Source organism: Pseudophryne corroboree, chromosome 4 (genome assembly GCF_028390025.1).
Source record: "Pseudophryne corroboree isolate aPseCor3 chromosome 4, aPseCor3.hap2, whole genome shotgun sequence".
NCBI classification, from domain to species: Eukaryota; Metazoa; Chordata; class Amphibia; order Anura; family Myobatrachidae; genus Pseudophryne; species Pseudophryne corroboree.
In genome coordinates, this window is record NC_086447.1 from 333,092,160 (window position 1) to 333,380,517 (window position 288,358).

The following is a 288,358-nucleotide window of genomic DNA, read 5'->3' on the forward strand; positions in this document are numbered from 1 at the left end:
CCTGTAGTCGTTCAGGTTCGTGATAGAGAGTTTCTTGGGGACCGGGACGATAGTAGACCTTTTGAGGCAGGAAAGGACTTTCTGTAGTTCCAGCAATTTGTTGAAGATCTTGGTGAATATGGGGGCGAGCTGACCCACACATGTTCTCAGGGCAGATGGTAACACTCCGTCAGGACCCGGAACTTTCCTGGGTTTGGTGCTTTTGAACAATGCCTCCACCTCTTCTTGGGTGACTTGCAGTGCCTGGGAGTTGTCTGTCGGTGTTCGGGGCATCGTAGAGGTGATTGTTTGGGTCACAGGGGACTTCTTTTGCAAACTTGCAATAAAAGTGGTTCAGCTCGTCTGCTAGGTCTTGGTGCATGGTGGTGGATGTCAATGTTTTCTTGTAGTTGGTTATGGATTGCATTCCTTTCCATACAGATATGGGGTCATTGGTTGAGAGATCGTTTATCAGTTTGTCCGAGAACCGCTTTTTGCTAGCCTGCTTTCTTTAGTCACAGAGTTCCTAGTTCGGTTGTACAGTGCTCTGTCACCGCTGCTCTAGGCCTCCTCTTTGGCCCGACAAAGTTGCCTGAGCTGGGCATTGAACCAGGGCTTGTTGTTGTAAATGCAGTAAGTCTTGGTAGGTACACACATGTCCTCACAGTAGCTGATGTAGGATGTGACAGTGTCTGTCAGGTCCTTCAGATCGGTTGCCGAGGCTTTGCAGACCCCCCATTCAGTGCAGTAGAAGCAGGCCTGGAGCTTCATCTTAGCCTCATTGGTCCATTTCTTAACAGTCTTGACGACAGGCTTTACCGCTCTCAGCTTCTGTGTATAGGTAGGGAGTAGGGAGAATACTGGACTATAAGCAGTAAATAACTATATTGACTATAACTACAGTGAACATCTTAGAGAAAACATGATCATAAAACTGTGATCATGTGATATCCCCTCCTCCCTGAAGAACCCATCTGATTGAGTATGTAGAGGCCTCCAACCTCCTCCTATTTTTGTTACGGGGCCTGTCCTCAATACATATAAAGGTAACAAGGCACCAACAGAAACAACTACGGTGTGATACACAAATTAAGTAGGATAAAGCTGTTAATAATATCACAGCATCCCAGTGGGTGCATAAGACACAGTATTACCATTGACTATATTATTGGTCATATACCATTGGTCTCTTCACTCTGAGATCCAGTTCTTGGTATATCTATGAATGGGATAGGAGAACTTGGCTCAGATGTTCTACCATAAGAGAAAAATACATGTAGACCACTGTAGACCCAAGTGCTCCAAATGTCAGTTTTCTTTGCCTTCAGGGGCCATTTTGGCATTTTCTGGGTCTTCAAAATATGTGGTATCCAGGAGAATGTGTTGCATTTCTAACAATCTGAGAACCCCCAAATGCAAATTCTCAGGCCCAATGTCATCTACAAAATAACTGTGTGCACCCACCCTTCCTTCTCGGGCAGCTTTTTCTGGAAGCTCTTTCTTTTGAAGTCCTTTTGCAGAGTGGTAATAGCTGTGCACAGCAAGGACTGTTTATGAAAATATGCAGTGTCCTTCACTTACCTTATTGAAATAATCTCATGTCTACAAATGGAATCCCATTTCTACCATGTTTTCCAAACAAATCTCAGTGCAGTACATACTACTTGCTACTCTGTACTAAGCCCAACTTCCGCCCTCCCCACCAGCCTCTGCAGACTTCTGCTCGTCTACAAATACTGTATAGCCATCTTAAGCCTCTGCACCCCATCAATAATCTAGATATACTTGCGTAAATTAAGGTTTAAGGCAGATGCAAAGCAGCATCTGTGTTTCAGAACAGCTCTTCTGTGTTTAGTAATTACTTCCACCCCTTCACCTTCAGCTGAATGGAGTACTGTATAGTGGATAGCTGCAAGGAATGGGTTCTTTGTACAGTATATCTTAATTAAAAAAAAACATAGAATTTGACGGCAGATAAGAACCACGCGGCCTATCCAGTCTGCCCTTTAGGGTTAGGGTATTAGGGTTAGTTTAGGGGTTAGGCTATTAGGGTTGGTTTAGTGGTTTAGGTTAGGTTATTAGGGTTAGGAGTTATGATTAGAGTGAAGTTTGCCCCTATAAAGGGGCAAAGGGGATATAAAATGTTTTGCCCCTTTGTATATAAAATGTATTCATTTTGTTAGGGGTGCCACCAGGATGGTACTAGGTGGCACTGTGCTCTTGCCTAGCAGTCCTTTAGCCCCCTGCAGCCAAAGACTTTGCCTATAGCAGCCGCCTTTCCCGGAAGGATTAGGTCCGCCCAGTACTCAGATGCCCCCAGGTTTTTATGATAGACAAGGCTGCTGTGGGAGGCTGGGCAAGGCAAGTATGGAACTGGAGTCAGACTGGGACACAAAAGGAACTACCAGACACACAGGACAAACAATAACTTCAGCACACTACTGTGTGCGACTGGCACGGGATCAATGCGGCAGATGGTACTCACTAGCGCCACAGTACTGGAGATGGGAAACCAAGCACTGGGTACTTAACCGTAATGGCTGAGGTGATAGCAGTGAAGTCCCTGGTAGCGTATAAATATAATACAGGCAGACAGAAATACAGGACCACATAGCATGCAATACAGGAACTCACAAATGGACTTGCAGGACCAGACAGCGGAGCAGCGCCGGCACAGGCAGACAGGGAGCCGTCTACAGACGTACAAACAGGCAGGGCTGAAATACTGAAGTGACCGCTAATAGCGACACCAATGGTACATGTATAACATGGTGGAATAGATGCTATGAGTGACACAGAAAGACATATTGCGGTTCCAGACTGACAAGACATGGGTAATAATACAGGGTACAAACTAAAGCTCTAGATGAGCAAATACAGACTGGAGTACACCGGATTGTGCACAGAATCAGGTACATAAACAGACGCTCTTAACAGAGACAGTATAGACTGGAACACCCAGGATCAGGCACTTGCAGGGAAACAGCAGGCTCAGAGCATGACAGGATTACACGAACTGTTCAGGGTTCATCAGGGTTTGAGAGGATAGACTGAGTAGATCAGGTTTGTACAGAATCAGGATAAGGACTGAGTATAACCAGCAGCTAGGTCTTAGGCAGGCTGGGTTATAAAAGACACAATGTCCAATCAGGACAGCCAAAAAGGACAAGCCCCATTAATGAGGAGAGTCACTGAAGGTGAGCAGCCTGACACAGAAGGTCTAGTAATAATGGCCTAATTATGTAGCAGCTGGACTGCACACAGAAGATATAGGAGTCAGGCCGCAATTACACAGACCCACCAGAGGTGGCTTGTAACACATTTATATTTTGTGAGAGGTCAGGGCTGTAGCCAATTGTATGGTGTGTTCTTGCTGTATATAGGGCTGATTTGGTTTTGAGTAGAGATGAGCAGGTTCGGTTCTTTGAGAACCGAACCCCCCCCGAACTTCACGTCCCGAGCCCGGGTCTGGACTTTCCGCCAGACTCGGAAACCAGAACGAGGCAAAACGTCATCATCCTGCTGTCGGATTCTCGCGGGTTTTGGATTCCATATAAGGAGCTGCGCGTCGCCGCCATTTTCACTCCAGTCCTGTCTCTCTCCCCAGAGTCTGTCTGTATGCGGAAAGTGGTGTAGTGACCTGCTCTGTCTTATATGTCATTCCAGTGCTGTCTTGTGCTGCATCAGTCCAGTGGTGGTGTCTTGTGCTGCATCAGTCCAGTCACAGTGGTGGTGTCCTCTGGTGCCATATGTCCAGTACTGCTGTATAAGTCTAGTCCAGTGGTGCTGTGTTGTGCTGCATCAGTCCAGTGGTTGTGTCTTGTGCTGCCGTATAAGTCCAGTGGTACTGCCTTATAAATCCAGTGGTACTGCCGTATAAGTCCAGTGGTATTACTGCCGTATAAGTCCAGTGGTATTACTGCCGTATATGTCCAGTGGTATTACTGCCGTATAAGTCCAGTGGTACTGCCGTATAAGTCTGGTGATACTGCCATATAAGTCCGGTGATACTGCCTTATAAGTCTAGTGGTACTGCCGTATAAGTCCACTGATACTGCCATATATGTCCAGTGGTACTGCCGTATAAATCCAGTGGTACTGCCGTATAAGTCCAGTGGTACTGCCTTATAAATCCAGTGGTACTGCCGTATAAGTCCAGTGGTATTACTGCCGTATAAGTCCAGTGGTACTGCCGTATAAGTCTGGTGATACTGCCATATAAGTCCGGTGATACTGCCTTATAAGTCTAGTGGTACTGCCGTATAAGTCCACTGATACTGCCATATATGTCCAGTGGTACTGCCGTATAAATCCAGTGGTACTGCCGTATAAGTCCAGTGATACTGCCTTATAAGTCCAGTGGTAGTGCCGTTATAAGTCCAGTCCAGTAGTACTGCCGTATAAGTCCAGCGATACTGTCGTATATGTCCAATGGTACTGCCGTATAAGTCCAGTGTTACTGCCGTATAACTCCAGTCCAGTGGTACTGCCGTATAAGTCCAGGGGTACTACCGTATAAGTTCAGTGGTGCTGTCCTGTGCTGTATATTATGTACTCCAAATAAAGGGGTTATTAATATTTAATCCAAATAATTTTTACAGGGTTTGCCCTGTGTGGTTTAGGGGTACGCTCTTCTGTGCCGCATATTGTTATATAACTCCGTCCAAATAAAAGGGTTATTATTATCCAAATTATTTTTACAGGCTTTGCCGTGTGTGTGTGTGGTTTAGGGGTACACTCTCCTGTGCCACCAATATTATGTGTGTATTACATCTGGGCAAATTCCAGCACGTCCCATGGTTTGCACGTACAATTCATTTGGTGGTGCAGAATTTTTTGATAAATGACAGGGGCGTGCAGGAGATGCTGACGGTGGTCCAAAAAATTGCAGGCCACTTTCAACATTCAGCCACTGTGTGCCAATCCTAGATGGGCCAGGTGTTTGTGCCGCACACTTGTGTCGCTTAGCTTAGCCATCCAGCGACCTTGGCGCACCTCTTTTTTCTTTGTATGATGTGCTGTTTTGGGGCCTAGTTTTTTTTAAGTGCCATCCTGTCTGCCACTGCAGTGCCACTCCTAGATTGGCCAGGGGTTTGTGCTGCACACTTGTGTCGCTTAGCTTAGTCACACAGCTACCTCATTGCACCTCTTTTACTTCTTTGCATGATGTGCTGTTTGGGGCCTAGTTTTTGAAAAGTGCCATCCTGTCTGACACTGCAGTGTCACTCCTAGATGGGCCAGGTGTTTGTGCCGCACACTTGTGTCGCTTAGCTTAGCCATCCAGCGACCCTGGCGCACCTCTTTTTTCTTTGCATGATGTGCTGTTTGGGGCCTAGTTTTTTTTTTTAAGTGCCATCCTGTCTGCCACTGCAGTGCCACTCCTATATTGGCCAGGGGTTTGTGCCGCACACTTGTGTCGCTTAGCTTAGCTATCGAGCTACCTAATTGCACCTCTTTTTCTTCTTTGCATCATGTGCTGTTTGAGGCCTATTTTTTAAAACTGCCATCCTTTCTGCCACTGCAGTGCCACTCCTAGATGGGCCAGGTGTTTGTGCCGCCCACTTGTGTCACTTAGCAAAGTCATCCAGCAACCTCGGTGCAACCTTTTGGCCTTAAAACAATATTGTGAGGTGTTCAAAATAGACTGGAAATAAGTGGAAATTAATGTTATTGAGGTTAATCATATCGTAGGATCAAAATTACCGCCAAATTCTGTGATTTTAGCTGTTTTTGTGTTTTTTTCAAAAATCATCCAGATCCTAAACCAAAACCAGAAAGGGTGGTTTTGGCAAAACCAATCCAGATCCAAAACACGAGCGGGGATCCAGATCCAAAACCAAAATACGGAAAGTGCCCGCCGCACATCTCTAGTTTTGAGTGTAGATATTTTACTCCAATCTCTTTCAATTTTAGTGCCATATTATGCATCAAATGTATACTGGATTATCATTAGTTATTAGAATCCCTACTAAATATTTATTGAATGCAAATAAATCTTTTAAGTAATGATAAATTAAAACAAAATTCAGGAAGATCGGTTGTGTCTAGTGTGGGAATGCTTTTCACTGTGCTCTTTTTCTTTACTCTAGAATTCCCTCTATTGTCATTTTTACAAATGGTCATTGACTTTGAACCGCTGATAGGGGTCTACTTAAGCACATTAGTCAGAGCAGACATTCTAATTGTGGTGTAGTACTGTGTGAAAATAAATGAAATCCCTTCACTATCTTATCTTAATGGGAAAAGGCAATACAGCCAAAGCATTTCCTTCCATTGTGTACTCTAATCTGTCCATTGTCTCCTTTTCCAGATTTCAAGTTAAAGTAGGCAATTCATCTTACGTTTGTGGAGAATCATTGGAATTCAGTCTAGTCTTAACTCTAAACATGTAATATAACTACTTGGGGAACATTTCAGTAATTTTATATTAAGTATATTGTTTGCATTTTTTTGATTAAGGAACAGAATCAAATAAAATACTTACAGTAGCATTATACCCATAAATAAAGGATGAATATAGCTCCACGTTTTGTAGAAATAAACATTATCAATTAACACAATTTCTTGAAAAATTATTGCAACTGTGTAAGCACTATGTAAACATTAGCTGCATAAACCATGTAAAGTACTGCAGAGCTTCTGGTGTGTAAATATGTATTAGAGAATTTCTACAGTACTAAATAAAATAAGATTTTACTCACCGGTAAATCTATTTCTCGTAGTCCGTAGTGGATGCTGGGAACTCCGAAAGGACCATGGGGAATAGCGGGCTCCGAAGGAGGCTGGGCACTCTAGAAAGATTTATGACTACCTGGTGTGCACTGGCTCCTCCCACTATGACCCTCCTCCAAGCCTCAGTTAGGGCACTGTGCCCGGACGAGCTGACATAATAAGGAAGGATTTTGAATCCCGGGTAAGACTCATACCAGCCACACCAATCACACCGTACAACTCGTGATACTATATCCAGTTTGACAGTATGAAAACAACTGAGCCTCTCAACAGATGGCTCAACAATAACCCTTTAGTTAGCAATAACTATTTACAAGTATTGCAGACAATCCGCACTTGGGATGGGCGCCCAGCATCCACTACGGACTACGAGAAATAGATTTACCGGTGAGTAAAATCTTATTTTCTCTAACGTCCTAGTGGATGCTGGGAACTCCGAAAGGACCATGGGGATTATACCAAAGCTCCCAAACGGGCGGGAGAGTGCGGATGACTCTGCAGCACCGAATGAGAGAACTCAAGGTCCTCCTCAGCCAGGGTATCAAATTTGTAGAGTTTTGCAAACGTGTTTGCCCCTGACCAAGTAACAGCTCGGCAAAGTTGTAAAGCCGAGACCTCTCGGGCAGCCGCCCAAGATGAGCCCACCTTCCCTGTGGAATGGGCTTTCACTGATTTAGGATGCGGCAGTCCAGCCGCAGAATGCGCCTGCTGAATCGTGTCACAGATCCAGCGAGCGATAGTCTGCTTAGAAGCAGGAGCACCCAGCCTGTTGGGTGCATACAGGATAAATAGCGAGTCAATTTTCTTGACTCTAGCCGTCCTGGAAACATAATTTTTCAAGGCCCTGACTACGTCCAGTAACTTGGAATCCTCCAAGTCCCTAGTAGCCGCAGGCACCACAATAGGTTGGTTCAAGTGAAAAACTGATACCACCTTAGGAAGAAACTGGGGACGAGTCCTCAATTCTGCCCTCTCCATATGGAAAATCAGATAAGGACTTTTATATAACAAAGCCGCCAATTCTGATACACGCCTGGCCGAAGCCAAGGTCAATAACATGACCACTTTCCGCGTGAGATATTTTAGATCCACGGTTTTTAGTGGTTCAAACCAATGTGATTTTAAGAAACTCAACACCACGTTGAGATCCCAAGGTGCCACTGGAGGCACAACCGGGGGCTGAATATGCAGCACTCCTTTTACAATGTCTAAACTTCAGGTACTGAAGTTAATTCTTTCTGGAAGAAAATCGACAGAGCCGAGATCTGTATCTTAATGGAGCCTAATTTTAGGCCCATAGACACTCCTGCTTGTAGGAAATGCAGAAATCGACCTAGTTGAAATTCCTCTGTTGGGGCCTTTTGTGGCCTCACACCAAGCAACATATTTCCGCCATATGCGGTGATAATGTTTTGCAGTTACATCTTTCCTGGCTTGAATCAGCGTAGGAATGACTTCCTCCGGAATGCCCTTTTCCTTTAGGATCCGGCGTTCAACCGCCATGCCATCAAAACGTAGCCGCGGTAAGTCTTGGAACAGACAGGGCCCCTGCTGCAGCAGGTCCTGTCTGAGCGGCAGAGGCCATGGGTCCTCTGATATAATTTCTTGAAGTTCTGGGTACCAGGCTCTTCTTGGCCAATCCGGAACCACGAGTATCGTTCTTACTCCTCGCCTTCTTATTATTCTCAGTACCTTTGGTATGAGAGGCAGAGGGGGGAACACATAAACAGACTGGTACACCCACGGTGTTACCAGAGCGTCCACAGCTATCGCCTGAAGGTCCCTTGACCTGGCGCAATATCTTTTATAGCTTTTTGTTGATGCGGGACGCCTTCATGTCCACCTGTGGCCTTTCCCAATGGTGTACAATCCTTTGGAAGACTTCTGGATGAAGTCCCCACTCTCTCGGGTGGAAGTCATGTCTGCTGAGAAGATCTGCTTCCCAGTTGTCCACTCCGGGAATGAACACTGCTGACAGTGCTAACACATGATTTTCCGCCCATCGGAGAATCCTTGTGGCTTCTGCCATCGCCATCCTGCTTCTTGTGCCGCCCTGTTGGTTTACATGGGCGACTGCCGTGATGTTGTCTGATTGGATCAGGACCGGCCTTTTGAAGCAGAGGCCTTGCCTGACTCAGGGTATTGTAAATGGCCCTCAGTTCCAGAATATTTATGTAGGGAAGTCACCTGACTTGACCAAAGTCCCTGGAAGCTTCTTCCCTGTGTGACTGCCCCCCAGCCTCAAAGGCTGGCATCCATGGTCACTAGGACCTAGTCCTGTATGTCGAACCTGCGGCCCTCTTGAAGATGGGCACTCTGCAGCCACTACAGTAGAGATACCCTGGTCCTTGGAGACAGGGTTATCAGCCGAAGATGTGATCTGAAGATGTGATCCGGACCACTTGTCTAACAGGTCCCCCTGAAAAGTTCTTGCATGGAACCTGCCGAATGGGATTGCTTCGTAGGAAGCTATCATTTTCCCCAGGACTCGCGTGCAATGATGCACCGATAACTGTTTTGGCTTCAGGAGGTCTCTGACTAGAGATGACAGCTCCTTGGCTTTCTCCCCTGGGAGAAACACTTATTTCTGGTCTGTGTCCAGAACCATCCCCAGGAACAGTAGACGTGTCGTAGGAAACAGCTGTGTCTTTGGACTGTTTAGAATCCAACCGTGCTGTTGTAGCACTTTCCAAAATAGTGCTACCCCGACTAGCAACTGCTCCTTGGACCTCGCCCTTATAAGGAGATTGTCCAAGTACGGGATCATTAAAAACTCCCCTTTTTCAAAGGAGTATCATCATTCCGGCCATTACCTTGGTAACACCCTCGGTGCCATGTACAGTCCAAACGGCAGAGTCTGGACTTGGTAATGGTAATCCTGTACCACAAATCTGAGGTACTCCTGGCGAGGATAGTAAATGGGGACATGCAGGTAAGCATCCTTGGTGTCCCGGGATACCATGTAATCCCCCTCGTCCAGGCTTGCAATAACCGCCCTGAGCGATTCCATCTTGAACTTGAATTTTTTTATGTATGTGTTCAAGGATTTTAAATATAAAAAAGGGTCACACCGAACCATGCGGTTTCGGTACCCCAAACCGTGTGGAATAGCAACCCCGTCCTTGTTGAAGTAGGGGCACCTTAAGTATTACCTGATGGGAATACAGCTTATTAATTGCCTCTAGCACAGCCTCCCTGCCTGAGGGAGTTGTCGGCAAGGCATATTTGAGGAAACGGCGGGGGGAAGACATCTCGAATTCCAGCTTGTACCCTTGAAATACTACTTGAATGAAACAGGGATCCACCTGTGAGCGAGCCCACTGATCGCTGAAATTTTTGAGACGGCCCCCCACCGTACCTGGCTACACCTGTGGAGCCCCCGCGTCATGCTGTGGACTCAGAGGAAGCGAGAGAAGAATTATGATTCTGGGAACAGGCTGACTGGTGCAGCTTTTTCCCTTTTCCCTTGTCTCTGTACAGAAAGGAAGCGCCTTTGACCCGCTTGCTTTTCTGAAGCCGAAAGGACTGTACCTGATAATACAGTGCTTTCTTAGTCTGTGAGGAAAACTGGGGTAAAAATATTTCTTCCCAGCTGTTGCTGCGGATACGAGGTCCCAGAGACCATCCCCAAATAATTCCTCACCCTTATAAGGCAGAATCTCTATGCGCCTTTTAAAGTCAGCATCACCTGTCCAGTGACAGGTCTCTAATACCCTCCTGACAGAATGGACATTACATTCATTTTGGATGCCAGCCGGCAAAATATCCCTCTGTGCATCCCTCATATATAAGACGACGTCTTTAATATGTTCTCATGTTAGCAAACTAGTATGTTTGACAGGGTCACCGACCACGCTGCAGCAGCACGCTCTGCAGGTTTCAGTCTAGTACCTGAGTGTGTAAAAACAGACTTCAGGATAGCCTCCTGCTTTTTATCAACAGGTACCTTCAAAGTGGCCGTTCCTAAAACGGCAGTGCCACCTATTTTGACAACCGTGTGAGCGCCTTATCCACCCTAGGGGATATCTCCCAGCGTAACTTATCCTCTGGCGGGAAAAGGTACGCCATCAGTAACTTTTTTGAAATTACCAGTTTCTTATCAGGGGGAACCCACGCATCTCACACACTTCATTCATTCATCTGATGGGGGAACAAAACACTGCCTGCTTTTTCTCCCCAAACATAAAAACCCATTTTTAGAGGTTAATGTCAGAAATGTGTAACACATTTTTTATTGCCGGGATCAAGTCACGGATGTTCCTAGTGGATTGTGTATATGTCTCAACCTTGTCGACCCTGGAGTCAGACTCCGTGTCGACATCTGTGTCTGCCATCTGAATGAGCGAGCGTTTTTGAGCCCCTGATGGCCTTTGAGACGCCTGGGCAGGCGCGGGCTGAGAAGCCGGCTGTCCCACAGCTGTTACGTCATCCACCCTTTTATGTAAGGAGTTGACACTGTCGGTTAATACCTTTCACCTAACCATCCACTCTGGTGTCGGCCCCACAGGGGGCGACATCACATTTATCGGCATCTGCTCCGTCACTATATAAGCCTCCTCCTCAAACATGTCGACACAGCTGTACCGACACACCGCACACACACAGGGAATGCTCTGACTGAGGACAGGACCCCACAAAGCCCTTTGGGGAGACAGAGAGAGAGAGTATGCCAGCACACACCAGAGCGCTATATAATGTGGGGATTAACACTATAACTGAGTGAATTTTCCCCAATAGCTGCTTGTATATACAATATTGCGCCTAAATTTAGTGCCCCCCCTCTCTTTTTAACCCTTTGAGCCTGAAAACTACAGGGGAGAGCCTGGGGAGCTTTCTTCCAGCTGCACTGTGAAGAGAAAATGGCGCCAGTGTGTCTGAGGGAGATAGCTCCGCCCCTTTTCCGCGGCCTATTCTCCCGCTTTTCTCTGGATTCTGGCAGGGGTATTTACCACATATATAGCCTCTGGGGCTATATATTGTGGTATTTTTGCCAGCCAAGGTGTTTTTATTGCTGCTCAGGGCGCCCCCCCCAAGCGCCCTGCACCCTCAGTGACCGGAGTGTGAAGTGTGCATGAGGAGCAATGGCGCACAGCTGCAGTGCTGTGCGCTACCTTGGTGAAGACTGATGTCTTCTGCCGCCGATTTTCCGGACCTCTTCTTGCTTCTGGCTCTGTAAGGGGGACGGCGGCGCGGCTCCGGGACCGAACACCAAGGACTGGGCCTGCGGTCGATCCCTCTGGAGCTAATGGTGTCCAGTAGCCTAAGAAGCCCAATCCGGCTGCAAGCAGGCGAGTTCGCTTCTTCTCCCCTTAGTCCCTCGCTGCAGTGAGCCTGTTGCCAGCAGGTCTCACTGAAAATAAAAAACCTAATTCTATACTTTCTTTCTAGAGGCTCAGGAGAGCCCCTAGTGTGCATCCAACCTCGGCCGGGCACAAGATCTAACTGAGGCTTGGAGGAGGGTCATAGTGGGAGGAGCCAGTGCACACCAGGTAGTCATAAATCTTTCTAGAGTGCCCAGCCTCCTTCGGAGCCCGCTATTCCCCATGGTCCTTTCAGAGTTCCCAGCATCCACTAGGACGTTAGAGAAATAGTTATTCGAAATAGGTTTGGTAGCCACTGAGTTTGTTCTATTCACTTGCTTATTTGTTATAAATGATCTAATAGAAAATAATTCGGACGAATTGTCCTTTCGGCTTAGATTAAGTGTCTGTCTGGGGACATGGGGCTAGATTTACAAAGCAGTGGGTTTGACCTTGGAATTTAAAAGGACACTAATATTACTGTAACAAACACAGGATTTGCAACGGGAGTTGCTATTGGTCAATCCATCTATCTATAGATGCAAATGCCCTCACTCACTCACTGACTGACTCATCACTAATTCTCTTACATCCCGATACGTTAGGAAGATGAAATTTAACATAGGTATTCTCTAAGTGGGAAATAGGAAAACTACATAATTAGAATTTGAATACACATTCCCTAAGGGGATTCAAAGGGAGTTGACATAATGACATCATTACCGATGTGTGGCTTGCGTTGCGTGAACGATAATGCCCAAATGGACAATCAGATCAAAATTTGGATTGCAACTCCAGTATGTAGAATTTCATAAACTGCAAAAATGGTCCTGTTACTTTTTACCATATCTGCTATGAGTGCTCCTCGGGTAACGCCAAGAACCATGGATTAATATTTACTAGAGATGAACGGGTTCAGTTCCCTGAGAAACAAACCCCCACGAACTTCACTACCCAAGCCCAGATCCGAATCAGGCTCGGGTTTTCCTGCCTGACTTGGAAATCAGAACGAGGCAAAACGTCACCATCCCGCTGTCAGATTCTCGCAGGGTTTGGATTCCATATAAGGAGCCGCGCGTCCCCGCCATTTTCACTCCGGCATTGGAGAGTGTAGAGAGAGGATGTGTCTCCGTCCCCAGTGTCCTGCATCAGTTCAGTGGTAGTGTCTTGTGCTGCATCAGTCCAGTCACAGTGGTGGTGTCCCCTGCTGCCATATGTCCAGTGCTGCTGTTTAAATCCAGTCGTGCGGTGTTGTGCTGCATCAGTCCAGTGGTGGTGTCTTGTGCTGCATTAGTCCAGTCACAGTGGTGGTGCTGCTGCCATATGTCCAGTGCTGCTGTATAAGTCCAGTCCATTGCAGTGGTGCTGTGTTATCCTGCATCAGTCCAGTGGTGGTGTCCCTGTGATGCTGTATATGTCCAGTGGTACTGCCGTATAAATCCAGTGATACTGCCGTATAAATCTAGTGGTACTGCCATAAAATTCCAGTGGTACTGGTGTATAAATCCAGTCCGGTGATACTGCCGTATATGTCCAGTGGTACTGCCGTATAATTCCAGTGTTACTGCCATATAATTCAAGTGGTACTGGCGTATAATTCCAGCGGCACTGGCGTATAAATCCAGTCCAGTGATACTGCCGTATATGTCCACTGGTACTGCCATATAATTCCAGTGGTACTGGCGTATAAATCCAGTTCAGTGATACTGCCGTATAATTCCAGTGGTACTGGCGTATAAATCCAGTCCAGTGATACTGACGTATATGTCCAGTGGTACTGCAATATAATTCCAGTGGTACTGCCGTATAATACCAGTGATACTGCCGTATATGTCCAGTGGTACTGCCGTATATGTCCAGTGGTACTGCCGTATATGTCCAGTGATACTGCCGTATATGTCCTGTCCAGCGATACTGCCGTATATGTCCAGCGGTACTGCAGTATAAATTCATTGGTACTGGCGTATAAATCCAGTCCAGTGATACTGCCGTATATGTCCAGTGGTACTGCCGTATAAATCCAGTGGTACTGGCGTATAAATCCAGTCTAATGAAACTGCCGTATATGTCCAGTAGTACTGCCGTATAAATCCGGTGATACTGCCATATATGTCCAGTGGTACTGCCGCATAAATTCAGTCCAGTGATACTGCCATATATGTCCAGTGGTACTGCCGTATAATTCCAGTGATATTGCCATATAATTCCAGTGGTACTGCCATATAATTCCAGTGGTACTGCCGTATAAATCCAGTGGTACTGTCGTATAAATCCAGTCCAGTGGTACTGCTGTATAATTCCAGTGATACTGCCGTATAATTCCAGTGATACTACCATATAATTCCAGTGGTACTGGCGTATACGTCCAGTGATACTGACGTATAAATCCAGTCCAGTGGTACTGCCGTATAAGTCTAGTGGTACTGCCGTACATTTCCAGTGGTACTGGCGTATAAATCCAGTGATACTGCCGTATAAATCCAGTACAGTGGTACTGCCGTATAATTCCAGTGATACTGCCGTATAATTCCAGTGGTACTGCCGTATAAGTCTAGTCCAGTGGTGCTGCCATATAAGTTCAGTGGCGCTGTCCTGTGCTGTATATTATTTACTCTAAATAAAGGGATTATTAATATTTAATCCAAATAATTTTCACAGGGTTTGCCCTGTGTGGTGTAGCGGTATGCTCTCCTGTACCGCATATTGTTATATAACTCCAGAAAAATAATGGAGAACAAAGATTTGGAGGATAAAATAGGGAAAGATCAAAAACCACTTCCTCCTAGTGCTGAAGCTGCTGCCACTAGTCAGGAAATAGATGATGAAATGCCATCAACGTAGTCTGCCAAGGCCGATGCCCAATGTGATAGTAGAGGGCATGTAAAATCCAAAAAGCCAAAGTTCAGTAAAAAGACCCCCAAAAATAAATTTAAATGGTCTGAGGAGAAACGTAAACTTGCCAATATGTCATTTATGACACGGAGTGGCAAGGAACGGCTAAGGCCCTGGCCTATGTTCATGACTAGTGGTTCAGATCCACATGACGATGGAAGCCCTCATCCTCCCGCTAGAAAGATGATATGAGTTAAGCTGGCAAAAGCAGAGCAAAGAACTGTGCGTTCTAATATGGTATCAGAAATCCCCAAGGAGAGTCCAAGTGTGTCGGCTATTGATTTATGGAATCATATTTATGAATATTAATATTTAATATATCATATATGGTATTTAATATATGGATATATTTTAATTAATATGCGTTTATCATATATATCTGCAAATATATTATGTCAGGCCTACAAACTAATTGGCTGATACATATATGCAGTCCTTATACATATGACTTATGAAATTATGAATTTAAGATTCCTTAAAGAGAGTTCAAGCTTGAATATTACCGCTCTTTTTATATGATTATTTATTTACAGGCAGATCAAATCGTACAGAATAAGATATACACAGTAGTGATATATATACTAATTATTATATTAAGCTATGCTATGCTTCCTTCGTTATATAACATAAAACAACATGACATAAGTTTCACAAACAGTTCAATTACTAACATAAAATGTATACTTGCAAGTTACAAATCCTTTCCTTCTGCATCTCTCCTTCCCCTCTTCATGACTTCTTCTCTTCCTGACCGACCTTCCTTCTCCTCCTTCTCCTCCTTCCTTCTCCTAACTCCTAACTAAAAAGCCTGCTCCTTTTATCCCATATTTTACCAATTCAAACTATCATATTCTCATAGTTTCCAATGGAATAGGTAATTATAGGTTTGTCAGATTCCAAGGTGTAATAAAACAAACATTGAACTGGGCTGTCGTGTCCTGTTCACGGAGGCATGGTGTCATAAAAGTGTGGTGTCCACACTGCCTTAAGCAAGTATAGTATTGTAAAATCTGGAATGTCTTTTCATCCAAAGTTCTGTTGTATTGACAAGTTTTCCTGGGGTGGGTTACACCATGTTTTACCAATGGATGTGATCTCTTTTCATAGTAGTTAATTTATGGTCCCTAGCTTTAACCTCTACTGGACAATAGACAAACCAGTTTTATAATTGCTAAAGGTATTGCGAATCTTGATTCTGATCTACTGTAAGCACACCTGTGAGTTCCAATGACCAACAGAGCTCTGTCACATACCTATTATCATTTATGGCCTAATACCTTTTCTCTACAATGACTCTTGATCTTACTGTGACCTCTCTAGCCTTATTTATGGCTAGAGCAGAATAAACCTGTTCTCTACACTGTTTTACCATCTTGCAGTAAAACACAAATATACAGTATATCTATATAAACACATAGACAAACCTAATCTCTTAAATCAGCTAAACATTACCTCATACATTCAAACTTATTTCATATCTATTCCTTACTATATATATCCACTATACACTATGGTTACATCACTTATTTATAATGAATTATTTTAATTCAGACAACATCTATTGCCCTAATATTATACTAAGTGCAGACAATTACCTATAAGGCAACAGTCGCCCCCTTGTGGCCATGAGAAATTATTTTGATTGGCCACACATTAAACTAGCGTAATTGCTTCCAAATACATTTCAAAATATTCCTTCAAACATAACTTTCGTTGTAACCATAATATATACCATAAGTGTAATAATAATAACCATTATGATTTTAAAAATCTCTAAAAATTCTTAGCTTACCTAACCTTATTCTACTTTTACTTTTAACTAAAGCAGACCAAGACTGAGGTTTTATTCAGTATTCATGAGGAAAACTAATTTCTACAGACATTTGGAATACCATAGCCCAATTGTAGACCTTTTTTTCTGTATCTGGATCAGTACGTTTGGACATTTTTGCTGTTCTTGTCTGTAGCAATTTACTGGGATAAGACTGTCATCTGCGTGGTTTGCTTGCAATTGGAGACGCCTTGCGTTTGCATTATGGAGGCAGTTGAAGTAGAATTCTTCATAGCAGCTGCTCCTTTGCTTGCCATTTCGCTGTTTGAGGCAGAGGGCTTTGTACGTCGAGTGCTGTATATTTTGCGTACTGTAATCTTGAGTTTGCAACTCAGTACTTGTGACAACCCTCAGTAATGGTCTTTATACAGTCCTTAGCAGTTCTGTTTCCTTTGCGTTTATCCAATACCGCAGTTGTGACCAGTGTCCATATTGCTTTGCACAAAACAGGTTGTGATTTTGAATAGAACAGGCATATACAGTATGAACCAGTCTTTTTTTTCTTTCCTTTCTTTTCTTTTTTCTTTCTTTCTTTCTCTTTCTTTCTTTCTTTCTTTCTTTCCTTGTTAATAGTAGGTCTTAATTGTCTTCGGGCAATAGTACCACAAATGGCTGCGAGTAGTACCCCTACTCTGTTTACTGTATTTCCTCACTGAATAAATTACCATGCAGTCTTAAGTCTCCTTATTCTACCTTGTACTTATTTATACATCTCAATCTTAAATAAACTTATACCAGTTTAACCCATATAAAGGCGTTTTCTATCCTACCTATATTTTGACTAATAATTATTTAAAATGCTTTTGATGTGTATATAGTAACATCCTATCAATACAATAAATGAATATAATTTTGCTTCAAACAGATATTAAATATCATTTAGGAATGGCTTTAAATATATCTAATTCCATCCAGTATCATTTTATATGCAGCCATGTGCATATACAGTGACCCTGTTATGCTACAAATAATTCTCTTTGGCCTGTTACAGTCTTTATTAAGAGAATTATTCATCCCACTTAATAATCTCGGCCCAATTTGTTAAAACGCGGGATACCATCCTGTATTAGATATTTAATTACTTTTGAAGCTTTTACGAAGGAAGCATAGGTAGTATCTACTGTGTAATATAAAAAAAAACCATAAAATATTTACAAGGTATATAATACAATGATATAAAATAAATATATATATATATATATATATATATATATATCAGACAAATGTTTACATATATTTGATTAAGGTATATGAAGGGATGAGACAGTTCTGTATAATCACAGTGATGAGATGTGCTGTACACTGTTGTGGGGGTGTACATGTTGTTTGAAAGACAAGTAATGATTACTTGTGATGAAAGGGTTAATGAAAACCTTCCCCTTTCTTGTGAAACTGGAAAACTCCTTGAGGATTTGTCCATATATCAGTCTTTAGGGATGCTATGTAGATTTTGCTGGATAGCAGCGATGAAAGGGTTAATGAAGACCTTTTCCCTTGTAAATTAGAGTCTTTTTGGAGTCTTGCACCATTCTGTATACAGGTTGCCAGGATTACTATGAATCAAACAAAAAGACATACAATGAATATCACAGATATTTATACAGTGATTTAACATAGCTTGCTATGCATTCTGTCCTATCTGCTGCATGTTATCAGGTACAGAATTTACAAATGTGTCTTTAAAGATTGAATATCAAACAAACAATTGTTTCTGGCCTGTGCCAATCTTTCCTGTCACATTGTGTGTCAATGACAGCACAATTGTCACTGCAGATATGATGCAGGTTTAATTTGGAAACTGTGGCTGTTTGAACATCAAAGCAAACAATGGTTACATTGGATCTAACAAGTAAAGAAATGATACTACCGTATTCACTTGTGACCATACTCCCTTGTGACGCAGCCTGGGCCCAGACTGTCTTCAACCATAGCGTTTGCTGCTTGGCATGGCTCCTTAGTCTGGAAGAATCTTGGAGCTTCTGAAAAATATTCTTGTGGGGAGAGAAACTTGTTAGACTTTGCCAAATATGTATTTTAGGTCGCAGGGCTTTCTGTTTGTCCACACCTTTAATAAAATGGTTATGGCACCAGTGCACAAAAACATTCTCATCCTGGTGATACTTTTTGTCATTGTTAGTTGGTGTGTGGTGTGCAGAATGACACTCTGCATGTGGTCTCTCTGAGAGCATGCAAACATTTGCACCATCACTAGATGTCTCTGAGTGTTGTGTGGGGGTTACAAAAGTTTGGGAACTTTGTTTGTAAACATGCATTCCTGAATTAATTTCATGGATTTTCCCTTTAAACATGTTTCCAGGTGAATACATTTCAAGGTTTGCAACTCTGGTTGCCATGGGAGTTTTCACCATGGGGAACTTCTCCACCCCTGTGTGCACTGTACTGCTGCTATCAGTGTTTAAATCTGCTGACAATTCACCTTTGCCTAAGGGCATAACAAATTCTTCATTTACATTGGGAACTCTGAGAGTGTATTCAGCAGAATACTCATAATCTGAGTTACAATAATCTTCCCCTTTAGTAGAAACAGTATAGGGGACATCTCCTATTGCTGCTACCTCCTTTACATTAATGTGCTGTCTGATGATAGACACATCCGGCACATTGCTACTTTCTTCATTTACCACAGAGGCTGTTCTGCTTGTGGTCTGTGTGACCATAACAGACTCCATGCGCTGCACATTGATGCAGTCCTGCAACATGTAACTTTTATTCATTTTAGGATCTTGACTGATTAAGTCATTTCTGAATCCTGTAGACAGTGTCTCACATACTACACTATTTCTGTTAGGTGTTTCCATAACCTCAGCTTGCTTGCTGGATGTTATCTCTTCATGAGAGATCTTGACAATTTGATTACAAACTGCCAGACTTTTTTCTTTTGACTTAATCTTTTTCTGTTTATTTTCCTGTTTAAGGGACTTAAATAATGAATGCATTTTTGCATTAATGGTCAGGCACGCCTTACGAAGACGTGAACCTGATTCTTCTTTACATTTCTGTTTGGCTTTTAAAGCCGCAGTTCTGCGCATTTTTCCTAATGCTGCTGCAACTTTTTGCATATTTAACATTACAATGCTAAATTTATAGATTCTTTGTTTTTAGTACTGAAGGTATCCTCTCCTTAAGATTGACCGGTGTCTTAAGGTTAAACTCTAATACCTGGTACATTTATACATTTATTTGGAAATACTAATTTCCACTGTGCACATTTTCTATTCTAGGCCTTTAAATTCTTTATTCTCATTTGTAACCTATTCCACTGTGATCTTGTACTTTGCCAGCAGGCTTACAGCCATTGGTGCTGTTTCCTAATAGATATTATGTTAGTTAAAATAACGTATATTGCACTAACACATTTATCCTAGGTTATACAGAATACAAAATTGACATTACACAATGGTAATACATTTTCATAGATACATCCCCACCGTGATTCTGCAGATTTGGTAGCCAGCTTATAGCATTTGCTACTCCTCATAAATATTATAAATCAGATAATCAGATTCAGTAATAACAAGTCCAATTCGTGGTCGCCAATATTGATTTATGGAATCATATTTATGAATATTAATATTTAATATATCATATATGGTATTTAATATATGGATATATTTTAATTAATATGCGTTTATCATATATATCTGCAAATATATTATGTCAGGCCTACAAACTAATTGGCTGATACATATATGCAGTCCTTATACATATGACTTATGAAATTATGAATTTAAGATTCCTTAAAGAGAGTTCAAGCTTGAATATTACCGCTCTTTTTATATGATTATTTATTTACAGGCAGATCAAATCGTACAGAATAAGATATACACAGTAGTGATATATATACTAATTATTATATTAAGCTATGCTATGCTTCCTTCGTTATATAACATAAAACAACATGACATAAGTTTCACAAACAGTTCAATTACTAACATAAAATGTATACTTGCAAGTTACAAATCCTTTCCTTCTGCATCTGTCCTTCCCCTCTTCATGACTTCTTCTCTTCCTGACCGACCATTTACTTCTCCTCCTTCTCCTCCTTCCTTCTCCTAACTCCTAACTAAAAAGCCTGCTCCTTTTATCCCATATTTTACCAATTCAAACTATCATATTCTCATAGTTTCCAATGGAATAGGTAATTATAGGTTTGTCAGATTCCAAGGTGTAATAAAACAAACATTGAACTGGGCTGTCGTGTCCTGTTCACGGAGGCATGGTGTCATAAAAGTGTGGTGTCCACACTGCCTTAAGCAAGTATAGTATTGTAAAATCTGGAATGTCTTTTCATCCAAAGTTCTGTTGTATTGACAAGTTTTCCTGGGGTGGGTTACACCATGTTTTATCAATGGATGTGATCTCTTTTCATAGTAGTTAATTTATGGTCCCTAGCTTTAACCTCTACTGGACAATAGACAAACCAGTTTTATAATTGCTAAAGGTATTGCGAATCTTGATTCTGATCTACTGTAAGCACACCTGTGAATTCCAATGACCAACAGAGCTCTGTCACATACCTATTATCATTTATGGCCTAATACCTTTTCTCTACAATGACTCTTGATCTTACTGTGACCTCTCTGGCCTTATTTATGGCTAGAGCAGAATAAACCTGTTCCCTACACTGTTTTACCATCTTGCAGTAAAACACAAATATACAGTATATCTATATAAACACATACACAAACCTAATCTCTTAAATCAGCTAAACATTACCTCATACATTCAAACTTATTTCATATCTATTCCTTACTATATATATCCACTATACACTATGGTTACATCACTTATTTATAATGAATTATTTTAATTCAGACAACATCTATTGCCCTAATATTATACTAAGTGCAGACAATTACCTATAAGGCAACACGGCGGTTGCGATGCCTGACCTTCCCAACACTGGACGGGAAGAGGTGGCTCCTTCCACAATTTGCATGCCCTCTGCAAGTGCTGGAAGTAGCACCCACAGTCCAGTTTCTGATGTCACTGTTGAAGTACACCAGGATGAAGATATGGGTGTTGCTGGCGCTGATGAGGAAGTTGACGATAAGGATTCTGATGGTGATGTGTTTTGTTTAAATCAGGCAACCTGGGAACACACACCTGTTGTCCGTGGGATTAATAAACCCATTGTGATGCCTGGGCAAAATACCAAAAAAGCCACCTCTTTGGTGTGGAATTATTTCTCCACAAATCCGGACAACAGGTGGCAAGCAGTGTGTTGCCTCTGTCAATCTGTAATAAGTAGGGGTAAGGACGTTAACCACCTAGGAACATCCTCACTTATACGTCACCTGCTGCGCATTCATCAGAAGTCAGTGTCAAGTTTGAAACTTTGGGTAAGAGCATAAGCAGTCCACTGACACCTAAATCCCTTCTTTCTCTTGTACCCAAGCTCCTGCAAGCCACACCACCAACTCCCTTAACGTCAACTTCCTCTTCAGTCAGGAACGTCAGTAGTCCTGGAGGCCATGTCAATGGCAAGACTGAGGAATCCTCTCCTAACCGGGTATCCTCCGGAGGATCCTTGAGTGGTATGCTTACTGATGCTGTTGCTGCTGGGAGTCGATCATCATCCCAGATGAGAAGTCGGAAGACCACTTGTACTACTTCCAGTGAGCAATTGACTGTCCAACAGTCCTTTGTGAGAAAGAAGAAATATGACAGCAGTCATCCTATTGCAAAGCGGATAACTGAGGCCTTGGCAGCTATGTTGGTGTTAGACGTGCATCCGGTATCCGCCCTTAGCTCATTGGGACTTAGAGAATTAATGGAGTTAGTGTCTCCCCGATACGAAATCCGATCTAGGTTCCACTTCACTAGGCAGGCGATACCGATAATGTGCAGAGACGTCAGAAAAAGTGTCCTCAGTGTCCAAAAAAAATGCAGTTGTACCCACTGTCCACTTAACCACAGACATGTAGACAAGTGGAACAGGGCAGACTAAGGACTATATGACTGTGACAGCTCACTGGGTAGATGTATTGCCTCCCGCAGCAACAACAGCAGCGACAGCAGTAGCAGCATCTCGCAAACACCAACTCGTTCCTAGGCAGGCTACGTTATGTATCACCACTTTCCGTAAGAGGCACACCGCTGACAACCTCTTACGGAAACTGAGGGACATCATCGCACAATGGATTACCCCAATTAGATTCTCCTGGGGATTTGTGATATCGGACAATGTCACCAATATTGTGCGTGCATTACATCTGGGCAAATTCCAGCACGTCCCATGTTTTGCACATACAATTCATTTGGTGGCGCAGATTTTTTTGAAAAATGACAGGGGCGTGCAGGAGATGCTGTCGGTAGCCCTAAAAATTGCAGGCCACTTTCGTCATTCAGCCACCACGTGCCAAAGACTGGAGCCAGCAAACATTCCTGAACCTGCCCTGCCATCACCAGAAGCAAGAGGTGGTAACGAGGTGGAATTCAACACTCTATATGCTTCAGAGGATGGAGGAGCAGCAAAAGGCCATTCAAGCCTATACATCCTCCTATGATATAGGCAAAGGAGGGGGAATGCACCTGACTCAAGCGCAGTGGAGAATGATTTCCGTCTTGTGCAAGGTTCTCCAACCCTTCGAACTTGCCACACGTGAAGTCAGTTCAGATGCTGCCAGCTTGAGTAAGGTCATTCCCCTCATCCTGCTTTTGTAGATGCAGCTGGAGAAATTAAAGGAGGAGCTAAGACAGAGCGATTCCACAAAGTATGTGGGACTTGTGGATGGAGCCCTTCATTCGCTTTGCCAGGATTCAAGGGTGGCCAATCTGTTGAAATCAGCACACTACATTTTGGCCACTGTGCTCGATCCTAGGTTTAAAGCCTACGTTGTATCTCTCTTTCCGGCAGACACAAGTCTGCAGACGTTCACAGATCTGCTGGTGAGAAAATTGTCAACTCAAGAGGAACGTGACCTGTCAATAGCTCCTCCTTCATTTTCTCCTGCAACTGGGGCTGCGAGGAAAAGGATAAGATTTCCTAGGCCACACACTGCCCCCCCCCCCCCCCCCCCTCCAGTGTGTACTCCGAAAGAGTGTTTAGTGCAGCCGGTAACCTTGTCAGCGATCGGCGTAGGAGGTTACTTCCACAAAATGTGGAGAAGATGATGGTCATCGAAATTAATTATAAATTCCTCCGGGAAGACCTTTACCAGCAATTGCCTCCAGAAAGTACACAGGGACCTGTGATGGTGGATTCCAGTGGGGACGAATTAATACTCTGTGAGGAGGATGTACACACTGAAAGGGGTGAGGAATCGGAGGATGAGGTCGACATCTCGCCTCTGTAGAGCCAGTTTGTGCAAGAAGAGATAGATTGCTTCTTTTTTTGGTGGGGGCCCAAACAAACCAGTAATTTCAGCCACAGTCGTGTGGCAGACCCTGTAGCTGAAATGACTGGTTTGTTAAAGTGTGCATGTCCTGTTTATACAACATAAGGGTGGGTGGAAAGGCCCAAAGACAATTCCATCTTGCACCTCTTTTTCTTCTTTGCATCATGTGCTGTTTGGGGACTAGTTTTATTAAAATGCCATCCTGTCTGATACTGCCGTACAACTCCAGGGGTACTGCCGTATAAGTCCAGTCCAGTGGTGCTGTATCAGTCCAGTGGTGGTGTCTTATGCTGCCATAAGTCCAGTGGTGGTGCCCTGTGCTGTATATTATTTACTCCAAATAACATAAGTAATGTATATAACCATTTTATTATCCAAATAATTTTTACAGGGTTTGCCCTGTGTGGTGTAGGGGTACGGTCGCCTGTGCTGCATATTATTATAATAGCTCCACATAAAAGGGGTTCACTACGATCTGCCGGCGGCCGGCCTCCCGGCAACCAGCACACCGGCGCCGGGAAGCCGGCCGCCGGCTTACCGACAGTGTGGCGAGCGCAAATGAGCCCCTTGCGGGCTCGCTGCGCTTGCCACGCTAAGGGCGCGCTACGCGCGCCACACTATTTTATTCTCCCTCCAGGGGGGTCGTGGACCCCTACGAGGGAGAATAAGTGTCGGTATGCCGGCTGTCGGGCTCCCGGCGCCGGTATGCTGGTCGCCGGGAGCCCGACCGCCGGCATACTGAAGACCACCCAAATAAAAGGGTTATTATTATCCAAATTCATTTTACAGGCTTTGCCGTGTGTGTGTGTCGTTTAGGGGTACGCTCTCCTGTGCCACCAATATTGTTCGTGTATTAGATCTGGGCAAATTCAAGCACTTCCCATGTTGTTTGTGACGCACACTTGTATCGCTTAACTTAGTCATACAGCTACCTCATTGCACCTCTTTTTCTTCTTTGCATGATGTGCTGTTTGGGGCCTAGCTTTTTTTAAGTGCCATCCTGTCTGACACTGCAGTGCCACTCCTAGATGGGCCAGGTGTTTGTGCCACCCACTTGTGTCACTCGCTTAGTCATCCAGCCACCTCGGTGCAACCTTTTGGCCTAAAAACAATATTGTGAGGTGTGAGGTGTTCAACATAGACTGGAAATGAATGTTATTGAGGTTAGTAATACTGTAGGATCAAAATTACCCCCAAATCATAGGCGTGCGCAGGGGGGGTGCCTGGTGCGCACAGGCACCCCATAATGTCTGTAACCCCCTCACACACACCTGCTGCTGCTGCAGTATCGGCGATCGCTGAGTGTGCTCCTTTCTGTCCTCCCGCCCATTGCACCCGCCACCCCCTCCGCTCAGTCTGGCTGTCATTAATTTTTATGGTGCAGCATCACTGACATAATCCTACTCCCAGTTCCTCTAACCTGTGGGATGTGTCGTGATGATGTCATGCAGCGTGCATGCCCGCTCATGCTCCCACCCATGCTCTCTCTCTCCTCATCATGTGCCAACGCCACAGAATACAGCGTTCCTCTTGGAGGAGGACAAGTTCAAATTCAAGATCAATATAAATTTCGAGAAATTAGGCTATAATCCATGGTAATAAAATATACAAATTAAACATATATTAAACAGATTTTATATATATGTATCTCTCTCTCTCTCTCTCTCTCTCTCTCTCTCTCTCTATATATATATATATATATCTCTGTGCATCAATTCCCTGTATTATTTAGTTTGCATTGAGTCCCAATATGTGGTGGTAGACACGCCTGATAGGTGGTGCTAGACATGCCCATTAGGTGGTGTTAGACATGCCCAATAGGCATCGTGCACCCCCTAATAAAATGTCCTGCGCACGCCTATGCCCCAAATTCTGTGATTTTAGCTGTTTTTATGTTGTTGTTTTTTAAATCATCCGTATCCAAAACCAAAACACGAAAGGGTGGTTTTGGCAAAACCAATCCAGATCCAAAACACGAGCATGGAACCAGAACCAAAACACGAAAAGTGCCCGCTGCACATCTCTAATATTTACTTACATTAAGATGCTCTATAGCGTAACCAAATTTTTAACACTTATTTATATTGACAACTGTGAAAATCAAACTCCCGTGCAAAGAACAGCTAGTTTATATATATTAAGGCATATGGGCAGGGGTGCATCAACAGGGGTGTAGTTTGGCTGACCGCCGGTCAGCATACAGACACCGGGATCCCGGTGGAGAGGGACGAGTGCAGCAAGCCCCTTGTGGGCTCGCTGCGCTAGCCGCAGGCTTGGTGGGCGACCTGCGGTCGTCATGGTTTCTTTTCCCACTCTATGGGGGTCGTGTACACCCATGAGTGGAAATAGTCCCTGTTGGTCGGCATGCCAGCCATCGGGATAGTGAGGGGGCGGGATGTTGGTGGAGGTCATGTGACCATTGGTCTCCTGACCGCCGGTCACATGAATACCACCCCATCGACAGGAAAGGAGGCCCATGTGCAGTCTCCGTCCAGGCCCCCTCCTCTCTAGACAGCAGAGAAATAGATTCTGGACACTAGGTGCACTAGGAGAGCATAGTGCTGTCCCAAAGTCTAGTGTGCATGCGCAGGTCTCCGGAAAAATAGGTGGTGGTTCTTTTCTCTGTGATTTATCTACTGCGCATGCAGGAAACACCAGGAAAATGGCCATCGCACCATTTTCCCAGTGGTTTCTGCAATGCTGCTGACGTGGGACTCCGGAGGTTAAGTATTGAGAAAAATGGATACAGGTTGTGCAGTGTGGGCCCCGAGGGCCCGTGTGCACCACACACATTGCACCCATTATATATACGCCAGTGCATTCGGGTTGTTATCACGGAGACATGGATTAGTGGAGGTTTAAGAGAAGAGAGGACCCATGCGCAGACTCTGTGCCCCCTCATCTATGGCAGACCAGTAGACTCTGGCTTTGTGCCAGATCCTATGTTCCTTACACAGGTCTCTGGAAACATGGTACCCATGTTATGTTCCCGGAGACTTCTCTACTGCGCAGGTGCAGATCTGCAGGAAAATGGGTAACAAGCTATTTTCCCAGTGATTTCTGTCTGCAGTGTTGGCAGAAGTGGGACTCCAGAGAGCTAAGCAAAATTATATGGGTGCAGGGTGAGTGGTGTGGGCTTGCAGTCACTGCACACCCTGCGCCAATTATAGATACACCAGTGACTTGGACGTAGTGATGTCACCTGATGAGAAACAGAGGATAGGATTGCTTTCAGAGTATGGCAGAAGCCAGATCTCTTACGGAGATGGAGCTGCATTTGACTACAGGCTTGTTACATAATGCTGTGATGTGCAGATGTATGGGAGGGGATGAAACCAAAATGACACTCACGAACTATGACACTACACTGCAAGGCGGCATTTCTATATGTACTCAGAAATCCCCCCCCCCTCCACCCCACACCTGCATGCTCCATTGCATTGAAAGCATAACTATGCATGTTTTGCTTTTCATTATGCTGACATTTGAAATTTTGGGGTAAAAACCACAGAGAATCAGCAGCTTGCAAAATCCACTGCATAGTACATCTAACTCATAGAGGTCAGAGGACATACAGTAGGCTTGCACTGCCTGATAAGGCTTATGGAAGCATGCAGACTGCAATCACAGTGGCTATAGTAACAAAGGGGCGGTTCGCTCAGCACACATCTCCCTCCACATCTCCCCATCTGTACAGCCCTTTAACCTTTCTAGGATGTTCGGGTCTTTTTTGACCCATATAAAATTACACCTTAGGTGTATGCTCCATTGCAACACCCTAGGAAGGTTAAGGGGGGTACACACGGAGACATCTGCTTAAAATCGAAGCAATCTGACTAGATTCCTTAGATTTTAAGCATGGATCTCTCTGTGTGTATGCCCCACAGCGATATCGTCGCTATTGCCGGTGCTAGATTGGCCATCCAGGCAAAATCTAGCACATTGCTCATTTCACCCGCTGTGTGAAGTGAGCGGCCCCCCACCCCCCGGCTCAGCACACATCACGCTGTGCTGAGCAGGGGGAGAGATGTGTGCTGACCGGTCTGTGATAGATTGCTCAGCACACATCTCTCCCTGTGTGTACTGCCCATTAGGGGTATGATCACTAAATGGCAGCTTTTCAAAGCCACCAATTGTCAACAGTTTTAATTGTAGAATTTATAACAGCAAATCTATGAAGTACAAAAGCTCCTGGTTTTGCGTTACATAGTATTTTTTTTATTTTTTGAGGGAAGTAGCCATATTGTGGACAGTCACTTTGTAGGCAGTGGATGTGCCTAATGGAGAGTGCCAACGGCATAATACTAATAGTTGTAATGTTACTTAAAGAATTTTTATTGTGCCGGTACTATAACTTTAAACATGATGCTTTACGTGACTGTTGACTAAAGGGATGTTTCCCCCATTTCAAATTTTGCGATCATAACTGCCAACTTTGAAAAGCTGCTGTTTAATAAATACTCCACCTAACCTCTATCACATGAGGCTGAGCATCGAGTTTCAGAGAAATGAGTGCTGAGCCTTGGTAGGTGAAGATCAACAGGTTCCTCTGATCCCCGCTGCTCAGCCTTACGTGATTGGTCTCTAGAGGAACAGGAAGAACCACCCTTACCGCTCTTACAACATGAACTATGCTACAACTGGCACTCTGGCAAAGCTAAACCTATTTTCCGTAGGGCCAGGGCCGGCCCTAACCAATTAGGTGCTATGAGCAAGATTTTGGCTGCTGCTACCTAGCAGATAATCCCTTGTTGTGCGCAGCTGGACTTGGGGGCTGCAGTGTAGCCTGCTGGAGACGGAGCTGTGAGGTGTTACTCACAAGCTCCACAAAGGCCCATGGGAGGAGCTTCTGCGGCTGGGCATGTGCAGCAGCCCTCCCACAGCCATTTTATTTGTAGTCCAAATTGTGCACATGCGCAGAAGCTGATTCGGACTGCTGCTCTGATTGCAGTAACAGCCTCTGTCCCTTTGCATCAATTTCCGCTGGCAGTGCCAGATTAAGGTCAACATGGGCCTGGAGCTGAAATTTATCAGTAAACTACCTCCCCACACTACATCACTACACTACCTTCCCACAGCACATCTCCGCACTATGGGACACATTTATCAACGATACATAACCAATTTAGCACTCGCTAAAGGGGTTATGTCCTACTTTCAGGATTCATCAAACCGCAGTAAACAAAGTTTACCTCTGTTTGACCTGTAATTTGCTCACCATCTTGTGGCGTGGTGCCCAATGCCAGCAATGAGGACCCAGCACTGCCTTTCCAGCTAATTGTTGGGACCCCGCCAGGTGAAACTGTTATGCACATGCGCAGACTAGACGTTGCGCATGACACAGAAGACTAGACTACTGTAATCTCCTCCTAACTGGCCTCGCTGACAATTACCTCCGTCCACTCCAATCTATCCTCAGTGCTGCTGCACGGCTCATCTTCCTCACCAAATGCACTACGTCCACCTCCCTTCTCCTATAAGCCCTTCACTGGCTTCCCTTCCCTTTCAGAATCCAATTCAAACTTCTCACTCTCACTTACAAAGCCCTCACCCACTCCTCTCCTATTTACATCTCTGACCTTATCTCCCTTTACTCTCCCACCCGTCCTCTTCACTCTGCTAATGCACGCTGACTCTCCTGTCTTCTGATTACTACCACCCACTCCTATCTCCAAGATTTTTCACGTGCTGCTCCCTTTCTCTGGAATTCTTTGCCTCTCCCCCTCAGACTCACCACCTCTCTGCAAAACTTCAAATGGGCTCTTAAGACCCATTTCTTTACCAAACCCAGCCAAATCTCATCCTAACCCTCTGTTCCACGCTCTCTATGTACCCCATCTGTGTCACCCCTGTCTGTCTACCCCTTCCCTTAGAATGTAAGCTCTCACGAGTAGGGCCCTCTTCCCTCATGTGCTTATCCTTTTCTTACTTTAATAATCCTCAACTGCCCAAATCCCACAGTTTTTCGGCCACCTTGGAATTTATCTCTATTTCTCGTTTACTGGTGTAGTTATGCTTCGTTACCCTCTACTTATCCTATATTGTCTTCAACTGTAAGTCACTGTTTTCCTGTTTTGATTATGTGCATATGTACTCTGTAATTGGGCGCTGTGGAACCCTTGTGGTGCCATATAAATAAAGGATGATAGTAATAATAATAATAATAATAAAGATGCATGCCGCTGACGGGGTGACATTGCTGGACTTCTGCGGAAAGGTAAGTAAAGCTGAATACCAGCTGCATATCCTATATCACTGCATTGACTCCCCAACTACCTCCCCACACTACATCTACCAACGCATCATTATGCTACCTACCAACACTACACCTCCACATTATATCACTGAACTACCTCCCCATACTACATCCCCTCACTATATATCTCCCCAAACTACATCACTATGCTACCTACCAACACTGTATTCCTGCACTGAACCACCCTCCCATACTACATTACTACGCTATCTCCCAATACTACCACCTGAACTATATCACTGCACTACACCCCCACACTACATCACTATGCTGCCTCATGTCAAAGTCAGAAAAATATCTCTATGCACACTACCATATTTGCACCTCACACAGGTCCGTGCTGCGCATGCGTACGCTCTCCCGTACGTGCGCATACTCACAGTCGCGGGCACCCGCAGGCGCACGGTATGCGTATTTACGGTAGAGTTTATGTGATCGTAGCGTGCGACTCAATCGTTACATATTTTCACTATATAATGTATTTTGTAGATCATGGTCCCTTTGATAGATTCTGAAAGTTTGGTTAATATAGAATGTTCATGAACAGAGAAATCCCTCTTTGTTTGATACGAAGGGACAGACAGGAGTAATACAGTGGTGTTTAGTACCCATCGGAAGAGTATTTAATTAGCAATATTCCGGTGTTGGTTTGGAGCGGATTAATCGCTCGTGCGAATAGTTATGGACATAAGAAGTTTATGAACATTTACTGTATTTGCACTTACTTATCCATGCGGCGGGAAACCCAGTTTCCCTCCCACCTGAGCTGTTGGAAATAGTCACGGCCCACCTGTATGAATCAACCTATGACCTTTTGTTATAATGCGAGGAGGAATTCCTGTGTCCAATGAACAATGAGATTGTAGGGACCATTGAATTGTATTGTGTGTGGGGCATAAATAGACAAGCCGATCACATTCAGCTCTCACTCTTCAACGGTTATCATTGCTGAAAATCGGGAGCTGGATGTCCAGAGGCGCATGCGATCGTTTCCCCTTGTGCGTAAGTGTTTCTCCGCAACCATATTGATCTTCTTGTTATTGTGGGCCAATTTCTCTCTCTCTCTCTCTCTTCTCCTCTTTCTCTCTTATTTTCCCTTAAAACGTAATTGTATTGTAGTGTATTTCCTGTGTAGTTATCTGGTTAGGTAGTCTATGTTATATTGTAGTGTATGACTTGTATTGTGTTAATTCTTTTGCAAGTATATCATTCATAATATATATATTAGGCGTTGGACCCTAAGCACGGTATCTGTGTATTTCTTATAGTGCTAAGTATTCTCAGAGCGTCGGTAACGCTCAAACAGCTTTTAAGTTAATAAGGTTACACTAGGTTGCATCTACACCCTATTTCTACACAAAAGGTTTTACAGCATATTATACTGTTTATGGTTTAGATTTAAAGGTTTAACATTGTGAGCGTCAGCGCCGCTGGTGATCTCCTCGTGGTCCCGAGCGTCCGCTACGCTATAGCGAATCATTACGTTAGTCGGCAGCCAATAACGTGCCTGCCTGTGATCTCTTGGCCGTGAGCGAACGTGACGCTTGAGCGTCTCGACTACGGCTAAGCGATTGTTACGCAACGTGCGTACCCTTACGGTACTTCATACGTAGATAGCGTACAGTGTTCTTAGACCTCATAAAGGGTATTATATACGATAAATATCTAGCTTTATCACTCACCATCACTGTGGATGGACTGAGTCCTTCAACCCTATGAGCTGTGAGGCAAACAAGCTTCCTAAGATAACATGGCACAGGGCGGAGGAGGATGGGTACTAGAACCATTTACTTTTAAAATGGATCTGTCACTCCAGTGTCACAAAAGGCAAATAAAAGTAAACACTCAGGTCCAAGATGCTGTAGAACAACAAGTCCCAGGGTGACCTGCCAGTTATTTAACATTCTGAGTACGTCTGCACTAGTCCACAGCAGTCAGTTGCAGGAAAAAAAACTACACAGTGGCAACACCAAACAGTGTGTGCAATGCACACTAAAGCATAATATAAATGATCCAATCTGGTTCCAGGGGATGCGTGGAGAGTGAGCACTATCAGATCTGGCCCTAGGCATAGGCAGTATTGGCAAATGCCAAGGGGCATCAAAGCTCTACTGTGTCGACTCCAGATTTCATAAGTCCCGGCTGACAGTGACTTTCCTCCGATGGGATGTACAGGCTTTCCGGCACTGCTGCACCGTTGGATATATTATAGGGCAGGCAGCCAAGCAGCTGTAGCAGAAAGTCTGTACAGCTCAGAGGTGATCATACAGCTCCTGCAGCATCCATCAGTGTGACGCTGGCATGACCTAAGGTCAAGTCAGCGTCATTCACAACAGAAAGTGTGCCGTGAGGAGAGAAGCATAGGGTAGACAGCAAAGGTAAGTAAATTAGAAAAGCTGGTTAAAAAGATAGGTTAGGGCAGAGGTTCCCAAACTGTGTGCCGTGGCTCCCTGGGGACACTTGCAGGGGTGCCCTGGGTTGGTGGTCCAGGACCAATTCAAATTATTCATGGTCAATATAATAGGCAAAACCAGTGCTGGTGGCTGCCAGTCATAAAATATGTGGCCAAACAGAAGCGAATCTTGTCCCTCACCACACAACTGACCCTAAGGATGACATATAAATGCAATCTACTTAATGTAATATTTCTTTCTAAATTTCTCAATAAGAAATTTTTGGCCTAGGGGTGCCGTGAAAAAAAAATCTGATATTCTAGGGCGCCATGATTCAAAAAAAGTTTGGAATCCACTGGGTTAGGGATTAAATGGCTGGAGATAAACAAGGGGCAGAGATGTCATTGCAGGAGACACACAAGGGGGAGGTTTGATTTTAGGAGATACACAAGGGGGGAGAGATTTCATGGCTGGATACACACAAGGGGGAGAGATTTGATGGCTGGAGAAACTGGCACCCTCTGTCTTCCCAGTCACCCTCTGTTACAAGGCCACACACCCTTCTCACACCTTTAGGCCCCTGAGATGTGACACTGTGAAATGGGAAATCGGAGAGGAAGGGTCATTGGTAAATTTCAGTCATGGACACTGCAGCTTCTGCAACCATCTATATGTAACCAACTGAAGCAATACTGAAACTTTAAAGATATGAATGTATTGGGGGTATACCGCACTGGAAAATGGTAAAGTATTTAGTAGATATTGTTGAAACCAAAATATTTAATACAACGAGAAAATCTAAGTTTTCTAATGTTATCTTGAGTTTGGTGGTGCACCCTGAGTCAGTGGTAAGACATGCAACAAAAGGGAGAGAAGAAGACTCTTTTGTGGGTGCACTCTTTATATGTTTCGAAGTCTCAAAAGAAACAAAAAATTGTAAATAAATTTTAAATATAACTTTTATTAACAACAATTGATAAAATAGTAGAGTTTACTGTCAAAAATTGAAGGTGGGGGTAGGGGGAAGGGTAGGGGGGGGTTTTTGGAAAACAGGGGAACACAGAACGAATTTAATTACAGTGTAAATACTGAATATTGTTCTGAAATGCCTGGGTGCGATAATAACAGCTGGAGGCCCTGAAAGATGAGGCGTTTTTATTCTCTCGTGAGTGATGGTGAGAAGACAGATGGGATGGGTAAAGATGGAATGAGCAAGATGAATCTGCTGTCAGTGTTAGACGCTGAGCAAAACCGTCCAGGAATTTCTACTAAACTGAGTATTCCTCGAGAGTCTCCCACTCGAGTACTGACCCAGCCCTACACTGCTTAGCTTCCAAGATCGGAAGGATTCGGGCGTTACCAGTGTGGTATGATAGTAGAAGAAATATTTGATATCGAGGGCTCGAGAATCACTGATGAGAGTTCACGAAAATGGAGAAATATAGAAAGGAAAGAGAGTGGGTAGAAGAGGAAAATAGGGGATCTGCTGCCACCGTTAGACCGGGATAATTACCCCTGAATCAGTGGTGAGAGTCCTGAAGATAGTAAAGTGAGGAAAAGGAGAAAAGAAACGATGCTGATATGTAAAAATTTGAGAATGGTTGATAGTCAATAGGCTGCTTGATTGCAGGATGCTGATAGTACCGATAATAGGGGTACTTGGTGTGATAAAGAGCAATTTGTACACAATTAGCAGACAATTAAATTAATTAGAACCATGCATCACCATCAATTTGATGCTATTAAATTATTGCACATTGTACCAAAGTGGTATCAGGTAGAAAGAAAAGGAAAAAATGAATAACAGTTAATTATTTATGTTCCGCTGTATACAGAGCTGCAGAAATACTATATAATATGATTGCAGGATGCTGATAGTACTTATGATAAAGGTACTCGGTGTGATAGGGAGCAATTTGTACACAATTAGCAGACAATTAAGTTGATTGGAACCATGCATCACCATCAATTTGATGCTATCAGATTGTTACACATTGTACCAAAATGGTATCAGGTGGAAAGAGAAGGAGATAATGATCAACAGTTAATTATTTACGTTCCGCTGTATACAGAGCTGCAGAAATACTATATAATATCAAGATACGCAGTATAGAGGATGATGATAGGTTGCTCAGCCGAAGGATTATGTCAATTTAATGACTAAACATGAAGATTTAACAGTATCCTATAAGGTATTATGCCGCTAAGTGCCGACTGCCTGTAAAGCGGGTACTTACAAAAAACAGCTTTAATGAATGCTATTATAAAATATGCATCAGAAGATGAATACCAATAAATATGCAAAAAATGCTGCGATTGAGCAGATATTACCCGGAATTGTAGGGGGCGATCGGTCACTAATATGGGCAGAATGCTGTATGAGTACGGAATGTCCGTGTCAAAGTCCAGGCATGTTGAAGATGCAGGATACACTGGTTCTCAGGGGCTGAGCAGTTCGTTATGGCCACTCCGCCGATCAATGTACCTGATGTATTGTGGAGACGTGGTCAGGTTAGCTGAGGAGAGGAGAGACGCAATGTTCATGGTCCCATCGCGGCAGTGTATGGCGGCGGCGGGTTGATGCAGCGGCTGCTGGAGAAAGAGCGGCTCGTGGTTCAGGCTGTCCGAAATCGGCTGTCACACCCAGGCAGTGGGGATATGGAACGGAAAACTAGTTTCACCCGTTCACCGGGCTTGATCACTTCCTGTTCCCGGAGGGGATAGTGCGGGCTTTATCTTGCAAGGGAGCTGGTCACTGTCCAATCAAAAGGGAGGCGTGTCCTGTGTTTGTAAATTGCTGCACAGGTGGAACGGCTGTTCTGTTTTGTATTGGTTCCCTGTTAAGCTTGCAATTAGTGGCCCATTGCACAAAAGGAAAAAACAGAGAATATGTATGAGAAATATGCACGGTAATTGGGTGTAAAATGAACATCTTATTTATTATATAAATGGACATATTAAAAAAATGAAATAGAGAAAATAGAAAAAAAAAAAAAAAAAAAAAGAGATAAAAAATGAAAAATACAAGCTTTCATAAATTGTTCAGAATTTTATGATAAGAATGAATTGAATTTACAATAAATATAAAATATAAATAAGAAATGATAGTTGCATGAAAAATAGGTTTGGACAGCATATCTTGTCTTGAGTTATAATATAACGTTGGAAACATTGCAGGAGGATGTTCATAAATTATTAAGTATATTAGTATTGTATTGGGGTTAATGAATTTATAATAAATATGTAATATAAATAAGAAATGATAATTGCATGAAAAATAGGTTTGGACAGCATATCTTGTCTTGAGTTATAACGTTGGAAACAATGCAGGAGGATATTCATAAATTATTAAGTAAATTAGTATTGTATTGGGATTAATGGTGCAAGTGACGTGAATGGAGGTGGTGGGAATGATTGTGAAAAAGGATGATGTGGAATGGGATGGGGGGTGAGGTGGAAAGGGATAAGGGAGATAGAGAGGGGGGGGGGGAAAGGAGGGGGAAAGGGACGGTGGGGGGGGGGAGGGGGGGTGTGGATTTTGGTTTATGGTGTGGTGGGAATGTGTGTATGGTGTCACCGGTGATGATCCTGTGTGGGCGAAAATTATTGTGATATGGTGTGGTGAGATGGGGAAGGGGTGTGGGGACAAATGTATGGGATGGGAGTGGGTTAGCACTGGGAGTGCTGTGTGGAAACGTGTTAATTGGTTGTGATAAATGTCAGAATTTGCTAGGTCTCTGTTGTGGGTCGGATGTGAGGTGCATGTGAATGAACTACGGATGTGGGAAGTGAAGGGGTGGTGCTGAGTGTGTGGTGGAGGTGGGCGTGAAAGTGCTAATGAGAGAAGGGTGAGTGTGATGTGTATGAAATAAATAGGGGTGTACTGGGTGTGGGTGTACTGAGGGGTGTAAGGGAAGGAATAAATTAGATGCTATATATAAAGTTGGTTACAGAAATGCACTGTAATTGATGTATTCATTCAAACCCAATGGTTTGAGACAACCTAACCTGAAGGTCCATTCACTTTCCTTCTTAATAAGTTCTTTGCTTAAGTCACCACCGCGTACGCCTAGATGGACCCTATCTAGGCCAAAGGCGCGCATCTCACATGGTGAGTCATGATGTGCAGCATGGTAGTGTCTGGCTACTGATGTTAGTTTTTTGCCTTTCTGAAGATCTGACGATGAGTTGCGAATGGAACCCATATGTTCCAAAATCCTAGTTTTGAATTTTCTAGTCGTCATGCCTACATATCGTTGATTGCAAGGACAGGTTAGACAATAGACTACTCCTTGTGTGTCACAATTGAAGAAGTGTTGTATGGAAATATCCTTGCCATGTCTGTCCTTGACACAGTCAGTTATCTGTATCTGTGGGCAGGCCTTACATTGCCCACATGGAAAGGATCCCTTAGGGAGTTTGGATTTGGTCATTTCACGTGAGAAATGGCTCTGAACCAGCGTATCTTTAATGTTCTTGGATCTCCTCCAACTGATTTGTAAAGTGGGATCCAATAAAGGTGATAACTCTGGATCCAGATGTAGGACAGGTAAGTGTTTCTGAATGGCCTTTTTTAGTAGACGCCATTCGGGACAGAAGGTCCCTACAAATCGAATCTTGGTATCAGCCTTTTGTTCTTGGGGTTTTTCCTGAAAGATCAGGGATTCCCTGTTGGTTTTTGAGATAGATTGTTGAGCTTTCTTCAGAGAGCGTTTACTGTATCCCCGAGCTTCTAATCTGGTAATGAGTTCTCTGCTTTTCTGTTTGAACACCTTCTCCTCTGTGCAGTTACGTCTAAGACGAAGGAATTCCCCTTTTGGGATGTTTTCAATAGTAGGTGGGAAATGTGAGCTTGTTTGGTGCAATATACTGTTTGTGGCTGTATCCTTGCGGAAGAGTTCTGTAGCCAAGGTCCCACTTGTTGTCTTGTAGATATTCAAGTCCAAAAATGATATCTTGTCTCTGCTGATTGAGTGAGTGAGAAAAATGTTCAAATCGTTTGCATTGAGGATATTAATGAAGTCCAACAGGAGTTTCTCATCTCCTTCCCAGATCACAAAAATATCATCAATATATCTCAGCCAACTGATGATATGTTTTGTATAGATATGATTATCATCGTTGAAGACTATTGTTTGTTCCCACCAGCCGAGGAACAGGTTGGCGTATGTGGGTGCACAAGCTGCACCCATTGCTGTTCCCCGGATTTGCTGAAAAAATTGGTCACCGAAGGTGAAATAATTTTTATTGAGAACAAAACTCAACATTTCACATAGGAAATCATGAAATAGATTTTTTTCTTCCATATCCAGGAAGAATTTGGTGGCTTGTACTCCTTGTGAGTGTGAAATACTGCTATACAGAGCTTCCACATCTAAGGTGACTAGAATATAGTTCTCATCTAGACATATGTCATGTATTTTCCTTAGGAGATCAGAAGTGTCCTTGAGGTAGGAGGGTAATGTCATGACATGGTCTCTGAGATGTAAATCCAGAAATTTGCTTGGGGTTTCTAAGAGTCCCCCATTCCCTGACACTATGGGCCTCCCAGGTGGTTTGTTGATATTCTTATGTATTTTTGGTAATAAGTAAAAGGTAGGTACCCTGGGATTCGAGACCTCGAGGTATTTAGCCTCTTGTTGTGTGATAGCTCCAGTGGCAAGTGCCTCTGTAATCATGTGCATATATTGTTTGTGAAATTTTGCTGTGGGATTAAGTGGTAATCTGATATAACAGGATGTATCCAACAGTTGTCTCCGTGCTTCCTCCTCATACATTTTGATGGGCCATATAACGATATTACCACCCTTATCCGAGGGTTTGATAACGGTGTCAGTCCATGTTTTGATCTCTTTAAGAGCTTGTCTCTCTCTGTATTTGAGATTTTTAGTGAGACATCTTTTGCGGGAGTTGGTCTGGATATCGTCAAATTCTTTGGATACTAGATCCAAAAAGACCCTGATTTCTGGGCTGTTGGTGTCAGGAGGAAAAAAAATGGACTTCAATTTGCATGTAGGTCTTGTTTTTCGTGAGGCAGAGATGTCCGAGGCTGATTCCATATGCAGCTCCTCCAGTATTTGGATAGCTGTATAATCTTCTTCGGTCAGTGGTGTGATTGATACACTAGGATCCTCTAAAGGTCCTGAATGGCTGGATGGTGAAGTCATAATGCTTGAATCAACAGAGGATTTGGCAAAAAAATTTTTTAATAATAATTTGCGACCGAAGAGTCTGAGATCCTTCTCCCACAGAAACCTATCAAAGGGTGATGTGGGTGAAAAAGATAGACCCTTGCTAAGAACCTCTAATTGATCTTCCGTAATGGTTTTAGTACTGAGGTTAATGATTTGCAATTTGTCGGTAATTGTCACTTCCTGGTTGTCCGTACCGGATAGTGAGATGTTCTTGGGGTGGTCCAATCTCGCTTGTTTCTGTCTGTGTTTCGCCCCCCCCCCTTCTTGTCGGCCTTGAGGCTTGCTTCTGCCTCTGGTATGTTGGCCTCTCCCTAAAAAAGGATCCTCACTTTTGTTATATCTGTGGGTGAGGGTGCTTCCTTCGGGATGTTCCGTGGAGGAGTCTTCACTGTATGATGATTCCAATTCCGAAGAGCTCGGATCTTCTCTAGGTGGTCCTCCTCTAGGACGTGGAATGGGAGAGTGCCAACGAAAGATTTTTCCTAGGGAGAAGTCGTTTTTGTCTCGTAGGAATTTGGTGCGTTTTCTTTCTATAATGTTGGTTTCATATGTATCCAGATCTTTCTTGTATTTTTCAAATGTGTTTTGGAAAGATAGGTCTTTCTCCCAGGTTTCTAAGTTTTGACCCAATTCTTCGATACTTTTTTCTACTTGATCTAATATCAGATTGTCATGTTTGATCAGGATTAAAATTAGTTCATTGGAACATTTTAATAAGCTGTTTTCCCATTCAGTTTTAAGGTTGTCCGTGGCCAAAGGGAAGGAGGGGAAGATACGTGGTCGTAGGCCTCTGGGTGATAATTTATTTTTGTGGTAGTTTTCTAATGTAGTGATATCCCAGGTGAGCCTAATCCTTTTTTGAAGGTTTTTCTGTAATTTAGATAAATCAGATTTCCAGTCTTTGGGAGTGCTGGGATTGTGGAAGGTATCCGAAAAAATATCTCCAAATTCCTCTATGTTTCTACGTTTGGATGTTAGTTCAGTTTTTAATGAAAATGCTGTCATTGCCTTGAATATAACAATATACAGGGGGGGGGGGGGGAAAGGAAAAAGGAAAGGGAATATTGTTGTAACAGAAGCGACTACTATACAGAAGGAAAGAAATCCTGTAACAAAGTATATAAATCCGTGCAAGGTATGGAAAACTGAGTCTTAACTCAGTGTACTGAATACATGAATGTATTGGGGGTATACCGCACTGGAAAATGGTAAAGTATTTAGTAGATATTGTTGAAACCAAAATATTTAATACAACGAGAAAATCTAAGTTTTCTAATGTTATCTTGAGTTTGGTGGTGCACCCTGAGTCAGTGGTAAGACATGCAACAAAAGGGAGAGAAGAAGACTCTTTTGTGGGTGCACTCTTTATATGTTTCGAAGTCTCAAAAGAAACAAAAAATTGTAAATAAATTTTAAATATAACTTTTATTAACAACAATTGATAAAATAGTAGAGTTTACTGTCAAAAATTGAAGGTGGGGGTAGGGGGAAGGGTAGGGGGGGGGTTTTGGAAAAGAGGGGAACACAGAACGAATTTAATTACAGTGTAAATACTGAATATTGTTCTGAAATGCCTGGGTGCGATAATAACAGCTGGAGGCCCTGAAAGATGAGGCGTTTTTATTCTCTCGTGAGTGATGGTGAGAAGACAGATGGGATGGGTAAAGATGGAATGAGCAAGATGAATCTGCTGTCAGTGTTAGACGCTGAGCAAAACCGTCCAGGAATTTCTACTAAACTGAGTATTCCTCGAGAGTCTCCCACTCGAGTACTGACCCAGCCCTACACTGCTTAGCTTCCAAGATCGGAAGGATTCGGGCGTTACCAGTGTGGTATGATAGTAGAAGAAATATTTGATATCGAGGGCTCGAGAATCACTGATGAGAGTTCACGAAAATGGAGAAATATAGAAAGGAAAGAGAGTGGGTAGAAGAGGAAAATAGGGGATCTGCTGCCACCGTTAGACCGGGATAATTACCCCTGAATCAGTGGTGAGAGTCCTGAAGATAGTAAAGTGAGGAAAAGGAGAAAAGAAACGATGCTGATATGTAAAAATTTGAGAATGGTTGATAGTCAATAGGCTGCTTGATTGCAGGATGCTGATAGTACCGATAATAGGGGTACTTGGTGTGATAAAGAGCAATTTGTACACAATTAGCAGACAATTAAATTAATTAGAACCATGCATCACCATCAATTTGATGCTATTAAATTATTGCACATTGTACCAAAGTGGTATCAGGTAGAAAGAAAAGGAAAAAATGAATAACAATAGGCTGCTTGATTGCAGGATGCTGATAGTACCGATAATAGGGGTACTTGGTGTGATAAAGAGCAATTTGTACACAATTAGCAGACAATTAAATTAATTAGAACCATGCATCACCATCAATTTGATGCTATTAAATTATTGCACATTGTACCAAAGTGGTATCAGGTAGAAAGAAAAGGAAAAAATGAATAACAGTTAATTATTTATGTTCCGCTGTATACAGAGCTGCAGAAATACTATATAATATGATTGCAGGATGCTGATAGTACTTATGATAAAGGTACTCGGTGTGATAGGGAGCAATTTGTACACAATTAGCAGACAATTAAGTTGATTGGAACCATGCATCACCATCAATTTGATGCTATCAGATTGTTACACATTGTACCAAAATGGTATCAGGTGGAAAGAGAAGGAGATAATGATCAACAGTTAATTATTTACGTTCCGCTGTATACAGAGCTGCAGAAATACTATATAATATCAAGATACGCAGTATAGAGGATGATGATAGGTTGCTCAGCCGAAGGATTATGTCAATTTAATGACTAAACATGAAGATTTAACAGTATCCTATAAGGTATTATGCCGCTAAGTGCCAACTGCCTGTAAAGCGGGTACTTACAAAAAACAGCTTTAATGAATGCTATTATAAAATATGCATCAGAAGATGAATACCAATAAATATGCAAAAAATGCTGCGATTGAGCAGATATTACCCGGAATTGTAGGGGGCGATCGGTCACTAATATGGGCAGAATGCTGTATGAGTACGGAATGTCCGTGTCAAAGTCCAGGCATGTTGAAGATGCAGGATACACTGGTTCTCAGGGGCTGAGCAGTTCGTTATGGCCACTCCGCCGATCAATGTACCTGATGTATTGTGGAGACGTGGTCAGGTTAGCTGAGGAGAGGAGAGACGCAATGTTCATGGTCCCATCGCGGCAGTGTATGGCGGCGGCGGGTTGATGCAGCGGCTGCTGGAGAAAGAGCGGCTCGTGGTTCAGGCTGTCCGAAATCGGCTGTCACACCCAGGCAGTGGGGATATGGAACGGAAAACTAGTTTCACCCGTTCACCGGGCTTGATCACTTCCTGTTCCCGGAGGGGATAGTGCGGGCTTTATCTTGCAAGGGAGCTGGTCACTGTCCAATCAAAAGGGAGGCGTGTCCTGTGTTTGTAAATTGCTGCACAGGTGGAACGGCTGTTCTGTTTTGTATTGGTTCCCTGTTAAGCTTGCAATTAGTGGCCCATTGCACAAAAGGAAAAAACAGAGAATATGTATGAGAAATATGCACGGTAATTGGGTGTAAAATGAACATCTTATTTATTATATAAATGGACATATTAAAAAAATGAAATAGAGAAAATAGAAAAAAAAAAAAAAAAAAAAAAAAAAGAGATAAAAAATGAAAAATACAAGCTTTCATAAATTGTTCAGAATTTTATGATAAGAATGAATTGAATTTACAATAAATATAAATAAGAAATGATAGTTGCATGAAAAATAGGTTTGGACAGCATATCTTGTCTTGAGTTATAATATAACGTTGGAAACATTGCAGGAGGATGTTCATAAATTATTAAGTATATTAGTATTGTATTGGGGTTAATGAATTTATAATAAATATGTAATATAAATAAGAAATGATAATTGCATGAAAAATAGGTTTGGACAGCATATCTTGTCTTGAGTTATAACGTTGGAAACAATGCAGGAGGATATTCATAAATTATTAAGTAAATTAGTATTGTATTGGGATTAATGGTGCAAGTGACGTGAATGGAGGTGGTGGGAATGATTGCGAAAAAGGATGATGTGGAATGGGATGGGGGGTGAGGTGGAAAGGGATAAGGGAGATAGAGAGGGGGGGGGGGAAAGGAGGGGGAAAGGGACGGTGGGGGGGGGGAGGGGGGGGGGATTTTGGTTTATGGTGTGGTGGGAATGTGTGTATGGTGTCACCGGTGATGATCCTGTGTGGGCGAAAATTATTGTGATATGGTGTGGTGAGATGGGGAAGGGGTGTGGGGACAAATGTATGGGATGGGAGTGGGTTAGCACTGGGAGTGCTGTGTGGAAACGTGTTAATTGGTTGTGATAAATGTCAGAATTTGCTAGGTCTCTGTTGTGGGTCGGATGTGAGGTGCATGTGAATGAACTACGGATGTGGGAAGTGAAGGGGTGGTGCTGAGTGTGTGGTGGAGGTGGGCGTGAAAGTGCTAATGAGAGAAGGGTGAGTGTGATGTGTATGAAATAAATAGGGGTGTACTGGGTGTGGGTGTACTGAGGGGTGTAAGGGAAGGAATAAATTAGATGCTATATATAAAGTTGGTTACAGAAATGCACTGTAATTGATGTATTCATTCAAACCCAATGGTTTGAGACAACCTAACCTGAAGGTCCATTCACTTTCCTTCTTAATAAGTTCTTTGCTTAAGTCACCACCGCGTACGCCTAGATGGACCCTATCTAGGCCAAAGGCGCGCATCTCACATGGTGAGTCATGATGTGCAGCATGGTAGTGTCTGGCTACTGATGTTAGTTTTTTGCCTTTCTGAAGATCTGACGATGAGTTGCGAATGGAACCCATATGTTCCAAAATCCTAGTTTTGAATTTTCTAGTCGTCATGCCTACATATCGTTGATTGCAAGGACAGGTTAGACAATAGACTACTCCTTGTGTGTCACAATTGAAGAAGTGTTGTATGGAAATATCCTTGCCATGTCTGTCCTTGACACAGTCAGTTATCTGTATCTGTGGGCAGGCCTTACATTGCCCACATGGAAAGGATCCCTTAGGGAGTTTGGATTTGGTCATTTCACGTGAGAAATGGCTCTGAACCAGCGTATCTTTAATGTTCTTGGATCTCCTCCAACTGATTTGTAAAGTGGGATCCAATAAAGGTGATAACTCTGGATCCAGATGTAGGACAGGTAAGTGTTTCTGAATGGCCTTTTTTAGTAGACGCCATTCGGGACAGAAGGTCCCTACAAATCGAATCTTGGTATCAGCCTTTTGTTCTTGGGGTTTTTCCTGAAAGATCAGGGATTCCCTGTTGGTTTTTGAGATAGATTGTTGAGCTTTCTTCAGAGAGCGTTTACTGTATCCCCGAGCTTCTAATCTGGTAATGAGTTCTCTGCTTTTCTGTTTGAACACCTTCTCCTCTGTGCAGTTACGTCTAAGACGAAGGAATTCCCCTTTTGGGATGTTTTCAATAGTAGGTGGGAAATGTGAGCTTGTTTGGTGCAATATACTGTTTGTGGCTGTATCCTTGCGGAAGAGTTCTGTAGCCAAGGTCCCACTTGTTGTCTTGTAGATATTCAAGTCCAAAAATGATATCTTGTCTCTGCTGATTGAGTGAGTGAGAAAAATGTTCAAATCGTTTGCATTGAGGATATTAATGAAGTCCAACAGGAGTTTCTCATCTCCTTCCCAGATCACAAAAATATCATCAATATATCTCAGCCAATTGATGATATGTTTTGTATAGATATGATTATCATCGTTGAAGACTATTGTTTGTTCCCACCAGCCGAGGAACAGGTTGGCGTATGTGGGTGCACAAGCTGCACCCATTGCTGTTCCCCGGATTTGCTGAAAAAATTGGTCACCGAAGGTGAAATAATTTTTATTGAGAACAAAACTCAACATTTCACATAGGAAATCATGAAATAGATTTTTTTTCTTCCATATCCAGGAAGAATTTGGTGGCTTGTACTCCTTGTGAGTGTGAAATACTGCTATACAGAGCTTCCACATCTAAGGTGACTAGAATATAGTTCTCATCTAGACATATGTCATGTATTTTCCTTAGGAGATCAGAAGTGTCCTTGAGGTAGGAGGGTAATGTCATGACATGGTCTCTGAGATGTAAATCCAGAAATTTGCTTGGGGTTTCTAAGAGTCCCCCATTCCCTGACACTATGGGCCTCCCAGGTGGTTTGTTGATATTCTTATGTATTTTTGGTAATAAGTAAAAGGTAGGTACCCTGGGATTCGAGACCTCGAGGTATTTAGCCTCTTGTTGTGTGATAGCTCCAGTGGCAAGTGCCTCTGTAATCATGTGCATATATTGTTTGTGAAATTTTGTTGTGGGATTAAGTGGTAATCTGATATAACAGGATGTATCCAACAGTTGTCTCCGTGCTTCCTCCTCATACATTTTGATGGGCCATATAACGATATTACCACCCTTATCCGAGGGTTTGATAACGGTGTCAGTCCATGTTTTGATCTCTTTAAGAGCTTGTCTCTCTCTGTATTTGAGATTTTTAGTGAGACATCTTTTGCGGGAGTTGGTCTGGATATCGTCAAATTCTTTGGAGACTAGATCCAAAAAGACCCTGATTTCTGGGCTGTTGGTGTCAGGAGGGAAAAAAATGGACTTCAATTTGCATGTAGGTCTTGTTTTTCGTGAGGCAGAGATGTCCGAGGCTGATTCCATATGCAGCTCCTCCAGTATTTGGATAGCTGTATAATCTTCTTCGGTCAGTGGTGTGATTGATACACTAGGATCCTCTAATGGTCCTGAATGGCTGGATGGTGAAGTCATAATGCTTGAATCAACAGAGGATTTGGCAAAAAAATTTTTTAATAATAATTTGCGACCGAAGAGTCTGAGATCCTTCTCCCACAGAAACCTATCAAAGGGTGATGTGGGTGAAAAAGATAGACCCTTGCTAAGAACCTCTAATTGATCTTCCGTAATGGTTTTAGTACTGAGGTTAATGATTTGCAATTTGTCGGTAATTGTCACTTCCTGGTTGTCCGTACCGGATAGTGAGATGTTCTTGGGGTGGTCCAATCTCGCTTGTTTCTGTCTGTGTTTCGTCCCCCCCCTTCTTGTCGGCCTTGAGGCTTGCTTCTGCCTCTGGTATGTTGGCCTCTCCCTAAAAAAGGATCCTCACTTTTGTTATATCTGTGGGTGAGGGTGCTTCCTTCGGGATGTTCCGTGGAGGAGTCTTCACTGTATGATGATTCCAATTCCGAAGAGCTCGGATCTTCTCTAGGTGGTCCTCCTCTAGGACGTGGAATGGGAGAGTGCCAACGAAAGATTTTTCCTAGGGAGAAGTCGTTTTTGTCTCGTAGGAATTTGGTGCGTTTTCTTTCTATAATGTTGGTTTCATATGTATCCAGATCTTTCTTGTATTTTTCAAATGTGTTTTGGAAAGATAGGTCTTTCTCCCAGGTTTCTAAGTTTTGACCCAATTCTTCGATACTTTTTTCTACTTGATCTAATATCAGATTGTCATGTTTGATCAGGATTAAAATTAGTTCATTGGAACATTTTAATAAGCTGTTTTCCCATTCAGTTTTAAGGTTGTCCGTGGCCAAAGGGAAGGAGGGGAAGATACGTGGTCGTAGGCCTCTGGGTGATAATTTATTTTTGTGGTAGTTTTCTAATGTAGTGATATCCCAGGTGAGCCTAATCCTTTTTTGAAGGTTTTTCTGTAATTTAGATAAATCAGATTTCCAGTCTTTGGGAGTGCTGGGATTGTGGAAGGTATCCGAAAAAATATCTCCAAATTCCTCTATGTTTCTACGTTTGGATGTTAGTTCAGTTTTTAATGAAAATGCTGTCATTGCCTTGAATATAACAATATACAGGGGGGGGGGGGGAAGGAAAAAGGAAAGGGAATATTGTTGTAACAGAAGCGACTACTATACAGAAGGAAAGAAATCCTGTAACAAAGTATATAAATCCGTGCAAGGTATGGAAAACTGAGTCTTAACTCAGTGTACTGAATACATGAATGTATTGGGGGTATACCGCACTGGAAAATGGTAAAGTATTTAGTAGATATTGTTGAAACCAAAATATTTAATACAACGAGAAAATATAAGTTTTCTAATGTTATCTTGAGTTTGGTGGTGCACCCTGAGTCAGTGGTAAGACATGCAACAAAAGGGAGAGAAGAAGACTCTTTTGTGGGTGCACTCTTTATATGTTTCGAAGTCTCAAAAGAAACAAAAAATTGTAAATAAATTTTAAATATAACTTTTATTAACAACAATTGATAAAATAGTAGAGTTTACTGTCAAAAATTGAAGGTGGGGGTAGGGGGAAGGGTAGGGGGGGGGTTTGGAAAAGAGGGGAACACAGAACGAATTTAATTACAGTGTAAATACTGAATATTGTTCTGAAATGCCTGGGTGCGATAATAACAGCTGGAGGCCCTGAAAGATGAGGCGTTTTTATTCTCTCGTGAGTGATGGTGAGAAGACAGATGGGATGGGTAAAGATGGAATGAGCAAGATGAATCTGCTGTCAGTGTTAGACGCTGAGCAAAACCGTCCAGGAATTTCTACTAAACTGAGTATTCCTCGAGAGTCTCCCACTCGAGTACTGACCCAGCCCTACACTGCTTAGCTTCCAAGATCGGAAGGATTCGGGCGTTACCAGTGTGGTATGATAGTAGAAGAAATATTTGATATCGAGGGCTCGAGAATCACTGATGAGAGTTCACGAAAATGGAGAAATATAGAAAGGAAAGAGAGTGGGTAGAAGAGGAAAATAGGGGATCTGCTGCCACCGTTAGACCGGGATAATTACCCCTGAATCAGTGGTGAGAGTCCTGAAGATAGTAAAGTGAGGAAAAGGAGAAAAGAAACGATGCTGATATGTAAAAATTTGAGAATGGTTGATAGTCAATAGGCTGCTATTATGCTGTTATTATCGCACCCAGGCATTTCAGAACAATATTCAGTATTTACACTGTAATTAAATTCGTTCTGTGTTCCCCTCTTTTCCAAACCCCCCCCCCCTACCCTTCCCCCTACCCCCACCTTCAATTTTTGACAGTAAACTCTACTATTTTATCAATTGTTGTTAATAAAAGTTATATTTAAAATTTATTTACAACTTTAAAGATATGTCCCCTTCTTTAAATTTTGACCATCTGCCCTATACAGCATTGCTTATTATACGCATTAAGGAATACTCTAACATGCTTTTATATAGAATTATATTAAATTGAAGATAAGTATTTAAAACAATATTAAGAAAAAATATAACCAAATTCAGCAAACGTCATTAAACAGGGAGTGACATAGTACATGCACCTGTTCAGCAGCAGCATCTCCTGAAAATATTTTTAAGTATTTACAACTATGTATGACTAATGGCTATTCTGAAGAACAGTATAAACAGTGTTATACTGTCTAGTTACTTCCATAACTGCTGATAGCCATTTCCTACAGTCATTGTGGATATAAACATTAGACTGCAAATCTCTACTTTAATTCCTGCAGTGTGACTCTACTCACTGTACTATTTCCAGAGCTCAGCTGATCGGCCACATCAATACAGCACAGAAAACTAGCACAACCACCATGTAGACAATTCATAGACTGTTGTATTTCTGCGTGCTGCACTGATCATCAAGGACGTGCAGGAGCTGTGAATGGGCTACATTCTCTCACTTTTTGTTGTTATAGGGCACAGATTATTTTTTTACTTTATTTAAAGACTTAGGTGTATACTTACTAAAATATATTTGCAGGAAATCCCCCCAAAACAGACATTTTCACAGTATAACTGCAAAACTTAAGTATCACGATTCCAGTGACCTATCAGCAGCCAGGGTGCCCTATAGAAGTCCCCCCCTGGCCACTACTTATTGCCAGTACAACATGTAACCTGCTTGCTTGTTCCAGTCTGCAGTTTCCAGAGTTTAGATCCACAGTTCAGTATGCTTTATTGGCTGCTGTGATTTTCTAACCACTAACCATTATTGCCGAGTACTATCTCCAGAGTCTTGTGTGGGATCCAGCATTAAGAGTTTTCCAATGTATAAACCAAAGATGTCAGCTGACAAGTCAGTCCAGTTGCCTCCCAGTCCACCTGCACCCCCCCCCCCCCCCCCCCCGCAATATTACATTTTCCAGCAACAGTAGCTGTTTTTTTTGTTCCAAAGTTGCACCTTACTGAAAGGCGTTCGATATGCATACCGATGCCAGGATCCCATCTGCCAGAATGCCGACAGGTGGGCGAGTGCAACTAACCCACTTGCTGGTTCGGTGGCTCGCCACAGGTTCTATTCCCACTCCATGGGTGTCTTGGACACCCAGGAGTGGGAATAGCCCACGGCCCCGTAGGCATTCTGGTGGTCAGGATCCCGGCTTCTGTATGCTGACCGCCGGGATCCCGTCAGATGGTCTCGGAACTACATCCTGATGAAAGTTTGCTCTTACACATAATTTAATTTATCCTTTCTCCATTTTGTGCCATGTGAATGGAGGCTAGGCAGATGCTCACATAGAAAAAAAATCTGCACTTTGCCATATTGGAACATAATACATTTGCTCTTTGATCTCCAGTGCAGTGCATAACACAGTCTCACTGAAGTGGATAGCAGGAATAGTAGAGAATGTTCTATTTTTCATTGTTCCTACATGGTAATCTCCTAAAATGAAAATCGATGAGGGATGGATTAAAAAGACTTCCAGATACAAAGGTTTTAGCACAAAGTAATCTGAACAAAAGAGACTTGAATATATCTAAATTTCGTTTATATTCAGAACTTGAGCATTTCATTAAAAAAACACAAAAAAAAAACACAGAAATCAGAACAAAGATCTTTGGTGACTACAATTTCCCAGCAATGCTTCATTGAAGTGAATAAACTCATTGCACAGCGTTGCAAATACAAAAGCGGACGATGATAATAAAATGTTTCCCTGCTGATCACACTTTGCATGTTGGAGCATATTAAACAAATTGCACAGAATTTGTGGTACAGTAAGTCAATTGAATTGCTCCAAGATCAACGACCGACACAGAAAACAAAACAACTGTTCACAATGATGAAAACGATTTTTCTTTTTCACTTCCGTCCTATTTTTTTTAGGTCGACAGAACGGGATTTCTTCTTTTTGTTTGCAATGGCCTCAAGGTTTTTGAAAGTTGGCCAAATAGTGGATGGGAACTGGCTTTCACGATTATCATTCATGGCGTTCAGCACAGAGCTGTCATTTGGTTGGATACTTGGAACATCAGAGTCTTTTTTCCATTTTTGATCTAAATCTTCAAAGTCCCACTGAAAGTAGATACATTTAAGAGACACCGTTAAAGTAGAATAACAGCCACAGCATAATGCAGTATTATTACATGAATAGTGTGCCTACTTGTGATATTTTATACACATTCTGGACTAAGCCTTTTATACTCTTTAGGCAAAATCAAACTGCAGCCATCATTTCAAACGCATGTAAAAAAACCCAACATAAATAGTCCTGCAAATGTAGATAACAATGCACAAAATAATGGAGTTCTACAGGACAAAACAGCCATGAGAACTGTGCACCTTCTATAAGTAACATAGCAAATGTCTGTAGTGACCACCACCAAGGTTTATTTTAAAAAGGTATGCAATAATGTTAAAAAATCACATTATGAAAAAGAAGCTTAAAGGTTCAAAACAATAAATAAGTAGAAAACACATGCATACAATTGTGCATTTGTCATTGAGCTTCACTTTGAATATCTGCCTGAACACATATTGAATATGAATTCATATTAAAATTGTGACAGCCAAAACTTTTTTAGGGGAATGTGGATTATTATCCCTGCTTTTTGTTTTTATCACATATAAAAAACAACAACAAAAAAAAACACGTGTTTTGCAGGTTAATAAATAATCACACAAAAAGCATAAAGTCCAAACAAATTGTTAAATATTGATTTTATTTAAAGAAGGGATTTTGATGACTGATTATTTTCTAAAAATATAATATTTATTTTATACAACATGTATATACTGCCCACTTCCTCCAACTGGTATTAATATTATTATTTTAACCACTTAACTGACAATTTTTCCCTTCAAAACTGTTAATAACATAAATTTATTTTATTTAATAAAGTTTCAAAAGTAATTTTTTAAATATTTAAACATAATATTATGCACATCTGCAGAATGGATCTTCTCATCAAAAACGGGGGGACGGAGCAGTCGCATGAGATCTGACCATCCCAGTTAAGTGGTTTTTAAAGGATAAAGGAATAACAGATAACAACTAGACGACCTACACAGAGGTACATGGTAGAATTCTGATAAATTGGAAATCTTAGAAACAGTATATTTATATAGAGATATAGAAGAGGAGATTCCATAAAGAATATCGACTAAATGCTGGGGGGAAATGAAAATGAGAGGTCCATGGCTCCCAGATTTTGGGAAAGCTTTTATAGAAGAATCCTTGAGAATGCTAGTTACATATTCCAGTCCCACTGCCCCACCACTTTGATCACTGTTGCTCTGTTCTGCAGCAGCAATACAAAAGCAGGGAAGTGAGCCAGGGTTGCCCAGCTGCTCAGGGAGCACTGGGAATGCCTCCAAAATCATAAAACAGGGTTGTGCCATGAGGCCACGCCCCTCCCAGTTGAGCTCACACCTCCTTTTCGGGACACGTGCATTGTGTCCCAGGTTGAGAATGCAGAAGTTGGGACATTTTAGCTATAATCTCCCCTATAGGCCCTCATTCCGAGTTGTTCGCTCGTTATTTTTCATCGCATCGCAGCGATTTTCCGCAAACTGCGCATGCGCAATGTTCGCACTGCGGCTGCGCCAAGTTGATTTGCTATGAAGTTTGGTATTTTACTCACGGCATTACAAGGTTTTTTCTTCGTTCTGCTGATCGTTGTGTGATTGACAGGAAGTGGGTGTTTCTGGGCGGAAACTGGCCGTTTTATGGGAGTGTGTGAAAAAATACTGCCGTTTCTGGGAAAAACGCGGGAGTGGCTGGAGAAACGGGGGAGTGTCTGGGCGAACGCTGGGTGTGTTTGTGACGTCAAACCAGGAACTTAAATGACTGAACTGATCACACTGGAAGAGCAAATCTCGAGCTACTCAAACTGCAAAGTAAAATCATTTCGCAATATTGCGAATACATCGTTCGCAATTCAGCTAAGCTAAGATTCACTCCCAGTAGGCGGCGGCTTAGCGTGTGCATTGCTGCGAAAAGCAGCTAGCGAGCAAACAACTCGGAATGAGGGCCATAGTTGGAATCTCCGTTTTTTTTTCCAGGCTGCTGATATTTGACACGTGGCTTCTAGGCCCAGATATCGAAACAATTCATGTTGATGACTGGAGACGTCAGGGACAAACAATGGTAAAAATAGGATTTTGATTACCTACCGGTAAATCCTTTTCTCGTAGTCCATAGAGGATTATGGGGTCCATATTAGTACCATGGGGTATAGATGGGTCCACCAGGAGCCACTGGCACTTTAAGAGTTTAACAGTGTGTGCTGGCTCCTTCCTCTATGCCTCTCCTACCAGACAGTCTAGAAACTGTGCCCGAGGAGACAACATACTTTGAGAGAAGAAAATACACAGATAGTGGCGAGAGTCATACCAGCTCACACAACAAGGCAAATCCGGCCAACATGCTGGAAAACTTAGCAACAGCTGAAACAGTACTAAAACAGTAAAGAACGCAAAACTTATGTAGGAATCAGGCAGTACTGAACCAAACCACCACTGCAGGATAAAGAAGCGCTGGGCGGCCACCCAGCATCCTCTACGGACTACGAGAAAAGGATTTACCGGTAGGTAATTAAAATCCTATTTCCTCTTACGTCCTAGAGGATGCTGGGGTCCATATTAGTACCATGGGGATGTACCAAAGCTCCCAGAACGGGAGAGAGAGCACGCATGCTCCTGATAGAACTGCTTGACCAAACTTGAGGTCATCAGAGGCCAAAGTATCGAACTTGTAAAACTTAGCAAACGTTTTCGATCCAGACCAAGTAGCTGCTCGGCAAAGCTGTACAGCCGAGACAACCCGGGCAACCGCCCAGGAAGAACCCACCTTACGAGTACAGTGGGCCTTAACAGATTTTGGACACTGCAATCCTGCCGTAGAATATGCATGCTGGATGGTGAACCTGAGGACAAACAGAGAGTCAGATTTTCTGACGTGCCATCCTCTTCACATAAACCTTCAAAGCCCTCACAACATCCAAGGCCTTTGAAGCAGTTGAGGAGTCAGTAGCCACTGGCACCACAATAGGATGGTTGATATGAAAAGCCGACACAACCTTAGGAAGGAACTGTTGACAAGTCATGAGTTCTGCCCTATCTTCATGGAAGACCAGATAGGGACTTTTACAGGACAACGCTCCCAATTCCGTCAAACGTCGAGCCGATGCCAAGGCCAACAAAGTTACCGCCTTCCACGTGAGAAACTTGATTTCAGCCTCCTGGAGAGGCTCAAAACAATCCGATTGCAGGAAATGTAACACCACATCAAGATCCCAGGGTGCCGTTGGCGCCACAAAGGGAGGCTGGATGTGCAGAACCCCTTACAAAAAGGTCTGAATCTCAGGGAGGACAGCCAATTGTTTCTGGAAGAAAATGAACAAAGCTGAGATATGGACCTTGATGGAGCCCAATCTCAGGCCCATATCCACACCTGCTTCCAGGAAAAGGAGAAAACGTCCAAGTTGAAACTCCACCGCAGGAAATTTCTTGTATTCACACCAAGACACATTTTTTCCAAATTCGATGGTAATGTTTAGACGTTACCCCCTTCCTAGCCTGTATCAGGGTAGGAAATAACCTCGCTCGGAAAACCATTCCGTGCTAAGATCTGGCGCTCAACCACCATGCCATCAAACGTAGCCATGGTAAGTCTTGATAAGCGAATGGCCCCTGCAGTAGAAGATCCTCCCGAAGAGGTAGGGGCCTTGGATCTTCCAGCAGGCCCTCCTTGGCCAGTTGGAGCAGGGAATACATACACTGACGTGAACACCCACGGCATTACTAGTGTGTCTACCGCCACTGACTGTGGGTCCCTCAACCTGGAACAGTACCTCCGCAGCTTCTTGTTGAGGCGGGATGCCATCATGTCTATGCGAGGAACACCCCACCAACCGGTTACCTCCTTGAACACCTCCAGATGGAGGCCCCACTATCCTGGATGGAGATTGTGTCTGCTGAGGCAGTCCGCTTTCCAGTTGTCTACTCCCGGAATGAAGATTGCTGACATCGCTACCGCGTGCCTTTCTGCCCAGAGGAGGATTCTTGTCACCTCTGACATTGCATCCCTGCTCTTCGTTCCGCCTTGCCGGTTTATGTAGGCCACTGTGGTCACGTAGTCCGACTGCACCATAACAGCCCGATCCTGCAGGTGGTGTGCTGCTTGAAGAAGGCTGCTGTATACGGCTCTTAGCTCCAGGATGTTTATCGTGAGAAGGGATTCTTGACTTGACAACCTTCCTTGGAAGGTTTCCCCCTGAGCGACTGCTCCCCAACCTCTTCGATTTGCATCTGTGGTTAGAAGGATCCAGTCCTGAACTCCGAACCTTCGGCCCGCCAGAAGGTGTGGTAGTTGTAGCCACCAGAGGAGCAAAATACTGGCTTTCGGAGACAGACGTATCCTCTGGTGCATGTGTAGGTGAGATCCCGACCACTGGTATAAGAGATCCAGTTGAAAGGATTGAGCATGAAACCTTCTGTACTGCAGAGCCTCGTAGGAGGCGACAATCTTCCCCAGAAGGCGGATGAACCGACACCCTGGCAGGCTTCAAGACATCCCGGACCATGGTTTGAATCACCGCTTTCTCCACCAGTAGAAACACACTCTGCACCTCCGTGTCGAGGATCATCCCCAGGAAAGACAGCCTCCTTGTCAGCTCCAGATGAGACTTTGGAAGATTCAGAATCCAACCGTGCTCCTTGAGCAGATGCGTCGTGAGAGCAATGGATCTTAACAACTTATCCTTGGATGATGCCTTGATCAGCAGATCGTCCAGATATAGAATTATGTTCACCCCCTGCTTGCGGAGAACCATCATCTCTGCCATCACCTTGGTGAAGACTCTCGGTGCCGTGGAAAGACCGAACGGCAGTGCCTGAAACTGATAGTGAGCATCTAACAGTGCAAACCTGAGATAAGCCGTTCGGTCTTTCCACGGCACCGAGAGTCTTCACCAAGGTGATGGCAGAGATGATGGTTCTCCTGAGATAAGCCTGATGCGGCGACCAAATGGGAATGTGGAGGTACGCATCCTTGATGTCCAGGGACACCAGGAACTCCCCCTCCGTCAGTCCTGAGATAACTGCCCTCAGAGACTCCATCTTGAATTTGAAGTCCCTGAGATAAGGGTTCAAAGATTTAAAGTTCAGAATTGACCTTACTGAACCATCCGGCTTCGGTACCACAAAAAGTTAGAATAAAACCTTTGGTCAACTGATGAGGTGGAACTGGAACAATGACCTTGGACACTATCAATTTTTGGATAGCGTCCAGTAGAATAGCTCTGTCTGCCGGAAAAGCCGGCAAGCCTGATTTGAAGAATCTGTGAGGTGGGAGAGTTCGAAACTCCAGCCTGTACCCTCGGGACACAATATCCTGTATCCAGGATCCCGGCCAGACGACACTCAGACGTGGCTGAAATACCGGAGTCCTGCTCCCATCTGACCCTCCTCCAGGCCTTGCGGTCCACCGTCATGCTGAGGACTTTGAGGTACCAGAAGCGGGCTTCTGGTTCTGGGAACCTGCGGGAGAAGGCTTTTTGGATTTGGCACGACCACCTCTAAAGAAGGTATGAGGGGGCTTGTTCTTTCTAGGCCTAGTGGGCCGAAAGGACTGTGATGTGTTGGGAGTAGAAGGCTTCTTCGTACCCGGTGCAGCTGAGGGGAGAAAAGGAGACTTACCCGTGGTAGCCATGGCAATCCACGCGTCCAGCACTTCCCCAAACAGAGCCTGACTTGTATAGGGTATGCTCTCCACACTTTTCCTGGATTCCGCATCTGCAGACCATTGGCGCAGCCAGAGACCCCTGCGAGCCTAGACAGACATGGAGGAGATCCCCACAGCCATGGAACCCAGATCCTTCATGGATTCTACCAGGAACCCTGCAGAATCCTGTATGTTATGTAAAAATAAATCAACGTCACCTTTATCCATCGTAGACAAGTCCTACTGCAGAGTGATTGACCACTTTGCTATAGCTTTTGAAATCCATGCACAGGCAATATTAGGCCGCATTATAGCCCCTGAAGCAGAGTATATGGATTTGAGCGTAGCATCCACTTTGCGATCTGCCGGGTCTTTCAACTAGTGATGAGCGGGTTCGGTTTCTCGGAAACCGAACCCCCCCGAATTTCACCCTTTTTACACGGGTCCGAGCCATACTCGGATTCTCCCGTATGGCTTGGTTAACCCGAGCGCGCCCGAACGTCATCATCCCGCTGTCGGATTCTCGCGAGATTCGGATTCTATATAAGCAGCCGTGCGTCGACGCCATTTTCACTCGTGCATTGGAAATGTTAGGGAGAGGACGTGGCTGGCGTCCTCTCCGTTATTGTTGAACTTGATTGTGCTTTATTGCTTAATTGTGGGGAGGACTGGGGAGCAGCTGTATAATATAGGAGGAGTACAGTGCAGAGTTTTGCTGATCAGTGACCACCAGTTTTATCCGTTCTCTGCCTGAAAAAAACGCTCCTTATCCGTGCTCAGTGTGCTGCATATATCTGTGCTCACACTGCTTAATTGTGGGGACTGGGGAGCAGCTGTATTATATAGCAGGAGTACAGTGCAGAGTTTTGCTGACAGTGACCACCAGTATACGTTGTCTGCCTGAAAAACACTCCATATCTGTGCTCAGTGTGCTGCTTTATTGTGGGGACTGGGGACCACCAGTATAATATTATATAGGAGGAGTACAGTGCAGAGTTTTGCTGACCAGTGACCACCAGTATATAATATATAGCATTATCACTGCTGTACCTACCTCTGTGTCGTCATTAAGTATACTATCCATCTACATTCTATACCTGTGGTGCATTTTAGTTTTGCAGTTTGCTGACACAGTGACCACCAGTATACTATATATAGCAGTACGGTACGGAAGGCCACTGCTGTACCTACCTCTGTGGCGTCATTAAGTATACTATCCATCTACATTCTATACCTGTGGTGCATTTTAGTTTTGCAGTTTGCTGACACAGTGACCACCAGTATACTATATATAGCAGTACGGTACGGAAGGCCACTGCTGTACCTACCTCTGTGTCGTCATTAAGTATACTATCCATCTACATTCTATACCTGTGGTGCATTTTAGTTTTGCAGTTTGCTGACACAGTGACCACCAGTATACTATATATAGCAGTACGGTACGGAAGGCCACTGCTGTACCTACCTCTGTGTCGTCAAGTATACTATCCATCTACATTCTATACCTGTGGTGCATTTTAGTTTTGCAGTTTGCTGACACAGTGACCACCAGTATATATAGCAGTACGGTACGGAAGGCCACTGCTGTACCTACCTCTGTGTCGTCAAGTATACTATCCATCTACATTCTATACCTGTGGTGCGACCTTGGTGCGCCTCTTTTTCTTTGCATCATGTGCTCTTTGGGGACAATTTTTTTGAAGTGCCATCCTGTCTGACACTGCAGTGCCACTCCTAGATGAGCCAGGTGTTTGTGTCGGCCACTTGTGTCGCTTAGCTTAGTCACACAGCGACCTTGGTGCGCCTCATTTTTTCTTTGCATCATGTGCTGTTTGGGGACAATTTTTTTGAAGTGCCATCCTGTCTGACACTGCAGTGCCACTCCTAGATGGGCCAGGTGTTTGTGTCGGCCACTTGTGTCGCTTAGCTTAGCCATCCAGCGACCTCGGTGCAAATTTTAGGACTAAAAATAATATTGTGAGGTGTGAGGTGTTCAGAATAGACTGGAAATGAGTGGAAATTATGGTTTTTGAGGTTAATAATACTATGGGATCAAAATGACCCCCAAATTCTATGATTTAAGCTGTTTTTTTAGGGTTTTTTGAAAAAAAACACCCGAATCCAAAACACACCCGAATCCGACAAAAAATTTTCGGTGAGGTTTTGCCATAACGCATCCGAATCCAAAACACGGCCGCGGAACCGAATCCAAAACCAAAACACAAAACCCGAAAAATGTCCGGTGCACATCACTACTTTCAACGTGGTAGATCCTGGGACTGGTAAGACCACCCGTTTTGACAGCCTAGAGACAGAGGCGTCAACTATAGGTGGAGACTCCCATTTCTTTCTATCATCTTCCGGGAAGGGAAAAGCAACAAGAACCCTTTAAGGGATCTGGAACTTTTTCTCCGGGTTTTCCCAGGCTTTTTCAAATATAGCATTTAATTCCTTAGATGCCAGGAAAGAGAGAGGGGCTTTCTTACAGTCTGTCAAAAAGGCCTCCTCAACCTGCTCAGGAGGTGTGTCAGAAATATGTAATACATCCCGCATGGCCTTAATCATCAACTGCACTCCCTTAGCAAGTGATGCTGTTCCTCTCGACACATCCCCATCACCGTCTGCTGTGTCAGAATCGGTATCCGTGTCACCCTGCATAATTTGGGCAAGAGCTCGTTTGTGAGAATGTACCGCAGGGGGCCCCAAGGGAGCAGTATCGGACCATACGGTCATAGAGGACTGCAATACCTAAGTTGCATGCTCAGTCCTTGCAACCCTTTCAGAAATCTGAGAAATAGCCCCCCTAAGAGAGGTTAACCACTGCGGTTCTCTAGCTGGGATCTGCGCTACAACATTGCAATCCTGATTACATGGGATGGGATCTTCCTGAGAAGATAAATCCTCTGCAGCATATGAGGCAGAGTCTCTAGACATGTTTGCTTGTACACCCCATATACACACAAGGTACAGGGCAGACAGAGTTTCCCCCTTTCCCCAAGAATGGCAGAGACACACAGATTGGAGCCAACCCCCACACAGCGCTATATAGGTATAGGAAGACCCTTAACCAGTGCTGTGTCCCTTAATAGGTGACACAGTCTTTACACAGCCTCCCCTCCTTTCTACAACTCCCTGGTACCGTACAGATAGCTGGAGGTGCTCTGGAAGGACTGCTCTTCCACTGACAGCGTGTCTGCATGCAGGAAAATGGCGCTGAATGCTGCTTGGTCCGCTCTGAGAAGCTCCGCCCCCTTAATGGCGCTGTCTTCCTGCTCTTCCAAGATTATACTGGCCTGAGGATTTTGTGCTAGCTGAGATCCGTGGACCCCGACATGCTTTCTGGTCAGTGTAGTGTTAAGGCACCGGCTCAGGGTGCACCTCACAGCGCCGCACCAAGTACAGCTGAGCCTCCCCCGGAGCGCAGTTAGTACTGCGCTCCTACCCTGTAGCCGCCATCTTCACATCGGCTCCCTGCTTGTTAGGGAGCCGATGACTCACTCGTCACACTTCAGCTCTGTAAGGGGGTGGCGGCGTGCTGCTGGAGTGAGCGTTCCCCTGCGGCGGGGAGCGATCTATCCCCTCTGGAGCACAGTGTCCAGTCAGTGGAGAAAGTGGCTCAGACCCCGCAGGGCAGACTCTGCTCCCCCCCTCAGTCCCTCGATGCAGGGAGGCTGTTGCCAGCAGCCTCCCTGTAAAAAACAAACAAACTCTAAAATAAACTTTTCTAAAGAAGCTCTGTAGAGCTCCCCTAGCTGTGACCTCTCGAAGTATGTCGTCTCCTCGGGCACAGTTTCTAGACTGAGTCTGGTAAGAGGGGCATAGAGGGAGAAGCCAGCCCACACTGTTAAACTCTTAAAGTGCCAATGGCTCCTGGTGGACCCGTCTATACCCCATGTTACTAATATGGACCCCAGCATCCTCTAGGACGTAAGAGAAAGAAAATATATAGGAGTGAGTGGTATAGATAAACCTATTATAGAGACAGCAATATCACCAATTTTGGGCTCGGGTGCGGATCAAGATAGTATCGATGTTTAGCAAAATCCCAAATGTCTAAAATGTAAGAGATAACGGGGTGATGCAAAGAGGATTTACATCGGAACAGTCAGGAGAGCCACAGCACAGAGGAGATCGAATGTAGTTTTTGTGTTTCTGTTCCAATTGCCACCTACACCCTCTAGGTTTTTGGCTGGCTTCATAACACGCATTGAGAAAGTCTGCCCGCTAAATAAGGCCTAAAGTTTGGAACACCCAAACCGTCCCTGGATGTTAGCCTTTATAAAGTATTGCGTCTTATCCTAGGACTATTTTTGGCCAAATAAACTGTGAAGTGATGTGTTGCAAATACTTGAAACACACGGGGGGTACTCTTATTGGAAGATTTTGAATTCAGTGCCGTGGCAACAAGTTCATGTTATCAGCATTGATCCGGCCAATCCAGGAAATATAACAGCCACTCCAGTTGTCAACATCTGTTTTAAATTGCACCAATAATTTAGGATAGTTAGCATGAAAAAGCTGATAGTTTTTAGTAGAGATGAGCGGGTTCGGTTCCTCTGAATCCGAACCCGCCCGAACTTCAGTTTTTTTTACACGGGGCCGAGCGACTCGGATCTTCCCGCCTTGCTCGGTTAACCCGAGCGCGCACGAACGTCATCATCACACTGTCGGATTCTCGCGAGGCTCGGATTCTATCGCGAGACTCGGATTCTATATAAGGAGCCGCGCGTCGCCGCCATTTTCACACGTGCATTGAGATTGATAGGGAGAGGACGTGGCTGGCGTCCTCTCCGTTTAGAAATTAAAATAGGAGAGTGAGAGTGAGACACGTTCATTACTATACTTACTGGAGCTTAGGAGGAGTTATTATATTATACTACTAGTGACTGATGACCAGTGACCTGACCACCAGTGCAGTTTTATAATTTATTAATATTTAAATAATAATCCGTTCTGTTCTTGTTCTCTGCCTGAAAAAAACGATACACAGCTTAATTGTGGGGGAGACTGGGGAGCAGTTATAGGTTATAGCAGGAGCCAGGAGTACATATTAAACAGTGCACACTTTTGCTGCCAGAGAGAGACTAGTGCCACTGCCAGTGTGACTGACCACTGTGACCAGTGACCTGACCACACTGACCACCAGTACTATAGTACTATATTTATTGATTGTCTGCCTGAAAAAGTACACTCGTCGTGGACTCGTGTGACTTGTGTGGTGTTTTTTTCTTCTATAAAAAACTCATTCTGCTGACAGACAGTGTCCAGCAGGTCCGTCATTATATAATATTATATACCTGTCCGGCTGCAGTAGTGATATATTTTTTATATCATTATTTATCATCCAGTCTATACTAGCAGCAGACACAGTACGGTAGTTCACGGCTGTAGCTACCTCTGTGTCGGCACTCGGCAGTCCATCCATAATTGTATATCACCTACCCGTGGTTTTTTTTTCTTTCTTCTTTATACATACTACATCTCATTATCAACCAGTCTATGGCCCTCATTCCGAGTTGTTCGCTCGGTATTTTTCATCGCATCGCAATGAAAATCCGCTTAGTACGCATGCGCAATGTTCGCACTGCGACAGCGCCAAGTAACTTTGCTATGTAGAAAGTAATTTTACTCACGGCTTTTTCATCGCTCCGGCGATCGTAATGTGATTGACAGGAAATGGGTGTTACTGGGCGGAAACACGGCGTTTCAGGGGCGTGTGGCTGAAAACGCTACCGTTTCCGGAAAAAACGCAGGAGTGGCCGGAGAAACGGTGGGAGTGCCTGGGCGAACGCTGGGTGTGTTTGTGACGTCAAACAGGAACGACAAGCACTGAACTGATCGCACAGGCAGAGTAAGTCTGAAGCTACTCTGAAACTGCTAAGTAGTTAGTAATCGCAATATTGCGAATACATCGGTCGCAATTTTAAGAAGCTAAGATTCACTCCCAGTAGGCGGCGGCTTAGCGTGTGTAACTCTGCTAAATTCGCCTTGCGACCGATCAACTCGGAATGAGGGCCCATATTAGCAGCTAGTATCTAGCTAGTATTATTAGCTAGTACTATTATTATTAGCTAGTATTAGTACTAGTATTATTAGCTAGTACTAGTATCCATCCATCTCCATTGTTTACCTGAGGTGCCTTTTAGTTGTGCCTATTAAAATATGGAGAACAAAAATGTTGAGGTTCCAAAATTAGGGAAAGATCAAGATCCACTTCCACCTCGTGCTGAAGCTGCTGCCACTAGTCATGGCCGAGACGATGAAATGCCAGCAACGTCGTCTGCCAAGGCCGATGCCCAATGGCATAGTACAGAGCATGTCAAATCCAAAACACCAAATATCAGTAAAAAAAGGACTCCAAAACCTAAAATAAAATTGTCGGAGGAGAAGCGTAAACTTGCCAATATGCCATTTACCACACGGAGTGGCAAGGAACGGCTGAGGCCCTGGCCTATGTTCATGGCTAGTGGTTCAGCTTCACATGAGGATGGAAGCACTCAGCCTCCCGCTAGAAAAATGAAAAGACTCAAGCTGGCAAAAGCAGTAGCACCGCAAAGAACTGTGCGTTCTTCGAAATCCCAAATCCACAAGGAGAGTCCAATTGTGTCGGTTGCGATGCCTGACCTTCCCAACACTGGACTTGAAGAGCATGCGCCTTCCACCATTTGCACGCCCCCTGCAAGTGCTGGAAGGAGCACCCGCAGTCCAGTTCCTGATAGTCAGATTGAAGATGTCAGTGTTGAAGTACACCAGGATGAGGAGGATATGGGTGTTGCTGGCGCTGGGGAGGAAATTGACCAGGAGGATTCTGATGGTGAGGTGGTTTGTTTAAGTCAGGCACCCGGGGAGACACCTGTTGTCCGTGGGAGGAATATGGCCGTTGACATGCCTGGTGAAAATACCAAAAAAAATCAGCTCTTCGGTGTGGAGGTATTTCAACAGAAATGCGGACAACAGGTGTCAAGCCGTGTGTTGCCTTTGTCAAGCTGTAATAAGTAGGGGTAAGGACGTTAACCACCTCGGAACATCCTCCCTTATACGTCACCTGCAGCGCATTCATAATAAGTCAGTGACAAGTTCAAAAACTTTGGGTGACAGCGGAAGCAGTCCACTGACCAGTAAATCCCTTCCTCTTGTAACCAAGCTCCCGCAAACCACCCCACCAACTCCCTCAGTGTCAATTTCCTCCTTCCCCAGGAATGCCAATAGTCCTGCAGGCCATGTCACTGTCAATTCTGACGATTCCTCTCCTGCCTGGGATTCCTCCGATGCATCCTTGCGTGTAACGCCTACTGCTGCTGGCGCTGCTGTTGTTGCTGCTGGGAGTTGATGGTCATCCCAGAGGGGAAGTCGTAAGCCCACTTGTACTACTTCCAGTAAGCAATTGACTGTTCAACAGTCCTTTGCGAGGAAGATGAAATATCACAGCAGTCATCCTACTGCAAAGCGGATAACTGAGGCCTTGGCATCCTGGGTGGTGAGAAACGTGGTTCCGGTATCCATCATTACTGCAGAGCCAACTAGAGACTTGTTGGAGGTACTGTGTCCCCGGTACCAAATACCATCTAGGTTCCATTTCTCTAGGCAGGCGATACCGAAAATGTACACAGACCTCAGAAAAAGAGTCACCAGTGTCCTAAAAAATGCAGCTGTACCCAATGTCCACTTAACCACGGACATGTGGACAAGTGGAGCAGGGCAGGGTCAGGACTATATGACTGACAGCCCACTGGGTAGATGTATGGACTCCCGCCGCAAGAACAGCAGCAGCGGCACCAGTAGCAGGATCTCGCAAACGCCAACTCTTTCCTAGGCAGGCTACGCTTTGTATCACCGGTTTCCAGAATACGCACACAGCTGAAAACCTCTTACGGCAACTGAGGAAGATCATCGCGGAATGGCTTACCCCAATTGGACTCTCCTGTGGATTTGTGGCATCGGACAACGCCAGCAATATTGTGTGTGCATTAAATATGGGCAAATTCCAGCACGTCCCATGTTTTGCACATACCTTGAATTTGGTGGTGCAGAATTTTTTAAAAAACGACAGGGGCGTGCAAGAGATGCTGTCGGTGGCCAGAAGAATTGCGGGACACTTTCGGCGTACAGGCACCACGTACAGAAGACTGGAGCAACACCAAAAACGCCTGAACCTGCCCTGCCCTCATCTGAAGCAAGAAGTGGTAACGAGGTGGAATTCAACCCTCTATATGCTTCAGAGGTTGGAGGAGCAGCAAAAGGCCATTCAAGCCTATACATCTGACCACGATATAGGAGGTGGAATGCACCTGTCTCAAGCGCAGTGGAGAATGATTTCAACGTTGTGCAAGGTTCTGATGCCCTTTGAACTTGCCACACGTGAAGTCAGTTCAGACACTGCCAGCCTGAGTCAGGTCATTCCCCTCATCAGGCTTTTGCAGAAGAAGCTGGAGACATTGAAGGAGGAGCTAACACAGAGCGATTCCGCTAGGCATGTGGGACTTGTGGATGGAGCCCTTAATTCGCTTAACCAGGATTCACGGGTGGTCAATCTGTTGAAATCAGAGCACTACATTTTGGCCACCGTGCTCGATCCTAGATTTAAAACCTACCTTGGATCTCTCTTTCCGGCAGACACAAGTCTGCTGGGGTTGAAAGACCTGCTGGTGAGAAAATTGTCAAGTCAAGCGGAACGCGACCTGTCAACATCTCCTCCTTCACATTCTCCCGCAACTGGGGGTGCGAGGAAAAGGCTCAGAATTCCGAGCCCACCCGCTGGCGGTGATGCAGGGCAGTCTGGAGCGACTGCTGTTGCTGACATCTGGTCCGGACTGAAGGACCTGACAACAATTACGGACATGTCGTCTACTGTCACTGCATATGATTCTCTCACCATTGAAAGAATGGTGGAGGATTATATGAGTGACCGCATCCAAGTAGGCACGTCACACAGTCCGTACTTATACTGGCAGGAAAAAGAGGCAATTTGGAGGCCCTTGCACAAACTGGCTTTATTCTACCTAAGTTGCCCTCCCACAAGTGTGTACTCCGAAAGAGTGTTTAGTGCCGCCGCTCACCTTGTCAGCAATCGGCGTACGAGGTTACATCCAGAAAATGTGGAGAAGATGATGTTCATTAAAATGAATTATAATCAATTCCTCCGCGGAGACATTGACCAGCAGCAATTGCCTCCACAAAGTACACAGGGAGCTGAGATGGTGGATTCCAGTGGGGACGAATTGATAATCTGTGAGGAGGGGGATGTACACGGTGATATATCGGAGGATGATGAGGTGGACATCTTGCCTCTGTAGAGCCAGTTTGTGCAAGGAGAGATTAATTGCTTCTTTTTTGGTGGGGGTCCAAACCAACCCGTCATATCAGTCACAGTCGTGTGGCAGACCCTGTCACTGAAATGATGGGTTGGTTAAAGTGTGCATGTCCTGTTTATACAACATAAGGGTGGGTGGGAGGGCCCAAGGACAATTCCATCTTGCACCTCTTTTTTCTTTAATTTTTCTTTGCGTCATGTGCTGTTTGGGGAGGGTTTTTTGGAAGGGACATCCTGCGTGACACTGCAGTGCCACTCCTAGATGGGCCCGGTGTTTGTGTCGGCCACTAGGGTCGCTTATCTTACTCACACAGCTACCTCATTGCGCCTCTTTTTTTCTTTGCGTCATGTGCTGTTTGGGGAGGGTTTTTTGGAAGGGACATCCTGCGTGACACTGCAGTGCCACTCCTAGATGGGCCCGGTGTTTGTGTCGGCCACTAGGGTCGCTTATCTTACTCACACAGTCAGCTACCTCATTGCGCCTCTTTTTTTCTTTGCGTCATGTGCTGTTTGGGGAGGGTTTTTTTGGAAGGGACATCCTGCGTGACACTGCAGTGCCACTCCTAGATGGGCCCGGTGTTTGTGTCGGCCACTAGGGTCGCTTATCTTACTCACACAGTCAGCTACCTCATTGCGCCTCTTTTTTTCTTTGAGTCATGTGCTGTTTGGGGAGGGTTTTTTGGAAGGGACATCCTGCGTGACACTGCAGTGCCACTCCTAGATGGGCCCGGTGTTTGTGTCGGCCACTAGGGTCGCTTATCTTACTCACACAGTCAGCTACCTCATTGCGCCTCTTTTTTTCTTTGCGTCATGTGCTGTTTGGGGAGGTTTTTTTGGAAGGGACATCCTGCGTGACACTGCAGTGCCACTCCTAGATGGGCCCGGTGTTTGTGTCGGCCACTAGGGTCGCTTATCTTACTCACACAGTCAGCTACCTCATTGCGCCTCTTTTTTTCTTTGCGTCATGTGCTGTTTGGGGAGGGTTTTTTGGAAGGGACATCCTGCGTGACACTGCAGTGCCACTCCTAGATGGGCCCGGTGTTTGTGTCGGCCACTAGGGTCGCTTATCTTACTCACACAGTCAGCTACCTCATTGCGCCTCTTTTTTTCTTTGCGTCATGTGCTGTTTGGGGAGGGTTTTTTGGAAGGGACATCCTGCGTGACACTGCAGTGCCACTCCTAGATGGGCCCGGTGTTTGTGTCGGCCACTAGGGTCGCTTATCTTACTCACACAGTCAGCTACCTCATTGCGCCTCTTTTTTTCTTTGCGTCATGTGCTGTTTGGGGAGGGTTTTTTGGAAGGGACATCCTGCGTGACACTGCAGTGCCACTCCTAGATGGGTCCGGTGTTTGTGTCGGCCACTAGGGTCGCCCAGCTTAGTCATCCAGCGACCTAGGTGCAAATTTTAGGACTAAAAATAATATTGTGAGGTGTGAGGTATTCAGAATAGACTGAAAATGAGTGTAAATTATGGGTTTTGAGGTTAATAATACTTTGGGATCAAAATGACCCCCAAATTCTATGATTTAAGCTGTTTTTTAGTGTTTTTTTAAAAAAAACACCCGAATCCAAAACACACCCGAATCCGACAAAAAAAATTCGGTGAGATTTTGCCAAAACGCGTTCGAACCCAAAACACGGCCGCGGAACCGAACCCAAAACCAAAACACAAAACCCGAAAAATTTCCGGCGCTCATCTCTAGTTTTTAGTAAGGTAAACTCCCAAATACTTATTCTGGTGACGGTTCCACTGAAAAAGAAAAGAGCATTCCAGCAATTAAGGACGGACGGACGGACGACATTTCCTTTACCGATCCGGGTTCCCTCTGCATATTGACAGCGCACAATACGGAGACAGATAGAGTGCAGCCACTGCCTCCCTTCCGCTTCCCATCACACAGCATCTGCAATTACTCACCTTTAACTAACCAGCTCAATGGAGCAACAGAGACTTCACACTCAAAATGGCTTGTGCATACAGATGGTGAGCTATAACAGAAGCGGGAGATAGTAGCATACTGCTGGCTCATGAACTGCAACTGAAAAATACAGTCTGATGACCTGCTAAGTCATAAAATACGTTTATTACTCATATATTTGGCTTTTTATGGAACCGGAACTATGTTGTGTTGTCGGTAATGAGCATATGCCATATGGACTGATATCCATTTTCTTCAAGTGCTAGAGATAGATATATAGATATATATATACATACACACACACACACACACACACAGGTTGAGTATCCCATATCCAAATATTCCGAAATACGGAATATTCCGAAATACGGACTTTTTTGAGTGAGAGTGAGATAGTGAAATCTTTGTTTTCTGATGGCTCAATGTACACAAACTTTGTTTAATACACAAAGTTATTAAAAATATTGTATTAAATGACCTTCAGACTGTGTGTATAAGGTGTATGTGAAACATAAATTAATTGTGTGAATGTAGACACACTTTGTTTAATGTACAAAATTATAAAAAATATTGGCTAAAATGACCTTCAGGCTGTGTATACAAGGTGTATATGAAACATAAATGTATTCTGTGCTTAGACTTAGGTCCAATCACCATGATATCTCATTATGGTATGCAATTATTCCAAAATACGGAAAAAAACATTCTCCAAAATACTTACTAATAGATTTTTCTGGGACACTTACATCAATCAAAATGAGCCACACAATATTAAACTTGTCGCCGAAAATGCCTGTCCAATTTTGAAAATAGGTGTGTGATACTTAGGGAACCAGATTCAACAGATGATTTCAATAGTACTCAACCATCTAGTGCAGTGTGGTGTGTATCCCAGTATCACAAGCAAAATTGGTCAGGCATTTTCAGCCACGAGTTTAATATTGTGTGACTCATTGTTATTGATGTAAGTGTCCCAGAACAATCGTACCTACGTCTTTCTTATGCTGCTAAATTTACTGCCATCATGCTGCACACTGCACTTTAAACTGGATTAAATTATGCATTGCATATTTGCTACAATATGATGGCGTGCTGGTTTATATATGGATTGTCTACGTATACTGTGTACATTTTATATATATATATATATATATATATATATATATACACACATACATACACACACACACACACACACACACACACACACACACACACGTTGAGTATCCCTTATCCAAAGTTCTTGGGACCAGAGGTATTTTGCATATCGGATTTTTCCGTATTTTGGAATAATTAGATACGATAATAAGATATCGGGGCGATGGGACCTAAATCTAAGCACAGAATGCATTTATGTTACATATACACTTTATACACACAGCCTGAAGGTCATTTTAGCCAATATTTTTTTATAACTTTGTGCATTAAACAAAGTGTGTCTACATTCACACAATTCATTTATGTTTCATATACACCTTATATACACAGCCTGAAGGTCATTTAATACAATATTATTAATAACTTTGTGTATTAAACAAAGTTTGTGTACATTGAGCCATCAGAAAACAAAGGTTTCACTATCTCACTCTCACTCAAAAAAGTCCGTATTTCGGAATATTTGGATATGGGATACTCAACCTGTATATATCTGTATTACTCATTCTTCTGTCCATTATACCGTAGTCTCTGCATTAAAAAATGGCGTCTCCCATAAAGATTTAGTTCTAATTATTGAGAATTTGCAACCTACTTATACTGTATGTACTGTATACTTAAGATAATAACTTTCTTCACTATGTTGCCCACAATTAACTAGTTAATAAAAATAAAAATGCTGGACAAATCTTCAAAGATTTTCCATTGAGTATTGCTCCCAGCGGCTGGCATGAGAGAGTACATAGCTCCATTTAGCTGTAATAAAAGTATTCTCTCTAGAAAATCTGAATGGGGCCCATTCTTTTCAGAACATGCAAGTCAATGGACCATGCAAATTGATGGTTTTAGTAAATTAATGGCATGAAAGAATTGTGATTGATGACTGATCTGTGGCTTGCTTTTCCATGGCAAAGATGTATTTATGGTGCAGTCTTAGTTTGGATAACATTTGCTCTGCAATTTATCTCAAATGAAGTAACATGCTTCTGAAAGGTTTGGTATAGAAAGTGCCTGGCACGTGATTTTATACAGATTTATATAACCAAGCATCAGAGCTTAAACATGATATGTATCACACGGACAAGCTCTACAGCACGGACAAAATTGGAACATTCCGGGGTGATTCGAGTGCCCTCCGGAGAAGGTTAAAAAAATTGGAAGCAGTCACTGCCTGGAGAAAGGGAAAACTCTCCCTACCCAGCCACTCCATACTTCCTCAGCATCTACTGGAGCCGTCAAAAATAAAAATAATAAACTCTTTTCTCCAAGGAGAATAGACTGCCCTGCAGGAAAAAAAAATAAAAAAAATACACTCATGGACACTGTTCGGCATTCTCCACGAGCGCCCGACTCCTGGGCAATCCATTAAAAAAAAAAACTCACATCTGTTGGAAGTCATATAGAGGGGGAGCTGCCTGTTTCCGTACCAAAATTTGAAAGCACCCATGCTTCTCCCTCCACTCACTGTACCCAAAGGTTCCAATAGCCCCCATCAGAGTGTAAGCTCTCACGAGCAAGGCCCTCATGTAGACAATGTACATGACCGGAAGTGACGTAGTGTCCTGTTGAGTATTATAACATGATATCGGTCGTCGACCATCATTACAAAATTGGAATAAAGAGAAGCTCCCGGAGTGTAATCTATATTTGACTCATAATGATAATCTGTTGGGGAATTTAGGATGAGGCTGTGAAACCAGCAGCATTTGAGTATTGACGCCAGGCGGAAATGACATGATGGCAACGGACATTCAACTGAGCTAGGAGACCCTCATTGCTATAACATACTGAACACACAGAAGGTGCATTGCAGGATGTCCGCTCACAGCAGGGAACCATGGGACAAGTAGTTGATTTATGTATAGGGTTCAGCTGTGAACGGAGGGATAGGATTGGACAACATTTATTTAAATACCTTTGGAAGCAGACCTAGTATATTCGTTATTTACACCTTGAAAAAGACCCCAAGCCAGGGGTAGAAACGAGTCGGTGAGGAAGCGTTCCGGTCCACCTCAGCAGCGTGGTTACCTGGAGGCAGCAGCTCAGTTTTGTCTGCTTTACATCCTTAAATGGGTTCCTCTGAAATGGAGACTAAACATATGGGAATTTAAAGCATTAAGGAGTGCTGGTTAAGTTATCCCTTCAATTTATTTGATTGACTCCCGCCTCGACTACATATTTTTGAGCCACAGACATCTCCCTTTACTAGTTGACTCTTCCATAGGCTCGATATCCTGGTCAGACCACGCCCCGGTACACATGACCCTTTCATCCCCCCAGGCTTCCCCAGGCCAATGGACTTGGCGCCTCAACGAGTCTTTGCTCCAAGACCAATACTGCAAAGGTGAAATAGAAAAGGCCCTGGCTGAATTCTTCTCCATAAATGATACCGATGATGTTTCCAAAATTATCTTGTGGGAAGCACATAAATGCACCATGAGAGGTAAGCTCATACAGTTGGGGTCATTTATGAAGAAACAGCGGTCAGCACTAATCACCAAACTGATGGAACGTCTCCGTCACCTCGAGTCCTCGCATAAAGCGTCACTCTCAGAGGCAGACTATCTAGAGCTACTCGACACACGTGCCCAATTAAAGAAAACCCTCTCCGATAGTATCCAGCTTTCAGTCCGCAAATGCAACTCCAAATATTATCAGTGGGGCAATAAACCCGGCCGCCTCCTAGCCCAAGCACTTAAAGCTCAGCGCGCCTCTCTGTATATCAACAACATAAAAGACTATGGAGATGCCCTCCGATTCAAAACCCCCGAAATTGCTGCATGCTTCAAGCAATACTACTCCCTACTCTATAATCTAGAAAACCGACCCGATGGCACTACTACCCCCTATGATGTCCAGCAGGCGAAGGCGTACCTAGAAAAAGTGTCTTACCCCGCCCTTTCGCCCTCAGATAGGGAAGCCCTGGAACTACCTTTTACCCAACAAGAGTTGGAGAACGCTCTGGCTTTGACACCCTCTGGTAAGAGCCCGGGGCCAGACGGCTTCACACTCACCTACTATAAGCAATTTAAAGACCTCATCTCTCCTTATCTTCTACAGGCTTTCAACTCCATTTCCGCAGATACCCATTTTTCGGGCCAATCCCTCGAGGCCCACATTTCCGTTCTGCCTAAGCCTGGTAAGGACCCCTCGATGTGCTCCAGCTATAGACCCATATCCCTTCTAAATGTTGATGTCAAACTTTTCGCAAAAATAATGGCAATTAGACTAAACTAATTTCTACCATCTCTAAACCACAACGACCAGGTGGGGTTTGTCACAAATCGCGAAGCTAAAGACAACACCACAAAGGTGTTGAACCTAATCCATATAGCATCCCAGAGCGGCACCCCCTACCATGCTCCTATCTACCGACGCCGAGAAGGCCTTTGATAGAGTTAGCTGGGGCTTTATGGGTTCTGTACTGGGGCACATTGGACTGGGCCCCCTAGCGCTTGGCAGAATTATGGGACTTTATAAATCCCCCTCAGCTCGAGTCCGAGTTAACGGATCCTTATCGGACTCCTTTTTTATAAGTAACGGGACAAGACAGGGTTGCCCATTATCTCCCCTTATCTTTGTCCTCTGTATCGAGGCCCTCGCGAGAGCCATTAGAGCCAACGATGGCATCACTGGCCTGAGAGTTGGCGACACAGACTACAAACTCTCCCTGTTTGCTGATGACCTATTAGCCACAATAACCCATCCGACCTCTTCTCTCCCTCATCTCATGCAAGAGCTGTCTTATTTTGGGCTTCTCTCCAATTTTAAGATTAACATGTCCAAATCTTGTGCCCTGAACATCTCCACGCCACCTGACACGGTGGCCAAACTAAAACGAACCTTTCCCTTCACTTGGAACACCTCCCATCTATCTTACTTGGGAGTACAGCTGCCGAGCGATCTGTCTCGTTTGTTCACTTTGAATTTTACGCCCCTTCTCCGTACACTCAGAGCTGACTTTAGTAGATGGTATCTTAAACCACTCTCATGGTTGGGAAGGGTGAATGTGGTAAAAATGGATACACTCCCCAAGCTTCTCTACAAACTACAGACCCTCCCCATACAGATCCCTGACTCCTGGTTCATATCCATACGGCTCTTGATACAACAATTCATATGGTCCCGGAGACGGCCCAGAATCAGCCGATCCACCATGACCCGTTCCTACCGTAGTGTGGCTTCCAACTACCTGATGTCAGAGGATATTATTGGGCAATATTGCTTAATGGGGTGTTGGATTGGACGAGGAGTCGGGATACTAAGCAATGGGTGGCTCTGGAGGGGCTATATATACACAACAATTTCCAGAGATCTTCCCCTGGCTTCCTTCCCTGCCCAGGTCACCAGTTCCCCACCCAACTATCACCGCCACCCTCACCTTCTGGAAAAAAGCACGCACTTGGTCCTCCCTATCATCCACTTTCGGCCCACTGACTTCTTTTCTAGCCAACCCCGACTTTCTGCCAGGTCTAACTCCCTCTCACTTTAGCAACTGGGCCCTTGGGGGTCTTTTTAGAGTAGGCCAGCTGGCGTCCCCCTCAGGTGTTAGGCAGTTTTCAGAGATACGATCAAAATGGGAAATCCCGCAACATGACTTCTGGAAATATCTACAGCTTAGGCATTTCCTGCACTCTGAGCGCAGATATATCCAGGCCTCACGGGAACTAACAGTTCGAAAGGCTCTGCGTATCTAAATGTACCCCCAAGCATACTGTCTCTGCACTCTATAAATTGTTACAGAGCTCTGCGGCCCAGACATCCACATCTTTTCAGGTGGCCTGGGAGAAGGATCTCGGGATCCAACTTACAGAAAAAGAGTGGCAGAGGATATTCATCAAATCTCATAAAAGCTCAGTGTGTATTCAAGTCAGGGAAACCCAATATAAACTTTTAATGAGATGGTACAGGCACCCCTCTCTCCTTCACTTCATGTATCCTGGGGTGACGGACAGATGCTGGAGATTCCTCAATGCCACAGGTACCCTAATCCACATCTGGTGGGACTGCCCCCTACTTGGCCCCTTTTGGGCCGATATCATCTCCACTTCACAAGTCATACTCCAAGCCCCGGTCCCTACTGACCCAGCCTTTTGGTTGCTCTCCCACTCCTCGATTTCATTGGCACAACATAAGACATCATTACTCCGTCATTTAGCTAATGCAGCACGGGCAGTTATCCCCACACTCTCGAGATCCCCAAACCCGCCCACAAGAAAATTGTGGTTTACTAGAGTTACCTATTTTATGAATATGGAGAATATCCTCCTGGTCTCCAGAGACAAACTATCGGAGTTCATGGCCACCTGGCTACCCTGGATAGAATATACGTCCTCTAAGGACTACAAAGACTACGTATACGCTACCAAATGACTTAGCTTCACAGACACCTGATTAAAGTGATTGCATTGCAGCTATTGCTCACCTCAAAGGTCCCCAGACCTGGTCACTCTCTCCTATTTTCTTTTTCTTCTCTATACCCCATACCCCGCTCTTTATTTTATTTCTTATTTTTTATTTAACTATCTTATTATATTTACCTAAGATATCACGATTGTAACCACTTTGCAGGTAGCAAACTAGTTGGTAATACATTGATGCTCTAAGGCAATAAAACTGAAGCCTGTTCCTAAACCGACTCCTGGAGTCTGATAAGTCATACCATTCTGTTTTATTTGACTAAAATGTACCTGATCCTATCAATAAGCACTGTTGCTTATGTGCTTGAACGTGATGTAATTTCTGTGTCTTTCTGAATAAAAACAGATTATACAATTTATTTGATTGTTTGCACTAGGGCCCTCATGTGCTTATCTTTCTCTTACTTAAACAATCTTCGACGGCACCAAATCCCTCGGTTTTCTACCAACCTGATAATTATGTCAGTGTCGTCTGCTGCTGTAGCTATGTTTATTTACCCTGTACTTGTCCTGTATTGTCTTCAACTGTAAGTCACTATTTTCCTGTTTTGATTATTTTGTTTATGTACTCTGTAATTGGGCGCTGCAGATCCCTTGTGGCACCATATAAATAAAGGATAATAATAATAATAATAATAATAGTAGTAAAGAGAATTTATCAGTTATGAATAATACTCAATGAGAAGTAATAAGACCTCTAGAACCACTAATAAAGGACTTCAGCTATAACAGCCCCCTTCTAATTAAAGCTAAACATGCTTACCAGTACTCAGGTGCTCCCAGGACTTTTGCCTAAGGTAGTACAGGCTTATAGCCAGAGCTGACCCTGACCAGTTTTGGTATGTTTGCTGCACACGTGCAACACCTCTCTGAAAATAACTCCATACATCTGAGGTAAGCACCAAAAAGATGATGCTGGCGGCTGCAAGGCAAGTAAATTCAAGGAATGCAGGGTTCGCTGTGTGGGCCCACTTTTACTCAAAGGCTCATGTGCACTGCACTTATGCCACAGATTACATGCCTGTGTATGTATTAAAAGTATATATCTGTATTTGGTTGTGGGTGTTGTGTGCTCTGCTCCTGTATCATTTCCTGTCCTCTGTTGAGAAGGATTTTATAAGACAATTGCATAGCAGCCAAAATGTTCATTGTTCCCAAGCCGTGTTTCTGGAATTTGTGCCTTTTGGAAATGTCACATATTTCCAGTACTGATCAACTGCGCAATAAAATCCATCTTTTGCAGCATGGTAGATGCAATTCTTAACATTTATTTATTCATAAAAACTTTACAGCCTAATATTTATTAATCGGAGGTTTTTAAAAGATATATTCCAATGAAATTCAGTGTTCTTAACATGATGGGGATGGAAACTTTTTTAAAGTACTGACAAACTAAGATTTGCCCTTATTCAAAATGAATTACTCTGTAAATGTTTCCATTATCTATTACACGTATTACATTATCTTGTAGTGTAGCTTAGAATGATAGCAAGCAGTTACACAAATAGCATGAACACAACATCTTTTACTAGAAAGATACAGGGTAATATGGGGCAGATGTACTAAGCCTTGCAGAGGGATAAAGTACTAGCCAATCAGCTCCTAACTGCCACATTACAGGCTGGGTTTGAAAAAAATAGTAAGGAGTTGATTGGTTGGTAGTTTATCTTTCCCCACTTTATCACTCTCCAAGGCTTAGTACATCTGCCCCTTAATCTGTAATGGGTATGGGACTCTTGGTCGACACCCATTAGGTCAACAGTGGGTATGTCGACACTAGTAATAGGTCGACACGGCCATTAGGTCGACATGAAAAAAGGTAGACATGAGTTTTTTATGTTTTATTGTGTCGTTTTCTCCGTCAAGTGACCGGGAACCCCAATTAGTGCACCGCGTCTCTACGCTGCACTCGGCACAGGTTATCATTCCCAATCGTAAAGTATGAAAAAGTCCCCCCCAAAAAATATACAATTTGAAAAACTCATGTCGACCTTTTTTTTTTTGCACGTCGACTTAATGGCAGTGTCGACCTATCCACTGTTGACCAAGAGTCCGGACACCATCTATAACATACTGTATTTTTCCCTTTTATCCTGTCTATAATGCGTTTACGTACACCTACCTGCTAGTGTGCATCAGTTTACAAAAAGTAATTTGAAATTGCTATTTACTGTTGCTGATATCTTATTTCAGTACAATCTGTTTATTGCATTAGTCTCTAGACTAAACATCAAAACTGCAAGTTGAACAGTGTGCTTCTGTGTAGTTCACACAAAAACCCAGAATTTCTCCAAATAACGCGCAGATGCACAAGATACTAACGTTCTTCAAAGCTAATCTTATTTCCATCGCTGGGGCTGTGTGTTAATGAGTAGTTAGCGCTATCCTTTGATGACATATCACAAGATTTTACATCAAGACATCAAAATGTGTTCTCATATTAAAGATACACAAAAACAAAAAACTTTAGCTGCAATTTGAACCCTCCAAAAAAAAAAAAAAAAAATATCAATAAAAATAAATAAATAAATCAAAGTTGATCAGCATGTATTCCCATTTTCCCATATCTGGACCTACTTGTAGGCATTACTGTGAGTCACCACAAAATGGATGCTGCAAGCATGCCAAACATGTCTCTTAAAAGACATCAGTTTTTTTGTGTATAATATGCATTTAACAAGAGCATTAAATCCTCAAAAGATTTTTTAGACTTTGTTACAATAGATTCTGAATCTGAACTAAGTTTGAAGGTTTTCAGCAGGAATACAATTGTCAAATCAAAGCACATATTCCAAAACCTTTCCATGAATATATTAAAGCGAAAAATGATGACATTTATAAGTTCATAGGTGCAATAGACAAAACATTTAATAGCTCTAGTGTCACTGCTAGGGTTGATTGTGAATCCAGACTAGGTTGAGCTGGGACCTAAGGACAGATTTGGGCTGGCTTAATATAGCATCATAGATGTGGCAGTATGGCAACATTGGAACATCTGACTGGATGCTGTATCAGGTGAATTGAGTTGGTGATGTGGTACCAGCTATATAGTAAACTAGAACACTGGGGTGATGATTACCAGTGCAATAGAATAGCTGCGAAGTTCATAACACTGAGGGTTCACTATCACTGGGATGAGATTAACTGGTGAATCTGGAAATGCGGCAACGGATTTGCAGGAGCAGATTAGGAACGCTGGAATAGGCTGTACCAGATAATTGGGTAATGCTGCAATGGATTGCAGGAGCAGTTCTTCAGAAACGCTGTAATAGGCTGTAACAGCGAATTGGAAATGCTGCAATGGAGTTGCAGGGGCAGCTCTTCAGGAACGCTGGGATAGGCTGTACCAGCAAATTGGAAATACTGCAATGATGAAATGAGCAACCCTTCAGGATCACTGGGATTGACTGTACCAGTGAATCTGGATATGCTGCTATGATGAACTGAGCAGCCCTTCAGGATCACTGGGATTGACTGTACCGGTGAATCTGGATATGCTGCGATGATGAACTGAGCAGCCCTTCAAGATAACTGGACTTGGCTGTACCTGTGAATCTGGATATGCTGCAATGCTGAGCTGAGCAGCTGAACTGGACAGCTCACTAAGCCAGGGAGTGCTGGAGATAGAAACTGCACGTCTTGAATTCAACAGGAGAGTCTAGAGCTCACAACAGGTTGATCGACACTGGCAAATTGCATGCGCTGGGATTCAGAATTTATACCCCTTGCTTGCTGCTGGTTGGTGGTGATGATCACACGGCTGGGAAATGATTTCTGATTGGACTTTGGGCGGTCAGCTGATCTGAACTGTCATGGCGCTGTCCATGGCCGGTTCTGGAGGGAACAGCCGGCGTGGTGTGAGCAGCAAGGACTAATAATGGCCGCCAGACCTGTGAGTGCCGACAGTGGAGGCACAGGGGCATACAGCGCAGGAAGCCAGATGGACCAGTGGATGATGGACAGTATGGCGCAGATAAGAGAGAGTGCGGCTGGGGAGCAGCTTTACCCATGCAATAAACACAGCAGGTAATTGAATAGGTCTCTTAAGCTGGATACACACTGCACAGGATTTCGGGATTGCCCTGCGCATGTGCCGTTTCATTTCTGCGTCACCTGTGCCAGTGGCAATAAAAGTGGTCCGTGGGAGTTGGGACAGGACTTGGGAGGAGGAGGGAGCTCTGTTGCTGCAGACCAGTGCAACAAAGGCCAGCCAATCCCCAGTGAGACAGTGCCACTGCCTGGGCTCTGCTTGATTCTGTTGCTTCTCTTAGAGGAGTGAAGAGGAGGACTGGGTGAGTATAAATAGGATTATGGATATTTTATTTGATTATTTCTGTGTTGCATGGGGGTGGGGGGGGGGAAGCAGGCCTGTGCAGGGCCATTAATGTTATTTATTTTATACCTGTGGTGTCTGGACCCTGGCTAAGGCCTAACATAACACCACAGCAATAAAATAACATTCATGGCCCAACATAGGCCCACCGGGAAAATAATAGTTTACGTTTTTGCCTGTGCTGCTGGGTCGTGCATAAAAATTAATATATTCATTGACCAACTCAATCCCAGGATCCTGGGATTGAGAGTTTTTTAATCCCGATACCCAGGACTGAATACCCCCCCCCCCCCCCCCCCCCCCCCCCCCCCCCCCCCCCCCGGGATTGGCCTCCGTAGTTCGGACTATTTATACCTTGTTTATGAGAGAAATTGGGTGAATAGGTGTCATGTATTCCTTTATCGCAAATCTCTTCAGTTCGGCCAATTTAATAGTCACTCTTAACCTGAGATACCAACAACTGCAATTATATTTCACAATCATGCATTTATTATCTGCTCAAATACATTATCACAGCATTAATTGATGCGGTCATGTAATATATTGTATAATCAGATTTAAACGGGCTGTAAATCAAAAATACTGATTTTCAAAGCTAATATTAAAAATTACTCAACCAGGAACACAGTGTTTTCCTGGAAATCACTGTAACGTACCATTTCGTATGCAGACACACAGAATATAGGCATGCCGCATATCATTTAAATCAGTATAAGCTGCTTGTGCGTACTATTTGCATAGCAATGCGACTTTGACGCGTTTAAATGGGGAAAGTCGAACATAAACACTCTCCGCGTTACAGAGTCACGCCACTATAAGGGCTGTTTAACATGACTGAAGCAAGGATGTAGGAGGACACATCTGTATATGTATCATTTGTACGGATTTATATGAAAATGGCGTCAAACTAATATTACTATATATATGCTGCATATTATAATCAGCATAAACTGCTTATGCGAGATCAGTATGAAATACCTACAATCAAAATCCCAACAACAACTGACCGACGGTCAAAGTCCTGACATTTAAAATACAGACAAGGTGAAAATACAGACATTTAAAATGTCATCAGGTCAAAAAGTCGACAAAAGTTTTTCCATTGGTTTTTGTTGTGTATGTCGACACAGGTCGACATGGACACCGTAAAAGTGTACCGCGTCCACTTGCAGTGCCTCGCTGAGCTCGGCAATCTATTATATTCCCCCTCCAGGTCCACTGGGATGGTAAAGTATGAACAAGTCGGTTTCAATGAAAAAATCATGGAAAACTCATGTCGACTTTTTGACCTGTCGACATTTTAAATGGCGGTATTATGACCTTGTCTGTATTTTAAATGTTGGTATTTTGACCATGTCAATATTTTGATCTTGTCGGGATTCTGACCATCTGTTAATGGTTGTCGGTATTTTAACCGTCGGGATTTTGATTGTAGGTAAATTGACCGCATCCCGCTTGTACAGCCTAGTCACATAGCAATGTGAATAAGATGCATTTTTACAAAAAAGAAGCCCGACATTAGCAGAGCTGCCTGGGGGCTGCCAGCTGACTCACGCCAGGCATCTCCTGCTGCTTGGCATATTGAGGCAACATCTGTAGCTCTGTGAACCGCTTAGTTTCCCATCTCGCTCCCCACAAATCTGTTCTTAATGCTGCAGCTAGACTCATCTTCCTCTCCCGCCGCTCCACATCTGCCAAAACCTGCACTGGCCTCCCTTCCCCTACAGAGTCCTCTTCAAGCTTTTCACCATCACTTACAAGACCCTCTCCAACTCCACTGCTCCCTACATCTCCAACCTAATCTCTCTACATACTCCCCTGCCCCCCCCCCCCCCCCAATCTCCGGTCAGACATTTACTATTCGCCTCTCCTCCACCCTGGCCACAGCATATTACGCTCGAATCCCGTGCTCACTGGAATGAGCTCCCTTGCTCTATTAGACTCTCCCTGACCTTGAAATGCTTCAAACGGGCACTGAAAATCCACCTGTTCATCATAGCGTACCCTTCCAGCACATAACTGTTTCGATATCACTCTCCCCATCCTCTGCTTCGTGCCTTCGCCATCTCTACCCTGCTTACTTCCTGCCCTTCAGGCTTGCTTGCGCCTCATGTCACCTGTCTGTCTTCCCTCTCCCCCTAGATTGTAAGCTACTTGGAGCAGGGCCCTCTTCCCTCTTGTTCTCACAGCCCTCTTCTCTCACACATCAACTACAGCCCTCAACTACCTAGTGGCTGTCTAACCCACATCTCCTCTTACTCAATGGCTGCACTTCCCTAGTAGTGCACGGATTACTCCTTCGCTTATATTACATTCCAGCTGTATTGTGTATTGAGATTTGTGGTAACTAACTGGGGCTCGGTTTAGTTTTGGTTACTGTAATGAGAGGTGGTGTTTACAGTGTATTGTTGTAATGTGTGCTGTATGTATGGCGCTGCGAACCACTTGTGGCACCTTATAAATAAAGTGTAATAATAATATTGTATGAATGAAAAGCTTATAACAGACACACCTCCACGATTAGGTTTACATTAAGCATGTGTTTGAGCTGATGTATTGTCATGTCAATGCATGTATTCTCATATCAAAACACTGTGGTATGCCATTGCATATTTTGCTTAGTAATGAATAAAAGCGCGTTGGCATATCGCATTGTTTTGAAGTAGGAATGCATGGATACTTGACAACTCTTCTCTTGGGGATTGAGGACCTTTGTCTTTTGTATAGTATATAATTTGGGTTTGAGAATAGCACACTCTGGGGCTACTGGAAGATAATTACATGCCCTCAATAAACACAAAAAGAATAGACGATACTTCAACAATATTATCAGTCCTATGTGGCTCAATCTTCCTTCCTTGTGAAAACATTAATTTCATAAAGCTCCCTGATAGTTTGTTTTGTAAGGGGTAAGAAAAACCATAGTTACCAACACTAGTTAAACATTTCCAGAGTCACCGCTGGTGTGAAGTTAAACAAATGGTTAGTCAGCATGGAGAACTGCAGTATGCAACGGAAATTATGGGGTAGCAAGAAAAATAATGTGCCCATTAGCAGCAATAATGTACATTAAAATGTCTATATCACCCAGTAATATTACTATTAATAGCAGTAATTTACCATAAGAGACTCATCAGTAAACATCATGCAGAGCACGATACACATTAGGTGCAGTACTGCCCAATAGTCTCAGTAATGACAAACATGATGAGCATGTGTCGCAGTATGTCCAATCACCTAATTCAGAGCCAATCATTGGTACAACAGCAATTGCAGCCTGAAGCCCTTTCTGGAGTGCGCATGTGCAGCGGCCGCACTGCGCATGCGCACCCAGTGAGACACGAAAGCATCTCACCGGTGCGATGGCATCTGCCTGATTGACAGGCAGAGGCAGTTGCGGGGCGGGAGGGGGCATGCCAACGGCGTTAGAACGCCATTGGTTGGGCACGGTCCGGACAAGGCAAGCGTGTCCGGACCGTTGCGGCTGCGTGACATCACACGCAGCCATTGCGATCCAGAACGTGGCGGGTAGGGAGCTACTTGTCTGGTGCAAAAGCATCACCGCCGTGCGATGCTTTCACACCCGTGCGGGGGAAGGGGGGTTTAGTGGTCAGGAGTTTGGCCTGACATGAGGGGCGGACTAGCCCTGTGCTGGACATCCCCCCGCATGTCAGAGAAACTGATTGTAGATGTGCTAAATTTAGCACATCTACGATCAGGTCTAATTCACCCCCTAGTATCCTTTAACTAAGCAGAAGTTTTGTTACACCACTGCCACATCAATAACAATAATACTCTGGTCCAAATAAGAGGCTCTCAATGCCTCATTTACGGAGTAACGTGCAAAATTCTAGTCTACGCGGCCTCCATAATATTGATGGATGAACCTTGCTGCCTATTTAGTTACAGATGTCATTGTCTTGGAGGTCAGCCTAATTATTAAAGGACCACAGAGAACATAGAAGCACATCAAAGAAAACTTCTGAGAAGCAAATGTAGTGTACAAATATAAAAAGTGATTTCCTATAAAAGCGGTTTTAAAGAAAATGGTTTAGTGCACATGTCTGACTATGATAACCTGCATCACAGATCAGTAAAGGGCATCAACTCCACAGTCTAATCTGATTATTAACCAATGAATCATTCAAAACTAGATATGTGTGTGTGTGTGTGTGTGTGTGTGTGTGTGTGTGTGTGTGTGTGTGAGATGATCGAAAGCAACTGATCATTGATTGTCTGAACATACAGGCAATTAATAGGTTATAAAAGTTTTGTCAAAAATCTATTTGTTGTACTGTATTTGTTGGAATCAACCAATTCCAATCCAATGGGAAGCAGCGTTACAGATGTGTCAGTTTAGCAAGGGCATAAAATCAATCGCACACATTTATGAAATACATATTAGCAATGCAGGCGGCTGAAAGCATGCGTGATCAGGGTATGATTACATTGCCCTTGTGTTGTGGTTTTCCCAACACAGGGAGTCATTCCGACCTGATCGCACGCTGCCATTTTTCGCAGTGGTGCGATCAGGTCTGTAGTGCGCCTGCGCATGGGTCACAATGCACAGGCGCATCGTTCCCTAGCGACAGAATGAAGAAAGCGATCACACCCCCGACCGCAAGAAAACTGACAGAAAGAGGCCGGCCGGAGGCGTCAACTGACTGTTTTCAGGGAGTGTCCGTCCGAACGTAGGCGTGCCTGGCCGTTTCCAGGGAGGGGTCCTGACGTCAGCTCCGTCCAGTATGATCATAGCGGGTGAGTAAGTCCTGGGCTGTGCAGAAACTGCACAAACTTTTATTTGTGCAGCACTCTGCAAAAGCGAGCGCAGCCCTGCACAGCGATTCCCCCCTCCCCTGTAGGCGGCGACTACCTGATCGCAGCAGTGCTAAAAGTAGCCTGCAAGCGATTAGGTCAGAATGACCCCCACAGTCTTGGGTTTTGCCATTGCTAATCCATAACAAATTATAAGTTTCCCAAAATTTAATTTAAGATGTACTTACATTAACAGAATAGTACTAATAGGGCCAATGCAATGTTTCATTTGCTTTTCCACCAAAACAAAAGACTATGGAGACCTTAAATGATTGAATAGACACTTCTGTCACATGGATGTCCCGATATTCTGTTTTATAAGGGAACCCCCAGTTACGGTGTCACTCAGTAACATCATCATGAGTTAGCCTAGGTGTTATTGGAGTCCCTGCTACACCATTGTACAGCTGTAGGTCTTTTCTTTATACCATTCAGAGAACAAACTTAATGACACCATGTAAAGTTAGGTTATAGTATAATAGGTCGAAAGCCAAAAGGTCGACACCAAAGGGTCTACCTGCACAGTGTTGACATGAGAGTTTTATGTTTCTTGGTGTCAAATTTTACCTTGCAGCATGTGGAACCCCAATTATGCGTTCTCTTGCCATGCTTCGTACATGGTTACTGTTCCCAATTATAGTCCACATAGATGGCATAGTATGAAAGAATGAATGGAAGAAACCTCATGTCAACCATATACTGTGTCTACCATTGTCATGTCAAGCTTTTGACCATATGCATGTCGACCTATTGACTGTCAACCTATCATCCGGATACCATAAAGTTGCGGGAGTCCAAGTGATATAAGACATGTCATAAAAAAATGGAGAGATTACACCATGTATATTGTCTATCATGAATCTTGCAACATGAATGTGTCACCAAAGTATGATTGTAGAGAGAACTTCTGTATTATCGTACTCCTATCGATACACACACCTTCTGTATATCAATTATGTCCACTGTTCATTTGTACAGACCAGACTTGAAATCAGACACTTGTGCAGTTGAATATACATACAAAACCATATATATGTTAATTATGAACTGTAAATGGGATACATGGCCTTCATATCCATTATTGTTCTCTTTATTTTAAGTGGACAGTCATTTTACAAAAAAAAAACCACATAGCAATGTTATTTGGTGGTAGCAACTTAATGTACCAAGAGAAGAGATCGCATACCTCCAAGTCAGTAGCATTAGAAGATATATCCGATGAACTGGAAGGTGAAGTTGTAGAGTGTGTGACACGAGTAGGAGGATACACAGGCAGGTCAAGGTAATAGAGTGGCTCCTTATTATAAGTGGTCCCAGGATTAGTCTGTCCATCCCCAGGTAACCTCACTTCTCCAATCCCATCCTAAATATTGGAGAAAGCTGATCATGCAGGGTTTGGAAAAGAATCATTAAAGCCATACATGTCTACAAATGGGCTACATCATACTGCATTACAGTCAGTGGCAGTCATAGACTGCAGATGGCCCTGGTTAGGATTTGCATTTTAGGCACCTCAGCACTGGCCTTTCCCTTAAGGTTAACCAGATAATTTAACCAAAGATTCCAAAAACATTTGATCATTTAAGCCCTTACTTACTCAACTATTTACAGGACATGCATGCATTGCCTGAGTTTCATTTCATCAGCCTGCAAGCGAAGTAAGTTACTGCAGCAGTAGAGTGATTCTTGGTCTCTGGACATTTTTTAAAAAACCCTCTTGCACATGGTCCACTGTATACCTGCATATTCTATACACACCATGCTTTTGCTTACATTTTATGAAACTATGATAAAAGGACAAGAGACAACCATGTTTTTGAAATGTGGGTTGAATGTAGGGCTCTCACAAATTTGAAGTGAAAACTGTACCCATAGTGAAAAGTGAAGTGAAAAAGTACCCATATAACTCAGCTCACAAAATTGACACCCTGTCACTGGTTCCCAAACTTTTTTGAATCACAGTGCTCTAGAGTACCAGATTATTTTTTTTCACGGCACCCCTAGGCCAAACGTTTCTTATTGAGAAATTTAGAAAGAACTATTAAATAAAGTAAATTGTGTGTCTATGTCATCCTTAGGTTCAATTGTCTGGTGAGGGACTAGATTTGCTTCTATTTGTCCATGTATTTTATAATTAGCAGCCAACAGCACCGGTTTTGCCTATTACACTGACCAAAAATCATTTGAATTGGTCCTGGACCTCCAATCCAAGGCACCCCTGCAAGTGTATCAATGCACCCCAGGGTGCCACGGGGCACAGTTCGAGAACCACTGCCCTATGTCCTTTCAGGTGGAACCATTATAAGAACCTATAGCCACTTATCCTGATAATTTGCTTGCAGATCTTTGGTTCTATTAGATGTATTGTAATAAACATTGTAAATTCAATATTCAATAATTTTCTGCAAACATCCTTGACAAATGGGAACACTACAAATCAGCCAGCTCAATGTAACCAGATCATAGACTGATCTGTGAAAATACACACTCATACACATTATGAGTGTGTTCCTCTCTTTACCACGAAATGAATAGCAATAAGACATGATACACATTTTCAATATAATCTGCATTAGAAAGGTAATCACCTGATTTTATATTCAATACATTTTATTCAATCTCTCAAAAAGACCTCTACCTAAAATTAGGCTGTGGTGTAGCTCAAAAGAAGGACACAAGATTATTGTACATTACCTCTTGCACCTGCTCAATGCTGAGCCTGACGTAGCGTCCCAGGGAGACCTTATTGCTCAGACACCTGTTAGGAACCATATTTAGTGGAGCCCAACTGAAGTTCTGCAAAGAAACTCTTTGATTAAAATAATCCAACAAATCAGTTTCACTTAATGTTATATATAAGGGATACACCAAAAGAGATAACAGTAACAGGCCTATGGGGGATACCCAATTGCCCACAGTCAATGAACGTGTGCTATCCAATTAGCCCCAATGTGGCATGCTCCTCACCCAGATGCCAGCACTTATTAGGGGTAATCCACGATGTGTCCTGCCGGAGCCACAATAACACATGGGATCGGTTTACTCTCTGTTCCAATGTGTTATCGCACGAATACGGGTCCAATTTCAGCTGATAAAAATGGCCTCTAATTGGATACCGCAGTAATGACCATCAATCATTAATCGTGATAACCAGCCGTATTTATCGGTCGAAATGGCATCAGGGCTAATTGGATACCCCCCTATGGATGTGGAAGCATCTGAGGACATTTTAAAACATATGTAGGTCCTGATTAAGGATTCTAGCCGCCCTAGGCTAATACAGAAGTAGCCACCCCCCTCCTCAATCACCAATTTTTTCGCTCATATGCAGCTAAAAATTTGTGGTTATGTACCAAAATTTACCACAGATTAAATTATTGTTTGCGGATACAAATAGTGATCCACTGCATAGTTGGCAGCCATTAATGTTTACTAGTCATATCGACATCAATAGTAACCATGGATGGCAAACACACCGATGGCCATCCCTACTCTATGATAGGTCCGTTGGGGTATAAAAGGGAGACCGCAGCACTGCTATCAGACCGATTTCCCTCTCAAGTGCTCCCCTCTCCTAGCTCCTGGCCCACTGCCATAAATCTGCACTCAGAGGCAGAGCAGCAAACTGGCGGCTGGCACTAGGGAGAGTGCGGCCAGTGATGGCTCTAGGCCAGCTGTACCGGTCGTGTGTGGGAGCAGCCACAAGCAGCCTCCTTACAGATCAGGACTGGAGGTGGTGGTGCTAGCTGGGGATTGAGTGATCTAGTGGCAGCGGTACAGGCAGATCTGGTGTAGCCCAGGGGCTGGGCTCCCCACTGTCCACCAATGCCGGAGCCTATCTAAGCAGTTGGGGTAGCAGTCTGGTTAGCAGCAGCCAGTGGATGAGAGGAAACGCTCGGTCAGCCAGCCTACTTGAAGGTGGTAAGAATTGCATGAGCCACAACACCCACATCACTGGCAGAACTTTTATAATAACTTCCAAAGCCTTAGTGCATAGTACTGAAGATTGCCATTCACAAACGCTTATTACATTTATAAAGCTTGTTAATTATACTGTTACAATCACAATCAGTTCAAGTGACAGCATCAGATACTCATATTGCAGTACTCATATATTGCAGTACAATACGTTGGGCCTTCACTGTAATATATTGTCATACTCCCATCTAGTGGCCAAACCTGATACCTACTGTTCTTCTGTTGTAGGTTAAATACTCTAGTGAAAAAGGGAGAAGATCATTACATACCTGGAGAAACGGGAGACATAGCATCAATTGCTTCCAGCAGGACAGATACTATTCAGCATAATTTATAGACACACTGTACTTTACTCAAGTACTTCTCTGGGGTGACTGAAACTGTATGTTCATTAAGCTAGAGGAATATTCTTCCCTTGGATGCAAAGGATAGTCACCTTTTCCTCATAACTAAATTCAAGCTAAACCAGTTACATTATATGGCCAGGGGAGCGCCTTATTACGTAGCTACAGCTTAAAGAGTTACATACAGTAGGCATATATAAAATATTGAAAATGTACACATACATACATACATATTTAAAATTCAAGTGACCACATTGTTGATCTGTTACCATGTTCCGGACATTACTTGTTCTTGTATATTTTAGAGTGAACCCACAGATATTCATAGCACAGTTAACTGGGCATATGGAGATTATGGGGGTAATTCTGAGTTGATCGCAGCAGTAAGTTTGTTAGCAATTGGGCAAAACCATGTGCACTGCAGGGGGGCAGATATAACATGTGCAGACAGAGTTAGATTTGGGTGGGTTATTTCATTTCTGTGCAGGGTAAATACTGGCTGCTGTATTTTTACACTGCAATTTAGATTTCAGCTTGAACACACCCCACCCAAATCTAACTCTCTCTGCACATGTTATATCTGTCCCCCCTGCAGTGCACATGGTTTTGCCCAACTGCTAACAAAATTGCTGCTACGATCAACTCAGAATTAGGCCCAATATGTGAATGTTTTCGGTGGTAAATGGGTAACATATAGAAAAAAGAATTTGATAGTAGAGAAGAACCACTTGGACCATCTAGTCTGCTCCTTTTTTATTCTATAGCAATCTCAACCCTTTTTGAACCATAGTTCTTTGTAAGGATATTGATATGCCTATCCAAAGCATGTTTAAATTGCTATACTGTCTTAGCCTCTACCACCTCTGATGGGAGGCTATATTCCACTTATCCACTACCCTTTCTGTGAAGTCATTTTATCTTAAATTTCCCAATACTACTTCCCTCCAGTCTCAGTGTATGTCCTCAAGTTCTAATACTACTCTTCCTTTGAAGAATGTTTCCCTCCTGTACCTGGTTAAAACACTTGCTATATTTGAAAGTTTCTATCATGTCCCTTTCCCTTCTCTGCTCCAAACTATACATGTTAAGATCTTTTAGTCTTTCCATGTAAGTTTTGTGATGTAGGCCATGCACCATTTTAGTTGCCTTTTTTTGTACACTCTCTAATGTATTTATATCCTTCTAGTGATATGGTCTCCATGACTGAACACAGGCCCTCATTCCGAGTTGTTCGCTCGCAAGGCGAATTTAGCAGAGTTACACACGCTAAGCCGCCGCCTACTGGGAGTGAATCTTAGCTTCTTAAAATTGCGACCGACGTAGGCGCAATATTGCGATTACAAACGAGTTAGCAGTTTCAGAGTAGCTCCAGACTTACTCTGCCTGTGCGATCAGTTCAGTGCTTGTCGTTCCTGGTTGACGTCACAAACACACCCAGCGTTCGCCCAGGCACTCCCACCGTTTCTCCGGCCACTCCTGCGTTTTTTCCGGAAACGGTAGCGTTTTCATCCACACGCCCCTGAAACGCCGTGTTTCCGCCCAGTAACACCCATTTCCTGTCAATCACATTACGATCGCCGGAGCGAAGAAAAAGCCGTGAGTAAAAATACTTTCTTCATAGTAAAGTTACTTGGCGCAGTCGCAGTGCGAATATTGCGCATGCGTACTAAGCGGATTTTCACTGCGATGCGATGAAAAATACCGAGCGAACAACTCGGAATGAGGGCCACAGTTTCCCAGATGAGGCCGTACCAATGACCTATACAGTGGCATTATTACTTCTTTTTTCCCCGCTAGTGATTCCTCTCCCTATGCAACCAAGCATCTGACTTGCCTTTCTCATTGCTTTGTTGCATTGCTTTCCTGCCTTTAAGTCACTTAAAATAGTGACTCCTAAATCCCTTTCCTCTTAAGTAGTTTCCATTATAGTACCCTTGATACTATATTTATCCTTTGGGTTTTTAAGACCCAGGTGCAAAGTGCATGATTTTGCATTTTTTAGCATTAAACTGTAGTTGCCACATTCTTGACAATTTCTCAAGTCTACCTAGGTCATCAATCATTTGTTTTACAACTTCCGATGCGTCTAACCTGCTGCATATCTTTGTAACATATGAGGTAATGCATTGGAGATAACATTGCAGTGGTAGTCTCCATATTCCCAGACACTGCGAGCAAATACTTGATTGTGAAATGTTAAAATTCACATTGTATCAAGTTAAATAAATGCAAGTCATTATTGATGGTATGAGGAAGAAGAGGATCCATATCTTGTCCTGACAATAAAACTACCTTCTGCTGAGCAGCATTCAAAGAGTAAGTGGTGAATTATATCACATAAAGGGGGTCATTCCGAGTTGATCGCACCTAGCAACTTTTTGCTGCTCGTGTGATCAACTAGACGCCGCCTATGGGGGAGTGTATTTTAGCATAGCAGGGCTGCGATCGCTTGTACAAGACTAGTCCTGCAGTTACTTACCCTGTGCGATGGATCCAGCGATGAAGGTCCCGGAATGGACGTCAGACATCCGCCTGGACACGCCTGCGTTCGTATCTGCATTTTGCTTATCTGTTTTAATATACTTGGGTAGAGGCACCTTAGGTCATTTGGTAGCCCACATATCCCAGGAATTGAGCGGTGGGTTACATATATGCTGGAGTAAATTGTGCACATGCCTTACTAGGCCAGTGGTTCTTTTTATGTCTTTATTTGAAAAGTTTCAATAATCAATGTGGAGCTAGGCTGGGAGGTGTATGACAGCCTTTGTATTGTATAGCAGTCACTAAGATTCTCTCTGTATTGTACTGCAGTCATTAGAATGCAATTTATATAGTACAGCAGTCATAACAGTGCTCACTGTATTGTATAGCATGGGTCTGCTCTCTGTATTGTATGATGGTCACAAAAATAGTTTCTGTGAAGTATGGCAGTCACAAGAATGCTCTTTGTATCATGTAGCAATTCGTTGTATGCAGTGTTGTATAGCAGTCACTAAGATTGTCTCTGGATTTCACAGGGGTCAGATGCTCTCGGCATTGTATGGCAGTCACTAAGCAGCTTTCTGTATTGCATGGATGATCCTTTTATGATGGAATTCATTTAACTACCCCTGTAATACAGGTATTTACAATATATATTTCTCTGACGTCCTAGTGGATGCTGGGAACTCCGTAAGGACCATGGGGAATAGACGGGCTCCGCAGGAGACTGGGCACTCTAAAAGAAAGATTAGGTACTATCTGGTGTGCACTGGCTCCTCCCTCTATGCCCCTCCTCCAGACCTCAGTTAGATTTCTGTGCCCGGCCGAGCTGGATGCACACTAGGGGCTCTCCTGAGCTCCTAGAAAGAAAGTATATGTTAGGTTTTTTATTTTACAGTGAGACCTGCTGGCAACAGGCTCACTGCAACGAGGGACTAAGGGGAGAAGAAGCGAACCTACCTGCTTGCAGCTAGCTTGGGCTTCTTAGGCTACTGGACACCATTAGCTCCAGAGGGATCGACCACAGGACCCGTCCTTGGTGTTCGTTCCCGGAGCCGCGCCGCCGCCCCCCTTACAGAGCCAGAAGCATGAAGATGGTCCGGAAAATCGGCGGCAGAAGACTTCAGTCTTCACCAAGGTAGCGCACAGCACTGCAGCTGTGCGCCATTGCTCCTCATACACACTTCACACTCCGGTCACTGAGGGTGCAGGGCGCTGGGGGGGGGGGCGCCCTGAGCAGCAATAAAAACACCTTGGCTGGCAAAATAATCACAATATATAGCCCCAGAGGCTATATATGTGATAATTACCCCTGCCAGAATCCATAAAAAAGCGGGAGAAAGTCCGCGAAAAAGGGGCGGGGCTATCTCCCTCGGCACACTGGCGCCATTTTCTCTTCACAGTGTAGCTGGAAGACAGCTCCCCAGGCTCTCCCCTGTAGTTTTCAGGCTCAAAGGGTTAAAAAGAGAGGGGGGGCACTAAATGTAGGCGCAATATTGTTTATGCAAGCAGCTATTGGGGAAAATTCACTCAGTGATAGTGTTTATCCCTACATTATATAGCGCTCTGGTGTGTGCTGGCATACTCTCTCTCTGTCTCCCCAAAGGGCTGTGTGGGGTCCTGTCCTCAGTCAGAGCATTCCCTGTGTGTGTGCGGTGTGTCGGTACGGCTGTGTCGACATGTTTGATGAGGAGGCTTATGTGGAGGCGGAGCAGATGCCGATAAATGGGATGTCGCCCCCTGTGGGCCGACACCAGAGTGGATGGATAGGTGGAAGGTATTAACCGACAGTGTCAACTCCTTACATAAAAGGCTGGATGACGTAACAGCTATGGGACAGCCGGCTTCTCAGCCCGCGCCTGCCCAGGCGTCTCAAAGGCCATCAGGGGCTCAAAAACGCCCGCTCCCTCAGATGGCAGACACAGATGTCGACACGGAATCTGACTCCAGTGTCGACGAGGTTGAGACATATACACAATCCACTAGGAACATCCGTTACATGATCCCGGCAATAAAAAATGTGTTACACATTTCTGACATTAACCCAAGTACCACTAAAAAAGGGTTTTTATGTTTGGGGAGAAAAAGCAGGCAGTGTTTTGTTCCCCCATCAAATGAGTGAATGAAGTGTGAAAAAGCGTGGGTTCCCCCGATAAGTAACTGGTAATTTCTAAAAAGTTACTGATGGCGTACCTTTTCCCGCCAGAGAATAAGTTACGCTGGGAGATATCCCCTAGGGTGGATAAGGCGCTCACACGTTTGTCAAAAAAGGTGGCACTGCCGTCTTAGGATACGGCCACTTTGAAGGTACCTGCTGATAAAAAGCAGGAGGCTATCCTGAAGTCTGTATTTACACACTCAGGTACTAGACTAGGGGTGGGCAACATGCGGCCCGCGGACCGATCCTGCCTGGCCCGCTGTGCCCCACCAGAGTGCAATGACAAGAGGCCCGACAGGCCGCTTGTCATTGCACTGCTCGCAGACGCGGCGCCGCTGAGGAAATCCCGGTCACGTCACATGGTCAGCTGACCGGGATTTCCTCTATCTCATGCGCTGGGCGTCACGGGGGGCGTCACGGGGGGCGTCACGGGGGGCGGCGCTGGGCGGGCACTGCAGAGTGGGACTCGGAGCAGAACGAAGCGGCCAGTGGGGAGCACAAGCGGAGGCCAGTGGGGAGAAGAAACGGCGGCCAGCGGGGAGAAGCAGCATCAGCAGCAGCAGCAGCAGCAGCGCGGATCATCACTGACAGTGGGGATCGTCACTGACAAATAGGTAAACCCCCTGGATAAAGCTAAAGCTGCCCTATAAGTTATGGGAAGGGGAGTGGGGGGGGGGGAGGGTAAGGACTGCTATATAGGTTTAGGGGAGGGTGAGGAAAGGGGGGTAGGGACTGTCTGCCGTAATGTGTAAAAACGGGGGCCCTGTCTGCCGTAATGTGTAAAAACGGGGGCGCTGTCTGCCGTAATGTGTAAAAACGGGGGCGCTGTCTGCCGTAATGTATAAAAACGGGGGCGCTGTCTGCCGTAATTATAAAAACGGGGGTGCTGTCTGCCGTTATGTGTAAAAACGGGGGGTGCTGTCTGCCGTAATGTGTAAAAACGGGGGCACTGTCTGCCGTAATGTATAAAAACGGGGGCGATGTCTGCCGTAATGTGTAAAAAGGGGATGCTGTCTGCCGTAATGTGTAAAAACGGGGGCGCTTGCTGCCGTAATGTGTAAAAACGGGGGTGCTGTCTGCCGTAATGTGTAAAAACGGGGGCACTGTCTGCCGTAATGTATAAAAACGGGGACGCTGTCTGCCGTAATGTATAAAAGCGGGGGCGCTGTCTGCCGTAATGTATAAAAGCGGGGGCGCTGTCTGCCGTAATGTATAAAAGCGGGGGCGCTGTCTGCCGTAATTATAAAAATGGGGGTGCTGTCTGTCGTAATCTGTAAAAAGGGGACGCTGTCTGTCGTAATGTGTAAAAAGGGGGACACTGTCTGCCATAATGTGCAAAAAGGGCACGCTGTCTGCCGTAATGTGTAAAAAGGGATCTCTTTTTGAGTATTTTGTGTGTGGCCCTCGAATATTCGCTGGAAGTGTTAAGCGGCCCCCCAGCTGAAATAATTGCCCACCCCTGTACTAGACTGAGACCTGCAGATAGTGCTGCTGCAGCGTGGTCTGTAACCCTGTCAAACAGGGATACTATTTTGCGAACATAAGTCGTCTTATATATGAGGGATGCACAGAGGGATATTTTGCCGGCTGGCATCCAGAATTAATGCAATGTCCATTCCGACACTGGACAGGTGATGCTGACTTTAAAAGGCACATAGAGCCTTATAAGGGTGAGGAATTGTTTGGGGATGGTCTCTGGGACCTCGTATCCACAGCAACAGCTGGGAAGAAATTTTTTTACCTCAGGTTTCCTCACAGCCTAAGAAAGCACTGTATTATCAGGTACAGTCCTTTCGGCTTCAGAAAAGCAAGCGGGTCAAAGGCGCTTCCTTTCTGCACAGAGACGAGGGAAGAGGGAAGAGGGAAAAAGCTGCACCAGTCAGCCAGTTCCCAGAATCAAAATTCTTCCCCCGCTTCCTCTGAGTCCACCGCATGACGCGGGGGCTCCACAGGCGTAGCCAGGTACAGTGGGGGGCCGCCTCAAAAATTTCAGCGATCAGTGGGCTCGCTCACAGGTGGATCCCTGGATCCTTCAAGTAGTATCTCAGGGGTACAGGCTGGAATTCGAGGCGTCTCCCCCCCGCCGTTTTCCTCAAATCTGCCTTGCCGACAACTCCCTCAGGCAGGGAGGCTGTGCTAGAGGCAATTCACAAGCTGTATTCCCAGCAGGTGATAGTCAAGGTGCCCCTACTTCAACAAGGACGGGGTTACTATTCCACACTGTTTGTGGTACCGAAACCGGACGGTTCGGTGAGACCCATTTTAAATTTGAAGTCCTTGAACACATACATAAAAAAATTCAAGTTCAAGATGGAATCGCTCAGGGCGGTTATTGCAAGCCTGGAGGAGGGGGATTACATGGTATCCCTGGACATCAAGGATGCTTACCTACATGTCCCCATTTACCATCCTCACCAGGAGTACCTCAGATTTGTGGTACAGGATTGCCATTACCAATTCCAAACACTGCCGTTTGGACTGTCCACGGCACCGAGGGTCTTTACCAAGGTAATGGCAGAAATGATGATACTCCTTCGAAAAAAGGGAGTTTTTAATTATCCCGTACTTGGACGATCTCCTTATAAAGGCGAGGTCCATGGAGCAGTTGTTGGTCGGAGTAGCACTATCTCGGGAAGTGCTACAACAGCACGGATGGATTCTATACATTCCAAAGTCACAGCTGGTTCCTACCACACGCCTGCTGTTCCTGGGGATGTTTCTGGACACAGAACAGAAAAAAGTGTTTCTCCCGCAGGAGAAAGCCAAGGAGCTGTCATCTCTAGTCAGAGACCTCCTGAAACCAAAACAGGTATCGGTGCATCACTGCACACGAGTCCTGGGAAAAATGGTAGCTTCTTACGAAGCAAAATTCCATTCGGCAGGTTCCATGCAAGAACCTTTCAGTGGGACCTCTTGGACAAGTGGTCGGAATCGCATCTTCAGATGCATCGGCTGATAACCCTGTCTCCAAGGACCAGGGTATCTCTACTGTGGTGGCTGCAGAGTGCTCATCTTCAAGAGGGCCGCAGATTCGGCATACAGGACTGGGTCCTGGTAACCACGGATGCCAGCCTTCGAGGCTGGGGGGCAGTCACACAGGGAAGAAATTTCCAAGGACTTTGGTCAAGTCAGGAGTCGTCCCTACACATAAATATTCTGGAACTGAGGGCCATTTACAATGCCCTAAGTCTGGCAAGGCCTCTGCTTCAAAACCAGCCGGTACTGATCCAATCAGACAACATCACGGCAGTCACCCATGTAAACCGACAGGGCGGCACAAGAAGCAGGATGGCGATGGCAGAAGCCACAAGGATTCTCCGATGGGCGGAAAATCACGTCTTAGCACTGTCAGCAGTGTTCATTCCGGGAGTGGACAACTGGGAAGCAGACTTCCTCAGCAGACACGACCGACACCCGGGAGAGTGGGGACTTCATCCAGAAGTCTTCCAACTGTTGGTAAACCGTTGGGAAAGGCCACAGGTGGACATGATGGCGTCCCGCCTAAACAAAAAACTAGATATTGCGCCAGGTCAAGGGACCCTCAGGCAATAGCTGTGGACGCTCTAGTGACACAGTGGGTGTACCAGTCGGTTTATGTATTCCCTCCTCTGCCTCTCATACCAAAGGTACTGAGAATAATAAGAAAACGAGGAGTAAGAACGATACTCGTGGTTCCGGATGGGCCAAGAAGAGCTTGGTACCCAGAACTTCAAGAAATAATATCAGAGGACCCATGGCCTCTACCGCTCAGACAGGATCTGCTACAGCAGGGGCCCTGTCTGTTCCAAGACTTACCGCGGCTGCGTTGGACGGCATGGCGGTTGAATTCCGGATCCTAAAGCAAAAGGGCATTCCGGAGGAAGTCATTCCTACGCTGATAAAAGCCAGGAAAGAAGTAACCGCAAACCATTATCACCGTATTTGGCGAAAATATGTTGCGTGGTGTGAGGCCAGGAAGGCCCCAACAGAGGAATTTCAGCTGGGTCGTTTTCTGCACTTCCTACAGTCAGGAGTGACTATGGGCCTAAATTTGGGTTCCATTAAGGTCCAGATTTCGGCTCTGTCGATTTTCTTCCAGAAAGAACTGGCTTCACTGCCTGGAGTTCAGACATTTGTAAAGGGAGTGCTACATATTCAGCCCCTTTTTTGTGCCTTCTGTGGCACCTTGGGATCTCAACGTGGTGTTGAGTTTCTTAAAATCACATTGGTTTGAGCCACTTAAAACTGTGGATTTGAAATATCTCACGTGGAAAGTGGTCATGTTATTGGCCTTGGCTTCGGCCAGGCGTGTGTCAGAATTGGCGGCTTTGTCATGTAAAAGCCCTTATCTGATTTTCCATATGGATAGGGCAGAATTGAGGACTCGTCCCCAGTTTCTCCCTAAGGTGGTATCAGCTTTTCACTTGAACCAACCTATTGTAGTGCCTGCGGCTACTAGGGACTTGGAAGATTCCAAGTTACTGGACGTAGTCAGGGCCTTAAAAATGTATATTTCCAGGATGGCTGGAGTCAGGAAAACTGACTCGTTTTTTATCCTGTAGGCACCCAACAAAATAGGTGCTCCTGCTTCTAAGCAGACTATTGCTCGCTGAATTTGTAACACAATTCAGCTGGAGCATTCTGCGGCTGGATTGCCGCATCCTAAATCAGTAACAGCCCATTCCACGAGGAAAGTGGGCTCATCTTGGGCGGCTGCCCGAGGGGTCTCGGCTTTACAACTTTGCCGAGCTGCAACTTGGTCAGGGGCAAACACGTTTGCTAAATTCTACAAATTTGATACCCTGGCTGAGGAGGACCTTGAGTTCTCTCATTCGGTGCTGCAGAGTCATCCGCACTCTCCCGCCCGTTTGGGAGCTTTGGTATAATCCCCATGGTCCTTACGGAGTTCCCAGCATCCACTAGGACGTCAGAGAAAATAAGATTTTACTCACCGGTAAATCTATTTCTCGTAGTCCGTAGTGGATGCTGGGCGCCCATCCCAAGTGCGGATTGTCTGCAATACTTGTATATAGTTATTGCCTAACTAAAGGGTTATTGTTGAGCCATCTGTTGAGAGGCTCAGTTATATTTCATACTGTTAACTGGGTATAGTATCACGAGTTATACGGTGTGATTGGTGTGGCTGGTATGAGTCTTACCCGGGATTCAAAATCCTTCCTTATTGTGTCAGCTCTTCCGGGCACAGTATCCTAACTGAGGTCTGGAGGAGGGGCATAGAGGGAGAAGCCAGTGCACACCAGATAGTACCTAATCTTTCTTTTAGAGTGCCCAGTCTCCTGCGGAGCCCGTCTATTCCCCATGGTCCTTACGGAGTTCCCAGCATCCACTACGGACTACGAGAAATAGATTTACCGGTGAGTAAAATCTTATTTTAAAGCTCTCACTCTCATGCAGAGGCGTCACTTACTTGCAGGGCCGGATTAAGGGCCACATGGGCCTGGAGCTGAAAATTTTCAAGGGCCTATACTGAGAAGGGGAGGAGCTGTGACTAGTGTTGTGTGGGTGTGGCCAGAGCCATATGGGTGTGTACACCCTATACACTATGAGCCCTAATGACTTTCTAAATACATAAACATAGATAATATGCATCATTTTGTGAGAAAACTAAAAAAACTATTTTAATACTTATGATTTATGATTGTTTGGCTAGCATGATGGGCCTATTTGTATGTGGAGGCCTGGAGCTGTAGCTCCATCCGCCCCATTGTTAATCTGGCCCTGCTTACTTGACACACACTGGGTGCGGGTAAAAAGGGGGGATGGCTTCCCGACAGGGGTCAAAATGGCTGTGGCTTTGCTGCAGGGCATGGCTTCGTGTAAGGGGGCGTGGCTAAGCGACAGACCCCTGTTTTCGGCACAACGGCGGTCCGGGGGATACAGAATGCCCCCGGAGACTGGGGCATCTGCAGAGCTGGCTTCTGCACTATGACAGGAGCCGGGTTGCAGCACGTTATGATATCGTGCAGCACCCGGGCTACTGCCACTGAGCAGGAGCCGGCACTTTGGTGTCACCCCTCATAGGGTAACACCCGGGTGCGGGCCGCACCCCCCTTGTGACGCCACTTCTCTCATGCATGATGACACTATGCAGAAAAATAATAGTCTGCACAGACAGTAACAATCATTATTTCATCATTCCCCAATATTATATTATATGATCGAAATATCAAATACTCTTATAAAAGGGAGGCACTCCCATGAATAAAATTTGCAAGTATCCAAGAGAAAAAAAAACAAAATAAATAAGTGTTTCTACAATGGGCACTCACAGACTGATACAATATAATGCTAATTTAAAGATGTCACATTAAAACTCTAGTGACCCATATACACCTTTAATGGTGTGGTCTAACCACTAGGTTGCTATCTGTGGCTGACTGGAACCGAACTTGGACCGGACTGGAACTTGAACTGGGAATACTGGATCAGACTGGAAATGACTGGGTACTGGACTAGACTAGAACCGGCAATGGAGCTGAAATGGACCAGGATATGGCTGTACTGGAACCAGTAAGCTTCAGGACAGGCGGGTATAGATAACTGGATATACTCTTGAAATTACGGTCAGCTGGCTGAGACCTGTAGTTCTCCAGGTAGTAAAGGGACCACAGAAATCACACTATAAGTTGTTGACAGCTGGCTGGAACCAGTGATATAGTAGCTGAATATAGCTGCGCTTGAGGAGTAATATAACAGTCTCTGGACACTGGATTGTAGAGTCTGTGAGAGAGGATGCAGGTACCGACAAAGAACTGGAAAATATACACACTGAATAATATGCTTGCTTCAGGTGTTAATTGCACTCCAGAACTCAGGATCTGTGCAGAAGAATGCAGTGTGTTCTGACCCAGCTACTGATGGTAACAGAGCACTTTGAAACCAAAATGCAGAATGCTCAGGTGAAACTCACTGGTGGTGATTAGCCTGGAGTGTAACACAGCAAGCAGAGTTAACAGACTCAGGGGGTAATTCAGAGTTGATCGCAGCAGCAAATTTGTTAGCAGTTGAGCAAAACTATGTGCACTGCAGGGGTGGGGGTGGGGGCAGATATAACATGTGCAGAGAGAGTTAGATTTGGGCGTGGTGTGTTCAAACTGAAATCTAAATTGCAGTGTAAAAATAAAGCAGCCAATATTTACCCTGCACAGAAACAAAATAACCCACCCAAATCTAACTCTCTCTGCAAATGTTATATCTGCCCCACCTGCAGTGCACATGGTTTTGCCCAACTGCTAACAAATTTGCTGCTGTGATTAACTCTGAATTGCCCTCACAGAAACAAGTTGCAGTTTACTGCAGACTGGTAACTTATATGTGCTAGAGCATGGGACTTCAAACTGCGGCCCTCCAACTGCTGTGGAACTATACATCCCAGCATGCCCTGCCATAGTTTTGCTATTAAGGTATGCTAAAATTGAGGCAAGGCATACTGGGATGTGTAGTTCCACAGCAGCTGGAGGGCCACTGGTTGAAGACCCATGTGCTAGAGGATTCAGTAGTCCGTTAAGTCAGTGCAGAGCTGTGAGACTAGGAACAGGTATCTTGTACTTTGATTAGCAGGACCTCAGCTAAATGGAACTCAGGAGTCAGAGAATCTTCTCAGGCAAGGATTACAGCAATGCAAGAACAATGGAACTGAACTCTTCTATAGACGAGAGCCAAAATAAGCAGTATAGATAACTGCAAGCTGGAGCTCACTAGATAGGTTGTGACTTACTAGGAGTCAGAATGAGTTATGCTCTGGCAATGTACTAATGGTCGACAAAGGCTTACATAGGAATTGCAGGTCTCTCATTAGTTGCCATTGTCAGCTGAGGCAGGGAGCCCACTAACTGGAGGAATACAGTCAGTTGACATGCTCCAAGATGGTGACGTCCATGCACCTGTTCAAAAACAAGGACAACCCGAAAACCTGACCTACAGGACAGGTAGGAAAGGTAAAACTCATGGCAAATGCTTAAACTAAATTGTTGCAAGACAAGATCATAACAAAACATTATCTTTATTAAATGCCTTTATAATAAGCCAGAAATATATTTAAATGACAAATAGTGAACCAAGTGTAAGTGAATTAAAATCCTGTATCCACCATAAAATGTCTGTCTTTATTCAATATTAGAATTTGACAGCTCAACCCCTCTGTTAAATACTAACATCAGTTAGGTGTTCTAAATAGCTGCATGAATGGAGCAAATTCAATATTCATAAACTAGCCCCATGAAAGGTTCATGGAAATATCACATATTAGTACTAGTTGTTTTAGGTTGGACCCAATGGAAATAAATGTTCACTGTTTAATTAAAGGTCATCAAACCAATTCCACAGTGTATTTCAATGTCAATTTCTGTTTCCCACTTTACAGTCTTTGTTTATAGCATGGGTATATCTATTTATACCACTCTCAACAGACAGCAATTCCTGTATAAATAATCTCCTATATAATAGCCCAGAGTGACTGTGTGTATAACGCTGGGCATGGCTAGGAGCTCTCAGTGGGTTAGCAGCAGGTCTACCACACCCAGCCCATAGCTGATTGGGCGAGAAACGCCCTCCCACACAGGTTACATCCAATGGGAGGCTCTGCCCCTTGGCTGCTATGTGTTCCCAGAGCAGGATTAACAATGGGGCTGATGGAGCTGCAGCTCCAAGTCCACACCCCAAAATAGGCTCACTGCTTCTGCAGCAACATACCCTCCAACAATTTACACATAAAAATCGCTACAAATTAAAAAGGGGCGTGGCCATGGGTAAAGGGGTGTGGCCGCGCCCCTTTTCCTATACTTTCAATGGAAGTTTGGAGAGCCAAAAATCAGTACAGGGGGACGTGGCCTGACCTAGCTGCAGGAGAGATGTTTTTCCCTGGAGCTCCTGCACTAGGTGCCTTTACGGGTTCCTACTGGTGCCCGACCGAGGTGCTGCTTTTCTCCAGTGGACCCCCTGCTCTCCCCCCCTCCTGTCCTGGGCAGCGCTGCGGAGCCGGGGACCACACTAGGTGATCCCGTGGGTTGCGGCCTGCCCGGCTTCCAGAGACCGGGACCTCGGCTTCAGGCGGCGCCGGCCGCGGACTTCCGGAATGGAAGAAGCCGCGGTGAAGAGACCTCCGTAGCCTGCTGTGATCGCTGCCGCCGAGTCTGTCAGGTACAGCCGCTCAGCGGGAGCCGCGGCTCCCGTGCACCCGCTGGTCGCGTGAGCCTGCGCCCTCCCACATCAGCACTGCTCCCGAGCACCGCGGTGGCCATTTGGCAGCTCCCACCCTGCTCCCCGGGACGGCTGTCATCCGCAGAAACAGTCCTCCTGACCCCCCCCCCCCAAAAAAAAAAGTACCTCCTGTTTGTCACTGCAGCTACAGGCAGAGCAATACATAAATTTGGCTCCGCTGCTTCAGGCTTTTAGACCCTTTAACCTCTGCAGCCGTCAGCTCGGGGGTCGCCCCGCGGTGGGCGGTGGGTCCAGCAGCGGGGTGCAGCTTATATCAATCCTCTACTGCTGCATGACTACTGCTGCCCGGGCTGCTGACAACACTGCAAACTGCATCTCCCATTGGAATCCGGGTCCCCACTTTCGTATTCCCTCTGAGGCTGGATCTAATGGGCCGTTTCCCCGGATCCTGAGTGGAGCCAAATTTCCGGTATTAACCTCCGGGTCGCTTCGTATCTGCCGGGGCGGGTGGGGGTGCCCATGTAGCATACTTATCGCGTTTGCCAGCGTGCTCCCTGACCTGCTGCTGCGCCCCCTAACTTCCCCGCAGACACGCCAACAGGGGTGCACAACCTACTAGTTTTGGTGGTTCATTCACCGCATAGAGGCTCAGACCATAATTATACATTGCACTGTGCCCCTCTGGGATCTCCCAGTTTTCTTATGTGATCTGTCTACAATGTGACCTCACTATGAAAAAGCACCTGGCCCCGTGTGTGATCCTGATGCCTTAAAAGCTCCCCCATTCCCATCCTGGTGTTGACTACCGCACTACCTCCTGTATCTCCTTCATCATGCCTAAAGGGGGAAAGAAGTCGAAGTCGAATGCCCACAACTTGGTGGGTTATTTCAAGAACTCTACTCCATCCTCTTCCCAGAAATCGTCGACAGCCTCCGACCGTGACTCGGATGATGACTCTTCCTCAACTCCAGCCACTAAAGCGGATGTCGCTCTCCTCTTGTCCGAAATGCGCAACATGAAAAAAACAATCCGCGCGGAGGTGCAAGATGCTATCACTGGTCTAAAAACGGACATGGACAGTTTGGGGTCTAGAGTTGAAGCCGTAGAAAGGAAACAAGAACAACTTATTGCCTTTCAGCAGGAATCGGAACAGGAGATGCGCACGGATGTTATGCTATTGGCGGACAAGCAAGAAGATTTGGATAATAGAGGCCGTCGGAACAATCTAAGAATTCGTAACATCCCCGAGACGGTGGAACAGGCCCATCTCACTGATTATCTGATCCGCCTTTTCCGCTCTCTTGCTCCATATGTCCCGGATGATATGCTACTCCTGGATAGGGCTCATAGGGCCCTCTGCCCTAGATCTCAGGATGCTAAAACGCCATGAGATGTGATTCTGCGCTTTCACTACTTTGCTGTCAAAGACCAGGTATATGCCAAAGCTAGGATGTCTCCTGTCATCTCTTTCGAAGGCTCCGATCTTCTTGTCTTCCAGGACCTGTCTCCGGTCACGTTGAATAGACGACGTGAACTAAACGACATCACAAAGACCCTGAGAGATAATAACATCAGATACAGATGGGGCTTCCCCTTTGCCCTCCAAGTCAGATCCGATGGTAAAGTCTTATCTTGCACCCAAAATTAGTGAAACCAGGTGGCACAACCTTATCACAAGATTTAAATGGTCAAAGAAAGGCTTACACAATAAATATGATAGAATGGTTCCAGCTCCAGGTTGATTAACAATGGGCTAAAAAAATAATGAGAAAATACAACACATAGTGTAATCCGCTTGAGTGAAAGTATGATTTTATTACTCAATGGTCCCACTCACATAGTATAGCTGGTAAATTTGCATGTAGTAGGCAGAATCTCATTCTGGCTGGTTTTACTTCTTAAATGTGTTACGATACAGTTCCCATAAGGAGCTTGAATAGAGAATAATGATAGTGCAATACCGTCTGTGTATTTGATTTAAAATAAATTTAATACAAGACACACTCACAAACAAAGGTTAAAAAACAGCATATAACAGAAGGTGTCCAGAAGACTGCAGCGGACAGTGTGGAGATATAGTCACCCAAAGTCCCGGTTACTGAAGGTGTCCCAAAACTGCCGAGTGTGTCCTCCGGATCCTCCGTCAATGCCGCACAGATAGGTCCCACAGGCTTAAGCGCTTTCGGATCGTTTATCCTTCTTCAGAAGCATGAGGGACAGCACAACTTAGCGACCTTAAATAGCACACTAATTAAGGGAATGGACACGGCTGTTGAAATCCTTGAAGTCCTCCCGGCCGTCACGTACACATCACCGGAAGTGACGTTTGCGCTTCACTTCAAAATCCCGGAAGTGGCATTACCGGAAGTGACGTCTGCGTGTCACGGCTAGCGTGACTTACGTTCCATTCCCCGTTTTCAATAACAACTGATCGGCAACATAACGATTCACAAAATTTACACCAAAAAGAAATTGCGCTGTCGAGCTGCAGGTCAGTGGATACTCAGAGGTGGGATGTTACCCTCATCCCCGGAAAGAATACCTAAAACTGTCGAAATTTCTAAGTATCCTCTATCCTGCGCTCCCCTTATTTTAAAAAAACAAACAAAGGAGGTGGATCTCTACTTATCTTAAATCGGGTGTTTTTTTCTCTCAATAATACACCTTCTTCATACCCCCTTGTGCTGTCAGACGGGGTGTATGTTTATTCAGAGGTAGTACATGTAAAAGAGAGGTCAGAGAAAACACTCTAGTGTATTAACTTTTTAACAGTTAAACCACAATCCCTTGCCAGAAATTATGGGTTATAATGACAAGAAGTGTTTATGATAAAAATTGTCTATTTAATAGTTCAAAAAGATGATCAAATATTAAAATCCAGGCATAAAATCTTCATCACATGGAACAAGATTTTCATATCCAAGCAAAGTATGAGGGTGGCTTCCTACCAGATTTGGGGTTTCATAAGTGCACCAAATTTTGTCGCTGTGTTGATGTTTCCAACGTCCCCGGGAACGGTCAGCTCCAAGCAATGGGCACCTCGTCCTCTCCTCGTCCAGGTGATCAGCCACCAGAATGTCACAAGTCAGCCAACGCGTTTCGACCCGTGGATCTTTTTCAAGGCATGTCCCTCTGGCTCCTCTTCCCAGCTATTTATACCCTTATAGATTGATACTCCCAAATACTGGGAGGAGCCACTCCCATTTACAATTCAATGTGTACATATACATGTTATGGTCATCCTATTTCCTAATCTAACATAGACACTCTATTCTACATTATATAGTGTGCCCATTCCAGCAAAAACCGCAATTTAAAATGCATATTTCTTAATGAAAAAACCATAAAAAATAAAAATTTCGTGACCGGAAGTGCTATGTGCGTCTCCGTTTTTTTCACAATCTCTCTAAAAGAAAGGTTCCTCCTTGTAGTTTACGGCGAAAAGGGTCCCAGTATGATTTCCGGTCACCTGACCGTTCAAACTACTGGTTCCCGCTAGCAGAGAAACTCCGGTCACGTCACGTGACCGGAAGTACCGTCGCCGCCATTTTTAAAAATCCCAAACGGACCAGCTATTTCCTTGGTGTTCTTCCAATTCTAATGTATAAAATCTACAAATAAACACTAAGAAAACATGCTCTCCCAAAAAAATACCACCATTAGATCAAAAAAAGGGGGGTGGTTTAATTTGGCGGAGTACGGCCGGTCATGTGATCAGACCGGAAGTTCCTTTTTGGCCATCTTTCTAATTCCAAAACTTATTGATTCAGCACCAGAGTGGATAAGAAACTTCTAAACAATTTATGATGTCATAAAGTTGTATACATGATTGAATATTTCATCCTCTCGTGCATAAAAATAAAAAATCACCATAAATATTAACAAATGATTTTAAAAACATGATGAAAATATAATAATACCGATAATAAAAATAATACAATTCTGTATATATTTCACATTGATATCTCAAAAATCATTCTTCTTGGATACTTGGAATAATTCACATTCAGAAATTCTTTCTTCCACAATCATATGGTCAAAAAGGATAGGAGTGGTCCAAACATTTTGTAGTTTCTCTAATTTAAGGAAAAGTGAAAAGAAATTAAATGAATGAGTTAATTAAACATGATATAATATCAGATCTCATATTGTATTTTAACTTAAAGGAGCTTATTCGTAAGTAAGGAACCACTTAACTTCGAAATCCTTATTTAAACCCCCCGGGATCAAGGTTTTTAAGGAGTGTATGTATCGCATCTCAGTTTTTGCTAAGATTGCTGCTACATTGTTGCATCTCCAGCTCCCTTTTACTTGTTTAAGTGCACCAAATTTTATGAGATGTTTTGTATCTTGATTGTGAATTTTTTTAAAATGAGCTGAAAGTGCATGGGTTTCAACACCATTTTTTATATTGCGTAGATGTTCCGCATATCTGACTTTCAGGTGTCGGCTAGTTCTGCCGATGTAGAATAAATCGCAGCTACATCCCAAAAAATATATTACATTTACAGAGGTACAGGTTATGAATTCCTCGATCTTGACATTTTGACCATTTATCTCTACCTCTATACATTTATTGGAACCCCTGACTGATTTGCACATACGACAAACAAAGTTTGTCGTATGTGCAAATCAGTCAGGGGTTCCAATAAATGTATAGAGGTAGAGATAAATGGTCAAAATGTCAAGATCGAGGAATTCATAACCTGTACCTCTGTAAATGTAATATATTTTTTGGGATGTAGCTGCGATTTATTCTACATCGGCAGAACTAGCCGACACCTGAAAGTCAGATATGCGGAACATCTACGCAATATAAAAAATGGTGTTGAAACCCATGCACTTTCAGCTCATTTAAAAAAAATTCACAATCAAGATACAAAACATCTCATAAAATTTGGTGCACTTAAACAAGTAAAAGGGAGCTGGAGATGCAACAATGTAGCAGCAATCTTAGCAAAAACTGAGATGCGATATATACACTCCTTAAAAACCTTGATCCCGGGGGGTTTAAATAAGGATTTCGAAGTTAAGTGGTTCCTTACTTAAGAATAAGCTCCTTTAAGTTAAAATACAATATGAGATCTGATATTATATCATGTTTAATTAACTCATTCATTTAATTTCTTTTCACTTTTCCTTAAATTAGAGAAACTACAAAATGTTTGGACCACTCCTATCCTTTTTGACCATATGATTGTGGAAGAAAGAATTTCTGAATGTGAATTATTCCAAGTATCCAAGAAGAATGATTTTTGAGATATCAATGTGAAATAGATACAGAATTGTATTATTTTTATTATCGGTATTATTATATTTTCATCATGTTTTTAAAATCATTTGTTAATATTTATGGTGATTTTTTATTTTTATGCACGAGAGGATGAAATATTCAATCATGTATACAACTTTATGACATCATAAATTGTTTAGAAGTTTCTTATCCACTCTGGTGCTGAATCAATAAGTTTTGGAATTAGAAAGATGGCCGAAAAGGAACTTCCGGTCTGATCACATGACCGGCCGTACTCCGCCAAATTAAACCACCCCCCTTTTTTTGATCTAATGGTGGTATTTTTTTGGGAGAGCATGTTTTCTTAGTGTTTATTTGTAGATTTTATACATTAGAATTGGAAGAACACTAAGGAAATAGCTGGTCCGTTTGGGATTTTTAAAAATGGCGGCGACGGTACTTCCGGTCACGTCACGTGACCGGAGTTTCTCTGCTAGCGGGAACCAGTAGTTTGAACGGTCAGGTGACCGGAAATCATACTGGGACCCTTTTCGCCGTAAACTACAAGGAGGAACCTTTCTTTTAGAGAGATTGTGAAAAAAACGGAGACGCACATAGCACTTCCGGTCACGAAATTTTAATTTTTTATGGTTTTTTCATTAAGAAATATGCATTTTAAATTGCGGTTTTTGCTGGAATGGGCACACTATATAATGTAGAATAGAGTGTCTATGTTAGATTAGGAAATAGGATGACCATAACATGTATATGTACACATTGAATTGTAAATGGGAGTGGCTCCTCCCAGTATTTGGGAGTATCAATCTATAAGGGTATAAATAGCTGGGAAGAGGAGCCAGAGGGACATGCCTTGAAAAAGATCCACGGATCGAAACGCGTTGGCTGACTTGTGACATTCTGGTGGCTGATCACCTGGACGAGGAGAGGACGAGGTGCCCATTGCTTGGAGCTGACCGTTCCCGGGGACGTTGGAAACATCAACACAGCGACAAAATTTGGTGCACTTATGAAACCCCAAATCTGGTAGGAAGCCACCCTCATACTTTGCTTGGATATGAAAATCTTGTTCCATGTGATGAAGATTTTATGCCTGGATTTTACTATTTGATCATCTTTTTGAACTATTAAATAAACAATTTTTATCATAAACACTTCTTGTCATTATAACCCATAATTTCTGGCAAGGGATTGTGGTTTAACTGTTAAAAAGTTAATACACTAGAGTGTTTTCTCTGACCTCTCTTTTACATGTACTACCTCTGAATAAACATACACCCCGTCTGACAGCACAAGGGGGTATGAAGAAGGTGTATTATTGAGAGAAAAAAACACCCGATTTAAGATAAGTAGAGATCCACCTCCTTTGTTTGTTTTTTTAAAATAAGGGGAGCGCAGGATAGAGGATACTTAGAAATTTCGACAGTGATCGGCAACATGTTTAATCCATATCTGCTGCTAGCTAGGTCTCAGCTTCTCGGGAGAAGCTGAGACCTAGCTAGCAGCAGATATGGATTAAACATGTTGCTGATCAGTTGTTATTGAAAACGGGGAATGGAACGTAAGTCACGCTAGCCGTGACACGCAGACGTCACTTCCGGTAATGCCACTTCCGGGATTTTGAAGTGAAGCGCAAACGTCACTTCCGGTGATGTGTACGTGACGGCCGGGAGGACTTCAAGGATTTCAACAGCCGTGTCCATTCCCTTAATTAGTGTGCTATTTAAGGTCGCTAAGTTGTGCTGTCCCTCACGCTTCTGAAGAAGGATAAACGATCCGAAAGCGCTTAAGCCTGTGGGACCTATCTGTGCGGCATTGACGGAGGATCCGGAGGACACACTCGGCAGTTTTGGGACATCTTCAGTAACCGGGACTTTGGGTGACTATATCTCCACACTGTCCGCTGCAGTCTTCTGGACACCTTCTGTTATATGCTGTTTTTTAACCTTTGTTTGTGAGTGTGTCTTGTATTAAATTTATTTTAAATCAAATACACAGACGGTATTGCACTATCATTATTCTCTATTCAAGCTCCTTATGGGAACGGTATCGTAACACATTTAAGAAGTAAAACCAGCCAGAATGAGATTCTGCCTACTACATGCAAATTTACCAGCTATACTATGTGAGTGGGACCATTGAGTAATTAAATCACACTTTCACTCAATCGGATTACACTATGTGTTGTATTTTCTCATTATTTTTTTAGCCCATTGTTAATCAATCTGGAGCTGGAACCGTTCTATCATATTTATTGTGTAAGCCTTTCTTTGACCATTTAAATCTTGTTGTGATAAGGTTGCGCCACCTGGTTTCACTAATTTTGGGTGCATGATTCTATATTAAAACCACGGTGAAGGTTTTTTGTGTGACCAAGGGCTGCCACCTATTTATAAGCGCAATTAGGATCGTCTATTTTCGCTTTAGTAAAGTCTTATCTGCCAGATCCCCTGACGAGGCCCTCCAATTGCTCCGCCATTTGAACATCTCCGGCCCTCTGATCTCCTCTCAACATCCTCCCCCAGTCAACACCTCCCATCCCCTTGCTGCCCCATCCTCAACTTGGAAAACTGTCGGCTCAACCTCCCATACGCCTCCAGTTACTTGACTCTGATTATGCTACTACCCTCAGGTAGATTCTACTCTCACAGTTGCTCTCATTGGACCTCAGGTTGACTTTTTGTGTATCATCACTGTTCCTGTACCCTGTAGGGTCCTGTGTTTAGTTGTTGATTGCTGTTCTTTAATTTGTTTTGGCTCGGGAAGTGGGGCCTCCTTGGACCTCAGGGGTCTGTGTTTTTCGAAGTCAGCCTAACGAGCCTAGTAGTACTACTGCTTAAGATATATTTTTTGTTATGGCTCAGGTTTGTACGTTCGTGGGCCCTGGCCCCGAGGGACCCAACTCGGTCACGCTTTCTATGTTTGCTTTCACCAGTTCTAAGGTTGAGATTTTTCTCCTTCCCTAGGTTTATACATGTATGTTATCTGGGGGCTTAGGAGATGGAGGTCTTCGGACCTCCGTTTTTTCTGGGGTTACATAGCTAGCAATCCAGGTTTCCCTTTTGTTCCTTTAGATTCGCTCTCCCTCCTCTCCTTCTCCCCTCTCCCTTCCTTCCACCTCCCCATTAGCTCCTTTTGCCTTCTAATTACACTACACATATTGTATCTGTCTTGTTCGCACACGGGTCCCGATCCCCACACGTCTTCCTTCCATGCGGCTGGGTTCACCCATCCCCCATTCGGCCTTCACGGTCGAAATCGGACATAATAGGCCTACAGGCCTACTCTTTCTTTGGGTCCGATTCGTGAGAATGGATTCTTTCCGTTATCTAGTTGTTGGTACTATCATATGCCTGTTTACCATCTGTTCTCCTCCTACTTCTTTTCTTCCTTCTCTGGTCTACTTTCCTTTTTCTTCCCCTCTTTTCTCCAGGGTCCTGCTGGTGCATCTCTACCTGAACAGACTTACACTCTTATTCCATGGTTCTTAGAATTGTATCCCTGAACACGAAAGGTTTGAACAGCCCTCATAAACGCTCTCTCTTATATCAGTCCCTTAAACAATTACGTGGCAATATTGTATTTTTGCAGGAGACCCATTTTACTGGCACGTCACACCCTGAGCTTAGGTCTAAAAACTTCCCACATACTTTCCATGCTTGCGATCCCATACGCAAGAAGAAGGGGGTCTCTATACTCTTTCCCAGCCACCTATCTTTCACCCCCTCCAATACAGTGAGAGATCCGGAGGGTAGGTATCTGCTGCTAGTGGGGTCACTGAATGGGATCCCCTATACATTCCTGAATGTTCCTTCTGGTAATTTCATTTAATCACAGTCATTAAGGCTACCATCTGTTACATGTTGTTGTGTGTGGAGCTTTTATGTGATTTTTTATGTGCTATTGGTTTTAGACGCAGATTAAAAAATTGTACTTCACTATATGCAATTCTATTTTACTTTTGGGTGGATACGAGTTTTTACTGCTGACATATATTGGAGGATCATATGTATGGAACATCAACCTATCAGTAGCGCCAGATAAGTTTACCCTTCTCTTTGTTTTGGTGTTTTGGTATTTTGGTGGAGGTGACGGGGAATCCCCCAAATAGGGTATTACGGTCCGGCTGCACACTGTAAATAAGCGCACCCTGTTGTGATCACATCTTGACCATTTATACGTAAGGCAGAAACTAGTTTGAAATGGCTTAACCAGTCTTTTTATGAAAAGGGAGACAAGGCTGATCGACTGTTGGCTTCTAGGCTTCGGACCAAATTGGCAAAGAGCAATGTTCTCTCTATCCAATCTTCCCCTGGTAAGAAAACTTGCAACCCGAAACTTATCATCGAGACTTTCTCTCGGTTGTACGAGAAACTCTATAATGCCTTTGGTCCCTCCCAGACTACTACGAATTTTCTTACGGAAATCCGTAACTTTCTGTCCCATTGCCGTCTGCCCTACTTGTCCCCAACGGCTGCCGTAGGGCTCAGCTCTAGGATCACTGAGGAAGAAATTGCCACCGTTATTAAAAATCTAAAACTTAACAAGGCCCCTGGCCCTGATGGCTTTTCGTATGCCTACTACAAGACCTTTCTTCCACAGCTTCTGCCCCACCTTTACATTCTCTTTAACGCAGTTTTACAGGGAGCGTCTTTTTCCACATCTGCTCTGGAGGCTAGGATTATAGTTATCCCCAAGGAGGGCAAAGATGCCTCCAATTGCATTAACTATAGACCTATCTCGTTGCTTAATTCTGACATTAAGATTTATGCGAAAATCCTGGCCCTCCGATTGAATAATGTATTGCCCCTACTTATCCATATTGACCAGGTGGGTTTTATTCCTGGTAGACAGGCCCGAGATAATACGAGACGTGTTATTAGCCTTATTCACAATATCAATCTCACGCATAACCCAGCTCTTTTGCTTTCTCTGGACGCGGAGAAAGCATTCGACAGGATCAGCTGGCCCTTCCTGTTCGAAACGCTCGCAAGTTTTGGTTTCGGGGGTGAATTCCTCACAGGGATTAGGGCCTGGTATTCATGTCCCTCTGCAAAAGTCTCTGTAAACGGAGTGTTATCTGACCCTCTACAGATCTCCAACGGTACTAGGCAGGGTTGCCCGCTCTCGCCCCTGATCTTCACTTTAGTGATAGAACCGTTGGCAGCCCATATCCGGTCTTCAAACGATATCGCGGGAATTGACGTGGGGGGCTCTGCCTACAAGATCTCCGTTTGCAGATGATGTCCTCCTTTCGCTTTCCTCAACTCACACTTCCCTGCCGAGCCTTTTCAACCTCCTATCTGATTATGGTCACGTGTCTGGCTACAAAGTTAATTGGTCTAATACTGAAGCTCTTCCCTTACACATGCCTCCTGACCACCTGGCCCTCATGCAAACCAATTATACATTTGCCTGGTGTTCTTCTAAAATCCGACACCTGGGAATTTCTATTACACGCCGTTACGGAGACCTATATAAAGAGAACTTCTCCCCTTTACTTATAAATATTAAGGCCGATCTCTATAAATGGCAGTCTCTGATAATTTCCTGGCTAGGTCGTATTATTGCCCTAAAAATGAATATCCCCCCATCTGCTCTATTTGTTCCAAACATTGCCGGTGAAAGTCCCAGACTCTGTCTTGGCACAAGTACACGCCTGGTTTCTTTGCTTTGTCTGGAGAAACAAGGCCCCTAGGATAGGTTTCTCCGCGCTCCGAAAACCGGTACAGAGCGGGGGCAGAGGCTTTCCAGACGTTCGCCTTTACTATTTGGCCACTCATCTCAGTCAAGCTATTGCCTGGTTTGACCCGGCTCAGGGTCTTCGGTGGCTTCGGCTAGAATCTGCGCTATGCCACACTATTTCTTTGACATCCTTGCTCTTATCCCCCTCTAAATCTAGACCCCCTCACTTACAATTACACCCTGTGCTGGAATTTTCCTGCCAGATCTGGGACCATTGCACACGTCGCTTCAATTTGCTGTCATCCCCCTCTTCGCTTAACCCCTTATGGGACAACCCTTCTTTTACTCCGGGTCAGTCTTTATCTCGCTCTCGTCTTTGGTCGGGTAAGAATATCCACTTTGTTTTAGATGTACTGTCCAAGGGCTCCTGCATGCCTTTATCGGATCTCATGACAAAATATAATTTCCCTGAGGCTAATCCCTTCACTTATTTCCGGGTAAGACATTTTGAGGGTAATTCTGAGTTGATCGCAGCAGGAACTTTGTTAGCAGTTGGGCAAAACCATGTGCACTGCAGGGGAGGCAGATATAACATGTGCAGAGAGAGATAGATTTGGGTGTGGTGAGTTCAATCTGCAATCTAAATTGCAGTGTAAAAATAAAGCAGCAAGTATTTACCCTGCACAGAAACAAAATACCTTCCTACCGCTATGTCTGTCTTTGCCCTGTTTTGTTCTATAACTGTTGTTCTAATTGTAAAGCGCAACGGAATATGCTGCGCTATATAAGAAACTGCTAATAAATAAAATAACCCACCCAAATCTAACTCTCTCTGCAAATGTTATATCTGCCCCCCCTGCAGTGCACATGGTTTTGCCCAACTGCTAAAAAATTTCCTGCTGTGATTAACTTGGAATTACCCCCTTTGTCTCCTCTCTATCAAACTCTTCCCCGTTCCAACCCTTATCCACTCTGGAATCTTATTGTTATCATAAACCGCTTGCTCGCAGAATTATTTCTCTACTATACTCCCTCCTTATGGACCATGGTCAGTCGTCAACCCCGTCATTTGTACTTCAGTGGGATCGGGATCTGGGCCCACCGCCTGCTGATTATGACTGGTCGGATATCTTCACTGCTGTTGCAAAATCTTCCATTTCCACCCTGGTAAAAGAAAATGCATATAAAGTGCTATATAGATGGTATTTTGTCCCCTCTAGGCTTCATAAAATGTTTCTTTCCTCTTCCCCCATGTGCTGGAGAGGGTGCCGCAGTCAAGGCTACTTCCTCCATATCTGGTGGACATGTCCTAAGATTGGGTTATTTTGGGATAAGGCCGCACACCTGCTTAGTACAGTGCTCAGTATCCAGGTGTCTAAAGATCTTTGGTCTTTACTTCTGGGCCTCCCTATTGTAAATACTCCTCCTAATTCCGGTAAGGTGACAACGCAGATCTTAAACGCCGCCAGATGCTCAATTGTCCTCCACTGGAAACAGACAGAGCCCCCCCCCCATTAGTCGAGTCATTGATAAAGTATGGTACCTAGCAAGCATGGAAAAGATTACAGCATATCTCCATAATAGATCATTCCAGTTTCTACTGATGTGGGACCTGTGGTTCAAGTTTCAAACTCCTGTATGTAGTTCACGCTCCTCTAGATGTTCTCGGACGCTCCTTCTATGAACTTTGTAAGCTCCTGACCTTTCGCACTGACATGAGGTCATGCTTTATAGTACCTTATCGTGCGTCTCTGCTACTATTTTCAACCTAGCATTGGCTTTGCGCGTTGTATTCGTTTGGTATGGAGACGTACCGGCGGCCCCTCCACCTCTGTCTCTTTTCCCTCTATTTTGTACCTTCCCCTTCTCTCTTCTCCTCTTACCTCTTCTTCACCCTTACGTTCTCTACTTGTACAATAGAAAATTCTAGACTTTTATTTGGTTCCTCTAAAAATGTCTTGCTCATGTTACTCACAGTGCCAATCTCTTAATTTCTTTTATTATCAGTGTATTGTCTTTCACTCTGGGAACCCTGTGATTTCTTTACTTAGGTTATATTTTTGTTCTATACATATTGTAGTTTTATGAATATGTTCTCTTCACGTTTGTGGGGGGACACTGTTGTCTTTTATAACCTGAAAAATTAAATAAACATTTAAAAATCGGTACAGACCATAAAAAAAAAAAAAGTACTGTACCTGCCAAAAAGGTACAGTTGGAGAGTATGCCACTGCATTTGCAGCAAGTCTCTGTGCTGTAGATAGGGAATAAAAAAATCCTTTTACTGCAGCGTCCTATGTCTTGCTGCCAGTCTGCCTGCCCCCTCAGGCATCAACAATCCCCACTCCATAGCCGTGGCGCAGGTGGAACAAAAGCTGCTGCGGCCACCGGCATAGATGTGTATGAAAACGGCGCAGCGGAAGGCTTTCATAGCCCTCCCTGCGCGGCATACTCTCTGAGCCCTAGAGCTTCCTTTGCGCGTGATATCACAGAAGTGCCCCCCCCCCCCGTCACAGCCGCGCCCTGATCCCCAGAGGGGACTCTACAACACAGCACCTGGGCTGCCGGCCTGGAAGCCTCGAGATGGCTAATGTAATGGATAGAGTGGGTGATATCGTGGAAGGTAATTTTTGGACGCTGAATCAATGTAAAAGGTGACAGTGCAGTGCAGTGGGCAATGCACAGCACTCTCACCTTTTACATTGATTCAGCGAGTCAGTCAGTTCTGCCAGCCAGTCACGGTTAGCGCAGGTGTCCCAACGCGCCACATTACAGGGAAGCATTCCGGCGCTAAGGCCTGCTGGGAGCTGTAGTTTATTGAATGCATCTTCTTCCCTGTAATGCGTTACTTTGGGACGCCGGCGCTAACAATAGTGACTGACTGCTTGGCTGCTGTGCGAGTCTCCAGGACAGCCACTGCCAAAGGGAGGACAGCAGCATAGCCGCTTCCAGGAGAAGCATTACCCACCCCTCCCCCACTGGCAGTACCTCCGGCCCTCATCCGCGGCACCCCCCCCTCCACCACGCACCAGCCCCTCCACCACCCGTGACACCCCCAGACCCCCTCCCCCAGCACCTACTAGGTGATTCATCAGGCGCTGCGAGCGCTGTGTACACCGTTGCAAGGGGCTACGACCCCCTTAACCATTGCATGCCCGTGCAATATTTAACCACTCACAATTATGATTGGAGGTAATACTCCATATAATACAAATATTGCATGCCACAAGGGCGTGCGAGGGGTAAGGGTTAACTGCTTTCACCTATTTCTGCATTCACCTCTCCTGAGATGGCTGTATCACACCTGATCACACCTGAACGAGACTCTAGAACTAGCCCTTGATGAAGTGGCTCCAGCTACCCATCACACTCCACGTAGGCCTAGATGTCAACCATGGCCCTTTAAATTAACAAGACAACTACAAAAAAATCACACGTAAACTTGAACATCAGTGGCGTAAATTTCGTATTTCAAATGACTTCCTCACATATAAGACTTTCAACCACTCTTATAGGAATACCCTGAACACTGCCAAACAAACCTATTTCCAAACTCTTTGCTCAAGCATCTAAACTCAAACAACTCTTTAATACATTTAAATCACTTCTGAATCCTCCCTCACCTACCCCACCAGCCACTATCAAGGCACAAGATTTTGCTTCCTACTTCAAGGAGAAGATTGATAAGATCATAGATGAAATGGTATGCTCTTCGGCAGCCAGTGACCTGCTCAGTTCTTTACCTGAACCCTCTGGCACTCTCTCATCTGATCCCACAAATGAAGATGAAGTATCATCACTCTTCTCATCCTGCTTCTCTACTACCTCTCCTCTTGATCCTTTACCCTCACAAATAAGTAAAGCTCTGTCGCTGGTGCTCATCCCTATCTTAACTAACATCTGTAATCTCTCTCTACTGGTATTTTTCCTTTACTCTTCAAGCATGCAGTGATTACTCCCATTTTGAGAAAAAAAAAATATTCTGATCCTAACTCTGTCTCAGCTCCCTTGTCTCTCTAAGCTACTTGAGAGACTTGCCTACACTCGACTCACACACTTTCTTAACTCACACAATTTATTGGACCCACTTCAGTCAGGCTTCCGTTCCCAACACTCCACAGATACAGCACTGACTAAAGTGGTTAATGATTTGGTACCTACGAAGTCTAAAGGCCATTACTCACTACTTATTCTTCTAGATCTATCTGCTGCATTTGACACTGTTGACCACTCTTCTCATACAAGCACTAAAATCCCTAGGTCTTAAAGACACAGCCCTTTCTTGGTTCTTATCCTACTTATCTAATCGCTCCTTCAGTGTTCGCTTCTCTGAATCTACCTCGTCTTTGCTACCTCTTTCAGTTGGCGTACCGCAAGGCTCAGTCTTGGGTCCTCTTCTTTTCTATCTCTATACCTCATCTCTTGGTAAACTAATCAGCTCTTTGGATTTCAGTATCATCTGTACGCAGATGATACGCAAATCTACCTATCCTCCCCTGATTTATCCCTATCTGTTCTGAGCCGTGTCACTGAATGCCTATCTGCCATTTCATCTTGGATGACATCTCGCCACCTCAAACTTAATATTTCAAAGAAAGAGTTAATTATATTTCCACCGGCCAATAGTAGGTACCAACTGGATATTCTCTATCACTGTTGAAAACTCAACAATCTACCCTACCACACAAGCTCGCTGCCTAGGTGTCATCCTTGACTGATCTGTCTTTTGTTCCCCACATTCAATCTGTCTCAAAATCATGTTACATGCATCTAAAATACATATCCAAAATACGACCATACCTTACACAAGACACTGTTAAAACTCTAATCCATGCTCTCATTTCCTGCATTGATTATTGCAATAGTCTCCTAACTGGTCTTCCCAAAAAGAGACTCTCACCACTACAACCCATTCTGAATGCAGCTGCGAGACTAATCTTCCTCGCTAGACGTTGATCGTCTGCAGATCCACTCTGTCAGTCCCTCCATTGGTTACCTGTATTCTACCGTATTCAATATAAAAAGTCCATCCATTGGTTACCTGTATTCTACTGTATTCAATCTAAAACACTTTTACTCAAACACAAGGCCATTAACCAAACTACACCAACGTACATCACTTCGCTTATCTCAAAATATCTCCCAACCCGACCTCTCAGCTCTTCACAAGATCTGCGTCTCTCATCCACACTCATTACTTGCTCCCACTCACGATTGCAGGACTTTCATCGGGCTGCACCCACTTTGTGGAATGCCCTACCACGTACAATAACTCTCCTCTAGTCTCCAAACCTTCAAGCGTTCCCTGAAAACTCACCTCTTATCAAATTGCATCCACTCTGCACAGTCCACACATATCCTCACATGTCCATATCATACAGCCCACCAAGAACCTTTGCAATCTGGTGGACAACTATGCAATAGATAGCACCTATCCATGCCTATTTCCCTATAGATTGTAAGCTTGCGAGCAGGGCCTTCCTACCTCTATGACTGTTTGTTATTACCCAGTTTTGTTGTATCATTGTTTTGTTAAATTTTTATTTCCAATTGTAAAGCGCAACGGAATTTGCTGCACTATATAAGAAACTGTTAATGAATAATTAATAAATAAATAAATAATAAGAATTTACTTACCGATAATTCTATTTCTCGGAGTCCGTAGTGGATGCTGGGGTTCCTGAAAGGACCATGGGGAATAGCGGCTCCGCAGGAGACAGGGCACAAAAAGTAAAGCTTTAGGATCAGGTGGTGTGCACTGGCTCCTCCCCCTATGACCCTCCTCCAAGCCTCAGTTAGGATACTGTGCCCGGACGAGCGTACACAATAAGGAAGGATTTTGAATCCCGGGTAAGACTCATACCAGCCACACCAATCACACTGTACAACCTGTGATCTGAACCCAGTTAACAGTATGATAACAGCGGAGCCTCTGAAAAGATGGCTCACAACAATAATAACCCGATTTTTGTAACTATGTACAAGTATTGCAGATAATCCGCACTTGGGATGGGCGCCCAGCATCCACTACGGACTCCGAGAAATAGAATTATCGGTAAGTAATTTCTTATTTTCTCTATCGTCCTAGTGGATGCTGGGGTTCCTGAAAGGACCATGGGGATTATACCAAAGCTCCCAAACGGGCGGGAGAGTGCGGATGACTCTGCAGCACCGAATGAGAGAACTCCAGGTCCTCCTTAGCCAGGGTATCAAATTTGTAGGATTTTACAAACGTGTTTGCCCCTGACTAAGTAGCCGCTCGGCAAAGTTGTAAAGCCGAGACCCCTCGGGCAGCCGCCCAAGATGAGCCCACCTTCCTTGTGGAATGGGCATTTACATATTTTGGCTGTGGCAGGCCTGCCACAGAATGTGCAAGCTGAATTGTATTACACATCCAACTAGCAATAGTCTGCTTAGAAGCAAGAGCACCCAGTTTGTTGGGTGCATACAGGATAACAGCAAGTCAGTATTCCTGACTCCAGCCGTCCTGGAACCTATATTTTCAGGGCCCTGACAACATCTAGCAACTTGGAGTCCTCCAAGTCCCTAGTAGGCGCAAGGCACCACAATAAGCTGGTTCAGGTGAAACACTGACACCACCTTAGGGAGAGAACTGGGGACGAGTCCGCAGCTCTGCCCTGTCCGAATGGACAAACAGATATGGGCTTTTTTGAGAAAAAAACCACCAATTTGACACTCGCCTGGCCCAGGCCAGGGCCAAGAGCATGGTCACTTTTCATGTGAGATGCTTCAAATCCACAGATTTGACTGGTTTTAAACCAATGTGATTTGAGGAATCCCAGAACTACGTTGAGATCCCACAGTGCCACTGGAGGCACAAAAGGGGGTTGTATATGCAATACTCCCTTGACAAACTTCTGGACTTCAGGAACTGAAGCCAATTCTTTCTGGAAGAAAATCGACAGGGCCGAAATTTGAACCTTAATGGACCCCAATTTGAGGCCCATAGACACTCCTGTTTGCAGGAAATGCAGGAATCGACCGAGTTGAAATTTCTTCGTGGGGCCTTCCTGGCCTCACACCACGCAACATATTTTCGCCACATGTGGTGATAATGTTGTGCGGTCACCTCCTTCCTGGCTTTGACCAGGGTAGGAATGACCTCTTCCGGAATGCCTTTTTCCCTTAGGATCCGGCGTTCCACCGCCATGCCGTCAAACGCAGCTGCGGTAAGTCTTGGAACAGACATGGTACTTGCTGAAGCAAGTCCCTTCTTAGCGGCAGAGGCCATAAGTCCTCTGTGAGCATCTCTTGAAGTTCCGGGTACCAAGTCCTTCTTGGCCAATCCGGAGCCATGAGTATAGTTCTTACTCCTCTACGTCTTATAATTCTCAGTACCTTAGGTATGAGAAGCAGAGGAGGGAACACATACACCGACTGGTACACCCACGGTGTTACCAGAACGTCCACAGCTATTGCCTGAGGGTCTCTTGACCTGGCGCAATACCTGTCCCGTTTTTTGTTCAGACGGGACGCCATCATGTCCACCTTTGGTATTTCCCAACGGTTCACAATTATGTGGAAAAACTTCCCGATGAAGTTTCCACTCTCCCGGGTGGAGGTCGTGCCTGCTGAGGAAGTCTGCTTCCCAGTTTCCATTCCCGGAATGAAACACTGCTGACAGTGCTATCACATGATTTTCCGCCCAGCGAAAAGTCCTTGCAGTTTTTGCCATTGCCCTCCTGCTTCTTGTGCCGCCCTGTCTGTTTACGTGGGCGACTGCCGTGATGTTTTTCCCACTGGATCAATACCGGCTGACCTTGAAGCAGAGGTCTTGCTAAGCTTAGAGCATTATAAAATTACCCTTAGCTCCAGTATATTTATGTGGAGAAAAGTCTCCAGACTTGATCACACTCCCTGGAAATTTTTTCCTTGTGTGACTGCTCCCCAGCCTCTCGGGCTGGCCTCCGTGGTCACCAGCATCCAATCCTGAATGCCGAATCTGCGGCCCTCTAGAAGATGAGCACTCTGTAACCACCACAGGAGAGACACCCTTGTCCTTGGATATAGGGTTATCCGCTGATGCATCTGAAGATGCGATCCGGACCATTTGTCCAGCAGATCCCACTGAAAAGTTCTTGCGTGAAATCTGCCGAATGGAATTGCTTCGTAGGAAGCCACCATTTTTACCAGGACCCTTGTGCAATGATGCACTGACACTTTTCCTGGTTTTAGGAGGTTCCTGACTAGCTCGGATAACTCCCTGGCTTTCTCTTCCGGGAGAAACACCTTTTTCTGGACTGTGTCCAGAATCATCCCTAGGCACAGCAGACGTGTCGTCGGGATCAGCTGCGATTTTGGAATATTTAGAATCCACCCGTGCTGTTGTAGCAGTATCCGAGATAGTGCTACTCTGACCTCCAACTGTTCCCTGGACTTTGCCCTTATCAGGAGATCGTCCAAGTAAGGGATAATTAAGACGCCTTTTCTTCGAAGAAGAATCATCATTTCGGCCATTACCTTGGTAAAGACCCGGGGTGCCGTGGACAATCCAAACGGCAGCGTCTGAAACTGATAGTGACAGTTCTGTACCACGAACCTGAAGTACCCTTAGTGAGAAAGGCAAATTTGGGACATGGAGGTAAGCATCCCTGATGTCCCGGGACACTATATAGTCCCCTTCTTCCTGGTTCGTTATCACTGCTCTGAGTGACTCCATCTTGATTTGAACCTTTGTAAGTGTTCAAATTTTTTTAGATTTAGAATAGGTCTCACCTAGCCTTCTGGCTTCAGTACCACAATATAGTGAGGAATAATACCCCTTTCCTTGTTGTAGGAGGGGTAATTTGATTATCACCTGCTGGGAATACAGCTTGTGAATTGTTTCCCATACTGCCTCCTTGTCGGAGGGAGACCTTGGTAAAGCAGACTTCAGGAGCCTGCGAGGGGGAAACGTCTCGACATTCCAATCTGTCCTGTACGGTCCCAGCGTCATGCTGAGAGCTTGGCAGAAGCGGTGGAAGGCTTCTGTTCCTGGGAATGGGCTGCCTGCTGCAGTCTTCTTCCCTTTCCTCTATCCCTGGGCAGATATGACTCTTATAGGGACGAAAGGACTGAGGCTGAAAAGACGGTGTCTTTTTCTGCAGAGATGTGACTTAGGGTAAAAACGGTGGATTTTCCAGCAGTTGCCGTGGCCACCAGGTCCGATGGACCGACCCCAAATAACTCCTCTTCCTTTATACGGCAATACACCTTTGTGCCGTTTGGAATCTGCATCACCTGACCACTGTCGTGTCCATAAACATCTTCTGGCAGATATGGACATCGCACTTACTCTTGATGCCAGAGTGCAAATATCCCTCTGTGCATCTCGTATATATAGAAATGCATCCTTTAAATGCTCTATAGTCAATAAAATACTGTCCCTGTCAAGGGTATCAATATTTTTAGTCAGGGAATCCGACCAAGCCACCCCAGCTCTGCACATCCAGGCTGAGGCGATCGCTGGTCGCAGTATAACACCAGTATGTGTGTATATACTTTTTATGATATTTTCCAGCCTCCTGTCAGCTGGCTCCTTGAGGACGGCCCTATCTATAGACGGTACCGCCACTTGTTTTGATAAGCGTGTGAGCGCCTTATCCACCCTAAGGGGTGTTTCCCACCGTGCCCTAACTTCTGGCGGGAAAGGGTATACCGCCAATAATTTTCTATCGGGGGGAACCCACGCATCATCACACACTTCATTTAATTTATCTGATTCAGGAAAAACTACAGGTAGTTTTTTCACATCCCACATAATACCCTCTTTTGTGGTACTTGTAGTATCAGAAATATGTAACACCTCCTTCATTGCCCTTAACAAGTAACGTGTGGCCCTAAAGGGAAATACGTTTGTTTCTTCACCGTCGACACTGAAATCAGTGTCCGTGTCTGTCGACCGACTGAGGTAAAAGGACGTTTTAACGCCCCTGACGGTGTTTGAGACGCCTGGACAGGTACTAATTTGTTTGCCAGCCGTCTCATGTCGCCAACCGACCTTGCAGCGTGTTGACATTATCACGTAATTCCATAAATAAGCCATCCATTCCGGTGTCGACTCCCTAGAGAGTGACATCACCATTACAGGCAATTTGCTCCGCCTCCTCACCAACATCGTCCTCATACATGTCGACACACACGTACCGACATATAGCACACACACACAGGGAATGCTCTGATAGAGGACAGGACCCCACTAGCCCCTTGGGGAGACAGAGGGAGAGTTTGCCAGCACACACCAAAACGCTATATTTTACAGGGATAGCCTTATAATAAGTGCTCCCTTATAGCTGCTTTTATAAAATCACAATTTCGCCAAATTTTGCCCCCCCTCTCTTGATTTAACCCTGTTTCTGTAGTGCAGTGCAGGGGAGAGCCTGGGAGCCTTCCTGACCAGCGGAACTGTGTGAGGAAATGGCGCTGTGTGCTGAGGAGATAGGCCCCGCCCCCTTTTCGGCGGGCTCGTCTCCCGCTTAAAAATGGATTCTGGCAGGGGTTAAATATCTCCATATAGCCCCGGAGGCTATATGTGAGGTATTTTTGCCAAAAAAAGGATTTTCATTGCTGCCCAGGGCGCCCCCCCCCAGCGCCCTGCACCCTCAGTGACTGCCGTGTGAAGTGTGCTGAGAGCAATGGCGCACAGCTGCAGTGCTGTGCGCTACCTTAAGAAGACTGAGGAGTCTTCTGCCGCCGATTCTGGACCTTCTTCTCTTTTCAGCATCTGCAAGGGGGCCGGCGGCGAGGCTCCGGTGACCATCCAGGCTGTACCTGTGATCGTCCCTCTGGAGCTAATGTCCAGTAGCCAAAGAAGCCAATCCATCCTGCACGCAGGTGAGTTCACTTCTTCTCCCCTAAGTCCCTCGATGCAGTGATCCTGTTGCCAGCAGGACTCACTGTAAAATAAAAAACCTAAGCTAAAACTTTTCTAAGCAGCTCTTTAGGAGAGCCACCTAGATTGCACCCTTCTCGGCCGGGCACAAAAACCTAACTGAGGCTTGGAGGAGGGTCATAGGGGGAGGAGCCAGTGCACACCACCTGATCCTAAAGCTTTACTTTTTGTGCCCTGTCTCCTGCGGAGCCGCTATTCCCCATGGTCCTTTCAGGAACCCCAGCATCCACTAGGACGATAGAGAAAAAGGGGTGCAGCCCCTTACGATGGTGTGAACAGCGCCCGTAGGCCACGATGAATCACCTAGTAATTTATTAAATAACCTCAGTGTGTAGTCCACATCTGTTATGGTGTGTACACACGGTGAGATATTTTCTTACAATTTTGACTATATAGTCAAAATCGCAAGAAAAGTTAGTGCAGATCGCAAGGTGAAAGTTACCTTGCGATGCCGATGCGCGGTCGGCATCGCAAGTCTAGATAGTCAAAATTTACTTACCTGCACAGTATATCTCGTAGATTAGATAGTCAAAATTGTCACTTAGCCAAAATTGCACATTGTCAGTATCACAAGCATAGTCATTATGTGCTTGCGATGCCGACCTAGCCCCTGTCGCATAGTGAGAATCGGGGGTTAGCCCGAATCTCATCGTGTGTATGCACCTTTAGAGTATAGGACACCGTTATCCTAGTCTATATGATCACATATCTAATCAGTGTGCTAATATCTAAACAGGGTACGCATTACACCAGTGATTCAACTAAGGTCCTAATTCAATCAGATAGTAGTGCGAAAATCTTTTACTAATCCATATCTATATGTAAAGGAGTTGCTTGTATATATGCCACGTTGGAAAATTATTAGGTATTAGCAGTGCCTAATATGAATCCACTATGGTATATCAATGGTTTAGTCACAAAAAGTAGCAGGTGATCTCACATATCAACTGTGTGTGGTCATTGTTACACATATTAAAGGTTTCACATGCTCAATACCAGTGTTCATGTCTATATATTATGCCCCACGATCTATCCTTTAAAAGCAGAGATTCTCAAAGGCACCCCGACGGTCCAGGTTTTACATTTATCCATGCTTGGCCACAGGATAGCACCTCAATGAATTTGATTTAACCATCTGTGCCGAGACACGGATATACCTAAATCCTGGACTGTAGGGGAGCCTCGAGCACTGCGTTTCAGAACCTCTGCTTGAAAGATAATAGCTCCTTATCACTAAAATATATATATATATATATATATATATATATATATATATATATATATATATTTATTGAGTATCCATTATCCAAAATTCCACATTTTTAGGTCCCCATTATCCAAAATCCCACATTTTTAGGTCCCCTACTGAGATAATTACATATATAGTATATATTATGTCTATATATAGATATATTACATAGATATATATATATATGTGTCATTATCTCAGTAGGGGAACCAAAAATGTGGGATTTTGGATAAGGGATACTCAACACACATTATATATATATATATATATATATATATATATAGTAGATACGGTACGGCGGCACTCACTCAGGACTTCCATAACGAATAAAACTACACAGACAAGCTGTTGCTGTTAACGTTTCAGTTGTATTAACTTTCTTCAGAACAAGTGATACAATGCAAAAAGACATACCTTTATACCCTCACCCAAAGCATGTGCACTTTGTTTCTGGCCACGGGGTCGGGTCGGGGATGGATGACGTCACTGCTTCACTCATGACGCCTGGATCAATAGAGAGAGGCCAGGTGGATCAATAGATTAAATACAATAGCACCAAAAGGGTTAAATGAACTATTCAGCCTTAATTGCTGTGTGTAAATGTATTATTCCGTCTTGTTTTTATTAGTCTGTACAGAACCAATTGTTTCCATGTTTTCTGTGTATCTGTAACATCAATGGTATTTTGTTACTTATATAATATGATTCCCCCGATTTACTTGGCTAATTATATAATTATTACTACAATAGGTCATTGTCATGCTGAGGGCGGAGTTCTTCTATACAGGATAAACACAATCCTGGCTTTTGTTTATGTGTTTCTTTGGCAACCGGGAGCCCGGCGGGGTGAGCGTTCACAGGCGTCATGAGTGAAGCAGTGACGTCATCCATCCCCGACCCGACCCCGTGGCCAGAAACAAAGTGCACATGCTTTGGGTGAGGGTATAAAGGTATGTCTTTTTGCATTGTATCACTTGTTCTGAAGAAAGTTAATACAACTGAAACGTTAACAGCAACAGCTTGTCTGTGTAATTTTATTCTTTATGGAAGTCCTGAGTGAGTGCCGCCGTACCGTATCTACTGCATAGACCTTCGGGTCATTGGAGGGCACCCGGGCATACTGACTACAGGTATTGAGTGCCGAGGCATTATTCACTATATAGATATAGAGATATAGAGATATATATATCTATCTATCTATCTCGTGTCAAGCAGCGGCACTCCCCAGTCGATTTGAGATAAAAGAAGTTTTTCTTTATTACAGACCGTAATAAAGAAAACTTCTTTTATCTCAAATCGACTGTGGAGTGCCGCTGCTTGACACGCTTTACATGGGACCATATCACGGATCCACAGGGGAAATATACACACACAGTATAAATACTTACACACACACACACTTCTTTTTTTTTTTTTTTTTTTTTTTTAATAAATTTTTTTATTGACAGATGGTTACAGAATATAGTAACAGATAACAGATCACAAATGTATCCAGTGCAAAACAGCTCGACAATACATATAAATTATGGTGTTTCGCCATATTTTAACATCCTTAGATATGTATTTAGAACAATCAATTATGCAAAGATGAACGTGATATTATAAAGTCATATCATATTCTATGGAAGTTATGTGAAGACAGGTATATAGATGAAGATCAGAGTCAGAAAGGAGCAGTAGAGTTAAGCGTCTCTAGTAGGTACCATCTGGTATCTTGAAAACATTGTCGTAAAGCGGCCCTTACCAGTGGAGATAAGGTTATAACATACGGTAGCCAAGTTTGGAAGTATTTTTCTGTTAGTTTGTCTTTCTGTAGTGAGGTGTTGGTCCAATCCAGGTGGAAGAGATGGGAGATTCTGGGATGTAACAGTGTGATGGGGATTGGATCAGTGGCGATCCATTGAGAGAGGATTGTTTTCTTTGTTGCAGCGGCCAGTTTGATTAATAGGATGCGATTACCTTTGGTTAGCGTGTTGTGTGAAGAAGGTGGGTAAATGCCCCAAAACGCCCAGGTCTTATTTATGGTAAATTGTATTTTCAGCTCTGTGGTTATATATGATTGGAGTGCCTGCCATAAGACCTGTACTTTAGGGCATGACCAGAGGCAATGGACTATACCCGCTTCTAAAGCGGTGCATTTGTAACAGCGTGATGTAGGGGCAGCTCCTATAAGAAACCTCAACCTGGGGGTGACATATGCTCTGTGTAATATTTTCTGGTGCATCTCTGTGTATGTGACTGAGCCCAGTGTCTTATCTAGGTAGCTGTTGGCGTCTAAAATATTTCTTAGTGTCAGGTCCGGGAAGTCCCTTGTCCATTTCAGTAAGCCCACTGTGCCAGAATCTATATTTAGTAATGGGCGAGAGTGTGTGTGTATGAATGCTATTGAGAAATGATCTTTTGGATTAAGTCGAGCCGATCTATCTAAGGCGTTGGAAATGTCTTGGGAGGATAGACTGGATAATAATTTTCTTACAAAGCTGCTTGCTTGAAGGAAGGCGAACAATGGTATGGATAGGTTCGGGAAACGTTCTATGATCTGCGAGTGTGTGAGTAGTGTTAAATTTTGGGTGTCTAAGAAGTGATGTGCATATTTTAGTCCCCCTTCGTGCCAATTACGGAATATCGGAGAGGTGACATGTGGTTTAAAATCAGGATTGCCCCAGAGGGGTGTGAAGAGTGACGTCTGGTTTGAGAGTTTTAATTGAGAGCGGATCTTTTGCCATGCAGCACAAGTAGAAGAGATGAGCACATTGTCTTTTATGTGGTTGGGCATGTTATTCGGGGAGGTGTGTAGTAGGGATGTCAAGTTCCAGGTGGGACTGAAGGATTGTTCTAGTTGTGCATTGGTGTATTTGTTTTGTCCACCAATCCAGTCCAGGGCAATCCTGTAATTTGCTGCCAATGCGTATGCTCGAAGGCATGGTAGGTTTAAACCCCCGAGTGACCTTGGTTGTCGCAATTTAAATAGGGAGAAACGTGGGCATTTACCCGCCCAGATAAATTTAGTCAGTGCTTTGTCTAGTTGTGTAAATGTGCCTTTATTTGGGATCATCGGAAGCATTTGTAACACGTATAAGAGGCGTGGGAAGCTGATCATCTTATACAAGTGACCTCTGCCTGTGTATGTCAGCGGAAGGTGAGCCCATCTGATGAAATCTGCGTGAGTTCTGGCGCGGAGTGGGAGAATATTGAGGGAGTATAATTTGGAAGGATGATCTGGGATTATGATGCCCAGATAGGCGAGACGGTTATTCTTTGCCCATTGGAATGGAAAGGTGTCACCCCACCCCAATTTAGCTGCAGGAAAGAAGGCTAATGCTTCTGTCTTTGAGTAATTAATTTTGAATCCTGATACTGTTTCAAAGGAATTAAGTATATTAAGCAAATGTGGCATGGCCTCATGAGCATTGCTAACGTAAAGTAGTATGTCATCTGCAAATGCTGAAAATTTAAGTTCCTGATTGGCTAGTTTAATACCTCTCCATTTTTTTTCCTTTAAGAAGTGTCTGAGGAGGGGGTCCATAGCTAGGTTAAATAAGAGAGGGGATAAAGGACAACCTTGTCTGGTCCCACGTTGTAGTATAAAACGTTTAGAGTTATGGGCGTTGATTGTTAAGAATGCTTGGGGGTTTTAGTATAGTGTTTGAAAAACATGTGTAAAGGCTGGATCAAAGTTCTGGTGTTTAAATATCCTATTAATATGGACCCAAGATACCCTGTCGAAGGCCTTGTCTGCGTCGCAGCTGAGGATTATATTTCCCATCTCCCGTGATTCGTGGGATTTGATCATGGCCGCTAGTAAAGATCGAACATTGATCACAGAGTGCTTATTACGTAGAAATCCTGTCTGTGCAGGGTGTAGAAGTGTGGGCAGTATCAATTGGAGGCGGGAGGCAAGGATTTTTGTAAAAATTTTGAAGTCTTGGTTCAGTAGCGAGATGGGTCTATAGGATGAGACCAAAGTATGATCTTTGTTTGGTTTAGGTAAAACAATAATTCTGGCTGTGTTGAAGTCGAGCGGAGCCGGACCTCCAGTCAGAATTGAGTTATAGAGGGCCCTTAAGTGTTTTTTGATGTGTGGAAGGAGTGTTTTATAGTAGGCTGCTGACAGACCGTCTGGGCCTGGAGATTTCCCATTGGGAAGGGATTTTATGGTTAGTTCTAGTTCTTCTTCTGTGACGGGGGTGGTGAGACTCATTTTATCAGTGTCACTAAGAGTAGGAAGGTCAGCTTGTAGTAAGAAGTTCTCTCCCATCTCAGGTTGGTCATAGGGTGCTGTGTATAAATTTTCAAAGAATTTCAGGAATGTGTTACTAACTGCTTCTTGAGTCAGTGAAGGTTTAGTGTGACTGTCTCGAATCAAGGAGATATGCTTGGGAGTGTCTCGGGTTCTTACCATGTTAGCTAATAATTTTCCTGGCCTATTGCTCCAGCGAAAGTATTTGTTAGTTTGAAAAGAGAGGAATAGCTTGGCCTGTTCTGTGCATAAAGTGTCGTGAACTAATTTAGCGTCCTTGTATTGTAGTCTATTATTTTCAGTGGGGTCGGCCAATAACCTTGAATATGTGGTGGTCACCTGTTGAGAGGCTGTGGACATCCTTTCCTTAAGGCGTTTTTTCTTTGTGGCTACATAAGATATTATTTGGCCTCTGAGAACAGGCTTGGAAGCTTGCCAAAAAAGGTTCATATCGTTTGTGTGTGTTGCATTGTCTTGTGTATAGTTTAAGAAGGACTGAGACAGATAGAGCTTAAAGTCTTCTGAGGTGGCTAAATATTCTGGGAAGCGCCAATTATAAGAGATTGTGCGAGGTGTGGTCAACGTGATTGTTAATGAGATAGGAGCGTGATCAGATAGTAGGATACTGGCTATGGTGGAATCTTCTACTCTGTGAATTAAAGAGGCCGACACCAGCCAATAGTCCAGTCTAGAGAATGTTTTGTGCGGGTGGGAGAAGAAGGAGTATTCCCTGTCATCTGGGTGTATGAATCTCCAGGGATCGAGAAGTTGTAGGGAGTCTAGCATCAAGGAGAGTGTGGGTGGTATTGACCTATTGGAGCCTGATTGTTTAGGACTTCCTGATACATCTAACTGAGGGTCTAGGACTACATTAAGATCACCTCCCAAAATCAATGAGCCCTCGATCCAACCCTGTAGGTTAACAAATATGCTTGAGAAGAAAGGTGCGTTTGATCCTGTGGGTGCATAGATGCATGCTAAGGTAAATCGTTCACCCTCAATATCCATCTTCAATAATAAGAATCGTCCTCCTGGGTCTATCCACTCTTCCCTTATTTTATAGTGCAATGATTTACGAAAGAGTATTAAGACCCCTCGTGTCTTTGTGCTATATGAGGCGCTTCTAAAATCACCCACCCAAGCATCTCTCAATGTATTTGGGTCTGAAATACGCCAGTGTGTTTCCTGTAGAAACACCACATCTGGGTGAAATTTTTTAAGGTGGTTTAGAATTTTCTTCCTCTTAATCGGTGTGTTCAAGCCCTCCACGTTCCATGAGACTAATTTGAGCGATGACTTTGTGCCATCTATAGATGTTTCAGCTGCTCGTGGGTCTATCATTATCCAATACCCAGTCTGATGGAACTTGGAGAGAGAAGCCACAAGCAAAGGCCCAACCCCCCGTCCCAGCGAGCGGGGGTAGACCCAAAGGAGTGTGATATGGCAGCGTGCAGGGTAGTATTTAGGTAACCATGATGCACTGTCATACATATAAACTGTGACAACAAAAACAGTATAAGCCATCGGTCAAAACATTTTTTAAATATCTGAACCCAAGAGGATGGTTCTAGGAACCATTTGTGTTTAACTGAAACTGTGAAAAGATTAGACAAAGGGAAAAAGGTAGGCATAGACAGAGAGGATGGGCAACCACATTCCCCCCTCCCCTGTCCCAACATCATATGTGAAAACAACAGAGTTATCTGTAACCAGGCTAATCGACTGTCTAAAGTTAGTAGTGAGTTAGCCATTAGAAAAATATTGAAGATTATTTATAACAAAAGGATACTTGCTATTCTAGGGCACTCAGTCCGCATCATCCATACAGGAGTTTGATCCATGGGTGTCAAGTGATTTGAGAAAGTTTCGTGCTGTTTCAGGGGAATCAAAATAATTTGGTTTTCCTGCGTGGAAGATTCTTAATTTTGCGGGGTATAAGAGTGCGAATCTAATGTTCCGAGTGAATAGTTCCTTGCATACTGGGGAGAATTCCCTTCGTTGTGAGGAGACTTGGAAGGAGAAATCCTGGAAGAGGAGGATCTTGGAGCCCTTATAACAGAGACCGGAACTCTTGCGGTACAGTTCCATAATTTTCACCTTGTCCAGGTAGTTTAGCAGTTTGAAAATTACCGGTCTGGGGCGTGAATGAGCAGATTGGGAGGGTTGTCTTTCGGGGCCGATGCGGTGAACTCGTTCTACTAGGTATGAGGTCGGCGAGGAAGGTAGGTCTAAAGTTGAGGGTAACCAGCGGGTGACTAAGTCCATCAAATCTTTTTGTCTGACCGTCTCCGGAAGCCCAACGAGTCGTAGATTGTTTCGACGATTGCGATTTTCCAAATCTTCGATTTTATCGTTCATGGCTGCTAGTGTGCTGTCGTGAGCTTTTAATTGAGATTGGGTCGCATGTTGGTCGTCTTCCAATGTGGAGATGCGATCCTCAGCCTCTGTTAATCGTTGAGTGTGCTGTGATATTTGGGCCGCAGCTGAGTTGATGGCCTCTAATAGGGGTGCCAGTTTCGCGTCAAACAAGGGTGAAATGATTTCCGTTATCTCCCTGGCCCTCTGTACTGCGGACGGGCTGGCCCTGAGGTCAGTCGATGATGAGTCGTCTGCATCTCTTTCGCCCGGTGAGGAGGGTGACCGCTGTTGAAGTGGGCTTTGTTCTTTGGGTGCCGGCTTGTTTTTATTTTGAGAATTTTTATTTGCCCGGAGTGTTTTAGCCACGTATTTGTCCATGATGATAAGTTTGTCTTCAGGTTAGGTGTAGTGTGGTTTAAAGGTTGTGATGCTGTGTGAACGCGACTTAAACTTTGCTGCTGGTATAGGACGGTCAGGGAAATCTCAGGATACCTGGAAGGGGTCAGCAAGGCCCTATTTGTAGGTTGATTTTGTCAGACTTGTTTGGGCTCAAAACACAAGGCTCGCCTGTCGTTGTCGTGGGTTACAGGCAGCGACCAGCGCGGTACCTGTGGGACCCACAGCGTGTGATGGCGGTTCACTGCCTTGTAGTATCGGGTTGGGGGGAAGTGTGACCGCACCGCTCACCTGTCGTTTGCCAGGAGTTGCCGGGGGTGTGGTATAGTAGGTCTCAGGTAACCAAGGTGCTGCGGGCTCGCATGAATATGGAGGAAAATGCCGTCAGTTAGACCCTCCTGTGACTGCAGTGCTGGTCGGCTGTGAAGTCTCCTTCAGCTATTCCAGGAATGATGCTGGTGGGTTGTGGGGCTGGTCTGGAGTATTCCCAGGAGGGGAATCGCGGGCCTCGTCCGAGGTCCGCGGCGCAGTGTGGGAGACCGGAGCTCGAGCGGCGATTACCGCGAGGGGTGGTGATTGGGGACGTCCCCCGTCCGTCTCCCCGAGGCACTTGCCGACTGTGTTGGGTGTCGGGCAGGTCGGACTCGGTTGTTCGCGAGTTCTAAGATGGCCGCCGCTGTGCCCAGGAGGGAGATCTCAGGCCTCCGCCGGGGTCCGCGGTGCGTTGCGGGAGACCGGAGTTCGAGCGGTGATTGCCACGATGGGTGGTGAGTGGGGGCGTCCCTCGTCCGTCTCTCTGGGGCACTTGCTGGCTGTGCGTCAGGCAGGCCGGACTCGGATGGTCGCGAGTCCCAAGATGGCCGCCGCTGTGCCGGGCACTTCACGTGTGCCTCTTTCGGTGGGCTCAAAGGAGGAGGGGGAGCGAGCCGGGGAGAGCACCTCTTTGCTCCCTATTATCTCCGCGCCCCGTGGTCGTGTAATTGGGGCCCCCGGGCCAGATATAGCCGATGATAAGGGCTATACTGGCAAGGTGCACGGAGAGCTCTCTAAAAGCAGCCGATCCGTTCGGCCCGCCCACCGGAAGTCTTACACACACACTTCTAACCATAGTGGATTCATATTATTAGGCAGTACTAATACCTGATAATTTGCCAATGTGACATTGCATATACATACAACTCATTTACATATAGATATACCACTGTCTGTGAGAGAACTAATGGATTAGTAAAAGATTTTCTCACTACTAGCTGATTTTGTATTTGGAGTTGGTTTGATGACCTTAAATTAAACAGTGAACATTTATTTCTTTTGAGTCCAACCTAAAACAAACTAGTACCAATATGTAATATTTCCATGAACAGGAGGCTACAGTAGTTTATGAATACTGGTTGAGCCTCCCATATACAGAATTTCAAAATACAGAATATTCTGAAATACTGATTTTTTTTTTTGTGTGTGCGCGACTGATGGAGTGACACCTTTGTTTTATGATGATTCAATGTACACAAACTTTGTTTCATGCACAAAATGATTAAATCTCTCTTATAAAATTACCTTCAGGCTATGGGGTATATGCAATTGTGGTCGAATTCCGGCTGGAATTCGACCGTTTTTAAATTCGACAGTCACTTACCCTCCCGCCGGGACCCGAATTCGACATATTCAATAAAAAACGGATTCGACAGTCCCGCTGTCGAAAAATGGACCAATTGACGGATAGTGTGCGTCCTGGATTCGACTTTTTGGACGGCACAAAAATGGTTAAAAAACCCTGAAAAAAAATGCGTGGGGTCCCCCCTCCTAAGCATAACCAGCCTGGGGCTCTTTGAGCCGGTCTTGGTTGTAAAAATACGGGGGAAAAATTGACAGGGGATCCCCCGTATTTTTAGAACCAGCACCGGGCTCTGCTTCCGGTCCTGATGCAAAAAATACGGGGGACAAAAGACGTAGGGGTCCCCCGTATTTTTAACACCAGCACCGGGCTCCACTAGCTGGAGAGATAATGCCACAGCCGGGGGAAACACTTTTATATCGGTCCCTGCGGCCGTGGCATTAAATCCCCAATTAGTCACCCCTGGCCGGGGTACCCTGGAGGAGTGGGGACCCCTTAAATCAAGGGGTCCCCCCTCCAGCCACCCAAGGGCCAGGGGTGAAGCCCGAGGCTGTCCCCCCATCCAAGGACTGCGGATGGGGGGCCGATAGCCTTGTGTCAAATAAAAGAATATTGTTTTTTGCAGTAGAACTACAAGTCCCAGCAAGCCTCCCCGCAAGCTGGTACTTGGAGAACCACAAGTACCAGCATGTGGGGGGAAAACGGGCCCGCTGGTACCTGTAGTTCTACTGCAAAAAAAATACCCTAATAAAAACAGTACACGCACACCGTGAAAGTAAAACTTTATTACATACATGCCGACACACACATACTTACCTATGTTCACACGCCAACTCTGTCCACGTCTCAAAGATGAATCCATGGGGTACCTGAAAATAAAATTATACTCACCAAAATCCAGTGTAGCATCTCTCGTCTTCTTTTTTGTAATCCACGTACTTGGCAATTCTATAAGGTTTAGATGACAAATAAATGCATTCTGTTTTTAGACTTGGGTCCCCATCCCCTAGATGCTGTATCTCACTATAATATGCAAGACACAAAAAAAAAAATATCCCAAATACTTCTGGTCCCAAGCATTTTGTATATGGGAGACGCAACCTGTATTGAATCTGCTCCATTCATGCACCTACTGAGAACACCTAACTGACATTAATATTCAACAGAGGGTGTCAGCTGTCACATTATAGTACTGAATAAAGACATTTATGGTGGCTACAGGATTTGAATTCACTTACACTTGGTTAAATATTTTGCACATTGTCATTTTAATATTCAGCCGACTTATTTGTAAGAAATGTAAGAAATGTTAGGTTTTAATGATGTATCTGGGTTAATGTGACAGATTTAAATGATCATCATATTGTATCAGTCTGCGAGTTCCCATTACAGGAATACTTTTTATTTCTCTTGGTTAATATGCACTCTATTTAAGACCATAAGGGGACACTATTGTTCAGAGGGCAGGTGGTTGATAGACAGTTACAAGGTTGACAGTCAATAGGTTGACGCAATAGGGTCAAAATGGCAACACATAAGGTCGACGTGTTTTCTTAGAGGTTTTTTTTCATGTTTTTACAACTTTTGCTGCATTTACACATCACAAACTATTACCTTTAGTAACCTTGTGGTGAGTGAAGTGAGACACCGAGCTCGAAGCACGGCGAGCAAAGCGAGCCCACGAGGGTCCGCTTTTCAGAAATTTGGATGAAATATGTTTGAAAACACAAAATAACATTAAAAAAGTGACTTTTTTTGTGTGTTGACCTTTAGACCTGGTTGACCTTTATAATGTCTGTCTTCTATATCATACCTGTCCAGAGGCCCCAGAAGACTTAATTCAGCTGACTGTAACCATGTATCATAAAGTGGGGGGAGGGGAGGGGAGGGGGGATTAGTCATCCGTGTCACCACTTACTCTTGAACGCACTCATTTTTGAACACAAAGCAGCATGGATGCCACATGATAAAAGCACAATGAGGAAAATAAAATTCAAGAATCACTAAGGGGGAAATGAAAAAGCCTGCAAGGAGTCTGACCAGTGTTTTAAACAGCAATAATTTAAACGGAGAAACCAGGCTCTTAAAACGCTATGCGTTTAACATACTGCCTGTTGGGATCCCGGAGATTGCAATACAGACGCCGGAATCCCGACATGGGTACAATGCCAGCGCCGGAATACCGGCGACGTAGGTGATTCTCTCTCTGTGGGTGTCCACGACACCCATGCCCGCAGTGTGGCGAGCGCAGTGATCCCACAAGGAGCCTCAATTCACTCGCCCCGCTCCCGGCATTCTGGCGGATGGGATGCCATAACGATTCCCTTTAAAGCATAGGGCAGACTCGCCAGTATATTGCCGATGCCTGCATTGCTCAAACTATACCATTTGCCCCAAATTCAGTTTGAAGAGTACAGCATCAGCAAACAGTGCAGACCGATAAGGCACGCTAACTTTTCACAGCAATGAGTACTTATCCATTCACAACCCACCTCTCCTTTCTCTGTAGGTTTGGGACTATCCTTTGATGCTTTCGTCTCTTCCTCTTCTGCCAGCAGCTCACAGCTCTCTGAATGTAACATTACATCCATGACCAGCCCCAGCTGCTGTAACTGCTTATTTTTCATCATACAGGACAGAAACAGCAACTGCAGCATTATGATGTCAAGGAAAGAATCAGAAGGTGTTTAGAAAAGACTTTAGGAGTTTATTTAGAAAACTCTTTGTGCTAAGGATCTTTAAGGATACAGAAAGATCCAGCGCAGCAGTACCCATGGAGATAAGGAACCAGGGGATTGCTTTCACAAAGTACTCCGGCCGGCGGTCATGTGACATGATGGCAGCCGCATACATTATACTGCCCATAGCAGAGAACAGGATTGCCCACACCTGAATTACTGAGAACACCATTCCTTTGCACTGCAGATAAAGAAGATTGTGTTTGACTGATTAGCATGATAAGAGATACTTAACATCCTTGGAAATTCATACATGAATGCCTTGATAGTGATGTTACATGATCGCATAGAACACTAGTGCTTGATCCAGCTAGAAATACAGGAGCAAGTAAACCCTGAAGATGTTGTATGAAATTAACTAGTCTTTCCTTCACTTTATTGAACAATCACTACTGCTTTTCTAGCATTAAAGTGCTATTGTTCAGACCACTCACAAGATACAGCCCTTATAGTCTAATGCACAATATATCTTCTTTTTCATTGGATACACCTTCAGAAATGCAACAAACCTTCAAGGGGGATGAGCAGTATATTCCCTCATTTAGATTAGAGCAGTGATGCTTTGCATATTATGGCAATTAGAATATATCGAGGGGGAAGTGTGGGGGGGGGTATTAGTATATTAGTCCAGGCCCCCTACCCCCATATATATTCTATATTGTGTATATGTAAGTGCATTTGAAGGTGGAGACTCCAGCCTGGATTGGGACCCTTCCCACCTGCCCCAGGGTTTTTAATTAAGAATCTTTGCATCTGCAGACTGCATATTGAACAAGGCACTATTGGTAAGACATGAATACATTTATATAGTATGTCAGTAATGGGTGGTCTTCAGTATGCCGACTGACGGGATCCCGGCGCACAGTATACCGGCGCCGGGATCCCGACAGCCGGCATACCGACACTTATTCTCCCTCGTGAGGGTCCACGACCCCCCTGGAGGGAGAATAAAATAGTGTGGCGCGCGTAGCGCGCCACCGTGCCCGTAGCGTGGCGAGCGCAGCGAGCCCGCAAAGGGGCTCATTTGCGCTCGCCACACTGTCGGTAAGCCGGCGGTCGGGCTTTCGGCGCCGGCGTGGGGGTCCACGACCCCCCTGGAGGGAGAATAAAATAGTGTGCCGTGCCCGCAAAGGGGCTCATTTGCGCTCGCCACACTGTCGGTAAGCCGGCGGTCGGGCTTCCGGCGCCGGTATGCTGGTCGCCGGGAGCCCGACCGCCGGCATATCGTAGTGAACCCGTCAGTAATGGGGGATGAGTTTTTGGGTGTGGTGCACTCTGGGTTGGTGTGGTCGGGTCGCTTCAGGGCATCACAAAGTAACACTCAATTCAGCACTTAACAGTACCATATTTGTTGGTTTGTTTTTATCAATGTAACACTTTTAACACCTTTATTATCTATCATCTATGTAACACTCCTAGCAGCTGCTTTTTACTTTTCCAACACCCTCTAACACTTTAGTTGCTATCTCTCACTAGTGTGGTTTTTGAGGCGGTTTTGTTGGGCTGGCCTGGGGTGTCTGACGCCCTGGACTTGAACCTTTAGAATGTTAGGGACATACCTGATGAGGTCCCCTGGATACTTTTGTCCAAAATTATGCAAAGAACCTCACTTTTACTTAATGTTAAATTGCAAAATGTATTACAATTATTCTGATTACTAATGTTTGGAGAGTTCCCCTAGCACTCTTTTTTTTATATTGTGGCAATTACCTAAAACAGGATATTAAAGGTAGGTCAGAAAAAGCTAAATGTTAGATATTCTATAACGGACTAATGGATATGGTGATGAAATGTTAATGGTCTACAAATAACTGCTGCTGAAGGTTACAAACAGTTACTCTTTAAGAAATGATTAACCTTTCACAGAAACATAGTTACCCTGGGTGAATTCCTTGTTCAGTAAACTAATATTTAGACTCATAAGCTCTCATTTAGAGTTGAGCTCAATTTTGCATCCCCAATACATGTACAGGCAGGAGCAGAACCAGAACAAAATGATTTGGGGGGGCACCATGAGGGGGGGGGGGGGGGGGGGGGAGTGTTCTTTTGCGCACGCCAGGAAATAGACGTTATGGTAACGTGATTTCTCTTATGTCAACAGGTATCCACAGGATAACATTGGGATATGGTTGAGAGACAGCGGAAATGGCACCAACACGGTCACGAGCTTTATGGCCTCCCAGGATGCATCGGGGCTTCCCCATATAATCCCGCCCACTGATATTAACTTTCGGAGCCATCTCACCAGCGTCTGTTTACTAGCAGGCCATCCTCTTCTATGAAATCCGTAGAGGATGAAGAGAGAATCCGTTTTCCTGATGGCACTAGTACGATCTATGTAGATTCTTAAAGCTCAGACAACGTCCAGCGACGCTTCTCCCGCAGATAGTCCCGATACCTGAAAAGCTGGGACTACAATCTCTTCATTCAGGTGAAACTTTGAAACCACCTTTGGAAGATAACCAGATCTCGTTCTGAGAACTGCTCTGTCTGGAAAAAAACTTAGGAAAGGAGACTTACACGTTAACGCTCCTAAATTTGACACTCTTCTGTCTGACGCCATTGCCAGTAGAAAAAGTACTTTAAACGTTAACCATTTAAGATCTGCTCATTTAAGCGGTTCAAACGGAGGACCCTGGAGGAATTTAAGAACTAAATTCAAATCCCAGGGAGCTGCAGGAGGAACAAATGGAGGTTGAATATGTACAGCTCCCTGAAAGAAAGTACGTACATCCTGTAAATCAGCAATCTTTCGCTGAAACCATACAGTTAATGCTGATACTTGAACTCTCAAGGAAGCAATTTTCAAACCTTTATCCAATCCTGCTTGAAGGAAAACCAAAATCCTGGATACTTTAAAAGATCTTGGATTCAAATTTTTTCCAGTACATCAATGAATATAGGCTTGCCATATTCTATGATACACACGAGCTGAAGAAGGCTTTCTTGCTCTAAGCATAGTTTGGATTACTTGTTTTGAAAATCCTCTAGCTTCTAAGATAGAGGTTTCAATAGCCACGCCGTCAAAGACAGACGATCCAGATGACTCTGGCAACAAGGACCCTGCATTAGCAGAACTGGACGTTGAGGGAGCAGTATTAGTGCTTCCACGGACATTCTCAGTAGATCTGTGTATCAATGCCTTCTTGGCCAAGCTGGAGCTATTAGAATTATTGCTCCCTTTGCTTGCTTTATTTTTCTCACTACTCTGGTTAACAGACATATTGGAGGGAACAGATATGCCAGATGAAATTTCCATTCTACTGACAGCGCGTCTACAAGGACCGCTCCGGGATCCTTTGTTCTTTGTTGTTTAGACGAGACGCCATGAGGTCTCTCTCTGGTAGACCCCATCTGTTCACTAGTGTCTGAAACACTTCTGGGTGTAATGCCCATTCGGTTTCCTGAATGGTGTGTCGACTGAGAAAATCCGCTTCCCAGTTCAGTACACCTGGGACAAACACTGCTGACAATGCTGGGAGATGGAGTTCTGCCCATCTTAGAATGGGAGTTACCTCCTCCATCAATCTTTTGCTGTGAGTTCCTCCATGATGATTGAGGTACGCTACTGCTGTCGCATTGTCTGAGTGAATCTGGACCGGTCTTCCTTGCACACTGTCCTTTGCCTGAACTAAAGCCATGTAAATGGCCCTTATTTCCAACAGATTTATTGGCAGGCGACTTTCCCTTGCGGTCCATTTTACCTGGAACCACAGGCTTCCGAGTACCGCACCCCAGCCTTGCAGGCTGGCATCTGTTGTCAGGACTTGCCATTTTTTTTATCCAAAAGGGTCTCCCCTTGTTTAATTGGTCTGTCTGTAGCCACCACGCTAGAGACCTTTTTACGTTTACTGGAAACTTTATCATCTGCTTTATTATCGTCTGATGATTTCCGTTCCATTTGGTCAGAATAAGATGCTGCAATGGTCTGGAGTGGAATTACGCATATTCCACCATGTCGAAGGTTGATACCATCAGACCCAACAGTCGCATTGCTGCATGGACTGACATTGTCTGGGCGTGCAACGCTTCCTGAGCCATGACCTGCACCTTGACTATCTTTTTCTCTGGTAAGAGAACTTTCTCTAGGTCTGAATCCAATATGGCCCCCAAATGAACCATCCGCTGTGACGGATTCAGAGACGACTTTTCCCAATGTATGAGCCACCCGTGTCTCTGTAAACAAACTATTGTCTGTTGAAGATGGCTCAAAAGTAAATCTTGCGAATGTGCTAAGATTAACAGGTCGTCGAGGTATGGGAATATTCGTACCCCCTGTTTGCGCAGACAAGCTGCCATAGCCACCATGATCTTGGTAAACACCCTGGGTGCTGTTGCTAGCCCGAAGGGAAAAGCTTGGAACTGAAAATGTTCCTGGAGGATGGCAAACCTGAGGTAACACTGATGAGACAGTGCTGTAGGCACATGTAGGTAAGCATCCCGTACATCCAGAGATACCATGTAATCTCCCGGTTCCATAGCCAACATTATGGAGCGTAACGTCTCCATGTGGAACCTTGGAATCCAAATGTATTTGTTCAACATTTTCAGATTGAGAATTGGTCGAAATGACCCATTTGGCTTATGGATTAGAAATAAATTGAAGTAAAACCCCTGTCCCCTCTGTGATGGCGGTACTGGGACAATCACACCTGACTGCAGTAATTTTTGGACTGCTTCTTGCCGGGCATTGGCCTTCGACTCTATACGAGACGGGCTGGTGCAAAAAAAGCTTTGAGGAGGCTGCCTCCTGAATGGGAACCCATACCCCTGAGATACCACCTTCTGCACCCAAGCATCTGTTGTTGACTGTTGCCATATGTGTGCAAAATGAAGGAGTCGGCCCCCAACCCTGGAATCCTCCAGGCGGAGGCCAGTCTCTTCAGGCTGATGGTTTCTGTTCAGGTTTGGAAGCTGGCTTTTTACTAGCCCACTGCTTCCTACCCCTGGTTTTGAACTGGGGTTGCTTAGACTCCTCTTTAGCTTCCGCTTTGCTTTGCCAACGAAATGAGCAAAACTTTGAACCCTTAGACTTAGGGTTATAAGTAGCCGGAAATCTGACCTTCTTTGATTCAGCCTCTGATTCTAGGATATCAGATAATGGTTTCCCAAACAATATATTACCAATGAAAGGCAATGCTTCCAATTCTTTCTTGGAATCCGCATCTGCCTTCCAGGTACGTAGCCAAACTGCTCTGCGAGCGGCTACTGTCAAGGCTGAAGCTTTAGAAGCAACTGTACCCATATCAATTGCTGCTTCTTCCAAGTATTAGGCAGATTGTCTTAAACAGCTTAAACAATACTCTTGCTCCCTAGTAGGAGAAGAGATGTCATTCTCTAGTTCCTATATCCATTCGCCCATTGCCTTTGCTACCCAGGCAGAAGCCATAGCAGGTCTTACCACTGCTCCTACTAGAGAAAATACATTTTTCAAGAAGCTATCTACCCTTCTGTCTGTGACATCATTTAGCGAGGTAGATGACAGTGGTAAAGCAGATTTATGCACAAGTCGCAGTACATGTGCATCTACTTTTGGAGGAACTTCTCTTTTCGAACAATCCGCTGCTGGAAATGGATAATAAGAATTCCATCTTTTCGGAATCTTATATTTCTTACTGGGCGTCGCCCAAGACTAATCCATCATCTCCGCAAGCTCATCTGACGCTGGGAATTCAGTTTTAACTGATTTTGTTCGTTTAAACACAGGTGCTTTAGATTTTAACACTGTCTTAGCTGGCTCTTACAAAGAGAGAACAGCCTTCACAGCATTAATAAGTTCAGCTACATCCTCTGAACTAAAACTCTGCGACTGATCATCATACGGAGTATTTGAATATACTGTATCATCATCTGTTGTATCATCTTGTGTAGTCTGCCACATAGACGCATCTGTCTTAGTCTTACCTGTCCCTTGGTTGCTTGTAGAGGCTACTGGAACCAAGCCGTAGGAAGGGAGCTGCATGTATGGGTTAATAGTGTAACCTAACCCTTGAGGTGGTGCTACCGGAGTTAACCTGTCCGCTATTGAAGATAAAGTCTTTGCGAACATATTCCATGGTGGCTCTGTTGGTGGTTGAACCAACTCCTGTTTTTTACTTTGCTGAAAAGCAAAACAGTTCGCACACAAGCCCTCATAAGTGACCAATTGGTCCATACCAATTAACCCTGTCTTACAAGATAAGCATGTTAGGGATGTAGGAGTGCTTGATAAATTCTCCTCGTCACTTTTGCCGCTGACAGACATGGTAATAATCTGTTAATGACTACACAATTTGTGACTGAAAATCACCTATGAGTATATAGAAGTGAGATCAATATGACCACAGTGCACCTGATTTGAGGGTCAGAACAGGACTGACATTACATAGAAAAGTCAGCACACATACTAGCAGTCAGTCACATGTTAAAGCATTAGACATTGTCATATGAGAATACAACCCCCATTACAACTTATGAAATAAGTAGGAAAATTGTACTTCTGTTTTTAACTGGTTCTTTTTCAACATAACATGCAGAAAACACAGTAATATACAGATCTCATATGCAATATGTACTAAAAATTAACAATTCATACTAACGAGTAGAGATAATTTTTAGTACTGTATACCCTTCCTCTGTAGAGCGGGATACAGGGAGACTCACCACACTTCCATATCCAAGCAAATGCGCTCATAAGACGCTGAGTGGATTCAGACGCTCCTGATGTACACTACCGCTCCTGATAACGGACACAGTCGCTCACTGACGGACACGGACGCTCAGCGACTTCCACGTGTATGCAGACGCTAAAGCCTGCGACTCGGTCTAGGCGGAATCTCTAGTGTACACATCCGCAGCGTCTAAGCTGCGACCGAGTACCCTCGTGGTAGCGTCTGAGACGGAGGTGAGGTCATTCAGTTCATGGACGGGAGACGCGCGGAAACTGGTCATGAACTCGGAGGAGGGCGGCCAGGAGAGCGTCTGAATCCCCCTGTTGACTTAAACTCTAAGGACTCTGGCGCCTATGATCCCTGGAGCATAGCACTGTCGCACTCGAGATGTTCGCGCATCAACACACTGTTTGTAGTCTCCACCAATACAGTGTAGCTGTGTCCGGACCCCTCTAGTAAGAGGAAATCCATAGACTCACCTTCCCCCCATGCTCCGGCCACAGCCTGGTTACGTCTGCTGGACCTGCTAGAACATCTGACACAGACGCCCGTCGAGACACCACTGTACCGCGAAGGTAAGCGTTGTTGCGACCCGGTGGGGAGTTGTTGGAGCGACTCTTTCCAGTATGCGTTTAAGACGCTGTTAAGAAAAGTCGCTCAAAAAATATAGTAAGTCTATAAAAAATAAAATAATAAAAGCTTGAGGCTGCTTTATTCACAGCAGCCCTGTGACCATGCGGGTTCCTGCCGCACCAAGCAAAAAAAACGATCTGACAGTCAGTGGGCGGGATTATATGGGGAAGCCCCGATGCATCCTGGGAGGCCATAAAGCTTGTGACCGTGTTGGTGCCATTTCCGCTGTCGCTCAACCATATCCCAATGTTATCCTGTGGATAATCCTGTGGACCCAGCTAGAGAAAAGTGGGTATGGTATCATAACAAGGGCCGTGGCCTCACTGGGAATTCCAAACCCATGGAGGATGCTTTAGAGATGCTGAAGGTGACAGAAGAGAGTGTGGTGGGGAGACAGTGACACAGGGGAGAGGCAGAGTATGAGGTAGTGTGTGACAGGGAGAAATAGTAGGAGACAGAGAAGCAGTGGGTAACAGGGAGAGGCAGTGGATGATGCCAGGGAGGACACCAAGGAGAGGCAGTGGGATATATATATATATATATATATATATAGGCACTCGTCTGGACGGGAAGCGGGCAGTGAAATGGTGGTGAGGGGGGGGACTCTAGGCTGAATGAGTGGGGGGCACTGTGACTGGACTGGCTGGGGGGAGTTCTTGCTGAGTGGCAGTTAGATAGGGCAGTGGGTTGGTTGGGGGAGGAAAGGGGGTAGACACTGGGATGGAGGAGTCAGTGAGATGGTGGAGGAGAATGGGCTGGATGGGAGACGCTTTATAAATGGGGAGCACTGGGCAGATTAGGAAGGGAGCCGTGAGATAGTGATTGGAGGAGGTGACACTTGGCTGAACGAGGGGGGCACGTTGTGACTGAACTGGCTCGGGGATCTAGGCGGGGGGGGGGGGGGCAGTGATATGTGATCAGTGGGTTGGTTGGGGAGGGAAGAAGAGAGATATTGGGCTGGCAGGATGGGAGACACTGGGATGGAAGGGGTCAATAATGGTGGGGTACACTGGGCTGAAGGGCAGACACTAGGATGGGAGCACTGACAAGCTGCTGTTCAATTTCGTCCTGGCCTCGCACACAGACTGCAGCCACACGCTCACACAGCAGCCTCCTGAGCAGCAGGGCTTTATCTCTTGGGTGGCTGCTTTCCCTGGTGGTGCAGTGCGATGGGAGGACAAGAGTGCAGCAAGGAAGAGGGTGTCAGGCCAATCAATATCAAGCCCAGTCCGCAAATCAGAATGTAAGAGATGGAGCTGGGCTGATCATACATAGCTGCGAAGGAGAGGGCTGACAGGATGACTGACAGCCAGCAGCCTTATTCTCTCATCCTGGTGGCTAGCATGTTGTTGCACTTGCAGTGCCCTATAAATGATTTATCCCAAACGACAGGGATGGGATGTATCAAAGTAACTTCCTCACATTACCGAGGCGAAGCAGGAAGCTACACAGACAATATGTATTAACAGCTTGTCTGCAACAGCGGGGGAATGAACACTTCCCCCTCAAGTGATCCCCGTCTGACAACACACTGCATCAGCCTAGTGCTGATGCCCTGCATCTCTCCCCTGGCTAGCTCCAGTGCGCATGCACGAGATCTCGCTATTATTGTGAGATCTCCTGTGCAGCCCAGAGCCGAAAGTGCTGTCCCTGGCTGTGGCAGCTGCAGACTGTGATGTATGGGGAACGATACCTGCAGCTGTCAAAATCAATAGCTGTAGGAGTTGGAATGGTCAGTGTTACGGACCGTTCATGCACTACCTGGTGTATCGGCGTGCTATCTTGTAGACAGCAGCACCGCTATAGACGCCTTGCACATGTCTTCATACATGGGGGAGAAGCGGTATCCGTGCTCAAGACATGAGGTTAATAAGAAACTGACATTTTTGGGAAACGGAGATGGGTAGGTACAGTACCACTAGGATTTAAATCTACTTGCACACATGCTACATTGTGATTGCATAAAAGGGGCACACAGGGCAGCCGGATGGCATAGAAGGATTAAGGTCTGATGGTATATTTTGCATGTAGTCCTCGGATAATAACTAAAACTTGTTAAGTGGCCCCCTACCTGAAGTAACTGCCCACCCCTGCTCATAAAGAACTTAATGGAATTTTTCCACCCTATATTCTATATATACACACACAGCATACCCCCTGATGTTTATTAATGCTAAGGAGATGTGTTTGGTCAATTTAAAATCAGCCTAGCTTCAAAACAAAACGTGGCTTCATATTCCAATGTCACACGATACGACTATCAAAAATACTATAACATATTCAGTACATTTATATATTTATTAACAGTTATTCACATATATTCTGCAGCACTTTACAAAGAATATTAGCCATTCCTATCAGTCCCTGCCCCAGTGTACTCATATACACAAGTTTCATTTTTTTTTTGTCACAATCCAATTAACCTATCAGTGTGTTTTTGGATTGTGGGAGAAAACCGAAATACCTGGAGTAAAGCAGAATACTTGGAGGAAACCTATGAAAACTCTACATAGATAGAGCCTTGGTTGGTATAGAACCAAAAGACCTCAAAGCTGTGACGCAGCAAGCTAATCACTGTGCCACCAAGCTGCCCAATTCTACATTTGTAAACTGATGCACAGCACTGGGACTTGTCCTTCTGTGCTGCTGCACCGCACATCACCTGATTCAGCATGGCAGCACTACTCATAAGATATAGCATGCTGAAATAGATTACAACATTGCCCAACATATACTACATATAACTACATCAGGAGCGGTTCTAGGTACCGGCAGGGAAGGTAGGCGCCCCTATTTTTGGGCAAAGGAAACTTTCGCCCTGGGCACCATTTCCCTTTGATGCTACCACAGTATGGGATGTTTAACTGTATCGGTCATTTTAGTCACAAGGCTCAGGCTCCTGGCCACTAAGGTCATTATGAAAATGCATTTTCAGAAACAAAACTTCCAGGAACAAAGTCTGCCCTGCAACTATGAACAACTGGCACTATGCTGATAACATATTGGGAGGGCTACTTACTACTTCAGTAATGACAGGCACTCTTACTGTCCATGATACCAGAACAGCAATAATCCCAAGTGTAAATCCCACGATATCTGTATTTTCCTAAAAAAATAAAAAGGATCATAGGGTGTTAAGTACGGGTCTTTCACCAGTTGGGTAGTTCAGTCACACTATAGTTACTCGCACAGATGTGTTGGAGTACAATTTGTCAAGATTATCCCCATAGCAGCAGCTGAGGAGACACAAACATTCTTCCTTGTATATACTTTATTAAATGTAGTCTATAGAGGAAAGGCCACGTAACCCATAGTAAGTATATTATTTGTTTAATTAGAACAGTGTGATTGCATATACAGTACATAAGATAAAAACTAGAGAAGAGTAGGTGAGGCTTAGACTACATCAGGATAAACAAGACTGCTTTATGAACATTGCACAATAAATGAATGAAATGTTACCTACATGCCCATCCTTAACCTTTAGCATACAATATATTTAAAACAGAAAATACTGCTACTACTAGTCATAATTTCTGGAAACCTTATGATGTAGCATTTAAAGTAAAGAAAAATGATGTCTGTATTTTGTTGCATCCTTACTGTGTTTAACCACAGGCATTCTAACGCTGCATCCAACTCGTGGAATACTGTACATCCAAAACATAAAATCCATTTTATTCCACATGTCCATTCCCATGTGTACTTGTGTCTGTATGTGCATGCATTGAAGAATGATTGTATTGAATTTTTCTTGGATGATGTTTATTCCATTTCCATACGTATAAAGCATGTCCCCATACTTGAAAATGTATATTCATCTCTTTGGGCAAGCATTGCATACATGACCACTAGCAGTAACAGGAGCTGTTTAACCAGTGACCAACTATAATTTTTTTCCATTGATGAATGTGGCTCATTCATTTCAATGGAATTGTACACTATGGCCATTACTTAAAGTTGGACAGAATTATTTTTATTGTAAGCAGCAGCCCATCATGCACCATCCCCCTCTCCTACCCAGAATCTCACTTGTACCCCTTTTACACCTAACTGAGAACCCAAGTTATTGCCGGGGCAAGCCGGTGCGACCTGGGTCGCTACCACGGTTATTCCCGGTTCAGCTGTAAAAGGCAGACCTGGGTCATGCCTAAAAGGCTGCTGACTGGCTGGCTCAGGAGTGCTGGAGATGATGTCATCTCCAAGCGCCCTGTGTGAGAGGTTCCAACCAGAGTCCCAGCTGCAGTGTGATTCCCACACTACACACCCTCTAACTGGACTAACAGGGGGTATCACGTTTGTAAACCGACTTTTACTGCTGCCCTGTGTTATGTATGTTTCAGAGCTGCAGGGGTTAATTCCCCCTCCTACTTTGTGTCATCATCTGCAGCTGGAGGAGGAGGCACTAGGACTCAGGAGACTGCAGCTGGGAGCTGTGCAGAGTGGGAAAATCCAGGAACCTAGCTGAGGTCCGTAACTGAATGCTCAGGGGGAAGAACCAAGCACTGCTGAAGGGACTGGTGAGGAGAAGGCTGAGTCCAGGGTCCCATGATAGAGCTGGTTTGAGGAGAACGGCAGTGGGATACCCCTGACCCCACACGAGCGGCTCTCTGATAATAGCGGCTGTGAGCGGAGACTGATCAGAGCAGCTCCATTCAGCTGGGAATCCCAGGGATATGGATAGCAAGCCAGGGACGGGGAGATACACAGTGAGAGAGTGTTGCCTCCAAGTAGTACCAGCCAGCTTACCTAGTCATCAAACAGCCAGTCTGGGCTATCCACATATATGGTCAGTGGCAGGCAGCCCCATACCAGTCAGTAGCAGAGAGCTGCAGTGTGAGGAGCTGAGGCAGTTGGAGAACATTTTCCTTCCCCTGTGACAGAGGTACAGATATCCGCCAGACAGGGATGTGAGATGCCTCATTTCTGTGACACAGCCAGTGTGCAGTCAGCAATGAGAACTACGTTACTTATCTTACATAGGAAGGAAGGCATGGGCAGCACAGAGAGAGACTTGTCCCAGCCTGCTAGGGTGTCACACAGCCCAGGAGTCCTTGCATTATGAGTGTGCTCCTCCCGAAGCACCTAGAGCATGGGTCTTCATCCTGTGGCCCTCCAGCTGCTGTGAAACTACACATCCCAGCATGCCCTGCCACAGTTTTGCTATTAAGGTATGCTAAAACTGAGGCAGGGCATGCTGGGATGTGTAGTTCCACAGCAGCTGGAGGGTCGCAGGTTGAAGACCCATGACCTAGAGTGTCAGCACATTCAGACAGGATACTGGGACATTGCAATCCTAATAGGAGCCCCAGGCTAAAGCAGAGCCAGCTTCCAACCCAGACTTGGAACGGTCATCCAGTGTACATTGTAGTTGACCTTGCTTGTCCACTGACTAGAGAGCCACATAGAGAAATAGTTAATCACTACAGAGACCACACAGCTGAGACACTGAGTCCCCTGGAGCTCTATACTAAGTTCATAGTACATTGTCTGCTACCTTGTGGACACTAGAGACATTACAGTGCCACTGAGTAATAGTACGCTGCTTGCCACCTTGTGTACTTTAGAGAAATGACGGTGATTCTCGTAGTTAACAGCTCATGTATTCTGGTAATTAGTTATTACATTCGAGGAATGAATGCTTAATATTGAATGGCATTATATACTACTGTTACGCTTACCTGAAAGTTATTCCTGTGACAATTAATGTTTGCATGTACGTTGTCTGGTGTAAGTTTTGCATAAGTAACCCTTACTATCCTGAACAGCAGTGACATCTTGCTTCCATTAAATAAAACTGGCACTGTCTAAATATGTAGTGACTTGTTTGAGGTCTCTGGGGGTCCTCATTTCTCTGCCTAACGGCCAAGGGAGTTTAGAAGGCAGCGCAATCCTAAGTGCGCCCAGGAGGCAGAGTCAGGCGACAGTGTCCAGGGAATCCAGGTCCCACGCCATCCACACACTCGACTACTAGTGGCTTATCACAAAAGGAGTAAGTATGGCGGAAGGGTATCCGGATGATAGATAGACAGTGTCTAGTTAGACAGTCAATAGATATACACCATAGGTTAGACAGACATTAGGTCGACAGGGTCAAAAGGTCGATAGGGTCAAAAGGTCGACATGAAAAAGGTCGACATGGGAATGGTCGACATAAAAAAGATAGACAAGTTTTTTTTTAAATGTAACATGTTTTTGGACTATTTCATACTTTCTCTATCCATGTCGGCATAGAGTTGGTTATAAACCTTGTGGCGAGCGCAGCGAGCCACCGTGCCCGAAGCGTGGCGAGCGAAGCGAGCCCCACGAGGGTATGCCATTCTACAATTGATGGTCCCAGATTACAAAACTATCCATACAAACCACAAAAAAGCAAAAAACATGGTGTCTACCTTTTTCATATCGACCATTTTCATGTCGACCTTTTGACCCTGTCGACCTAATGTCTGTCTAACATATGGTGTCTATCTATTGACTGTCTAACTAGACACTATCTATCTTTTATACTGGAACCGGCTGAAGCCCCGTGTTCAGTATCCTGGGTCCGAGCCAGGGCTTCAGTGTAAAAAGGGGTATTACTGTTAGGCGGGCTCCGGGTAGGAGAGTGCAAAGCTTTTAGTCTGCAATGCTTGCGGTGTGTTATTCATAAAGTGCATAAAGCACATGCAAATGTTATCATAGCAAGTTATGCTATGTATTTCATTATGGCACAAACCAGAATTTGCATGTACCAAGGATATCAAACGCCATCTTGGGGACACTAGCCTAACACCTATTAATCATTGCATCACAAAGTCTTTACAGTCACTATTACTACTAACAGGAAAGAAAAAAAAGATGACTTCAGACAGCTCTCAGATGACTAGGAGGAAGATTTATCAGAGCTTGGAGAGAGACAAAGAGGATAGAGATAAAGTACAAACCAATCAGCTCTTAACTGTCATTTTACAGGACGTGTTTGTAAAGGGTGTGGCTCAATAGATCAACAGTAAGAAGATAGACAGTCAACAGGTCGACCCCAAATGGTCGACATGCAAAGGTTGACAGGGTCAAAAGGTCAACATGGAAAAGATAGACTGTAGAAAAGGTCAACAGGTTCAAAAGGTTGACAGGATCAAAAGGTCAGCATGGAAATGGTCAACAAGTTTTTGTTGGTGTCATTTTGTATGTTTCACTATATCGGAGTCTAATTAATGGAAACGTGTACACTCGCGGTCTTGCTTCACTCGTCCCGCTTCGGGCAAGGTGCCTCACTCCACACTTCTGGGCCTGGCACAGGTCACTATTCCCAATCGTAGTCCATGTGGATGGTAAATGAAGATTTTTTTTTAAAGAAATGGGGGGAAAAAAACGTGTGGCGATCATATGTGTATCGACCATTGTGGTGTCGACCTTAAGCACCGTCTACCTTTTACCTGTCAACCTTTTGCATGTCGACTATTTGGGGTTAACCTATTGACTGTCTCTCTCTTTACTGTAGATCTGTCAACCAGATACCGTTGATAGATGACAGTAGCTGAATGGTTGGTACTTCATCTCACTCCAAAGCTTTGATAAATCTACACCTAATTCTCTGAAAGCAGGAACATGGCTTCAGCACAGTCATGTTACTCAACTTTATATGCCTTACCTCCAGGTGTTTCCCTTGTCGGACACTATAAATCTTTAATTTTTCATGTTTGATATTCCTAAAATGGTATACGTGTACCTCTCAACTTTTAGCAAATCATGATGTATTGACGCTGCCAAATTACAGATTTCAGATTTAGACTAAACCCATATACATCTTGAGAAAAGACGAATTTAATATAGCATAGAACAGAATATTAAGAATTTGCAGCATCTGCAAATTAAATTGTACATTTTTTTATAGCTAATACAAGCAAAAGAAACACAGCACTGAAAGACAAAAAGGTATAAAAAGAGAAGCAAAAGATAAAATGTACAGTACACTGATGTACATTACCTTTTTATTCCTTAAGTACATGTTCATCCCCTATTGCTATCTTAACTGTTCCTACATAATGAATAGTGTATAGTCTTTGTATGTCCCTTGACAACAAAGTTTCTTTGTGCTGTAATATAGTCTGGACTCATGCCAGACACAGGGCTTTGCGTGTTCACTGATGTATCAATAACAATGGCTGCAATGTTAGGGTAGATAGCTCATTAGCCTGGTAATACCACATGAAATTAAAAACTTTATAACAAGAGATCAGTGTACTGGACGCAGGATGATTTATTAAATACTGTTGAGAGCTGCTATAATGGACATATGTCTCATAGAAGACAACAAACGGCTCCAGATGTGAAGCTAATGATTAAATGTTGCAGAACTTATTTTCTTCAGAGAATAATGCATTTTGTGTCCTTAGACAAGATATTCATTTTCTAAATCATAATAATAAATCTGGGACTTATAGTTAAATCCTAGGATGGATCTAGGATTGTAGAGAAACTATGACTGTGATGCTCTTATTAGTATTCCATTTCCTTACATACCAAGTGTTCCCTGCTCCTATAATTCTAAGCAGGGCCATCTTTATCCTTCTGCTTCTTGTCACTGTCATTTTAAAACAAGATGCACAAAAGAATAAAGAAAACACAGAATCTTGTTTCTATAGGAGAGAACTGTGATCAGCAAACGCGGAATATTTATTCCTGCCATAGAGTAAACATCATGCTCACTACTTTGTGTATACAGTTGTATGTACTTTTCCTGAATACACAAGCTGCCAGTAGATAATTACCTGCAGAGCTGTGCCCAGTAGCCGTCTATGGGGAGAATGCGGAACTTTAGGGGGGTCGTTTACACCCAACGAGTAATATGCCAAACTTATAAACATACAGAACGACAGAGCAGGTAAGATAGGCTTCAGTTGTCTTCGTGATCTGGAATTCCGGCGAACTACAGAACAGTTAGAAAATATATATATATTTTTATTGTGAAATTCTTGTAAAATATTTCATAAAATGTATCTCTGACATGAAGTTACAATTTACTGATTATATGACCCTCATAAGTGTTTTATACAAGTCCTGACAATTAGGCTATAAATGCTACATTTCTTAAAAGTTGTTTCCTTACATATAAATGTCTATTTGATGGTCTTTTTCCTTAACTCTTTGGAATAAAATAGAAGATTTTAACGCAGATAAATTAGATATGGTTACAGAATTACTTACATCCCTTGTCATCAACAGGTAATAAAAATGTAATCAGCACTGCAGAGTATTAGGCAGCTGTTTTTGAACTAAAGTGCCATATGATAACTGATTGTAGATAATTAGGAATCATTACTATCTCTAGACTGTAGACTGAGTGAAGGCATGGCTTTATGTTAAATCCTAGATGGTTGGTATGTTTGTTTAAGCCAATTTATTCCTAGTCATCTCAGTGGGAGTGCATTCTGGGTTGTCTGTAATCGCTGCAACACATGCCTCCTCAGCCTCATATCATTGTTTGGTGTCTCCCAATGGAACTCTTCACACTCCCATGTGGAGTAGGCACCTACTTGATCTGGTTTTCACTTTTAACGTATCCCTCTCTCCTCCACCTCTGCCTCCTAAGGCTACCATCATTAAGCATACCACAGAGTCTATTGAAATCTTATCCTTATCCTACCTGCTCCACTCACTTCTCTCCCTCTTTCCTGCCCTGAGCAAGCCACTTCACTACACAATGCCTTCCTTACTTTTGCTAGACTCTGTGGCCCCAGCAATCATTACTCACGTCACGCTTGCAGATCTACACCTCAACCCTGGCATTCCAAAGGCACCAGGTACGTGCAAAAGTGTTCATGAACCGCCAAGTGACAGCGGAAGAAATCACACTCTAAGACGGACTTTTTCCATTTCACATGTATGCTCTCATCCTACAGTACTGCCCTCTCCCTCTCTACACAGTCGTATTTCAAGAATCTTGTCTCTTCCCAGTCTTCAGACCACTGGTGTCTCTTTGCCACTTTCAACTCCATCCTCACTCTCTGCACTTGACTTTGTCACCCACTTCACGTGTAACATTTACTCCATGCGTCAGAACATCACATTCCACCAGATCCTCAGCACCCTGCATCCCTTCTTTCCCAGCCTACCACTCCCTTTCCATCTAACTCTTACTTCTTTTCCCCCCTGTATTTAGAGATGAAGTCATGGCCCTCAGCCAGTATCCCCTCCCCGCTTCCACCTCTCCTTGATCTGATCCCCTCCTGCTATTTCTGCTACCTTTCTCCTTCTGACTTTTCCCATATTGTCCTCATCTTCAATCTCATCCTATCATCAGGCACTGTCACCTCTGCATTCAAGCATGCCCAGGTCTCCCTATTCTTAAAAAGCCTACCCCTTGGTACTGAATAAAAACCCATATCTGATCATGCCCCAGGGCGGTTTACCCTAGCTTTGCTTTCTCCTCTCCCCATGTCTTTTAATTGGAGGTTTCCTCTTATCAGGAAAAGTCAACTGACTTTCGGGCACATTTGGAAAGGGCTTATGAAGTACTCCTTTTACAAGATTCCCTGGACACTAGACAAGCTTATGCTACTGTGAAAAACGTACATGATTCATTGTGCACTGACAGTGCTTAATTTAGTTTTGTTCATTAACGTAATAGGTATTTTTGTGTAGGCAACAAGTCTGGTAAATTGTCTCTCCCTCTCATATCATACAAACATGATTCCGCCCCATGTATTCCTGAGACATTGGCTATCTGTGATGAAACTTATCACAGATAGCCAATGTCTCAGTGATACATGGGGCGGAATCATGTTTGTATAATATGAGAGGGAGAGACAATTTACCATACTTTTCAGTATTTCCAAACACTATATGCAGCTCCACCTGATGCTACTGCTCTTGGGATGGGGTTCATTAGAAACGCTGGCCTGCCCAAAAGATGATGAAAGTCTTTAATAGCACCGGTCACTGAACTGGAACTTAGCTTTTCAATAAAATCATTGCAGAAAGGAAAATCATCAGGCACGGATGGCTTTGGAGACTATTATCATCAACTTTTAGCCCCTCGCCTCATGCCTCATGTGATTGCCATTGGTGCTCACAAAGGGGATCATTCCGACCTCATCGTAGCTGTGCTAAATTTAGCACAGCTACGATCATCTTCCCTGACATGCGGGGGGACGCCCAGCACAGGGCTAGTCCGTCCCACATATCAAGCCGCCCTCCCACCCCACAAGTACAAAAGCATCGCACAGCGGCGATGCTTTTGTACTTGTAGAGTAACTCCCAGCCAGCGCAGCTCCTGCGGCTGGCCAGGAGCTACTCATCGCTGCCTGGCTCGCAGCGGCTACATGTTACGTCACGCAGCTACTGCGTTGGCTGGACCGCGCCCACAAAATGGCGACCAAATGCCACCCCCTCGCGCCCAGCAGCCGCCTCTGCCTGTCAATCAGGCAGAGGCGATCGCTAGGCAATGACAACCGTCGGCTGTCAGCCATGCGCCGGCGCAGTTCTGACCTGCAGCGAGCATTCAGGTCAGAATGACCCCCAAAGTATCTTCATTTTTGTATGATCTATTGTTATATTTTTGCAAGCCCTGGTCGGCAATTCCTTTCCTCTTGGCAACGCCCAGTGATTTTGATTTCATTTCTGGTTACTTAGTTAATATCACCAAAACCAAAGTTTTAGCACTACATAATGGTGCTAATGAGTGATATTGGCGGATTTTACTAAGTGGAAACATCTTCCAATTTCCTATTTGGGACGCTGTCATTTATTGAAATTATTTGTTTTCCTTGCCTCCTCTATTCACTGCATATGTTCCTCATCATACTTACCAAGCATGACCAAAGTATTATAAAGACAGCCTTGAGTAAATTAACAGTGCATCCGGAAAGTATTCACAGCACTTCACTTTTTTCACATTTTATGTTACAGCCTTATTCCAAAATGGAATAAAAAAAATATTTCCCCCTCCAAATTCTACAAATATCGCATAATGACAACGTTAAAAACATTTTTTTGAGAACTTTGAAAATTTATTAAAAAATAAGAATTTACTTACCGATAATTCTATTTCTCGTAGTCCGTAGTGGATGCTGGGAACTCCGTAAGGACCATGGGGGAATAGCGGCTCCGCAGGAGACTGGGCACAAAAGAAAAGCTTTAGGACTACCTGGTGTGCACTGGCTCCTCCCCCTATGACCCTCCTCCAAGCCTCAGTTAGGATACTGTGCCCGGACGAGCGTACACAATAAGGAAGGATTTTGAATCCCGGGTAAGACTCATACCAGCCACACCAATCACACCGTACAACTTGTGATATGAACCCAGTTAACAGCATAACAACAGAGGAGCCTCTGGATAGATGGCTCACAACAACAATAACCCGATTTGTTAACAATAACTATGTACAAGTATTGCAGATAATCCGCACTTGGGATGGGCGCCCAGCATCCACTACGGACTACGAGAAATAGAATTATCGGTAAGTAAATTCTTATTTTCTCTGAAGTCCTAGTGGATGCTGGGAACTCCGTAAGGACCATGGGGATTATACCAAAGCTCCCAAACGGGCGGGAGAGTGCGGATGACTCTGCAGCACAGAGTGAGAAAACTCCAGGTCCTCCTCAGCCAGAGTGTCAAATTTGTAAAATTTCACAAAAGTATTTGACCCTGGCCAAGTAGCAGCTCGGCAAAGTTGTAAAGCCGAGACCCCTCGGGCAGCCGCCCAAGATGAGCCCACCTTCCTTGTGGAGTGGGCTTTTACAGATTTTGGCTGTGGCAGGCCTGCCACAGAATGCGCAAGCTGAATTGTACTACAAATCCAGCGAGCAATAGTCTGCTTAGAAGCAGGAGCACCCAGCTTGTTGGGTGCGTACAGGATAAATAGCGAGTCAGATTTTCTGACTCCAGCCGTCCTGGAAACATATTTTCAGGGCCCTGACAACGTCCAGCAACTTGGAGTCCTCCAAGTCCTTAGTAGCCGCAGGTACCACAATAGGCTGGTTCAGATGAAACGCTGAAACCACCTTTGGGAGAAATTGAGGACGAGTCCTCAATTCTGCCCTGTCCGTATGAAAAATCAGGTAAGGGCTTTTACAGGATAAAGCCGCCAATTCTGACACACGCCTGGCTGAAGCCAGGGCTAACAGCATGACCACTTTCCATGTGAGATATTTTAAGTCCACAGTGTTGAGTGGTTCAAACCAATGTGATTTTAGGAACCCCAAAACAACATTCAGATCCCAGGGTGCCACTGGAGGCACAAAAGGAGGCTGTATATGTAGCACTCCCTTAACAAACGTCTGGACTTCAGGCACTGAAGCCAGTTCTCTCTGAAAGAAAATCGACAGGGCCGAAATCTGGACCTTAATGGATCCTAATTTTAGGCCCATAGACACTCCTGCTTGCAGGAAATGCAGGAATCGACCCAGTTGAAATTCCTCCGTCGGGGCCTTTTTGGCCTCGCACCACGCAACCTATTTCCGCCAGATGCGGTGATAATGCTTTGCGGTTACATCCTTTCTGGCTTTTATCAAAGTAGGGATGACTTCGTCTGGAATGCCTTTTTCCTTTAGGATCCGGCGTTCAACCGCCATGCCGTCAAACGCAGCCGCGGTAAGTCTTGGAACAGACAGGGTCCCTGCTGGATCAGGTCCCTTCTCAGAGGTAGAGGCCACGGGTCCTCTGTGAGCATTTCTTGAAGTTCCGGGTACCAAGTCCTTCTTGGCCAATCCGGAGCCACGAGAATAGTTCTTACTCCTCCCCGCCGTATAATCCTCAGCACCTTGGGTATGAGAGGCAGAGGAGGGAACACATACACTGACTGGTACACCCACGGTGTTACCAGAGCATCCACCGCTATTGCTTGAGGGTCCCTTGACCTGGCGCAATACCTGTCCAGTTTTTTGTTGAGGCGGGACGCCATCATGTCCACCTTTGGTTTTTCCCAACGGTTTACAATCATGTGGAAGACTTCTGGGTGAAGTCCCCACTCTCCCGGGTGGAGGTCGTGCCTGCTGAGGAAGTCTGCTTCCCAGTTGTCCACTCCCGGAATGAACACTGCTGACAGTGCTATCACATGATTTTCCGCCCAGCGAAGAATCCTTGCAGCTTCTGCCATTGCCCTCCTGCTTCTTGTGCCGCCCTGTCTGTTTACGTGGGCGACTGCCGTGATGTTGTCCGACTGGATCAGCACCGGCTGACCTTGAAGCAGAGGTCTTGCTTGGCTCAGAGCATTGTAAATGGCTCTTAACTCCAGGATATTTATGTGAAGTGATGTCTCCAGGCTTGACCACAAGCCCTGGAAGTCTCTTCCCTGTGTGACTGCTCCCCAGCCTCGCAGTTTGGCATCTGTGGTCACCAGGACCCAGTCCTGAATGCCGAATCTGCGGCCCTCTAGAAGATGAGCACTCTGCAACCACCACAGGAGAGACACCCTTGTCCTTGGGGACAGGGTTATCCGCCGATGCATCTGAAGATGCGGTCCGGACCATTTGTCCAGCAGGTCCCACTGGAATGTTCTTGCGTGGAATCTGCCGAATGGGATTGCTTCGTAGGAAGCCACCATTTTTCCCAGGACCCTTGTGCATTGATGCACTGATACTTGGCCTGGTTTTAGGAGGTTTCTGACTAGCTCGGATAACTCTCTGGCTTTCTCTTCCGGGAGAAACACCTTTTTCTGGACTGTGTCCAGGATCATCCCTAGGAATAGAAGACGTGTCGTCGGGATCAGCTGCGATTTTGGGATATTGAGAATCCAACCGTGCTGCCGCAGCACTACTTGAGATAGTGCTACTCCGACTACCAACTGTTCCTCGGATCTTGCCCTTATCAGGAGATCGTCCAAGTAAGGGATAATTAAAACTCCTTTCCTTCGAAGGAGTATCATCATTTCGGCCATTACTTTGGTAAAGACCCGGGGCGCCGTGGACAATCCATGCTGCAGCCTTTTTCCTCTCCCTCTGCCACGGGGCAGAAATGAGGAGCCTTTTGCCCGCTTGCCCTTATGGGGCCGAAAGGACTGCGCCTGATAATACGGCGTCTTCTTATGTTGAGAGGCTACCTGGGGTAAAAATGTGGATTTCCCAGCAGTTGCCGTGGACACTAGGTCCGATAGACCTACCCCAAATAACTCCTCCTCTTTATAAGGCAATACTTCCATATGCCTTTTGGAATCAGTATCACCTGACCACTGCCGCGTCCATAACCCTCTTCTGGCAGATATGGACAGCGCACTTACTCTTGATGCCAGTCGGCAAATATCCCTCTGTGCATCACGCATATATAAAAATGCATCTTTTAAATGCTCTATAGTCAGTAATATACTGTCCCTATCCAGGGTATCAATATTTTCAGTCAGGGAATCCGACCAAGCCACCCCAGCACTGTACATCCAGGCTGAGGCGATTGCTGGTCGCAGTATAACACCCGTGTGAGTGTATATACATTTTAGGATATTCTCCTGCTTTCTGTCAGCAGGTTCCTTAAGGGCGGCCGTATCAGGAGACGGTAGTGCCACCTGTTTAGACAAGCGTGTGAGCGCTTTATCCACCCTAGGGGGTGTTTCCCAACGTGCCCTATCCTCTGACGGGAAGGGGTATGATGCCAATAACCTTTTAGGAATTATCAGTTTTTTATCGGGAGAAACCCACGCTTCATCACACACTTCATTTAATTCCTCAGATGCAGGAAAAACTACAGGTAGTTTTTTCTCACCAAACATAATACCCTTTTTAGTGGTACTTGTACTATCAGAAATGTGTAAAACATTTTTCATTGCCTCAATCATGTAACGTGTGGCCCTACTGGAAGTCACATTCGTCTCTTCATCGTCGACACTGGAGTCAGTATCCGTGTCGGCGTCTGTATTTGCCCTCTGAGGTAGCGGGCGTTTTAGAGCCCCTGATGGTCTTTGAGACGCCTGGGCAGGCACAAGCTGAGTAGCCGGCTGTCTCATGTCATCAACCGTCTTTTGTAAAGAGCTGACACTTTCACGTAATTCCTTCCATAAACCCATCCACTCAGGTGTCGACTCCCTAGGGGGTGACATCACCATTATAGGCAATTGCTCCGCCTCCACATCATTTCCTCCTCATACATGTCGACACAGTCGTACCGACACACAGCACACACACAGGGAATGCTCTGATAGAGGACAGGACCCCACTAGCCCTTTGGGGAGACAGAGGGAGAGTATGCCAGCACACACCAGAGCGCTATATATATGTTGGGATAACACTATACAGAGTGTTTTTCCCCTTATAGCTGCTGTTTATATTATACTGCGCCTAATTAGTGCCCCCCCCCCCTCTTGTTTTACCCTTTTCTGTAGTGCAGGACTGCAGGGGAGAGTCAGGGAGACGTCCTTCCAGCGGAGCTGTGAGGGAAAATGGCGCCAGTGTGCTGAGATAGGCTCCGCCCCCTTCTCGGCTGACTTTTCTCCCGCTTTTTTCAGGAATCTGGCAGGGGTTAATATACATCCATATAGCCCTGGGGGTTATATGTGATGTATTTAAGCCAGCCAAGGTGTTCATATTGCTGCTCAGGGCGCCCCCCCCCCAGCGCCCTGCATCCATCAGTGACCGGAGCGTGTGGTGTGCATGAGGAGCAATGGCGCACAGCTGCAGTGCTGTGCGCTACCTTGGTGAAGACTGATGTCTTCTGTCGCCGATTTTCCGGACTTCTTCTTGCTTCTGGCTCTGTAAGGGGGCCGGCGGCGCGGCTCTGGGACCGGACTCCGAGGCTGGGCCTGTGTTCGGTCCCTCTGGAGCTAATGGTGTCCAGTAGCCTAAGAAGCCCAAGCTAGCTGCAAGCAGGCAGGTTCGCTTCTTCTCCCCTTAGTCCCTCGATGCAGTGAGCCTGTTGCCAGCAGGTCTCACTGAAAATAAAAAACCTAAAAACTAACTTTTCCTAAGAAGCTCAGGAGAGCCCCCTAGATTGCACCCAGCTCGGTCGGGCACAAAAATCTAACTGAGGCTTGGAGGAGGGTCATAGGTGGAGGAGCCAGTGCACACCAGGTAGTCCTAAAGCTTTTCTTTTGTGCCCAGTCTCCTGCGGAGCCGCTATTCCCCCATGGTCCTTACGGAGTTCCCAGCATCCACTAGGACGTCAGAGAAATAAAAAAAATAAGAAATCATATGTACATAAGTATAGACAGCCTTTGCTCAATACTTTGTTGATGCATCTTTGGAAGCAATTACAAGCTTAAGTCTTTTTGAATATGACACTACAAGCTTGGCACACCTATCTTTGGGCAGTTTCGCCCATTCCTCTTTGCAGCACCTCTCAAGCTCCATCAGGTTGGATGGGAAGCTTCGGTGCACAGCCATTTTCAGATCTCTCCAGAGATGTTCAATTTGATTCAAGTCTGGGCTCTGGCTGGGCCACTCAAGGACATTCACAGAGTTGTCCTGAAGCCACTCCTTTGATATCTTGGCTGTGTGCTTAGGGTCATTGTCCTGCTGAAAGATGACCGTCGCCCCAGTCTGAGGTCAAGAGCGCTCTGGAGCAGGTTTTCATCCAGGATGTCTCTGTACATTGATGCATTCATCATTCCCTCTATCCTGACTAGTCTCCCAGTTCCTGCCGCTGAAAAACATCCCCACAGCATGATGCTGCCACCACCATGCTTCATTGTAGGGATGGTATTGGACTGGTGATGAGCGGTGCCCGGTTTTCTCTAAACATGACACCTGGCATTCACGTAAAAGAGTTCAATCTTTGTCTTATCAGACCAGAGAATTTTGTTTCTCAGTCTGAGAGTACTTCAGGTGCATTTTGGCAAACTCCAGACGGGCTGCCATGTGCTTTTTACTAAGGAGTGGCTTCCGTCTGGCCACTCTACCATACAGGCCTGATTGGTGGATTGCTGCAGAGATGGATGTCCTTCTGGAAGGTTCTCCTCTCTCCACAGAGTAATGCTGTAGCTCTGACAGATTGACCATCAGGTCTTGGTTACCTCCCTGACTAGTGCCCTTCTCCCCCGATCGATCAGTTTAGACGGCTGGCCAGCTCTAGGAAGAGTCTTGGTGGTTCCGAATTTCTACCATTTACAGATGATGGAGGCCAAGGTGCTCATTGGGACCTTCAAAAGCAGCAGATATTTTTCTGTACCCTTCCCCAGATTTGTGCCTCGAGACAATCCTATATCGGAGGTCTACAGACAATTCATTTGACTGCATGCTTGGTTTGTGCTCAGACATGCACTGTCAAGTGTGGGACCTTCTATAGACAGGTGTGTGCCTTTTCAAATCATGTCCAATCAACTGAATTTACCACAGGTAGACTCCAATTAAGCTGTAGGAACATCTCAAGGATGATCAGTGGAAACAGGATGCACCTGAGCTCAATTTTGAGCTTTATGGCAAAGGCTGTGAATAGTTATGTACAAGTGATTTCTTCGTTGTTGGGTTTTTTTTTTTTTAAATCAAGTGCATTTTATCGAATTTTCAGATTTTAAAAACAGGCAAAACATAAAGAAAAAAAAAAACATAAGCATTTCCAGTAAGTACATAAATCACATAGCAGCGTCCATTCTCAAAACAGACATACAGGTATGAACACAGAGAGGGAGGTCAGCACCAGCAATATGCACAATGTTAAACTGTAAACAATCAAATATAGAGTATAGGTAAGGCAGGGGTATCATGAGAAAGTCTGGAGTTCTGCCAGAGGCCCCAAATTTTATCGTATTTCCCAGAACATTTACATATGGTAAACATAAAACGTTCATGTTATAGTGTGATATTAACTAATGCCACCCAAGCCACATGAGAGGGTGGTTCACCACTCATCCAAGTGCGAGCTAAACACACCCAGGCCAGAGTGAGAAGAATGTTACCATATACCCTTAGATGAGTAGGCAAAGAGATCTCCAAATCCAAACCAAAAACACATACAGAGGTTCAGAAGAGAGATTCGAATCCAAGTACTACAACTACTGTTCACTACCGCCCTCCAGAATGAAGCTACTTGAAGGCAAAGCCACAGCAGATGCCAAAAACCAGCAGCAGAAGCCAAACATTTAGGACAGACGTCCGACGCTGATCCACCAATTCTAAAAAGCCTACTCAGGGTCCAGTAGACCCTGTGCAAAATATATAATTGGATCTGCTGGAATCTGACATAGGCCGTTGCGGACCTCGGTGAACCAAGAACATGTTCCCAGTCCTCATACTCCAACACACCTAAATCAACTACCCATTTAATACGTAGTGCACCCAAACCATCCACACCAGAGTGGGAGAGAAGGGAGGAGTATAGCACCAAAATAGTCTTATGATTTGGCATATTCCGAACCAAAGTATGGACCAGGGATTCAGTGAGTGACGGAGCCATACAAAATATATAATTGGATCTGCTGGAATCTGGCATAGGCTGTCGCAGACCTCGGTGAACCACTGTGCATTCAAGGCAGGATGGAGCTGAAGGTAATGAAAATAATGATGTCTGGGAATATCATACGTGGATGCCAAATATTCAAAAGAATGGAGGACACCATCCTGATAGCGATGGGCCATCTCTGAGACCCCAAAAGAGATCCAGCCCACACTACCCTCCAGGAGACAAATTTCAGAAAACTGCATATTATTTCATACAGGGGAGCATGGATCAATATTTTGGGATGTCATCATTTTTGCGACCGCAGACCACACTTTCGATGCCTGTTGTAGCAAAGGTAAAAGGCGAGCAGTCGGAACACGTGCCAGAAGAAGCTGCAACAAGGTAAACCGGAGACGCGCCTTATCAAGGAGAGCCACCGGTAAATTCTCATAGTCCCCAGGTGCAACTCATTCACCTAACTGAGCTAACTGCGTGGCTAAATAATATAAATACATGTCCGGAAGGGCCAGGCCCCCTTCATTCCGAGACCTACACAATGTTTTAATTGCTATTCGTGCCCTCTTAGAGCCCCACACAAAAGAGGTAATATAACGGAGGTATAGAAACCGGTGCATTCTAAAGTGTATACAGAAGTTTTGGTTGGATAATCATCTTGATAAGATTTATTATTATTATCCTTTATATGGTGCCACAAGGGTGCCACAAGGGTTCCGCAGCGCCCAATTACAGAGTATATATGCACATAATCAAAACAGGAAAACAGCAACTTACAGTTGACAACAATATTGGACAAGTACAGGGTAAATAAACATAGCTACATCAGCAGATGACACTGGAATAAGTATCAGGTGGCAGAAGACTGCTGGATTTGGTAGAGTTGAAGATTATTAAAATAATAAAAAGGATAAGCACACGAGGGAAGAGGGCCCTACTCGTGAGAGCTTACAATCTAAAGAGGAGGGGTAGACAGACAGGGGTGACACAGAAGGGGTACATAGAGAGCGTGGAACAGAGGGTTAGGATGAGATTTGGCTGGGTTTGGTGAAGAAGTGGGTTTTGAGAGCCAGTTTGAGGTTTTGTAGAGAGGTGGAGAGTCTGGGGGGGGGGAGAGGTAGGGAATTCCAGAGAAATGGAGCAGCACATGAAAAATCTTGGAGGTAGGAGTGGGAGGAAGTAATCCGTAGGCTGGAGAGTCGGCGTGCATTAGCAGAGCGAAGAGGACGGGTGGGAGAGTAAATGGAGATAAGGTCAGAGATGTAGATGGGAGAGGAGTGGGTGAGGGCTTTGTAAGTGAGTGTGAGAAGCTTGAAATGGATTCTGAAAGGGAAGGGGAGCTAGTGAAGGTCTTGTAAGAGAGAAGAGGCGGACGTAGTGTGTTTGGCAAGGAAAATGGGCCGGGCAGCAGCATTGAGGATAGATTGGAGTGGAGAGAGGTATTTGTCAGGAATGCCAGTCAGGAGGAGATTACAGTAGTCCAGTCTGGAGATGACCAGTGAGTGGATAAGAGTCTTAGTAGCATCCTGTGTCAGAAATGGTCTGATCTTAGAAATATGGTTTAGATGAAAACGGCAGGTTTGTGGGAGGTGCTGAATGTGTAGTTTGAAGGAGAGGGAGGAGTCAAGGATTACGCCAAAACATCACATTTGGGGGGTCATTCAGAGTTTATCGCATGTAGCAACTTTTTGCTGCTCGTGCGATCAACTAGCCGCCGCTTATGGGGGATTGTATTTTAACATAGCAGCCCTGCTATGCTAAAAAAGTTGTGTGTAAAACAAGACTAGCACTGCAGTTACTTACCCTGTGCGATGGATCTAGCGATGAAGGTCCCGGAAATTTACGTCAGATATCCGCCCTCCAAACGCCTGGACACGCCTGCGTTTGCTGCTCCACACCTGGAAAACGGTGAGTTGACGCCCCGGAACACCTTCCTCCTGTCAATCTTCTTGCGATCGCCGCTGCGACTGCATTCTTCCTACTCGGTGTCACTGCCCGGCGACGGGCAACGACACGCCTGTGCAGTGCGGGTGCCGTGCATGCACAGTTCCGACCCGTTCGCACCGCTGCGATGAACCGCAGCGTGCGAACAGGTCGGAATGACCCCTTGGGGGCTAGAGGAGATAGTAGTGCCATCAATAGATAATGAGATTGTAGGAGGTGAGGTTACGCGGGAGGGAGGGAAGATGATCAGCTCGGTCTTAGACATGTTAAGTTTAAGAAAGCCCTGGGACATCCAAACAGAGATAGCAGAGAGACAGTTGGAGATACGAGCGAGGAGAGGAGTTAGATTTGAGTGTCATCAGCATAGAGATGATATTGTAAAACCAAAAGAACTAATGAGCTTACCTAGTGAGGACGTATAGAGAGAAAAGAAGAGGACCAAGGACAGAACACGTGACTGATAAGGGAACACGGCCCGTGACTGATAAGGGAAGCTTCTGCCAAATACAAGTCTTAGCACGTAGATGAAGAATCAGGGGAGACAATTCAAAGGGACTTTTCAGCAGGGGAATGAGACACTTGAATACCCAAATATTTAAACTGCGTACACCACCGCAGAGGGAGGAGATCATAGTCCAGGGGTTGTACAGTAGAAGATAGCAAAGGGAACACCACGGACTTATCCCAGTTAATGTGCACACCAGAGTAGAATCCAAAGTTTTTCACCAGGGCAAGAAGGGAGCCTGACATATCAGATAAATATAAAATCATATCGTCCGCATAAAGGTCGACTTTTTCGTCCGGCCACCTGAAATCCTTTTATAGGGGGGGATAGCTCTAATCGCGCATGCTAATGGCTCTATGGCAAGCGCAAATAACAGGGGACAAAGGGCACCCCTGTCTGGTTCCTCTCTCCACGAAGAAAGAGTCCATGGTGATCCCATTTACCTTAATTCTAGCTGCATAGCAGGAATACAGCAACTTAATCCATGCTAGAAATTTGGGGACAATCCCAAACCGTGTTAAAACCTCCCAGAGGTATAGCCACTCTACAGAATCGAAAGCACGGGCCTCATCTAGGGACACCACAATCACAATTGCATCGTCCATCTCCCCACCAGCCAACTGCAAATAAGTAAATAAACGCCGTAAATTAAGAGCTGTACACCTACCCGGCACAAAGCCGGTTTGATCCGCATGTACCAGCTCAAGCACTACATCGTTAAAGCGGAGTGCCATTAAATTTGCCAGAATTTTGATATCAATTGAAAGCAAGGAGATGGGATGGTACGAGTCTGGTGAAAGAAAATCCTTGACCGGCTTTGGAATCAGCACCACCAAAGCTTCCGCCATAGATGGGGGGAGAGATCCCAATACCAACAAAGAATTAAAAATAAGCAAAAGTTTGGGGGCATAGAAATTAATGTCAGTCTCCACCTCGTCCAGCATGAAAGGAGCCTCCAGAGCCTGTATGGAATCAGAGCATAAACCGGACCGCAGATACAGCTGTTCAAGCTCCACACTACGTCTCTCCAACTCCATCTCAGAGTTTTTGTTAAAAGCCTTCAATTGGGCAACCTTAGAAATCAGGGACCCTCGCAAGAAGGCCTTAAAGAATCTCAAAATCGGCAAAGCTCCAATCTCAATCGGATTAACAAAAAAATCCTCCCATAACACCAGGAGATCAGAAGCTGCACCCATCTGTGACAAACAAAAAGGGTTAAACCTCCAGAAGGTCACGCCCGTAGGGCCGTCCAGGTTGATAGACAAAAGAATTGGGGAGTGATCCGAGATCCCTCTAGCCAAATATTCTATGGATGTCACAGAGGGGAGCAGCTGACGAGAAAGAAGGGCCATATCTATCCTAGAAAAAACCCCGTAGGAGCTAGAGAAACAGGAGTAATTAACACAGTAGGAAAACGTAAGCGTCAAACGTCTACCAGGCCTAGTTTAGAGATCAAACGTGCAAAAGCGGTATCCCCAGTAGGCACATGCTGCAGTCAGGGTTCCAACGATCCATCGACTCACTCATAACTGCATTAAAATCGTCAATGCAAATAATAGGCACAGAGGGAAAATCCTGAATAAATGCACAGGCTTTAATAAGAAGAGCAGGAGTATAGGGAGGGGGGATATACACTGACAATCACAGAAACATAACATTATGAATGGAACCCGCTAAAAAACAAAACAAAAAAACACATAACAGCCTGACAGATCAATCTGGATCTTTTGACATAAAAAAGCCCATGCTTTTATGTATTAACACAGATACACCTCTAGAGTTCGGGTGAAAAGTAGAGTGAAAGGCCCATCCCACCCAGGGCTTTTTTAGGGAGAGTACACGGCTACCGATTAAATGGGTCTCCAGGAGACAAACTATACCGGGTTATGAGCCTTAAAGTTGTTTCATCACTAAGGAGCGTTTGACCCTATCATTAAGGCCCCTTACGTTCCATGAAATAACATTCACCACAACAGTGTAGTAACAGTAAAAGTATGCCTAACCAACAGTGCCTCAGCCGATTACCAAACCCCCTCCACACACAGGAATTATACATATATACACAGACATGAATTATAAATGCATAATCAAACAAAAACACCCAAAACAGCTTAGGTAAGAAAAACAATAAACCCCAACCGCCCCCACCCCGCATACCCACCCATAACACAGGTATACTTAGACCCTAACATTGTGGAAGGACCCCAGAAAAAGGGCAAACATAAAAAAATTAGCTAAATAGAACTAGGGGGCAACTAATCCCATAGCTTACAGAACATGGAACCCCCAACCCCCAAAAAATAGGATTTTAATACCTACCGGTAAATCCTTTTCTCTTAGTCCGTAGAGGATGCTTCAAGAACCATGGGGTATAGACGGGATCCGCAGGAGACATGGGTACTTTAAGACTTTAAAAGGGGTGTGAACTGGCTCCTCCCTCTATGCCCCTCCTCCAGACTCCAGTTATAGGAACTGTGCCCAGGGAGACGGACATTTAGAGGAAAAGGATTTATTTAATTATTTTAAACTAAGGTGAGATACATACCAGCTCACACCTCAAACACGTCGTACAACATGGCATTCAACAACAACGCATGCAACGGCATGACCAACATCAGCCACAGACTGACTGTACTTAACTCAACATGAGTGTAACCAAAACCAAACTACAGATACAGCCCGCACTGGGACGGGCGCCCAGCATCCTCTACGGACTAAGAGAAAAGGATTTACCGGTAGGTATTAAAATCCTATTTTCTCATACGTCCTAGAGCAGAGGTTCTCAAACTCGGTCCTCGGGAGCCCACACAGTGCATGTTTTGCAGGTCTCACAGAATCGCAAGTGAAATAATTAGCTCCACCTGTGGACCTTTTAAAATGTGTCAGTGAGTAATTAATACACCTGTGCACCTGCTGGGTTACCTGCAAAACATGCACTGTGTGGGCTCCCGAGGACCGAGTTTGAGAACCTCTGTCCTAGAGGATGCTTCAAGAACCATGGGGTTTATACCAAAGCTCTAGAACGGGCGGGAGAGTGCGGATGACTCTGCAGCACCGACTGACCAAACAAGAGGTCCTCCTCAGCCAGCGTATCAAACTTGTAAAACTTCGCAAAGGTGTTTGAACCCGACCAAGTAGCAGCTCGGCAAAGCTGTAATGCCGAGACACCTCGGGAAGCCGCCCAGGAAGAGCCCACCTTTCTGGTAGAATGGGCTTTCACCGATTTCGGTAAAGGCAATCCTGCCGTAGAATGAGCCTGCTGAATCGTATTACAGATTCAATGCGCAATAGTTTGCTTGGAAGCAGGAGCCCCAATCTTGTTGGAGCCCACAGGACAAACAGAGCCTCTGTTTTCCTAATCTGCGCCGTTCTGACGACATAGATTTTCAAAGCTCTAACCACATCGAGAGACTTCGATTCCGCCAAGGCATCAGTAGCCACTGGCACCACAATAGGCTGGTTTACGTGAAATGATGAAACCACTTTTGTCAGAAATTGCTGACGAGTTCTCAACTCCGCTCTATCAGCATGGAATATTAAATAGGGGCTTTTGTGAGACAAAGCCGCCAACTCAGATACCCGCCTTGCGGATGCCAAGGCCAACAACATGACAACTTTCCAAGTAAGGAATTTTTACTCAACCTTACGTAAAGGTTCAAACCAATGAGATTGCAGGAACTGCAATACCACATAAAAGATGCAGCACGCCTTTCACGAAGGTCTGAACTTCTGGAAGGGAGGCCAATTATTTCTGAAAGAAAATTGATAAGGCCAAAATTTGTACTTTAATAGAGCCTAACTTTAGGCCCGCATCCACACCTGCTTGCAAAAAATGGAGCAGACGCCCCAGCTGAAATTCTTCCGTAGGAGCCTTCTTGGATTCATACCAAGACACACATTTCCTCCAAATACGGTGGTAATGCTTTGCCGTTACTTCTTTTCTAGCCTGAAGAAGTGTGGGAATGACTTCACTGGGAATACCCTTTCTGGCTAGGATCTGGCGTTCAACCGCCATGCCGTCAAACGCAGCCGCGGTAAGTCTTGATACACGCATGGTCCTTGTTGTAACAGGTCCTCCCGTAGAGGAAGAGCCCAGGGATCTTCTATGAGTAACTCCTGAAGATCTGGATACCAGGCCCTTTTTGACCAGTCTGGAACAATGAGTATCGCCTGAAACCTTGTTCTTCTTATAATCTTTATCACCTTTGGAATGAGTGGAAGTGGAGGGAACACATAGACCGACGGAAACACCCACGGTGTCACTAGGGCGTCCACCGCTATTGCTTGAGGGTCCCTTGATCTGGAACAATATCTCCAAAGTTTCTTGTTGAGGCGGGACGCCATCATGTCTATTTGAGGAATTCCCCAACAACTTGTCACTTCTGCAAAGACCTCTTGATGAAGACCCCACTCTCCCAGATGGAGATCGTGTCTGCTGAGGAAGTCTGCTTCCCAGTTGTCCACTCCTGGAATGAAGACTGCTGACAGAGCGCTTGCATGTCTCTCCGCCCAGCGAAGAACTTTCGTGGCCTCGGCCATCGCCGCTCTGCTCTTTGTTCCGCCCTGGCGGTTTATGTACGCCACTGCTGTTATGTTGTCTGACTGAATCAAGACGGGCAGACCGCGAAGAAGATGTTCCGCTTGCAGAATGCCGTAGTAAATGGCCCTTAATTCCAGAATGTTTATGTGCAGACAAGCTTCCTGGCTTGACCATAGTCCCTAAAAGTTTCTCCCCTGTGTGACTGCTCCCCAGCCTCGGAGACTTGCATCCGTGGTCACCAGGACCCAATCCTGAATCCCGAACCTGCGTCCTTCCAGAAGGTGAGAACTGTGCAGCCACCACAGTAGGGAGATCCTGGTCCTGGAAGATAGGATTATTTTCCGGTGCATGTCCAGGTGAGACCCGGACCACTTGTCCAACAGGTCCCACTGAAACACCCTGGCATGGAACCTGCCATTCTGAATGGCCTCGTAGGCCGCCACCATCTTCCCCAGCAACCGAGGGCATTGAAGAATCGACACTCTTGCCGGTTTCAGAATCTGTTTTACCATGTTCTGTATTTCCAGAGCCCTTTCCACAGGAAGAAAAACTCTAATTTTGTATCCAGAATCATACCCAGGAACGACAGCCGTGTCGTCGGAACAAACTGTGATTTTGGCAAGTTTAGGAGCCAACCATGTTGTTGCAGAATCGTCAGTGAGAGCGCAATGTTTTTCAGCAATTGCTCCTTGGATATCGCCTTTATGAGGAGATCGTCCAAGTACGGGATAATTGAGATTCCCTGCTTGCGCAGGAGAACCATCATTTCCACCATAACCTTGGTGAAAATCAGACCAAACGGCAACGTCTGAAATTGGTAATGACAATCCTGAACAGCAAACCTCAGGTATGCCCGATGTGGAGGATATATGGGAACGTGTAAGTAGGCATCCTATATGTCGACCGACACCATAAAATCCCCCTCCTCCAGACTGGAGATCACTGCTCGGAGAGATTCCATCTTGAATTTGAATTTTTTTTAGAAAGAAGTTGAGGGATTTTAGGTTCAGAATCGGTCTGACTGAGCCATCCGGCTTCGGGACCACGAACAGACTAGAATAAAAGCCTTCCCCCTGTTGTGACGGGGGTACCGTGACAATGACTTGATTTTGACACAGCTTTAGTATTGCAGCGCATTCTACCTCCCTTTCTGAAAGAGAAGCTGGCAAGGTCGATTTGAAAAATCGGTGAGGGGGCACGTCTTAAAACTCTAATTTGTACCCTTGGGTTTCTATTTCTAATATCCAAGAATCCAGGTCCGAGTGAACCCAGACCTGACTGAAGAGTTTGAGACGTGCCCCCACCGGTGTGGACTCCCGCAGAGGAGCCCCAGCGTCATGCGGTGGATTTGGTAGAAGCCGGAGAGGACTTCTGCGCTTAGGAACTTGCCACAGCCTGTGACCTTTTTCCCTTTCCTCTTGCCGCAAGAAAGGAGGATCCCCGCACTTTTTTGTATTTATTGAGCCGAAAGGACTGCATCCGATAGTGGGGCATTTTCTTTTGTTGTGCAGGAACAAAAGGTAGAAATGATGACTTACCCGCGGTAGCCGTAGATACCAGGTCAGTGAGGCCAACATCAAACAATACACTACCGTTAAACGGTAGAGACTCCATAGTCTTCTTAGAGTCAGCATCAGCATTCCATTGATGAATCTACAATGCCCTCCTAGCCGAGACTGCCATGGCATTGGCCCTTGATCCCAAAAGGCCAATATCCCTTGCAGCTTCTTTTAAATATGCTGCAGCGTCCCTGATATGACCCAGAGTCAAAAGCACGCTATCCCTGTCCAGGGTATCTACCTCAGATGACAAGTTATCTGCCCACTTTTCAATAGCGCTACTCACCCATGCCGAAGCAACGGCAGGCCTGAGTAGCGAACCTGTAGTGACATAAATGGATTTTAGTGTATTTTCCTGCTTAGGATCCTTTAGGGCTGCCGTGTCAGGAGACGGAAGCGCCACCTTTTTGGACAGACGCGATAGAGCTTTGTCCACCGTGGGGGTTGACTCCCACTTTTCCCTGTCCCCAGAGGGAAACGGAAATGCCACTGGAATTCTTTTGGGAACCTGTACCTTCTTGTCAGGGTTCAGTTCATGAGAGGGAGGAAACGTTACCTCAGGTTTCTTTCCTTTAAACATACAGACCCTTGTATCAGGAACAGCAGGGTCCTCAGTTATATGTAATACTTCATTTATCGCCACAATCATGTACTGAATGCTTTTAGCCAGTTTAGGATTCAATCTTGCATCACTATAGTCAACACTGGAATCAGAGTCCGTGTCGGTATCTGTATCTGCTATCTGGGTAAATGCACGTTTCTGTGACCCCGAATGCATCCTCCATGGATTTCCTCCATGTCTGGTTCTTAGACTCAGATTTATCTAATCTCTTAGTCAACCGAGCCACATTTGCATTCAAAACACTCAACATATTTACCCAATCAGCCGTCGGCGGTGCCGACACGGTCACTCCCACAGCCTTTTCTGTCCCCACTCCAGTCTCCTCCTGGAAAGAGCACTCAGCCTCAGACATGTCGACACACGCGTACCGACACCCACAACCACACTGGGGCTATAGGAAACAGACCCACCGCAAAGCCTGTTAGAGAAACACAGAGGGACTTCTGCCAGCTCACAACCCAGCGCCTATCCCGGTTCTGAAGCGAGTAATAAACTGCCCAGACCTGTTAGCGCTTTTAAGTTCAATAAAATAGCACCAAATCACTTGTGCCCCCCCCCCGTTTTGCACCCTGTTACTTGTACAGTAGTGTAGGAGGCCAGGCTCAGCGTCTCTGCAGCTTCTATGAAGAGAAAATGGCGCTGGTCAGAGCTGTGAGGGCTAAGCCACGCCCCCTTAATAGCGCGCTTCAGTCCCGCTTAATTTTACATATTTACATGGCGGGGGTCTGTATTTAGTGCCTAGGAACTGTATACACTTGTGTCAGTCGCTATTGAGGATTTATGCTGCCCAGGGCACCCCCCCTGCGCCCTGCAGTGCCGTCTTGTATGTGGGAGCATGGCGCGCTGCGCGGTACCTCAAAAGCCGTCACTGAAGTCTTCTGATCTTCTTCTACTCACCCGCCTTCTGACTTCTGGCTTTGCAAGGGGGTTGACGGCGCGGCTCCGGGAACGAGCATCTAGGCGTACCTAGCGATCAGACCCTCTGGAGCTAATGGTGTCCAGTAGCCTAAGAAGCAGAGCCCTGAAACTCACAGAAGTAGGTCTGACTTCTCTCCCCTCAGTCCCACGATGCAGGGAGCCTGTTGCCAGCAGATCTCCCCGAAAATAAGAAACCTAACAAAAGTATTTTTTCTGAGAAACTCCTCAGTGTGCATCCAGTCTCACTGGGCACAGAATATAACTGGAGTCTGGAGGAGGGGCATAGAGGGAGGAGCCAGTTCACACCCCTTTTAAAGTCTTAAAGTGCCCATGTCTCCTGCGGATCCCGTCTATACCCCATGGTTCTTGAAGCATCCCCAGCATCCTCTAGGATGTATGAGAAACATACATATTGGTTGAGAAATCATACAATAGCAATGCCCAACATATCAACAGAAAAGCAGTCAAATAACATAAAAGCAGCAGAGCAATGAGAACAGATACTTATGCGGCATTGCCTGCAAATCAATCCAGGCCGAAGCAGTCTGAGGGGTGTCAAAGAAGTGTGTGCGGTTACCAGTGACCACTTTGAGACGAGCAGGAAATAGCATCCTGTACTGCAGCTGGAGATCAGAGTCTCCACTCTACCTGGTAAAATTGAGAACAGGATTTTTGTACTTCTGCAGAAAAATCCTGTAACACCGCCACCTTAACTCATCCATGTAGCCAAGCAAGGCAGAGTATAGCATCCCTGTCCTTAGAATGTAGAAGTTTAGCAATAAAAGTTCTAGGTTGTGCACCAGGAGGAAGACGACGGGTAGGCACCCGATGGGCCCTTTCCACTATAAACTGCGGAGTAAAGGAATCTTTCCCAAAGGCCGATAGAAGCCAGGTTTCAAGGAAAAGTTCAGGGTTTGACCCCTATGCCTTTTCAGGGAGTCCCACAAACTTAAGTTGACACGCCAACATTTGGGATTCCAGAGAAGATAGTCGGGTAGGGACTGGCTTACGTGGAGATGCGATTCTCCATCTCCTCAACTCGTTCCCGGAGCTTCCGCATATCCTGCCGAATAAAAGAAATGTTGACATGCACTTCAGCAACCTTGTCTGTAAGCCGTTTCTCCGAGTCAATAATGGCTTGCGGGAGCTGCGTCATGGTGACCTCAGAAGAGCCGGCTATAGTAGGTGAGGATTGGGGGGGGGGGGGGGAGCAGTCCGTATGTGAGGAGGATGAAGATGCAGAGTCAGGATTCCTACGGGCAAATTTCACCAGACCTGCCGCGGCAGAGTTGCTGCGTCTACAGACCATGAGGCATACACAGAGGAAAAACAGAGGCAAAACGTTAAATCCAAAATTACCACAGCGGAGGACCAGCAACGGTGAAGCAGTTGTAGTTGGGGTCACGTGCGGTCTCTCCGCGCCAAGGGGAGGGTGGTAATAGCACATTCAGAATATCAACAGTCCCAAGAGGTGAAGGAGAAAAAAACAATATCACACATATACGAAAGGCCCAGTTCCAGAGAGTAGCAATGTTAATACCGGCAATGTCACATAGCAGGAGTATGCTTCCAAAATACACCCTCACAGAGACCAAGGAGGGGGCCACATATACAGAGATCCCCTTCTTGCACAGATGCACAGCAGGTACCTTAAATTATTTCCAGGTGCAGCCAGCCAGGGAGGGCACAAGCAGGGAGAGGAGTTTATCACTGCAGCCGCTACTAAAACAGGGAGCACCGTCTACAAAATGGCGGCTGCCACTAAGACAGGGAGCTCCATCTACAAAATGGCGGCTGCCCCTAAGACAGGGAGCTCCATCTACAAAATGGCGGCTGCCCGTCTCCAGATCCAGCGGGACCCCCAGTGGGAGCCGGAGAGCAGCCTCACAGTCAGCAAGCGAGGAAGAGGGAAGCAGGGACCCCAGCAAGGCTGGCCACAGCAGCAAAGAGGAGGACCAGGGAGCCGGGAAAGCAGGGAGAACACAGAGCCGCACTGTCACCTTTTCAAGATGGCAGGCGGCACCTCTGGAGCTCCGGAGCGGGCAGAGAGGAGAAGCAGGGCCGGATCCGGGAGGGCAGCTAGCGGACCGCCAGGAGGGGACCCCAGTTGAAAACTCAGCAGCCAGCAGCGATAAGTCACCCGGGAGTGCAATAGGAGACGCCGAGACACAGAGCCCCGTTTCTAAGATGGCGCCCGGCTCATACTGGCATCTATATAGCAGGAGAGGGGCAGAAGGTCAGAGAAAGACCAGACCAATACACTGCGCATCAGTGGGGTCCAGGGCACTTCAGGGACAGATCAGAGCGTTCTTTACCAGCTTCACCTGCCAGCAGGATAATTAACAGGATGAGTGGGTTGGGGAGCCTGCAGACCCACGTCCTACACCATGCCTTGCTAGGCCATGCCCTCCTTAGTTATTTAATTTTAATAAATTTGCAAAATCACAAAAAAAACATAACTTTTTTCACGTTGTCATTATGGGGTATTGTGTGTAGAATTTTAAGGGGGAAAAAATGAATTTATTCCATTTAGGAATAAGGCTGTAACATAACAAAATGTGGAAAGAGTGAAGTGCTGTGAATACTTTCCGGATGCTCTGCATATGGGCCAATAAATGCCCTTGCACAGATGCATCCTCATACAACTAGATTCAATGCGCCATGCAGTACTCAGACTCTTTATCCCCAGGATGCTATCACGACTACTGTAATCTATCTGGCCTCCTTGACTACCGCTTCCCTCCAATCTGTCCTCAGTACTGCTGCCCTGCTCATCTTCAGCTCTAAATGTACTACGTCTGCCTCCCCTCTCCTAAAAACACTACACTGGCTCTCCTTCCTCTTCAGAGCCCAGTTCAAGCTTCTCACACTTGCTTACAAAGCCATCACACAATGTTCTCCCAATTAAACCTCTGACTTTTACTCCCTTCATACTCCTGCCCGCCCTCCCCGCCTTTCCTGCCAGCTGATTACTTCCTCTCACTCCAAGATTTTGCTCCCTATCTCTGGAATACTCTCCCTCTCTGACTCTCTACAAAACTTAAAACAGGCTCTCAAAACTCACTTCTTCATCAAAGTCATCTAGCTCTCATACTAACCCACTGCCCCATGCTCATAGTCTACCCCATCAGTGTGATCCCTCTCTGTCTGCCACTCCCCTTTAGAACGTAAGCTCTCACGAGCAGGACCCTCTTCCCTCATGCACTTTTGCTTCCCTTACTTATACGATCATCTATTCTATACACTCCTACAACAACAGCATGGAACCCTTACTTTCTGTCACCATGCTGCTTATTATTGTTATGACCGCTAATGCAGAAGTGTTTATATACCATGTACTTGTCCTGCAATGTCTTGTACAGCAAGTAATTGTTCTCATATGTTTATGTACTTTGTTAGGTGCTGCGCAGAGACAGACTAGTGCTCTAAAAGAGCCCTGGCAGTCTAACTGCACGTGCGTCAAGGGGGCGTGTCACGGGGGTGTGCCACAAGTCACTGAGTGGCCGTGCAGAGCGATGGAAGGCAGAGCTGCTCGGCCAGCCTCTCTGTCAGAGTGCTGTGCGGCTGGACCTGCCCATTGACCCTAATGGCATTTGCCAGAAGTGCCAGATGGCCAGTCCGACCCTGGCACTGCGGAACCCTTGTACCATTAGATAAATAAAGCATAAAAATAATCATACTTTTACTTACAAAGCTACATAAGTTTCATAACTGCAGACTATGAGCAAAGATACGCCCGAAACCATCTGGGATGCAAGCAAGTAATAAATTAGGGATATCTGTCAAAGGAATAAATAACGGACATCCAGAGTAAGTTACTGACTTTCTGAGGAAACATGGTGCTCTCAGTGAAACGTGTCAATGGATTGGTCTGTATTGTCCTACAGCCCTTTGGTGGTGAGTCAATCAGCAATTCTCCAGAACCAACAATATAATGCCATCACCCCGACAGTATCTGACCACAGTTAGATCACCATTTTTGGAGGCGATACCGGAAACACACAATTAATAGCAAATGTTTTACAGAGCCCAGATTTAATGAGGCATTTTATGCTACCTCAATTTATTTAGACTTTACATAACCTCATCTGTACAATGCAGATATTAGTTAGCAGGGACTAATTGACACTTACTTTTGCTACTGATAGAAAACATGTATTTCTGTATGTTGCAAAGTCTATTTTAAAGCACGCTGCTTATTGCATAAAGTACCTGTTTCTTAATAGTGGTTATTCTGCTGAGTAGCGCAGTCTATTTTTGTCTGATATACAATATTTCACATCTAATACCAACATGCATTGTGCCTCACTGGGCATACTTTACAACAGGTGTGGTCTGTGTCCGTTAATTCAAACTGTGTGTTGCTGAAGTCCTCCAATCATCCTCAAACCCGCAGAAACATTGACACAATTAATCTTCAAGCACTTCCCACCTCACTCCAACAACTGCTTTCACCTATTTCTGCATTCACCTCTCCTGAGATGGCTGTATCACACCTGAACGAGACTCTAGAACTAGCCCTTGATGAAGTGGCTCCAGCTACCCATCACACTCCACGTAGGCCTAGATGTCAACCATGGCACTCTAAATTAACTACAAAAACTCACACGTAAACTTGAACGTCAGTGGTGTAAAACGAGATTTATAGTAAGAACTTACCGTTGTTAAATCTTTCTGCGAGGTACACTGGGCTCCACAAGAAATAACATCGGGGTGTAGAGTAGGATCTTGATCCAAGGCACCAACAGGCTCAAAGCTTTGACTGTTCCCAAGATGCACAGCATCTATAACCTCTCCTCTATAACCCCGCCTCTGTGCATAGGAGCTCAGTTTCGTTAACCAGCCCAATGCAGTAGCTGGTACTAGAGACGACAATCATAAACAGCCACATAAACCACGCACTCACCACCACTGGGGAGGGTGTCAGCGGCGAATGCCATATCAACCCAAAGAAGCAAAGTGCGTCAGGATGGGCGCCTTATGGAGCCCAGTGTACCTCGCAGAAAGAGATTTAACAACGGCAAGTTCTCACCATAAATCTCGTTTTCTGCTGCGGGGTACACTGGGCTCCACAAGGAATAACATCGGGGGATGTCCTAAAGCAGTTCCTTATGGGATGGGACGCACTGTAGCGGGCACAAGAACCCAGCATCCAAAGGAAGCATCCTGGGAGGCGGATGTATCGAAGGCATAGAAGCTTATGAACGTGTTCACTGAGGACCACGTAGCCGCCTTGCACAATTGATCAAGGGTCGCACCACGACGGGCTGCCCAAGAAGGTCCTACAGACCGAGTAGAATGGGCTTTGATGGTAGCAGGAGCCGGCAGACTAGCCTGTACATAAGCAATCACCATTCTAATCCATCTGGCCAAGGTCTGCTTGTTAGCAGGCCAGCCACGTTTGTGAAAACCAAACAGTACAAAAAGAGAATCGGATTTCCGAATGGAGGAAGTTCTTTTCACATAGATACAGAGAGCCCGTGCCACACCCAAAGACCGCTCTTTAGACGACACCTAAGGAGATATAAAGGCCGGAACCACAATTTCCTAATTAAGGTGGAAGGAAGACACCACCTTGGGCAAATAACCCGGACGCGTTCTAAGAACCGCCCGGTCACGGTGAAAAATCAGATAGGGGGACTTACAGGATAAGGCACCCAAGTCCTAGTCCCTTCTAGCTGAAGCGATAGCCAGCAAAAATAAAACCTTAAGGGAGAGCCACTTAAGGTCCGCAGACGCAAGAGGTTCAAATGGAGACTCTTGCAAGGCCTCCAGAACCACCGACAGATTCCCAAGGGGCCACAGGTGGAACATAAGGAGGCTGAATCCGCAACACGCCCTGAGTGAAGGTATGATCATCAGGTGGGGCAGCAATCTTTCTCTGAAACCAAACCGACAAGGCAGAGATGTGAACCTTAAGGGAGGCCAGACGAAGGCCTAAATCCAGGCACTGTTGTAGGAAGGCCAATAATTTGGCCGTACTAAACTTAAAAACGTCATGCTTATGAAACGCACACCAAGTAAAGTAAGCATTCCAGACCCTATGGTAGATCCGAGCAGAAGCCGGCTTACGGGCCCTCAACATAGTTTGAATGAACGCCTCAGAAAAACCCTTGGCCCTCAGGACAGAAGCTTCAAGAGCCACGCCGTAAAAGCCACAAAGGGCCCTAATCGGAGAGCCAGTGCCGACTGGGCCACGCTGGAGCTACCAGAAGTAGGTTTCCTCCTCCTTGCTTGAACTTCCGTATTACTCTGGGCAGGAGTGACACCGGAGGGAACACATACGGCAGCCGAAAGTTCCATGGAATTGATAGAGCGTCCACGAACGCTGCTTGAAGATCCCTTGTCCTTGCTCCGAAGACCGGAACCTTGTGATTGTGTTGAGACGCCATCAGGTCCACATCTGGAAGGCCCCACATGTCCACGAGAAGTTGAAACACCTCTGGATGGAGGCTCCATTCTCCGGCGTGTACGTCCTGACGACTTAGAAAGTCCGGATATGGCCGGCAGATGGCGTTCTGCCCACTGAAGAATCCTTGATAATTCCCTCATTGCCATGCGGCTTCGAGTGCCGCCTTGATGCTTGATGTACGCCACCGTGGTGGCGTTGTCCGATTGTACTTGAACAGGTCTGTTCTGTATCAGATGCTGGGCATTGTCAATGCATTGAACACTGCCCGCAGCTTCAGAATGTTTATCGGGAGTAGAGACTCCTCCTCGGTCCACCGACCCTGAAGAGAGTGTTGTTCCAACACCGCGCCCCAACCTCTCAGACTGGCATCAGTTGTCAGCAGGACCCAGTTGGATATCCAGAAGGGACGCCCCCTGCTCAATCGATGGTCCTAAAGCCACCAGCTCAGTGACAGGCGGACCTATGGAGACAAGGAGATCATGCGAGATCTGAGCCGGTGAGGCAGGCTGTCCCACTTGGTCAGAATTAACTTCTGCAGAGGGCGAGAATGGAATTGAGCATACTCCACCATGTCGAAAGCAGACACCATAAGACCGAGCACCTGCATTGCCGAGTGAATCGACACTTGTGGACGAGATAGGAAGCACCAAATCTTGTTCTGAAGTTTCAGGATCTTCTCCTGAGACCAGAACAACCACTGGTTGTGAGTGTCCAATAACGCTCCCAGGTGTACCATGCTCCGAGCAGGAACTAGGGATGATTTCTTCCAGTTGACAAGCCACCCGTGGGATGTCATGATCTGGACAGTCAGATCTAGATGACACAGGAGAATTTCTGGGGAATTTGCCAGGATCAACAAATCGTCCAGGTACGGCAGGATCCTGACCCCTTGACGGCGGAGTGTAGCCATCATGACCGCCATTACTTTGGTGAAAACTCGGGGAGCTGTTGTCAAACAAAGGGTAACGCCCGAAACTGATAGTGAAGGTTGCCCACCGCAAACCTCAGGTACTGCTGATGAGACACTGCAATAGGAATATGCAGGTAGGCATCCTGTATGTCCAGGGAGACCATATAGTCCCCAGGCTCTAATGCCAGAACAGTAGAGCGAAGAGTTTCCATACGAAACCTGGAGATCCTTACGTACTTGTTCAAGGACTTGAGATTGAGAATGGGCCGCGAGGACCCGTTCGGTTTCGGGACTAGAAACAGCGGTGAATAGAACCCTTTGCATCGCTGAGCCAGAGGCACCCGTACCACCACTCCTGTGGTCGGGAGGGATTGTACCACCAAATGGAGAGTGTTTGCCTTCATCGGACCCAAAGGGACATCTGTCGATTAGGGGGACGGTTCTTGAAGGGTACGGCGTAACCTCGAGTGACGACTTCCCTTACCCAGGTATCCGAAAGGTCTTCAACAATTCCTGGGCAAAACCTAGAAGTCCCCCCCCACCCAGGGATCCCCCAGAGGGAGGCCCACCCCGTCATGCGGCAGGCTTGTCAGTTTTGGAAGCAGGCTGACGGGCAGCCCAGGCCTGCTTCGGTCTGGGCTTGGCAGGTTTGGAAGCACGAGTCTGCTTCGGGTACGCCTGACCTTTTTCTTTACCTGGAGGATGAAAGGGCAGAGGGGAAGTACTTTTAGCCTTCTATGCAGAAGGAGCCATACTAGGTAGGCAAGCTGTTTTAGTAGTAGCCAGATCAGCCACAATCTTATTCAGGTCTTCACCAAAAAGAATGTCTCCTTTAAAAGGAAGCACCTCCAGGGTTTTCTTAGAATCCATATCCACCGACCAGGATCTCAACCACAGGATACGGCAAGTCAAGATGGACGTAGTAGCAGTCTTGGCCGCCAGCACCCCGGCATCAGAAGCCGCCTCCTTAAGGTACAAAGCAGCCGTGGCAAAATATGAGAGACGTTGTCTAGCATGATCAGAAATGTCGGAAGGCAGCTCCGCCTCCAGCTCCTGAGCCCATGCTTCAACAGCTTCAGCAGCCCAAGATGCTGCAATGGTTGGCCTATGCACAGCCCCCGTTAGGGTATAAATTGCCTTTAGACAACCCTCCACACGTCTATCCGTCGGTTCCTTCAGAGAGGTGATGGTAGTTACTGGCAGAGCTGAGGAAACGACCATGCGAGCCACATGAGAATCTACAGGCGGAGGAGTTTCCCAATTTTTACATAGCCAGGCAGAGAGAGGATAGCCAACAGTCTCTTATGCGGTGTGAATTTCGTACCTGGATTTTCCCAGGATTCCTGACGTATGTCAGCCAGGTGTTGAGAATGAGGTAAAACTTGTTTAACCACTTTCTTACGTTTAAATCTGTCCGCATTTTTAGAGACAGCCGCAGGCTCAGGATCATCAGAGACCTGAAGACTGAGCCTGATAGCCTCAATCAAATCAGGGACATCCACCAGTGACTTGCCCTCCCCATCAGAAACATCAGAGTCAGTGTCTGTGGGATCAGTAAAAGCACCATCCTCCTCAGAGGATGTGTCCGGGACATCGGTGGATTGGAGGATGTAGCGGCCCGTTTAGAAGACGACTTAGTCGTAGGTGGGCGAGAGGGAGACGTATGTTTAGTCAGTGAACGGTTCAAGTGTGCTGTAACTGTGATGAGATTTGATCCACCCACGGCGGATTGACAGCAGGGACCATAAATTGCTGCAGTGGCATAGGAGGTCCCACAGGGGGCGTATTAGTTACTAGCGTATTCAACAATGTGGAGAAGGTAGCCCAAGGTGGGTCATTAGTTGCCCCCGGTGCTACAGACCCACTGGGGGGTAAGTAACCCCCTGAACCTGAACTCTCAGCTGCCATGTTATCCTCAAAAGTGACTGCAGCATCACCACCATGCAATGTGGGAGAAGCTCCAGTTCCGTTGCTTCGTGTAGCTGACATAATGAGAAGCACAATATCAGGCAACCTAGTACAATCTCAGCAGCGATATACCTTAGCAAGAACTCCCAGAGTTGTGTGACTTTTGTCAGCACAAACCGGGAATCCAAGAGATATATGGGGACTATAAATCACAAAGAAAAATACACAGCAAGTATATCTTGTGAAAAGCCTATATCAGTTAATAAACTGACGCACTTAGCCCCCTCAGGTTACAATATATAGGAGTAGCAAAATGAGTGAAATACCCTTGATGGCAGCCACGCAGCAGCTACATGCACACACACACATACATATATAGTCACAAGCATACCATGCAGAAATTATACACCATAAAACTGCACTGGACTAGCAATACAAAGTAATACTCAGTATAGCTACATATGTAAAACAGTAGATATAACAAAACAAAAACACAGTAGATACTGGATGTATATCAAAGGGTGTTTGTACCACACAACCCTGAATATATGCACTCTTTCTTAACTAACACAGGGCGTAATTCCAAGTTGATCGCAGCAGGAAAATTTTTAGCAGTTGGGCAAAACCATGTGCACTGCAGGTGTGGCAGATATAACATGTGCAGAGTGAGTTAGATTTGGGTCTGGTGAGTTCAATCTGCAATCTAATTTGCAGTGTAAAAATACAGCAGCCAGTATTTACCCTGCACAGAAACAATATAATCCACCCAAATCTAACTCTCTCTGCAAATGTTATATCTGCCCCCCCCTGCAGTGCACATGGTTTTGCTCAACTGCTAAAATTTTTTCCTGCTGCGATCAACTTGGAATTACCCCCACTGTCCCTTGACAGGTAGAATACTTAAGTGTCCTGTAAAATGCACAGCGCTGACGAGCAGGCAGCTTTACAGAGGAGGATTTGCCCCAGCAGTCCCAGGAACAGCGCAGCTCCTTGTGATGGCGGCTGACAGGGAGTGAGGGAGAGACATGCAGCTCCAGGGCAGGAACATTTACCCAAATGGCACCCTGGGGCTGGGGGAGGGGCTACAGGTTAGGCCTTATCCCCCTGCTGGCTTCCCCACCGGGCACTGCGGGCTGTCAAAAATGGGTTTTTATAGGAGAAAAACCCCTACCTGTGCCCTGTGTCCCGGTGACTAGTGGAGCGGCTGTCCTATACAGTGTCCACGCCAGCACGCGCGGCCTGCCCCTCACGGCCGCGCCAGATCGCGGTAAAAGTGGGCCAAAGAGACCCCTTATTTCTCCATGTACCTGCAGCCACACGATCCGGAAGGACAACGGCAAGTGTGTGTGACCGACAGGAAAGACACCGGAGCCTTCGCTGTAGTGACCCGGCAACCAGGGCGCGGGAGTATACAGCGCCGCTGGGGGAGTGATGGAGCTGCAGCAGAGGATGTCTGACATTCAGGAAAACTGCAGCCCTTGAAGTCTTCAAATTTCTTCTGTCTTCTGAAATTAAGCTATAATATAGGCTGCAGGAGCTCTAACTTACAAACTGAGCTCCTGTGCAGAGAGGCGGGGTTATAGAGGAGGCGTTGTGCATCTTGAGGACAGTCAAAGCTTTCAGCCTGTTGGTGCCTCGGATCAAGATCCTACTCTACACCCCGATGTTATTCCTTGTGGAGCCCAGTGTACCCCGCAGCAGAAAATAAGATTTTACTTACCGATAAATCTATTTCTCGTAGTCCGTAGTGGATGCTGGGACTCCGTAAGGACCATGGGGAATAGCGGCTCCGCAGGAGACAGGGCACAAGAATAAAAGCTTTAGGATCAGGTGGGTTGCACTGGCTCCTCCCCCTATGACCCTCCTCCAAGCCTCAGTTAGAATACTGTGCCCGGACGAGCGTACATAATAAGGAAGGATATTGAATCCCGGGTAAGACTCATACCAGCCACACCAATCACACCGTACAACTCGTGATCTGAACCCAGTGAACAGTATGATAGAACGAAAAAGAGCCTCTGAAAAGATGGCTCCCAACAATAATAACCCGAATTTTTGTAACAATAACTATATACAAGTATTGCAGACAATCCGCACTTGGGATGGGCGCCCAGCATCCACTACGGACTACGAGAAATAGATTTATCGGTAAGTAAAATCTTATTTTCTCTGACGTCCTAGTGGATGCTGGGACTCCGTAAGGACCATGGGGATTATACCAAAGCTCCCAAACGGGCGGGAGAGTGCGGATGACTCTGCAGCACCGAATGAGAGAACTCCAGGTCCTCCTCAGCCAGGGTATCAAATTTGTAGAATTTAGCAAACGTGTTTGCCCCTGACCAAGTAGCTGCTCGGCAAAGTTGTAAAGCCGAGACCCCTCGGGCAGCCGCCCAAGATGAACCCACTTTCCTTGTGGAATTAGCTTTTACCGATTTTGGCTGTGGCAGGCCTGCCACCGAATGTGCAAGCTGAATTGTACTACAAATCCAACGAGCAATCGTCTGCTTAGAAGCAGGAGCACCCAATTTGTTGGGTGCATACAGGATAAACAGCGAGTCAAATTTTCTGACTCCAGCCGTCCTGGAAACATATATTTTCAAGGCCCTGACCACGTCAAGCAACTTGGAGTCCTCCAAGTCCTTAGTAGCCGCAGGTACCACAATAGGTTGGTTCATGTGAAATGCAGAAACCACCTTAGGTAGAAATTGAGGACGAGTCCTCAATTCTGCCCTGTCAGAATGAAATATTAAGTAAGGGCTTTTATATGATAAAGCCGCCAATTCTGACACACGCCTGGCTGAAGCCAGGGCTAACAGCATCGTCACCTTCCATGTGAGATATTTTAAGTCCACAGTGGTGAGTGGTTCAAACCAATGTGACTTTAGGAAACTCAACACAACATTGAGATCCCAAGGTGCCACTGGGGGCACAAAAGGAGGCTGTATATGCAGTACCCCTTTTACAAATGTCTGAACTTCCGGTACTGAAGCCAGTTCTTTTTGGAAGAAAATCGACAGGGCCGAAATTTGAACCTTAATGGACCCTAATTTTAGGCCCATAGACAGTCCTGTTTGCAGGAAATGGAGGAAACGACCCAGTTGAAATTCCTCTGTAGGGGCCTTCCTGGCCTCACACCACGCAACATATTTTCGCCAAATGCGGTGATAATGTTTTGCAGTTACATCCTTCCTGGCCTTGACCAGGGTAGGGATGACTTCATCTGGAATGCCTTTTTCCTTCAGGATCCGGCGTTCAACCGCCATGCCGTCAAACGCAGCCGCGGTAAGTCTTGGAACAGACAAGGCCCCTGCTGGAGCAGGTCCTTTCTTAGAGGTAGAGGCCATGGTTCGTCCGTGAGCATCTCCTGAAGTTCCGGATACCAAGTCCTTCTCGGCCAATCTGGAACCACGAGTATAGTTCTTACTCCTCTCCTTCTTATGATTCTCAGTACTTTTGGTATGAGAGGCAGAGGAGGGAACACATACACTGACTGGTACACCCACGGTGTTACCAGAGCGTCCACCGCTATTGCCTGAGGGTCCCTTGACCTGGCGCAATATCTGTCTAGTTTTTTGTTTAGACGGGATGCCATCATGTCCACCTTTGGTTTTTCCCAACGGTTCACGATCATGTGGAAGACTTCTGGATGAAGTCCCCACTCCCCCGGGTGAAGGTCGTGTCTGCTGAGGAAGTCTGCTTCCCAGTTGTCCACTCCCGGAATGAACACTGCTGACAGTGCTATCACATGATTTTCCGCCCAGCGAAGAATCCTTGCAGCTTCTGCCATTGCCCTCCTGCTTCTCGTGCCGCCCTGTCTGTTTACGTGGGCGACTGACGTGATGTTGTCCGATTGGATCAATACCGCCTGACCCTGAAGCAGGAGTTTCGCTTGACTTAGGGCATTGTAAATGGCCCGTAGTTCCAGAATGTTTATATGAAGAGATGTTTCCATGCTTGACCACAAGCCCTGGAAGTTTCTTCCCTGTGTGACTGCTCCCCAGCCTCTCAGGCTTGCATCCGTGGTCACCAGGATCCAATCCTGAATGCCGAATCTGCGGCCCTCTAGAAGATGAGCACTCTGCAACCACCACAGGAGGGACACCCTTATCCTTGGTGACAGGGTTATCCGCTGATGCATCTGAAGATGCGATCCGGACCATTTGTCCAGTAGATCCCACTGAAACGTTCTTGCATGGAATCTTCCGAATGGAATTGCTTCGTAAGAAGCCACCATTTTTCCCAGGACCCTCGTGCACTGATGCACTGACACCTGGCCTGGTTTTAGGAGGTTCCTGACTAGCTCGGATAACTCCTTGGCCTTCTCCTCCGGGAGAAACACCTTCTTCTGGACTGTGTCCAGAATCATTCCTAGGAACAGAAGACGTGTCGTTGGAATCAGCTGCGATTTTGGAATATTTAGGATCCACCCGTGCTGACGTAACACTACTTGAGATAGTGCTACTCCGACTTCTAACTGTTCCCTGGACCTTGCCCTTATCAGGAGATCGTCCAAGTAAGGGATAATTAAGATGCCTTTTCTTCGAAGAAGAATCATCATTTCGGCCATTACCTTGGTAAAGACCCGAGGTGCCGTGGACAACCCAAACGGCAGCGTCTGAAACTGATAATGACAGTCTTGTACTACAAACCTGAGATACCCTTGGTGAGAAGGGTAGATTGGGACGTGGAGATAAGCATCTTTGATGTCCAGAGACACCATATAGTCCCCTTCTTCCAGGTTCGCTATCACCGCTCTGAGTGACTCCATCTTGAATTTGAACCTTTTTATGTAAGTGTTCAAGGATTTCAGATTTAAAATTGGTCTCACCGAGCCGTCCGGCTTCGGTACCACAATTAAACTTTTATTCTAAGCAGCTCAGGAGAGCCACCTAGCCTGCACCCGTCTCGTTCGGGCACAAAAATCTAACTGAGGCTTGGAGGAGGGTCATAGGGGGAGGAGCCAGTGCACACCACCTGATCCTAAAGCTTTTATTCTTGTGCCCTGTCTCCTGCGGAGCCGCTATTCCCCATGGTCCTTACGGAGTCCCAGCATCCACTAGGACGTCAGAGAAATCTCGTATTTCAAGTGACTTCCTCAGATATAAGACTGTCTACCACTCTTACAGCAATGCCCTGGACACTGCCAAACAAACATATTTCCAAACTCTTATCTCTGCTCAAGCCTCTTACCCCAAACGACTCTTTAATACATTTAAATCACTTCTGAATCCTCCCTCGCCTACCCCACCAGCCACTATAAAGGCACAAGATCTTGCTTCCTACTTCAAGGAGACGATTGATAAGATCCAAAATGAAATGGTATGCTCTTCGGCAGCCAGTGACCTGCTCGGTTCTTTACCTGAACCCTCTGGCACTCTCTTTTCATTTGATCCCAGAAATGAAGATGAAGTATCATCACTCTTCTCATCCTTCTTCTCTACTACTACTCCTCTTGATTTTTTACCCTCACAAATAAGTAAAGCTCTGTCTCTGGTGCTCATCACTACCTTAACCAACATCTGTAATTTCTCTCTCTCTACTGGTATTTTTCCTTCACTCTTCAAGCATGCAGTGATTACTACCATTTAACAAAAAAAAATTCTGACCCTAACTGTCTCAAACTACCGCCCTATCTCTCAGCTCCCTTATCTCTCTAAGCTAATTGAGAGATTTGCCTACACTCAACACACACTTTCTTAACTCACACAATTTATTGGACCCACTTCAGTCAGGCTTCCGTTCCCAACACTCCACAGAGACAGCACTGACTAAAGTGGTTAATGATTTGGTCACTACGAATTCTAAAGGTCATTACTCACTACTTATTCTTCTAGATCTATCTGCTGCCTTTGACATTGTTGACCACTCTCTTCTCATACAGACAATACAATCCCTAGGCCTTAAAGACACAGCCCTTTCTAGGTTCCTATCCTACTTATCTAATCGCTCCTTCAGTGTTCGCTTCCCTGAATCTACCTCCTCTTCACTACCTCTTTCAGCTGGAGAACCGCAAGGCTCAGTCTTGGGCCCTCTGCTTTTCTCCATCTATACCTCATCTCTTGGTAAACTAATCAGCTCTTTTGGCTTTCAGTATCATCTGTACGCAGATGACAATCAAATCTACCTATCCTCCCCTGATTTGTCCCTATCTGTACTGTTGTCATTCAAAATATGACAACATTTTGATCTATCAAGGATAGGTGGTCTTTAATACAGTAATAGTACACTCCGATTACAATCAAACTTGTTACAATAGTTACTATTACATGAAATTAGGAGTCGTAACTAGACTTTTTGGTGCCTTGTGCAGGAGACAGAATTGGCACCCATCACACACACATTTTTCCAATAGGGACATAAGGCGCATGCCTAGCAGGGAAGGGGCATAACAAAATAGATCCCAGAGAAAGCCCATGCTATGATGCCCCTTCCCACATTGTATATACAGTAATTCTATATATATATAAAATAATACACACACACACATTTATAGACCCCTGCAAGAAAATGGATTTGGACACAAATTCTCTTTATACAACATTCATGCACTTATCTTGAGCGCTTGTTGTTATTCAGTTACAATACCCTTTATTAAATAAGACATTTCAATATACTGCCATACCCAGATTCAAACCTATAACCTGTTGAATTCTAATCAAACACCCTACTCATTGAGCTATTTAATCCTGAACGCTATATAAAGCTACTGGTACTTTGTAATAAAATTTTTTTTTAAAAATCAGCATTGCAATTAAGCAGATCTATGTAGTGCGCAGCCACACACTACATAGATCTGCTCAGCTGCAATGTTGATAATTTTTTTCACAAAGTACAAGGTAAGCTTTAAATAGTTAGAATTCCCTACCTTTTTATGCAAGGGCAGATAGCTCAATTAATAGATTGTCTGACTGCAATGCCAGAGGCAATGGGTTCAAATCACTGGTATGTGAGCATCTTGAAATGCAATAAAGGACATTGTGACTCAATAACAAAGAAATCTCAAGTTGAGTTCATGACTGTTGTATAGGTATTAGTGACAGAAGGGGTCAGGGTAGGAGATAGCGGCGGTCAGGAGATGCTGGCCTTCAAAAAAAAGGGGAAGCTGCAAGTGAAAGTAATTAAAACAGATAACTGACAAATGCCGCCAACAGCACCCCCTACCATGCAGCGCTATGTCTAGTGCCCCCTCCGCACACACCTAGTAACAGCCCTGTTAAAAGATACATGTACTAAATCGATGCTGTGTTTCAGGGGCTAAAACACACAACTTAGTCCATGTGTGTTAAAGCTCCTGAAACTCAGTATTGATTTAGATCAATTTAAAATTCTAAGATAATCGACTTTTAGTAAATATACCTCTTGGTTTCTTATTGAGCAGTAATCCATTTAAACCAAAAATAAGAATTTACTCACCGGTAATTCTATTTCTCGTAGTCCGTAGTGGATGCTGGGAACTCCGTAAGGACCATGGGGAATAGCGGGCTCCGAAGGAGGCTGGGCACTCTAGAAAGATTTATGACTACCTGGTGTGCACTGGCTCCTCCCACTATGACCCTCCTCCAAGCCTCAGTTAGGACACTGTGCCCGGACGAGCTGACATAATAAGGAAGGATTTTGAATCCCGGGTAAGACTCATACCAGCCACACCAATCACACCGTACAACTCGTGATACTATATCCAGTTTGACAGTATGAAAACAACTGAGCCTCTCAACAGATGGCTCAACAATAACCCATTAGTTAGCAATAACTATTTACAAGAATTGCAGACAATCCGCACTTGGGATGGGCGCCCAGCATCCACTACGGACTACGAGAAATAGAATTACCGGTGAGTAAATTCTTATTTTCTCTGACGTCCTAGTGGATGCTGGGAACTCCGTAAGGACCATGGGGATTATACCAAAGCTCCCAAACGGGCGGGAGAGTGCGGATGACTCTGCAGCACCGAATGAGAGAACTCCAGGTCCTCCTCAGCCAGGGTATCAAATTTGTAGAATTTTGCAAACGTGTTTGCCCCTGACCAAGTAGCTGCTCGGCAAAGTTGTAAAGCCGAGACCCCTCGGGCAGCCGCCCAAGATGAGCCCACCTTCCTTGTGGAATGGGCATTTACAGATTTTGGCTGTGGCAGGCCTGCCACAGAATGTGCAAGCTGAATTGTACTACAAATCCAGCGAGCAATAGTCTGCTTAGAAGCAGGAGCACCCAGCTTGTTGGGTGCATACAGGATAAACAGCGAGTCAGATTTTCTGACTCCAGCCGTCCTGGAAACATATATTTTCAGGGCCCTGACAACGTCTAGCAACTTGGAGTCCTCCAAGTCCCTAGTAGCCGCAGGCACCACAATAGACTGGTTTAGGTGAAACGCTGACACCACCTTAGGGAGAAACTGGGGACGAGTCCTCAATTCTGCCCTATCCATATGGAAAATCAGATAAGGGCTTTTACATGATAAAGCCGCCAATTCTGACACTCGCCTGGCTGAAGCCAAGGCCAATAACATGACCACTTTCCACGTGAGATATTTCAGATCCACGGTTTTTAGTGGCTCAAACCAATGTGATTTTAAGAAACTCAACACCACGTTGAGATCCCAAGGTGCCACAGGAGGCACAAACGGGGGCTGAATATGCAGCACTCCTTTCACAAATGTCTGAACTTCAGGTACTGAAGCTAGTTCTTTTTGAAAGAAAATCGACAGAGCCGAGATCTGTACTTTAATGGAGCCTAGTTTTAGGCCCATATTCACTCCTGCTTGCAGGAAATGCAGAAATCGACCTAGTTGAAATTCCTCTGTTGGGGCCTTTTCGGCCTCGCACCATGCAACATATTTCCGCCATATGCGGTGATAATGCTTTTCCGTAACATCTTTCCTGGCTTTAATAAGCGTAGGAATGACTTCCTCCGGAATGCCCTTTTCCTTCAGGATCCGGCGTTCAACCGCCATGCCGTCAAACGCAGCCGCGGTAAGTCTTGGAACAGACAGGGCCCCTGCTGTAGCAGGTCTTGTCTGAGCGGCAGAGACCACGGGTCCTCTGAGATCATCTCTTGAAGTTCCGGGTACCATGCTAGTCTTGGCCAATCCGGAACCACGAGAATTGTGTTTACTCCTCGCTTTCTTATTATTCTCAATACCTTTGGTATGAGAGGCAGAGGAGGGAACACATAAACCGACTGGTACACCCACGGTGTCACTAGAGCGTCCACAGCTATCGCCTGAGGGTCCCTTGACCTGGCGCAATATCTTTTTAACTTTTTGTTGAGGCGGGACGCCATCATGTCCACCTGTGGTTTTTCCCAACGGTTTACCAGCATCTGGAAGACTTCTGGATGAAGTCCCCACTCTTCCGGGTGGAGGTCGTGTCTGCTGAGGAAGTCTGCTTCCCAGTTGTCCACTCCCGGAATGAACACTGCTGACAGTGCTAGTACATGATTCTCCGCCCATCGGAGAATTCTTGTGGCTTCTGCCATTGCCATCCTGCTTCTTGTGCCGTCCTGTCGATTTACATGGGCGACTGCCATGATGTTGTCTGACTGGATCAGCACCGGCTGGTGTAGGAGCAGGGATTTTGCTTGACTTAGGGCATTGTAAATGGCCCTTAGTTCCAGAATATTTATGTGAAGGGAAGTCTCCTGACTCGACCATAGTCCTTGGAAGTTTCTTCCCCGTGTGACTGCCCCCCAGCCTCGAAGGCTGGCATCCGTGGTCACCAGGACCCAGTCCTGTATGCCGAACCTGTGGCCCTCTAGAAGATGGGCACTCTGCAGCCACCACAGTAGAGACACCCTGGTTCTTGGAGACAGGGTTATTAAGCGATGCATCTGAAGATGCGATCCGGACCATTTGTCCAACAGGTCCCACTGAAAGATTCTGGCATGGAACCTGCCGAAGGGAATTGCTTCGTAAGAAGCTACCATCTTTCCCAGGACCCGCGTGCAGTGATGCACCGATACCTGTTTTGGTTTCAGGAGGTCTCTGACTAGAGATGACAACTCCCTGGCTTTCTCCTCCGGGAGAAACACTTTTTTTCTGGACTGTATCCAGAATCATACCCAGGAACAGTAGACGTGTCGTCGGAACCAGCTGTGACTTTGGGATATTCAGAATCCAGCCGTGCTGGTGCAGCACTTCCTGAGATAGTGCTACTCCCACCAACAACTGTTCCTTGGACCTCGCCTTTATTAGGAGATCGTCCAAGTACGGGATAATTAAAACACCCTTTTTTCGTAAAATGGGTCTCACCGAACCGTCCGGTTTCGGCACCACAAATAGTGTGGAATAGTAACCCCGGCCTTGTTGAAGTAGGGGTACCTTGATTATCACCTGCTGGGAAAACAGCTTGTGAATTGCCGCTAGCACCGCCTCCCTGTCTGAGGGAGCAATCGGCAAGGCAGATTTTAGGAACCGGTGGGGTGGAGACGCCTCGAATTCCAGTTTGTACCCCTGAGATACTATTTGAAGGATCCAGGGATCTACCTGTGAGCGAGCCCACTGATCGCTGAAATCCTTGAGGCGGCCCCCCACCGTACCTGGCTCCGCCTGTGGAGCCCCACCGTCATGCGGTGGACTTGGAAGAAGAAGCGGGGGAGGACTTTTGCTCCTGGGAACCTGCTGTTTGTTGCAGCCTTTTTCCCCTACCTCTGCCTCTGGACAGAAAAGACCCGCCTTTTCCACGCTTGTTTTTCTGGGTCCGAAAGGACTGAACCTGATAAAACGGCGCCTTCTTAGGCTGTGAGGGGACATGGGGTAAAAATGCTGACTTCCCAGACGTTGCTGTGGAAACTAGGTCCGAGAGACCATCCCCAAATAATTCCTCACCCTTGTAAGGCAAAACTTCCATGTGCCTTTTAGAATCTGCATCTCCTGTCCACTGGCGAGTCCATAAGCCTCTCCTAGCAGAAATGGACAATGCACTTACTTTAGATGCCAGCCGGCAGATTTCCCTCTGTGCATCTCTCATATATAAGACTGAGTCTTTTATATGGTCTATGGTTAGCAGAATCGTGTCTCTGTCTAGTGTGTCAATATTTTCTGACAGTTTATCTGACCACGCAGCGGCAGCACTGCACATCCATGCTGACGCAATAGCTGGCCTAAGTATAATGCCCGAGTGTGTGTATATAGACTTCAGGATCGCCTCCTGCTTTCTATCAGCAGGTTCCTAGAGGGCGGCCGTATCCGGAGACGGTAGTGCCACCTTTTTAGACAAACGTGTGAGCGCTTTATCCACCCTAGGAGGTATTTCCCAACGTGACCTATCCTCTGGCGGGAAAGGGAACGCCATTAGTACCTTTTTAGGAATTACCAATTTTTTATCAGGGAAAGCCCACGCTTCTTCACACACTTCATTTAATTCATCTGATGGGGGAAAAACTATGGGTAGTTTTTTCTCCCCAAACATAATACCCTTTTTAGTGGTACCTGTATTTATATCAGAAATGTGTAACACCTCTTTCATTGCCTCAATCATGCAGTGAATGGCCTTAGTGGGCATCAGGTTAGACTCATAGTCGTCGACACTGGTGTCAGTATCAGTGTCGACATCTGCGTCTGCGATCTGAGGTAGCGGGCGTTTCAGAGCCCCTGATGACCTTTGAGACGCCTGGACAGGCACGAGCTGAGAAGTCGGCTGTCCCACATTTGGCATGTCGTCAAATTTCTTATGCAAGTAGTCTATACGTGCACTCATTTCTTTCCATAAGCTCATCCACTCAGGTGTCTGCCCCGCAGGGGGTGACATCCCTTCTAAAGGCATCTGCTCCGTCTCCACATCATTATCCTCATCAAACATGTCGACACCGCCGTACCGACACACCGCACACACACAGGGAATGCTCTACAGAGGACAGGACCCACAAAAGCCCTTTGGGGGGACAGAGTGAGAGTATGCCAGCACACACCAGAGCGCTACATAATGCAGGGACTAACTGAGTTATGTCCCCTATAGCTGCTTTTTCTATATAAATGTATACTGCGCCTAAATTTAGTGCCCCCCCCTCTCTTTTTTACCCTTTTCTGTAGTGTAGACTGCAGGGGAGAGCCAGGGAGCTTCCTTCCAGCGGAGCTGTGAGGGAAAATGGCGCCAGTGTGCTGAAGGAGATAGCTCCGCCCCTTTTCCGGAGACTATTCTCCCGCTTTTTCCTATATTCTGGCAGGGGTATTTTCCACATATATAGCCTCTGGGGCTATATATTGTGGTATTTTTGCCAGCCAAGGTGTTATTATTGCTTCTCAGGGCACCCCCCCCCCAGCGCCCTGCACCCTCAGTGACCGGAGTGTGAAGTGTGTGTGAGGAGCAATGGCGCACAGCTGCAGTGCTGTGCGCTACCTTGGTGAAGACTGATGTCTTCTGCCGCCGATTTTCCGGACCTCTTCTTGCTTCTGGCTCTGTAAGGGGGACGGCGGCGCGGCTCCGGGAACGAACACCAAGGACTGGGCCTGCGGTCGATCCCTCTGGAGCTAATGGTGTCCAGTAGCCTAAGAAGCCCAAGCTGGCTGCAAGCAGGCAGGTTCGCTTCTTCTCCCCTTAGTCCCTCGCTGCAGTGAGCCTGTTGCCAGCAGGTCTCACTGAAAATAAAAAACCTAATTTCTATACTTTCTTTCTAAAGGCTCAGGAGAGCCCCTAGTGTGCATCCAACCTCGGCCGGGCACAAAATCTAACTGAGGCTTGGAGGAGGGTCATAGTGGGAGGAGCCAGTGCACACCAGGTAGTCATAAATCTTTCTAGAGTGCCCAGCCTCCTTCGGAGCCCGCTATTCCCCATGGTCCTTACGGAGTTCCCAGCATCCACTAGGACGTCAGAGAAATAAACAATGGTTGCGGGAGGGAATGGTCATTTTTTTTACTGTATTTGGAGTGTACTGGAGATATATTACCTACTTGATTTCACTCTGTAATTGAAGTTGCATGCTGGAAATAATGTTAATATAAAGTGTACTACATCCGATAATGCCATATAAGCCCCTGTGATGACCTGTCAAAGAAGAAAAATCAAACATAAAAACTGAAGCGATCCATTAGAAATACATTTAGTCCTCTGACATAATAGATTATTTACTGACAGTGTCTAGAGCATACATTTCCAACCTCAGTCTCCAAGGCACACTAACAGTTCAGGTTTTAGTGATATCCATGCTTGAGCACAGGTGACTTAATTAGTACCTCAGTTATTTTGATTTAACCATCTGTGCTGTAGCCTGGATATCACTAAAACCTGCACTGTTATACCCCTTTCACACTGCACAAATAACCCGGTATGGACCCAGCATATTGCCGTGTGGTGTGAAAGGGCCATATTGGAAATCCCGGGTCGCCTGACCCGGCAATTCGACCCGGGAATAAAGCAGTGTTATTCCCGGGTTGAATACTGGGTCAATGGCAGCGTAAACGTGCTCCCACGTCAACAGGGAGAGGTGGCGCGGAGATGATCTCATCTCCCAGCACCGCCTCTGCGGCCATCCCCCCCCCCCCCCGCCCCCGCCGCTATGGCAACCTGCCCGGCATATTGCCGGTTCAGAGAAGCCAGCCGCAGCGTCCAGTGCCGGATCCCTCACGGGAAGGACCCGTTTCCAACTCCCGGGTGGGATCCGGCATTGGCGGTGTGAAAGGGGTATTAGTGTGCCCTGAAGACAGATGCTGGGAATGCCTGATCTACAGTTTGTGGTGTTGTCTGGAATGTCAAATTATGGAATTCATAGTATAAAGCAGGCCTGGCCAACCTGTGGCTCTCCAGCTGTTGTAAAACTACAAGTCCCATCATGCCTTGCCACAGTTTTGCTATTAGGGAATGCTAAAACTGTGGCAGGGCATGCTGGGATGTGTAGTTTCACTACATCTGGAGAGCCACAGGTTGGCCAGGCCTGGTATAAAGTATCTCTGACCATATGATTTAAATCTGTATTCAATAAATAAATCACTAATGACATTCACATATATTTCAAAATGATATTAGGTTACAGCAATATTTACATATCAAGCAGATTTATGAATGGAATAATGGCTTTATCGCATCAATTTGTCCTCTCTTTCTTTTTTTTTTTATGTTTAGCGGACTATTTAAAATCCACACTTATCTGGACTATTTATACTTATGTTTTGTCTTCACTATTGCATGAATAAATGGATTCACAGTCATAGTGCAGAGAGCCATTGGGCCCCACAGCATTGGCTTGGGCTACTGTGACCAGTGGTGCAGCAATGATCTAAGGCACCCGAAGCGACCTGGATAGAGTAGCCGAAGGCCGCCCCTGTAGTTGATGCCGTCATTAATAGCCAAGGCTCTCACTTCATTACCTGACTACAGTATCAATGACTGTGGACAGGCAGCACAGAGGAAGGGGGCATTTAGTGCATAGAGGACTCTGCTACAGTATATGCACTCAGCTGTGAGTCAGACTCACAGTTGAAATAAGCAGGGAAGTAATACTGGTGTCTGTACATTGCCCACCAGGGTGGCTGGCACAAAGAGCATGAGCTCTAGGTACAAAAGGGTTTTGTTCTCTTATACAGCGCCTATTGGATTAGCAGCTGGTCTTTCCCTCGTGGTGTACACCTGCACCAGTAATCAACATATACCAACAAATGAGGTTAAGCTCACAGCGCTGATCCCAGCAATGGAAATATATAAAAATCACAAACACCGTGTTCAGGAGTTGTTTCAGGGGTTTCCCATAAGTGTCTTTTTCCTCTCTTATAGACTGACACTTACTTTTTAACCCCTTGTAGCGTTCATCAAAAGGTTTCTTTTTAGGTGTCCCTGATTCCTTCAATCCCGTTCCCACTATTCAGACCCGACTCAGCGCATCAGCAGTGATACAGACACCATAGGGATATAAAAAATGGGAAAATTTCCCAGCAGGGATATTTAATGTATAAACAATATAAAATGTGTCAAGATAATACGTCCTATTAAAACAATGTGACAGATGGAGAGGATCGTACCCGCTGACGGTTGAGGCTGTGCGCTTCCGCTGAGAGGATCCGGAGTATCTCAGCGTGCTGTTCTGGCAACAGCCTCAGACATGCAAACGGGCTGTATTCTCCTCACGTCCTTACGTCACAGTCCAAGTCCTGCAGAATCTGCAGGACTTGGACTGTGACGTAAGGACGTGAGGAGAATACAGCCCGTTTGCATGTCTGAGGCTGTTGCCAGAACAGCACGCTGAGATACTCCGGATCCTCTCAGCGGAAGCGCACAGCCTCAACCGTCAGCGGGTACGATCCTCTCCATCTGTCACATTGTTTTAATAGGACGTATTATCTTGACACATTTTATATTGTTTATACATTAAATATCCCTGCTGGGAAATTTTCCCATTTTTTATATCCCTATGGTGTCTGTATCACTGCTGATGCGCTGAGTCGGGTCTGAATAGTGGGAACGGGATTGAAGGAATCAGGGACACCTAAAAAGAAACCTTTTGATGAACGCTACAAGGGGTTAAAAAGTAAGTGTCAGTCTATAAGAGAGGAAAAAGACACTTATGGGAAACCCCTGAAACAACTCCTGAACACGGTGTTTGTGATTTTTATGAGCTCTAGGTACTCCACCCACCCTACATCATGAACTGTGCCTAGCTCTTACGTGCTTGTAAATGGGGTGGTATTTAGTATGAAACATCATCCGTGGGGCAGTACGGATGGTGTAATGGTTAGCATTACTGCTTCACAACACTGAGGTCATGGGTTCAATTCCCACCATGGCCCTAACTGTGTGGAGTTTGTATATTCTCCCCGTACCTGCGTGGGTTTCCTCTGGGTACTCCGGTTTCCTCCCACAATCCAAAAAAAATAGGATTTTAATTACCTACCGGTAAATACTTTTCTCGTAGTCCGTAGAGGATGCTGGGGTCCACATTAGTACCATGGGATATAGACGGGTCCACTAGGAGCCATTGGCACTTTAAGAGACAGAGTGTGGGCTGGCTCCTCCCTCTATGCCCCTCCTACCAGACTCAGTTTAGAAACTGTACCCGAGGAGACGGACAACTTCGAGAGAAGGATTTTACACAGATAGTGGCAAGATTCATACCAGCTCACACATACAAGGCAAACCAAGCTAACTAGCTTAAAACTCAGCAACCACCGAAACCTTAATTACCAGGTAACACTGCAGTACTCAACTAAAAACAAAGTTGTACTGCACCAGATAACCACAGCAGGAAAACGAAGCGCTGGGCGGGCGCCCAGCATCCCCTACGGACTACAAGAAAAGGATTAACCGGTAGGTAATTAAAATCCTATTTTCTCTTACGTCCTAGAGGATGCTGGGGGTCCACATTAGTACCATGGGGATGTACCAAAGCTCCAAGAAAGGGAGGGAGTGCAAGGAGGCTCCTGCAGAACTGAATGACCAAACTTTAGGTCCTCAGAGGCCAAAGTATCGAACTTATAGAACTTAGCACACGTGTTCGACCAGACCAAGTAGCCGCTTGGCAGAGTTGTAAAGCAGAGACACCCAGGGAAGCCGCCCAGGAAGAACCCACCTTATGAGTAGAGTGGGCCTTATCAGACGTAGGACACGGCAAGCCTGCCATAGAATATGCATGCTGGATAGTGAACCTGATCCATCAAGAGATCGTCTACTTAGAAGCAGGATACCCAATTTTCTTGGAATCATACAGTACAAACAGAGTCCGATTTTCTGTGATGAGCAGTCCTCTTCACATAGATTTTAAGAGCCCTTACAACATCTAAGGACTTTAATGAAATTGAGGAGTCAGTCGCAACTGGCACCACAATAGGTTGGTTGATATGAAATGTCGACAACCTTCGGAAGGAACTGCTGACGTGTCCGGAGCTCAGCTCTATCTTCATGGAAGATCAAATAGGGGCTTTTATAGGACAAAGCCCCAACTCCAACACACGTCTAGCAGAAGCTAAGGCCAACAAAGTGACAGCCTTCCACGTGAGAAATTTGACCTCAACCTCCTGTAGAGGCTCAACCAGTCGGACTGGAGGAACTGCAACACCACGTTAAGATCTCAGGGTGCCGTAGGTGGCACAAAGGGAGGTTGGATGTGCAGAACTCCCTTCAAAAAAGTCTGAACCTCAGGGAGGGCAGCCAATTGTTTCTGGAAGAAAATGGATAAGGCCGAAATCTGGACCTTCACGGATCCCAAACGCAGGCCCATATCCACACCTGCTTGCAGTAATAGGAGAAACCGTCCAGTTGAAACTCTTTGGACTCGCACCAAGATACGTATTTTTTCCAAATACGATGGTAATGTTTAGACGTTACTCCTTTCCTAGGCTGTATCAGGGTAAGAATAACCTTATTCGGAATGCCCTTCCGAGCCAATATCTGGCGTTCAACCTCCATGCCGTCAAACATAGCCGTGGTAAGTCTTGATAAGCGAACGGCCCCTGTTGCAGCAGGTCCTCCCAAAGAGGAAGAGGCCTCGGATCTTCCAGCAGCAGATCCAGAAGATCCGCGTACCAAGCCCTTCTTGGCCAGTCCGGAGCAATGAGGATTGGTTGAAGTCTTGTTCTCCTTATGAGTTTTAGAACTCTTGGAATGAGTGGAAGTGGAGAAAACACGTACACCGACTGGAAGACCCACGGAGTCACTAGGGCGTCCACTGCCACGGCTTGTGGGTCCCTCGACCTGGAACAATATAGCCGAAGCTTCTTGTTGAGACGAGAGGCCATCATAGATCTTTGATGTACACCCCAAAGATCTGTCACCTCCGTGAACACCTCCGGATGGAGTCCCCACTCTCCTGGATGGAGATAGTGTCCGCTGAGGAAGTCCGCTTCCCAGTTGTCTACTCCTGGAATGAAGATTGCCGACAGCGCCAATACGTGTTTTTCTGCCCAGAGGATTATTCTTGTTACCTCTGACATTGCAGCTCTGCTCTTCTTTCCGCCATGTCGGTTTATGTAAGCTACTGTCGTTACATTGTCCGACTGCACTTGAATGGCTCGGTTTCTCGGAAGATGGGCCGCTTGGAGAAGACCGTTGTAGATGGCTCTTATTTCCAGAATGTTTATCGGCAGGCCGGCTTCCAGACTTGACCACCTTCCTTGAAAGGTTTCCCCTTGAGTGACTGCACCCCAGCCACGGAGAATTGCATCCGTGGTTAGAAGGATCCAGTCCTGAATTTCAAACCTGTGGCTCTCCAGAAGGTGAGGTGATTAAAGCCACCAGAAGAGTGAAATCCTGGCCCTTGGCGACAGACGTATTTTCTCTGGTGCATTTGTAGATGAGATCCCGACCACTTGTCCAGGAGATCCAGTTGGAAGGGCCGAGCATGAAACCTTCTGTACTGTAGAGCCTCATAAGAGGCCACCATCTTCCCCAGAAGGCGAATGCACTGATGAACCGAGACCCGGGCTGGCTTCAGGACATCCCGGACCATTGTTCGTATCACCAACGCTTTCTCTTCCGAAAGAAATACTCTCTGCACTTTCGTGTCGAGGATCATACCCAGAAAGGACAACCTCCTGGTCGGTTCCAAATGTGATTTCAGAAGGTTCAGGATCCAACCGTGGTCCCTGAGCAGACGAGTCGCGAGATCAAGGGACTGTAACAACTTCTCCTTGGACGATGCCTTTATCAGCAGATCGTCCAGATACGGGAATATATTCACTCCTTGTCTGCAGAGAAGAATCATCATCTCCGCCATCACCTTGGTGAACACCCTCGGTGCCGTGGAGAGGCAGAATGGCAAGGCCTGGAATTGAAAATGACTGTCTAACAGTGCGAATCGGAGAAAAGCTTGATGCGGCAGCCAAATCGGAATGTGGAGGTACGCATCCTTGATATCCAGGGACACCAGGAATTCCCCCTCCTCCAGAACCGATATTACCGCCCTCAGAGACTCCATTTTAAACTTGAACTCCCTCAGAAAGGGGTTTAGCGATTTTAAGTTCAAAATGGTCCTGACCGAACCATCCGGTTTTGGTACCACGAAAAGGTTTGAATAGTAACCTTAGGTTTGCAAATGGGGTGGAACTGGTACAATGACCTGTGACTCTACCAACTTTTGGATGGCTTCCTGTAAGACAGCCCTGTCTGCCAGCAGCGCTGGCAAGCCTGATTTAAAGAACTGGTGAGGTGGGAGATCTTCAAACTCCAGCCTGTACCCCTGGGACACAATATCCTGTACCCAGGGATCCAGACCGGACGACACCCAGACGTAGCTGAAATGCCTGGGTCTCGCCCCCACCAGCCCTACCTGAGGCCGCACGGCCCACTGTCATGCGGAGGACTTAGGCGTACCTGAAGCAGGCTTCTGTTCCTGGGAACCCACGGCAGCAGGTTTCTTGGATTTTTGACGATCTCCCCTAAAAAAGGTGCTAGACGGCTTGGCCTTTCTTCCTTTAGCAGCCCGAAAGGACTGTGATGCAGGAGGAGTAAAAGGTTTCTTCGTAGCCGATGCAGCAGAGGGAAGAAAAGGTGACTTACCTGCGGTAGCTGTGGAAATCCACGCATCCAACGCCTCCCCAAATAGAGCCTGACCTGTGTAGGGTAGGGTCTCCACACCTCTCCTGGATTCCGCATCGGCAGACCACTGGCGCAGCCAAAGTCCTCTGTGAGCGGAGACAGACATGGAAGATATCCCTGCAGCCATCGAACCCAGGTCTTTCATGGATTCCACCATAAATCCTGCATAATCCTGAATGTTACGTAAAAATAATTCAACATCACTTTTATCCATTATATCCAAATCTTCAAGTAACGTGCCTGACTACTTTACTATAGCTTTGAAAATCCATGCACAAGCAATAGTAGGACGTAGTATCGCCCCTGAAGCAGTGTATATGGATTTGAGCGAAGCGTCAATTTTGCGATCAGCCGGTTCTTTTAACGCGGTGGATCCTGGGACAGGTAAAACCACCTTACAGACGCGTCAACTATGGGTGGATTTTCCCATTTTTTCCTATCCTCCTCAGGGAAAGGGAAAGCAACCAGAACCCTTCTAGGGATCTGACATTTTTTCTATGGGTTTTCCCAGGCGCTCTCAAAAAATAAGATTTTACTCACCGGTAAATCTATTTCTCGTAGTCCGTAGTGGATGCTGGGAACTCCGTAAGGACCATGGGGAATAGACGGGCTCCGCAGGAGACTGGGCACTCTAAAAGAAAGATTAGGTACTATCTGGTGTGCACTGGCTCCTCCCTCTATGCCCCTCCTCCAGACCTCAGTTAGGATAATGTGCCCGGAAGAGCTGACACAATAAGGAAGGATTTTGAATCCCGGGTAAGACTCATACCAGCCACACCAATCACACCGTATAACTCGGGATACTATACCCAGTTAACAGTATGAAATATAACTGAGCCTCTCAACAGATGGCTCAACAATAACCCTTTAGTTAGGCAATAACTATATACAAGTATTGCAGACAATCCGCACTTGGGATGGGCGCCCAGCATCCACTACGGACTACGAGAAATAGATTTACCGGTGAGTAAAATCTTATTTTCTCCGACGTCCTAGTGGATGCTGGGAACTCCGTAAGGACCATGGGGATTATACCAAAGCTCCCAAACGGGCGGGAGAGTGCGGATGACTCTGCAGCACCGAATGAGAGAACGCAAGGTCCTCCTCAGCCAGGGTATCAAATTTGTAGAATTTTGCAAACGTGTTTGCCCCTGACCAAGTTGCAGCTCGGCAAAGTTGTAAAGCCGAGACCCCTCGGGCAGCCGCCCAAGATGAGCCCACCTTCCTTGTGGAATGGGCTTTTACTGATTTAGGATGCGGCAATCCAGCCGCAGAATGCGCCAGCTGAATTGTGCTACAAATCCAGCGAGCAATAGTCTGCTTAGAAGCAGGGGCACCAATTTTGTTGGGTGCATACAGGATAAAAAACGAGTCAGTTTTCCTGACTCCAGCCGTCCAGGAAATATACATTTTTAAGGCCCTGACTACGTCCAGAAACTTGGAATCTTCCAAGTCCCTAGTAGCCGCAGGCACTACAATAGGTTGGTTCAAGTGAAAAGCTGATACCACCTTAGGGAGAAACTGGGGACGAGTCCTCAATTCTGCCCTATCCATATGGAAAATCAGATAAGGGCTTTTACATGACAAAGCCGCCAATTCTGACACACGCCTGGCCAAAGCCAAGGCCAATAACATGACCACTTTCCACGTGAGATATTTCAGATCCACAGTTTTAAGTGGCTCAAACCAATGTGATTTCAGGAAACTCAACACCACGTTGAGATCCCACGGTGCCACAGGAGGCACAAAAGGGGGCTGAATATGTAGCACTCCCTTTACAAAAGTCTGAACTTCAGGCAGTGAAGCCAGTTCTTTCTGGAAGAAAATCGACAGAGCCGAAATCTGGACCTTAATGGAACCCAATTTTAGGCCCATAGTCACTCCCGACTGTAGGAAGTGCAGAAAACGACCCAGCTGAAATTCCTCTGTTGGGGCCTTCCTGGCCTCACACCACGCAACATATTTTCGCCAAATACGGTGATAATGGTTTGCGGTTACTTCTTTCCTGGCTTTTATCAGCGTAGGAATGACTTCCTCCGGAATGCCCTTTTGCTTTAGGATCCGGAATTCAACCGCCATGCCGTCCAACGCAGCCGCGGTAAGTCTTGGAACAGACAGGGCCCCTGCTGTAGCAGATCCTGTCTGAGCGGTAGAGGCCATGGGTCCTCTGATATTATTTCTGTAAGTTCTGGATACCAAGCTCTTCTTGGCCCATCCGGAACCACGAGTATCGTTCTTACTCCTCGTTTTCTTATTATTCTCAGTACCTTTGGTATGAGAGGCAGAGGAGGGAATACATAAACCGATTGGTACACCCACGGTGTCACTAGAGCGTCCACAGCTATTGCCTGAGGGTCCCTTGACCTGGCGCAATATCTAGTTTTTTGTTTAGGCGGGACGCCATCATGTCCACCTGTGGCCTTTCCCAACGGTTTACCAACAGTTGGAAGACTTCTGGATGAAGTCCCCACTCTCCCGGGTGTCGGTCGTGTCTGCTGAGGAAGTCTGCTTCCCAGTTGTCCACTCCCGGAATGAACACTGCTGACAGTGCTAAGACGTGATTTTCCGCCCATCGGAGAATCCTTGTGGCTTCTGCCATCGCCATCCTGCTTCTTGTGCCGCCCTGTCGGTTTACATGGGCGACTGCCGTGATGTAGTCTGATTGGATCAGTACCGGCTGGTTTTGAAGCAGAGGCCTTGCCAGACTTAGGGCATTGTAAATGGCCCTCAGTTCCAGAATATTTATGTGTAGGGACGACTCCTGACTTGACCAAAGTCCTTGGAAATTTCTTCCCTGTGTGACTGCCCCCCAGCCTCGAAGGCTGGCATCCGTGGTCACCAGGACCCAGTCCTGTATGCCGAATCTGCGGCCCTCTTGAAGATGAGCACTCTGCAGCCACCACAGTAGAGATACCCTGTCCTTGGAGACAGGGTTATCAGCCGATGCATCTGAAGATGCGATCCGGACCACTTGTCCAAGAGGTCCCACTAAAAGGTTCTTGTATGGAACCTGGCGAATGGAATTTTGCTTCGTAAGAAGCTACCATTTTTCCCAGGACTCGTGTGCAGTGATGCACCGATACCTGTTTTGGTTTCAGGAGGTCTCTGACTAGAGATGACAGCTCCTTGGCTTTCTCCTGCGGGAGAAACACTTTTTTTCTGTTCTGTGTCCAGAACCATCCCCAGGAACAGTAGGCGTGTGGTAGGAACCAGCTGTGACTTTGGAATGTATAGAATCCATCCGTGCTGTTGTAGCACTTCCCGAGATAGTGCTACTCCGACCAACAACTGCTCCTTGGACCTCGCCTTTATAAGGAGATCGTCCAAGTACGGGATAATTAAAACTCCCTTTTTTCGAAGGAGTATCATCATTTCTGCCATTACCTTGGTAAAGACCCTCGGTGCCGTGGACAGTCCAAACGGCAGTGTTTGGAATTGGTAATGGCAATCCTGTACCACAAATCTGAGGTACTCCTGGTGAGGATGGTAAATGGGAACATGTAGGTAAGCATCCTTGATGTCCAGGGATACCATGTAATCCCCCTCCTCCAGGCTTGCAATAACCGCCCTGAGCGATTCCATCTTGAACTTGAATTTTTTTATGTATGTGTTCAAGGATTTCAAATTTAAAACGGGTCTCACCGAACCGTCCGGTTTCGGTACCACAAACAGTGTGGAATAGTAACCCCGTCCTTGTTGAAGTAGGGGCACCTTGACTATCACCTGCTGGAAATACAGCTTGTGAATTGCCTCTAGCACAGCCTCCCTGCCTGAGGAAGTTGTCGGCAAGGCAGATTTGAGGAAACGGCGGGGGGGAGACGCCTCGAATTCCAGCTTGTACCCCTGAGATACTACTTGAAGGATCCAGGGATCCACCTGTGAGCGAGCCCACTGATCGCTGAAATTTTTGAGGCGGCCCCCCACCGTACCTGGCTAAGCCTGTGGAGCCCCCGCATCATGCGATGGACTCAGAGGAAGCGGGGGAAGAATTTTGATTCTGGGAACTGGCTGACTGGTGCAGCTTTTTCCTTCTTCCCTCGTCTCTGTGCAGAAAGGAAGCGCCTTTGACCCGCTTGCTTTTCTGAAACCGAAAGGACTGTACCTGATAATACAGTGCTTTTCTTAGGCTGTGAGGAAACCTGAGGTAAAAAAATTTCTTCCCAGCTGTTGCTGTGGATACGAGGTCCCAGAGACCATCCCCAAACAATTCCTCACCCTTATAAGGCTCTATGTGCCTTTTAAAGTCAGCATCACCTGTCCAGTGTCGGGTCTCTAATACCCTCCTGACAGAATGGACATTGCATTAATTCTGGATGCCAGACGGCAAAATATCCCTCTGTGCATCCCTCATATATAAGACGACGTCTTATGTTCGCAAAATAGTATCCCTGTTTGACAGGGTTACAGACCACGCTGCAGCAGCACTATCTGCAGGTCTCAGTCTAGTACCTGAGTGTGTAAATACAGACTTCAGGCTAGCCTCCTGCTATTTATCAGCAGGTACCTTCAAAGTGGCCGTATCCTAATACGGCAGTGCCACCTTTTTTGACAAACGTGTGAGCGCCTTATCCACCCTAGGGAATATCTCCCAGCGTAACTTATCCTCTGGCGGGAAAGGGTACGCCATCAGTAACTTTTTAGAAATTACCAGTTTCTTATCGGGGGAACCCACGCTTTTTCTCACTTCATTCACTCATTTGATGGGGGAACAAAACACTGCCTGCTTTTTCTCCCCACACATAAAACCCTTTTTTAGTGGTACTTGGGTTAATGTCAGAAATGTGTAACACATTTTTTATTGCCGGGATCATGTAACGGATGTTCCTAGTGGATTGTGTATATGTCTCAACCTCGTCGACACTGGAGTCAGACTCCGTGTCGACATCTGAGTCTGCCATCTGAGGGAGCGGGCGTTTTTGAGCCCCTGATGGCCTTTGAGACGCCTGGGCAGGTGCGGGCTGAGAAGCCGGCTGTCCCATAGCTGTTACGTCATCCAGCCTTTTATGTAAGGAGTTGACACTGTCGGTTAATACCTTCCACCTATCCATCCACTCTGGTGTCGGCCCACAGGGGGCGACATCCCATTTATCGGCATCTGCTCCGCCTCCACATAAGCCTCCTCATCAAACATGTCGACACAGCCGTACCGACATACCGCACACACACAGGGAATGCTCTGACTGAGGACAGGACCCCACACAGCCCTTTGGGGAGACAGAGAGAGAGTATGCCAGCACACACCAGAGCGCTATATAATGTAGGGATAAACACTATCACTGAGTGGATTTTCCCCAATAGCTGCTTGTATAAACAATATTGCGCCTAAATTTAGTGCCGCCCCTCTCTTTTTAACCCTTTGAGCCTGAAAACTACAGGGGAGAGCCTGGGGAGCTGTCTTCCAGCTACACTGTGAAAAGAAAATGGCGCCAGTGTGCCGAGGGAGATAGCTCCGCCCCTTTTTCGCTGACTTTTCTCCCGCTTTTTTATGGATTCTGGCAGGGGTAATTATCACATATATAGCCTCTGGGTCTATATATTGTGATTATTTTGCCAGCCACGGTGTTTTTATTGCTGCTCAGGGCGCCCCCCCCCAGCGCCCTGCACCCTCAGTGACCGGAGTGTGAAGTGTGTATGAGGAGCAATGGCGCACAGCTGCAGTGCTGTGCGCTACCTTGGTGAAGACTGAAGTCTTCTGCCGCCGATTTTCCGGACCATCTTCATGCTTCTGGCTCTGTAAGGGGGACGGCGGCGCGGCTCCGGGAACGAACACCAAGGACGGGTCCTGCGGTCGATCCCTCTGGAGCTAATGGTGTCCAGTAGCCTAAGAAGCCCAAGCTAGCTGCAAGCAGGTAGGTTCGCTTCTTCTCCCCTTAGTCCCTCGTTGCAGTGAGCCTGTTGCCAGCAGGTCTCACTGTAAAATAAAAAACCTAACATATACTTTCTTTCTAGGAGCTCAGGAGAGCCCCTAGTGTGCATCCAGCTCGGCCGGGCACAGAAATCTAACTGAGGTCTGGAGGAGGGGCATAGAGGGAGGAGCCAGTGCACACCAGATAGTACCAAATCTTTCTTATAGAGTGCCCAGTCTCCTGCGGAGCCCGTCTATTCCCCATGGTCCTTACGGAGTTCCCAGCATCCACTAGGACGTCAGAGAAATAGCATTTAATTCTTTAGATGCAGGGAAGGTTAGCAAAGCTTTCTTATTGTCTGTGAAGTAAGCCTCCTCAACCTGCTCAGGTGTTATATCAGCAATATTCAACACATCTCTAATGGCCTCTATCATCAACTGCACCCCGTTTGCAAGAGATGCCGCCCCCCGCAGTACAATTCCCTCACCGTCTGCCGTGTCAGAGTCGGTATCCGTGTCATCCTGCATAATTAGGGCAAGAGCACGTTTTTGGGAGCGTACGTCAGGGGGCCCTGAGGTAACAGAACCAGACCAAACAGCCACAGAGTTCTGTAAAACCTGAGTTGCAGACTCATTTTGTGCAACTCTAGTAGAAATCTGAGAAAATAAGAATTTACTTACCGATAATTCTATTTCTCGTAGTCCGTAGTGGATGCTGGGGACTCCGTAAAGACCATGGGGAATAGCGGCTCCGCAGGAGACTGGGCACATCTAAAGAAAGCTTTAGGACTACCTGGTGTGCACTGGCTCCTCCCCCTATGACCCTCCTCCAAGCCTCAGTTAGGATACTGTGCCCGGACGAGCGTACACAATAAGGAAGGATTTTGAATCCCGGGTAAGACTCATACCAGCCACACCAATCACACCGTACAACTTGTGATCTGAACCCAGTTAACAGCATGATAACAGAGGAGCCTCTAGAAAAGATGGCTCACTACAGCAATAACCCGATTTTTTTGGTAACAATAACTATGTACCAGTATTGCAGACAATCCGCACTTGGGATGGGCGCCCAGCATCCACTACGGACTACGAGAAATAGAATTATCGGTAAGTAAATTCTTATTTTCTCTAACGTCCTAAGTGGATGCTGGGGACTCCGTAAGGACCATGGGGATTATACCAAAGCTCCCAAACGGGCGGGAGAGTGCGGATGACTCTGCAGCACCAAATGAGAGAACTCCAGGTCCTCCTCAGCCAGGGTATCAATTTTGTAGAATTTTACAAACGTATTTGCTCCTGACCAAGTAGCTGCTCGGCAAAGTTGTAAAGCCGAGACCCCTCGGGCAGCCGCCCAAGATGAGCCCACCTTCCTTGTGGAATGGGCATTGACAGATTTTGGCTGTGGCAGGCCTGCCACCGAATGTGCAAGCTGAATTGTACTACAAATCCAACGAGCAATAGTCTGCTTAGAAGCAGGAGCACCCAGCTTGTTGGGTGCATACAGGATAAACAGCGAGTCAGTTTTCCTGACTCCAGCCGTCCTGGAAACATATTTTCAGGGCCCTGACAACGTCTAGCAACTTGGAGTCCTCCAAGTCCCTAGTAGCCGCAGGCACCACAATAGGTTGGTTCAGGTGAAACGCTGAAACCACCTTAGGGAGAAACTGAGGACGAGTCCTCAATTCCGCCCTGTCCGAATGGAAAATCAGATAAGGGCTTTTACAGGATAAAGCCGCCAATTCTGACACGCGCCTGGCCCAGGCCAGGGCCAACAGCATGACCACTTTCCATGTGAGATATTTTAACTCCACAGATTTAAGTGGTTCAAACCAATGTGACTTTTGGAACCCAAAAACTACATTGAGATCCCAAAGTGCCACTGAAGGCACAAAAGGAGGCTGTAAATGCAGTACCCCTTTTACAAACGTCTGAACTTCAGGGACTGAAGCTAGTTCTTTTTGGAAGAAAATTGACAGGGCCGAAATTTGAACCTTAATGGACCCCCATTTCAGGCCCATAGACACTCCTGTTTGCAGGAAATGTAGGAAACGACCCAGTTGAATTTCCTCCGTCGGGCCTTACTGGCCTCGCACCACGCAAAATATTTTCGCCAAATGCGGTGATAATGTTTTGCGGTTACATCCTTCCTGGCTTTGATCAGGATAGGGATGACTTCATCCGGAATGCCTTTTCAGGATCCGGCGTTCAACCGCCATGCCGTCAAACGCAGCCGTGGTAAGTCTTGGAACAGACAGGGTCCTTGCTGAAGCAGGTCCCTTCTTAGAGGTAGAGGCCACGGATCCTCCGTGAGCATCTCTTGAAGTTCCGGTTACCAAGTCCTTCTTGGCCAATCTGGAGCCACGAATATAGTGCTTACTCCTCTCCATCTTATCAATCTCAGTACCTTGGGTATGAGAGGCAGAGGAGGGAACACATACACTGACTGGTACACCCACGGTGTTACCAGAACGTCTACAGGTATTGCCTGAGGGTCCCTTGACCTGGCGCAATACCTGTCGAGTTTTTCCCAACGGTTTATAATCATGTGGAAGACTTCTTGGTGAAGTCCCCACTCTCCCGGGTGGAGGTCGTGCTGAGGAAGTCTGCTTCCCAGTTGTCCACTCCCGGAATGAATACTGCTGACAGTGCTATCACATGATTTTCCGCCCAGCGAAGAATCCTTGCAGCTTCTGCCATTGCCCTCCTGCTTCTTGTGCCACCCTGTCTGTTTACGTGGGTGACTGCCGTGATGTTGTCCGACTGGATCAACACCGGCTGACCTTGAAGCAGAAGACTTGCTAAGCTTAGAGCATTGTAAATGGCCCTTAGCTTCAGGATATTTATGTGAAGTGATGTCTCCAGACTTGACCATAAGCCCTGGATATTCCTTCCCTGTGTGACTGCTCCCCAGCCTCGCAGGCTGGCATCCGTGGTCACCAGGACCCAGTCCTGAATGCCGAATCTGCGGCCCTCTAGAAGATGAGCACTCTGCAACCACCACAGGAGGGACACCCTTGTCCTTGGTGACAGGGTTATCCGCTGATGCATCTGAAGATGCGACCCGGACCATTTGTCCAGCAGGTCCCACTGGAAAATTCTTGTGTGGAATCTGCCGAATGGGATTGCTTCTTAGGAAGCCACCATTTTACCCAGAACCCTTGTGCATTGATGCACTGAGACTTGGCTCGGTTTTAGGAGGTTCCTGACTAGCTCGGATAACTCCCTGGCTTTTTCCTCCGGGAGAAAAGCATTTTTCTAGACTGTGTCCAGGATCATCCCTAGGAACAGAAGACAAGTCGTCGGAACCAGCTGCGATTTTGGAATATTGAGAATCCAATCGTGCTGCCGCAATACTACCTGAAATAGTGCTACACCGACCTCCAACTGTTCCCTGGATCTTACCCTTATCAGGGAATCGTCCAAGTAAAGGATAACTAAAATTCCCTTCCTTCGAAGGAATATCATCATTTCGGCCATTACCTTGGTAAAGACCCGGGGTGCCGTGGACCATCCATACGGCAGCTTCTGAACTGATAGTGACAGTTCTGTACCATAAACCTGAGGTACCCTTGATGAGAAGGGTAAATTTTGACATGAAGGTAAGTATCCTTGATGTCCCGAGACATCATGTAGTCCCCTTCTTCCAGGTTCGCAATCACTGCTCTGAGTGACTCAATCTTGAATTTGAACCTCTGTATGTTAGTGTTCAAAGATTTTAGATTTAGAATCGGTCTCACCGAGCCGTCCGGCTTCGGTACCACAACAGTGTGGAATAATACCCCGTTCCCTGTTGCAGGAGGGGTACCTTGTTATCACCTGCTGGGAATACAGCTTGTGAATGGCTTCCAAAACAGTCTCCCTGTCAGAAGGAGACATCGGTAAAGCCGACTTTAGGAAACGGCGAGGGGGAGACGTCTCGAATTCTAATTTGTACCCCTGAGATATCACCTGAAGGATCCAGGGGTCTACTTGCGAGTGAGCCCACTGCGCGCTGAAATTCATTGAGACGGGCCCCCCACCGTGCCTGATTCTGCTTGTAAAGCCCCAGCGTCATACTGAGGGCTTGGCAGAGGCGGGAGAGGGTTTCTGTTCCTGGGAACTGGCTGATTTCTGCAGCCTTTTTCCTCTCCCTCTGTCACGGGGCAGAAATGAGGAATCTTTTGCCCGCTTATCCACGAAAAGACTGCGCCTGATAATACGGCGTCTTCTCATGTTGAGAGGCGACCTGGGGTACAAACGTGGATTTCCCAGCTGTTGCCGTGGCCACCAGGTCTGAAAGACCGACCCCAAATAACTCCTCCCTTTAATAAGGCAATACTTCCAAATGCCGTTTGGAATACGCATCACCTGACCACTGACGTGTCCATAACCCTCTACTGGTAGAAATTGACAACGCACTTAGACTTGATGCCAGTCGGCAAATATTTCGCTGTGCATCACGCATATATAGAAATGCATCTTTTAAATGCTCTATAGGCAATAATATACTGTCCCTATCTAGGGTATCAATATTTTCAGTCAGGGAATCCGACCATGCCAACCCAGCACTGCACATCCAGGCTGAGGCGATTTCTGGTCGCAGTATAACACCAGTATGTGTGTAAATACATTTTTAGGATACCCTCCTGCTTTCTATCAGCAGGATCCTTAAGGGCGGCCATCTCAGGAGAGGGTAGAGCCCTTACAAGCGTGTGAGCGCTTTATCCACCCTAGGGGGTGTTTCCCAACGCACCCTAACCTCTGGCGGGAAAGGATATAATGCCAATAACATTTTAGAAATTATCAGTTGTTATCGGGGGAAAACCACGCATCATCACACACCTCATTTAATTTCTCAGATTCAGGAAAACTACAGGTAGTTTTTCCTCACCGAACATAATACCCCTTTTTGGTGGTACTCGTATTATCAGAAATGTGTAAAAACATTTTTCATTGCCTCAATCATGTAACATGTGGCCCTACTGGAAGTCACATTTGTCTCTTCACCGTCGACACTGGAGTCAGTATCCGTGTCGGCGTCTATATCTGCCATCTGAGGTAACGGGCGCTTTAGAGCCCCTGACGGCCTATGAGACGTCTGGACAGGCACAAGCTGAGTAGCCGGCTGTCTCATGTCAACCACTGTCTTTTATACAGAGCTGACACTGTCACGTAATTCCTTCCAGCAGTACATCCACTCAGGTGTCGACCCCCTAGGGGGTGACATCACTATTACAGGCAATCTGCTCCGTCTCCACATCATTTTTCTCCTCATACATGTCGACACAAATGTACCGACATACAGCACACACACAGGGAATGCTCTGATAGAGGACAGGACCCCACTAGCCCTTTGGGGAGACAGAGGGAGAGTTTGCCAGCACACACCAGAGCGCTATATATATATGTAATACACTGCAATATGAGGTATTACGTGTGGTACCCTACAGAGTATATACGTTTGATTATACAGGAAGATAATGCCCAGCAGCCTTGGCAGCAGCTCTGGAGGTCAGGGGCAGGTCACATGACCAGGGACAGTTGGAGGGATGACAGTTGGTGAGGACACAGTCTGAGGTAGCTGTGAGAGAGGAGGGCATCTCTGGCAGTGGAAAATTCCTGTCAGAAAATGGTGGTGCCACTGAGAGCAGCTGACAGGCAGTGGCTGTGTCTGAGAGCCACTCAGTAAAAGTCTGTAAAGTGCTACTTCTAATTTGTGACTGCTGCAGTGCTGGAAGCAGAGTGGGTGTCTACAGTGAGTACAGTAGAAAGCCTGCTCCCTGTGTCACCTAGCAATCCCTAGTTCTCCAGCAGAGTATTACCCTTCAGTTTGCACTTACATAGAACAGCGTAACAGCAAAGCAGGAATTAGCAGGATATCCAGCTGAGGGTGAGAACTGTCATAATAGATTGCACCTTGAGTATGCCTTCTAAATAGAGACTAGTGACTTCTTACCTACTGTACATTGAGAACTAGTGAGAGCAAGGAGAGACTGCTTATAATACTTTAAGCCAGATAAGGAAATACAAGGACTTTGCCAGGGATAATTACAAGGGAAACCTACTAGCACATCTGTAGTTTCCTATTACACATACTATCGCAATGGATAGTTGGAGGAATTGTCCTAAAATTAAAGAAACAGCATGATAGCTTTTTACCTCTGATATTTAACAAGGCATTTATCTAAATGGAGCTATGTAATGCATTTATCTGCTAACCTATCCAGAAACGTAAATATACTGTATATCACAAGGATTCCTTGCTTGTAACAAGAGCTGAAGTGCAGCTGCATTCCTCAGGAAAATGAAACAAAAGTATAGTTGTGATATAGTTTGGAGCTCCTATTCCCAGATATCTGTTGCAATATTTTGTTGTTATATTTAAAGCGCTATTCAAAATATATTTAGGTAAGGGTAAAAGAGGAAATACCAAATGTCCAGAGTTCCTGTTAAATAAAGACATTTTCATTTATATTGTTTCAATTAACGTGTTTGGGGAGAACCTCTTGACTCTCTGCCGGAAAGAAGACTAGATGATTACATTTGGCGTCAACGAACAGGATCAAACATGGAAGTGCAAGAAGGCAACCCCACCGTAGATGACAACAGGATCAGTATCCTTAATGACAAGATTGCAGAACTTACCCAAACTCTCACTGAGATAAGAAGAGAATTAAGAGACCTGAGACAGAAATGGGCTGTGACCGGAAACAAGAAGTGGCGTCCAGACCGTGGAGTGCGAAACCAACCCCGATGGGATGTTCCCCGAAAGAATAGAAAATGGGTGACTAAGCAATTCGACGCTCTTGGGAGGCCTATTTGTCGGCGATGCAGACAAACTGGGCATATCAAGAGAAATTGTCAACAACCCTCAGGAAGAGTGGAGAGAAAAGGACCACTCTGTGAAGGACAATTCAGAGATGCAGGTCAAAACACAGTAGTACAGAACCAGGTTAGCATGTCTGGCACACCATCTGATGAGGATATTCAGCAGGCCAGCACAGGAAGAATTCCAGGCCAAGTTGTGTGGTTTAGTGTACCACGTGGTTATGGATTTATAAAGCGAACCGACACGAAAAAAAGAGTATACGTGCATTATACTGCCATTCAGAAGGCCAGCCTGACAGAGTGTTTCCGAAGTCTGGGAAGCGGAGAAATGGTTGAGTTTGAATTGGCAAATGGAAAGAAGGGCATCAAAGCCATTAATGTAACTGGTCCTGGTGGTGTCCAGGTGCAAGGCAAAAAACATGTCACAGGTCACAAACAGTACTGGTGCTGTCCACATTGTAGAGATCCTCCACACCACTGTCAGCAGGATTACCAACACAACAAAAGTGGAGAAGAACAAGGAGAAGCTGAAAGTGCTAAGGAAAGGCAACAAGAACCTGTCATCAAAGAGCAAAGTCAATCACTGGGACGAACAGATGAACAAGTTGTGGAAGAACAGAGTGAGAAAATGCAGCAGAACCTACAGGATGCAGTCAGGCCACAACTTCCTCCACAGCCAGTACATGAGATCAAACCAAGAGTGGAAGATACCGATTCCAGCATGGCCTACCAAAATCAAGTAGATTCAAACGCCACTGACCAGGAAAAACATATAGAGGGAGTGACTTGCATGTCCATGGCAGAGGGATTGGCACCCCTTAGACCCAATTGCCCAGATTCTGTTGTGCAAAATTCTGAATCTAATGTTCCAGCAGAATCACCTAGTGTAGCTAAAAAGAGTGAGAGGTATCTTCCAGAGTGGTATTACTCAGGCGAGTACACCACGATAACCTCTGAGGAGGTAAATTTGATGTTCCAGCAGGCTTTGAGGAGGTCAGGGAAGAGGAACAAAGGTGCTCCATGTATTCAGAATAGATATTAGCCTTTGGTATAGAGAGTCATTTGTTATGTAATGTATGTACTTACCATTTATTCAAATGTTTAACTGTAACACAACATTTTTAATTTAGACTATTCTATATTGAACTTTGAATATTGCCTGTTGCGTGAGGACACGCAAAATTCTAGTGGGGGTATATGTAATACACTGCAATATGAGGTATTACGTGTGGTACCCTACAGAGTATATACGTTTGATTATACAGGAAGATAATGCCCAGCAGCCTTGGCAGCAGCTCTGGAGGTCAGGGGCAGGTCACATGACCAGGGACAGTTGGAGGGATGACAGTTGGTGAGGACACAGTCTGAGGTAGCTGTGAGAGAGGAGGGCATCTCTGGCAGTGGAAAATTCCTGTCAGAAAATGGTGGTGCCACTGAGAGCAGCTGACAGGCAGTGGCTGTGTCTGAGAGCCACTCAGTAAAAGTCTGTAAAGTGCTACTTCTAATTTGTGACTGCTGCAGTGCTGGAAGCAGAGTGGGTGTCTACAGTGAGTACAGTAGAAAGCCTGCTCCCTGTGTCACCTAGCAATCCCTAGTTCTCCAGCAGAGTATTACCCTTCAGTTTGCACTTACATAGAACAGCGTAACAGCAAAGCAGGAATTAGCAGGATATCCAGCTGAGGGTGAGAACTGTCATAATAGATTGCACCTTGAGTATGCCTTCTAAATAGAGACTAGTGACTTCTTACCTACTGTACATTGAGAACTAGTGAGAGCAAGGAGAGACTGCTTATAATACTTTAAGCCAGATAAGGAAATACAAGGACTTTGCCAGGGATAATTACAAGGGAAACCTACTAGCACATCTGTAGTTTCCTATTACACATACTATCGCAATGGATAGTTGGAGGAATTGTCCTAAAATTAAAGAAACAGCATGATAGCTTTTTACCTCTGATATTTAACAAGGCATTTATCTAAATGGAGCTATGTAATGCATTTATCTGCTAACCTATCCAGAAACGTAAATATACTGTATATCACAAGGATTCCTTGCTTGTAACAAGAGCTGAAGTGCAGCTGCATTCCTCAGGAAAATGAAACAAAAGTATAGTTGTGATATAGTTTGGAGCTCCTATTCCCAGATATCTGTTGCAATATTTTGTTGTTATATTTAAAGCGCTATTCAAAATATATTTAGGTAAGGGTAAAAGAGGAAATACCAAATGTCCAGAGTTCCTGTTAAATAAAGACATTTTCATTTATATTGTTTCAATTAACGTGTTTGGGGAGAACCTCTTGACTCTCTGCCGGAAAGAAGACTAGATGATTACATATATACATATACATACATACATACATACATACAGGGATAACCTTATATAAGTGTTTTTCCCCTTATAGCTGCTGTATCTTTAATACTGTGCGTAATTAGTGCCCCCCCTCTCTTTTTTAACCCTTTCTGTAGTGTAGTGACTGCAGGGGAGAGACAGGGAGCTTCCCTCCAACGGAGTTGTGAGGGAAAATGGCGCCAGTGTGGCGGCCTTATCTCCCGTTTTTTTATGTATTTTGGCAGGGGTTAAATGCATCCATATAGCCCAGGAGCTATATGTGATGCATTTTTTTTGCCATCCAAGGTGTTTATTATTGCGTCTCAGGGCGCCCCCCCCAGCGCCCTGCACCCTCAGTGACCGGAGTGTGAAGTGTGCTGAGACCAATGGCGCACAGCTGCAGTGCTGTGCGCTACCTTGTTGAAGACAGGACGTCTTCTGCCGCCGATTTTCCGGACCTCTTCTGCCTTCTGGCTCTGTAAGGGGGCCGGCGGCGCGGCTCTGGGACCCATCCAGGCTGGACCTGTGATCGTCCCTCTGGAGCTAATGTCCAGTAGCCTAAGAAGCCCAATCCACTCTGCACGCAGGCGAGTTCGCTTCTTCTCCCCTTAGTCCCTCGATGCAGTGAGCCTGTTGCCAGCAGGTCTCACTGAAAATAAAAAACCTAAACTAAAACTTTCACTAAGAAGCTCAGGAGAGCCCCTAGTGTGCACCCTTCTCGTTCGGGCACAAAGATCTAACTGAGGCTTGGAGGAGGGTCATAGGGGGAGGAGCCAGTGCACACCAGATAGTCCTAAAGCTTTCTTTAGATGTGCCCAGTCTCCTGCGGAGCCGCTATTCCCCATGGTCCTTACGGAGTCCCCAGCATCCACTTAGGACGTTAGAGAAATAATGCTTTTAACCACTCAGGCTCCCTTGCTGGGACCTGTGCCAACACAGTGCAATCCTGATTACATGGTATGGGATCCTCCTGAGAGGACATATCCTCTGCAGCATATGACACAGAGTCCCTGGACATAGCTTAATGGAGACCACAAACACTCCACACACACACACACACACACACACACACACACACACACACACACAGGGAAAGGCAGACAGAGTTTCCCCCCGAGAATTCCAAGAGAGAAACAGAGATTGGAGCCAACCCACACACAGCGCTTTCTGGATAGAGAACAGCCACTACCCAGCGCTGACTGTGTACCTTAATAGGTTACACAGTCTATACCCCGCCTCCCCCCCTTCTACAACCCCCTTGGTACCGTGTAAGATAGCTGGAGGTGATGAGGAAGGACAGCTCTCCCTTTCAGCGTCTCTGCAGGCAGGGAAAATGGCGCTGAACGCTGCCGGGTCCGCTCTGAGCAGAAGCTCCGCCCCCTTTCATGGCGCTGCTCCCTGTTCGAATTATACTGGCCTAAGGTATGTGCTGGCAGTGTTCCGGGGTCCCTGACAGGCTTGCCGACCAGTGTAGGGTGTGGGCGCTGGCTCAGGGCGCCCCTCACAGCGCCGCTCTATGTACCACTGTGCTCCATACTCTGTTGCCGCCATCTTCACACGGCTCCCCGCTTGCTAGGAGGGGGGGGGGGGGGGTCGGTGGCTAACTCGCCACAAGTCTTCTGGCTCTTTAAGGGGGTGCTGCCGGGGTGAGCGATCCCCTGTGGCGGCGATTGATCAATCCCCTCAGGAGCTCAGTGTCCTGTCAGCGGAGATAGTGGCTCAGACCCCTTAGGGCGGACACTACTCCCCCCTCCTTAGTCCCACGAAGCAGGGAGGCTGTTGCCAGCAGCCTCCCTGTAAAATAAAAAAAACTCTTAAAAAAAAAACAAAAAAAAAATAAAAACAAAACTTTACTAGAGAAACTCTGGAGAGCTCCCCTAGCTGTAACCGGATCCTCCAGGCACATTTTCTAAACTGAGACTGGTAGGAGGGGCACAGACGGATGAGCCAGCCCACACTCTCACACTCTTAAAGTGCCAATGGCTCCTAGTGGACCCGTCTATACCACATGGTACTAATGTGGACCCCAGCATCCTCTAGGACATAATAGAAATATACAGGTAGGTTAATAGGCTCCCAACAAAAGTAACCTTAACATGAATGTGTGTGTTTACATGTGGTAGGGAATATAGATTGTAAGCTCCACTGGGGCAGGGACTGATGTGAATGGCCAAATATTCTCTGTAAAGCGCTGATGAATACGTGCGCTACATAAATAACTGGTAATAATAATAATAATCAATGGACATCTAGCAATGTCCATAAACTGCTTTACTGTACATACCTGGATGGTGAGTTGCTTTGACAAAAGGGCCCCAATTGTGTTACACATAGAACCAAAAAATCCATAAACATTCCAAAATACTGATTCTTCGTGGCTAGATTTCTTTTTGCATCTTAAGTAGAACTGTCTGAAAGATATATGAAGTATGAAAAGTACTGCGTTAGGACTATTAAGACAAAGGTAGGATAAATATATATATATATATATATATATATATATATATATATATATATATATATATATATTTTTTTTTTTTAGTACAGTACTGTAACTATGATAAAATGCATTTTGATGGAATTCTGCCTAGAACTAAGGGCCCGATTCAGACCTGGTCGCTGTGCTGCAAATTACACTGTCCTGCGATCAGTCGCTGCCCAGGAGGAGTGAAAATTCACCCCATGCAAGTGTGCGATTGCATGTTTACGCTGTGCGAAAATTCCCCTCAGTGAGTGGACAGCTGCAAAACTGTTCACATCACACTCACCATTGAATGCTTTTTCATACTGTGCAGTGTGTGCGTAGTCCAAGACTTACTCCTACGTACGATCCAAACAGGTTGATCGGGGCTGGAGCGGACATCACACATCCGCCCTGACAACACTTGGGAACGCCTGCGTTTTTCCTGACACTCCCAGAAAACGGTCAGTTATCACCCACAAACATCCTCTTCCTGTCAATCACCTTGCGAACAGCCGTGCAATCAAAATTTTTGCACCATCCTGTTGCTGTTTGGGCGACGCACGTGCGCATTGCGGTGCATATGCAGTAGTTAGATAATCGGGCGCTTTGCGAAAACACACAAAAGCGATTGGGTCTGAATCGGGCCCCAAATTTGTAGCGGAACAGGCTGTTTTGCAGAGGAAAAAACTTACATTTTAAGGACTATAAATAAAGCTATGGCAATAACTATGTCAATTCATTCTGCTCTCTGGTATTGTAGAAAAATAATAAGGTCATAGGAAGGGGCAGAATAATATTAATAACAATTTGAGGAATTCCACACAGAACACTGAAAGGCTTCCTTTAGTAAACGTGAAGAATTGTGTGTCTGAATACAGAATGAGGCATATGTTCTAAACAAATGGGAAAATATTGCTCATTTCTATAAGAGCTCCGAAAGCGTTCTCCCCAGGCTTCATCTGTCACCCGGCAGTCTCCCCTCCCAGCACAGTGATACATCCAAGTCGTGCCACACTGACGTTGTCACGGCATAACTTACTGCCTGCGTCACAGTGCAACCAGCCCCGCTAAAAGGAGAATGCTGGCCACCTCGACCCACACTGTAGCAACAAATACAAAAGATGTCTAACTTGCACTCAGACCACCAGCAGCAAATTGGAAGGAACCTGTTAGTGGATTCCTAAGGACCAAATATTACAAACACAGCCCAATTGCGCTTAGTGTATAGCCTTTAGAGTAAAGTAGTAATCTGATTCTTTATTCCATACAAGATTTAGAGAATTCTCTCCATGAAATCAGTCGTTTTGTAGACCTGCGTATATACCCTTCCACCAAAAAAATCACCCAAACAATGGCCAAAGGCCAACATTAGATGAGATACCGAATGAGCTTTTTATTAAAAGACACATGCATAGTTAAAATGGGTTCACTACGGCTGGCCGGCGGTCGGGCTCCCGGCGACCAGCATCCCGGCGCCGGGAGCCCGACCGCCGGCTTACCGACAGCTTGGCGAGCGCAAATGAGCCCCTTGCGGGCTCGCTGCGCTCGCCACGCTACGGGCACGGTGGCGCGCTACGCGCGCCACACTATTTTATTCTCCCTCTATGGGGGTCGTGGACCCCCACGAGGGAAAATAATTGTCGGTATTCCGGCTGTCGGGCTCCCGGCGCCGGTATACTGAGCGCCGGGAGCCCGACCGCCGGCAAACAGAAGACCACCCGTTAAAATAACATCTCAATACAGTCCAGGAAATCCCTCAGTTATAACAGTTTGGAACAAGCACCTTCACAGGTATAAGTTCAAAAGATGTGGTGGTGAACTGAACAGAAGACCGTAACTGATTTGACCCAACGCGTTTCGTCAAGATGACTTCTTCAGGGGTTAAAACGTGGTAGATGCTAGAACCAAGCTGGAGAAAGGACGTCCTGGGGAGGAGGTAGGCCAGCGGGATAGTTCTTTTACTATTCACGCCACTAACTACTCCCTTTAGTAACCCGGTGGCGAGTGAAGCAGAGTGGAGCCCGAAGCGTGGAGAGCAAAGCAAGCCTGTGAGTGTACATTTCAGGTACCCTGTTCGGGCATGGCTCCTCCCCCTGGTGACATCAGAGATCCTTTCTCCAACTTGGTTTTAACCATATCCTAAAACATGTAGGCAATCAGAAGCACAATGTACACCACCACATAACTGACCCTAGGATGACAGGTACTGTAGGCATAATTTACTTTAAATGTTATATATTTTTTCCCAAATGTACAGTATCAATAAAAAATTTTTATCCTAGGGTTGTAGTGAAAAGAAATGCTCATACTCTAGGGTGCTATGGGTCAAGAAAGTTTGGAAACCACAGGGTTAGACGTAAGCTTTTGGGGTTAGAGACTGGCACAGCATTCACATGCTGAACGTTGACATTAGGCATATTGACTTAATACACAAAACCCATATTTTTAATCTACAACATATTGTCACATGAATTACTAATCATTCAATAAACATAGAAACCACCAAGACAGACATTGTCCCCACATTCTGGCATCTTGCATGGTGCTGTCACACACCACCCTGTTCACGGGTTGGCATAAGCGTGGGGAAGGGACTCCGCTGAGTAACCCCTAGTACTTCCCACCACATTATCAGCATTAATAACCCCATCACTGCCACTAGAGCTGTGATGGAGTGCCACACCCCACTCCCTGGTGCTAAGTCTTGCACAATGACAGCAAGTAGGGTAATAACTCTTGGGAAGTATAAGCGGGACACTGGCTGGGCATAGTAAGAGAGACAGCGTACAGCGAGGAGGCGGTGAGCCAGAACAGGCAGGACAGCAGCCACAGACCGAACGACACACAGATCTTCTCGTCCGCGAAGCAGGTGATCAAATAGTCCCAGCTCCACAGTCCGTCATCGGGGACACGGCCCTTCTCCACGCTGACATTGCGGACCTTATCCATGTGTCTCCGGGAGCCTCACGCCATGGAGAGCGGCCGCCAACTTAAGTAGACTCGTCCAGTCCACTCCTTACCAGGATCTTCTGTTGCCCTCTATGTGATGTGCATCAGTGTCTATATATTGTGTGTGCACCGTGTTCATGCCTGCTGTGCTCCCAGAACATATGTGCGTGTACAGTGCGGGGAGCGCAAGCTGATGTAAATGTAGTATATACGTCCCTGCACAGTGCAAGACAAGAAGTGCTGCAGGCGGGATAAGCTGCTGCCTCCTAGCTCAGCCCTGCCCTGCCCTGCAATCTGGTGCAGCAGGAAGTCTTTCCCTCTCACCTGGTGCTGCTGCTGCTCTCCCCACCTGTCACATGTGACACATAGCATAGCAATACTTTATAATTCTGCTGTCACAGGTTACTACTATAAAATACTGTACCACGGACTGTCAATATATTTCAATTGCGCAAGTAACAAAACACCATCTATGTATTAAATATTGCACTCTAAAAAAAAAAAGAACAATTAGAATTGTGTTTATAGTTCAATATAAAACAGAGTGGCAAATGGTGAAGCAGAAGTGGAAGGTTGTATTGCCAAACATTACATTTCTACAATGCACTATAAAAATTACCCTGCACCTGCAGTTTTGCTCATTTTTAATGGCAAGCAATTAGCATTAGTACAGAGGTTCCCAAACGCGGTCCTCAAGGCACCCCAACAGTCCAGGATTTAGGTATATCCATGGCTGAGCACAGATGGTTAAATCAAATTGACTGAGGTGTTAATTAAGTCACCTGTGGCCAAGCATGGATATATTTAAAACCAGGACCGTTGGGGTGCCTTGAGGACCGCGTTTGGGAACCCGTGCATTAGAACATTAGGAGAAAATCTTATAAATCCATTTCGGTATCTCTTAAACCGGATTACACACTGACCGATATATCGGGCACGGGCAGTCAATCGAACAGACACTATATTGCAAGCCCATCAGAGTGCGTGGTCTTGAAACAAATTTTTTTGCATAGACGTATTGCATTGATATATTGGCACATCTGGCTGTGTGTACAGGCGGTAAAACACTTATTTATTTATTTATTAAGTTTCTTATATAGCGCAGCATATTCCGTTGTGCTTTACAATTAGAACAACACTAATAGAACAAAAATGGGTAAAATCAGACAGACATAGATGTAGGAAAGGAAATAGGCATTTATACACAAGGATAGATGCTACCTATTGCATAATTGTCCACCAGATTTCTAGGTTCTTAATGGGTTGTATGATGATACCCCGCAATGTTGGTCAAGTGTCAGGAGGGTGTGAGAGTAAAGAAAGACAAAATATGTGATGTTATGTGTACTGTACAGAGAGGGTGTAATTAGATAGGGAAGCACTGAAGGTTATGTGGGTGGGTCTGAAATTTGATAGGCTTGTCTGAAGAGGTGAGTTTTCAGGGAACGTTTAAAGGTTTGGAGACTAGAGGAGAGTCTTATTGTGCGTGGGAGGGCATTCCACAGAGTGGGTGAACCCCGGATAAAGTCCTGTAATTTTGAGTGTGAACAAGTAATACGTGTGGATGAGACAGTTGTTGCAGGGAACACCAGTGACTGATGACATCTCAACTGGGCAGGCACATTTAAATGTTGTGATATCAGACACGACACATCAGATAGCTTACCTGTCATCATATAGCTCAGCGGATCAGCCAGGAGTGTACCCAGCATTAGAGCAGATGAATGGTAGTATTTACATTTCTCTAACGTCCTAGTGGATGCTGGGGACTCCGTAAGGACCATGGGGAATAGACGGGCTCCGCAGGAGACTGGGCACTCTAAAGAAAGATTAGGTACTATCTGGTGTGCACTGGCTCCTCCCTCTATGCCCCTCCTCCAGACCTCAGTTAGAATCTGTGCCCGGCCAGAGCTGGGTGCTCCTAGTGGGCTCTCCTGAGCCTGCTAGTAAAATAAAGTATTTGTTAGGTTTTTTATTTTCAGTGAGCTTCTGCTGGCAACAGACTCACTGCTACGAGGGACTGAGGGGAGAGAAGCAAACCTACCTGTCTACAGCTAGGTTGCGCTTCTTAGGCTGCTGGACACCATTAGCTCCAGAGGGTTCGAACACAGGCATCTGTCCTCGATCGTCCGTTCCCGGAGCCGCGCCGCCGTCCCCCTCGCAGAGCCAGAAGAACAGAAGCTTGAAGACGGTGAAAACGGCGGCTGAAGACTCCTGTCTTCATTTAAGGTAGCGCACAGCACCGCAGCTGTGCGCCATTGCTCCCAGCACACTTTCACACTCCGGTCACTGTACGGTGCAGGGCGCTGGGGGGGGGGGCGCCCTGGGCAGCAATTGAAGTACCTTTTTGGCATAACATACATATATACAGTCAGGCACTGTATATATGTAAAAAACCCGCCATTTTTTTCACACAGAAGCGGGACAGAAGCCCGCCGCTGAGGGGGCGGGGCCTTCTTCCTCAGCACACCAGCGCCATTTTCTCTTCACAGATCCGCTGGAAGGACGCTCCCCAGGCTCTCCCCTGCAGTATCCAGGTACAAGAAGGGTAAAAAAGAGAGGGGGGGCACATAAATTTAGGCGCAAAAGACATAAAATCGGCAGCTATTGGGTAATCACTTATTATAGTGAATATCCCTGGGTTATATAGCGCTGTGGTGTGTGCTGGCATACTCTCTCTCTGTCTCCCCAAAGGCCTTTGTGGGGTCCTGTCCTCAGTCAGAGCATTCCCTGTGTGTCTGCTGTGTGTCGGTACGGCTGTGTCGACATGTTTGATGAGGAGGGTTACGTGGAGGCGGAGCAAGTGCGGATAAATGTGGTGTCGCCGCCGTCGGGGCCGACACCTGATTGGATGGATATGTGGAAGGTCTTAAATGATAATGTAAGCTCCTTGCATTAACCCTGTCCCTGACAAGAGGGTGTATATGTTTGGGGAGAAAAAGCAGGCAGTGACTTTTCCCCCGTCACATGAATTAAATGAGTTATGTGAAGAAGCGTGGAGTTCCCCTGATAAGAAAGTGGTGATTTCCAAAAAATTACTGCTGGCGTACCCTTTCCCGCCAACGGACAGGTTACGTTGGGAATCCTCCCCTAGGGTAGACAAGGCGCTGACACGCTTATCTAAGAAGGTGGCCCTGCCGTCTCAGGATACGGCCGCCCTAAAGGATCCTGCGGATAGGAAGCAGGAAGCTATCTTGAAGTCAGTGTATACACACTCTGGTACTCTACTGAGACCAGCTATTGCTTCAGCCTGGATGTGTAGTGCTGTAGCAGCATGGACAGATACTCTGTCAGACGACATAGATTCCCTCGACAGGGATACTGTCTTGCTAACCCTGGGCCATATAAAAGACGCCGTCTTATATATGCGGGATACCCAGGGACATTTGCCTGCTGGGCTCTAGAATTAATGCAATGTCCATTTCTGCCAGGAGGGTCTTATGGACTCGGCAATGGACAGGGGATGCCGATTCTAAAAAACACATGGAGGTTTTGCCTTATAAGGGTGAGGAATTGTTTGGGGACGGCCTCTCGGACCTTGTGTCCACAGCGACAGCTGGAAAGTCGACTTTCTTGCCTCAGGTTTCCTCACAGCCTAAGAAAGCACCGTATTATCAAATGCAGTCCTTTCGTTCTCAGAGAAGCAAGAAGGTCAGAGGTGCATCCTTTCTTGCCAGAGGCAGGGGTAGAGGAAAGAAGCTGCACCATGCAGCTAGTTCCCAGGAACAATAGTCCTCCCCGGCTTCCACTAAGTCCACCGCATGACGCTGGGGCTCCACAGGCGGAGCCAGGAGCGGTGGGGGCGCGTCTTCGAAAATTCAGCAACCAGTGGGTTCGCTCACAGTTGGATCCTTGGGCTATACAAATTGTATCTCAGGGATACAAGCTGGAGTTCGAAGTGACTCCCCCTCACCGTTACCTAAAATCAGCCTTGCCAGCTTCCCCCACGGAAAGGGAGGTAGTCCTGGCGGCAATTCACAAGCTGTACCTCCAGCAAGTGATAATAATGGTCCCCCTCCTTCAACAGGGAAGGGGTTACTATTCCACACTGTTTGTGGTACCGAAACCGGACGGTTGGGTAAGACCCATTCTGAATTTAAAATCCTTGAACATTTATATGAAAAAATTCAAGTTCAAAATGGAATCGCTCAGAGCGGTCATTGCAAGCCTGGAAGAGGGGGATTTTATGGTATCTCTGGACATCAAGGATGCTTACTTGCATGTCCCCATTTATCCACCTCACCAGGAGTACCTCAGGTTTGTGGTACAGGACTGTCATTACCAATTCCAGACGTTGCCGTTTGGTCTGTCCACGGCACCGAGAGTATTTACCAAGGTAATGGCCGAAATGATGGTACTCCTTCGGAAGCAAGGAGTTACGGTTATCCCGTACTTGGACGATCTCCTCATAAGGGCGAGGTCCAGGGAGCAGTTGTTGATCAGCGTAGCACACTCTCAGGAAGTGTTGCAACAGCACGGCTGGATTCTGAATATTCCAAAGTCGCAGCTGATTCCTACGACGCGTCTGCCCTTCATGGGTATGATTCTGGACACAGAACAGAAGAAGGTGTTTCTCCCGGAGGAGAAGGCCCAGGAGTTAGTGACTCTGGTCAGGGACCTCCTAAAACCAAAACAGGTGTCGGTGCATCACTGCACGCGAGTCCTGGGAAAGATGGTGGCCTCATACGAAGCCATTCCCTTCGGCAGGTTCCATGCGAGGATCTTTCAGTGGGATCTGTTGGACAAGTGGTCCGGATCGCATCTTCAGATGCATCGGCTGATCACCCTGTCCCCGAGGGCCAGGGTGTCTCTTCTGTGGTGGCTGCAGAGTGCTCATCTTCTCGAGGGCCGCAGGTTCGGCATACAGGACTTGGTTCTGGTGACCACGGATGCAAGCCTCCGCGGATGGGGGGCAGTCACTCAGGGAAGAAACTTCCAAGGGCTGTGGTCAAGTCAGGAGACTTGTCTGCACATAAATATACTGGAACTAAGGGCCATATACAACGCCCTGAGTCAAGCGGAGCCCCTGCTTCGAGACCAACCAGTGCTGATTCAGTCAGACAACATCACGGCGGTCGCCCACGTAAACCGCCAGGGCGGCACAAGAAGCAGGGTGGCGATGGCAGAAGCCACAAAGATTCTTCGTTGGGCGGAGATTCACGTACAAGCACTGTCAGCAGTGTTCATTCCGGGAGTGGACAACTGGGAAGCAGACTTCCTCAGCAGACACGACCTCCACCCGGGAGAGTGGGGACTTCATCAAGAAGTCTTCACACAGATTGCAAATCGATGGGAACTGCCACAGGTGGACATGTTGGCGTCCCGCCTCAACAAAAAGCTAAAAAGATATTGTGCCAGGTCAAGGGACCCTCAGGCGATAGCTGTGGACGCGCTAGTGACACCGTGGGTGTTCCAGTCGGTATATGTGTTCCCTCCTCTTCCTATCATACCCAAGGTACTGAGAATAGTAAGAAAAAGAGGAGTGAGAACAATACTCATCGTTCCGGATTGGCCAAGAAGGACTTGGTACCCAGAACTACAAGAGATGATCACAGAGGACCCATGGCCTCTGCCTCTCAGACAGGACCTGTTGCAACAGGGGCCCTGTCTGTTCCAAGACTTACCGCGGCTGCGTTTGACGGCATGGCGGTTAAAGGCCGGATCCTAACGGAAAAGGGCATCCCGGATGAAGTGAGTCCTACGCTGATAAAAGCTAGGAAGGATGTAACAGCTAAGCATTATCACCGTATATGGCGAAGATATGTTGCTTGGTGTGAGGCCAGGATGGCCCCTACAGAGGAATTCCAGCTGGGTCGATTTCTACACTTCCTACAGTCAGGTGTGACTATGGGCCTGAAATTAGGGTCCATAAAGGTCCAGATTTCGGCCCTATCCATTTTCTTTCAAAAAGAACTGGCTTCACTGCCTGAGGTTCAGACGTTTGTAAAGGGAGTGCTGCATATTCAGCCCCCTATTGTGCCACCAGTGGCACCTTGGGATCTTAACGTTGTGTTGGATTTCCTGAAATCCCACTGGTTTGAACCACTTAAGACCGTGGAACTAAAGTATCTCACGTGGAAAGTGGTCATGCTGTTGGCCTTCGCATCGGCGAGGCGTGTATCAGAATTGGCGGCTTTGTCATGTAAAAGCCCTTATTTGATCTTCCATATGGACAGGGCAGAATTGCGGACTCGTCCCCAATTTCTCCCAAAGGTGGTATCATCGTTTCATTTGAACCAACCTATTGTGGTCCTTGCGGCTACTCGGGAATTGGAGGACTCCAAGTTGCTGGACGTAGTCCGGGCTTTGAAAATATGTTTCCAGAACGGCTGGAGTCAGGAAGATTGACTCGCTGTTTATTCTGTATGCACCCAATAAGCTGGGTGCTCCTGCTTCAAAGCAAACTATTGCTCGCTGGATCTGTAGCACGATTCAGCTGGCTCATTCTGCGGCTGGATTGCCGCATCCAAAATCAGTGAAAGCCCATTCCACAAGGAAGGTGGGCTCTTCTTGGGCGGCTGCCCGAGGGGTCTCGGCTTTACAGCTTTGCCGAGCGGCTACTTGGTCGGGTTCAAACACTTTTGCAAAGTTCTACAAGTTTGATACCCTGGCTGAGGAGGACCTTGTGTTTGCTCATTCGGTGCTGCAGAGTCATCTGCACTCTCCCGCCCTTTTGGGAGCTTTGGTATAATCCCCATGGTCCTTACGGAGTCTCCAGCATCCACTAGGACGTTAGAGAAAATAAGAATTTACTCACCGGTAATTCTATTTCTCGTAGTCCGTAGTGGATGCTGGGCGCCCGTCCCAAGTGCGGACTTTCTGCAATACGTGTATATAGTTATTGCTTAATAAAGGGTTATTGTTATGAGCCATCCGTTGAGTGATGCTCAGTTGTTGTTCATACTGTTAACTGGGTAAGGTTATCACGAGTTGTACGGTGTGATTGGTGTGGCTGGTATGAGTCTTACCCTGGATTCCAAAATCCTTTCCTTGTAATGTCAGCTCTTCCGGGCACAGTTTCCCTAACTGAGGTCTGGAGGAGGGGCATAGAGGGAGGAGCCAGTGCACACCAGATAGTACCTAATCTTTCTTTAGAGTGCCCAGTCTCCTGTGGAGCCCGTCTATTCCCCATGGTCCTTACGGAGTCCCCAGCATCCACTACGGACTACGAGAAATAGAATTACCGGTGAGTAAATTCTTATTTTTCTTGAATTTCAGATGAACACGTTAACATGATTAGCACATGGATGAAGAGACTGTTTTGCATCATTCAGATTCACCAGCATTATCTGGATTCATTTTTTAGGTTGCAGCCAAGCAAAAGTTATAATTTTTCTATTTTAGGACTGTAAGTGTCTTTATAAGCAAACATAAACAATAGAGTGACTTTTTTTGTCTTTATTTTGCTAAAGATTAGTTACATGAAAGTAGCAAAATCTCTGTTTTTTAAACCATTTTTAACTGGGTGGCTATTTTAGGAGTCACAAGAGAAACCATGTTGCTAGCACTTTTTTTTATATACAATATAAACTGGATCTATTCGTTTTTGCCCTCCACTGCCCTTCCTTAGCCAACGCTAAATGGGATGATGTCCCAAACATCACATGTGGAAGAGATGTGTGCAACATGGGTATGGGACTTAGGGTCGACACCTATTGGTCAACAGTGACTAGGCCGACACGGCCATTAGGTCGACATGAAAAAAGGTCAACATGAGTTTTTTATGTTTTTTTTTTGGTGTGGTTTTCTTCGTAAAGTGACCGGGAACCCCAATTAGTGCACAGTGTCCCCCTTGGGTCGGAATCAGCAGTCGAGATTCCAACATGCAGGAATTTATCAATCACCCAACCCAGGCATTGGCAGAATGGGAATTACCCTGATAGATGCCGGATGTATGGGTCACTTAACTCTTGCAGTATTTTTTCTCTTTGAGAGCAGATATATTGTAGAACGAGGGGCTTATGTACAGATGGAAGCATGTCAATGCAGTCCATACATCTAAGTGGCAATTTCCAGATTCCCCAATGCCCATCATCAGACTCTGATAATCGACAATTTCTCATGGGATCTGCACAATCCAGCAAATTAAAATAAGAATTTACTTACCGATAATTCTATTTCTCGGAGTCCGTAGTGGATGCTGGGGTTCCTGAAAGGACCATGGGGAATAGCGGCTCCGCAGGAGACAGGGCACAAAAAAGTAAAGCTTTACTAGGTCAGGTGGTGTGCACTGGCTCCTCCCCCTATGACCCTCCTCCAGACTCCAGTTAGGTACTGTGCCCGGACGAGCATACACAATAAGGGAGGCATTTTGAATCCCGGGTAAGACTCATACCAGCCACACCAATCACACCGTACAACTTGTGATCTAAACCCAGTTAACAGTATGACAACAGAAAGGGCCTCTTAAAGATGGCTCCTTAACAATAACCCGAATTAGTTAACAATAACTATGTACAAGTATTGCAGATAATCCGCACTTGGGATGGGCGCCCAGCATCCACTACGGACTCCGAGAAATAGAATTATCGGTAAGTAAATTCTTATTTTCTCTATCGTCCTAAGTGGATGCTGGGGTTCCTGAAAGGACCATGGGGATTATACCAAAGCTCCCAAACGGGCGGGAGAGTGCGGATGACTCTGCAGCACCGAATGAGAGAACTCCAGGTCCTCCTTTGCCAGGGTATCAAATTTGTAAAATTTTACAAACGTGTTCTCCCCCGACCACGTAGCTGCTCGGCAGAGTTGTAATGCCGAGACCCCTCGGGCAGCCGCCCAAGATGAGCCCACCTTCCTTGTGGAGTGGGCTTTTACAGTTTTAGGCTGTGGCAGGCCTGCCACAGAATGTGCAAGTTGAATTGTGTTACAAATCCAACGAGCAATCGACTGCTTAGAAGCAGGTGCGCCCAACTTGTTGGGTGCATACAATATAAACAGCGAGTCAGATTTTCTGACTCCAGCCGTCCTTGCAATGTATATTTTTAAGGCTCTGACAACGTCCAACAACTTGGAGTCCTCCAAGTCGCTAGTGGCCGCAGGCACCACAATAGGTTGGTTCAGATGAAATGCTGATACCACTTTAGGGAGAAAATGCGGACGAGTCCGCAGTTCTGCCCTATCCGAATGGAAGATTAGATAAGGACTTTTATAAGATAAAGCCGCCAATTCAGATACTCTCCTGGCAGAGGCCAGGGCTAGTAACATAGTCACTTTCAATGTGAGATATTTCAAATCCACCTTTTTCAATGGTTCAAACCAATGGGATTTGAGGAAATCTAAAACTACATTTAGATCCCACGGTGCCACCGGAGGCACCACAGGAGGCTGTATATGCAGTACTCCCTTGACAAAAGTCTGGACCTCAGGGACAGAGGCCAATTCTTTTTGGAAGAATATTGACAGGGCCGAAATTTGAACCTTAATGGATCCCAATTTGAGACCCATAGATAATCCTGATTGCAGGAAATGTAGGAAACGACCCAGTTGGAATTCCTCCGTCGGAACCCTCCGATCCTCGCACCACGCTACATATTTTCGCCAAATGCGGTGATAATGTTTCACGGTGACTTCCTTCCGTGCCTTAATCAAGGTAGGAATGACTTCTTCTGGAATGCCTTTCCCTTTTAGGATCTGGCGTTCAACCGCCATGCCGTCAAACGCAGCCGCGGTAAGTCTTGAAAAAGACAGGGACCCTGCTGTAGCAGGTCCCTTCTCAGAGGTAGAGACCACGGTTCGTCCGTGAGCATCTCTTGAAGTTCCGGATACCAAGTCCTTCTCGGCCAATCCGGAACCACTAGTATTGTTCTTACTCTTCTTTGCCGTATGATCTTCAATACCTTTGGTATGAGCGGCAGAGGAGGAAACACATACACTGACTGGTACACCCAAGGAGTTACCAGTGCGTCCACAGCTATTGCCTGTGGATCTCTTGACCTGGCGCAATATTTGTCCAGTTTCTTGTTGAGGCGAGACGCCATCATGTCTACAATTGGTCTTTCCCAACGGTCTATTAACATGTTGAAGACTTCTGGATGTAGACCCCACTCTCCCGGATGAAGATCGTGTCTGCTGAGGAAGTCTGCTTCCCAGTTGTCCACGCCCGGGATGAACACTGCTGACAGTGCTATCACGTGATTCTCCGCCCAGCGAAGAATCTTGGCAGCTTCTGCCATTGCACTCCTGCTTCTTGTGCCGCCCTGCCTGTTTACATGGGCGACCGCCGTGATGTTGTCCGACTGAATCAACACCGGCTTTCCTTGCAGGAGAAGTTCCGCCTGGCTTAGAGCATTGTAGATTGCTCTTAGTTCCAGAATGTTTATGTGAAGAGACTTTTCCAGACTCGTCCATACTCCCTGGAAGTTTCTTCCTTGTGTGACTGCTCCCCAGCCTCTCAGGCTGGCGTCCGTGGTCACCAGGATCCAATCCTGAATGCCGAATCTGCGGCCTTCTAATAGGTGAGCCTTCTGCAACCACCACAGAAGTGACACCCTTGTCTTTGGTGACAGGGTTATTCGCAGGTGCATCTGCAGATGCGACCCTGACCATTTGTCCAACAGATCCCTTTGGAATATTCTTGCATGGAATCTGCCGAATGGAATTGCTTCGTAAGAAGCCACCATTTTTCCCAGGACTCTTGTGCATTGATGTACTGACACTTTTCCTGGTTTTAGGAGGTTCCTGACCAGATCGGATAACTCCTTGGCTTTTTCCTCTGGAAGGAAAACCTTTTTCTGAACCGTGTCCAGAATCATTCCTAGGAACAGCAGACGAGTTGTCGGGATTAAATGGGATTTTGGAATATTCAGAATCCACCCGTGTTGTCTTAGCACCTCTTGAGATAGTGCTAAAGCTGTCTCCAGCTGTTCTCTGGACCTTGCCCTTATTAGGAGATCGTCCAAGTATGGGATAACTAATACGCCTTTTCTTCGAAGAAGAATCATCATCTCGGCCATTACCTTGGTAAAGACCCGAGGCGCCGTGGACAATCCGAACGGCAGCGTCTGAAACTGATAGTGACAGTTTTGAACAATGAACCTGAGGTACCCCTGGTGTGCGGGGTAAATCGGAACGTGTAGATACGCATCCTTGATGTCCAAGGATACCATAAAGTCCCCTTCTTCCAGGTTCGCTATCACTGCTCTGAGTGACTCCATCTTGAACTTGAACTTTTTTATGTAGAGGTTCAAGGACTTCAGATTTAGAATAGGCCTTACCGAGCCATCCGGCTTCGGTACCACAAATAGAGTGGAATAATACCCCTTTCCTTGTTGTAATAGGGGTACTTTGACTATCACCTGCTGAGCGTACAGCTTGTGAATGGCTTCCAACACCCTCTCCCTTTCGGAAGAGACGGTTGGTAAGGCAGACTTCAGGAAACGATGAGGAGGATCCGTCTCTAATTCCAACCTGTACCCCTGAGATATTATCTGCAGGATCCAGGGGTCTACCTGCGAGTGAGCCCACTGCGCGCTGTAATTTTTGAGACGGCCCCCCACTGTCCCCGAGTCCGCTTGAGAGGCCCCAGCGTCATGCTGAGGTTTTTGCAGGAGCCGGGGAGGGCTTCTGTTCCTGGGAAGGAGCTGCCTGTTGGTGTCTCTTCCCTCTTCCTCTGCCTCGTGGCAGGTACGACAAGCCCTTTGCTCTCTTATTTTTGTAGGAGCGAAAAGGCTGCGGTTGAAAGGTCGGTGCCTTTCTCTGTTGGGGAGTGACTTGAGGTAAAAAAGTGGATTTCCCGGCAGTAGCCGTGGCCACCAAGTCTGATAGACCAACTCCAAATAACTCCTCCCCTTTATACGGCAAAACCTCCATGTGACGTTTTGAATCCGCATCGCCTGTCCACTGTCGTGTCCATAAGGCTCTTCTGGCTGAAATGGACATAGCACTCACCCGAGATGCCAGTGTGCAAATATCCCTCTGTGCATCACGCATATAGATAAATGCATCCTTTATTTGTTCTAACGACAGTAAAACATTGTCCCTATCTAGGGTATCAATATTTTCAATCAGGGATTCTGACCAAACTACTCCAGCACTGCACATCCAGGCAGTTGCTATAGCTGGTCGTAGTATAACACCTGCATGTGTGTATATATTCTTTTGAATAACTTCCATCTTTCTATCTGATGGATCCTTAAGTGCGGCCGTCTCAGGAGAGGGTAACGCCACTTGTTTGGATAAGCGTGTGAGCGCCTTGTCCACCTTAGGGGGTGTTTCCCAGCGCGCCCTAACCTCTGGCGGGAAAGGGTATAATGCCAATAACTTTTTTGAAATTATCAACTTTTTATCAGGAGCAACCCACGCTTCATCACACACGTCATTTAATTCTTCTGATTCAGGAAAAACTGTTTGTAGTTTTTTCACACCATACATAATACCCTGTTTTACGGTATCTGTAGTATCAGCTAAATGTAACGTCTCCTTCATTGCCAAAATCATATAACGTGTGGCCCTACTGGAAAATACGTTTGAATTTCTACCGTCGTCACTGGAATCAGTGCCCGTGTCTGGGTCTGTGTCGACCGACTGAGGCAAAGGGCGTTTTACAGCCCCTGACGGTGTTTGAGGCGCCTGGACAGGCATTAATTGATTGTCCGGCCGCCTCATGTCCTCAACTGACTGTTTAAGGGAAGATAAACCATCACGTAATTCCACAAATAAAGGCATCCATTCTGGTGTCGACCCCCTGGGGGGTGACATCTGCATATTTGGCAATTGCTCCGCCTCCACACCAATATCGTCCTCATACATGTCGACACCACGTACCGACACACACCGCAAACTCACAGGGAATGCTCTAATGAAGACAGGACCCACTAGCCCTTTTGGGGAGACAGAGGGAGAGTCTGCCAGCACACACCACAAAGCGCTATATATACAAGGGATATCCTTATATTAAGTGCTCCCTTATAGCTGCTTTAATATATATATATATAGCCATTAATGTGCCCCCCCTCTCTGTTTTACCCTGTTTCTGTAGTGCAGTGCAGGGGAGAGACCTGGGAGCCGTTCTGACCAGCGGAGCTGTGACAGAAAATGGCGCCGTGTGCTGAGGAGATAGGCCCCGCCCCTTTTTCGGCGGGTTCTTCTCCCGCTATTTTTCCAGTCAGGCAGGGGTTAAATATCTCCATATAGCCCCTATGGGCTATATGTGAGGTATTTTTAGCCTTGTATAAGGTTTATATTTGCCTCTCGGAGCGCCCCCCCCCAGCGCTCTGCACCCTCAGTGACTGCCCAGTGAAGTGTGCTGAGAGGAAAATGGCGCACAGCTGCAGTGCTGTGCGCTACCTTATGAAGACTGAGGAGTCTTCAGCCGCCGGTTTCCGGACCTCTTCACGCTTCAGCATCTGCAAGGGGGTCGGCGGCGCGGCTCCGGGACCGGACTCCACGGCTGGGCCTGTGTTCGATCCCTCTGGAGCTAATGGTGTCCAGTAGCCAAGCAGCAAATCCACTCTGCATGCAGGTGAGTTTACTACTTTCCCCCTAAGTCCCACGTTGCAGTGATCCTGTTGCCAGCAGGACTCACTGTAAAGAAAAAAAAAACCTAAACTAAACTTTCTCTAAGCAGCTCTTTAGGAGAGCCACCTAGATTGCACCCTTCTCGTTCGGGCACAAAATCTAACTGGAGTCTGGAGGAGGGTCATAGGGGGAGGAGCCAGTGCACACCACCTGACCTAGTAAAGCTTTACTTTTTTGTGCCCTGTCTCCTGCGGAGCCGCTATTCCCCATGGTCCTTTCAGGAACCCCAGCATCCACTTAGGACGATAGAGAAAAATACTTGACTCACTAATTCTGGTAATTTTTCTCCAGTAGGGTCAACAGGTTATCCACAGGATAACTTGGGATATGATGAAGCGACAGCGGATTTGCACCAATTGGTCAAAGCTTCTCCAGCCTCCCAGCATGCAACGGGTCCGTCCATATATCCCTGCCTCCTTGCTCAGGCAAATCAGTTTTTTGTTTAGTGTGGCAGGAGCCGGACCATGGTCAGAGGGCTGCTGGTTTTTAGCAGCCCTAAGCTTTCTTATTTTATTTTATAGTCTTACTATTTTTTTTTGAGTGATCTTTCTAAACAGCGTCTTATATGTACCTTAGAAAGAGCCGCTCCAACAACTCTCCGCCGGGTCGCGACGTCTACCCACGAGTACAGTGCTGTTTCGGCGGGCAACTGTATCAGATATACTAACAGGTCCAGCAGACGTTACCAGGCTGTGGCCGGAGCACGGGGAGAAGGTAAGGCATCGATTCCGCTTAGAAGGGGAATACGGACACAGCTGCACTGTTTTGGGAAGGAGACCACCAAACAGTCGCTGACGCGGCTTCCACCTCGGGTGCACCAGCGCTAGGCCTAGGGATCAGAGGCTCCAGGATTAGTATGAGGCTGCGATCCCTAGGGTTGATGTCAGCTGTGGGGAGTCAGACGCTCTCCTGGTCACCCCTCCCCCCAGTTCATGACCAGTTTCCTTTGATCTCCCGCCATGAACTGTTTCCTGCTTCCATCTCAGACGCTGTATACGTAGAGGACCCAGTCGCAGCATAGGCGGCTGTGTGACTGGTGCGTCTGTGTTCACTGAGCGTCTGTGTTCATTATAGGTTCATGGAGCGGCAGTGTACACTAGTAGCGTCTGGATCCACTCAGCGTTCGCTAACGTATTGATCGGTCCTGAAAGCGAGGTGAGTCTCCCTGTATCCCACTCTACTGAGTACGGGTAATACAGCACTAAAGTCTCTATCTACCTTTTGAGTACGAATAGTTAGATAAGTGCCTATTGCATATGAGTCTGTATACTATTACTGTTGTTTCTTTCGCATTTGCGTCTGAATACGTTAGATCTGTTTAAACATGATACAGTAATATGTTCTACATACTTAAAATATAGTTGTAGTTGATGATGTGCTCATATTGCTTATTATACTAATGTATAACGTGACTGACTGCTAGTGTGATTGCTGACTTTACTATATTTCTGTCAGTTTGTTTATTCCGATCCTCAATGCCGGTGCATGGGTAGGGTCGGGTTGTGTATCACTTTAAGAAATTTAAAGTGATTACAGTCACAAATTGTGTAGTACACTGTGGAAGTGTCTATTATTTATCATATCTAAGAGCTGCAAAGGTGAGGAAGGTACACTCACAGCAACACCAACACTCGTATCATATTTGTCTTGCAAAAATGTGTTATCCCCTCAGGATCTGGTTCAGGATGGTTTATGTGCAAATTGTTTTAGTTTTCATCAGGGGTTAATGAAAAATATAAGTCAGATTCAGGTACAGATGGATCCACCTTGGGCTATGTTTGCATAGAGTTTCGGCCTAATTCAGAGTTGATCGCAGTACCAAATTTGTTAGCATTTAGGCAAAACCATGGGGGTAATTCCAAGTTGATCGCAGCAGGAAATTTTTTAGCAGTTGGGCAAAACCATGTGCACTGCAGGGGGGGGGGGGCAGATATAACATTTGCAGAGAGAGTTAGATTTGGATAGGTTATTTTGTTTCTGTGCAGGGTAAATACTGGCTGCTTTATTTTTACACTGCAATTTAGATTGCAGATTGAACTCACCACACCCAAATCTATCTCTCTCTGCACATGTTATATCTGCCCCCACTGCAGTGCACATGGTTTTGCCCTACTGCTAAAAAATTTCCGGCTGCAATCAACTTGGAATTACCCCCCATGTGCACTGCATGGGGGGCAGATATAACATGTCCAGAGAGAGTTAGATTTGGGTGGGGTGAGTTCAAACTGAAATCTAAATTGCAGTGTAAAAATAAAGCAGCCAGTATTTACCCTGCACAGAAACAAAATAACCCACCCAAATCTAACTCTCTCTGCAAATGTTATATGTGCCACACCTGCAGTGCACATGGTTTTGCCCAACTACTAACAAATTTGCTGCTGTGATCAACTCTGAATTAACCCCAATGTCTCTGCTCACTCTACTTGTAAGTTAGGTCCATCATGGGCAGCACAACGTGGTGCTTCAGCAGAACAGATATGTACGGCAGCCACATGGTCTTCCATTAACACATTCATTAGACATTATGCCATGTATACCTTTGCCTCTCATAGTGCTGAAAATGGCGTCCCCACCACTGAATTGCTTTGGGAAATCCCATTGTTATCCTGTGGAGCCTGCCAGAGAAATATACGTTATGGTAAGAACTTACCATTGATAACGGTATTTCTCCTAAGTCCACAGGATCCACAGGGATTCCACCCTGACGCACCTCTTCCTTCTTGTACAGAATGGTGTGAATATGTGTTCTTATCGCCTGATTAGGGCTATCTATGATGCTTTTGCCTTGAGCTTTGGAATACAACTGATTTGCCTGAGCAAGGAGGCGGGGATATATGGACGGGCCTGTTGCATGCTGGGAGGCCGGAAAAGCTTTGACCGATTGGTGCCAATCCGCTGTCGCTTCATCAGGTCCCATTGTTATCCTATGGATCCTGTGGACTTAGGAGAAATACCGTTATCAACGGTAAGTTCTTACCATAACGTATATTTTCATCATAATCAGCAAATCGAGATGGTCCAAAATTGGTTTTGCTGATCCCCCGACACAGGCATTGCAGAATGGGGAATTGTACAGATAGATGCTTGGTGTATGGGCACCTTAAGGCTAAAAACAAACAAATACGAAATAGACGTTATGGTAAGAACTTACCGTTGATAACGTGATTTCTCTTATGTCCACAGGTATCCACAGGATAACATTGGGATATGGTTGAGCGACAGCGGAGATGGCACCAACACGGTCACGAGCTTTCTGGCCTCCCAGGATGCATCGGGGCTTCCCCATATAATCCCGCCCACTGACTCAGTCAGATCAGTTCTTTCCACAGCAATTTAGGCAGGAGCATCAGGTAGAAACCTATTTAGGCGATAAGAACACACATGCACACCCTTCCATACAAGAGGGAAGAGGTTTAGTGATTGTCAAGATCCTCAAATCAGGTGCGTCAGAGTGGGATCCCTGTGGATACCTGTGGACATAAGAGAAATCACGTTATCAACGGTAAGTTCTTACCATAACGTCTATTTCTCTGGCTGGGTCCACAGGATTATCCACAGGATAACATTGGGATTCCCAAAGCCAATTTTAGTGGTGGGGACGCTCCTGATTACACAGGAGGACCTTTCGCCCGAAGTCTGCGTCATGAGAGGCAAAAGTATCCAAGGCATAATGTCTAATGAATGTGTTTATGGAAGACCATGTGGCTGCCTTACATCTGTTCTGCTGAAGCACCCTGTTGTGCTGCCCATGAAGGACCTACCTTACGTGTAGAGTATGCAGAGACATTAGCCGGAGTAGAGAGATCTGCATGAGAATAAGCTTCTGATATTACCATTCGGAGCCATCTCGCCAGCGTCTGTTTACTAGCAGGCCATCCTCTTCTATGAAACCCGTAGAGGATGAAGAGAGAATCTGTTTTCCTGATTGCACTAGTACGATCTATGTAGATTCTTAAAGCTCGGACCACGTCCAGCGACGCTTCTCCCGGAGATAGTCAGGATACCTGAAAAGCTGGGACTACAATCTCTTCGTTAAGGTGAAACCTTGAAACCACCTTTGGAAGATAACTAGATCTCGTTCTGAGAACTGCTCTGTCTGGAAAAAAACGTAGGAAAGGAGACTTACACGATAACGCTCCTAAATCTGACACTCTTCTGGCTGACGCCATTGCCAATAGAAAAAGTACTTTAGCCGTTAACCATTTAAGATCTGCTCTCTTAAGCGGTTCAAACGGAGGACCCTGGAGGAATTTAAAAACTAAATTCAAATCCCAGGGAGCTGCAGGAGGAACAAAAGGAGGTTGAATATGTACAACTCCCTGAAAGAAAGTACGTACAGCCTGTAAATCAGCAATCTTACGCTGAAACCATACAGTTAACGCTGATACTTGAACTCTCAAGGAAGGCACTTTCAAACCTTTATCCAATCCTGCTTGAAGGAAATCCAAAATCCTGGATACTTTAAAAGATCTTGGATTCAAACCTCTTCCAGTACACCAATGAATATAGGCTTGCCATATTCTATGATACACACGAGCTGAAGAAGGCTTTCTTGCTCTAAGCATAGTTTGGATTACTGGTTTCGAAAATCCTCTAGCTTCTAAGATAGAGGTTTCAATAGCCACGCCATCAAAGACAGACGATCCAGATGACTGTGGCAACAAGGACCCTGCATTAGAAGATCTGGATGTTGAGGGAGCAGTATCGGTGCTTCCACGGACATTCTTAGCAGATCTGTGTACCAATGCCTTCTTGGCCAAGCTGGAGCTATTAGAATTATTGCTCCCTTTGCTTGCTTTATTTTTCTCAGTACTCTGGGTAACAGAGATATTGGAGGGAACAGATATGCCAGATGAAATTTCCATTCTACTGACAGCGCGTCTACAAGGACCGCTTCTGGGTCCCTTGTTCTCGATCCGTACCTTGGAACTTTGTTGTTTAGACGAGACGCCATGAGGTCTATCTCTGGTAGACCCCATCTGTTCACTAGTGTCTGAAACACTTCTGGGTGTAATGCCCATTCGGTTTCCTGAATGGTGTGTCGACTGAGAAAATCCGCTTCCCAGTTCAGTACACCTGGGACAAAAACTGCTGACAATGCTGGGAGATGGAGCTCTGCCCATCTTAGAATGGGAGTTACTTCCTCCATCAATCTTTTGCTGTGAGTTCCTCCTTGATGATTGAGGTACGCTACTGCTGTCGCATTGTCTGAGCGAATCTGGACCGGTCTTTCTTGCAGACTGTCCTTTGCCTGAACTAGAGCCAAGTAAATGGCCCTTATCTCCAACAGATTTATCGGCAGGCGACTTTCCCTTGCGGTCCATTTTCCCTGGAACCAAAGGCTTCCGAGTACTGCACTCCAGCCATGTAGGGTGGCATTTGTTGTCAGGACTTGCCATTCTTTTATCCAAAAGGGTCTCCCCTTGTTTAAATGGTCTGTCTGTAGCCACCGCGCTAGAGACCTTTTTACGTTTACTGGAAACCCTATCATCTGCTTTTTTATCGTCTGATGATTTCCGTTCCATTTGGTCAGAATAAGGTGCTGCAATGGTCTGGAGTGGAATTGCGCATATTCCACCATGTCGAAGGTTGATACCATCAGACCCAACAGTCGCATTGCTGCATGGACTGACATTGCCTGGGCGTGCAACGCTTCCTGAGCCATGACCTGCACCTTGACTATCTTTTTCTCTGGTAAGAGAACTTTCTCTAGGTCTGAATCCAATATGGCCCCCAAATGAACCATCCGCTGTGACGGATTCAGAGACGACTTTTCCCAATTTATGAGCCACCCGTGTCTCTGTAAACAAACTATTGTCTGTTGAAGATGGCTCAAAAGTAATCTTGCGAATGTGCTAAGATTAACAGGTCGTCGAGGTATGGGAATATTCGTATCCCCTGTTTGCGCAGATAAGCTGCCATAACCACCATGATCTTGGTAAACACCCTGGGTGCTGTTGCTAGCCTGAAGGGCAAAGCTTGGAACTGAAAATGTTCCTGGAGGATGGCAAACCTGAGGTAACACTCAGACAGTGCTATAGGCACATGTAGGTAAGCATCCCGTACATCCAGAGATACCATGTAATCTCCCGGTTCCATAGCCAACATTATGGAGCGTATCGTCTCCATGTGGAACCTTGGAATCCAAATGTATTTGTTCAACATTTTCAGATTGAGAATTGGTCGAAATGACCCATTCGGCTTCTGGATCAGAAATAGATTGGAGTAAAACCCCTGTCCCCTCTGTGATGGAGGTACTGGGACAATCACACCTGACTGCAGTAATTTTTGGACTGCTTCTTGCAGGGCATTGGCCTTCGACTCTATACGAGACGGGCTGGTGCAAAAAAAATCTTTGAGGAGGCTGCCTCCTGAATGGGAACCCATACCCCTGAGATACCACCTTCTGCACCCAAGCATCTGTTGTTGACTGTTGCCATATGTGTGCAAAATGAAGGAGTCGGCCCCCAATCCTGGAATCCTCCAGGTGGAGGCCCGTCTCTTCAGGCTGATGGTTTCTGTTCAGGCTTGGAAGCTGGCTTTCTGCTAGCCCACTGCTTCCTACCCCTGGTTTTGAACTGGGGTTGTTTAGACTCCTCTTTAGCTTTCGCTTTGCCAACGAAATGAGCGAAACTTTGAACCCTTGGACTTAGGGTTATAAGTAGCCGGAAATCTGACCTTCTTTGACTCAGCCTCTGATTCTAGGATATCAGATAATGGTTTCCCAAACAATTTATTACCAATGAAAGGCAGTTCTTCCAATTCTTTCTTGGATTTCGCATCTGCCTTCCAGGTACGTAGCCAAACTGCTCTGCGAGCGGCTACGGTCAAGGCTGAAGCTTTAGAAGCAACTGTACCCATATCAATTGCTGCTTCTTCCAAGTATTGGGCAGATTGTCTTAAATGGCTTAAATGATACTCTTGCTCCTTAGTAGGAGAAGAGATGTCATTCTCTAGTTCCTCTATCCATTCGCCCATTGCCTTTGCTACCCAGGCCGAAGCCATAGCAAGTCTTACCACTGCTCCTACTAGAGAAAATACATTTTTCAAGAAGCTATCTACCCTTCTGTCTGTGACATCATTTAGCGAGGTAGATGACAGTGGTAAAGCAGATTTATGCACAAGTCGCAGTACATGTGCATCTACTTTTGGAGGAACTTCTCTTTTCGAACAATCCGCAGCTGGAAATGGATAATAAGAATTCCATCTTTTCGGAATCTTATATTTCTTACTGGGCGTCGCCTAAGACTCATCCATCATCTCCGTCAGCTCATCTGACGCTGGAAATTCAGTTTTAACTGATTTTGTTAGTTTAAACACAGCTGGCTCTTCCAAAGAGAGAACCTCCTTCACAGCATTAATAAGTTCAGCTACATTCTCTGAACTAAAACTCTGCGACTGATCATCATACGGAGTATTTGAATATACTGTATCATCATCTGTTGTATCATCTTGTGTAGTCTGCCACATAGATGTATCTGTCTTAGTCTTACCTGTCCCTTGGTTGCTTGTAGAAGCTACTGGAACCAAGCCGTACGAAGGGAGCTGCATGTATGGGTTAATAGTGTAACCTAACCCTTGAAGTGGTGCTACCGGAGTTAACCTGTCCGCTATCGAGGATAAAGTCTTTGCGAACATATTCCATGGTGGCTCTTTTGGTGGTTGAACCAACTCCTGTTTTTTACTTTGCTGAAAAGCAAAACAGTTCGCACACAACCCCTCATAAGTGACTAATTGGTCCATACCAATTAACCCTGTCTTACAAGATAAGCATGCTAGGGATGTAGGAGTGCTTGATAAATTCTCCTCATCACTTTTGCCGCTCACAGACATGGTAATAATCTGTTAATGACTACACAATTTGTGACTGAAAATCACCTATATATGAGTATATAGAAGTGAGATCAATCTGACCACAGTGCACCTGAATTGAGGGTCAGAACAGGACTGACATTACATAGAAAAGTCAGCACACATACTAGCAGTCAGTCACATGTTAAAGCATTAGACATTGTCATATGAGAATACAACCCCCATTACAACTTATGAAATAAGTAGGAAAATTGTACTTCTGTTTTTAACTGGTTCTTTTTCAACATAACATGCAGAAAACACAGTAATATACAGATCTCATATGCAATATGTACTAAAAATTAACAATTCATACTAACGAGTAGAGAGAATTTTTAGTACTGTATACCCTTCCTCTGTAGAGCGGGATACAGGGAGACTCACCACACTTCCATATCCAAGCAAATGCGCTCGTAAGACGCTGAGTGGATTCAGACGCTACTGATGTACACTACCGCTCCTGATAACTGATAATGGACACAGTCGCTCAGCGACTTCCACGTGTATGCAGACACTAAAGCCTGTGACTCGGTCTAGGCGGAATCTCTAGTGTACACATCCGCAGCGTCTAAGCTGCGACCGAGTACCCTCGTGGTAGCGTCTGAGACGGAGGTGAGGTCATTCAGTTCATGGACGGGAGACGCGCGAAAACTGGTCATGAACTCTGAGGAGGGCGGCCAGGAGAGCGTCTGAATCCCCCTGTTGACTTAAACTCTAAGGATTGCGGCCTCTACCTAGTCCTGGCGCCTATGATCCCTGGAGCGTAGCGCCGTCGCACTTGAGATGTTCGGTGCATAAACACACGGTTTGTAGTCTCCACCAATACAGTGTAGCGGTGTCCGGACCCCCCTAGTAAGAGGAAATCCATAGACTCACCTTCCCCCCCATGCTCCGGCCACAGCCTGGTTACGTCTGCTGGACCTGCTAGAACATCCGACACAGACGCCCGTCGAGACAGCACTGTACCGCGAAGGTAAGCGTTGTTGCGACCCGGAGGGGAGTTGTTGGAGCAACTCTTTCCAGTATGCGTTTAAGATGCTGTTAAGAAAAGTCGCTCAAAAAAGTAAGTCTATAAAAATAAAATAATAAAAGCTTCAGGCTGCTTTATCTACAGCAGCCCTGTGACCATGCGGCTTCCTGCCGCACCAAGCAAAAAACTGATCTGACTGAGTCAGTGGGCGGGATTATACGGGGAAGCCCCGATGCATCCTGGGAAGCCAGAAAGCTCGTGACCGTGTTGGTGCCATTTCCGCTGTTGCTCAACCATATCCCAATGTTATCCTGTGGATAATCCTGTGGACCCAGCCAGAGAAAAAACCCATCTCATGATGAGTGTACCGCTGCTAGGTTCTTCGAAGTAGTATTTATCAAGTACATTCTATAAGAAGGGTAGGTGGAAGCTGATTAGTTGCTATGAGCAACTTCTCCACTCTTAGCACTGCTTCATACATCAACCCCTTAAGGTGCATACACACGGTGAGATTCGGGCTATGCCCGATTCTCACTATGCGACAGGGACTAGGTCGGTATCGCAAGCACATAATGAGTGTGCTTGTGATACTGACTGTGCGATTTTGGCTAAGTGTCAATTTTGACTATCTTTCCTACAGGTTAGTCAAAATTGACTTGCCTGCACAGGCTATCTGGGCTTGCTATGCCGATCCCGCGCATCGCAAGGAGACTTTCACCTTGCGATCTACACTAACTTTCTTTGCAATTTTGACTATATAATCAAAATCGCAAAGAAACAGCTCACCATGTGTACACACCTTCAGTTTGAATCTCAGGAAAAATGAAAAGAAGAAAGAAAAACTTGTGCCTTGGGATAACCTTGATTTATAAAATTTTATTTAAAATGTAATCAGTATGTAAAAACATGTTCTCCACAAGTTCATGTGTATACTGTATGTAGGAATTCAAATAGGTGACACAGCTGAAATACAAGGTTCATGCTTACATATACAGCTTGCATGCACTTTATTTACATGGTAAATGCTGAATCAGGATTAAAATAAAAATAGTTCCATTTATAAGCATAATGTTGAATGCATTTACAAGATGAAACCTGCTTAAAGCGCACTGTAGATTTGTGTAAAGGCATTGAATAGATCCCTGTAACAATGCATATGAGGCAATTACTCAGACCTATAGATGATGAGAGGGACCCCTTGTGTTTTCACACCGGAGATCATAAAACCTGTTTGGTGTTTGCCTTTTGCACGTCAGTGAATAGAAGATCAGATTACACTCTTGACTTAACTTGTGACAGTATACAGATTCCTTTATGTAGGAGTAAAGTTTAGATAAAATACAGACAGTAGATATATCTCAACTGTTTGAAGGAGGATTCCGGATTCTAATTATTTAATGATGTTTTTAAAAGATACTGTACTCAATTATATATTAAAATGTATTTGTAATTTTAAATTAAATGGGTAGTTTGGGAGCAGAGAATTTCCCTGGGTGACATACTGTAGGGTCTGCACAAGACCTGGAATGCCCACATAGAAACTGTAGATGCAGGAAATCCATGCAATTAAAAATCAGCTTTTAATATGTCTACAATTAATGCCTATGAAACCTTAAGTATTACATTCACAATAATGGCAGTCTCTATAAAGCAGGGTGAGCAGGACATTTCTATTCTCTGTAGCCCCTGCGGAGACATACAAATAGCAGTAAGAAGCTATAAGGCCAGATCTAGCATAGAGTATGCTCAGGGGTCTATTTGGGGAAGATGTTCAACCTAACAATGTTCCCGTGTTCCAGTTGCTGACATTTTAACGGTTGGTCTCACCATCCCAGCTATCTAAAAGAATACCACATGTGGTGGATACAGTTACCCATATCATTGCAGACCATATGTGCACCCATAACACAGGAGGCTCTAGATAAAATCCATTTGCTTTAATAACATTGTATAATATAGTAAAATGAGAAAATACTACAAACCACCTCAATATACGGGTTGGGTATGTGTGACCGCCGGTCACCATACCAACTCCGGGATCCCGACATTGTGATGCCCGGCGGGGGGGGAGGCAGCACAACAAAGCCCCTTGCGGGCACAGCTCACCCCACAGGTTCTATTCCTACTGTATGCCACCTATCGGGATTGTTAGGGGGCGGGATCCCGGCATTGGTATTGTGACCTGAGCGAAGTGACCTGTTTGCGCGTCCAGACAGCACTCTTCGTGTTGCGCCCAGCACTTTGGCCGGGTTTAGTCATTTTACGTGGCTAAACCTGACACTTATGTGCACGACATGGATGGAAGGTCGACAGGGTTTCTAGGTCGACATGTGCTAGGTCGACAGTGAACAACAACAGAGCATCAAACAATGGATGCCAACATAACATAACCCTTTATTACGCAATAACTATATACACGTATTGCAGAAAGTCCACACTTGGGACAGGCGCCCAGCATCCACTACGGACTACGAGAAATAGATTTACCGGTAAGTAAAATCTTATTTTCTCTAACGTCCTAGTGGAAGCTGGGGACTCCGTAAGGACCATGGGGATTATACCAAAGCTTCCAAACGGGCGGGAGAGTGCGGATGACTCTGCAGCACCGAATGGGCAAACACCAGGTCCTCCTCAGCCAGGGTATCAAACTTGTAGAACTTAGCAAATGTGTTTGAACCCGACCAAGTAGCTGCTCGGCAAAGCAGTAATGCCGAGACCCCTCGGGCAGCCGCCCAAGAAGAGCCCACTTTCCTTGTGGAATGGGCTTTCACTGATCTTGGATGCGGCAATCCAGCCGCAGAATGAGCCTGCTGAATCGTGTTACAGATCCAGCGAGCAATGGTTTGCTTTGAAGCAGGAGCACCCAGCTTGTTGGATGCATACAGGACAAACAGCGAGTCAGTTTTCCTGACTCCAGCCGTCCTGGCTACATAGATCTTCAAAGCCCTGACTACATCAAGCAACTTGGAATCCTCCAAGTCACGAGTAACCGCAGGCACCACAATAGGTTGGTTCAAATGAAAAGATGACACCACCTTCGGCAGAAATTGCGGACGAGTCCGTAATTCTGCCCTGTCCATATGGAAAACCAGATAGGGGCTTTTACATGACAAAGCCGCCAATTCTGACACACGCCTAGCCGAAGCTAAGGCCAATAGCATGACCACCTTCCACGTGAGATACTTTAGCTCCACGGTCTTAAGTGGCTCAAACCAGTGGGATTTCAGGAAACCCAACACCACATTGAGATCCCAAGGTGCCACTGGTGGCACAAAAGGGGGCTGAATATGCAGCACTCCCTTAACAAACGTCTGAACTTCAGGAAGAGAAGCCAGTTCCTTTTGAAAGAAAATGGATAGGGCCGAAATCTGGACCTTTATGGACCCCAACTTCAAGCCCATAGTCACTCCAGACTGTAGGAAGTGTAGGAACCGGCCCAGCTGGAATTCCTCTGTAGGGGCCTTCCTGGCCTCACACCAGGCAACATATTTTCGCCATATACGGTGATAGTGTTTTGCTGTCACGTCCTTCCTAGCCTTTATCAGCGTAGGAATAACTTCATCCGGAATGCCTTTTTCCGCTAGGATCCTGCGTTCAACCGCCATGCCGTCAAACGCAGCCGCGGTAAGTCTTGGAACAGACAGGGCCCCTGTTGCAACAGGTCCTGTCTGAGAGGCAGAGGCCATGGGTCCTCTGTGAGCATTTCTTGCAGTTCCGGGTACCAAGTCCTACTTGGCCAATCCGGAACAATGAGTATTATTCTCACTCCTCTTTTTCTTACGATTCTCAGCACCTTGGGTATGAGAGGAAGAGGAGGAAACACATAGACCGACTGGAACACCCACGGTGTTACTAGTGCGTCCACAGCTATCGCCTGAGGGTCTCTTGACCAGGCGCAATACCTTTGTAGCTTTTTGTTGAGACGGGATGCCATCATGTCCACCTGTGGCAGTTCCCATCGATTTGTAATCTGAGTGAAGACTTCGTGATGAAGTCCCCACTCTCCCGGGTGGAGGTCGTGCCTGCTGAGGAAGTCTGCTTCCCAGTTGTCCACTCCCGGAATGAACACTGCTGACAGTGCTTGCACGTGATTCTCCGCCCAACGAAGAATCCTGGTGGCTTCCGCCATCGCCACTCTGCTTCTTGTGCCGCCCTGGCGGTTTACATGAGCCACTGCGGTGATGTTGTCTGACTGAATCAGCACCGGTTGGTTGCGAAGCAGAGGCTCCGCTTGACTCAGGGCGTTGTATATGGCCCTTAGTTCCAGGATATTTATGTGCAGACAAGCCTCCTGACTTGACCACAACCCTTGGAAGTTTCTTCCCTGAGTGACTGCCCCCCATCCTCGGAGGCTCGCATCCGTGGTCACCAGGACCCAGTCCTGTATGCCGAACCTGCGGCCCTCGAGAAGGTGAGCACTCTGCAGCCACCACAGAAGAGACACCCTGGCCCTCGGGGACAGGGTGATCAGTCGATGCATCTGAAGATGCGATCCGGACCACTTGTCCAACAGATCCCACTGAAAGATCCTCGCATGGAACCTGCCGAAGGGAATGGCTTCGTATGATGCCACCATCTTTCCCAGGACTCGCGTGCAGTGATGCACCGACACCTGTTTCGGTTTTAAGAGGTCTCTGACTAGAGTCACGAGCTCCTGAGCCTTCTCCGCCGGGAGAAACACCTTCTTCTGGTCTGTGTCCAGAATCATGCCCAGAAAGGGCAGACGCGTTGTAGGAATCAGCTGCGACTTTGGGATATTCAGAATCCAGCCGTGCTACTGCAACACTTCCTGAGAGTGTGCTACGCTGATCAGCAACTGCTCTCTGGACCTCGCCTTTATGAGGAGATCGTCCAAGTATGGGATAACTGTCACTCCTTGCTTTCTCAGGATCACCATCATTTCCGCCATTACCTTGGTAAAAATTCTCGGTGCCGTGGAGAGCCCAAACGGCAACGTCTGGAATTGGTAATGACAGTCCTGTACCACAAATCTGAGGTACTCCTGATGAGGTGGATAAATGGGGACATGCAAGTAAGCATCCTTGATGTCCAGAGACACCATGAAATCCCCCTCTTCCAGGCTTGCAATGACCGCTCTGAGCGATTCCATTTTGAACTTGAATCTTTTCAGATAAATGTTCAGGGACTTTAAATTCAATATGGGTCTGACCGAACCGTCCGGTTTCGGTACCACAAACATTGTGGAATAGAATCCCCTTCCCGGTTGAAGGAGGGGAACCTTTACCACCACCTGCTGGAGATATAACTTGTGAATTGCCGCTAACACTACTTCCCTTTCCATGGGGGAAGCTGGCAGGGCCGATTTGAGGCAACAGTGAGGGGGCATCACTTCGAATTCCAGCTTGTATCCCTGAGACACAATCTGTATAGCCCAGGGATCCACCTGTGAGCGAACCCACTGGTGGCTGAAATTTCGGAGACGCACCCCCACCGCTCCTGGCTCCACCTGTGGAGCCCCAGCGTCATGCGGTGGATTTAGTGGAAGCCGGGGAGGACTTCTGTTCCTGGAAACTAGCTGTATGGTGCAGCTTCTTTCCTCTACCCCTGCCTCTGGCAAGAAAGGACGCACCTCTGACCTTCTTGCTTCTTTGTGATCGAAAGGACTGCATTTGGTAATACGGTGCTTTCTTAGGCTGTGAGGGGATATATGGCAAAAAATTTGACTTCCCAGCCGTAGCTGTGGAAACTAGGTCCGAGAGACCGTCCCCAAACAATTCCTCACCCTTGTAAGGTAACACCTCCATGTGCTTTTTGGAGTCGGCATCACCTGTCCATTGTCGAGTCCACAGGACCCTTCTGGCAGAAAATGACATTGCATTTATTCTAGAGCCCAGTAGGCAAATGTCCCTCTGGGCATCCCTCATATATAGGACAGCGTCTTTTATATGCCCCAGGGTCAGTAAAATGGTATCCTTGTCTAAGGTATCCATTTCCTCAGACAGGTTATCTGTCCATGCTGCTACAGCACTACACATCCAGGCCGACGCAATTGCCGGCCTCAGTAGAGTACCTGAATGTGTATAAACAGACTTCAGGATACTTTCCTGCTTCCTATCTGCAGGATCCTTTAGGGCGGCCGTATCCTGTGACGGCAGGGCCACCTTCTTAGATAAGCGTGTCAGAGCTTTATCTACCCTAGGGGAGGATTCCCAGCGCATCCTGTCCGTTGGCGGGAAAGGGTACGCCATAAGTAACCTTTTGGAAATCAGCACTTTCTTATCGGGGGAATCCCACGCTTTCTCACATAATTCATTTAACTCATGTGAAGGGGGAAAAGTCACCTCTTGCTTTTTCTCCCCATACATATAAACCCTCTTGACAGGGACAGGGTTTACCTCTGATATGTGCAATACATCCTTCATTGCTATAATCATGTAGCGGATGGCTTTAGCCATTTTAGGCTGCAATTTTGCATCATCATCACTGGAGTCAGAATCCGTGTCGATATCTGTGTCAACAATTTTGGATAGTGGGCGCTTCTGAGACCCTGACGGCCTCTGCGCTGTAGGATCAGGCATGGGCTGAGACCCCGACTGTCCCAAGGCATCAGCTTTATCCAACCTTTTATGCAAGGAGTTTACATTATCATTTAACACCTTCCACATATCCATCCAATCAGGTGTCGGCGCCGTCGGCGGAGACACGTCATTCATCTGCACTTGCTCTGCCTCCACATAGCCCTCTTCGTCAAACATGTCGACACACGCGTACCGACACACCACACACACAGGGGATGCTCTATATGAGGACAGGACCCCCACAAGGCCTTTTGGAGAGACAGAGTATGCCAGCACACACCCCAGCGCTATATGACCCAGGAATCACACAGTAACTTAGTGTTTACCCAGTAGCTGCTGTATATATAATTAATGCGCTAAATTTATGTGCCCCCCCTCTCTTTTTACCCTTTCTACCGTGAGTCTGCAGGGGAGAGCCTGGGGAGCTTCCTCTCAGCGGAGCTGTGAAGAGAAAATGGCGCTGGTGAGTGCTGAGGAAGAAGGCTCCGCCCCCTCAGCGGCGGGCTTCTGTCCCGCGATTTTGTGTAAAATTAATGGCGGGGGCTCATGCATATAACAGTGTCCAACTGTATATATGCTGCTTTTGCCAGGAGGTACTTAATTGCTGCCCAGGGCGCCCCCCCCCCCCTGCACCCTGCACCCTGCACCCTACAGTGACCGGAGTGTGTGGGTTAGTGTGGGCGCAATGGCGCACAGCTGCAGTGCTGTGCGCTACCTCATATGAAGACAGGAGTCTTCTGCCGCCGATTTTGACGTCTTCTTGCTTCAACCTGCCGGCTTCTGTCTTCTGGCTCGGCGAGGGGGGCGGCGGCGCGGCTCCGGGAACGGACGACAAGGTTAGGTTCCTGTGTTCGATCCCTCTGGAGCTAATGGTGTCCAGTAGCCTAAGAAGCGCAACCTAGCCGCAGTTAGTAGGTTTGCTTCTCTCCCCTCAGTCCCACGTAGCAGAGAGTCTGTTGCCAGCAGAAGCTCTCTGAAAATAAAAAACCTAACTAAAATACTTTCTTATTAGCAAGCTCAGGAGAGCTCACTAAAATGCACCCAGCTCTGTCCGGGCACAGATTCTAACTGAGGTCTGGAGGAGGGACATAGAGGGAGGAGCCAGTGAACACCAGTAGTACTAAATCTTTCTTAGAGTGCCCAGTCTCCTGCGGAGCCAGTCTATTCCCCGTGGTCCTTACGGAGTCCCCAGCATCCACTAGGACGTTAGAGAAAAAACAAAAGGTAGTACATATAGAAATATTGTAAGAAGAAACAATATGCACTAATGAACACGCAATGGCTGAAACATGTCTTTCCTACTTCAAAGATACCCAGATGTTGATACTCCATTAATAACACCGCTGACCTTTAAATCCCATAAATATGTGAGTTTCAATAATTAATTTATTGCAGACATTATTTTGTAAGATGCAAAGGGGTCTATTCATGAAGCAGTGAAAAGTGTGGAGAAGTTGTCTATAGCTGCTACATACAGGTTGAGTATCCCTTATCCAAAATGCTTGGGACCAGAAGTATTTTGGGATTTTTCCGTATTTTGGAATAATTGCATTCCATAATGAGATATCATGGCGATAGGACCCAAGTCTAAGCACATAATACATTTATGTTTCATATACACCTTATACACACAGCCTGAAAGTCATTTTAGCCAATATTTGTAATAACGGTGAATTAAAGTTTGTATACAATGAGCCATCAGAACACAAAGGTTTCACTCTCACTCAAAAAATTCCATATTTCAGAATATTTGGATATGGGATACTCAACCTGTATAATTTTATAGAATGCACTTTATAAATGTTACCTTAACACTGATTGGTTGGGTATGGGTCGACCCAACTTAGGTCGACAGTCATTAGGTCGACATGGTCATTAGGTCGACATGTGCTAGACAGGTCAAAAGGTCGACATGAGTTGTTGTTTTTTTTACTGTTTTTGGCGTTGTTTTCTTCATAAAGTGACGGAGAACCCCAATTAGCGCACAGTGTCCCCTCGCACCTGTTTCGGGCAAGGTGCCTCGCTCCGCTACCACTGCGCTCCGCACAGGTTACCATTCCCAATTGTAGTCCACGTGAATCGGAAAGTATGAAAAAGTCCAAAAATTTTTTTTTTTTTTTTTTTTAAACTCATGTTGACCTGTCAACCTAGTACATGTCAACCTATAGTGGTCGACCCAACAACCATATCCCGATTAGTTGCTATGGGCACCTTCTCCACTGGCTAACTTCTCTTCTCTTTTCACTGTTTCATGAATAGACCCCAAAGTCTCTTTACTCACCCTTTAACTTTAGACTACAAATCCTATCACACAGAGAGCCCTTCTGTTTCTGTTACCAAAATAATACAAATCATATCATGTAAAAGAATTAAAATGCAACTAAAAATACTTCTGTTTTGCTATATAAGACATATGTGAACATGAACACTTTAATGAGAGCAGCAGGAGCTGTCAGATAAGACGGACACTGTACAGGTGGTGTCAGAGGGGCAGGTGAGCCAGTTACAGGAACAGTAAAATGATTTCATGTGTCAGAAGTGTAAAATCATGAATGCATACACAAACCAACAGAAACTACACCCAGACGTAAGGACATGGGTTACAAAGTTCACCTGTCACTCAGTTTCAAACAGAGCTGGATTTTGTTCTACACACAGCTGATATTTATGAAAAAGCTGACATTTATGTACTATTTGGAGACAAGGGCAACATTTAGCCTGACCCAGCAGTGGACTGAGAAGCTGCATTTTACCTTTTTTGTTGTTGTTGTTGCAATAACTGATTAAAGTTTCATGACACAGCAACCAAACTGATTGATCACAGTTAAACTTGCCATTGGTTTCTTATGGTATGGGCAAGCATCAGAGTTGCCATGTTTACAAATTGGTCTACATGACAGAATTATAGCTTAGATTGAATTTAGTTTACCAGGAACACCCTTCGGTGGAAACGGGTATGGGACTCATGGTCGACACCCATTAGGTCGACACAGCCATTAAGTCTACATGAACAAGGTTGACATGACTTTTTCATGATTTTTTGGTGTCGTTTTCTTCGTAAAGTGACCGGGAACCCCAATTAGTGCACAGTGTTCGCTCGCCATGCTTCGGGCAAGGTTACCATTCCCAATCGTAGTCCACATGGATCGTAAAGTATGAAAAAAAGTTTAAAAAAAAAAGTGAAAAACTCATGTCAACTTTGTTCATGTCGACCTAATGGTCGTGTCGACTTATTTCTAGTGTCAACCTATTCACTGTCGACCAATGGGTGTCGACCCAGAGTCCGGATACCGGTGGAACCAGTGTGCTCTCATTCCAAAAGGATTTCGTCCACTTTATACTTCCCAGTCAAACTGAAAATGAAAATTTGGAGACCAGAAAACTTCCAAGGCCCCCAAAACACAAAGCCAAATCATCATGAACTGATGTGTGGGGGCCATTACATACAAATATTTAGTATGTAATGGCCCCCACACATTAGCAATAAATTGCTGCAATGACCCAATACCCTGCCAGCCAGGTCAGGGAATCGGGATAATTAAATCTGTTTACAAATCTCTATTCCTTCGAAAATGGTCACAATAGGCAAATCAGGCATTTTTAACATGTTTAACTTCCCCGTCAGATTGCCGATCATCGCTGGCCGGCAGATCGGGGAATTGTGGCTGCTGATGTATGGGGGCTATAACTGTGTGGGCCAATGTTCCTCAACTCCAGTCCTCAGGAACCACAAACATGCATGCTTTCCAGATCTCCTAGTACACAGGTGTATTCATTACTGGCTGACATTTAATTAACACTGTAATCTCCTCCTAACTGGCCTCCCTGACAATCACCTCTCTCCACTCCAATCTATCCTCAGTGCCGCTGCCCGGCTTATCTTCCTCACCAAACGCACTACGTCCACCTCCCCTCTCCTACAAGCCCTTCACTGGCTTCCCTTCCCTTTCAGAATCCAATTCAAACTTCTCACACTCACTTACAAAGCACTCACCCACTCCTCTCCCAGTTACATCTCTGACCTTATCTCCCACCTGTCCTCTTCGCTCTGCTAATGCACGCCGACTCTCCTGTCTTCTGATTACTTCCTCCCACTCCTATCTCCAAGATTTTTCACGTGCTGCTCCCTTCCTCTGGAATTCTTTACCTCTCCCCCTCAGACTCTACACCTCTCTACAAAACTTCAAACGGGCTCTTAAGACCCATTTCTTTACCAAACCCAGCCAAATCTCATCCTAACCCTCTGTTCCACGCTCCCTATGTACCCCATCTGTGTCACCCCTGTCTGTCTACCCCTCCCCTTAGAATGTAAGCTACCACGAGTAGGGCCCTCTTCCCTCATGTGCTTATCCTTTTCTTACTTTAATAATCCTCAACTGCCCAAATCTCGCAGTTTTTGGCCACCTGGAACTTATCTCTATCATTCACTGGTGTAGTTATGCTTAGTTACCCTGTACTTGTCCTATATTGTCTTCAACTGTAAGTCCCTGTTTTGATTATGTGCTTATGTACTCTGTAATTGGGCGCTGCGGAACCCTTGTGGCGCCATATAAATAAAGGATAATAATAATACGATTTTACTTACCGGTAAATCTATTTCTCGTAGTCCGTAGTGGATGCTGGGGACTCCGTAAGGACCATGGGGATAGACGGGCTCCGCAGGACACATGGGCACTTTAAGAAAGAATTTAAGTTCTGGTGTGCACTGGCTCCTCCCTCTATGCCCCTCCTCCAGACCTCAGTTAGAGAAACTGTGCCCAGAAGAGCTGACAGTACAAGGAAAGGATTTTGGTAATCCAGGGCAAGATTCATACCAGCCACACCAATCACACCGTATAACATGTGAAAACAACCAGTTAACAGCATGACAAACGACAGAGCATCAGGTCAAACCCTGATGCAACCATAACATAACCCTTATTGAAGCAATAACTATATACAAGCATTGCAGAAGAAGTCCGCACTTGGGACGGGCGCCCAGCATTCACTACGGACTACGAGAAATAGATTTACCGGTAAGTAAAATCTTATTTTCTCTAACGTCCTAGTGGATGCTGGGGACTCCGTAAGGACCATGGGGATTATACCAAAGCTCCCAAACGGGCGGGAGAGTGCGGATGACTCTGCAGCACCGATTGAGCAAACAAGAGGTCCTCCTCAGCCAGGGTATCAAACTTGTAGAACTTTGCAAAAGTGTTTGAACCTGACCAAGTAGCCGCTCGGCAAAGTCGTAATGCCGAGACCCCTCGGGCAACCGCCCAAGAAGAGCCCACCTTCCTAGTGGAATGGGCCTTAACTGATTTTGGCAGCGGCAATCCAGCCGCAGAATGAGCCTGCTGAATCGTGTTACAGATCCAGCGAGCAATAGTTTGCTTTGAAGCAGGAGCACCAAGCTTGTTGGATGCATACAGGATAAACGACTCGGTTTTCCTGACCCTAGCCGTTTTGGCTACATAAACCTTCAAAGCCCTGACCACATCCAGCAACTCTGAATCCTCCAAGTCAGTAGTAGCCACAGGCACCACAATAGGTTGGTTTATATGAAAAGATTAAACCACTTTCGGTAGAAATTGTGGACAGGTCCTCAATTCTGCTCTGTCCACATGGAAAACCAGATAGGGGCTTTTATGTGACAAAGCCGCCAACTCTGACACACGCCTAGCCGAAGCCAAGGCTAATAGCATGACTACCTTCCACGTGAGATATTTCAACTCCACCGTTTTAAGTGGTTCAAACTAGAGATGAGCGGGTTCGGTTTCTTTGAATCCGAACCCGCACGAACTTCACTTTTTTTTCCACGGGTCCGAGCGACTCGGATCTTCCCGCCTTGCTCGGTTAACCCGAGCGCGCCCGAACGTCATCATGACGCTGTCGGATTCTCGCGAGGCTCGGATTCTATCGCGAGACTCGGATTCTATATAAGGAGCCGCGCGTCGCCGCCATTTTCACTCGTGCATTGAGATTGATAGGGAGAGGACGTGTCTGGCGTCCTCTCCATTAGAATAGAGATAGATAGATTAGATAGAGAGAGATTGTGCAGAGTCGCAGACAGAGTTAGTTTACCACAGTCAGTGACCAGTGCAGTTGCTAGTTAACTTTTATTTAATATAATATATCCGTTCACTTCTCTCTGCTATATCCGTTCTCTGCCTGAAAAAAAAAAACGATACACAGCACAGTCAGTCACACAGTGTGACTCAGTCTGTGTGCACTCAGCTCAGCCCAGTGTGCTGCACAGTCATCAATGTATAAATTAAAAGCTTATAATTAATTGTGGGGGAGACTGGGGAGCACTGCAGGTTGTTAGCAGGAGCCAGGAGTACAATTATATTAATTAACAGTGCACACTTTTGCTGCAGGAGTGGTGACCAGTGCCTGACCACCAGTATAGTATTGTTGTATACTACTAATATCTCTTTAAATATCAACCAGTCTATATTAGCAGCAGACACAGTACAGTGCGGTAGTTCACGGCTGTGGCTACCTCTGTGTCGGCACACGGCAGGCAGTCCGTCCGACCAGAATTGTATTATTTATTATTATATACCTACCACCTAACCGTGGTTTTTTTTTCATTCTTTATACCGTCATAGTGTCATCCTAATTGTTACGAGTATACTACTATCTCTTTATCAACCAGTGTACAGTGCGGTAGTTCACGGCTGTGGCTACCTCTGTGTCGGCACACGGCAGGCAGTCCGTCCGACCAGAATTGTATTATTTATTATTATATACCTACCACCTAACCGTGGTTTTTTTTTCATTCTTTATACCGTCATAGTGTCATCCTAATTGTTACGAGTATACTACTATCTCTTTATCAGCCAGTGTACAGTGCGGTAGTTCACGGCTGTGGCTACCTCTGTGTCGGCACACGGCAGGCAGTCCGTCCGACCAGAATTGTATTATTTATTATTATATACCTACCACCTAACCGTGGTTTTTTTTTCATTCTTTATACCGTCATAGTGTCATCCTAATTGTTACGAGTATACTACTATCTCTTTATCAACCAGTGTACAGTGCGGTAGTTCACGGCTGTGGCTACCTCTGTGTCGGCACACGGCAGGCAGTCCGTCCGACCAGAATTGTATTATTTATTATTATATACCTACCACCTAACCGTGGTTTTTTTTTCATTCTTTATACCGTCATAGTGTCATCCTAATTGTTACGAGTATACTACTATCTCTTTATCAACCAGTGTACAGTGCGGTAGTTCACGGCTGTGGCTACCTCTGTGTCGGCACACGGCAGGCAGTCCGTCCGACCAGAATTGTATTATTTATTATTATATACCTACCACCTAACCGTGGTTTTTTTTTTCATTCTTTATACCGTCATAGTGTCATCCTAATTGTTACGAGTATACTACTATCTCTTTATCAACCAGTGTACAGTGCGGTAGTTCACGGCTGTGGCTACCTCTGTGTCGGCAGTCGGCAGGCAGTCCGTCCATCCATAATTGTATTATTATTATAATATATACCACCTAACCGTGGTTTTTTTTTCATTCTTTATACCGTCATAGTGTCATACTAGTTGTTACGAGTATACTACTATCTCTTTATCAACCAGTGTACAGTGCGGTAGTTCACGGCTGTGGCTACCTCTGTGTCGGCAGTCAGTCCGTCCATCCATAATTGTATTATTATTATAATATATACCACCTAACCGTGGTTTTTTTTTCATTCTTTATACCGTCGTCATAGTGTCATACTAGTTGTTACGAGTATACTACTATCTCTTTATCAACCAGTGTACAGTGCGGTAGTTCACGGCTGTGGCTACCTCTGTGTCGGCAGTCGGCAGGCAGTCCGTCCATCCATAATTGTATTATTATTATAATATATACCACCTAACCGTGGTTTTTTTATACCACCTAACCGTGGCAGTCCGTCCATAATTGTATACTAGTATCCAATCCATCCATCTCCATTGTTTACCTGAGGTGCCTTTTAGTTCTGCCTATAAAATATGGAGAACAAAAAAGTTGAGGTTCCAAAATTAGGGAAAGATCAAGATCCACTTCCACCTCGTGCTGAAGCTGCTGCCACTAGTCATGGCCGAGACGATGAAATGCCAGCAACGTCGTCTGCCAAGGCCGATGCCCAATGTCATAGTACAGAGCATGTCAAATCCAAAACACCAAATATCAGAAAAAAAAGGACTCCAAAACCTAAAATAAAATTGTCGGAGGAGAAGCGTAAACTTGCCAATATGCCATTTACCACACGGAGTGGCAAGGAACGGCTGAGGCCCTGGCCTATGTTCATGGCTAGTGGTTCAGCTTCACATGAGGATGGAAGCACTCAGCCTCTCGCTAGAAAACTGAAAAGACTCAAGCTGGCAAAAGCACCGCAAAGAACTGTGCGTTCTTTGAAATCCCAAATCCACAAGGAGAGTCCAATTGTGTCGTTTGCGATGCCTGACCTTCCCAACACTGGACGTGAAGAGCATGCGCCTTCCACTATTTGCATGCCCCCTGCAAGTGCTGGAAGGAGCACCCGCAGTCCAGTTCCTGATAGTCAGATTGAAGATGTCAGTGTTGAAGTACACCAGGATGAGGAGGATATGGGTGTTGCTGGGGAGGAAATTGACCAGGAGGATTCTGATGGTGAGGTGGTTTGTTTAAGTCAGGCACCCGGGGAGACACCTGTTGTCCGTGGGAGGAATATGGCCGTTGACATGCCAGGTGAAAATACCAAAAAAATCAGCTCTTCGGTGTGGAGGTATTTCACCAGAAATGCGGACAACAGGTGTCAAGCCGTGTGTTCCCTTTGTCAAGCTGTAATAAGTAGGGGTAAGGACGTTAACCACCTCGGAACATCCTCCCTTATACGTCACCTGCAGCGCATTCATAATAAGTCAGTGACAAGTTCAAAAACTTTGGGTGACAGCGGAAGCAGTCCACTGACCAGTAAATCCCTTCCTCTTGTAACCAAGCTCACGCAAACCACCCCACCAACTCCCTCAGTGTCAATTTCCTCCTTCCCCAGGAATGCCAATAGTCCTGCAGGCCATGTCACTGGCAAGTCTGACGAGTCCTCTCCTGCCTGGGATTCCTCCGATGCATCCTTGCGTGTAACGCCTACTGCTGCTGGCGCTGCTGTTGTTGCCGCTGGGAGTCGATGGTCATCCCAGAGGGGAAGTCGTAAGCCCACTTGTACTACTTCCAGTAAGCAATTGACTGTTCAACAGTCCTTTGCGAGGAAGATGAAATATCACAGCAGTCATCCTACTGCAAAGCGGATAACTGAGTCCTTGACAACTATGTTGGTGTTAGACGTGCGTCCGGTATCCGCCGTTAGTTCACAGGGAACTAGACAATTTATTGAGGCAGTGTGCCCCCGTTACCAAATACCATCTAGGTTCCACTTCTCTAGGCAGGCGATACCGAGAATGTACACGGACGTCAGAAAAAGACTCACCAGTGTCCTAAAAAATGCAGTTGTACCCAATGTCCACTTAACCACGGACATGTGGACAAGTGGAGCAGGGCAGGGTCAGGACTATATGACTGTGACAGCCCACTGGGTAGATGTATGGACTCCCGCCGCAAGAACAGCAGCGGCGGCACCAGTAGCAGCATCTCGCAAACGCCAACTCTTTCCTAGGCAGGCTACGCTTTGTATCACCGCTTTCCAGAATACGCACACAGCTGAAAACCTCTTACGGCAACTGAGGAAGATCATCGCGGAATGGCTTACCCCAATTGGACTCTCCTGTGGATTTGTGGCATCGGACAACGCCAGCAATATTGTGTGTGCATTAAATATGGGCAAATTCCAGCACGTCCCATGTTTTGCACATACCTTGAATTTGGTGGTGCAGAATTTTTTAAAAAACGACAGGGGCGTGCAAGAGATGCTGTCGGTGGCCAGAAAAATTGCGGGACACTTTCGGCGTACAGGCACCACGTACAGAAAACTGGAGCACCACCAAAAACTACTGAACCTGCCCTGCCATCATCTGAAGCAAGAAGTGGTAACGAGGTGGAATTCAACCCTCTATATGCTTCAGAGGTTGGAGGAGCAGCAAAAGGCCATTCAAGCCTATACAATTGAGCACGATATAGGAGATGGAATGCACCTGTCTCAAGTGCAGTGGAGAATGATTTCAACGTTGTGCAAGGTTCTGATGCCCTTTGAACTTGCCACACGTGAAGTCAGTTCAGACACTGCCAGCCTGAGTCAGGTCATTCCCCTCATCAGGCTTTTGCAGAAGAAGCTGGAGGCATTGAAGAAGGAGCTAACACGGAGCGATTCCGCTAGGCATGTGGGACTTGTGGATGCAGCCCTTAATTCGCTTAACAAGGATTCATGGGTGGTCAATCTGTTGAAATCAGAGCACTACATTTTGGCCACCGTGCTCGATCCTAGATTTAAAGCCTACCTTGGATCTCTCTTTCCGGCAGACACAGGTCTGCTGGGGTTGAAAGACCTGCTGGTGACAAAATTGTCAAGTCAAGCGGAACGCGACCTGTCAACATCTCCTCCTTCACATTCTCCCGCAACTGGGGGTGCGAGGAAAAGGCTCAGAATTCCGAGCCCACCCGCTGGCGGTGATGCAGGGCAGTCTGGAGCGACTGCTGATGCTGACATCTGGTCCGGACTGAAGGACCTGACAACGATTACGGACATGTCGTCTACTGTCACTGCATATGATTCTCTCAACATTGATAGAATGGTGGAGGATTATATGAGTGACCGCATCCAAGTAGGCACGTCACACAGTCCGTACTTATACTGGCAGGAAAAAGAGGCAATTTGGAGGCCCTTGCACAAACTGGCTTTATTCTACCTAAGTTGCCCTCCCACAAGTGTGTACTCCGAAAGAGTGTTTAGTGCCGCCGCTCACCTTGTCAGCAATCGGCGTACGAGGTTACATCCAGAAAATGTGGAGAAGATGATGTTCATTAAAATGAATTATAATCAATTCCTCCGCGGAGACATTGACCAGCAGCAATTGCCTCCACAAAGTACACAGGGAGCTGAGATGGTGGATTCCAGTGGGGACGAATTGATAATCTGTGAGGAGGGGGATGTACACGGTGATATATCGGAGGGTGAAGATGAGGTGGACATCTTGCCTCTGTAGAGCCAGTTTGTGCAAGGAGAGATTAATTGCTTCTTTTTTGGGGGGGGTCCAAACCAACCCGTCATATCAGTCACAGTCGTGTGGCAGACCCTGTCACTGAAATGATGGGTTGGTTAAAGTGTGCATGTCCTGTTTTGTTTATACAACATAAGGGTGGGTGGGAGGGCCCAAGGATAATTCCATCTTGCACCTCTTTTTTCTTTTCTTTTTCTTTGCATCATGTGCTGATTGGGGAGGGTTTTTTGGAAGGGACATCCTGCGTGACACTGCAGTGCCACTCCTAGATGGGCCCGGTGTTTGTGTCGGCCACTAGGGTCGCTAATCTTACTCACACAGCTACCTCATTGCGCCTCTTTTTTTCTTTGCGTCATGTGCTGTTTGGGGAGGGTTTTTTGGAAGGGACATCCTGCGTGACACTGCAGTGCCACTCCTAGATGTGCCCGGTGTTTGTGTCGGCCACTAGGGTCGCTAATCTTACTCACACAGTCAGCTACCTCATTGCGCCTCTTTTTTTCTTTGCGTCATGTGCTGTTTGGGGAGGGTTTTTTGGAAGGGCCATCCTGCGTGACACTGCAGTGCCACTCCTAGATGGGCCCGGTGTTTGTGTCGGCCACTAGGGTCGCTTATCTTACTCACACAGCGACCTCGGTGCAAATTTTAGGACTAAAAATAATATTGTGAGGTGTGATGTGTTCAGAATAGGCTGAAAATGAGTGTAAATTATGTTTTTTGAGGTTAATAATACTTTGGGATCAAAATTACCCCCAAATTCTATGATTTAAGCTGTTTTTTAGGGTTTTTTTAAAAAAACACCCGAATCCAAAACACACCCGAATCCGACAAAAAAAATTCGGTGAGGTTTTGCCAAAACGCGGTCGAACCCAAAACACGGCCGCGGAACCGAACCCAAAACCAAAACACAAAACCCGAAAAATTTCCGGCGCTCATCTCTAGTTCAAACCTGTGGGATTTCAGGAAACTTAACACCACGGTAAGATCCCAAGGTGCCACTGGAGGCACAAAAGGGGGCTGAATATGCAGCACTCCCTTTACAAACGTCTGAACTTCAGGTAGAGAAGCCAACTCCTTTTGAAAGAAAATGGATAGGGCCGAAATCTGGACCTTAATGGAACCCAATTTTAGGCCCACTCCGGACTGTAGGAAGTGAAGGAAACGGCCCAGCTGGAATTCCTCCGTAGGAGCATTCCTGGCCTCACACCAAGCAACATATTTTCGCCATATACGGTGATAATGTTGAGCTGTCACGTCCTTCCTTGCCTTTATCAGCGTAGGAATGACCTCATCCGGAATGCCTTTCTCTGCTAGGATCCGGCGTTCAACCGCCATGCCGTCAAACGCAGCCGCGGTAAGTCTTGGAACAGACAGGGCCCCTGTTGCAACAAGTCCTGTCGTAGAGGAAGAGGCCACGGGTCCTCTGTGAGCATTTCTTGCAGATCTGGATACCAAATCCTTCGTGGCCAATCTGGAACAATGGAGGATTGTTCTCACTCCTCTTTTTCTTATTATCCTCAGCACCTTGGGTATGAAAGGAGGAGGAGGAAAAACTGTGTGACCAGGGCATCCACAGCTATCGCCTGAGGGTCTCTTGACCTGGCGCAATACCTCTGTAGCTTTTTGTTGAGGTGGGATGCCATCATGTCCACCTGTGGCAGTTCCCACCGACTGGTAATCTGTGCGAAGACTTCCTGATGAAGTCCCCACTCTCCCGGGTGGAGGTCATGTCTGCTGAGGAAGTCTGCTTCCCAGTTGTCCACTCCCGAGATGAACACTGCTGACAGTGCGCTTACGTGATTCTCCGCCCAGTGAAGAATTCTGGTGGCTTCTGCCATCGCCACCCTGCTCCTTGTGCCGCCTTGTCGGTTTACATGAGCCACTGCGGTGATGTTGTCGGACTGAATCAGAACCGGTTGGTCGCGAAGCAGGGTCTCCGCTTGACGTAGGGCGTTGTATATGGCCCTTAGTTCCAGGATGTTGATGTGAAGGCAAGTCTCTTGACTTGACCACAGACCTTGGAAATTTCTTCTCTGTGTGACTGCTCCCCAACCTCGGAGGCTTGCATCCGTGGTCACCAGGACCCAGTCCTGAATGCCGAATCTGCGGCCCCCGAGAAGGTGAGCGCTCTGCAGCCACCACAGGAGTGACACCCTGGCCCTGGGGTTTAGGGTGATTAACTGATGCATCTGAAGATGTGATCCGGACCACTTGTCCAGTAAGTCCCATTGAAAGGTCCTCGCATGGAACCTGCCGAAGGGAATGGCCTCGTATGATGCCACCATCTTTCCCAGGACTCGAGTGCAATGATGTACTGACACCTGTTTTGGTTTTAATAGGTTCCTGACCAGTGTCATGAGTTCCTGAGCTTTCTCTATCGGGAGATAAACCCTTTTCTGGTCTGTGTCTAGAATCATGCCCAGAAAAGGCAGACGAGTCGTAGGAACCAACTGCGACTTTGGGATATTCAGAATCCAGCCGTGTTGCCGTAACACTTCCAGAGAAAGTGCGACGCTGTTCAGCAACTGCAGGAGTACCATAATTTCCGCCATTACCTTGGTAAATATTCTCGGTGCCGTGGAGAGACCAAACGGCAACGTCTGAAATTGGTAATGATAATCCTGTACCACAAATCTGAGGTACGCCTGATGAGGTGGATAAATGGGGACATGAAGGTATGCATCCTTTATGTCCAGAGACACCATAAAATCTCCCCCTTCCAGGCTTGCGATGACCGCTCTCAGCGATTCCATCTTGAACTTGAACCTTTTCAGGTATATGTTCAGGGATTTTAAATTCAATATGGGTCTGACCGAACCATCCGGTTTCGGGACTACAAACATGGTCGAATAATAACCCCTTCCCTGTTGAAGGAGGGGAACCTTGACCACCCCCTGTTGAAGATACAATTTGTGAATTGCAGTTAACACTATTTCCCTCTCGTGGGGGGAAGCTGGTAGGGCCGATTTGAGGTATCGTGAGGGGGCATCTCTTCGAATTCCAGCTTGTATCCCTGAGACACAATTTCTATCGCCCAGGTATCCACCTGGGAGTGAACCCACTTGTGGCTGAAATTCCGAAGACGTGCCCCCACCGGGCCTAGCTCCGCCTGTGGAGCCCCAGCGTCATGCGGTGGATTTTGTAGAGGCCGGGGAGGACTTCTGTTCCTGGGAACTAGCTGTGTTGTGAGCTTCTTACCTCTGCCGCTGCCTCTGGCAAGAAAGGACGCACCTCGGACTTTCTTGTTTCTTTGTGATCGAAAGGACTGCATTTGATAATACGGTGCTCTCTTAGGCTGTGAGGGAATAAAAAGCAAAAAATTTGACTTTCCAGCTGTAGCTGTGGAGACCAGGCCTGAGAGACCCTCCCCAAACAATTCCTCACCCTTGTAAGGTAAAACCTCCATATGCCTTTTTGAGTCGGCATCACCTGTCCATTGCCGAGTCCACAGGACCCTTCTGGCAGAAATCGACATAGCATTTATTCTAGAACCCAGTAGACTAATGTCTCTTTGAGCATCTCTCATATATAGGACAGAGTCTTTAATATGCCCCAGGGTCAACAATACAGTATCCTTGTCTAAGGTATCAATTTCCTCAGATAAGGTATCCGTCCATGCTGCTACAGCACTACACACCCAGGCCGACGCGATTGCCGGCCTCAGTAAGGTACCTGAATGTGTATAAATGGACTTCAGGGTAACCTGCTGTTTGCGATCCGCAGCATCTTTGAGGGTAGCCGTATCCTGTGACGGCAGGGCTACCTTCTTGGATAAGCGTGTTAAAGCTTTGTCCACCCTAAGGGAGGATTCCCAGGGTAACCTGTCTGTTGGCGGGAAAGGATACGCCATAAGAATCCTTTTGGAAATCTGCAGTTTTTTATCTGGAGATTCCCAAGCCTTTTCACATAACTCATTTAGCTCGTGTGAGGGGGGAAAGGTTACCTCCGGCTTCTTTTCCCCATACATATGCACCCTCTTGTCAGGGACTGGGATTTCCTCTGTGATGTGCAACACATCCTTAATTGCTATAATCATATAACGGATGGATTTAGCCAATTTTGGCTGTAACTTTGCATCATCGTAATCGACACTGGAGTCAGAATCCATGTCGGTATCTGTGTTTGGGATAGTGGGCGCTTCTGAGACCCTGACGGCCTCTGCGACATAGGATCAGGCACGGGTTGGGACCCCGACTGTCCCGAGGCTTCAGCTTTTTCTAACTTTTTATGCAAGGAATTAACATTATCATTTAAAAACCTTCCACATATCCATCCAATCAGGTGTCGGCGCCATCGGCGGAGACACCACATTCATTTGCTCCCGCTCTGCTTCCACATAGCCTTCCTCATCAGACATGTCGACACAAGCGTACCGACACACCACACACACAGGGAATGCCCTCTCTGAAGACCGTTCCCCCACAAGGCCCTTTGGAGAGACAGAGAGAGAGTATGCCAGCACACACCCCAGCGCTATAAACCCAGGAATAACACAGTAACTTAATGTTAACCCAGTAGCTGCTGTTTATATTGCTTTTTGCGCCTAATTATGTGCCCCCCCCCTCTCTTTTTACCCTCTTCTACCGTGTATCTGCAGGGGAGAGCCTGGGGAGCTTCCTCTCAGCGGAGCTGTGGAGAAAAAATGTCGCTGGTGAGTGCTGAGGAAGAAGCCCCGCCCCCTCGGCGGCGGGCTTCTGTCCCGCTTAAATATGCTATTTTTTGGCAGGGGCTCATACATATATACAGTGCCCAGCTGTATATATGCTTAACTTTGCCAAAAGAGGTCCCAAATGCTGCCCAGGGCGCCCCCCCCGCGCCCTGCACCCTTACAGTGACCGGAGTATGTGTAGGTGTGTGGAGCAATGGCGCACAGCTGCAGTGCTGTGCGTTACCTCAGTGAAGAACACGGAGTCTTCTGCCGCCTGTGAAGTATTCTTTGCTTCTCATACTCACACGGCTTCTGTCTTCCGGCTCTGCGAGGGGGCGGCGGCGCGGCTCCGGGACCGGACGGCGAGATCCTGCGTACCGACCCCTCTGGAGCTAATGGTGTCCAGTAGCCCAAGAAGAAGGACCTAGCTTCAGAGAGTAGGGCTGCTTCTCTCCCCTCAGTCCCACGATGCAGGGAGTCTGTTGCCAGCAGAGCTCCCTGAAAATAAAAAACCTAACAAAATACTTTCTCTCAGCAAACTCAGGAGAGCTCACTGAAAAGCACCCAGCTCGTCTGGGCACAGCATCAAACTGAGGTCTGGAGGAGAGGCATAGAGGGAGGAGCCAGTGCACACCAGAACCTAAATTCTTTCTTAAATTGCCCATGTCTCCTGCGGAGCCAGTCTATCCCCATGGTCCTTACGGAGTCCCCAGCATCCACTAGGACGTTAGAGAAAATAATAACAGATCCATATGTGGTGCTAATTATTTCACTTGTGATACTGAGAAGTTCCCAGAGTACTGGGGATAGGTAACACTCGTGTGGACCCTAATGTGGGTAGTTCATCACTCATGCTGCATGTTTGGATGTAGTTGCTGTGTGTACATATGCTGATGCTGCAGGAGGCGTCTTGTGTTAATAGACACCTCCTGCTGGCTTCTGTGATCCACTGTGGTCCGTGGACACAGCATTGGATCACTGTCCATGTACATCAGCCATCTGAGTAACGCTCAGGTTATGTGGGATGGGATGACTGATGCTTTCACTCAGCCAGTGTTAACAGAATTATTATATCACTGCTGCCCACAATACAGAATAGTTTTCCCTTTTGTCCATGAAGGCCTGGATACTTTTTACATTTCCTTTAAGCCTACATTAATACTGACCATGCTTGAAGTGTGGAGATTCTTATTTTATTCAACTGCAAGTTGTTCTGGTTTCTTTACATGTTGTCAATATAGTAAATAGGAGGGACACATACAATCTTACTAAATGCAAAACACTACCCAGACAGATAGGTAAACCAAGAGTGTCACTTCTATGGTGATGAGAGACATTTACCCAGTAAGGTGTTTGGTCCAAGATATTCTCTAGATGTTTTGCTAACCAAGTATGATGTAACAACGGGCAATAGCTCCGCCCCTCACACATGACTTGATGTGCTCCTGCTGCAGACTAGGGTTTATGGTTAAAACATGTTTTTCTATCTAGTGCAGAGGTTCCCAAACTGTGTGCCGTGGCTCCCTGGGGTGCCTCGGACACTTGCAGGGGTGCCCTGGGTTGGTGGTCCAGGACCAATTCAAATTATTCATGGTCAATATAATAGGAAAAACCAGTGCTGGTGGCTACCAGTCATAAAATATGTGGCCAAACAGAAGCAAATCTTGTCCCTCACCACACAACTGACCCTAAGGATGACATATAAACGCAATCTACTTAATGTAATATTTCTTTCTAAATTTCTCAATAAGAAATTTTTGGCCTAGGGGTGCCGTGAAAATAATTCTGATATTCTAGGGCGCCGTGATTCAAAAAAGTTTGGAAACCACTGATCTAGTGATTAGTTGTCACACAAAAGATACAATAGCACAAGGTGAACAGTTTGTCCCAGATATTCTGTAGATGTTTTTGCTAACCAAGGTTTATTCCCTGACAATCAGGCATTTTCACATTTAAGAAATGTTCTTGAAATTCCAGTATTTTGTAGTCTATGTTGGTGAGCGTCCATTTGTCATTTCGTAGTCCTTCATACAATACTTGTCTAGAATGGATGCCTTGTATACACTTCCCAGAAACTACACAAGGTAAGGGTAGTAAGAAGTTGAATAATGGTAATTCCCACCTACCAGAGAGAAAGATTTACAAAATAAGTCTTACACCATTGCTGACAAGAATACTACATGATTTGGCCCCATGGTAAGGTGAGCAGGTTTCCTGTACAAAGCAATTACTCACGATTGGATCGTACATGTGCAATTTGGCATCTGGATTATAAATATTAAAAAAATGTGTCCAATCTTAGCACAGTAAAAGTGTACAGGATCTTCGGTTCCAGACTTCAGCAATCCTGTCTCTCATATTCATGCATCCAGGTGCTTGTTAAGTCTCCGTACTTTCTCTTTCTTGTTTTTGTTTCCATGCTTTTTCCAGGGCTTTCCCGACAGTGTCTCTGTGCTGGCAGTAGATAATGGCATAGGTCCACTACCAGGCTTGTATCCCATTACAGACTGCACACCTTTGGTTAGTGCACGCACGTTCTCCTGCAAAATGAAAAGGATCTCATTGCACAGATATATAGGTTTCATTAAGCAGATAGTGGTAGGTATGTTGGAAATGCAGCTCCTCAAAAGCATTTTCAGATCAGCTGACCTATAATTGGATTGATTACCCAACAAAATGCCTGAGGCACATTTACATCAGGTAACTCTCCCTTTCAAGTACTGACCTTAATTTTAAGCTGAGAATAATACATTGTCCTTCTAGATAACCAACATTTCCAAAATCTCATAAAGAACAGAGTCACGCTGTATAACCAGATTTATTTCCAGTCATTTTCATCAACCATCTTCCCCTGTAATCACTTTCCCCGTGCAGTCCTGTGAACAGTGTTTGCATGACTAAATGTGATGTGAAACTAAACATACTAGTTCCCCCACATGAACATCTGCAGAACCACATTTATGTAAGCGGTGTAGTCATAGCAGTTGCTGATTACTTTTAAAACACAGGGACTGAAAATGAAATAGAAAATGATTATAATTTCTATGAGCATTCATGTTAGAGATGACAACAAAGACTAATGCCGAGTACACACATGAGCAACCTACTGGTCTACCAACCATCTCGCCAACAGAGTAATCCATTTGGTAAGCTATATACACATGCCAATCAGCCACTCACTATGACTGGACAGACATCAGAACTGGGCAGGCATTTAAATTTACCCACCCAGTTGTGATGTCATTGTCGGCAGTTCCTGAAGCTGCATAACAGGTTGGTCATGAGTTTGTGCGGTGTTTCCAGATGTTCCACCTTTCTATTAACACCCCAGTTTTAAACTATAGACTTCTGTATTAACCAGCTCCTTGGCACAGTCAGACTGGGTGCAACTATAGGCATGCGTGCTTGCCTCTCCCAGCATCTTTGAGTCTCCAAACTCTTCAGTGAAGGACTGCCCTGTGACCACCGACATTGCCTCACAATCTGCATTCTGAGTGAATACTGCAAAAGTTCTTGAAGGATAACGGACGCTCCTTTCTCCGAGCACTGAACTGCAGATCACTGTAGTGCACTTAGTGTATGTGTGATCATTAGTCTCTCCAAGTGTTACTTGCTGCCCAGAGGGTATTGACTGGTCCCCTCTGAGCTGCAGATCCCCTGCACTCATCTTAAGTGCATATATGGAAGAGGGAACAGGTATGGGGGAATGGTGTGGAAGATGTCATCATGCAGTAATCTATGGGCAAGTGTCAGTGGTGTATTGCTACTAGGGCAGTGGTTCCCAAATGCAGTCCTTAACGCACCCTAAAAGCTGGCTATATACTAGATGATATGTTGCCTGATCCTCACTAATTTATCGGGCTTATCGTCTAGTGTGTACCCACTATATCACGGACGATGCATGCTCCCGCGGGTCATCAGGGCCATCTTCTGTTGGCACTACATGCAGGGCTGACGGGTGATGTCGTTAGCAAGGACCATGCTATCAAATACAGCAGGGCTCTCGCCGTTGCTGTCCGCATCAGCAAGTGTGTACGCACATGCCGATGCCAGCTCCCATGCTGCGTCCAGTTGCTGCCGATGTCGGGCTGGGTACATATTTTATAGTGTGTACCCAGCTTTACAGTTCAGGTTTTAAGGCTATCCATGCTTATGCACAGATCATCAAACTGGCTGAGGTAATAATTAAGTCACCTGTGCTTCAGTATGATAATCTTTAAAACCTAGACTGTTACGGGTGCCTTGAGGACTGTGTTTAGGAACCACTGTATTAGGGTGACAAAAGGCTACTGATGTGATGGGACTATGCCATAGGGGTTTGGGGATACTGTCTAGGACAGTGGTTCCCAAACTGTGTGCCGTGGCGCCCTGGGATGGCTCAGGGCACTTGTAAGGGGGTGCCTCAAGTTGGTGGTCAAGGACCAACTCAAATTATTTATGGTCAATGTAATAGGCAAAACAGTGGTGGCTCCAGCAGGGGGCGATCGCTCCCCTGTAAGTTAACACATGGCTCAACGTGACTTCAGCAGCCGCTCTCCGCGTCTGCTCCCTGTTCACCTAGTTTGGGATCTGGTAAGACGGAGCATGGCATTTTATCTGTAGCCTGTCCCCAGCTCCCCCTCCTGCGTTGCTCGCTTCCCCGCACAGTAACTGGTGAGAAGATCCGCTCCCCATGCCAGGACCACAAGCCGTCCAAGGAGTTGCTGGAGCCCGGTGAGGTGGTGGTGGGCGGTACCTTCACCGGCCAGGGAGGCAATAAGAAGAGCTGCACTGGCTTCCACAACTGCCGGCTGATCCGACCTCCCTCCCAGTCGGCCCTGACCAGTTGCAGCGACCCCGTGCACCTTCAAGGGAGGGCGGCATCAGCCTGCTGACCTCCCTCATAAGGAGTCACAGCATCAGCCAGGTCAGTGCCTCGTACCTCATCTGGTTGTCATGTGACCAGCAGAAGGAGGTTCTGCAACAGCTGCACCTTCCTACTGTCTGAGAGGTGTCAGCTGCCTGTAGATGGCCATAATAATATGCCAAGACTGTGTGTGTGTGTGTGTGTGTGTGTGTGTGTGTGTGTGTGTGTGTATGTGCAATTTAATGTGCGGATTGTAAAAGCTAAACTACACATACAATATATATATATTTTTTTTTAAGGAACGCCGAATTGCAGACCGATGACCTGAATTCTGTATGCAGACCGCCAACCAGTTAATAAGGCTCCTTTAAATTATCTCTCTATCTCCCCCCCCCCCCCTCCCTATATCTATCTATCTCTCTGTTACCAGCCCGTCAAAATGACGGATCATAACCGTAATGTCAGCGCTAGCTGTGCGCGCCCGAACAAAGCAACACTTGAACTACTCTGTTGAGTGCCATCTAGTAGCCACCGGTACGCAAAACACTTGAATTCCCCCCCAATAGAGGTGAGGAGCAGCGTTAACCTTTTAATATATATATATATATATATATATATATATATATATATATATATATATATATGGCTCAATGTGACGTAAGCAGCCACTCTCCGCTCAATCTCTTCCTCAGGGCTGATAGATTCGGCCGGCAGCAGCCTCCGCTCTCAGTCCCATACCTGCGGCTGCTGTAGCGGGAGTTGCAGGGTGCTGCGGCGTACACAGGTCAGTGTGACCCGGGTGTACAAACAAGGGCAGAGTGGCTTGTGCTGCATGCATCCCTCGCCAGGTGCACAGAGACACCATATGTGCAGCTCAGCCTGGTCGGTGTCTGCAGGCATCATGTACTAGGGGATGGGGGCAAAGTAATAGCGGGGGAGAGGGGTCGGTGCAGGACAATACATTGGGGCAGAGACAGTGACTATCCCCTTCATGCGCATATGCCCTGGGTGAGCGCACTGCCAGTTCCTGCATGCACTATACTGCTGCCCTATATGAGCACAATTCCAGCCCCTGCATACACCAGAAAATAGGATTTTAATACCTACCGGTAAATCCTTTTCTCTTAGTCTGTAGAGGATGCTGGGGACTCCAAAAGGACCATGTGGTATAGATGGGATCCGCATGAGACATGGGCACTTTAAGACTTTAAATGGGTGTGAACTGGCTCCTCCCTCTATGCCCCTCCTCCAGACCTCAGTTATAGGAACTGTGCCCAGGGAGATGGACATTTCGAGGAAAAGGATTTATGTTAAACCAAGGGTGAGATACATACCAGCTCACACCACAACACACCGTACAACATGGCTTTTAACTAAATACCAGTTAACGGCATGAACCAAAATCAGCAACAGGCTGATCTTAACCGAAACACAACTTTTGTGTAACATACACAATAACTAATAACAAGTACTGCAGATAGAGTCCTCACCGGGACGGGCGCCCAGCATCCTCTACGGACTAAGAGAAAAGGATTTACCGGTAGGTATTAAAATCCTATTTTCTCATACGTACTAGAGGATGCTGGGGACTCCAAAAGGACCATGGGGTTTATACCAAAGCTCCAGACCAGGTGGGAGAGTGCGGACGACTCTGCAGCACCGATTGAGCAAACATGAGGTCCTCATCAGCCAGGGTATCAAACTTGTAGAATTTAGCAAAAGTGTTTGAACCCGACCAAGTAGCTGCTCAGCAAAGCTGAACCGCCGAGACTCCACGGGCAGCCGCCCAAGATGAGCCCACCTTCCTGGTAGAATGGGCCTTCACCGACTTCAATAACGGCAATCCAGCCGTAGAATGAGCATGCCGAATCGTATTACAGATCCAGCGTGCAATAGTCTGCTTAGAAGCAGGAGCCCCAAGTTTGTTGGAAGCATACAGGATAAACAGAGCCTCCGTTTTCCTAATACGAGCCGTTTTGGCTACATAAATTTGCAAAGCTCTGACTACATCGAGAGACTTTGAATCAGCCAAGGCTTCAGCAGCCACAGGCACCACAATAGGTTGGTTCATGTGAAACGAAGAAACCACCTTTGGCAGAAATTGTTGACGAGTTCTCAATTCTGCTCTATCCACATGGAAGATCAAATAGGGGCTCTTGTGAGACAAAGCCGCTAATTCCGACACCCGCCTTGCGGACGCCAAGGCCAAAAGCATGGACACTTTCCAAGTGAGAAATTTCAACTCAACCTTCTGTAAAGGTTCAAACCAATGTGACTGAAGGAACTGCAACACCACGTTAAGGTCCCACGGTGCCACAAATGGAGGTTGGATATGCAGCACACCTTTCACGAAAGTCTGAACTTCTGGAAGGGAGGCCAATTCTTTTTGAAAGAAGATTGATAAGGCCGAAATCTGCACTTTAATGGAGCCTAACTTTAGGCCAGCATCCACACCTGCTTGCAAAAAATGGAGAAAACGACCCAGCTGAAATACTTCCGTAGGAGCCTTCTTGGATTCACACCAAGACACATATTTTCTCCAAATACGGTGATAATGCTTCGCCGTTACTTCCTTTCTAGCTTTAAGCAGAGTGGGGATGACTTCACCGGGAATACCCTTCCGAGCTAGGATTTGGCGTTCAACCGCCACGCCGTCAAACGAAACCGCGGTAAGTCTTGGAACACGCACGGCCCTTGCTGTAACAGGTCCTCTCTTAGAGGACGAGGCCAGGGATCTCCTATGAGTAATTCCTGAAGATCCGGATACCAGGCCCTCAGTGGCCAATCTGGAACAATGAGTATCGCTTGAACCCTTGTTCTTCTCACGATCCCTATCACCTTTGGAATGAGTGGAAGGAACACATATACCGACTGAAACACCCACGGTGTCACCAGGGCGTCCACTGCACTGGCTTGAGGGTCCCTCGACCTGGAACAATATCTCTGAAGCTTCTTGTTGAGGCGAGACGCCATCATGTCTATTTGAGGAATTCCCCAATGACTTGTCACTTCTGCAAAGACCTCTTGATGAAGACCCCACTCTTCTGGATGGAGATCGTGTCTGCTGAGGAAGTCTGCTTCCCAGTTGTCCACGCCCGGAATGAAGACCGCTGACAGAGCGCTTGCATGTTTTTCCGCCCAGCGGAGAACTTTTGTGGCCTCTGCCATCGCCGCTCTGCTCTTTGTTCCACCCTAGCGGTTTATGTACGCCACTGCTGTTATGTTGTCCGACTGAATCAGGACGGGTAGACCGCGAAGATGATGTTCCGCTTGTAGAAGGCCGTTGTAGGTGGCTCTTAATTCCGGAATGTTTATGTGCAGACAAGCTTCCTGGCTTGACCATTTTCCCTGGAAATTTTCCCCCTGTGTGACTGCTCCCCAGCCTCGGAGACTTGCATCCGTGGTCACCTGGACCCAATCCTGGATCCCAAACCTGCGTCCCTCTAGGAGGTGAGAACTTTGGAGCCACCATAGGAGAGATACTCTGGTCCTGGAAGATAGGCTTATTTTCCGGTGCATGTGTAGGTGAGACCCGTACCACTTGTTCAACAGGTCCCACTGAAACACCCTGGCATGGAACCTGCCAAACGGAATGGCTTCGTAGGCCGCCACCATCTTCCCCAGCACCCGAGTGCATTGATGAATTGACACACTTGCCGGTTTCAGAATCTCCTTGACCATGTTCTGGATTTCCAGAGCTTTTTCTACTGGGAGAAACACTCTCTGCAATTCCGTGTCCAGGATCATGCCTAAGAATGACAGCCGTGTTGTCGGAACCAACTGTGACTTTGGCAAATTCAGGAGCCAACCATGTTGTTGCAGGACTGTCAGGGAGAGTGCAACGTTTCTTAGTAACTGCTCCTTTGATCTCGCCTTTATCAGGAGATTGTCCAAGTACGGGATAATTGTGACACCCTGCTTGCGCAGGAGCACCATAATTTCCGCCATTACCTTGGTGAAAATCCTCGGAGCCGTATAAAGACGAAACGGCAACGTCTGAAATTGGTAATGGACAATCCTGAACAGCAAAACTCAGGTAAGCTTGATGTGGAGGATATTTTGGGACATGTAAGTATGCATCTTTGATGTCGACTGACGTCATAAAATCCCCCCCTTCCAGACTGGAGATCACTGCTCGGAGAGATTCCATCTTGAATTTGAATCTTTTCAGATATAAATTGAGGGATTTTAAGTTCAGAATCGGTCTGACCAAGCCATCCAGCTTCGGGACCACGAACAGACTTGAATAAAAACCTTCTCCCCGTTGTGACGGGGGTACCGTGACAATGACTTGATGTTGACACAGCTTTTGTATCGCAGCGCATACTATATCCCTTTCCGGAAGAGAAGCTGGCAAGGCCGATTTGAAAAAAGGTGAGGGGGCACGTCCTGAAATTCCAGTTTGTACCCTTGGGTCACTATTTCTAGTACCCAAGGATCTAGAGCCGAGCAAGCCCAGACTTGACTGAAGAGTTGAAGACGTGCCCCCACCGGTGCGGACTCCAGCAGCGGAGCCCCAGCGTCATGCGGTGGTTTTGGTAGAAGCCGGGGAGGACTTCTGCTCTTGGGAGCTTGCCACAGCCGGCGACCTTTTTCCCCTTCCTCTACCTCTAGCAGCAAGGAAGGAGGAGCCTCGTCCTTTTTTGAATTTATTAGACCGAAAGGACTGCATCTGATAATGGGGCGTTTTCTTTTATTGAGCAGGGACATAAGGTAGAAAAGAAGACTTACCCGCGGTAGCTGTAGATACCAGGTCCGCGAGGCCCTCACCAAACAAAACACCGCCCTTATACGGCAGAGACTCCATAGCCTTCTTAGAGTCAGCATCACCATTCCATTGATGAGTCCATAATGCTTTTCTAGCCGCGACCGCCATGGCATTGGCCCTTGATTCCAAGAGGCCAATATCTCTCGCAGCCTCCCTGAGGTAGACTGCAGCGTCCCTGATATGACCCAGTGTCAAAAGCACGCTATCCCTATCCAGGGTGTCTAATAAAGACGATAAGTTATCTGCCCACTTTTCAATCGCACTACTCACCCATGAGTAGCCACGGCAGGTCTGAGCAGCGTACCTGTAGTGATATAAATAGATTTCAAGGTAGTTTCCTGCTTACGATCCGCAGGATCCTTTAGGGCTGCCGTGTCAGGGGACGGAAGCGCCACCTTCTTGGACAATCGTGCTAGAGCTTTGTCCACAGAGGGCGTTGACTCCCACTTTTCCCTGTCCTCAGAGGGGAATGGATATGCCATAAGAATCCTCTTGGGAATCAGTAACTTTTTGTCAGGAATTTCCCAGGCCTTTTCAAAAAGATTGTTCAGCTCATGAGGGGGAGGAAACGTTATCTCAGGTTTCTTTCCCTTAAACATACAGACCCTAGTATCAGGAACAGCTGGGTCTTCCATGATATGTAACACGTCTTTAATTGCCACAATCATGTACTGAATGCTCTTAACCAGTTTAGGATTCAATCTGGCATCACTATAGTCGACACTGGAATCCGAATCCGTGTCGGTATCTGTGTCTGCTATTTGGGTAAACGACCGTTTCTGTGAGCCTGAGGGAGTCTGCGTTTGAGATAAAGCATCTTCCATGGATTGTCTCCATGTTTGGTTCTGAGCCTCAGATTTATCCAATCTTTTATTTAACAAAGCCACATTTGCATTCAAGACACTCCACATATTTACCCAATCAGCAGTCGGCGGTGCCGACAGATTCACTCCCCCACTCTGTTCTGTCCCCACTCCAGCCTCCTCCTGGGAAGAGCATTCAGCCTCAGACAGGTCAACACACTCGTACCGACACCCACTCCCACACTGGGCTATAGGGGACAAACCCACAATAAGGCCTATTAGAGAAACACAGAGGGAGTATACCAGCTCACACCCAGCGCCTATCCCGGTCTGAAAGTGCGTGCGTGTGTGTATATATATATATATATATATATATAAATAAATAAATAAATAAATAAAAAACACCCCAGACCTGTTAAACTTTGCTGTGCCCAGCATCCCCCCCGTTGAGCACCCTGTTACTTGTGACAGAAGTGTAGGAGGCCAGGACCAGCGTCTCTGCAGCACACTGTGAAGAGAAAAATGGCGCTGACTAGAGCTGGGAGAACCAAGCACCACCCCCTGAATGGCGCGCTTATGTCCCGCTATTTCTTTATACTGGCGGGGGTCTGTATACAGTGCCTAAGCACTGTGTATTACTTCTGCCAGGCTGAACTTGAGGTAATATTGCTGCCCAGGGCGCTCCCCCTGCGCCCTGCACCCATGTAGTGCAGCTTGTGTGTGGGAGCAATGGCGCGCAGCGTGACCGCTGCGCGGTACCTCGGACACTGAAGTCTTCTGCCATCTTTACTGAAGTCTTCTGTACTTCGGTTACTCACCCGGCTTCTTTCTTCTGGCTCTGTGAGGGGGACAACGGCGCGGCTCCGGGAACGAGCAGCTAGGCTATACCAAGTGATCAGACCCTCTGGAGCTAATGGTGTCCAGTAGCCTAAGAAGCAGAGCCTTTAACTCACAGAAGTAGGTCTGCTTCTCTCCCCTCAGTCCCACGAAGCAGAGAGCCTGTTGCCAGCAGTGCTCCCTGAAAATAATAAACCTAAAAGTCTTTTTCAGAGAAACTCAGGAGAGCTCCCCTGTTGTGTCTCCAGTCTCTCTGGGCACAGAATCTAACTAACTGAGGTCTGGAGGAGGGGCATAGAGGGAGGAGCCAGTTCACACCCATTTAAAGTCTCAAAGTGCCCATGTCTCCTGCGGATCCCGTCTATACTCCATGGTCGTTTTGGAGTCCCCAGCATCTTCTAGGACAGAGGTTCTCAAACTCGGTCCTCGGGAGCCCACACAGTGCATGTTTTGCAGGTAACCCAGCAGGTGCACAGGTGTATTAATTACTCACTGACACATTTTAAAAGGTCCACAGGTGGAGCTAATTATTTCACTTGCGATTCTGTGAGGAGACCTGCAAAACATGCACTGTGTGGGCTCCCGAGGACCGAGTTTGAGAACCTCTGTTCTAGGACGTATGAGAAATATACTGTCTCTGTATGATCACACTGCCAAGCTCCTGCATACACTATACTGTGCCCTGTGTGAGCACACTGCTAGCCCTTTGTGCGTCATGTAACACAGGGAGAACTACAAGTCCCATCCTGCAGGGCAGGCACAGCTTGCAGTCTCAGCTGCTACATAATGAGTAGCGTCTCTAGAGCTGGTAATGAAATCAGCAGAGTGTCCAGGGAATTGCACCTGTCATACACCCATGCCTGGCAGCAGCTGCCTCCATGTACTAGCACTGTGCTGTCCTCATCATGTGCTGCACTAGTGTCAATGATAGAGGGATGGCAGTGTACTCACTGCTGTACATTATACACCTGCCACACTCCCATGCCTGGCAGCAGCTGCTTCCATGTACTGGCACTGTGCAGTCTTCATCATGTGCTAAACTAGTGTCCATGATAGAGGCTGTGCGGCATATAATGGGTTTGGAAGACACTGTAGCATATAATGTGTTTGGCGGGGGGACACTGTGTGGCATATAATGTGTTTGGCGGGGGGACACTGTGTGGCATATAATGTGTTTGGGGGGGGGACACTGTGTGCCATATAATGTGTTTGGGGGGGGACACTGTGTGGCATATAATGTGTTTGGGGGGCACTGTGTGGCATATAATGTGTTTGGGGGGGGAACTGTGTGGCATATAATGTGTTTGGGGGGGGACACTGTGTGGCATATAATGTGTTTGGGGGGCACTGTGTGGCATATAATGTGTTTGGGGGGGGGAACTGTGTGGCATATAATGTGTTTGGGGGGGGAATCTGTGTGGCATATAATGTGTTTGGGGGGACACACTGTGTGGCATATAATGTGTTTGGGGGGACACGGTGTGGCATATAATGTGTTTGGGGGGACACGGTGTGGCATATATTGACCAAAACTGTGAGGGGCAGGACTGCAAGTGGGAGGAACAATGAGTAGAAAGGTGGTGGGGGGGTTTGTGTTTGGGAGAGAGTGGGCATTAATTCTTAAACCCCCTTCACTACTAAAAGTAAAGTCTAGATCCACCACTGAGGAAATTACAGTTCTTGTGGCTTTCAATAATAAATTATTTGGACTACCAGAAGTGAATCCGGTTCCTCTCCACATAACTGCACCTGAGGATGTCATATAAACAAAATTTACTTAATTTAATATTTTTTTCTGATTTTCTCAATAAAAAACTTTTGGGTGCTGTATAAAAAAATTCTGATACTCTAGGGCAGACCTGGCCAACCTGTGGCTCTCTAGCTGTTGTGAAACTACAAGTCCTAGCATGCCCATCTACACTTTTGCTATTAGGAAATGCTAAAACTGTGGCAGAGCATGCTGGGAGGTGTAGCTTCACAATAGCTGGAGAGCCACAGGTTGGCCAGGCCAGTTCTAGGGCATAAGTCTTCAACATGCGGCCTTCCAACTGCTGTGCAACTACACATCCCAGCAGGCCCCGCCACAGTTTTGCTATTAAGACATGTTAAAACTGAGACAGGGCAGGCTGGGATGTGTAGTTCCACAGCAGTTGCAGGGCGCAGGTTGAAGACCCATGCCCTAGCGTGACGCGACTCAGAAAAGTTTGGGAACCACTGGTCTAGGGGCATTACAGAGTATTGAAAATTGCAAAAGAATTGTGGTGGATAATACAACATAGGTCTTCTAGACACACCCACAGGGTGGTGCTAGATACCCACTAGGCATATGTTTTGTAAAAATATGATTCAATACACTAAGTAGTTATGACTCAATTATTCATAAAAAATAGTCAATTTCTGAGCCAATTGTTTTAAAAAGTATTTTAAGTTAAGCAGTTTTTAAGGTCATGTAAAACCTGTCAGGTGACCTACAATGCTTTAAAGTAAAAGTTTGATAGTCTAGCTAAACTGAAGTAAGGGCAGCATTGTTCATATTGAAATTACCTTCACCAATGCATCTGTAATTCTGCAGGACACCTGAAACATCTAACCAAAACTTCCAATGCTTGTAACCTTGCATCTCCACAAAGTACTCATTTGTCAGTGTCCACCTATTTATGCAGACAGTCGTGCACAGCACAATATATTGGCCTGATATCATTGCACCTACTGTATCTGCAAAACTAGTGCAATACCTGATAATGACTATTAAAATCAATAAGCACCTTATTAGACATGTTGACAAATGAAGTGTTGGAATATGTGAGTGGAACATGATCACTTCTGGCATGTGGGGCCGATCCAGAGATGGACACATCCACACGTCTACGCAGCAGCCACGTTCATCTGATCTGCGTATGCTTTCGCCGCAGTGTGCATGCGCAACCCTTCTCCTTGCAACAAGGTGACTGACAGTGGTGGGCATCTGGGGGTAGCGGTTCAGCATTGCGGGGGCGCGGTGCCCGAAACGGGGGGAGTGTCAAGTGCGCTTTTGGGACGGCTACTAGTCAGATAGAAAAAACAAGTTTTATGGTAAGAACTTACCCTTGTTAAAACTCTTTCTGCGAGGTACACTGGGCTCCACAAGTCTGGACAATGGGGTGTAGAGTAGGATCTTGATCCGAGGCACCAACAGGCTCAAAGCTTTGACTGTTCCCAGAATGCACAGCGCCGCCTCCTCTATAACCCCGCCTCCCAGCACAGGAGCTCAGTTTAGTTAACCAGCCAAATGCAGTAGCAGGAAAAGAGACGACAACGGTTAGTAGCCACATACACCACACTCTCACAACAAGAGAAGTGTCAGCAGCTAATGCCATATCAACCCAAAGAAGCTAAGTGCGTCAGGGTGGGCGCCTTGTGGAGCCCAGTGTACCTCGCAGAAAGAGTTTTAACAAGGGTAAGTTCTTACCATAAAACTCGTTTTCTGCTGCGGGGTACACTGGGCTCCACAAGTCTGGACAATGGGGATGTCCTAAAGCAGTTCCTTATGGGAGGGGACGCACTGTAGCGGGCACAAGAACCCGGCGTCCAAAGGAAGCATCCTGGGAAGCGGCAGTATCGAAGGCATAGAACCTTATGAACGTGTTCCCGGAGGACCACGTAGCCGCCTTGCACAATTGGTCAAGGGTCGCACCACGTTGGGCCGCCCAAGAAGGTCCAACAGACCGAGTAGAATGGGCCGTAATGTGAACAGGAGCTGACAGACCAGCCTTCACATAAGCATGCGCAATCACCATTCTAATCCACCTGGCCAGGGTCTGCTTGTGAGCAGGCCAGCCACGTTTGTGAAATCCAAACAAAACAAAGAGAGAATCAGGCTTTCGAATAGAAGCAGTTCTCTTCACATAGATACGGAGAGCCCGTACCACATCCAAAGACTGCTCTCTGGGAGACAAATCAGGAGAAACAAAAGCTGGAACCACAATCTCCTGATTAAGGTGGAACGAAGAAACCACCTTAGGTAAATATCCGGGACGAGTCCTAAGAACCGCCCGGTCACGGTGAAAAATCAGATATTCTTCTAGCAGAGGCAAAAGCCAGCAAGAACACCACCTTAAGGGAAAGCCACTTAAGGTCAGCTTGAACCAAGAGGTTCAAATGGAGGCTCCTGCAACGCCTCCAAAACCACCGACAAGTCCCAAGGAGCCACAGGCAGGACATAGGGAGGTTGGATACGCAACACACCCTGAGTGAAAGTATGAACATCAGGTAAAGTCGCAATTTTTCTCTGAAACCACACCGACAAGGCAGAAATACGAACCTTAAGGAAGGCCAGACGCAGGCCTAAATCTAGGCCCTGCTGTAGAAAAGCCAAAAGTTTGGCTGTACTAAACTTGGAAGCGTCATAATGGTTAGATGCGCACCAAACAAAGTAGGAATGCCAGACCCGATGGTAAATCCGAGCAGAGGCCGGTTTCCGAGCCCGCAACATAGTTTTAATGACCTCTTCAGAAAAACCCTTAGCTCTAAAGACGGAAGCTTCAAGAGCCACGCCGTCAAAGACAGCCGGGCTAGGTCCTGGTAGACACAGGGGCCCTGAACGAGGAGGTCTGGGCGTTGTGGAAGTAGAAGTGGACGCTCTGACGATAGGCCTTGCAGGTCTGAGAACCAGTGCCGTCTGGGCCACGCCGGAGCTATGAGAAGCAGATTTCCTTTTTCTTGCTTGGACTTCCGAATTACCCTGGGCAGGAGTGACACCGGAGGGAACACGTACGGCAGCCGAAACCTCCACGGCACTGCCAGTGCATCCACGAATGTTGCTTGAGGATCCCTTGTCCTTGCTCCGAAGACCGGAACCTTGTGATTGTGTCGAGACGCCATCAGATCCACATCTGGAAGACCCCACCTTTCCACGAGGAGTTGAAACACTTCCGGATGGAGGCCCCACTCGCCGGGATGCACGTCCTGACGACTGATAAAGTCTGCTTCCCAATTCAGGGCTCCCGGAATGAATATTGCCGGTAGATGGCGTTCTGCCCAACGTAGAATCCGTGAGGCTTCCTTCATTGCCAAACGGCTTCGAGTGCCGCCTTGATGATTTATGTAAGCCACTGTGGTGGCATTGTCCGAATGTACTTGAGCAGGACGGTTCTGAATCAAATGCTGGGCTAGGTTCAACGCATTGAAGACAATTCCAGAATGTTGATCGAGAGGAGAGATTCCTCCTTGGTCCACCGACCCTGCAAGGAGTGCTGCTCCAGCACCGAGCCCCAACCTCTTAGACTGGCATCTGTCGTCAACAGGACCCAGTTGGATATCCAGAAGGGACGGCCTCTGCACAATTGTCGGTCCAGGAGCCACCAGAGCAGCGACAGACGGACCACCGGAGTCAAAGAGATCATGTGAGACCTGATCCGGTGAGGCAGGCCGTCCCACTTGGCTAGAATCAGCTTCTGGAGGGGGCGAGAATGGAATTGAGCATACTCCACCATGTCGAATGCTGACACCATGAGGCCCAGCACCTGCATTGCCGAATGTATAGACACTTGCGGACAAGAAAGGAAGCAACAAATCCTGTCCTGAAGTTTCAGGACTTTCTCCTGAGACAAGAACAACCTCTGGTTGTGAGTGTCCAACAGCACTCCCAGATGCACCATGCTATGAGCAGGGACCAGGGAGGATTTCTTCCAGTTGATGAGCCACCCGTGGGCTTGTAGAAACCGGACCGTCATATCCAGATGACGCAGGAGAAGATCTGGGGAATTTGCCAGGATTAACAAGTCGTCCAGATGCGGCAGTATCCTGACCCCTTGACGGCGGAGTACCACCGTCATCACCGCCATAACTTTGGTGAAGACTCACGGAGCCGTTGTTAAACCAAAAGGTAACGCCCGAAACTGGTAATGGAGGTTGCCAATAGCGAACCTCAGGTATTGTTGATGTGACACTGCTATAGGAATATGCAGGTAAGCAACCCGTATGTTCAGGGAGACCATGCAGTTCCCAGGTTCCAAGGCCAGAACTATAGAGCGAAGGGTTTCCATACGGAACTTGGAAACCTTCACAAATTTGTTCAGTGCCTTGAGGTTGAGAATGGGCCGGGAGGACCCATTCGGTTTTCGGGACTAGAAACAGTGGAGAATAGTACCCCCGGCCCCTCTGAGCAAGAGGCACCTGTACTACGGACTCCTGTATCCAGGAGGGTCTGTACCACCGAATGCAGAGTGTTTGCCTTTGTCTGGTCCAACGGGACGTCTGTCTGGCAAAATCGATGAGGGGGTCGGTTTTTGAAGGCTATGGCGTAACCTCGAGTGACGACTTCCTGTACCCAGGCATCTGAAGTGGTCTTCAACCATTCCTGGGTATACCCTAGAAGTCGGCCCCCAACCCTGGGATCCCCCAGGGGGAGGCCCGCCCCGTCATGCGGCAGGCTTATCGGTCTTGGCTGCTGGCTGACGGGAAGTCCAGGCTCTTTTGGGCTTCGGTTTACCAGGTTTGGAAGTGCAGGCCTGCCTATGGTACGCCTGACCTTTTGCTTTACCTGAAGGACGAAAGGGGCGAAAGGACGTGCCTTTGGCCTTCGACACAGAAGGAGCTGTATTAGGCAGACAGGCAGTTTTGGCAGTAGCCAAGTCAGCCACTATCTTATTTAAGTCCTCCCCAAACAAAATATCCCCCTTGAAAGGGAGTACCTCCAGGGTTTTTCTAGAGTCCAGATCCACAGACCAGGATCTCAGCCACAATATCCTGCGAGCCAGGACTGACGTAGTAGAGGCCTTGGCTGCTAGGATACCGGCATCAGAAGCCGCCTCTTTAATATAGCGAGAAGCTGTGACAATATGACAAGCATTGTCTAGCATGGTCAGAGGAGATTTCAGCCTCTAACTCCAAGGCCCATGCTTCAATAGCCTCTGCTTCGCCCATGTAGCTGCAATAGTGGGCCTTTGTGCAGCACCCGTGAGGGTGTAAATCGCTTTTAGACAACACTCGACACGTTTATCCGTAGGCTCTTTGAGATACGTGACGGTAGTGACAGGTAGAGCTGAGGAAACCACCATCCTAGCCACATGTGAGTCTACTGGAGGAGGCGTTTCCCAATTCTTAGACAGCTCTGGCGCGAGGGGATAACGAGCCAGCATCTTCTTTTGAGGCACAAACTTCATACCCGGGCTTTGCCAGGGTTCCTGACGTATATCCACTAGGTGGTCAAAGTGAGGTAAAACTTTTTTTATCACCTTCTGACGCTTGAACCTATCTGGTTTCTTAGGAGGAACGGATGGCTCGGGATCATCTGTAATCTGCAGAATTAATTTAACAGCCTACAAAAGATCAGGAACATCCACATGTGAACTACCCTCCCCATCAGCCGTATCTGAGTCAGAACCTGTGGGGTCAGTGTATGTGCTGTCTTCATCAGACGAGGTGTCAGTGACAGCAGTGGATTGTGAGGAGACGAGCGCTCGCTTAGAGGACCTCTTGGACTTAGGCGAGCGTTGGTCAGACTTTTAAAAAGTCAGGGACTGGTTCAACTTCTTTAATTGAGCAGATAAATCGTCCGCCCACGGCGGGTTAGCTGCAGGGACCACATACGGTTGTACCGGCACTGAGGGTCCCAAAGGGGTTGTTAGTTCATAAACTAGCATATGCAGAAGCGTGGAAAAAGCGGCCCACGGAGGGTCAGTATGTGCCTCCGTTGCCACAGTCCCACTGGGGGGCAAGGAGCCCCCAGAACCAGAGCCCACAGCTGCTATATTCTCCCCATATGTGCCTGTGGCTTCAGCAACACCAGCAGTGTGTTCCGCCCCAGAACCGTTACCCTCAGAAGCAGACATGATATAACTTGCAGCATGAGGTAACACAGTACAATTATTAGCAGCACTATATCCCTAAACCCAAACCCCTGCGCAGTGTAGTCAGCACCAGCAGAGATAAAGGAGAGATATGGTGACTAAATCATAGAGAAAAATACGTAATACAGTATATCTTTGTGAAAATCCTATATTAAATAACACCTGACGCACCAAGCCCCCTCAGGTTATAGAATATAGGGATAGCAAGTTGAGTGAAAGACACGAGATGGACACCACTCAGCTATCAATGCACACACAAATAGTCACAGTTTGTACAATGAAGAGGTTATTACAGACAATAATACTGCACTGGACTAGCTTACACAACTATATAGTCAATAGATATAACACTACACAGTAAGAAACTGGATGTATATCACAGGGTAATTGTACTATAAACCCCTGACTAAATGCACTCTTTCTTACTAAAACTGACTAAAAAGGCAGGTAGAATACTTAAGTGTTATGTAAAGGCACAGCACTGACAACCAGGCGGCTTTACATAGGAGGATTTGCCCAAGCAGTCCCAGGAACAGTGAGCTGAGGAGTAATGGCGCCGCACACACTGACAGGGAGTGAGATGCAGCACCAGGGCGGGAACACTTGCTGGAAATGGTGCCCTGGGGCTGGGGGAGGAGCTTCAGGTCTAAGCCTTATCCCCCTTGCTGGCAAAACCACCGGGTACTGTGGGCGATATTAAAATCGGTTTTAAGAGAAAACCTGACCTGTGCCCATGCCCTGGTGATCTAGTTGGATCGCCCGTCTCCACAGTGTCCACCGTCAGCGCGCGCGGCCCGCCACCCACTGACCGCGCCGGATCGCGATAAAGACCGGGTCCCGCGAGCGGGACCCACTTACCACCTTCCGAAGCGCGGCCACGCGATCCTGGAGAGCCCCAGCCGTGTGTGCCTAACGTGAAGTAAACCGGAGCCTCCGCTGTAGGTACCCGGCAACCAGGGCTCGGGAGTGTACAGCGCCGCTGGGGAGAGCTGGAGCTGCAGCAGAGAATGTCAGAAGACATTTACCCCTGCTGCTGCCCTTGAAGTCTTCACTTTTTACCTCATAAAAAGTTTTTCTTAGGGCTGCCTGGAGCAGCCCCTCTGTTAAGTGCCTGCTTACTGCAGCACCAACTGACAAACTGAGCTCCTGTGCTGGGAGGCGGGGTTATAGAGGAGGCGGCGCTGTGCATTCTGGGAACAGTCAAAGCTTTGAGCCTGTTGGTGCCTCGGATCAAGATCCTACTCTACACCCCATTGTCCAGACTTTTGGAGCCCAGTGTACGCCGCAGCAGAAATTACAACGGACCGCAGACACGATTTGACATTAGATTGATGCATCCGCAATTAAATTGTGGACGCATACTGAGGCGGCGCCACACACATGCTGGGCAGCCCCCAGCATGTGAGGAGATGGACGCAGATCTTGCTGCAGGAAGCAAAATCTGCGTCTATCTCTGAATAAACCACAGTGAGGGGTTATCTTCTGATCCAACCAACAGGACCCATATTTCTATGTAGTATAACTGGTGTAAACCAAACACATGAAACAAAGCGGACTACTGCATACATAATGGAGATGATTCAGAGTTGCGCGCGCATTGGTTGCAACTATAGCTGTACTGCATGCACAGCAGGAAATGCAGACATTTGTCTGTGTGCATCTATTTATCTGCTTGTTCAAATAGCCATCGCCTTTATCAGCACACGCTTGCACCAGCCCTATGTCTGGTGCATGACATCAGTCTGAAAAGAAGGATCTCTGCATCCCGCAATGCCGTCTACAGGCTTTCATTCAACTTAGCCTACAAGCAATGTCCTGTTGCCACCCAGTTATGCTCACTTAGCCGCAAGTGGAGATGTGACTGAGATGCACACGCTTTGCTACAGAGCGGCTTCCCCAAAAGAAAGCAAGATCCACCCACTGTGTGTGTAGCTTTGAATGAACTGGCCCAATCTGTGCATGTGTTTATCCATAAAATGTACTTAATATTCAACAGATGTAAAATATCGGTAACTAACCAAATTCCAGCAGCTAACAAAACATTTACTAAAAACTATTTTTTTTTAAAAATGAACATTTGTACACAGTACCTGATTAAAAAACGTTTTGTCCACCACATTTTCAATGTGTGTGATTTTCTTGCTACCATGGGCACTTGGCTCTGCCCTGCCATGTACTACTTTCCTTTCCTTATACACCAAGTGTTGGGGTTGGAAGTCTGAAGGCTCTACACCAGGAGGAGGGTGACCATACAGAAGCTTACCCTAAGACATCAAGAAAACTTCATATTAGAAACATATTTCTTATTGTGAGGAAAAAGATTCTATTCAGAACACAATGGATTTTGCTCACATTCATTCAGTTTCAGGACAGTTGAATTACCTACATTGACATAGTCCTTCAATATGTACCGTGCAGACCGTGGCTGATCAGGCTGCCCATGCGCAGTCATAAACCCTCTCATGTCTGCAAAAACATGGGTACAATCAGATTTAGTGATAACATTTACAGATTTCAAGTGCTAAAGTTTCACTTTTATGGCATTTAGTAAAAAAAAAAACCAACATTTTAGGGTGTCAGTGTTCTTGTATTAAAACACATTGTATGTGTCATGATTGTTATTCAAATGCATTGGATTAAAATGAGGACTATGACTTAGATCGCAGGCCAAAACAAAATGGCGGGATAAACCAATGTTCAAGAGAGTGCAGCCTATGGATACACTAGGAACCAGTAGCAGCATTTGTTTCCTGCAATTTCACATGAGATAATGGATTAATAAGACACTGATTATAGGTATTGACACACATATAAAAGGCCTTAAAAAATATTGTTTCATAGACTTGGAACATTACAGATTTACAAAATAAAAGGTTTTATTTAACTTCTTAGTAACCAGTTTATACAACTCAGTGCAATTACAAGACACCAGCAGATTTAGGGAGATGGCTGTGGTTATTCCTACAAGAACTGGATTTTATGCCTGGTAGCTCTGCAGCTTAAAGCTGCCAGCAGTATGCAAGTATACCAAGCACCTGGAATATCCTCTATCAAAGATGTATTCGACCCTGGCGGGACTTTGCTGTCCTTTTCCACACTGAAGGAGAAATATAATCTGTATGATAAACAATTCTACATGTATTTGCAGGTGTGCCACTTTGCTCAGACATTGCCGGAAGTCATAGCTATGAGACAGATGCCTGATCCTATTCGGTCCCTCCTGTCTTTTGCACGTAAATCGTTTAAAGATAATACTACTTTAAGTATCTTAAATTGTTTAAGATGCTACTACTCTGATCTTAAATTTAAATCGTTTAAGATACTACTTAATCATTTAAGATACTACTACTCTGATCTTAGTTTTAATATTAAGACAAAACTTTGGCAATGCACGTATCAAAATTGGTGTAAAGATGTTTTGGACCTTCCAGATATGGATTTGATCCTGAAACACACTCAATTTTTTTTTAAACATCTCCAATCTGCCTCCTTACAAGAAGTCCAT

At 46.0% G+C, this 288,358-nt stretch overlaps 2 protein-coding genes and 3 pseudogenes across 3 annotated transcripts in view; all 5 read right to left on the minus strand.

The window, feature by feature from the left end:
* Positions 1–34,006: 34,006 nt before the first annotated feature.
* Positions 34,007–34,125, minus strand: LOC134912285 (5S ribosomal RNA; annotated as a pseudogene).
* A 6,540-nt stretch (positions 34,126–40,665) lies between these two features.
* LOC134912286 (5S ribosomal RNA) lies at positions 40,666–40,784 on the minus strand (annotated as a pseudogene).
* A 6,728-nt stretch (positions 40,785–47,512) lies between these two features.
* Positions 47,513–47,631, minus strand: LOC134912287 (5S ribosomal RNA; annotated as a pseudogene).
* A 2,073-nt stretch (positions 47,632–49,704) lies between these two features.
* On the minus strand, positions 49,705–221,435 carry TMEM44 (transmembrane protein 44). The gene is made up of 10 exons (XM_063916426.1): positions 220,975–221,435; positions 218,007–218,133; positions 194,170–194,263; positions 151,429–151,586; positions 145,698–145,784; positions 135,406–135,576; positions 135,150–135,305; positions 85,546–85,647; positions 84,038–84,214; positions 49,705–50,248 (listed from the first exon to the last, which is right to left on the minus strand). Exons 1-10 carry the CDS (start codon positions 221,133–221,135, stop codon positions 50,036–50,038), a joined length of 1,446 nt encoding a protein of 481 aa, XP_063772496.1. The 5' UTR covers positions 221,136–221,435; the 3' UTR covers positions 49,705–50,035.
* Positions 221,436–266,947: 45,512 nt separating this feature from the next.
* Positions 266,948–288,358, minus strand: part of LSG1 (large 60S subunit nuclear export GTPase 1) — an 85,803-nt gene continuing 64,392 nt past the window's right edge. For both annotated transcript variants that reach the window (XM_063916428.1, XM_063916427.1), the window contains exons 12-14: positions 287,240–287,319; positions 286,944–287,117; positions 266,948–268,310 (exon numbers count right to left, since the gene is read on the minus strand). In XM_063916428.1, coding sequence (XP_063772498.1) covers positions 268,131–268,310; positions 286,944–287,117; positions 287,240–287,319 — 434 coding nt within the window. In that variant the 3' untranslated portion in view covers positions 266,948–268,130. The remainder of the gene's footprint in view (positions 268,311–286,943; positions 287,118–287,239; positions 287,320–288,358) is intronic.

Excerpts from the sequence above, each read along its gene's own strand:
- TMEM44 (XM_063916426.1), bottom strand. The coding sequence starts at position 221,135 with ATGGATAAGGTCCGCAATGTCAGCGTGGAGAAGGGCCGTGTCCCCGAT. Across the intron at positions 194,264-218,006 it reads CAAAGCAACTCACCATCCAG|GTCATCACAGGGGCTTATAT; the intron begins GTATGTACAGTA and ends CTTCTTTGACAG. Across the intron at positions 50,249-84,037 it reads CTAATGCTACTGACTTGGAG|TGGGACTTTGAAGATTTAGA; the intron begins GTATGCGATCTC and ends ATCTACTTTCAG.